Source organism: Adiantum capillus-veneris, chromosome 4, assembly GCF_014529385.1.
Source record: "Adiantum capillus-veneris isolate H3 chromosome 4, ASM1452938v2, whole genome shotgun sequence".
In the NCBI taxonomy this organism is placed as follows: domain Eukaryota; kingdom Viridiplantae; phylum Streptophyta; class Polypodiopsida; order Polypodiales; family Pteridaceae; genus Adiantum; species Adiantum capillus-veneris.
In genome coordinates this window covers 27,329,382-27,593,019 of record NC_140934.1, presented here as the reverse complement: position 1 = coordinate 27,593,019, position 263,638 = coordinate 27,329,382, and the positions used below count along the sequence as shown (strand labels likewise).

The 263,638-nt window shown below is 42.9% G+C and overlaps 2 protein-coding genes and 2 pseudogenes across 9 annotated transcripts; all 4 read left to right on the top strand.

The window, feature by feature from the left end:
* The first annotated feature begins 2,471 nt into the window (after window positions 1-2,471).
* LOC147458907 (putative RNA-dependent RNA polymerase 1) lies at window positions 2,472-19,335 on the top strand. Of its 5 annotated transcripts, XM_086510324.1 has the most exons (7): window positions 2,472-2,729; window positions 2,821-2,888; window positions 2,978-3,163; window positions 14,778-15,315; window positions 16,245-17,896; window positions 18,031-18,181; window positions 18,311-19,335. In XM_086510324.1, the coding sequence occupies exons 4-7, from the start codon at window positions 14,785-14,787 to the stop codon at window positions 19,106-19,108; spliced, it is 3,132 nt and encodes a 1,043-aa protein (XP_086366450.1). In that variant the 5' UTR covers window positions 2,472-2,729; window positions 2,821-2,888; window positions 2,978-3,163; window positions 14,778-14,784; the 3' UTR covers window positions 19,109-19,335. The 5 variants fall into 5 exon arrangements, with proteins under 5 accessions (XP_086366450.1, XP_086366449.1, XP_086366451.1 ...); XM_086510323.1 differs by having other exon boundaries at window positions 2,472-2,888; XM_086510325.1 differs by lacking the exons at window positions 2,472-2,729; window positions 2,821-2,888 and adding an exon at window positions 7,999-8,102 and having other exon boundaries at window positions 3,076-3,163.
* Window positions 19,336-22,333: 2,998 nt separating this feature from the next.
* On the top strand, window positions 22,334-25,065 carry LOC147458906 (putative serine/threonine-protein kinase PBL7; annotated as a pseudogene).
* A 20,815-nt stretch (window positions 25,066-45,880) lies between these two features.
* LOC147458905 (uncharacterized) lies at window positions 45,881-46,690 on the top strand (annotated as a pseudogene).
* Window positions 46,691-99,195: 52,505 nt separating this feature from the next.
* On the top strand, window positions 99,196-224,266 carry LOC147458904 (protein BONZAI 1-like). 4 transcript variants are annotated; one of them, XM_086510321.1, is made up of 18 exons: window positions 99,196-99,374; window positions 99,921-99,987; window positions 100,138-100,278; window positions 128,790-128,837; window positions 128,913-129,061; window positions 129,149-129,197; window positions 129,983-130,039; window positions 130,590-130,781; window positions 130,927-131,067; window positions 131,145-131,206; window positions 131,297-131,390; window positions 174,767-174,878; window positions 183,917-183,993; window positions 184,071-184,205; window positions 184,660-184,824; window positions 184,939-185,052; window positions 223,477-223,573; window positions 223,650-224,266. In XM_086510321.1, exons 3-18 carry the CDS (start codon window positions 100,141-100,143, stop codon window positions 223,736-223,738), a joined length of 1,719 nt encoding a protein of 572 aa, XP_086366447.1. In that variant the 5' UTR covers window positions 99,196-99,374; window positions 99,921-99,987; window positions 100,138-100,140; the 3' UTR covers window positions 223,739-224,266. The 4 variants fall into 4 exon arrangements, with proteins under 4 accessions (XP_086366447.1, XP_086366445.1, XP_086366448.1 ...); XM_086510322.1 differs by lacking the exon at window positions 99,196-99,374 and adding an exon at window positions 99,605-99,735; XM_086510319.1 differs by lacking the exon at window positions 99,196-99,374 and adding an exon at window positions 99,421-99,512 and having other exon boundaries at window positions 99,921-100,278.
* The last annotated feature ends 39,372 nt before the right edge of the window (window positions 224,267-263,638 follow it).

Sequence of the window (263,638 nt, the reverse complement as noted above, 5' to 3'; positions counted from 1 at the left end):
GGATGAAAAAAAAAAAGCTCGCTTCGCTGAGCTCGCTCCTTAACCATCCCGAGCAATTCTAAAGGTAGCAATCCAAATGATCAGGAATGTAGAAGAGCAACTGCACTACCATCCAAGCCAAGCTCTGGGTGACTCCGTATGTAGTCGCGCATTGATGCCTGATCTCTCGCATCTCGCAGGTAAACTCTCTAAGAGAGTCCAAATCATTGAAGGCCCACTCCAGTCTATGATCTAAGCAATGAACCTATCCTAGAAGAGATCCAAGATCCTCTCCCTAAGTCCATGTAGATGCTCCTTTGTAAGAAAGTGATATGATGTGTCGAGGTCGAGTGGTAAGTGTCTGTCCACCCAAGATGGTGGTGTCTTCTATGGAAATGTAGGAATCCCATATGCCATGAGCATGGCCATATCTCGTGTGAGCTCCTCTAATGAGCGCATAGGTGTGTCCATAGAAAACCACAAGTCACCACCCCCTCTGGAGTGCACAATTGCTGAAGGATGGCTGGAATGAATGGATATCCCAAGGATCGTGCGCTCGTAGATGATCAAGCCGAAGTCAAAGATACTGTGTATTGCAGCAGTCACTGAGAGACCGCATAGACCACCACCGGATGGTGTCCTGGCAGGAGGTAACTTCATCCTCCGTGAAAAAAACAAGCCATGTGGCTACTGCCTACCCAAAAACACAACTGCGAGGTGATGAAAACACTATTGTCCAGTGATTTTCAGCGTGCTCGTACACTCCCGGCATGGTCCGGAGCGATGCTGAGGGTCTGGGGAGGGTGGGGAATCAAAGTAGCAACCCAAGGCGGGCTGAAAACAGAGAAAACAACAGTGTAGAATGGATAAAATCTTTAGCAAATGATGAGAAATGAGGACGACAATGCATCGGATGCAAGGTCAGGTGGGGCAGGCAAGATCCATGGAGGGTGTGGCCAAGCGCTCCCCTCCTCTGCTGAAAACACAATAGCCTGCCAAAAACCCAGCTGCTGGCTAAAAACGTAGATGCTCCCAAAAACGCAGGTGGAGGGAGGGGTTTTTCGACAAGGAAAGTGCCCGCCAAGAGGTGATCACCACCAAGGGAGAGCAAAAACGTAAGTAGTCTCCAAGAATGCTAGGGCTTTTTGTTGCCCAAAATGAAGATGGGCTGAAAATGCAGGCTCTTCGCGATGGAACACTACTGTAGGTTGAGCGCTGGACTCTCCTTACAAAAACGATGGCTAATCTTCTTCATGGGAGGAGTATTTAATGCGGAAGGTACGCCCTGACCATGGAGAGCCTGAGCTCTGATACCATGTGAGAGTGCACGTGTGCGAAAGCGAGAGAGAGAGAGAGAGAGAGAGAGAGAGAGAAGAAGAAGAAGAAGAAGAAGAAGAAGAAGAAGAAGAAGAAAACGAAGAGAGTTTTAACGTCGTAGGAAACTATCCCAAGAGACCTTAGAGAGAGAGAGAGAGAGAGAGAGAGAGAGAGAGAGAGAGAGAGAGAGAGAGAGAGAGAGAGAGAGAGAGTAGACACAAACACTAGTGTGTAGGGAAGAGGGGGCGATAAGTCCCCCATGACTACCAAAACAAAAGGCCCATACAATGATCATATGATATAGGTGGGTACCCCCCTGGCCTCACATATATAGGGGTCCAAGGGGAGGTCGAGCATGCAGAGGAATGCCCCCATGACCCAACATGGAAAAAATAAGTGTGAGTAGGGTGCGTGGACAAAACAGAGGCGGCTGGCCTAGAAGTGGGCGATCGAACAATACAGCCTATATGTGTATGCATGGGTGGCCAACCCGGAGGCACACTAGCCGTACATGCATGCCCTAGACCTGCAAAGCAGCAGAGTGGCGTAAGTCTAATAACAACTTGTCCCATTCATTGAGATTTGGGTGGTGGTAGATGTTCTGCTTTTTGGGGGGGGGGGGGGGGGGCTTGGGGAAATTTCCCATTGCTTTGCCTCTTGGCTAGCTAGTATCAAGCAAAAGCTAAGAGTCAAAGAAATATTGAAGGAACAAAATACAAATGTCATAATAATATTGGATGCTTCGAATACGTAGTTTGGGTTTAATTAAGTATGATTCTAGCAAATGGATCATCTCTCAAGCTTCCTCCTGTCTTAACTCATGACATCAAAAAAGCTCATAAAAAGGTGATCTATATGATAGCTATAAGAATTTGATTGTCTAGGAGCTTAGTGATAGATTTGCTATCACATTTTTGGGTATCCAAACTGGCCCTTTTCTTAGAGGGCCACAATGGCCCACAACACGAAGGTTAGCCATGCGCCCTCTTTTGTTTATGCCTAGACTTAGCAGGCCTCTCTAACTTGATGCCATGTGGAAGCTTTTGTTTGGATAGAAAACAATGCAAGTGGAAGTTCCAGAACATGAAAACTCTTATTATTTGGTATGTCCTCAATGTAATCATTCATAGGAGCGCGATATGTAGGCTGGAGAGATGAACATGGGCCAATGCTGTTACTAGTGCATGCAGAATAGCTACCGCATCTTGCGAAAAAAAGGGGGGCGGAGAACTTTGAGAAAGAGGTTGGTTTCCTCCGTCTCCATGTGAACTCAGCCTAAGACGTCTGTCAATGCCCATTAGGCTTATGATGTTGTGGAAAGTGAAAGCTTCGATGACATATATTCTCATGACATGCTCACGTATGACATATATATTCAAATGTACAAAACACATTCTCAGGGCTGTGAGCTTGGATTTGACTGTAGGCCTAAGGTTAGAATCTCTCTCCCCCTGCTCGACTCTCTCCGCGTTTATCGCAAGCTTTTCTGCTGCCATCAACTCTAACCATTCTCGATGATTGAAGATGCCTCCTTCATACGGAATGAGACCTTACAAAGATGATGGTGGAGTGCTCATTTGGCAAACACACAGGTAGTTTTTCAAGAAGTTTTGTGGTTTAGAGCCGGGTCGCTCGAGCATGTGAAGCATGCGCCTGACATAATCTTACACTTGATTGTCAGGGAACAAAGATTGTTGTAAAGCAAGCACTGCAGCATGCATTTGGCATAATTCTGCCGAGCAGGCAAGCGCTGCATTTCACCGTATCCTTGATGGTGTTCTGCAGTTTGCACCAGGGAAAAAAACCTAGAAGGCGAGCGCAGGAAACACAGCATAACACGCAGGCACCGGTTCGCCAAAACGACAAGGTGCTCTCCTTTTTCTTTCTTCACTTGTAAAGACCATGCTTGTACCCAATTCTCATTTTTTCTCCATCGACCTTCGAACAACGAAAGCAGGGTGAATGCAAAGAAGTTACCAGAACCAAAAGACCAGCGTGCCACATAAGCCTCTAGATTGTCTGTCTTGACTCGATTTTGATGTTTCTCTGTCACAGTGTTAGACCTTCATATCATTGTGTGTGTGTGTGTGTGTGTGTGCACGCATTTATCTTGCCTCAATTTTGATGTTTCTCAGTCAGAGTGTTAGACCTTCATATCAATGTGTGTGTTCGTGCGCACACACGCATGCGTGCACACACATGTGAGAAAGCTCGCGTGCATACACGAGCTTTTCGCCTCTTCTTTTTGATATGGTTGGGGATCCGGGTGTCGTTGAGCATGTGGATGCCTCTCTCAACACACCAGGGTGCCACTTGTGTGGCAAGGCATGGGCAATCATAGTTGAGAACCCGCGGGGCATAGACATTCACCAAGCCAATAGTCTTGCCATAAAAGCGTAGCATGAGCGTTTGAGCCCGTCCAAGCACGATGACTCCACTATCCACAATGGCATGCCACCAAGAATCCACAATGGAAATACATATGCCACCCTTGGCTCCTATGGAACCAAACACAACAGACCAAAAAGTCTCTTATCAACTCCAAAGCAAATGTTGGCAACACCGAATGCAACCCTCACAAGAGGATACTCCCTTATCATCAAAGCATCAATGCAACCACCAACCAAGCATCTTTGAAGCTTCTGCCTCAAATGTACCCAATATTGTGTATAATGAGGTTCATCAAATCCCTTCCATGAGATGATTCTCATTGGGAGCTTGGGAAGACTAAGGTTGCTACAACAACAAAGTACGCAATCTTTACGAGTGGCTTGCATCGGGACCAATCTGTGGCTATGAGTGATTGCAAGATTGCGATAGTCCTGTGATACGACAACTATCCCATCATAGCCAACGTCCCCTTGGTGACATGCCATGTCTTTGCCTCGTGTCAAGACTCCTCATATATACATACATAGTAGGAGGCAATCTTCGTGAACTTTCTAATGAACTGCTTGTAATACAAGCACAAACCCAAAAAGCTTTGAACTTCATCACATTCTTCAGTTTTGGCCAATTTTGAACGGTCTCTATCTTGGACGGGTCCATCTGTGAGGGTAAAGGAAAGTTTGATAAACCTAAACTCACATTTAATAAGAAGGTTTCTCAAGGAATTGTAGGGGTCAATTAAGTGAAGAACATGCATTGTATGCAAAGGAACGTAGGTGTTTCCGTTGTCAAAGGATCGCCTTAAGGAAGAATCCAAAAATAAACCCGCTACTGCTTCAACTTCTAGCCCTACCCCTCAAGTGAATGCTATGAGCGTGGTAGAGAAAGAAGCTACGCAGGAGGAGATGAGGAACTTCTAAAATGCTATCGACATGTTCATGGTCAAAGGGTCATTGTGTGGTTTGATTTTGGAAGTTGTGAAGATCTCATTAGTGAGTCTCTTGTGAAACGTCAACATCTTCAGCCTTCCCCTGTTCCCACTGTTTTGGTGCAGGGGTTCTCTAAAGGTGTGGACGCTTTGATATCTCAAGATTGTAATGATGTCAAATTGGTTATTCAACAAAAACAATTCACTCATCGTTTTGTAGTCTCTAATCTTGCAGGATGTGATATTTTGATGCGATGGGCAAATATTCTCTCTTTGTTCCACTTCCAGATTATACATGTGGAAGGCAAGAAGAATGTTGTGGCTGATGCGTTATCGAGAAAGCCACAAATTTTAGCTGTGTCAATTCCTTATCATCATGAGCTTGATGACATGAAGGACCAATATGCCACAGATGAAGATTTCACAAGGATTTTTGAATAGTTGCAAGAAGGGCAACGTCATGAGCACTACCTCCCCAGAGACGATATTATGATGATGCATGGCAGACTTTGTGTCACTAGGCCATTGCGACATAAGGTCATGGTAGAAAGTCATGTCCCACCGTATGCAGGGCATTCTGGTATTGATGCGACAATTATAGCGGTAGAGACATTCTTTTATTGGCCTAACCTTAGGAGAGATATGGAGGCCTTTGTGCGAGCATGTGTGATTTGCCAAAAGGTCAAGTTTGACAGGCAAAAGGTACCAGGGTTGTTACAGCCACTGCTGATTCTGGATAAGCCATGGGAAAGTATTGCTATGGATTTTATCTTTGATCTTCCAAGAACACCAACAGGGAATAATGGTATATGGACCATTATATGCAGGTTCAGCAAGCAAGCCCATTTTATCTTTGTGAGGAAGAAGATAAAATCTGATCAGATGGCACGGTTGTTCATGTACAATGTGTTCAAGTACCATGGTATGCCATAATTGATTGTCAGTGATCGTGATCCTTGCACGACAAGTTTGTTTTGGAGAGGATTGTTTGAGAACATGGGCACTATGCTCAAGTTCTCGTCTTCATTTCATCCACAAATTGATGGACAGTTAGAAGAGGCTAATTCTACTGTCTTGGACTTGCTGAAGTGTTATGTGTTAGATAATAAAGGCAAGTGGGAACAGTATTTGCCTATGCTTGAGTACGCGTACAACAATACGGTGCATTCGTCAACTGGCAAGGCACCTTTTGAGATTGTTGAAGGTAGCAAGAAAGTTCCTCCCATTTTGCATACAAAGGACAAGATCTTTGAGGTAGATCGGTATGTCAAGAACATGGATGAAATGTATAAGAAAATTAAAGTTGCCCTAGAGAAGACTCAAGCAAAACAAAAAAGGATTGCTGATCGTTACCGTCGTGAACTGTTGTTTTCACCTGGTGATTGGGTACTTTTGCGATTTGAAAAGGAAAGATTGAAGAAAATGAAGGGCAAGGAACGGTTGTTTCCAAAGCTCAGCATGCGTTACTATGGGCCTTTTCAAGTGCTTTATAAGATCAACGATGTTGCTTATAGACTGAAATTGCATGACGCTTGGAAGATTTATAATGCGTTTCACACGAGTCTTCTAAGATCCTTCGTGGGTTATGTGCCAGAAGATATGTTAAATGAGGACCAGCCAGAAGTTGAGGAACTTGATGAAATTTTAGTTTTGAGTAGATTTTGTAGACATGTAGTAGTGTTAGTGTGTATACGCGCTTCACCAGGGACACTTTTCTCCCACTGGGTTTTTCTCCCTGGACATCCGGTGTGAAAGGACACCTTATCTCTTAGGGTTTCATATAAGCTTTGTAGCTCTGAGTTTGTATATACTCTATTATTCTAATACAGAGAGAGAGAGACTACAGAGATCTCGTACGCAAGCTTTGTGTCTTCTCCTTCTCCATCTTCTTCCTACTCTGAGTTGCTATCTTCCTTCTGTTTCGTGTTTCATCATCTTCAACAATTGGTATCAGAGCTTGGTGATTTCCAGAGCCTCTACTTGCGTTTTCGTGTCCGCGCGCGCAATCGCGGTTTTTAGGCAGTTTTCGAAAAATTTGCTCGTGGGAGTATCCTCGACGTTCCGAGAGTATTCTGATCAGGCGACTTGGGGTTTTACCCCCCTTTCGAAGCCGTTCGAGCCCTCAGAATTTTGTTCCGAGCAGCGTAGCAGAAGTTACTTTTCGGAGGCGTTTAGATCAAGAGGGTGTGCTTTTTGACAGATTTTCTTCAGGTAAACAGTTCTTTTGGGAAGCAGCTTGTCTTAGCTTTGTGCTGAGATTTTGTGTAGAGTTTTGCTTGCATTGGAGAAGAGATTTGTGAATCTCTTGGAGGTTCTTTTGCTCTCTTGTGTGCATCCACAGTATGGCTCAATCTACGGAGAAAGAGATTTTTGGTGCGTTTACATCCGAAGACAAATTGGATGGTACCAACTATTCTCTTTGGTCTTTTATGGCCAAAAATGTTTTGGTTGGTAAAGGATTGTGGGATTATGTATCTGGAGATGAAGTTCGTCTAGTTAGCATTGCACCTGCCACGCCTGGTCGTGGTGCAGCTGTTGGTGCAGGACCCTCACAAGTCACTCCAGAGCAAAAGAGATGGGATACTAAAGATGCACAAGCTATGGCTGTGATTGCCTTAACCATAAAGAGGACAATCACACCACATATCAGATCTTGGAGAACTTCTGAGGATGCTTGGAACACTCTGCAAGCTATGTTTGGAGGAAGAAACGCTGCCAGAATAGAGTTTTTGAAGAAACAACTTGACAAAATAACAGATGGACGAAGGTGACGATATCGTCGAGCATCTTACAAAAATCAGGGATCTTAAAGAGCAATTGCTTAGCATTGATGAAGTGATTCCAGAGAAGGACTTGGTTTCCAAAACACTCAGTTTACTACCACCATCTTATTTGACTTTTCAGACTTCTTTGACTCTGTCTTTGCGAGCTAATCCTGAGCCTCTTCATTTTGAAGAGTTAGTAGCTTTGCTATTGCAGAAGGATCAATCACGTAAGAACAAGTCTTTACAGGTGGATGGTATGGATCATGCTCTTGTTGTACATAACAAAAACAAGGGTAAAGAGAGTGCTCATCACTCCAAGTCTGGTGCAGGACAGTCTTCAGAGAAGTCTAAAGGTGATTCCGACGAGTCCAAGAAGAAAGGTAAATGTCACTACTGCAAGAAACCTGGTCACTACATTAGTGAGTGTAAAAAGCGAATTGCTAAAGAAAAGAAGAAAGAGTCAAGTTTGGTTGTTTCAGCTTCTGGTGATTCTTCTACAGCTAAAGAAGAGTCTGCAAACTTTGTGCAGGATTCTTATGCTTTTGTAGTATGTTTATATTTTTTTGCTTACAGTGTTGACGAGACACAAATGATTTGATACTTTGATAGTGGTGCATCCAGGTATATTACTTCAAGGAAGGATTTGTTTTGTTCATTGGATGCAGCTCCAGCAGGAAAGAAGGTGACATGTGCAAATAATGCTTCTTATCCAATCAAAGGCGTTGGTAAGATTTTGATTACCATTTCAGATGGTTCAGATTTATGCTTGCCAGATGTCTTATATGTTCCAGGGATCAAGAAGAATTTGTTGTCTATATCCTCTCTTGCAAAAATTGGTCTTCGGGTCATTTTTGAGGATGACAGATGTGTTGTACGAGATCGAGAGAATGGTTATTCTCTTATCACTACAGGTACGTTGGAAAATGGACTATTTGTGCTAAATCGTTATGAAAAGCAGATTCAGGTATGTATTGCAGAAACAAAAACTCAGGCCATGCAGGATGCTGAGTTGTGGCATGCTAGATTTGGGCATGTTAGTTATGGCAGTTTGATGACTTTACAACGTCATAATATGGTGCATGATTTGTCTTTATTGGAGATGCCACCAAGACATGTATGTGAAGGTTGCGTTCTTGGAAAGATGCACAGATTTGCATTTTCGCAGGATGGTTCAGTTAGAGGGACACGAAAGTTGCAGCTTGTACACAGTGATGTATGTGGTCCTATGAGGACGCCATCTATAGGAAACAACCTTTATTTTGTGACCTTCATTGATGACTTTTCTAGGTTTTGTTGGGTGTATCCACTCAAAGCAAAGTCAGATGTGTTTGCAGTTTTTCAACATTATGTTGCCATGGTTGAAAATGAAACAGGTTGCAAAGTACAGACTCTTCGTACCGATCGAGGAGGTGAATACATGTCAGGTGCATTTAAGGATTTTTTGGGAAAGAAAGGCATTAAACAACAATGCACTATGCCATACACACCACAACAGAATGGTGTTGCAGAAAGGAAGAACAGGTCTTTAATGGAGACAGCTAGATGTATGCTCAAGGCTAAGAGTTTGCCTCATAAGCTATGGATGGAGGCAGTTGCTTGTGCAGCACATGTTTTGAACAGGTGTCCTACTCGTGCCTTGAAGACCATTACTCCATATGAAGCTTGGTATGACAGAAAACCTTCAGTCAGTTATCTTCGTGTTTTTGGTTGTTTTGCTTATGCTCACATCCCTCAACAGTTACGTGGGAAACTTGATGATAAGGTAATCAAATGTATATTTGTGGGGTACAGTAGTGGAAGTAAAGGTTATAGACTTTACAATCCTACTACAAACAAGATTTTTGAAAGTCGTGATGTAATTTTTGCAGAAACTACTGTTCAACCTATGGTTGCTTTTGATGTACCTCATATGCAGACACATGATGTATTTGAAGGCTTACTTCCTTCTTTTGTGGAGAATCAAGAATCACAACAGGTTGATAATCTTGATCAATCTTTTGATCAGCATGTGACACCTCATGATGTAGAGGAAATTGTGCGTGAAGAGCAAGAAGTTCTCAAGGAAGAAAGAACCTTGCCTAAATGGGTTCAGAAAACTTTGCAGGATAGCAAGTTGGATGCACCGTTGCCACGAAAAACACGTGTTGGTACTACTTTTTGTAGAGAGCAAGTAGATTTGGCTTGCTTTAGCACTCTTTGTGATGCAGATGAGCACTCTTTGTGATGTAGATGAGCCTGATTCATTTGAACAAGCTTTAGAGTGTGTTCAGTGGAAAGATGCTATGCAACAAGAAATTGATTCTATTCATAAGAATCATACATGGGATCTAGTGGACTTGCCTACAGGTAAAAAGCCTATTGGTACAAAGTGGGTTTTTAAGGTAAAAAGGAAACAAGATGGTACTGTTGACAGGTACAAAGCAAGGCTTGTGGCAAAAGGCTATGTACAACAGAAAGACATAGATTATGATGAAACCTTTGCTCCTACTTCTCGTGCGTCCACAGTTAGATCACTAGTTGCAATTGCTGCTCATCATGGTTGGAAAGTGTATCAGTTGGATATCAAAACTGCTTTTTTGAATTGTGATTTGTAGGAAGAAGTTTATGTAAGTCAACCAAGTGGTTTTGTTGTAAAAGGTCAAGAGCAAAAGGTATATAGATTGCGTAAAGCTTTGTATGGTCTCAAACAGGCTCCAAGAGCATGGTATGAGAAGATACATACTTATTTGATTGGCCAGGGATTTCAGAATAGTCCAACAGAAAGTACTTTGTATGTCAAAAAGAGAGATGGAGTTCTCATTATGCTAACACTTTATGTGGATGATATGCTTCTTACAGGCAATACTGCAGATGAAATTGAAGCGTTTAAAGATGCTTTGAGAAAAACCTTTGAGATGTTTGATCTTGGTTTGCTACATTATTACTCGGGTATTCAGTTTGTGCAATCAGAGGATGGCATATACATGTTGCAGGCAAAATATTTGCATAAAATTTTGGACAAGTTTGGTATGCAAAATTGTAAACCAATCTCTACACCTGTAGAAACTGGATCAAAGTTGAGCATGCACGATGCTGGAGAACCTTTTGATGTACATACTTATGTAGCAGCCGTTGGTTGCTTGATATATTTGGCAGGCAACACTCGTCCAGACATTCAATTTGGGGTTTCACAAGCAAGCAGATTTATGCACAGCCCAGGTATGCATCATTGGCAGGCTGTGAAGCGCATACTTCATTACCTTTCAGGTACCCCTAATCTTTCCATGTTCTTTCCAAGGGGGGATATGTATGGAAAGCACAGTTCTATGCAGCTTCTTGGTTACAGCGATTCAGATTGGGTTGGTGATTTTGACACACGACATTCCACAAGTGGCAATTGTTTTTTCTTGGGAAATGCATGTATATCTTGGCTAAGCAAGAAGCAACCCATAGTGGCTACATCAACTTGTGAAGCTGAGTACAGGGCAGCTTTCACGGCAACAGTTGATTGTGTATGGATACGCAGGTTATTGACAGATCTTTGTGAGTGTCAATAGGCACCCACTACCATTTTCACTGACAGTCAAAGTGCTATGGCAGTTGCAAGGAATCCAGTATTTCATGCAAGAACAAAGCACATAGAGGTTCACTACCACTATGTCAGGGAAAGGCTACATGCAGGGGAGATCACACTAACTTACTGTCCTACACAGGATAACATTGCAGATCTATTTACGAAGGCGTTATTACGAGAAAAGTTTGAAGCTTTCCGAAAAGCTTTGGGCTTACTCTTATACACATGATGATCTGCTACCTTGTACGGATTCACACTATCACTACAGGGGGGATTTGTAGACATGTAGTAGTGTTAGTGTGTGTACGCGCTTCACCAGGGGCACTTTTCTCTCACTGGGTTTTTCCCCCTGGACATCCGGTGTGAAAGGACACCTTATCTCTTAGGGTTTCATATAAGCTTTGTAGCTCTGAGTTTGTATATACTCTATTATTCTAATACAGAGAGAGACTACAGAGATCTCGTACGCAAGCTCTGTGTCTTCTCCTTCTCCATCTTCTTCCTACTCTGAGTTGCTATCTTCCTTTTGTTTCCTGTTTCATCATCTTCAACAGATTTGGCACATAAGGAAAGAAAAGTCAAGGGACAAATTGCAAGGCGCTGCTTGGTGAAGTTCAAGAACTACCTATGGATACAAAGTGGATAGAAGAGCATGAATCGTCAAGAGTCACCAAATGTATTGCAGCTTTACCTTGAAGCCTTTGGGTTACAGCCTACGTATGCCCCAACCCAATGTGCGCGAAGGAGGGATAATGATAGAGCTAGTACATCAAATGTACCTATGGATTGAGTGTAATAGCAGTGTGCATCGATCTTTAAATGTTAAATGTACAATGTTCACTTCTATCATAGATGGAAATAACAAAAGTATGAAGGTCTTATTAAGTCATTTGTATCTATGTCTTATCATCTTTCTTGCGTATACATGCGATGATAAAAGAGTGCTAACAACACAAGATCATCAATGGCATGTATTTATGGTATGCAATCGAGGACGTTTGCGATTTCAAGAGAGGGGTATGTCACGAGGACGTCGCAATTGCTAACCTTAGTTGTTGGTTTCTTTCCGATGATTTTTGTTTAATTTTTGAGACCCTCTTTTTGAAGTTGCAAATGGTCAGACATTGTATGGCCAGTGTGAAACGGTAGTTTCACTCGCAGCCGGAAAATTGGTCGCCACTGGAATTTGAGTAGTAAAAGGGTGTCTAGGTTTAGTTCAAAGTCATCTAGGTTCCCTCGCCACACTTAATAAATTGGTGGATACTAGGAAATTAACTCCATAGAGGCACATTGACAAGGTGGGATCACCCAAAGAAAATCACCCGAGAATTGGGCTACATTGCATTTTTGGATGTGGTCCCAGTGGTGAAAGATGGTCAGATGACCAATGAGAGTCCAATGGAAGCATCTCCTAAAATTTAGGGAACTTCTATTTTGGGCCACGAAATCTGTTCGTGTCATGAGCTTTAGAATGACAAGGGGAACATTTTATTACTCTATTGCAAAGTCAACTGATGCACCAGTTGAGAGATTTTTAAGCGGGAAGCCCAATGCGGGGAAATTGCATGCATGAGTGCCAAGTGGCACTTTTTGGCCAATTTACTAAAAATGTGCAGAGGGGTCGAGTAGAAATTAGCAAGGGGACGCATTTTTCATTTCTTGTCACAAGTTGTGAGCTGTTGTGTGCAAGCTTTCCCTCTCATGTACAATGTAGTGCAAGAAGTGATGTTCTACACACTCTACACTGCTCTCTCTCTCTCTCTCTCTCTCTCTCTCTCTCTCTCCCCTACGTGCAGTAACGTGATGTCCCACAAGAGGGCTCTTCATTTGATCTATGTACAATTGTGTGGTCTTATGCTTCTGTGTCGAGGCAAGAGCCTCTTTGAGCAGGAATAGGAGTAGCTAACTGCTACTCCAAAAGCAGGCACCAGTGAGGGTGATAACCTCACCTTACATGTTCATTTCTAGCGCTGGTTATGTGCTGTTTTTGGATCGTTTTGCAGTCGTATGGATGCCAGAAGCATTGGAAACAGTGCCCCACTGTTAGAGGACAGTTGGGGACTGTTTAGGGTTGAAAACAGGGTAAAAACTAGTAAATATAGCGAGCTGTAATTGCTGTTTTTGGGTTGAAAACAGAGGGTTTATGTCTTTGGAAGGGAGTTCCAGCAAGGGGATTTGTTCAGGGTGAGTTTTGGGGCCGTTATGTTGCCAAAATTTTGCTGGAACAGGTGCGATCTAGTTGGATAGATGAAGATTCCCAAGACTCCAGTTTTGTAACTTTACCCTGTAAAGGAATAAAGAAATACCGAAAGTGGCGCCAATTTTTGGGGCCTACAAGTTGTCGGTGTCTGCTCGGAGCATTCTAGCTTCCGAGCTGTGTGTGCTTTGAAGTGTTAATGCTCGTCACAGGTTCCTTCTGCAAGGTTTCTCTGTGTGTTAAAGCTTAAAGTAAAGTTTTGGGTGAAAGCCAAAGTCTCATGCCGGTTTCATGTGTTGTGAAAAAATATTGTCGCCAATGGCTAACATCAAAAGTTAACCAACCCTCCAGGCGCATTGGAGAGGGGAGAGATCAATACTAGCATCACAAAGGGAACAAAGTTCTTACGTCGGAGTGCTCAGCAAGAGTACCTGGCTTCGCGATCGTTGTGGAGCAGAAGGGCATCCAATCCCGGCTGACTAAGAAGGGGTTGAGGGAAGGTGTGTGAGAAGCAGTTGGGCTTAGTAGGTTGGAGGTTGAGTGTAGATGATAGTTGGATGTGGAGGAGAGGAAGCCGTTGTTGGGGTGGAAGTGAACTGCTCGAACTAGAGGGGGCTTAGAGGGCTTGGGCACATCCTGCATGGTCTGCTCTTGGCGCATCAAGAGGTTAAAAGAGGTTCCTACTGGAAGTTGGAACCATTGCTGATATGAGTGCCTGCCAACTTGTAGCAATGTTGCCCTGTCTGCGTCCATGGGTTGGCAAGGGAGTGCATAGCCGAGGTAAAAGAGCATGGTTCGGCTAAAGAAGTTTCCTGTGGCTGCATCTTACGACTCAGCGCTCGAGCCTGGCACTGTTGAGCTTGATGAGGTTTCCATGGAGGAAAAGCCTTTAATAGATGCTGCAGTTAACGGCAAAGATAAAACATGTTATAGAGAAGTGGGAGCATCCTAGATCCACCACTTGGCTCTTCTAGATTCACCAGCTAGTCATGCTAAACATGTTGGAGAGACATGAGAGCATTCTAGACAACCACTCATACAATTTAAACATGGTATTGAAAAGTAAGAGCATCATAGATCCAACTCTTGTTCAATCTATAACCATGTAATGAGTGAATATGCTGTTGTTTGCGGGGAAGAGTTCGGGAGAGCACTTAAGAAATAAAGAACGAACGTGGAGGAGGAGACAAAAGAAGGGATGAGGAAGCATGTGTTTGAAAGTACATCTGAGTGAATGAAAGGCAGGAGAGCTGCTCGAGAAGAGGGCCCTGAAATGTGCGTGTGCATGTGTAGGCAAGGTAGAAGGCTAAGGGACACAGCTGCACAGCTCTAATTGTGCCATGTTTTACTGGCTGGCAGCCGGGGCAGATGGTCTGGCAGGGCAGCCGATTCAGGAGATGGCCCTCTTGTCTGTAGTTGAATCACACATCCTGTGAAGTCCCCGTTCCGGTCCCCCGTTCCGCAATTCCTGTTTTTGGCGGTTACTCCGTTCCCCGTCCCCTGTTCCCCGTTCCATGTGGCTATGGTACTAACACAGAGGTTCTAGAGTAGAGCCTTGTAGGTAGACTGGCTGGCAACTTTATGAAAATGTCCATAAAGATATTGCTTGCTTGTTGTTCGTGCTAATTTTTTTACTGTTTCTGGATTCAGATAATCAATGACCATCTCTTGTACAGTTCGAGTTTCGAAAATCCCCTTTACAGCAATAGCAGAAGAGCTGGTCGAGTTCTTAGAATCAAGCATTGGTTCAAACACTGTCTTTGCCTGCAAAATACACACAGAGAAGCCTAATTGGAAATCAAAAGGCTTTGGATTTGTTCAGTTTGAGGCAGAAACAGCAGCAATTGAAGCTGTAGAACTTGCCAGGAAGTGCAAGTTGAGGTTCCAGCAGAGGGTACTTCAGATCGATTTTGAGCCAAGGCAACTTTTTGACAGACCTCAGATACGTTTTCATGCCATCTCTTTGCACATGGGATGGCTTGCAACTAAAAGTGAATTTCACAGCTTATGGTCTGCAAATTTATTGGTTACAATAGCGCTAGATTGTACGAAAGGAAAACTAGTCCTTGTCTTTGATAAAACCAGTATTTCCACAAGATACAAGCTGACTTGGAATCTTCGGAGTTTAGAGATTGGTGGCACCCAAAATGAAATAGGGCAATCATCTAGAACCTTTCTTTTGCTACAGGTATGTTCTTTCATCTTATCTATCAATGCCCCACAAGTTTCTTTCTACAGAACATGCTGTAAGCGCTTGTAAGTGAGCTTGAATGAGTTTTGTGGAAAAGAAAAATTGCTAAATACCATGTATTAAACTGCACGGTTAATTTTTGTCAATTTTTTCTTTGCCAGACCCCCCCCCCCCCCCCACCCCCGAGAGTTGTAAACTAAGCTTGAAACATTTGAAGAGGCTTGCAAAAAAGACAAATGCATCATACCTTCCGTTTTACAAGTATAAACATGAGTATTTTTCCTAGCTCTCTATTCTGTGATGCAAGCCATCTCAGTTGTACAAACAGGTGTCCAGTACAAGTCGGCCATAGGGTATGGTCACATGAATACTCCCACAGAGACCCTGCTGAAGTACTGTCTGCTTGTTCACTGTCTGCTTGTTCACTGTAGGACTATCAACAAATGATCTTGTCTCTGTGCTCATGCAATATTTGACAAATAAATGCACGAAAACAAGTGATGATCCATTGTGAAAGCATTTTATGAGCTCCCACATTTGATCGAGACTCACTTGAGCTGGGCACAGCAATTCCACCAATGGATGGAATATCCTATCCCAATGCATATAGCTCATCTACGTTCAGTAGGTTTAATTGCTGAGAAATGCTTGTGGAGAGAGTCCTGGTAAGGTGCATAGCACTTTGCAAGGTTGTGTATAAGTGAGCATAATCGCTCTCATGTGGAAGATACAGATAGCATGAAGCATATGCCATAGCTTTGGCCAAACCAAGGTTTATGCTGAAAGCATTCTCAGAAAGATTTGTCAAGCGTTCACCGTGAAGGGTATAAAGCTCAACTTAATATCTTTGGAGCGCTGGTTCAACTGTTTTGTCTTTGCTTTTTTTTTTCCTTTCCTCCAGTACATCCATCTCAATTCCTTTGCAGGCCAAATTTGCACCAAAAATTCGCCGAAAGCTTAAGTTGAACAGTCTGAAAAGAGGCAAAGAGTCAGTTAGTGATAGGTTTACTTTTGTTCGAGATAATTCTGAGGACCAGGAGCATTTATGGTGCCGATGTGCAGATTTCACAGAAAAAGGGTGTATCGCACAATCGTCCTCATATTATCTGGAAATTTCTGCAGCAGAGAAACATTTGTACCAAGTTTTTACTGATACACTGTTGAATGTCCATGCATTTGAAGAATTTGGAGACATAGCCATAAATCCAGGAGAGTGTAACAGCCAAACACAAGATAAATGCTTGAGAAAGCTTGCTGTATCAAAGTTAGATGAAGGCTTGATACAAATGAATCGTCTCATTGTGACTCCAACAAAAGAATATTTTGTAGGACCTGAAACAGAGGTTTCAAATCGAGTCACTCGTCACTATAAAGACAACATTGGAAATTTCATAAGAGTTCATTTCGCAGATGAGGATATGAGTTCACTTTCTGCCAGAATTCTAGAAATCGCTTCTGACAGGTTTTTGGAGACAAGGGTCAGGCCGGAACGCACTGAAATTTATTATAGAATTCGTAAAATATTAGACCAGGGCATAAGGTTTGGAGGGAAAATGTATGAATTTCTGGCTTTTTCCTCAAGTCAACTTCGAGAGCATTCTGTTTGGATGTTTGCTTCAGATCAAACTACCACTTGTGACGGCATTCGGTCATGGATGGGCGATTTTTCAAAATTTAGGAATGTAGCAAGTTGTGCAGCTCGCATGGGGCAGTGCTTTAGTGCGTCGAAGCAAGGCCCGGATGTTTACGAGGACGAAATTGAGGAGATTCCAGACATTGAAAGATGGAGTGGAGGAGTGAAGTATTGCTTTTCAGATGGTATTGGAAAGATATCTCCTGTTTTTGGTGCAGAAGTGGCCATGAAGTGTGGCTATGAAAGTACAAGGCAAGAGGTGTTGGCACCATCAGCATTTCAAATTCGCTATGGTGGCTACAAAGGTGTAGTTGCCATTGACCCTTCATCATCACACAAGCTTTCTCTTCGGCCAAGCATGAAGAAATTTCATTCGAACCACAGCACACTTGATGTTTTGGAGTGGTCACGGTTTTTACCCTGTTATCTAAACAGACAAGTCATAAGCTTGTTGTCAACATTGGGTGTAGAAGACCAAGTTTTCGAGGTCCTGCAGAGGGAGAGAATTTCTTCTCTTGACGGAGTAATGACAGATAGAGAGGATGCTTTGCAGATGCTACAAACCTCGTGTGCTGGAGATTATTGTAATGTGACGGTGCAGATGCTTTTGTGTGGATACAATCCTTCAGACGAACCCTTCCTTTTTAGCATGATGTGGGCCTTCAGATCTGCTCAGATTCAGCAGATCTGCAAGAAGTCCAAAATCTTTGTACCTAAAGGAAGAATTTTGATGGGATGTTTAGATGAGTATGGGTGCTTGAATTATGGGCAGGTGTTTGTGAAGGTCTCTTCACTTGACGGTACTGCTAGTGTAATTAAGGGAACTGTAGTCATCACAAAGAATCCTTGCCTTCATCCAGGGGATATTCGAGTGCTACAAGCTGTTGATTCTCACAGTCTTCAACACATGGTTGATTGTGTTGTTTTTCCTCAAAAGGGGACCAGGTAAACTTTTCAAGGCATCCTCTTTGTCTTCAGTTTGCTTTGCAGCAAGAATTAAGCATCATTGCCAATTTGCCATTACAGTCTATTTAAAAGGACATGCTGATTGGCCTCTTTGCTTTGTTGTAAGAATGCAGACCACATCCCAATGAATGCTCTGGTAGTGATCTTGATGGAGACCTGTACTTTGTGGCATGGGATGAGAGATTGGTTCCTCCAACAGTCGAGGTGCCGATGGAATACTATGCCCCGAATTCCATAGCTCTTGATCATCCTCCAACTCTTGAGGTATGAAAAATCTCTTGAATCAAACTGTCTGCAAATAGACACTTGGCCTATTTTTATTTCGATGACTTTCAGTCTTTGGAAGATAGAAATTTTCTGCTCTTAAATAACAGCATTTTCTTATTCAAGCAGGAGATTCATACATACTTTGTGGACTACATGAGCAATGACAGTTTAGGGACCATAGCAAATGCCCATGTAGTCTTTGCTGATCAGGAGCCAGAGAAAGCCAGATCTCAGAAGTGCTTAAAACTTGCAGAGCTTGCTTCAATCGCAGTTGATTTTCCTAAAACTGGAGTATCGGCTATGCTTCCAAGGTCTCTGCGTCCCCAAGCGTACCCCGACTTTATGGAAAAAATTGGGAAGAAAAGCTACATCTCCTCGGGAGTCATTGGAAAACTCTACAGGGCAGCAAAAGAGGCAATTTCTGCAAATACTTTGTTAAGATCTGCAAAAGAGAGTACTGGGCATTATGATCCCGATTTAGTTGTTAATGGCTTTGAGGACCATGTGGAAAGGGCTCTCGTCTACAAGAGCCTTTACTATGAAAAACTTACTGCTTTGATGGAGTTTTACGGGGTCCAAAATGAAGCGGAGATGCTGACTGGCTTCTTTAGCGAGTTGAGACAGACATTTAGCAACACATCAAAGGAGGTGGAAGAGAGAATTCAGAATGCAGTTTTGGCTCTCAAAGGGGAGGCTAAGAGCTGGTTCAAAGACATGCAAAATACTGATGATCCAAGCCAAGAATATGCAATAGCATCTGCATGGTATCATGTTACATATCATCCTACGTTCCACCATGAAGAAGGCCCGGCATCTAATGACAAAGCTTGCCTACTGAGCTTCCCATGGGTGAATTATGACAAACTATTAGAAATAAAGAGATATATGAAACTTTTCAGAAACAGAAGTTGCAATGATCCCTAAGTCTTTATATGTGGTATAAGCAATTTAGTTACTAGTGTTTCCATCCAGCATCGAGTCTGGCTTCTCCTCTCAGACATGGTCGTGGTTTTACCTACAATTATGTTGTGCATGTGTGTCTATGTGCTCATGCATTTGTCATGATAACTTCACTTTGGAGTGAGCCCATCTTATGTTATGTTTCATTATTTTGTATCGATGGCAATTGCACAATGATACACTTGTGAACCTATCCGTCATTAAGCTATATTTAGGTAAAACTTAAAAGGGTTACTTGAAGATTTAAGGGTATAATTATTTATGTCCTTCACTAGTGCGTCGAAGTCTTAAAAAAAAAGCAAGCTTGGGCTATGCTAATCTTAGGTGAGAGAAACTAAATCTACTTGTTTTGTGGGCTTCATTTTCTCTTTTGAAAACCTTTTTTACTTGAGGTTAGAAAGCTTTATAGTGGTGCCCTGCGGGAGCTGTCTATCACTTGTGAAGGCACGCTCACTTCCATCCATTCTCTCTCTCTCTCTCTCTCTCTCTCTCTCTCTCTCTCTCATGACAATTTCAAAGTAAATTGACTATATTTGAAGTTTTCTGCACTAAAATTCTCTTAAGCTTTGTAGGTTTTCTCACCGTCAAACCAGAATTGCACTAAATCATGGATCAAGTTGTTTGAATTTTGAGTCAATTTGTGGCACTTTTGACTCTGTGTGTCATATTGATTTATATTCAAATGCTCTCGTTTTTAGCATCGTTATACTCAAACAATTGAAGGTGAGCAAGGGTGCATCTCAGGAATGGTATCAAGCATAACAAGATAGGTTAGTTGAGAGATACGTGCACTATCATTGTATCCCAATTATTGCTTGCCAATTTGAGCCTATTCTGCCACAATAGATGGGTTTGGCACCAATTTGACTCTTTAGTTTGCTCCAACTTGCACGATGGCTCGGGAATCTCAGCTTTGCATTGACTTGAATTTTGGTATTCTTTGGTACAATTTTCCATGATTTTTCTAATTTTAATAATGCAAAGTAGGGAATTTGCATTGGAAGAAGGAAACCCATGCCACACCCAAGACACTTCTATCTAGCCCGCTGTCTTCCTTTTCTCCTTTTGTTGGGATTGCCCTGAGGCAGTGCATTGCTTTGATCGGTTTGAAGTTGACAAAACAAGCCAAAAGCGAGAGATTTATTAGAAAAGCAAAGCAGCTTACAAAGGGAAAAGATGACCGAGATAGAATGTTTTCTATTGGCATTGATCGGCCGAGTGACAAGAAGCTTGAATAAAACACATCTAATTAAAGAGCTTTTGGTTTTTGTTAGCAGTTCGAGACTCGGGTGTGCAACCCCCAACCCCCCAAACCCCCCCAAAAAAAGAAAAAACCCAATTTGTTGGCAGTGTCTTTTGAGACAAAGGAAGTGTTGATGCGGAGGGTTTTTGAGGCCGTGTAAAAAGGACATGCTTTTCTCTAATGGTGCCATGTGGGTGAAAAGAAATAGTAAGAGCGCCCCCCCCCCTCCCTCTGTTCCATCAAAAGGTAGTGCCATAGTCTGTAGAGGCACACGGCTTGTTTTTGATGGGGTATTGAGGAGAACCAATGAAGATGTCCCAGATGAACATTTCTTCCTACTTCCAAATAGAGTTCACATTTTCTTGAAAGCAACACTCTCAAAGCTTTGTATACTCGTTCAGAGGTGCAGTGCGCGAGTATGTGCATGCTTGAGAGAGGAGAGGATGATGAGATAAACCTACAGTTATTCCTAACTGAAGAAGCTTTCACTTTGCATGTGACCCTCTCTCTGGCAATGGCTACTTGATTGCTTTCCTTCCGAATGGGCTCATTCTCAAGGGTGACCATTATCAATCATTTCAAGGGTAAATTTTTAACCTACTTGTCATTAACACTAGTCCTGTTTTTTTTTTTAAAAGCCACTTTTATGGTTATAAGAGGCTTTTGTAAAAAAAAATAATTTAGCAGTTATTTAGATAGACACAAAAAACCCTCTCAAGGAAATACATGGAGTACATAGTATCAATTGATAAAAAATGTCGAGAAAAATAGGTCAAGGATTGAAAGTATGCGTACAATTTTACTAAATTGACTCAGTGGCAGACCTTTTTTTAAAACAGACTTAAAACTTCTTTGAAAAATCCCTCAATATATATGTAATGAGTCTATCACACTTCTGCTTCTTTTTTTTTGTGTGGCAAAACTCACAATTTGTGAGTAAATTGTATTAAGCACCATGGCAGTGGGCTGAGTCTATCACACTTCTATGTTGCTTACATAAAGACTGACAACATTTACTACTCGCCCAATTTAAGTAGTAAATTACAATTTTACGCAAAGAAGGCTCTTTCTATAAAAGTAAAATTTTATTTTTAGCATTTTTAACTCAAATATGACTCTTAAAGACATCCTAACAAGACACTTAAGAAGTTTCACAAAAATTTTATGTCATACGCAAAAGTTATGCTTAATATACTAGAATCGAGGCATGAGCCACTTTAGTGGTTCCAACCACTTCTGTGGCCCATTGTAATTTTGGAAAATTTGAAGGGCATTTTGGGAATTTATGACAAAATATCGGGGGCATTTTGGGAATTTTTGAAATTTGAGGGATATTTTGGGAATTTTCTCAAATTAGAGGAGTATTTTGGTAATTTTCCCATTTTTAAAATATTACTTCCGTCCGCCTTGTACTCGGACATCCTTTTTTTTTATCGAAAATGGGCGCCGGCCTCAAACGTGCCATGTCATGGATGGTGGGCACCGCCCATGTGTGACACAAGCCTAAGTAGCTCCTTATATTGACCATAGGAGAGCGTACAACGGACTAAATCTTGGCACACATTTCACCTTGGGCTTGTCCGGCCAAGTTTGACCCTCACACCACAATATGTAGGTTTTCCAAGTTTTCGAAAAAAAGCTTTTTTCGGGCATTGAAACTTTGGCTTGTTGCTTTGGCTTTTCAAGTCTTTCTTAGTTCTATTCTTTGCCTTATGGAAAGTGGATAAGTACTTTTTTGGCATGCTAAGGAAAGGCCTTAGTGTTGGGCTTGCTTGGGCGTCCTTCAATCGATGACGTCCACCTCGACGACCACCAAATTTGCAGAGCATGCGATTTTCGTGCGGAGTTCAACTTGGACAATCGAGCCTTTGAACTTAGAAGTTTGTGTGCGTGTGGGAGTCTACTGCTGCACTCGGCGACTGCGTCCAACTCAGGCTTGAAAGTCGATGTGCGCCGTGGAGCTAGTGACTGGGGTTGAGGAGGGTGAGGGAGGCCTCTCTCTGGTTGTCGACATCACGGCTGTAGAGCATGAGGTCCTCGAGCTCTCTCTCTAGGAGTACCTCTACACGGTAATAACTGGCTGCAGCTACACAGCGCTCCGCAGTCCGCAAGGGTTCGTACAGGGTTGGTGACGCAATTAGATGAGTCGATTGCCTCAGAGTCTCAGACTGTGTGTGTGTGTGTGTGTGTGTGTGAGAGAGAGAGAGAGAGAGAGAGAGAGAGAGAGAGAGAGAGAGAGAGAGAGATCATGCTAGTAGTGTTCCGAAAAATTGAGCAAGGCTTCTCAATAAAGAGAGAGTGTCCTGTAAAGGGAACCAGTCAATTTGTGGATATAAAGGACAAAGGTAGGCAAAAAAATCATTTGGTTAAGGATGTTTTTGGATATTCTCCAGTAAAATCTCTCAGGATGGCATTGATAGGACCGACCGAAATGACGATGATCCCATATACAGTCCAGTAATGGTTGGAGGAATACAGAGTCATGTGTACAATCAAAGTGATGATGGGAGTTTGGGATAGCTAATTGTCTTCTCATTGATGTGCCTTTTCCATTTTTTGGGTTTGCCCTTTATGAGGTTTGAGCAACAAGAGCTAGCAATTTCTTGAATCAATAATGTATGTACATAACTGCTTTTGTAAATTAGAGTGCGGTGTATTGTTTTGATTACCTTTATAAGACAAAGAGCTACGAAGAGTTTTTTCAATAATTTTATTCACAAGCATACACTAATATGCTTGTGTTTAGTGTAGGCTCTTAACTATGTAATAGGTTAATTGTGTGTGTACGTTACCATATGGTACCAAGCTTTTTGTGTGTGTGTTGCCATTTCATGCATTAACAAAGATAGAGAACGCACTTTGATACTAGTTTCTTTGCTGTTATGCGATGCCTATTTGGTTTATATCAAGATTGCCTTCCTGATTATGTAATTCTCTGCATGAGCAGGGTTCAAGAGCAAGAATGTGCAATTGCCAGATTCTACCACGGTCTCAACTGTAAGCTTGGAGCAGAGAGAGTCTCAGGTGTTTACCTTCAAACAATTATAGGGAGCTACCTGTAATTTCAATCAGGGCAACGTAGTCGGTCATGGTGGATTTGGATCTGTTTTCCAAGGAGTGCTTCCAGATGGGCAACAAGCTGCCATCAAGCAGCTAGATCGGTCAAGCAAGCAAGGCGATCATGAGTTTCGCATAGAGGTGCATAATCTTGTATTCGATGTAAAACATGTCTGTCTACATGTGGAGTACGGTTCATGTGGGTGTGAGTGGGCATATGTTGGATGGTGGCATTCTATGTGAAGCTAGCTATAGGTTTATGGAAGATGGAAGATATTCTGTATGAGCAAAATTGCAGTCTTAGCACTTATCAAAAAGTGATTTTGTGAAATTTACCTAAGTGGTGACCTTTCCTAATTGTGGGACAGGTTGACATGCTCAACCGCCTTCATTCTCCATACCTTGTTGGTTTGCTTGGTTATTGCGCCGATCAAGATCACCGGTTACTGGTCTATGAGTACATGCCGAATGGAAACCTTCAAGAACACTTGTATTCAGATGGTATGGGCCCTCGTGTTTTCCTGAACTTATGTCCTTCACAAGAAACGAAAAGCGCGGAGAGTGTGTTCACTAATGGAGCCAATCTGAGGCTCATGATGTGTTAGCTCCCGACATGTTTTAACAAACATACTTCAATTTTCCATGTTTTGCTCTCAACTTATCGTTAAATGGTGCAGGAACATCTGGCAATCCTCCAATTCTCAACTGGGAAACTCACATGAGAATAGCTCTAGACTCTGCAAAGGGTCTTGAGTACCTCCATGAGTGCGTGAGTCCTCCGGTAATACATCGCGATTTCAAAAGCAGCAACATACTTCTGGATTCCAATTTCAATGCCAAGGTGTCTGACTTCGGTTTAGCTAAGCTTGGATCTGACAAGGTTGGAGGGCTGGTTTCAACTCGTGTTTTGGGAACCCACGGCTATGTTGCCCCAGAGTAAGAATGAAGAGAAATTATGTATAGGCTTTGTAGGTCTTTTGAGCTCTTTCAGAGTTTCTTGATGTGCTCCAATGTCTCTGAAGGTATGCACTAACGGGGCATTTGACAACGAAGTCCGATGTATATAGCTATGGCATGGTTTTACTGGAACTTCTCACAGGACGCGTCCCGGTTGACATGAAAAGGCCACCCGGGTAGGGTGTTCTTGTACCTTGGGTAAGCTTCAAATGGGTGAATGAGCATTCTATGCTTGCAACACGTTTCTAAGGTGACTTTGCTTCCAAGCTCTTCCTCGACTCACAGATAGGGACAAGCTTGTGGAGATGGTGGATCCGGTCATGGAGGGACAATTTGCAGTAAAGGACCTAATTCAGGTTTGCTTGCTATTTGCGCTTGTAGGTTGAAATGGGTGATTCTGGATAGAAAATATTAAAGCAGAAACCGAAGGATTTTGAATGACAAAAAATGCTGTGCAGGTAGCTGCCATAGCCGCAATGTGTGTTCAGCTCAGCCTAAGGCAGATTATCGTCCTCTTATGACAGATGTTGTTCAATCTTTGATTCCCCTCGTAAAGCACAAGAAAGGGTCCAAAATTGTGAGCACTCCGGATTTTCATCACAGAATGGTTACATTAAAGTCGTCATCAATTGACAGTGGCAGTACCGAAGCTGGAGAGAATTGAGTGAGGGCCATTTTTCTCAAGTTGGTCTCTATAGCCCTCTTGAGCGAATTTTTGCCAGTAGAGCTTCGCTTGCTCTAAAATGGTGTCCTTTGCCATCATTCAGCTGCAACCTTTGTATGATATAGCCTGCTTTGAAGACGAAGCTGGCCAGCAGTTTTCACTATTTTTGTAGCTCTGCACTTTACCATATCCATGTTTGTTCTTCAATGCTCCCCTCTTCCTACTTCCTAAAAGCACCTCCACAAATCCTTCCATTGGCAGGCCCTCGTGATCCCTCACCTTGTTTCCAATAGTCCTACTTGTTGGCCATGCCGTCAAGTACGTTTAGTTGAACAGAGATATTAAGGAACATTCCGTCGGTCTAGATTGAATCGCGATTGGAGAGAAATGACAGAATTATATGGTCGTCGGCAATTTGGTTTTTCGAAGTGATGTGGCCTAGTAGGCTTGTGAGTGTTAAGAGCTGAGTTGTGCACGTGCTTGTGGGAGGAGTGAGAGCAATGTTGCATACCAAGTTGCGTCTCTCTCGTGAATTTATGGGAACGATTTTTAAGAAGTGGATGACGGTGACCTGAGAGCTTGTGGGGTGAAGGCTACAACTTACAAAAGAGAAGAGGAAAGGGTTTGTTAAAATATAGCTTAATACCATATGTTTTGCCAACTTGGCATGCCATTCTTTAGATGAGACATAGCGCTACACTCTAGGTGCTTAGACGATGAAGAGTTGAGGACGAAAATTTGTATAGCTAGAGGTGTAATCCTGAAAGCCATATGGGTTTTTAGGAACAAACAATTATTCCAAGAAACGAACGGAATGCTGCATGTAAAACTAGTGCTAGAAACTTGCGGATGGCTTCTGTCAAGTAGGGGGAGGTGGCTTGCCGAGAAGAAGAAAATAAGTCCTTGACGTAAATATAAAAAAAATTGTAACATGGATTAAGGGTACATTTAGGATCAATGGTCTCAAATTCCTCTCGAGGCTTTGTGCTCATTGAATTGACTTTTTTGTATACGCTAGATGCCCCTGTGCAATGGATATGCTCCTTGCCATTTACTGCCATGTGCTCTGATTCCCAATCTAGAACTTCACCTTACTGCCTTAAAACCATGCAAACCCTGCTGGTTTTTCTCTCCACTATGGACTCAAACAAAGTGCCCAAAAATCGAGAAACACTACTTGTCACTTCCCCTCTAGCATTCGCATCAAACTTCGATGAGATGTATCTTGGAAACCGTAACTCCAATTGTCAAGCTGTCAAATCCTACTGACTTCACATGATGCATACCACCTTCTTAAATCTCTTCAAGGTGAAAGAAACTTCAAATGGCACATCTATCAATGCGATCAACTTGGCCCACAACTGGTCCTCGACAAACCTTCAATTGGCCATAACTTGCCCGTCTGAGCTCTGATTGACAATTAGAAAAGACTGGCATGCTCCACAATTGAAGCACTTGAATCTATCCACACACACTAGCTCTAATTTCATATCTCAACTTTCCCTATTGTTGAGATTCTACAAGACCTTCCATCTTTGGACTCACATATCTTTCGCACCGTAGCTCCATTTTAGGAGCCATCTAGATCGGCTTTTGAACACCACATCCCAATGCACAATAGCAACACTTTGGACACATGTACCTACCATCTTTATTGGCCCATGTTGGAGCTTGTTAGGCTTAAAACATCACATTAGACATAAAATCACCTGGCTGTCCAGGGTCTTCACAATTGCTTTAGCACTCCACCATGCCCCTGTATGCACCCTTAGCCTTGCTCTGCACACTTTCAAAATCCGACCAACTTCGGTTGCACTATCATTGCCCAACCCCCTTGTTGAACATTTATGTTCAACCACACACATGCTTATTGAACTCTAGAACTACCACATCAAAGCAAACACTATGTACATCACAAAATACCTGCCATATGTACAAATCTTGACTCCTGCCACACTCGTCACCTTTGCTCAAGTAGCCTGCCGAGCCCCCTGCTTCATAGCATAGATTTCACATGGGTCAAACACTTCACTTTGATCACACCCATATATCAACAACTTCCCATAATGCTACACCAAGGCATATAGCCAACCACACACATAAACTGCCTATGGCATATCTCGATCACTCCAAGCATCCATTGGCACACTGTTCACCTCTAACAAAGCATCACCAAGCACAACACCACTTTCACTATGTAGATATGTACATGACCCTCCCTCCCAACCATATAAAGCGGGGTCCTCTTCAAGAAAACTCTGTATCTGCTTGTTGACAACCCACTACACAGCTGCACTCACCGACCTACCTTTCAACCATGTCACATATACCTCCATTGAAAGCTTGGACCCAACCTGGGATTTCCATTCATCTACCATGGAACATTCCTGCTGCACTAGACACTCTTCCACCTTTGGCCCTATGCTCTCCTGTGCATGTGCAACGAACTCAATCCCAACAACATTGAGACCTTCATCATTAATTGGCCCTTCAAGGTTGATCAACACCTCCTGCTTGTTGGATTTACTTGTCTGCTCTTCAAATAGCTGCTCCTGCACCTCATCCTCAGCCCAAAAAGACAAAGCCTTTCCCAATACCACAATACCCAGCTGTTCCTCCTCAATTGTTGAGGCTGCTCTATCCCTCTTATCAAAATTATGCACCTGTTGCACCGCCATAGCACACTCCACTACAAATTTCACAAGCATGGCCATTAGAATGGCATCACATACCATTTTCACCTGCTTATCTCCACTTGTAGGGTTGGACTTCTCCACTTGGTCTATATCCAGCATATCAGCTTGCTTTTCTCCATGCTCCTCACACATATTCACCACATCTCTACTCATAAGCAAGAGATCAAATTCCTCATACCTTGACTGAGACAATTTAGTTTCCCAACTCTTATCTACATCCATAGAATTGCTATCACTTGTTTCAGCATCCTCCTATGTCTCGAGCTCTAGAATCTCCTCCAGCTTTAGTGCTTCAACTTCATCTGCAAACCATACCTTCTGATATCTAGCACATTTCAATGGGGCTTCAATAACCATACCTAGACTCTTTCATGCATCTTCTAACCAATCCAAAACCATATTTGGAGCTTCTCTAACCGGAATACTCAGCATAGAAATTGCTTTATCTCTTTGCAGCAATAGAACCCTTGGTTCCTCTTGCATTTGGCACATCCCTTTTCACCACCTTTGGATCAACTTCCACCACATCAACTCGCTTTGGCATCACCTGACTCAACCAATCCCGCCTAGCTTCTTGCTTCTTTAGAATCTTCTTTGTTCGTCCTCTCGCTAACGCCACCACTTCTTCATATGACTCATGCCAATCTATCTCCACTTTGTCTCGCACCTCCTCATGCAGGAAATCCATAAACTTGCTCAACTTTAGAAAAACAACATTCTCTACAACAGTTACCTTAATTTTCCATCCTCAAAGGGCTTCAAATTCCCACTTGAATGCTTGAAAATCACCTTCCAAGCTTTGCTTTAACCCATCCATCTTTCGCTTCACCTCATCTAGCTATGCATCCACCATGAATCTACTTCAAAAAGCCACTTCCAAGGCTTCACAATTTGTCTTCTCTTCTTCACATAGACCATCGTTCCATCTCCTCACTTAACCATGAACTAGGAGTGGGAAAACTTGCACTGCACCTTCTTCCATCGATAAACTGCTCTCAAACAAAAACAAACCATAGTCTTGGAGGCAGGTTCCCGCATCTTCAACCCCAATGAATATAAAAAAGAATGACCACATCTTCTCTAGCACCAACTATTCTTCAAAACTCACACACTTGGCATTGCCAAATGGTGGAAGAATCCAACAAAGACTCTCTAGTTCACTTTATCCCCCCAGCAATTGTAAGAGTAATTCTTGATGATGTAGAATTCCCCATAATCTGAATCTAAAACTGATAGTAATTAGAAGCCTAGGATGTATTGTTGATGAGAAGAATGGTAATTCTTGATTTTGTACCATAAAACCCCAAGCCAGGGTATAAAAGGCAATCTTGTAATCTTTTTTGTGTGATGATTATTATGAAGAAGAACGGATAAGGTTTTATCTCTGTACGTTTTGTGTTCTCTCTTGCACCATGTCTTTGAGTTTCTCACACCACACTACATGGTTATCACATTGGATTTCCGAGGGCACCACTGTGTTTGTCATGACAAGCTCTATGTGTGGATAGCTACATTGCAAGCGTCGTGCATAAATCGAGCAACTTCATCTATGACCTTTGAGGTGACATTTCTCTCTATCCAAGTGTCATATCAAGAATTTTTTGGTTGCATGTGAGTCCTAGCACTTAGGAGAACCAGTAGGCATATCCCAAATTTGAAAAGCTAATCTGCATCAGACAGTGAGTACATTTTTGCATGAGGTCTTCTTGCAAATTTGATGACCCAATTATGTTCACATAGCCCCGTGCATATTGCCTATAAAGTTTGGAGTCATTTGGAGATGAATTGTTTAAGGATTTGTATGTAGTTTGGTGAGAGAACCTATAGAAAGGATTAGAGATTTAATGCATCGAGTATAAATCAAGTGTTGTAGTGGAATGTGTTGTGTTCAGACAAGATCCTGACAACCTCTTGGCGTGCCTCCATGCCCTAGTCAAGTCATTCACTTCCGAAGATTGACATTTCATCTTGATTTCGTCTCTTTCAGAGATGTGATATGTGTTGATCTGTTTGGACCCCCAGACATTGGCACCGTTGCTGAAGATCGAGTACCTAGACAAGAGTGAACCCAACCGAGTCCGACAGAGCGGCCTTAGGCAAAACTCTTAGGTCAGATAGACTAGAAAAGGAAGATGAGGGTTTCCTTGGTTTTTGTTTTAGGTGATTGTGGTGAGTTTCTTGCTACAAAAGTATTAGATAAGTTAGAATCAATATTTGAGATATGGTTGGAGCTTAGTGCAAGGCTTTATCAACAAGTAGTGAGATGAAGCTTGCACTAGGCAAGAAAATTGCACAAAAATGAGAAAAAAAAACAAATTTTAATTAGAAAATATAGACTAAGTACTTGAAATCCATTTTTGAGTTGTTTCTTTTGTTTTAGAAGTAGGGTAAGTAAGCAAGATACACAAGCAATCTCTGCATCTCATTGGAATTGCATATCACTGGAGGGATCCGGATACCAAAGGTAAGGAAAGCTTAAAGAATTATGGTGCATCCAAGGAAGTGAAGAGTTTTGGGCTTGATATGTGTGGAAAATAGGGTGTAAATGCATAGCCATCACCAAAATTCTCAAAAAACTTTAAACCAACATTTGTGAGAAAAAAATCATGATTTTTTACTATAGGTGAGGCTAGAGGATATGAATGTGCATGACATTTCATCCTTACCTTTGACTGTTGTGTTTAAACTATTGTATGAAGTTTGGTACAAATTGAACATCAGATAGTGAGTTTGGAGTCACAACTTGATTTTTCTTGCCAAATTTAAAGGCTTGAGATCAATTCAATTGCCAAATTGTGATGAAAATTGGCAAAGATATTCTTGAAGAAGGGTAGAACACTTGGGATTTGAGAAAAACTTGAAAAAATGGCCAAAAGAAAAAGGCACTGTAAAAATCGTGATTTTTGCATCAAGTTCTGCTAGACAAAATATTTTTGAATAATTTTGATACGAAGGGCTTATCTCAAGTTGTACAAGGCATCCGTCAAGTTAGAATTGGAAAAAGTGCAATAATCCATTTTGACATGCAAAAATTGCAATTTTTGCACCTGACCCTAGATACACTAGGATTGAAGAGACCAAACCTGCACCAAAGGAAGTCCCCAAGGTAAATTGCACCCTTTCATAGCTAAATCTAGAATTACTTTTTTGAGCATGAGAATCACCTAAATTCCACTTAAAGAGCAAGTCAAAAATAGATCAAAGGACTCGTGAACCCATCAAAAGAGTCAAAGCCTTGCATTTCTTTCCAAAGCCAATTGTTTTCATTGGGTACAAAGTATTTGAGACAACTAGAAGAGAAAAGCACCTCAGAAAACCATAGGCAAGAAAAATCACGATTTTTATCCACAAAATGAGAGGATAAAAAATCTTAAGACAACTTTGGGTCCACCCTATAGAGTAAGAAATGTAGAGCATTACTAGGTCTCAACATCATTAAAATGGTGCATGAGACCCTGTGAGTGACCAAAATTTGTATGTACATCAGTTGCTTGTTTGGCTTAACTACTTCCATGTTCAAGTTTTTATTGAGCCTTGTATAGGAGGGGAGATTGTTTCAACCTTCTCTTCTTTGTAAAAGAGATCCATTGCACACATAACATAGCACTCTCCAACCCTAGTTGTGTGAGGAGATTGTAAGCTTTGAGAGCTCTCTATCACATTATACTCATATGTGCATAGAGATGCTTTGAGGCTATTGAGAGGAATTGAGTGATGCCCTACTCTCTATCACATCTATAGCTTCCACTTGCTCATAAAAATAATATTGATAGTTTGGGGTGCAATTGTGTACAACGGCTACGCCTCTTCTCTCCAAAATCAACTTGGCAAGTTGGCTCAATGACTTGTATAAGGTGAACTTGTCCTCAAGATTATTTGTGTCCTTTCATGCTTTGTGGTTTTAAGAGGCTTGTTGAATTGTTTGCCTAGGACTAATTGTAAGAGGGTGATATGGTGAGAGGGCTCCATAACCCTAAGACAATGGTATAATGGCAATAAGATCAAGCCTTGTGTTGTCTCTCTAATTTTTCTAAGCTTGAAAGCATCTAATCTTTTAGGCTAGGATAACGGACTTGGCGTAGAGACCGTTGGGGTCCATTTTGCGCTTGTGCTTTTCAACATCATAGTGTTTGATGATATTGAGTCAACGGAGCACCCCTGGAAAGTGTTTGTGGAAGGGACCAGAGGCTTGTGCTGGAATATGGAAATTGAAGTTCCAAGCAGAAGCATCATCGTGGGGTTGTATGCACGAGTCATGTTTTTGCTCTCACACTACATGCAAACCTTCAAAGAGGCAGGATTCTTTGAGGTTGACTCATCAATATTCAACCCCACGACGAAGGAACTGCCTGCTTGGAATATCGCCTACCAGTGCACTCTCAACAATAACCCATTCAGGGAGCTGGCAACAAAGATAGAGATCGAGGCAAGGGCAAAGAAGTTCAAGCAACTCACTCGGACACTAGAAAAAAGAACACTAGACTACTAAAGTCTTCAGTCATTGGCCCGACAAGCCCAAACACACAAAGGCAGACATATGCAGCTTGCATGATGAGGATGTGCAATGAATAGGAAGGGGAGAATGTTTGGAGGATGCAATGTGAACAGATACCCAAAATGCCGGCTATACACCACACTAATTCATTGTATTCTATCTTTTTATCAAAGAAGCCTTGTAATTAGAAAGTAATTATTCTTGAAGTGTATTCATCTGACCCATTATTCTCTATTTCTTGCAGAACCTACAATCCTTGTAAATTGGCCAATGGCCATGGGGAAGGGTCCCAAGTCTTTGGGTCAAAACCCTTAGTTTCAAAAGTGACATTATCATTATCTCAAAATAGCTTTTGGACGTCGACTGTGAGCTGCAAGTCTTCTACATCTTGTAATCAATCCTTTTGTTTGTCTGGTAATCAGAAATCAATTCCAAATAGTGCATTGTGTTCCTTATCTCTTGCTCTTGAATCTAAGTGTAATCATTCTCAGATTTGTTGTGGTTCGCGGCAATCTGTTTGTGAGCTAAATGCATGGATTTGAGTGCTAGAATGGTTATTTTTTGATGTTTTGACCTTGGAAGAGTGTTTCTATGCCATAGAGTTACCTTTCTGAATAGTTATGTTGCAGTTTTTTGTACATTTTTTGGGATGGATCGTGATTTTGGTACCTCCTATGATGACCACAGAACTTGGTAGGTTTGTGTCCTTAGGTGTTGTAATACTGCTCTTAAGTTTCATTACATTCCAACATTGTTTGGATGTTGAAAAGGTGTGATGATCTAGAGCAATGAGACTGGACATAGGTAGAATTTCTGATTAGATAGTGATAGATTTTCTAAAGTAGTCAATTGCGTAGTTTTGTAGGTTCATTTCTTGAGATTGACAATCTCAAAGAGTCTTCATGCCCCATCCCGAGTTGTCCCCGAAGTATTGACATATGTCTCAAAGAGTCTTCGTGCCCCATCGCGAGTCGTTTCCCTGAGTATTGATATATGTTAGTGCTAGATAGCTATGATGCAGACGTCCGTCATGGCCCCCCGCTAGCAATAAGCATTTCTATGATGAAATCATGCACTATTGCACATTCTAATTGTTTTGCTATTGTGAAAGGATTCTGGCGAGCACATGCATGTAGCATCTCACCAATGTCCTGCTCAATTGTTTGGCTCCTCCCTTTTGCACATGGATGTTTATGCTCTCCCAAGTGAATAGCACACCTTGTACTTGTGTGCTTATCTTCAAGTAAACAATAATAGATAGTAGCTTGCACAAGAAGGAACACATTTAGGCATTTATTGTCACAAAGTGATGACGTGGCGGACAGCAGAAACCCTAATTTTTGCCAAAAACCTTAAAATTCTTGCAAACCCTAATTTTTGAAAATCGCGGAGGCTGGAAAAAAAATTATTTTTATTTTTATTTTTTTGGAAAATGATGAGCAACGAGAATTTTGCTTTTTTTATAAAAAAAAGAGAAAAAGACTCTCTAAGAGAGAGAGAGAGAGAACTGATGCTTTTTATTTTAAAAGCTTTTGGGGCTCTGCTTTTGGGCATCCCTTGTAATCTTTAAATTAGTGGTGAGGGCCTCACTTCTCAGAGCATTTGGACGCAGAGTCTGAGAGTGAAACCCTAACCGATCTCTTGTACTTTGATGATTGATTAATATAAAAAGAAGTACCGAAAGGGGCGCCAGTCTTTGGGGCCAATATCTCTAGGCACGGAACTCCACCGGGCCAGTGCAAATCTATTGTGATATGTGAATTGTTTTGAAGTGGTTATTTGGTGCTGTCGTGGTTGATTCTTGACTTGGAGTGCCCAAGTCTGTTATAGTGGTATCAGAGCACGACCGATTTCTCTTCTACGGGAAATCCGATCCCTGAAATTTTTTTTCCCGCGGCACCTATTGCTTCAGGCAATGATCAATTGACTCCCTCTGCATCTGGAGACACGGGCTGGGATCACAACAAAGATTCAGACAGAGAGTATGGCCCGCCTCGGGCTACTCAGGCGGAGCAAAGAGAGATGGAACGTCGTCAATTGATTGGCGATGCAACAAAGATGATGCTCAATTTTGCCAAGGACCCGAAGATGGCAAAATATATGCCTCTTTGAAAGAGGTACAGATGGAGTGGCAAAGAACCACAACACCACTCCCGAAACCCGCTCTCAAGAAATCTTCTGCCTCCAAGAAATATACGGAGAAGGAACTAGAGACCGTGGTTGATGCACGGATTGCTCAGCTTTTCGACGTGCAAAAGAAAGGCAAAAAGCACGCAAAAAGCAGAAGAAAGGCACTAACTTCCCGGGATATTTGGGTCGTCGGTCGACACTTGACAAGGCAAAGAAACAGAAGAAGCGTGTTCGATTTGAAGGAGTACCCAGTTCTTCTTCTTCTTCTTCTTCAGACAGTTCTTCTAGCTCTTCAGATTCGAGCGAAGAAGACAGAAAAGGTAAAAAGCGAAGCAAGAAACAAAGCTTTGGAAAGGGCAAGAAGAAGGCTACATCTCACCCAGAGACTGACAGTTCTACTGAGGACTCGTCTACAAACAGCTCAGATTCCGATGACAGAAAGTTTTATGCGAACAAGAAGAATTTTTACAAAGCCAACCAGTATGACTTTCTCGAAGATAAAAGCAAGAAAGTGCGAGAGTTTAAGGAAGGTGGCCACTCGATCAAGTTTGATACTTTTTCAGGATACTCAGATGCTTTGAAGGCTTTGTCTTTTATATAGCAGTTTGACATCGCTTTCGCGGGAGGACGCTATTCAGAGCACTCCAAGATTCGGAGAGCTACGTCTTACCTTAAGGGGAATGCTCGTACTTGGTGGTCCACGCTTCTTTTAACAAGAGTGCGCCAGTTAAATGGCTGAAATTTAAGAAGCTTTTTATTTCTTCTTGGTTGACGCAAGAATATGAACGAGATGTACGAGCTGCTTGGAACCATCTTTGGATGACCAAGAAAGATACAATCAATGCTTATTGTGAAAGATTCTGGAGCTCTTTTCTACCCGCCTCTTCATTCAAGAAGATCTCATTCAGAGAACAGATTGAGCGGTTTACCTTGGGTCTACCTACAGAGATCCGAGATCACTGCTTGGAATAGAAGTCAACTTCTATTCAGGAGTTGATGAGTCATGCGAAGCGGGGCTTTGCCATTCACTGTGGCAGTTTGACCTACCCCACAGATAAGGCCATGACACAACGAGCCGAACAGACTTCTGGGAATGAAAGTAGAAAGAAAAAGCGCAACCTAGAGAAAAAGGATGCACGACCCAAGCTCGCTTCATCAGAGAGGGGAAGTGCTTTGGATGCGGGGAACAGGGACATATCTCCGTGAAGTTCCCTAATAAGGCACAGAAAGAACAGAATGATAAAGACGACGACAGGTCTGAGAGTTCGAGAGCAGCCGAGGAATGTGGCAGAAAAGGAAGATAGAAAAGCAGAACTGGTACCACATGCCGTGGGACCTGCGCCGAATCTAATGAATGAAAGTACAAACTTTGCCGCTTTTGGGGCAAAGTGAAGGATCAGGAAGCTCTTTTGAAGGAGCCAAGGCCAACTTCTTTTCACTTGGAATTGGCGGCTCGATTTGGAAATTACGCCCGACAGACTGACGCCACAGGCGGAGGTAGTTCGAATGGCACCCGGATGGGATATTGCCATACACCGAGCATTGGCAAAATTTGTTTGCAATGACAGGGGTGTTCAGGGCACGCGAGTGACGTTCTACTCAGGATCCCTTGGTACCACAAGAACTACGCCGTGGTTGACTACCGAGCCGAGAAAGCGACTTTGATAAATGAAGGGCTTAGAGATTGTACTTGATGAACTTCAGTTTCTTACTCATTCTTTTGGATGAGAACTGAATGATGGATAAAGGTTGAATATGTTTTGACCTGATCAAGAGAACGCCAAGATTTTTCTCCACACTCATGCAGATTGCTTTTCAGAGGGCCTGAAGATCAAACCATTGAGCTGATACCTGGAAGCACGCCACCGAATCGGCCACCTTACCGTGTGAGCCGAGTACAGAATGAAAAGATTATGAACCCAGTGAAAGACCTCTTGGAAAAGGGTCTTGTCCAGCCTAGTACTTCACTGTATTGCTCTCCAGTGTTGTTGGTTTTGAAGAAAGACGGATCTTGGAGAATGTGCATCGATTATAGCACTCTCAACAAAATCACCATCAAGAACAGATTTTCGATCCCTAGGATCGATGATATACTCGACAGGTTACAGGGATCCTCGTGCTTTAGCAGGATTGACTTGAAGAGTAGATATCATCAGATCAGGATAGCGCCAGGAGATGTCTACAAGACAGCTTTTCGGACGACTTTTGGGTTATTTGAGTTTTTGGTGATGCCTTTTGGCTTAACCAATGCTCCTGCGACATTTAACCGGATGATGGATAGGATTTTTCGAGAGTACAGGCTATTTGTTGGCACTTTCTTTGACGACATCATTGTTTTCTCCAAGAATGAGGTAGAACACAGAGATCATCTGCTTCAAGTCTTTCAGGCATTACGATATCACATGTTAGTGATTAATGCAAAGAAAAGTGAATTTTTCGTACCAGAGATACACTTTTTGGGACACATTGTGTCAGCACAACAGGAGTGCAAATGGACCCGGCCAAGATAGAGACTATCCGTGATTGGCCCGATTTGAGGAATGTCCATGAAATTAGAAGCTTCTTGGGACTGTGTTCGTACTACAGGCGGTTCATACGAAAGTTTGCAGAGGTTGCTTCCCCTTTGCATACCTTGACACAGAAAAGAGTACCTTTTTCGTGGGGACCCACAGAGGTGAATGCCTTTCAGACACTAAAAGAAAAATTGACTACGGGACCTATTTTGACTTTGCCGGACTTGCAGAAGTCATTTGAAGTATATTGTGATGCTTGTGGTCGTAGTCTGGGTGCGGTCTTGATGCAAGAAGGCCATGTCATAGCTTACGAGATCCGTTTGTTCTCTAGGCCGGAGATGACAGCACAGATCTATGATAAAGAGCTTTTGGCGGTTATCCATGCTCTTACTCAGTGGCGGCATTACCTACTCGGAGCGGATTTTACTGTCTTTACAGACCATCAGAGTTTGCGCTACTTCTTGTCACAGAAGCAGCTTTCGAAAAAGCAGATGCGGTGGGCGAACATCTTGTCACAGTTTCACTTCTAGATTGTCCATGAGCAAGGACAGAAGAATGTGGTGGTAGATGCTTTGTCTCGGAAACCGTTGGTTCTGGCTATTTCCGCGATACATCATAGGAGCTTTGAGGATATGGTCGATCAATATGCCACAGATACAGATTTTGCAGATATTTTCACACGGATACGGGATGGGGAGACAATAGCTGGATACTCCCTTCGGGAAGGCTACTTGATGAAAAAGACTATGTTGTGCGTTACATAGCCATTGAGGGAAAAGGTTATGACTGAATGCCACTGTCCACCTTTTACGGGTCACCGCGGCATTGCTACCACCATGAAAGGGGTAGAGAGATATTTCTTTTGGCGGAGACTCAAGAAGGATGTGGAAGAGTTTGTGCGCAGTTGCTTGGTATGCCAGAAGGTCAAGTTTGACAGGCATAAGGCACAGGGATTGTTACAGCCTTTACCCATACCCACCCGCCCTTGGGAAAATATTGAAATGGATTTCATTTTTTTGGTCTCCCGAGAACAAAGAATGATCACAATGATTTTCCGATTACATGGCACGTGTGAGACGATTGTCTCCGACAGAGATCCCAGATTTATGAGTTTGTTTTGGAAGGCAATTTGGGAGAACATTGGCACGCAGTTGCAGTTCTCGTCATCGTTCCACTTGCAGACTGACGGGCAATTTGAGATTGCCAATTCAGTGATTTTAGATTTATTGAAGTCTTGTATCTTGGATCAGAAGACTCAATGGGAAAAGAACCTATCTTTGGTGGAATTTGCCTACAGTAACACGATACACTCTTCGACGGGGAAGACGCCATGTGAGATTGTTGAAAGTGCTGCGAAGGTTCCATCCTTCCTAAGCACGAAAGATTAGATATTGGAAGCGGATGAATATTTGCGAGATTTGGATACGGCTTTTGACAAGGTTCGCGAGACTTTGCAGAAGTCTCAAGAACGATAGAAAAAGGCAGCGGATCACCATTGTCGCGACTTGAAACTGAAGGAGGATGATTGGGTGCTCTTACTTTTGAGAAGGCACGCCTACGAAAGAAAAAGGGAAAGGAGAGGCTTTTTCCAAAGCTTAGTATGCGATACTATGGACCTTTCCAGATCACTGACAAGATAAATGATGTCTCCTTCCGATTGAAACTGCCGGATACTTGGAGGATTCACAATGCATTGCATGTGAGTCTCTTGAACCTTGTTAAGGGTGATGTGCCTGATGATTGGGAGCCTGATGAGCAACCCGCAGTGGAAGAAAACGAGGAGATCCTTGTTCTTGAACAGATTTTGGCACATAATGATACGAAGAAAGGTAAAGTCCGAAGGTCGTTCTTGGTTTAGTTCAAGAACTTTCCTGCATTTGATGCGAAGTGGATGGAGGAGGAGGACCTAGCAGATATTCCTCGGATTGTGAAACTTTACCTCGATGTTTTGGTTTAGCATAGTCTACTCCAAACTGAACCCAGAAACTCAGCTTGGCCGAAGATCTGTTGCAGTGAGATGCACAAGAGGGGAGTTACTCCGCTCCTTTGTCAACAGATGCCTCGATTTTGATACTAAAGTCATTGATGTCTCTTTGAGCTTCAGGGATACTGAGAGCTGATAGTATTCTGCTGGATGACTTTATGAAATGGAATTCCTGATTATGATACTGATTTGTTCTTGACTTCTTGTGAGTGCAGGAACTGATAGACGAAATGACTGCAGCATTTTGGTCTACTTGATCTCGAATAGACATGGTTCCAATAGGGGTTAGTCAATCGGACATCGATGAGGTCCCGATTGGACCTAGATGTGATTGCTAACTACATTGCCGATAAATCATGGTCTAAGATCCGAATGAATGTTGAATGTCATGTGATGTCCTGTGATGTCTGGTGATGTCCTGTGATGTCGTGTGATGTGACTGTCGATTTTGTACATGTGCTAGATGTGTGTTCCTAGTACGTAGGTACTAATAGTCAGTGTCTGCTAAGACGGTTTATGGCTTTTGTCGGTTTTGCAGGCGTAATCGCGGTCGATTAGAATGATTTCAAGAGGGGGGTATGTCACAAAGTGATGACGTGGCAGACAGCAAAAACCCTAATTTTTGCCAGAAACCCTAAAATTCTTGCAAACCCTAATTTTTGCCAAAAACCCTAATTTTCAAAAATCGCAGAGGCTGATTTTTTTTTTTTGGAAAATGATGAGCGACGCGAATTTTGCTTTTTTTTTTTAAAAAAAAGAGTCTCTAAGAGAGAGAGAGAGAACTGATGCTTTTTATTTTAAAAGCTTTTGGGGCTCTGATTTTGGGCATCCCTTGTAATCTTTAAATTAGTGGTGAGGGCCTCACTTCTCAGAGCATCTAGACGCAGAGTCTGAGAGTGAAACCCTTACCGCTCTCTTGTACTTTGATGATTGATTAATATAAAAAGAAATACCGAAAGGGGCGCCAGTCTTTGGGGCCAATATCTCTAGGCACGGAACTCCGCCGGGCCGGTGCAAATCTATTGTGATCTGTGAATTGTTTTGAAGTGGTTATTTGGTGCTGTCGCGGTTGATTCTTGACTAGGAGTGTCCAAGTCTGTTACATTTACCCACAATGTACACACACCAAGGTTCCATACTCTAGAGTAATCAATCCTTTTGGGCTTGATAAAAAAAGGACAACCGAGTATACAATAATAGATAACTGCATGCACAAAAGCGACACATTCATGCATTTGCCCACAATGTACACACACCAATGTTCCATACTCAAAAGAGACAACCTTGTTGAGGGATGCCATTTACCATGTTATTCAGGAGCACTATACCCTCTACTAAAGCTTCTAAATGAAGCTTATGCATAGTGTACATCGTGTGAGTGTGGTCACCTTTCATGGATGTTAATATTGTACTTGCTTTGGCTAGCCTTAGCCAATTGAACCCACCATGTGAATCCAGGATGCAGGCGATGATGCTTGTACAAAGAGAAGAAGAGGTGCAAGCAAACAAAGCTTCATAAGAATGAGTCCTTGTGGTGTGGGTTTCAATAACTTTTTATGCTTCATAATCTAAAAGAAGGGATTGTAGGCAAGTCAACTACCAGCTTGAACTCGTTGAAAAAAGAGAGGCCAAATATGGCATGGGGCAGCATGGAAGCCTCACACGTGAAGGGGGGCTCCAAATTCTCAAGCAAGGTGAACATGGTGGTCAAGAAGCACTTGGAGATTGAGTCAATGAGGGGGAGTTCTAGTAGATCTAAGGGGAAAAAAGGACAATATCTAGAGGGGCAAGAGACTCTAAGAGTTGGAGTGCAGACTTGGGTAGCATAGATGGCAAGTTGGAAGATGTATCTATAGAGGGAAGTTGAAGGGTAGAAGAGAGAGAGAGAGAGAGAGAGAGAGAGAGAGAGAGAGAGAGGGGGAGAGAGAGAGAGAGAGAGAGAGAGAGAGAGAGAGAGAGAGAGAGAGAGAGAGAGAGAGAGAGAGAGAGAGAGAGAGAGAGGTGAGGCAGAAAAGGGTGTAGGTTGCCATTGAAGCTGTGAACTAGGGGAAACTTGTTTTAGTCTTAACTCTCTCATCTAGACTCAAAATTGTGCAACTCAGGTCTCCTTCATGAGGTTTTTGCATGTTTCAAACGTGTTGGTGTACTCAGATATATCAACTTTTGAAATGATATTAGTGTTGCTACAAGCTTCACCACCACTTTTTGACATAGGTGGTGATTTTGGATGTGCAATTTGAAGGTGTTCTTGTCAACGATAAGGTGAAGATTAAAGGGGCCATGCTAAGGAGAAAGTGGCCTTGAATGGTGTTTCTGTGTGTTAAAACGTCAATGCTTTGGTGGCCACATCAAAGTTGGAGTCTTAGGTACGTTACAAATTCTCCCCAAAAAATTTCATAATACTTGATGAGTGTCATCATCACTCTTTCTCTTATGTAATCTCTCTATGAATTGATCCCCATGCATTTTGTGAAGCCGTTATATACTCTTGTATGAGAAACCCTTTGAAGCTATCATGGAAGAGAGAGAGAGAGAGAGAGAGAGAGAGAGAGAGAGAGAGAGAGAGAGAGAGCTTAGGCCAAGTTTATGAAAAAGTGGATGTATGGATCGTGGATTGAGCGTGTGTCTGGTGTGCTGGTATATGTCACCATTTTCTTGTACCACACTTTGGCGATCTTGTTAGGGAACGAGTATTGTGGATATACACTCAGAAGGTGGCTTTCAACTAGAGTCCTAGCAATCAAAGACCAAGTGTCACCTCAACTATAGGCCATCATGGTGAACATGTATTTTGATGCTTCAAGTCAACAAGACATACAAGCATGGATCGACCAAGTTGAGGGGGAGATGATGCAACTCCAAATGTTCAATGGTGTAAAACAATTAGACTATGAATCAAAGGCTTGAGAGAAGAAGCATGGGAGTTCTATTATGTTGGGGTAAAGGTGGTGTGTCTTTTACCTCGATCAGATGCGCTAGAGGTGTTTGATCGCCCATCACTTGTACACAATTTATTCTTTACTAATTAGAGGGGCTCTCTCACATATTGTGGTGAGTTTCCCCACCCACATCCCGTGTTTCTCTCTCTCTCTCTCTCTCTCTCTCTCTCTCTCTCTCTCTCTCTCTCTCTTCTTCTCCCTCTTTGTGCACACACCGCATTTGTTGCCTAAAAATTGGTATTAGAGCTATGGCTTGGCAATGGCAGAGAGCAGTGGTGTCGAGAGCTTTGAGGCAAGCTTGCTTTCTCTTGGTGGTGGAGAGATCGAGAAAGCTTAGAAGCTTTGTGAGAACAAAATGAGAGCTTGTGAGCTCAGCTAAGAGTGATGTATGCTCTTGTGGAAGCTCAGAAGAGAGTGTGGAAGATAGTGTATAGGTGAAGGTGCTTCCCTAAAAATTATGTGCAAACTAGCACTGTATTCATTTTTTTTTCTCCTTATAGATTGCAAATCAAAAAGTTCTATTGAAGGTGACCCTTCACTTTAACGTGATCTATAACTTTGCAAAAGAATTTTTTTTCAGCTGATGTTTAGCTTAGACTAAGTATACAAAAATTCTCAAGTTTTTTGTTTCGTGTAGTGTGCGAGTATGATGCTCTTTTGAAAGCACAATAGGTGCTCAAAGTTAGGTGCATAAATTTTGAGGTTGAAGTTGCAATTTCAACTTCTGGAGATCTTGAGGTTTGAGGGTTTTGGTAGATTTGGGTAAAGGAGAAACAAGTAGACTTGGCCGACGGATACCCATTTTCAGCCTAGGCAAAGTTGTTGGCATTGACACTACATGTGGAGCTTCTTTCAATGGTTTTCACAAGACACTTTGGCATGGATTTTGTGCTTTGGTTCATGGTCTTTGCATATGGATTTGCATATGGTTATGGCACATGGTTGATGCCATTGTACATGAATTTTGGTGACCACTTTTGAGTGTCGGTGAGCTCTCTTGAGAGCATTGTTTCCACATTGAATAGTTTCTAGATTGCATCTCTTTTGGTACTTGTTTATGCACAAACACTCTATTGATGTATGTTGAGTGTGGATTGCCATTGTATTTGAAGTTATCGAGCCACTTTCCATTTCTACTCATTGGCATTGAGTAGTGTTATGGTTTATGGTTTTGATTCCTCTTTCGAAAACTATAGTGGTCCAGGTTTACTCCCACTTTGCCAAATCTTTTGTTGACAGATTTTGGTCACTTTATAGTGGTTGAGAGATTCTCCCACTTTGGCATCTTGGGTGCACTCAATGGTTTCAAATTTTGCTCATTTTGTAGGGGAGACTCTATCCGATTTTCTCTAGATTTCCCTCCATAGTTTTGGCTTGATTTCCATACATTCATTTTATGTATTTGCAGTCATTGGATTGAGATATTGATTCCATCTTCTTGTGGTAACCTTTGCTCCCACATTGGTAGTCATATGGTTGTTTTTGGACACGGATTAATGTTCTTGTATCCACTCTCTCAAGAGTGAGATTTGTGTATGCTCATAATGGCTACGTGTAGACTTATGGTATACACCATTTTTTATTGAGAAATATTTCGATCATGAGTATACTGCATACATTTTACAGGTAGTCAATGGTAACAAGTTCCATGTACTTTTTGAGACTTGCATCAAAGCGACAATTGTAGAGCACAATGTGGTTACATTACTATGGGAGATTTTATGTGTTGATGCGCTTGAGTACTACAAGTGTTGTGATGAGCTCTTTTGATAGTGTTTTCTCCTTGCATGGAGCTCCTTTTGTTCCAGGTTTGGTGCACTTCTCTTCAGCATTGGTTTGTTTTCATTGCCCTTGTACATGTTGTCGAGCCATAGCTTCATTTATGGTAGATGATATGTGTGACAGTTCCGAGTCCACGATAATGACTTGTGTGAGACAATAGTCTCATTTGTGTCGACGCTTGAGGTGTCTGCATTGTGATCACATAGGGCACATTAGACATTTTTGTTTTAGATGCATGAGGCAATGATGCAAAGACGGTTTTGATGACACTGAGTAGAGAGGTGGATTTGTATGCTAGTGATGGTGATGCCACATTTACCTCTAGTCTCATTTGTGTCGACGCTTGAGGTGTTTGCATTGTGATCACATAGGGCACATTAGACATTTTTGTTTTAGATGCATGAGGCAATGATGCAAAGACGGTTTTGATGACATTGAGTAGAGAGGTGGATTTGTATGCTAGTGATGGTGATGCCACATTTACCTCTAATGTTTCTCTTGTTTTTATTTCTGATAGAGATGCCACTTTCTCTCGATGGCTACTAGATCAGCAGCATTCCATGCCACAACATGTTGTGAGTGGTTTAGCACTTTTGCTCGTGGGAGCCTTGGTAATGTGTATCTAGTTGATGCATTAGCATATGACATAGACAATGTAGGAGATGTATGCTTGTCATTTCCCAGTGGTGCATCTTATACGCTACATCAAGTGTATTATGTTTCTTAGATTGCACAAAGCTTGATCTTAGTGAGATTCTTGAGAGACAGTGGATGTCAGGTACTGCTAAGAGAGCAGCTCTTCTAGATGTGTTGTGGTTAACTAGTCATTGCAAGAGGAGCCACAATTGGCTTGATTTACCCTATGCATATATCTGAGGTGTGAGACATCATAGTCTCCATTACATTACAGTCATGTTAGTGAGAGACCACACACATATCCTTCATGGATAAGCTCCAGAGTGCTATGCACAACATGTCTCTAGATACAAATTTAGAGCAGTCATGCTCTAGTGAGACATAGCAAATTGATCCTCTTAGGACTGAGATGCCTCCTACCATGGAGATGAGTGATATGGAGTTCTTTGACATGCTCATTCTAGAGGTTGATATGGTGATGCTAGGACTTGTGGATATAGTCCCTATGGACTATGAGGAAGTGACAATTAACCTGGAGTCAGGATTGATGCATCCATATGTGACTATTTATGGTGCAGTGAGGGTTGAGACACCTACTATGGATAGATTGGCAGAGGCCACTATACATGGCATTGATGCGATTGGCACTGATATGTTGGCAGAGATTACGTGTTTGTCATCACTCTTCGGGACTCTCATGTATAACCTCTTAGTGTTGCGACATGATATAGCGGTTGTAGTGGGAGTGTTTGCGGTTGGGGTTGTTAGTCGAGCAATGACTGACACTATCATGATGCATCATGGAAAAATGCATGTCATTATAGGATACCTATAGGGTATGCATATTGCTTCTAGTAGGGATTTACAATTTCGCACACTACTAGAGCCTATATGGTAGCATGCATCAACTTTGAGATATTTGGTGGGCACAAATTGAGATGAGATCCCTTTTTATGCCTACTATACATAATACTAGGTCCTATAAGTAGTACCACTTATCAGCACATTCACCTTTAAGTGGGAGATTGTTGGGGTAAAGTCGATGTGCCTCTTACCCCAACCCGATACACCAGAGACGTCCGACCATCCCTCACTTGTACACATCTTATTCTTTACTAAAGAACAACAAAGGGCTCTCTCACACAAATTGTGGTGAGCTACTCCACCCACATCCTGTGGAGATCATGTGTCTCTCTCTCTCTCTCTCTCTCTCTCTCTCTCTCTCTCTCTCTCTCTCTCTCTCTCTCTCTCTCTCTCTCTCTCCCTCCATCTTCGCACACACACCTTTTTTGTGCACTCACATATTGCGGGTTACCTAAAGAAATTCAGGGCACTTGGATTCGACTCAAAATTGGGCCACTATAAGGCTTTTGTGCAAAGGAAGAAGAAGATGACTTTTGTGGAAAAGATGATACATGAGAAGAAGAGGATATATATGATGTTAATGAAGCTGAGGAGTGCCAAAAGAATAAATCAAAACGCTGACATGCTATGTCAAGCTATTCCATAGTGGGAGAGATGTCTACGTAACACACACAGCATGGTTACATGTTTTCTTTGATGCATGTGTTGAAGAGACTAAGATTCATAATGAGGAGGTCTCCTCATCCTGTAAAAATAATCACGGCAATGATGATCCTATGTATGTTGACAATGTGCTTGGGACATATGGTGGTGTAGTCATGGAGGAAGCCTGTAAGGTGGCTATGGATGCAAATACATGTTCTTATGGTAGTCTGTCATCTTGTGCTGAAAAGACCGCTAGTCATTATGGGATACCTTCAGATGATGATCACTTTGAAAAGTATCCGTGCACCTCAATATTAAAATATGCACTAATGTTGACAATTTTGCATGCCTTGCGAGTTTTGTTGATGAGGAGACAAATTTAAGAGAGGTTTGGGCTGCTTTCAAAGATCAAGATGATCGGTTGGAAGGTGCATGCATCCAAAGTGAGCCTTTACAAGTGCCCAATGCAAGTATTGTTTTAGTTTATACGAGCCAAAAGTGGCCAACTCAGATGCATGCAGGCAGTTTTTTTTTGGTGTCAATGATTATGATTCTATCCTTGATACCAATGGGGTTTTGATAATCCCACTATCAAAATGGATGCATGTATGACCCTCAAGGTTCAAAGGGTCGAAGCAAGGATAGAGTCCTTGAAGCTTCAGCAATGACACGATGGCCAACAGTATGAGATGCTGAAAATTTGTGCCTTATTGATGGCTTCTTACATTCTCAATTTAGCTTTAGCCATGTGTGTGTTTTTTAAGGTTGAGATTGAACGTTTTTGATAATTACAAGGTGTAAAATGTGCATCAAATGTGCCAAATGGGTAGTATAAGCTCATGGAAATGTTTCATGCAGAAGCCATTAGCTACAACATCTATGAGTTTGACATGAAGTATTTTTCCTATCTTGGTTTGTTGAAGCATGAATTTCATGAGTAGCAAGTTTTGGAGATGGCTACATAGTATGGCAAGCAATTGTTGTAGCTTATGTTCATCCAAGAAAAGCGTGGAGATGGAGGGAAAAGGGGTAGGTGGTACATTGCCTATAGAGGTTGTTGGTCTTATATGTCCTAGCAATCAAGGGAGAGCAAAAGCAAAAATAAAATTTTCTCTCCAAAAGCAGCATGCCCATATCTCTTTTGTGCAAAAGTAGGAGGAGGCCAAGTTCATGAAGGAATTTCTAAAAAGGAATGGGTAGGAGGAGACAATGAACTTGGCAACATATTGGTCGATATGTAAGCCAGATATGGTGTTGTAATAAAATCTCAACAAGTGCTCAAGGAGTTGGAGGGTTCCTCTTTATTTCATTGATCGTGGGGAATGCCCAGCATGACAAGGTTCAAGATGCTTTGAACTATTATGAGTAGATGCATTGGGATGGGATCTCCCTTAATGTAGTCACCTTTGTGTCGCTTTTAAAATCTTGTAGTAGCATTTGACCACTTGGAAAACGAGAGCAAATATATGATGAGATGTTGAAACAAGATCTGTTGGGGAGGATTGACAATGCTTTAGTGGATATGTACACCAAATGTGGTGCTCTAGTGGAGGTAGCACAAGTCCTTGATAGCTACCTACTCGGGATATTTTGTTTTGTCATCACTTATATCTGGTTATGTTGAGCATAAGCAGATTCCTAATGCTCTAAATTTTTCTGAGATATTGCAACCGGAGGTTCACCCTCTAGATACAATCACATATATTAGCATCTTGAAAGCCTATGGATGAATAAGGAGAGTTAATAAAAATCTATGACAACGTTTCTAAGTAAGTTTGGTTAGGGAAAAGTCCCTTGATTGTTGGGAGATATCTATGCTAAGTGCGGAGTGCTAGCAAAAGCGTGGCAAGTGCATGAGGAGCTTGAGATTTTGAGTGTTGCTTCTTGGAATACATAGATTGCAGATTTTTTCCAGCACAACCTAGGGAGGAGGCATTGATATGCTTCAAAGAGATGTTGCACCATGGCCTCAGGCAACCTTTTCCACCATCTCAAAATCCAGTGGCAATGTAGGAGATGGTGTCGGGGGAGAAAAAATTCACGATCAACATTTTCAGCATGGGATTTTTGTGAATGATGTTGTGCTCATCCCTAATTTGGTGTATATGTATGCCAAGTGTGATCTCATGTCAAGAGTGTGCAAAGTGTTTGATAGGTTTGGATCACACGATGTTGTTCTCTAGAATGCACTCATCATAGGGTATACCAAACCTAGACTTGGGGAGGAAGCACTGAAGTGTTTTTTAGCAAATGAAGCTTGAGGGAGTTCCTCTAGACCATGTGAACTATTCTTGTGATGTTGTGACCTATTCCTGGGGACAAAGCACTAATGTGTTTTGAGAAAATGAAGCTTGAGGGAGTTCCTCTAGACCATGTGACCTATTCATGTGATATTGTTTAGTTGGAGCGAAGCTCATGAAAGAAGAAAAAGGAAAAAGGTGAAGCAAGAAAAATGGTGCCAGGAGCTCTACATAAAGTAGATGAGGGCGACCACTTGCAATATATCCCTTTGTTCCTTTCTACAAAAAGATGAAAAGGCTCTTGTAAAGTTGTGTTCCTAGTGGTGAGTGTAAGATTGGATATCACAAGCTATGGCTAGCTTGAATGCCTTTGAACCTCCTCCTAGCCATCCACGGTGACGTGGATGGCTTCATAAATCTTATGTCCGAAAAAATACACCTTCAGCTTGTCTCAAAACCCTTACATAGGGTGTACTTCTTCCATTTTTTTGTGCTTTTAGCAAGCCTTCCAAACCTTATAAGGGAGTAAAACACCTCCTCAAGCCATCTACAGTAATGCAGATGGCAATAGGGGGCTAAACATATATTGGGTTTATAGGTTTTCTTACTCTCTTCAGATGGCCTCACAGAGCTTATGTCTAAAAAAATACGGCCTTAGATTGCCTCAAAACCCTTACATAGGGTGTACTTATGCCCTTTATTGTGCCTGTAGCAAACCTTTCAACCCTTAATAATGAGTAAAAAATCTCCTCCAAGCCATCCACGGTGGTATGTATGGCTACAAGGGGCTAAGAATAAGGTGAATAGGTTTTCTTGCAAGGGGAAAATAGGGCCGCAATTGATAACAGTTTCGTGCTAAACCTCATAAGGCAAGGAGAATGTAGGCAGAATTATGTTGGGTTCATAGCTAAGTTGCAACATCATGCAAACTGTAGGGTGCTAGCTCTTGTGTTGCGATATGCAATAGTAGGCCGACAGAAGGGCAACAGCTCGTGTGCTAGCTCATGAGCAATAGTAGGGCAGTCACTCTTATATGGCGATAGGGAAGCAACTAATGACCAATAGTAGGACAACTCTTGTGTGGTAGCTCATGAGCAATAGTAGGGCGGTCGCTCTTATGTGGCGATAGGGCTGCAACTAATGACCAATAGTAGGGCAGCTCTTGTGCCATAGTAGGTTGGCTATTCTCCTCCTATAATCCATCCATGGTGGCACAAATGGCCACAACAAGGTTGAAGATAGGGTTTGATTGCAACCTTGCAGCCTTTGATTTATTCAAACTCTTTGAAACCTCCTTTAGTAAGCATGATTATATATCCTTTTGCTTCTGATAAAGAGAATGAGAACAATGATCTCATGCTTAGTATAATTTCTATTGGGTAGGCTCAAGACCTCCTCCTCCTGCAAGTCCTCAAGACATTCACCTCCTCCATGCCATCTGTGGCATGTAGATGGGTACGACAGCCTATCTTGAACCCTTTGATAATCAATCCCTAGTTTTAAGAGTCAAAAATCAAAACCTTTGATAATCATATCCTATGCATTTTACTCAAACCCTTTGCTTCTTATTGTAACCTTGTAGCCTGTGAAACCCTTCGATTTTTAAAAGATCAAACTTTTGATAATCAAACCCTTTCATAGGCATCTTTTAAAAGGAAAAATAAAAAAATTAATTAATATTGAACCCCAATGTCGCCATCCGAGTCGATGAGAATTTCTAAGTCAATGTTTTTGTAAGATCTAAAGACGGTATAATGAATATTTGAAAAATAAATATCGGTAAATTCTTTTGTTTTTTATGATTAAGATAAGCAACCATTATCCTCTATTTAACTATAGGTAGTTCAATTGTGCTTTATGATCATTTTTAAAACTATCTTTACAGTTTAAGCATTCTCGTTTGGTGAATACTTTGAGTTTATTTATTTTTTGGCAAGTCCTTCATCTCGGGAAAGGGGAAGGAAACGGAGAATGTTAGATCTAAAGTCCTCAAGTGTCATCAAGAACAAAGATCAAATTAACTCAGTGTCCGTCAATGGATCTAATTGAAGGTTTGGATACACAAGATGAAGAAATGTTAGATCTAAAGTCCTCAAGTGTCATCAAGAACAAAGATCAAATTAACTCAGTGTCCGTCAATGGATTTAATTGAAGGCTTGGATACACAAGATGAAGAATTGGATACACAAGATGAAGAAATGCAAAGTCCACATCTAGGCATAGGATCCATTCATGAGGTGGATGAATCTCTTGCAAAACAAGAGCCATGCGTTCAAACTATGCCATATGTTGTGCGAGATGAAGTTGCAGCAACCATCAAAACAAACAAATGAAAATATGCTATACATGCATAGGGGAGAGGACATCTTACAAGCTACACACCTATTTAGTTGTTCTGAGTGTGGTCTGATATCTTTATATCAATTAGTACCATATGCTAGAGTACGAGGTCTTAGAGATGATGTTAGTGATTTAAAGTCTGCCTTTGCCAAACAAGGATACATGCAAGAGAAAGTGGTTTTCATCATGTCAATTTGGACTTGCGAAAGGGAAGAGACAATGCTTTCAGTTTGCACTCTTACCATATTATTGTTTCTTTTTTGTCTTATGTATTTTAGAGTGTAGACTCTTGATTTGTGTTTATTGTCTTTTTATGTTTGTTAAGATGTTGTGATGGCAGAATGGGATCCAATTTGGATTACCATCAACGAAGAATTTGACCTTGAGCTTGAACAAATTCCAACTCTACTAGCTCTTAGAAATAGGATGTTTTATGTATGGGAAGGTAATCACCGTACTGTAGCTTGGTGTGACTCCATCAAAGTGAGATTTTCTACTATGAAAGAAAAACATTGTAAAGTGTTGTGTACTATCATTGACGTAACAAAAATTCCTAAGATTGCACTCCTAGCAGTTTGCAACGCATGAGTTTGTAAGTTTTTTACTCCCTCTAAACTTGTTGGATGTTTATTGAGAAGAATTTATAGCTCCATGTTTTATTGACTTTTATGTTAATGTAGCACAAACATGCATGCTCTTGTTGTGATGCATTTGAGGGACTAGCTTGTGAGATGTTTGTGTATTTGTGTTGCAAACCATGAAGATTATGTGAAGGGTCTTCCTAAAAAGGATCAAAAGCTAATAGTAACAGTGCAAAAGAAGTAATCCAAGGGATCTGAACCGTGGTACCCTCTTACTCGTCGCTACTTAGGAAAGCTGCTATGTGATGTAAGTTTGCTCATGTTGTTTCATATTTTAATAGACAAATGACAAAGAATTTTGTTGATTTATTATTAGGTTCAAATTAGCAAGAACTCAATACTAGATTGGAGAAAGCTAAATTGACAATGACTGAAGAGAATCTCAAAAAGGAGGAAGAAAAGTCTCTCGATGATCTTGCATTGAAGTACGCAGATTGAATTGGAAAAGTATGTTCTTTAGTTTTCTTTTTGGCAAGTTTCTACTGCTTGTTATTATTGATATTAAATACTTAAATAGTATAAATTCTTGATATTGTTGATCCAAATATGGGATCAGATTGGATTGCACGAGTGCTAGCATTAAGTGGGGGCGAGATAGTTAGGCAACGCTTGAAAAGGTCAACTTGATCACTCTTCCTGATGCTCTCATAGAGAGAAATTTAGTTTGTTGGAAGATGACGAAATCACACGGTCAGCTTATGGTCTAAGAAAAGGTGACCACTGGTTTTTCATGTAAGTATCTATACACTTTTTTGCCTACTTTATAGATTGTAAAATTTAAGAAATTCTGTTGTAGTGAGTGCATTATTTCTTTTTATTTGTCTTCATAGAGAAGGTTTGTTGCAAAGAATTTTTATTAGAGCCTCTAAACTAGTGTCAGACTTCATTGATGTGCCTAGGGGTCTCGTGCTCCCTCATGATTGTTCACTTGCTACCTACTTTGATGAGATTAACTTTAAAGCAAGTCCATACATTTACCCTATTGCGACCTCCTTGGAAGCTAGAACCAAAGATGTGGATAAGTAGGCATTGAAGAAGATCAAGACAATGTGCATGGTAGTGCAAAGATTGGCATACAAGTTTTTGCTATCTAAGTTCACAAGTATGAGAATATGGATGCATGTTGCTTTAAAATGAAAATGAATGATATGTTACTATTCTTTAAATATTTTAGATTCCTATTGTTCTTGGTTTCCAAGCATCATCTTCAAGGTCTGCCTTTTTTGGCTAGGTAGTGGATGCAGCTATCTATTGTTGATACGTGCATGTACTCCCCCTCCATCCATGCATTGACTCCATGGGAAATGGAAAATTGTCCATGGTGGATTGACATGGCTACAGGTATATGCTTACATGTGAGAGAGAGCTTTATGATGAAATGAAAAAGGGTACCACATCAAACAATCAGCCACCTCCATGTGTACATGAGCAACCAATTTGTAGGTATATTTTCATTGAAATGTGTTTGAAGTGCAAAACATGGCAATGTTACATGGTTCTTGTGTGGTAGGCCCAAGTACAAATAAGGATAAGGATGTGATTGGGGAGACAATCATAAATGAACACATGCCATCTCATCAATGTGATTGTTCTTTCACATTTATCTTATGGTTTTGCTTCATTTTTGCTAATGTTTTTATGGTAGTTAACTATGTTCAACTTGTCTTGGAATTATTGTTTTCAGCGACCCCTTGAACTTTGATTCTCAAGAAAAGCTTTTCATTCATGGCACATAGAAGAGGCTTGAGTTCACATGCTTTTATTGCAAAGAGCGCACTAAATGGTCTTGAAAATTGGAATGGACCAACAATTGGGAACTTGTCACGACATGTATTTAGACATGAACACCAGTCTTATAGTCCTTGAGATCTCATATTCTCCACAGGTGGAATACGTCTCATGAATAGATGTCACAAAATTTGACACCCGTAAGTACAAATAGTACTTATATGTGAAGGATGTATACACTCAGCCACAAGACTCAAAGGGGCCCCCATAAACTTCCTCCACACAATGGTTGAGATCCTTCAATTCCTAAACCAAGTTGAACTCCTTGGAAATCCTTGAGTTTGTAAGCCATACTGTTGTACCGTAGTCACTCACAATATGCGCCAATCAAATCCCATGCCAACTCGGACAAGTCTTTGCCAAACAGTAGGGCCCATACACCTAGTGTACATGCATTGCCTATAGAATTCAGAATATTGAAAGTCTTACTTATCGTGGTATAGTTTCTACAAACAACCCTCAAAGTAAGATCACGGTGAATTAGTGGAACCTTATGTAGTACACAGTTTCAACTAAACTAAAATCCATGATTTGATAGACCAATGTTGTGTATCCTTATGTATGGCATGTTCAACATGTGTCGATATAAAAGATGATTGCTAACCTTCTAGCTATGTAACCGTCGATACAAAATTGACCTAAAGACAATTAATGCATGTAGTACAATTGCAAATGTATAGTATGGAAAATCATGTGGAAAGGAATACTTGATTGAGGAGGTACCAACTAACCTTCATAATCCTTTCCTCAAACATGACTGTGTCATGTACATATTGAGCAAAGTGGATGAATTCACTCAAGAATATGCATCACACATATAAAGCTCACTTAAAGCTTATTCAAAAATGAAACAAAAATAAATTATATGATTATCATGGAGAGGAAAAGTATCGTATACTTACCTCGATGAAAGGGCATCTTTAGGCAAAGGCAGTAAAGGTGCATCATTAAAACCCTTGCTTCTATTGAGCTTCTATTGGTCCAACCATTTCTTGGGCCTATGAACTAAGCACTAAAAGTACAGATTAGTGAATATAGACATTGAAACTAGCATTTAGTTTAGAATCCTTATTCCCTTAGCTAAGAATCCATGTGCACTTTCTTCTGACAATGGAGGACTTCTTTCTGGAGCTGACAATATTGGTGTGAATTGTCAAACAAGTGACTGGACACCATGATATAGCCAACAAAATCTTTTCCATGATCTTGATCTTACACGAGCTATATCTTATCTATAGGCACAATTAGGCATCTAGGACGATCATATGATCCACTTAGGTTAGAATCATATTAAGAACTTGATCTTACACGAGCTATATCTTATCTATAGGCACAATTAGGCATGTATAATGATCATATGATCCACTTAGGTTGAAATCATATTCAGAACTAGATCTTTAGGATAATTGGAGACAAAGGAGTGAGACTTTTCATCCTTAAAAACTCTAAACTCCATAATCTAACGCATGTTTCAGTGTGCTCAAACTTATCTGCATAAGAATTGCATCCATTTTTTCAAAACTATGTGCCATTATGGTTGCACTTTGCCGTTAGTTTGAGTATCCATAGATGATCTTGAATATGAGCAAGATAACTTCAACCAATACACGCATAGTGTCCTATTGTAGGGATGCTAAAGAGAAAACATAGTACTAGTAGCCACAAACTTGTGCTTTCTTGGACTCCTATATTCATCTAAATATTATCAGCACCGCACAGGTATGGACAATAGAAACACCCATATAGTTCTCATTTCTAGTAACTAAGTAGCCATATATGATCAACAAATGATCAGGCTAACCTAAATACTGCACACTCGTAGTGTTCTAGAATGTCTTGGATGTTGTACTGAGAAAGCAACTGGAAAATTTAGAACAACGTCCCTTTAGTGCAACATATTAAATTTCCCATGCCACCAATATGTGTTAGAGAAGAAATTCTATAGCAAACATCTACTATGCTACTATCTAGGTAATTTTGGTTTGTATGATCACCAAATTTTGTAGATTATGTTAGTCAAAAGTAACTAAAAATTGATCTATAGTAGATCTAAAGACTAACATCTTTTACAATGTCTAGAATTCTTGATAGAAAGTATCTGCTGGAACGTAGTTATAGGATGGAAACTTGCACTAAATTCTTTCATCCAAATTCTCTACATAACTGGTATCTTGTGTTACAAGGGTATCTGGAATAAAATTTGAGTTGAAAACCAATTTTTCTAAGATATGAGTCATTTCAAAAACATCATGAATCTTAGGAGACTCTACAACATTGATTTCCTCAAGCTTAGCCTTACCCTTTGCATTAGTATCAGACATCTTAGTCTCTTGAGACTTCTTCTCTCTTTGTGCAACAAGACAATCCTTCTTCACATGTCCTTTATGGCAATAGTAGCACTCAACATTATGCATGGAACCATGAGACTTACTACAAGAGTTCTTGTGATCTTTAGGCCTAGCACGATCATATGTTCTTGTGTCAAAGGGCATCTCAAACATTATGCAGGGCATTGATGTATGTTCGTATTCTGTGGATACAGGTTTTGTACAAGATGTTTCAAGTTCTAGCACATGTTGTTGTCATAGAGTTGTTTTGCCTACAGCTGAGCCATTGAATTGGAATGTTAGAGATGGGGAGGCTCATGCATTGGTTCCAATATCTATGAAGCACACTATTATTCCTCACATTCTCTCAACAAAATCACCAGAATAGGCTTTAGATACTCCGACTGGTCTTTATACAAGTCGCAATGAGGTTAAAAACTGGATTGTTTTGTAAAGAGTTGAAGTCAAAGATTATGCAAGAGGAAAATGACATGGACACTTTTCTTGCTCGTATCAAGGATATCAATGAGCAACTCATTTTGGCAAGTGAATTTATTTTTGACATTTCACTTGTACAAACTGTTCTTGATGCATTGTTAGACTCTTGCCAAACTTTTGCTAGTACTTGGAGACTTATGACCCAAGGAGACCCTCATGCTATCAAGCTTGATGTATTATGCACATTGATGCCACAAGAGTCACTATCAAGAAAGAACACATCTAAATAGCATGTAGTTGAACAGGCTTCTCTCGCTGCTCAAAGCAGAGGTGCTAATAGCAATGCAACTACTTGTCATGGTTTTTATGGTGAAAAAGGCAAGAAGAAGACCCATTACCATTATTGCAAGGCTAATGATCACTTGATAAAGCAATGTCCTAAGTCGAAGGCAAAAGAAGCCAAGAAGTAAGAGGTTGGATCTACTATCGGTGCAGTGATTGGATAATCTTCTATACATGGAGATTGTGATGTTGATGTAGATGCAGAGTGATCATTTAGTGCAGAGTATTCTTATGATCCTTCTATCTCATGATGCATGTGTGTCAGTTGTTGTAGAGTCACATGTTTGGTACTTGATAGTGGTGCTACAAAGCACTGACTTGTTTGCCTCTCTCAAGGCTGTCCCTCATGGGAATATGGTCATTTGTGCCAACAATGCGTCTTATTTGGTCAAGGGAGTTAAAAGATTATACTAACCACTAAAAACGGCAATTTTTTTCACACTTGTTGATGCCCTTTATGTACCAAGGATAAAAAAGTTTTTTTTTTTGTATTTGCACTTGCAAGATTTGGTTTTGTTGTCAAATTTGTGGATGACAGATGTACGTTTCATGATCTAAAGTTTGGTGATGAAATTGTTGCATCTGGCATTTTTGTGCCATCAGCTGTATAAACTCACTTTGTATGACTAGTGTGGGCAAATTCTTACAAATGCAATTGTGGATTCAAATGCTATTTTAAATATCAAACTTTGGCATGCACATTTTGGGCATCTTAATTTTTCCAATTTACTACATTTTTGTAAAGCTAATATGGTTACTTCCTTGCTGCCCCTTGAGGCACCTTTGAAGCATGTTTGTGAAGGTTGTATTTTGGGTAAGATACAACGTTCAAAGTTTCCAAAGGATGGTTTAGTAAGGGCTATATACAAGTTACAACTTGTGCACGATGATGTTTATGGGCCTATGCAAACTCCATCCTTGGTTAATTACTTGTACTTCTTGACCTACATTGATGATTACTCCTAGCAGGCTTACGTGTATCCACTTAAAACTAAGTCCAAAGTGTTTATGTGTTTCAAGAAATTTCTAGCGATGGTTGAAAATGTTTCTAAATGTACTATAGATACCCTCTGTTTAGATCGAGGAAGGGAGTATATGTCTCATATATTTAATGCATTTCTAGCTAGTCGTGGGATAAAGCACCAATGTATAGTACCACATGCACCTCAACAACCTAGTCTTACTGAAAGAAAAAATAGTTCACTTAAAGAAATGGCATGATGTATGGTCAAAACTCAAGTTTTACCATATTCGTTTTGGCTTGAGGCTATCATGTGTGCTACTTATATACTTAACAGGTGTCCCACCAAAGCCTTGTATTCTAAGACTCTTATGAAGCATGACATGATAAGAAGCCATCTATTGATCACAGGCATGTCTTTGGTTGCTTAGCTTATGCTTTGGTGCCACAAAAGCAGCACAAAAAATTGGATGATAAGGCTTTCAAATGTATTTTTATTGGTTACAGTCTTGAAAGCAAAGGCTGTTAGGAAATAAGACGTAGCTAAATAGATAATTGAGTAGATTACTTAATGGAGAGAGACAGATTTACATACACGAGATTATAGAGTAGAGAGAGAGAGAGAGAGTACACACGAAATACGTGGTTCACCCAATGTGGGCTACGTCCACGGGAAAGCAGCCACTCAATGGCTTTAGTACTTCAAAACAAGAAGTAGTTTACAAAGGGATTATACCCTTAATAGAGCTACCGCCTTGCTTCACTCTCACCACCTCACACTCACCTTGTTGCATCAACGTCACACTGTGAAATGTGTGTAGAAATGGCCTCCTTTTATAGGCCAAAAGGGTTGCCCTCTCTTATGAGAGGCAGCCATGTGTAGCCGCCCTTGTGTGAATAAGTCCAAATCGGACCCTCCAATCCGCCCATGTGTGGCCGCCCTTGAGAAGACAAGTCCGCTTTTGAATTCGGCCACCGGCCATCGGCCATTGACTTCCGACCACCGGCCACCAGCCATTGACTACCGGCCACCGGCCAACCGATGGTTGTTTTCCGACCACTTTCCGGCCGCCATCCGCCCATAATATTCCGACGAAAAGGAATATTTCAGCGAGGGGAAAAAAAAGGTCTCAGGGGCTTCCGCCCCCGAGGCCCCTAAAGTTGCCCCTGATTTTTGACCGTGAAAATTTTGGTTTCCAGTGAGTGATTTTCCTTCACGCACGATGGCTTCTCCTCATAATGGGGGCCTTACAAATGTGCGCTTTTACCACAGAAAATTACAAGGGTAAATCAGGCTCCATACTTAACAATCTCCCACTTGGAGACTGATCTCCAAACCAAACCTGTGACTGCTTTCCATTCTGGCTTCTTATCCTTGAATGCCAATTGAAGATGAGCAAAAGCTCAACTTCTCCTTATTGACCGCCTTTGTAAACATGTCTGCAGGATTTTCACTTGTATGCACCTTTCCTAGCTTTAGCTGTCCCTCTTCCAAAAGAGTGCGTATGAAGTGATATCTCACCTCAATGTGCTTTGTCCTTGAATCAAAGGCTGAGTTCTTCACAAGATGGATAGCGCTTTGGATATCACTGTACAAGACACAATTGTCTTGTTTGAATCCAAGCTCTTCTAAGAGTCTGTGAAGCCACAGAATTTCTTTTCTTGCCTCCGTCATTGCTACATACTATGCTTCCGTGGTAGAAAGTGAAACCACTTTCTACAGCTTTGAAGCCCAGCTTACTATTGTGCCTCCAACCGTGAACACATAGCCAATAGTGCTCCTTCGAGTATCTTTGTCACCTGCCATATCTGCATCAGCATACCCTTCTAGAAAAATATCAGTTCCTCCAAAATACAAAGCATTTGTTGTTGTCCATTTCAGATACCTAAGTATCCACTTCACAGCTTTCCAATGCTCTTTACCTGGGTTGTCCATGAACCTACTCACAACTCCCACTGCATGTGCAATGTCTGGCCTTGTCCAGACCATAGCATACATTAGAGAACCTACCGCTGCAGCATATGGAACTTTAGACATAAAGGCTATCTCCTCTTGTGTCTTTGGACACATATCCTTTGTTAGTTTAAAGTGACCAGCCAAAGGTGTAGAAACTGGTTTTGCATTTTGCATTGCAAACCTTTCTAGTACCTTCTTGATGTAATCTTCTTGAGATAGCTTTATTGTCTTCTTCGTCCTGTCCCTTGATATTTTCATACCAAGTATCCTCTTTGCAGCACCTAAATCTTTCATTGAAAAAGATTTAGACAGTTCCTCTTTTAGGTTTTTGATGTCCTTCATGTTAGCACTTGCAATCAACATGTCATCAACATACAACATTAGGATGATAAATTTCCCATCTCCCAAATTCTTCGTGTAGACGCAGTGATCCGAGTTCCATCTTGTGAATCCATGATCCAACATCCATCGATCAAACTTCAAGTACCATTGTCTTGATGCTTGCTTTAAACCATACAAGCTCTTCTTTGATCTGCAAACCATTTTCTCCTTACCTTTTACTTCATACCCCTTTGGTTGAAGCATGTAGATTTCCTCCTCTAAGTCACAATAAGGGAATGCCGTATTTACATCCATTTGCTCGAGATTTAAATCATGAGCAACCACAAGGCTTAAGACAAACCTAATTGAGTTCATTTTTACAACAGGAGAAAATATTTCATTGAAGTCAATACTTTTCTTTTGAGAAAACCCTATTACCACAAGCCTAGACTTGTACCTTTTCTTCCCACCTTCTTCTTCCTTCAGCTTGTACACCCATTTGTTTTGAAGTGCCCGCTTACCTTTAGGCAACTCAACCAACTCCCATGTTTGGTTGCGATGTAGTGAGTCCATCTCCACTTGCATGCTCTTCGTCCATTCTTCTTTGGATTCATGTTGCATAGCTTCTTCGTATGATTCCGGCTCTCCAGAATCTGAGATCAAGAGATGGTTGAAGGAAGGAACAAAACTTTCTGGAGGTCTACTTGCTCTTGTAGATCTTCGGGGAATATGTTGAGGCTCCTCATTCGGTTGACGTTGCTGCACATTGTCACCGTTTGCAGTCCTTGAGTCTTCACCGTCCTCAAGCTCCATGTACTCATCACCTGTTTCTTTTGTTTGTTTTCTTTCCAAGTAATCTTTGTACATATTTTGCTCGTTAAAAATTACATCCCTACTCCTTAAGATTTTACCATCTTCAGGATTCCATAGGTGATACCCAAAGTCACCTTCTCCATAGCCAATGAAGAAACACTTTTTGGATTTTGCATCTAGCTTTGATCTTAGGCTTCTATCTATCTGCATGAAATCCTCACACCCAAACACTTTGAAAAATGCATAATTCACCGGTTTACCTGTCCATGCCTCTTCTGGAACTCCCCCATCCAATGTCGTTGAGGGTGACCGGTTGATTAAGTACACAGACGTACATACAGCTTCCGCCCAAAGCTCAAGTGGTAGGCCTGCATGTAGCCGCATGCTTCGTGCTCGCTCCATGATTGTCCTGTTCATCCTTTCCGAAATACCATTTTGTTGAGGTGTCCTTGGGGTTGTCCTTTGCCTCCGAATGCCATTGCTAGCACAAAAGCTTTCAAAAGCTTGGCTGCAATATTCGCCTCCGTTGTCGGATTTGAGGCATTTAACCTTGGTACCTGTTTCATTCTCCACAAAGGATTTCCACCTTTGAAATATGGAAAATACATCGGATTTATTCTTCATGACATAAACCCATGTTTTTCAAGTCTCATCATCTATGAATGTTACATAGTACAATGAGCCACCAAGTGATGGTGTACTTGTAGGACCCCAAACATCAGAATGAACCAACTCAAGTTTTTTATTTTTTCTTTCATTTCTTGATTTTTGAAATTTCACCCTCTTTTGTTTACCATAAACACAATCTTCACAGAACTCTAAATCCACTTCTTTCAAACCTGGTAGAAGCTTCTTTGTTTGAAGGATTTGCATTCCTTTGGCACTCATATGCCCAAGTCGATAGTGCCACACCGCACTGTCAACTTCTGTAGTTGCTGCACAAGCTGAAGGTTGCGTGCTCACAGTACACAAGTAAAGTGTACTGACTTTTTCTCCCTTGGCAACCACCAAAGATCCCTTTGAGATCTTCCACCGTTTGTTTCCGAATGCAATGTTGTGACCTTCATCGTCCAATTGTTCTGTAGAGATCAAATTTTTGCAAAGAGAAGGAACATGCTTAACATCTTTAAACTTCCATTCATTTCCGTTAGTAGTTTTGACAGAAACTGTACCTTTGCCGACAATCTCACAAGCTTCATCATCTCCCAAGTATACATACCCAAAATTACCTTTGGTGTAGTCTTGGAAATGTTGCTTGTGTGGTGTCGCATGGAATGAAGCCCCGGAATCTACTATCCAGGAATTAGACACATTGTCTTATGAGAGAATTAATGCATCTTGCTCTACTTTACCTGCCACATTGGCCTCCGATGTTGGCTTGTTGTCTTGAGACTCTGCCTCCTTCTTCTTCTTGGACCAACGATCCTTCTTGACGTGGCCCTTCTTGCCGCAGTTCCAACATTCAAGAATCTTCTTGACGCGGCCCTTCTTGCCGCAATTCCAACATTCAAAAATTGACGTTGTGCGACTTGCTCCGTCTCGAGCGATCACGACCCTTTGGTTTTTGAACCTCTCCTTAGGCCTTCCTCTTGTTTCCACTGACAATGCAACACTTGATGATTCTCACGTGCTTCTCCTTCGTATTTCCTCGCTTAGGAAAACACCCACAACATCATCAAACTTAAGAGTATTTGTGCTAGAAATAGAATTAATTATAGCCATCACAAGGCTGTCCCAACTATCCGGTAGAGATGATAGTCACAAGGAGAGCTCGCACTTCGTTATCGAAATCGATTTTCACCGATAGAAGTTGACTTATGTTTGTGTTGAATTCATTTAGGTGTTCTGCAACTGAACCATTCTCTGCCATCTTTAGATTGAACAAGCGCTTCATAAGAAATACCTTATTGGATGCCGATGGTTTCTTGTAGAAGTCATCAAGTGACTTCATTAAGTCCTACGTGGTCTTCATCTCCGAAACATTGAAGGCCACCGTTGACACCAAGCTTAACCGGATTGTTCCCAGTGCCTTTCGATCAAGGACAATCCATGCTTCATCTGCCATTGTTGCGGGCTTCTTCGCAAGACCGCCTAGTGGCAAATAGAGTCCTTCTGGTAGAGATAGTCTTCAATTTGCATCTTCCAATGTTGGTAGTTTTTGCCATTGAACTTCTCAATCTTGAGCTTCCCTTCCTCCGCCATAACTCCCACTCAATTCAAGGAATCCTTTCCTTGAGATAATTTAGCTACGAGCAAACCTTGCTCTGATACCAGTTGTTAGGAAATAAAACGTAGCTAAATAGATAATTGAGTAGATTAGTTAATGGAGAGAGACAGATTTACATACATGAGATTATAGAGTAGAGAGAGAGAGAGAGAGAGAGAGAGAGAGAGAGAGTACACACGATATACGTGGTTCACCCAATTTGGGCTACGTCCACGGGAAAGCAGCCACTCAATGGCTTTAGTACTTCAAAACAAGAAGTAGTTTACAAAGGGATTATATCCTTAATAGAGCTCCCGCCTTGCTTCACTTTCACCACCTCACACTTACCTTGTTGCATCAACTTCACACTGTGAAATGTGTATAGAAATGGCCTCCTTTTATAGGCCAAAAGGGCTGCCCTCTCTTATGAGAGGCAGCCATGTGTAGCCGCCCTTGTGTGAATAAGTCCTAATCGGACCCTCCAATCCGCCCATGTGTGGCCGCCCTTGAGAAGACAAGTCCGCTTTTGAATTCGGCCACCGGCCATCGGCCATTGACTACCGGCCAACCGACGATTGTTTTTTGACCACTTTCCGGCCGCCGGCCGACCATAATATTCCGGCAAAAAGGAATATTCCAGCGAGGGAAACAAAAAGTCTCGAGGGCTTCCGCCCCCGAGGCCCCCAAAGTTGCCCATGATTTTTGACTATGAAAATTTTGGTTTCCGGTGAGTGATTTTCCTTCACGCACGATGGCTTCTCCTCATAATGGGGGCCTTACAAATGTGCGCTTTTACCACAGAAAATTACAAGGGTAAATCAGGCTCCATACTGAACAAAGGCTACAAGTTTTACCATCTGTAAAAGAAAAATGTATCTTGGTTTAAACAGATGTTTCTTTTTCAAAGATCATATTCAGTCTTTATTATCATGTACTAGAGGCAATAATGTAAGCTCGTGGGACATTTATGACACTTTATTGCCTCTTTCAATGGCAAAAACTTGAATGCATGTTCCGATTAGGAAAATGTACAACCTATGGGGTTTTGAAAGATGGTATTGATCAGCCTACTATTGATGCACATGTACATGATGTACTGATGTGGAAAGGGTTGAGAGTGAAGAGGCTAAGGGTATGCCAAAGTAGTTGGTGCATACCTTGTGTGACCATAAATTGGATGCACCTATGTTTAGTCATATTCGTCTAGGTTCTTGTCATACATCTTAAGCATTAAATTGTTATGCTTTGGCTATTTCTAGTTTATGTGATGAAGAGGAGCTTCTTTCTTTTGATGAAGCGCGAAACTGAAAAAATTGGATGGTTGCAATGCAATCAAAATATGATGCACTTATAGACAATGAAACATGGACTTTATGTGATTTGCCTTTTCTGGAAAAAAGGCCACTGGTACAAAGTGGGATTACAAGTTGAAAGTTGGATAGTGAGGTTGATCGCTACAAGGCTAGACTTGTTGCAAAAGGTTGTGCACAACAGAAAGGCATTGACTATGAAGAGACTTTTGCTTCCACTTTTTGTATGACCATTGTTCATTTTCTATGTACATTGGCAAATCACTTTGGATGGAATTTACATCAATCAGACATAATTACTGCTTTCTTGAATGGTGATATATTTGAGGAAGTATATGTAATGTAGCCTCACGATTTTGTTATGAAAGGACAAGAAAAAAAAGAGTGCAAATACAAGAAAGCTTTATATAGGATGAAGCAATCTCCTTGTGCTTGTTATAAAAATGTTGACACTCAATTGGTTAGAATGCACTTTGTATGTCAAACATGAGGGTGATGTATATCTCATCATGAAGGTGATGTATACATCACCCTCATGTTTGTATGTCAAACATGAGGGTGATGTATATCTCATCATCGTTTTGTATGTAGATGATTTGAGACACACATTGTTGAATGCAAGGCTGAAGTGAATGCTACTTTCAAGATGAAAGATTTGAGGCTTTTGCATCATTACTTGGGCATACAATTTAAACAGTGTGATGCAGGTATCATTACTATGTAAGTTTGGACTTGAGGAGTGCAAACCTATTGCTACTCCAATGGAAACAAGTTTGAAATTGAGTCTTCATGTTGTTGGAGATCTTGCGAATGGAACTCTTTAACAAAATGTTGTCACGTGCCTTATTTATGTATGTAATACAAGGCCGGATATTGAGTTTACAACCTCACAAGTCAATAGATTTATGCATAGCCCAAGGCCTAAGCATTCAAAGATTGTCATAAGGATCTTTCATACTGGAGTGGCACTTTACATCTTGGGTTTTTTATCTCAAGGGAGGATCATTGCCTCCAAATTGCATGCTTTTTTGGACTCAAATTGGGCTAATTGTTTATGACAGAACACTAACCACGAGTGCTTTCTATTTCATGCTCGCCAATTTATGTATATCATGGTTGAGCAAGAAGCAACCTATTGTGGCCACTTCCAGTTTGCGAGGCTGAGTATAAGGCAATTTTCATAGCTACAATTCAGTGTGTATGAGATGCCTTATGGCTGATTTGGGCATTGGATAGGACACTGACAATCAAAGCGCCTTAGTAGTTGTGAGAGGAACCCATTTTTTATGCTTGCACAAAGCACACTCAGGCCAACAATCCCAGCCAATACAACGAGCAAGATCTAGCATGGCACATGACATAAATTCCTAGCACTACTAAAAAACAATGAGATAATTAAATTATAGGTAGCATACGCAAATTGGTTAAGTTTACATGCCCGTACAAAATAGTAACAAGAGGCAGCAAGGTTATGCACATCTCTCTCTCTCTCTCTCTCTCTCTCTCTCTCTCTCTCTCTCTCTCTCTCTCTCTCTCTCTCTCTCTCTCTCTCTCTCTCTCTCTCTCTCTGTGTGTGTGTGTGTGTGTGTGTGTGTGTGTGCGCGCGCGCGCGCGCGTGTGCACAAAGAAAGAGGTTGATTTCCATCACTTGAAAAATCCTCAGAACGTCCAAATGGTACCAATTTGAGGGCAAATACATCATTGATTACAAAGTAGCCCAAAGGTGACAATCTAGAGACTGTAAAAACTCGATACAACTAGCCACATGGAAAACAATAAAAATCTGAAAGCCAAGGTAAAAAAAAGAGAGTAAAAAGTGCTCTAGCAAGCTAAGTGGAGAGAGGATGATACCAAACTCCAAAAGATAGGCACTAGCAACAACATATCAAAAACTTGAACCACGTAAAGCCACCATCGATGAAATTACAAGGACCATCTATAATAGTTTTAACATCAAGCATTACCCGCCAAGTGGGAAAATCTAAAATAGAAGGTAATCGATAACAAAAGGGGAAAGCAATTGATGAGACAAAGTAAGAGAGAAGAGTAGCTCACCTCACCAAGAAACTGCAGGAGGATGCCACAAGATGAGCAACAAAGCACTGGGAGCTATCAGCCAAGATAGAAACCAGTCAACTTGTTGAAGGTGGTTTTCGAGGACAAAATGAAGGGAAAAAAAAACCAATGAAATTAAACGTAAAACATGCTCTAAAAATAGACTTCACCCATACCCACTCATATATGCGCGCACACACTTGGTCACTATACTTGTTTGTAAATGCTTCATCATACACACACACACACACACACACACACACACACACACACACACAATTTTATTTTACCTCTGTTTAACTAGAACTTATTTGCTAATTAATGATAATATCTTTACCCGACTACTTCACCTAAGACCCGCTTGGACATGGCTGCCCATAAGGCTTGAGAAGATTGCTTGTATGTGCCTCCCTATGGATTTATGAGAAATTACCATGTACGGTTACCTTGTACAGTCCTCAATAGGAGAATTTGACTTATGCTAGGCTTGATGGTTCTGATGGGTATTATGTCATGAGGATGATAAATAAATAACTTTTCTCAATGGTGATTTTGTACTCTTCTTAGATTCGTCTTAAACAAATTTCACCCCTCCGCTTGGGGCTTGGTGGTTGTACACACACTCACCCATTAGACTTGGCTTTGATTGCTTTTTTTTACTATATTCTTTTGTTGACCTTACTATAATTACCCCTATCTTTCCTCATTAGGAGTAGAAGCCTATGCATGAAGGACTTGGGGGTTACATTGTCGTATGGGTGTTTTCCATGAGTCTCGACCTAATACTTTGTGGGTGAATCTGGCTTATCTTGAGCATAATAAAGGTGATAATTTTATTTTCTTGTGGGCAATTACCATTTTTCTTTTCCATGTTATGTCCTCAATATATGTTGGAGGGCCTTTTCTCTTCTCTATGCCATGATGTAATGCCCTCACCCCCCCCCCCCCCCGCGTGGTTGAGTTGAATGGATGTTTGTACAATTAATAATGTCTTTATTATTCTCCCCCATACCGGGTCCTTCCCTACTTTTACTTGAGATACTCTCTTGCCCCTTCACTTTCTGTCTCTTCTCTCCGCGCTTATTATTGGCTCCACCCTTTTGTTGCAGCATTGATTGCAATACTCCTGAGTTGCATTCGCTCCCTTCTACATACTCTCCTCCCCCCTCTCTCTTTCCCCTGTGCCGACTTGTGTTGTCTTGCTGCCAACCCTATTGCTGGCTTTGTACCCCCCGACTCCTCTCCACCAGGTTTTGGTGGAGATATGGTAGTTGTGCTAGGATTGGACCCAATATTGCTACAATGTGGAGACTCTTTGCTTATCTAAAGGTGAGGGATCCTCACCTCCCTCACTTAGCCTTGCATTTACATGTGTGTCTGTTTTTTTGAAAAAGAGAGTGAGGGCTGTGGAAGTGCCGTCGCTTTATCTGTGTGTTGTGCACTATGGATATGAGTGAGCAATCGGCTCCTTCTCAGATGCTCTTTCATTAAACTATTTAAATTGCTACTTCTTTGCCTATATTGTGCAGTGGTTGTAGATCAATACTTAATGATTTTACTAAAGTATTCACTGTGTGATGGCTTCCATAATGAAGGGTTAATGCTTCTTTATATTCCTCCTCTACCCTTACTTTACAATGTCGTGCTGTGGCACGTATATAGTGGGAACAGGCATTAAACGATTTATCTTGTGAATTTTTGACGCATAAGTATACTTCATATAATACTCATATGCATAAATAAAATCTTTCTACCATACCTTAGTATTTACCTTTGACGTAATATAAATGTACATTACTATTAGAAAGTACTGCAAGCAAGTATCAATGATTGTGCCTCTTTTTGTCTGGGGGAAAAGCATTTGTATATTTCTTTTAATATCTCAGCTATACCCTACCATATATAAATTATTTTCTTCTTTTCACATTTATCTAATAATATAACCCTTCAATAATTCATACCTTCTTGGATACATACAAGAGGGAAGGGCCTACTAAAAGACTTTATGGAAAGGAAGATCCAAAGCTTCTTGGACCATCCCAATTTCAAAATTCCGACCTAAGGGTGTGAAGAAAAGGCCAAAACCAAGTCAAGCTCTTTTAGTAGGCCAATTTTTCCTTTTGAAGCATGTCAATCCGAGTTACAGGTCAAAAGTTACAGGGAAACCAGTGAAAAACCCTCTCACAACTACACTGCAAGAAGAGATGGTAAACAAGTGAATCAAGTGAAAAGAGGTAATCTTAGTCTTTTTCCATAAAATAAGATATTTGGAGGATAAAAGACATAAACATGTGAATGTGACACCTCAAAGATTCCTTGAAGGACAAGACACACAAGTTGGGACCCCCTACTGGAGCCACACAAAAGATGCCTAGGTGGGGCCCATATACATCATGCGCCCACATGGAGCCTCAACGACCAAAAATGCTGAATTTCATGATATTTTGAGTCCTAATATAGCCCATTTTAAGAAATATCCAAAGAACGTTTGATTTGGGCTAACTCTTTAGCCTAATCAAGTGATTATGTAAAACATGGCTCCCTCACCTATAAAAAGGGCAACCTTCTCTTCATTGGGGCCAAGTTATGAGTGAGTGAGAATAGCTCAATTCCATAGTGACACACTCATCTTAGTGCCACACTTTCTCTTGAAGAAATACTGAAGTCTTACCTCATCTTCTCTCTCCATTAAGGTGGTGGCGATTGCTCTCATGTAAGATATATGTTGCTAGTTTTACTTTCATTTGCATATCTAGTCCAATACTTGTCTCTAACTCTATCTCTATCTCTCATTATCTATCTTTAATACCACCACCACACTTAGATCTATCTCTAATTCTATCTTACTCCTCCTTTGATCTCTCTTGTTGTGTCCTAATTGTTTCATTGGAAGGTATTCAAGCAGCAACCTTGTCAATGTAATGAGTACAACCTTCTTGCGGGAAACAATTATGAGCACAAGGTTAGTAACCATATCTTCATCTTCCACAAGCATCTCTCTCTCTTAAGGTTCTCATTCTCTTCCACAAACTCTAGAATCTCCTTGCTACAGGTACTTCTCTCCCCGCAGCATCCTTATTGCCTAAGGGCAACAATAGGGCTTGGGAGATAAACTCTCTTCTTCTTCTCCTTTCACTTCTTTCACTATCTTTGAACATACTATGTATATCATTGATGAATAACCATAATCCACATAGAGGTAATTTCTTTCAATTCCATTCAGTGCAATCTATTAGGGTCAACATTTGGATTAGTCGAAAGATTCACTTTCAGCAACGCATATTGTTTCTATTTGGTCATGAAAGGCTCAACGAAATACTTCTCTCACCAGATCCCATCATACTACCTATTATTGGCTATGACTTCTCTTTTGATGTGAATGTGGTTATTTTATTATGAATCAAGAGGATTTGTACTCACAACTAATCCTAATCGCTAGACAAAACATATACATTATAGTAAGCACAAAGCTACAGTTCCAAAGAGCAATCCGTAGCTTATTTGGACAACAAAGATTAAATATCATTAACTCATCCATTAACCCTTTTATCCTACACATGATACAATATGATTGTAATCTCGCTGTTTTCATTTTTGTTTTGTTCTAACTATCTTTCATGAGTTCTCTCCATCACGTGTGTGTTTGTAAGGAAAAGTGAGCGGCTTATTTGGCTACATTTCTTCTTTAGCTCTAGAAGCTATGTTATCTACATCTTAGCTCTTTCTCATAACTCTTGAGCTTCCTCACAAACTCTCACAGCAAGAGGCTCGGTGTCTTCCTGGCAAGACCGCCTACTTCTTGACATACTTCTGGTGAACCTGACGTGAAACTGCCAGGGTGAGAGTTTGTGCGTAACCATGGGTGATCATGTTGATTAACAGGGTATGCATTTTGACCCATCAACAATGAAAATGTTTCAAGCATTTGCAATGTTCATGCAACAACAACATGCCACTGAAAGAAGGGAGATTTCAGCAATGAAGGCCATACAAGGGATCGTCAACAGAATGGATCAATTCAATGGCAAAGATGTAACCAAGTACTTACGCGAGTATGTGAAGGAGATGAGGATGCATCGCGTGTCAGAAGGTGAGATGATTCAAAGCTTTGAGCTAGTTGTTGCTCCAGAAATTAGGGAGCATGTTAGGGCAATTAAAGATGGGCATGGGAGAAATTGGGAAGAACTCAAAGTAGCTTTAAAGGAGGAATATTTCATGGAGGACTCGGAGAGAGTGACCAAAACGACATTCTTAGAATGGGTAGTCAAGCCAAAGCAAGGACTATCAATAATAGAGCTACTTAGGGAATTTGAGCGGCGCTATGTACAACTCACAAGGACAGAAAGGGCCACACTAGATGCAGAGAAGATAGATCTTTTCTTACAAGCTGCAGGTAAAGAGTTTCAAGAAAATTTGGAGCTTCTTCTTGAAGATAAAGATGCTGAGCAAGGACTAAAGATCGACTGGAATGAGGTTGAAGGTGCTGTCTCACTGCTTGCCAAATGACAAAGAAGAAGGGACAAGATGGTAGTAAACACTACAAGTCCTTCCACCTCAACTTCTGACAAAATGGTAAAGCCTACTTTTATCGCTCCTAAGTTTGATGAGTCCATGCTAGATGAGCTTGTGAAGGGAATGCGTGACTTGAAGGTGAAGCTTGCAAAGCTTGAAAAAAAAGGCCAACCATCAGGGCCACTTCCTAGGCAAAGACAAGCCCAAAGAAGGGTTTGTTAATAGATGTATTTGGTGTGATAGTATAGACCATGTAAGAAGGGATTGTGATGATTTTAGTGATGCTTTGTCAAAAGATGTTGTCTTTTTTAAGGATGGTAAAATCCACTTAAGAGAGACAGGTCTACCCTTGAGAACTAACTTTGGGAAGGGGGGAATGCAAACCTTAGTTGAAGATATGGCAACTAACCGTGCCAGCTCTTCAGTTGAGGCAGCTACTTATGGAGTAAAAATTGAGCACCTTAATGATGAAGAGGTGAGTGACCATCATGGTCAAATTTGGCAAAATGTCATGCAATTAGCTAAAAAGGGAAAGCTTACAAAAGAGATTCTACATGAAGCAGGTGATTGCATAGGTCTAGAAACAGGATGGAATGATCCAGTGGACTCATTGTCAGTGCATGCCTACATTACAAAATGCCAACAAAATGAGGTGATTGTAGAAGAGAAGCGCAAACGTGAGAATGCTGATGAAGGACCATCAAAAAGAGGTTCCAGAAGTGGGGGAAAAAGCGACTCAATGCCGTCCCAAACACCCTCAACACAAGGAGCGTCTCCACCTGAAGTACTCATGGAGGAGTCTACAACAAGAAAGAAGAAAGAGCCAACAAAAGGTAAGACAAAAGGCCCAACTTATAAACTACAATCTGATATTGAGGTTGCTACAGATTGAAAGAAAGTCTTGGAGGAAAGGATCTTGAATAGCAAGATTGAGTTTACTCTGGGAGAAGTTGGCATTGCAAAGCGTGAATTCCATGAGGAGATCATTGACATCATCAAGAGAAAGAGGCAAACCCTTGCTGAAGTTTCTCGTCCACGGGTTGAAGGGGAAACCTCGAAGACACAAGGGATGCAGCTGCAAAATAAGGAGGATGATGGAGTTGTGGTAGGATGCTACCAATCTAGTGGGAGAGTGAAACAAGTGCATTTCTCAAATGATGATGAAGAAGTTGAAGATATTCCTAGGAGTTACTATTCACGAAGTCATTGGGCAAGGGCTACTACAGAAACTTTGGTCAAGGTAGGTGATCTTGAAGAGCCATTTGTTGCCTTGATTGACCATGGTTCAGAAATAAACATAATGTCAAAGAGTCTCTACAACAAGTGCAAATGGCCGATGGACACAGATCATGTCTGGATGGTAAAAGTGGCAAACAATTTATCCGGTGAATTGTATGCAGCATGTCCAGGTGTGAAGGTAACAATAGGTGATGTAAAGATTGACCAAAACTTCTTTGTACAGGATACATCTTCATATCATCTCATCCTTGGACAACCCTACATTGTAGGAGTTCGAATGGAAACAAAGGTAATGGATGATGGTTCAGCATATGCTAGGATACGTAGCAAAGATGGTAAACGTGCTGTCCAATTTCTCACAGTTTGTGTAAACCATGAAAGAAATTGTGACAACCTCAGAGAACATCCTCTACCAAAGGTGAGCAAAGAGTTTTTCATGACCATAGAAAAATGATGGGTTTTGGCCAAGTACCATTGTAAAGCGGGATTGCAGTGGTACAGAAAGAAAAAGGGTCTCGCCTAATCCAAAAATAGGTGAAACTTTTTCAACGAGCTCCTTGGTAACAAGGAATGGATTAGTTTGTTTTACAAAACTTGAAGATTTGAAGAGATGTGAGAGGCAATATGTTCATAATGTACAAATAGGCATGAAAAAGAGTGGGTTGCTAGAGCCTATTGAAAATGTTTTGGGTTTGTGTGAACAAGTTTCTTTTATAGATACTATGGGTGAGCTTGATGCTATAATGGGGTCTAATTTGCATCTTGAAAATGAACTTGTGGAAGTTTGCTCTATGGAAATGTATCAAGTAATAGAAGCCTTTAAAGAAAGCCAAACAGTTGGCCCAGAAGTCCATGTTGAAACTAAATACAAGAGTGTAGCAAAGAAGGTGAAACCAGTAGCTTCACCCTTACCACCCAACAACAGGGAAAAGATTGAGCAGGATTCTTTACAACCAAGTTTGAGGAATCATAAAAAGATTGGGCATACCTTCACAAAGGAGTCTTTTCAAGAGTTGCAGATTGGTTGCGAGGAGTTTCTAACACAGGAGGAGACAAAGTGCTTCAAAGAAATGCTTTCAAAGCATGGTAAGGCTTTTGCATTCGAACCACATGAGATCGGATGTGTTGATCCTTCTATTGTAGCTCCAATGGTAATTTTCACAATACCTCATGTGCCTTGGAATCTGCGGCCTATTCCGATTCCAAAAGCTCATTTGCCAAAGTTAGTAGAGCTATTGAATGAGAAAATCAAACTGGGAATCTTGGAGCCTTCTTGTGCTCCATACTCAAATAGGTGGTTCACAGTTCCAAAGAAGAATGGTTCTCTACGCTTCATCCAAGATATGCAACCAGTGAACAAGGTGACAATTAGAAATGTAGGTACAGGTCCAATTGTGGATGAGTTTGCAGAGGCATTTGTAGGGAGGGAAATCTACTCAATGGGGGATCTCTACTCAGGGTATGATCAATTTCAGCTTGCAATCGAAAGCAGAGACTTGACAACCATGAGGACATCTTTGGGTTTGGTAAGGATGTGTACCTTGCCACAGGAAGCAACCAACTCGGTTGCACATATGATGAATGGGATGAATAAGGTCTTACGTGACTTTATTCCTCAAATCACAATGCCTTTCATTGATGATTTGCCTATCAAAGGATGTGAAGAAAGTGACAAAGATGAAGCTTTGGATCTCAAGGGATGTCGCAGGTTTGTGGTAAATCACATAAATGATTGTGATAAAATTTTATCTAGGCTGGAAGAAGTGAATCTTACATTGTCAGGGAAAAAGTCTATGTTTGGTGTCAATGAAGTGCTCATTGTGGGGCACATGTGCGGGCCATATGGTAGGAAACCTTGTCCAACAAAGGTAGATGCCATCCAAAGAATGAAAGAAACATGCACTAGCATCACTGAGCTTAGAAGGTTTCTGGGAGCATGTGTCTTCTATGTTATTTGGATTCCACATTATGCACATGTAGCTGATCCTCTTTATCAGCTGCTTAGAAAGAATCAAAAGTTTAAATGGACAGAAGCACATGTAAAATCCATGAAAAAGCTAAAGGAGTTGCTCCAGTCAGCAACGACTTTGAGAAAGTTAGACTATGAGTGTCAAAGGCCAGTAATTGTGACAGTAGACACCAGTCCTACAGGGATTGGATGGGCAATAGGGCAAGATGACAAAGAAGGACACATGTATGTGGTAAGATTTGGAGCAAAGGTACTAAGTGCTCGCCAAAGAAACTATCCACAGATAAAGAGAGAGTTATGGGGTATGGTTACAACCTTGAAAAGTGGGAAAGAGTACCTAATTGGTGCATGTGTGGTTGTAGAAACAGATTGTCTACCACTTCTTGGGATGATTACAAGCTGCTCAACGCCAAACATTGTTATGTTGCGGTGGATTGCCTACATTAAGTCCTTAAATCCTGAGTTCAAGCACATTGGTGGTAAAGACAATATAGTGGCAGATATGCTATCAAGGGCAAGGTATGAAGATGAGTCACAGATGATTGATGAGGGAGATGATGTGGGCACAAAGTTCTATTCCATCTCTCATGTCAAAGGTAACTATGTCTGCATGACTAATACACTTGAATTGTTCTTGAAAGATCTTTATGAAGGTGATTGGCTTCTTATTGGAAGCTATTTGAGTACTCTAGCAAAACAGGATGATTGGTCTAAACAAGAATTCAGGAGGATACGCAGGAAAGCATATGGGTACTTTTTGAGGGATGGTTACTTGTGGAAGCATCCTAAACAAAAGGGTGCTACACCACAACGGGTTATATGTAAAAAAGAGACTCAAGTAAAGCTCATGCAAGAGTTTCATGAGAGTCTATGGGCTGGACACAGGGGTGTGTGGCCAACCTTCTCCAAGTTGAAAGAAAAATACTGGTGGAAGGGTATGTATAAAGATGTATCTCAATTTGTAGAGTCATGTGTAACTTGTGAAATGTATTCAAATGTCCGACATCATGATGGATTGCACCCTACATATCCACTAGCCATGCACTATAAGTGGGTTGTGGATCTAGTCACAATGCCTTTAGGACTCTGGCAGATGAGATACTTGGTTCTTGCACAAGAGGACCTAACTAATCAGGTTGAAGGAAGAGCATTAAGAGCTAAAACCACATAAGCTGTGTGCAAATTCCTTCTTGATGAGGTGATTTACCATTATGGTTGTGTGGGGAAGATCACTGCAGATAGAGGTGAGTTGGATGTTGAGGAAGCAAGGGAGTTCTTTACTAGATTAGGAATCAAGCTTTCTCTTACCACAGCTTAGAACCCTGAAGGCAATGGAAAGAGTGAAAGAGGGCATCCTCCTATCATCAAAGCTTTGGCCAAGGCTTGTGAAGGAAGAGTTGGTGAGTGGCCAAAACTGTTACCTTATGCTTTATGGGCTGATCGTACAACACATAGCTCAGTAACTGGCTACATGCTTGCGGAGCTAATGTATGGTCAAAAGCCAGTGATGCCGATTGAAGATACAATTCCCACACGGAATGTACTACCTTGGCAAGAGGGGCTTAGCAGGGAAGATCTCCTTGCACTGCGTATAAGGCAACTAGAGAAAAGACCTAGAGACATTGAAGCTGCAAAAGAACGACTCAAAAATGCAAGGTTGAAAAACAAGGACTACTTTGATAAGCGACATCGACTCAGGAGCAAAGCAATTGACAAAGGTGACTGGGTTTTAGTGTATGGATAGTAGCCTTGATAACCAGCACACAGTCATGCATAAGTTCTCAAAAAGATGGTTTGGACCGTATGTTGTAAAGCATGTGCATGAAAATGCTACTTAAAGCTTGTCTGAACTAAATGGTACAGAAGTAAAGATTCCCATTGCAGGAAAAAGGATCAAAATGTTTAAGAGAAGAGGAGACAATGATCTAGAAGATGTTGATGAGGAAGAAGAGCAAAACACAGGTGAAGATCAAAGTGAACATGAAGCTCTGGAATCATTCAATGAAGAAGAAATCAAGGAAGATGTACAAGAGGGCTGATCTTACAAAGAGACAATATGGCACATACCGGAGGATGTGCAGGCTTAGAGGGGGTGGATGTCGTGCTGTGGCACGTATATAGTGGGAACGGGCATTAAACGATTTATATTGTGACTTTTTGACGTATAAGTATACTTCATATAATACTCATATGCATAAATAAAAGCTTTCTACCATACCTTAGTATTTACCTTTGACGTAATATAAATGTACATTACTATTAGAAAGTACTGCAAGCAAGTATCAATGATTGTGTCTCTTTTTAGCTGGGGGAAAGCATTTATATATTTCTTCTAATATCTCAGATATATCCTACCATATATAAATTATTTTCTTCTTTTCACATTTATCTAATAATATAAGCCTTTAATAATGCATACCTTCTTGGATACATACAAGAGGGAAGGGCCTACTAGAAGACTTTATAAAAAGGAAGATCCAAAGCTTCTTGGACCTTCCCAATTTGAAAATTCCGACCTAAGGGCGTGGAGAAAAGGCCAAAACCAAGTCAAGCTCTTTTAGTAGGCCAATTTTGCCTTTTGAAGCATGTCAATCCGAGTTACAGGTCAAAAGTTACAGGGAAACCAGTGAAAAACCCTCTCACAACTACACTGCAAGAAGAGATGGTAAACAAGTGAATCAAGTGAAAAGAGGTAATCTTAGTCTTTTTCCATAAAATAAGATATTTGGAGGATAAAAGACATAAGCATGTGAATGTGACACCTCAAAGATGCCTTGAAGGACAAGACACACAAGTTGGGACCCCCTACTGGAGCCACACAGAAGATGCCTAGGTGGGGCCCATATACATCATGCGCCCACATGGAGCCTCAACGACCAAAAATGCTGAATTTCATGATATTTTGAGTCCTAATATAGCCCATTTTAAGAAATATCCAAAGAACGTTTGATTTGGGCTAACTCTTTAGCCTAATCAAGTGATTATGTAAAACATGGCTCCCTCACCTATAAAAAGGGCAACCTTCTCTTCATTGGGGCCAAGTTATGAGTGAGTGAGAATAGCTCAATTCCATAGTGACACACTCATCTTAGTGCCACACTTTCTCTTGAAGAAATACTGAAGTCTTACCTCATCTTCTCTCTCCATTAAGGTGGTGGCGATTGCTCTCATGTAAGATATATGTTGCTAGTTTTACTTTCATTTGCATATCTAGTCCAATACTTGTCTCTAACTCTATCTCTATCTCTCATTATCTATCTTTAGTACCACCACCACACTTAGATCTATCTCTAATTCTATCTTACTCCTCCTTTGATCTCTCTTGTTGTGTCCTAATTGTTTCATTGGAAGGTATTCAAGCAGCAACCTTGTCAATGTAATGAATACAACCTTCTTGCAGGAAACAATTATGAGCACAAGGTTAGTAACCATATCTTCATCTTCCACAAGCATCTCTCTCTCTCTTAAGGTTCTCATTCTCTTCCACAAACTCTAGAATCTCCTTGCTACAGGTACTTCTCTCCCCGCAGCATCCTTATTGCCTAAGGGCAACAATAGGGCTTGGGAGAGAAACTCTCTTTTTCTTCTCCTTTCACTTCTTTCACTATCTTTGAACATACTATGTATATCATTGATGAATAACCATAATCCACATAGAGGTAATTTCTTTCAATTCCATTCAGTGCAATCTATTAGGGTCAACATTTGGATTAGTCGAAAGATTCACTTTCAGCAACGCATATTGTTTCTATTTGGTCATGAAAGGCTCAACGAAATACTTCTCTCACCAGATCCCATCATACTACCTATTATTGACTATGACTTCTCTTTTGATGTGAATGTGGTTATTTTATTATGAATCAAGAGGATTTGTACTCACAACTAATCCCAATCGCTAGACAAAACATATACATTATAGTAAGCACAAAGCTACAGTTCCAAAGAGCAATCCGCAGCTTATTTGGACAACAAAGATTAAATATCATAAACTCATCCATTAACCCTTTTATCCTACCCATGATACGATATGATCGTAATCTTGATGTTTTCATTTTTGTTTTGTTCTGACTATCTTTCATGAGTTCTCTCCATCACGTGTGTGTTTGTAAGGAAAAGTGAGCGGCTTCTTTGGCTACATTTCTTCTTTAGCTCTAGAAGCTATGTTATCTACATCTTAGCTCTTTCTCATAACTCTTGAGCTTCCTCACAAACTCTCACAGCAAGAGGCCCGGTGCCTTCCTGGCAAGACCGCCTACTTCTTGACAACGTGTGATTAAGTAGATATAGGAGTGTTAATTATTGTTTGTTGAAGTGCAAGCTTGATTGTGAAGTTCTCTTCTTGTGTAGGGTGTCATTTGAGGGTTATCTTGGGAGCAAGCACATCCAGGCATGGCTAGCACTAGAAGAGGTCCTACCAAGAAGAGAAAGTGCTACACCTTTGCTTCTTGGTAGTTGAGCACAACACTCCGTACATGATTTACGTTTACAAGAAGGGAATGATGCATGGGAGGTACAATCAAGTGACGCCATCGGGTTGAAGAGGATGAAAGTGTGGCCCTATTGTGTAGCATTGCATGCAGGCATACATGGCTTTCCATAGCTAGGAGGTCATTGAAAACTAGCCCCTATGACTGACAAGATATGAAGGTGAAATCCAAGCTTTGGAGGTGAGCTTCAGGAGTAGCTATGCTGCAATTACACACACCTTGAAATGCCTGAATCAAAGCCAAAATTCAAGGTTTCCACAAGCTTGCGCAACAAGAGAATGGTGCAAACTAGGAGTGCAAGAAGAAATTGTAAAGATTTCTAATACTTGGAATAGGTGGAGATTACACAAAGTGGAGGCAATGATTGCCAACATTCACGACTCGCTTGTCAAGGCTAATGATGGGGTGTTGCAAAACAAGATTTTACATTTGCACACAACCTAACGGGGGCCACCATACCACCTGGGCACTATTCGGTCAAGATCAAAATGCCAACACCTAAGTGAAGGAGCGGGAGAGACGACTATTTTTTCATAAATTATATGAGTTTCAAAAAACAAGCCAATTTTACATATCCAAGCATGCCAAGGGATTCTTAAGCTACCAGCAATCACCAAAAGCGGGACCTCTCACCCCTCTCCCAAACTCGGAGAGGTGACGTCACATGGGTCTTCTTGAAATGGCACATTAGAGCTCCACAATCCGGGGGGGCAGAGATAGAAAGCCTTTTGAAGGCAAATCAACACGTAGAGAATCTCTTCTTGCACATTAGAATCAGTAGTCCCAATTTAACTTAGTCTGGCTAGATCATGGCACATGAAAAAGTACAATCAAAATAGGACCAACACTGATAAGAATAGGTTGAGCACATCAAGGAATGCAGTCACTACCCTTAACCAAAGAGCTTGGCAATTACAAGGATTTCAAAACATTACTAATCTTGAGTTATTTTATCATTGAGAAAACAATGATCGATCAAGTCAAGATTATATTTCTATTAGATTCTCCTTAATGATGCAGTAACAGGTTATCATGGCATCTTATCTTGTGAAGAAATAAAGGGGAAGTGAGTTAACTACAAAATTTAGCTTAAGAGTAACATTATTTCATACTATCTATAATCAATACTTCCACAATGCGTTTTGCATTTTGGCCTTCTTCATGACTATTTCTGACCATAGAGAAGATTTGGGAATGGCAGACTTGTGAAGCCCCAGCCAATGGTAGAATCCATTTGTGTTTCTAGTTTTCCAAGAAGTGTCCTTTGGATGTGGCAACCTCGACAATACATTAGACATATAAATGTCAACAAATTCAGCATTGTCAGAAGAGGTCACCCCATTCAAGTCATGGCCACTACAACCACCTCTATGTATACCGACAAAATTCTCAAGTCAACCCGAATATACGACTTTGCCTGTACTTCTAGCAACGTTGAGCATGATGTCTCGACACATACCTTGTTGGTACAAAGAACATCATCAACTACCATAGATTATGTATGGGCAGTGTTGAAAGTTTTGAGTAGCTCTACGTAGGCCGTTGCTTCACTTCTTTGCAATATTTTTGTCTGATATAATATGGAAGCTTGGCTGATCTTGTATATCTAACTCCTTCTTCATCAGCAAACTTCTTAAGAGTATTCACATAAATGTTCTTCAATGCAGAAAGATACTGCTGCCAAATACTTGAGTCGTTTGTGCTTTCCTTCACCAACTCCTTCTTAGCCTTCTTCAAAAACTGGTCAACACACGAAAATGATGCTATTGCTATTGCATCAGATGAGAGGAATGTGGGGAAGCACGGGAGCAGGAATGCTGCAAAATCACCTTGCATAAGAAAGTAACCTACATCTGCACCATCAACGAAAAGCCCATTTTCATCCTTCACTACAAAAAGATCCATGTACATCATCTGCGCTCTGGTACCTTCCAATGCTAAATCTCCCTCAAAAATGACCAAGAACCCAAAAATCTCTCCATGCACCTTCATTTTTTTTAACCTCTCCTTGACTAGAACATGCTTTGCCATCAACATGATGGTTGGGGAGACGTAAAAGCATGTGGCATAAGTGACATGCTCTACACCACCTTCATCTTCATGTTTGATCATGATTCTAACTATTGCACTCAGTGTATCTTCCAATAAGGTCGGTTCTTTCTGATGGTCTCTCTCTCTCTCTCTCTCTCTCTCTCTCTCTCTCTCTCTCTCTCTCTCTCTCTCTCTCTCTCTCTCTCTCTCTCTCTCTCTCTCTCTCTCTCACACACACACACACACACACACACACACACACACGGCGGGCTCGGCAAAGGAGGAGAATTTGAAGATCAATAGCAACACAGGCGTGACCGCTTGTGGAGGGAGAGGGTCCACCAATGACTTGCTCAAAATTGAGCGTTGTTGCTCTCTAATGAATTTCCCTATCGTAGGGAGAAGACTTCACTTCATGGACCACCTCACACGAACACAGTAAAGAAGGGAACATTGGAGTCTCCCTCTCCGCTGTCGCCATTGCCATGCTCGCGATTTAGGGGTTATTTTCTCACTTGAGCGCCCAAGGCAAATTTAATTGGACAATTTACCAATTAAGGGTTATAGCCAACGACAAGGATGAACAGGTTTGAGAGCTTGAGAATTATGTGGCCACAACTCGTGCCCCGCTCTACTTGAAGCAGCAAGAAAATGGCAAGCAAGCATGCATGTGCTGAGGATCAAGGGGAGGTAGCATGCATTAGCCATGCACGGCATGCAAGGAAGAAGCCATGCAAGCAAGCTTAAGACTTCAGCCTTACAAATGTTTGGCTATGGCATCGACCAACTCAAAGGCCATCAACGCTTGAAGTAAGTTAACAGCATGTGATGTCGCAAAGACCTTCCAAGGCTTGCTCAGGGAGAAAGTTTTGAGAAAGAAATCTAAGAAAGGTGGCATAAGCTGGATAATGACGGGCAAACCTTCAAACAAATGATCTTGCTTTCAAAGTGGTCAAGCATCATCTGCAACAATTGGTAAGTTATCCAGTTGTAGTAAGGCAAGTACAAGTGAGGTATGTGTCTTGTATGGCAAAGGCATTCGGCAAGGGCGATCATTAATTACCATTCCAAGAGGCCGACATGCATCTTTCTTTCAAGTTGAAGTTTTGGATTTGCTAGGGCATGGCTCCTAGGCAAGTTTTCCACACTTGATGCAGTCATGATCAAACCATTATTGACAAGCCAAATCCGATAGATTTTTCAAGAGCAACTCGCGACAGGTGCATGCAACCAGTATTGGGCACCTTAGGTACGCTTCAGCTGTGCAATTATTGTAGATATTATTAGGCTTCCAGCATGATATTCTACTTGACAAGGTTGACAATCGGCAGGATTAATTTTCTTCTATCAATACATCAGTCATGTTTTAACCAAGGAGCAAGGCTCCATACAATGATGCTCAAGAACTCGGCTTGTGTATTAAGTCAGCCAATATCTTTTTGATACATCCTCTTTGTGCTATCAAGCGGAGGGGAAAAGCAAGGCTTCCTGGAGCACGGCTCCTTATCTTTATATATGCATAGGGTGCATGGTCACCCCAAAGCATATATAGGTTGCCGGAGTACATGCAAAATCAATACACGACACACTTGGAAGTATATTGACATACACAGCTATGAGTTGAATCCAACGTCAACAATAATACCACAAGGAATACGAACTCCAATGCCAAGGGCGATAGTTACAAAGAATCCGTAAGTATGTTAAATTTAAGTTTCAAATTTGGAGCTTCTTATTTTTGCAAAATTTTCTACTATGCCAGTTTGACGAGCAAATGTTGCTTCGGTCCAGTAGAGTTTGGAAGTTCAAATGAAATTTGATAGGTAATTTTCCTAAGCAATCTATTTCGATATTGGGGGATCTCCTTATTCTCAATAAGCTACATGATTTGGCAAGTCCAATTCTCTATGCAAGCTCAACAAGGTCGATTCTCTTTTGCTTTGATGTTTCTGTATCCACATGAGCACTTGTTAGCTATGAGCACTCAGTTGCATCCTGTCTCACCTTTCAATGAACTTATGCAAAGCAAGGCTTCACTTCAGGCCATATTGCATGTAAGCTTCCAAAGTTTGGAATATATTATTAGCATACAAACTTGGGGAAACTTTGCAACGTCTCTACCATATTTTTTCTTAGAGGGGTCGCTCTAAACAAAGTTGTGAGGGCATGTACGATACATGCGACAACTCTAAATTTCTCAGTATATATGGCTACAAGCCATATTCAAGCGAAGGTAGCTGCTCTCGAAGGGGCGAGAAGATTAGACAATTTCAAGTTCTACTTTTTTTATGTCTTTAACTTTTCATTTGAAAAATATTTCTTTGTTGTACAAATCAAGGTGCTTTGACAGACTTAATGTGAATCAAGCTTTCATTCCATGCCAAAGTACTATCCATTGACTCAGGATCAAGGATAATGGCACACAAGTTTAGCAAATTGGCAATAACAAGATATAAGCTCATAATTATGTTTGGCAGTGACGAATTGTGATGTATCCATGCCAATGCACATTGGCTCACATTGTTGAGACCATCATTGAAGCCAAGGGATTATCACTTTATTTTTCTAAAATGCATGCATGGCGTGCCAGTATGGTGGGATTCATTCCACCAAATCATTGTTTACGCTTTCGCTATAACATCAGCTACTTTGTTTAAGAAGAATTGGGGTTGGTAGATTGGCTGGTGATCCTTGCATATGTATACAAGGATGGGCAATTTACATCATTGGCTTTATGTACAAGTGCATCCAATATCGACGATACTTTTTTGTGGATAGCAAGTAGTCATGGCGTAGCTATCAAGCATCTAATTCATGGACCATATGAATAGACTAAGAGAGCCTCAAAGAAGGGGAACTCTTGTTTGAATACCCAAGAAAATATAGTATGACTATCTTCTTTAGGGTGTTAGACATCTTTCTCATGTTCATGGAGAGATAAGATTCTTTCACAATCCAGTTGTGAATAAGATTCCAACTCAAGAAGATATGTTGCTTAGTTATATCACTTATTGTGTATCTAAGAGTGGTATTTTTAGGGGTATGACCCAGCTAATACACAATCACTCCATAGGTGCTAAGGGTCATAAGTTAATCTCATCATAGTGGTACTTTCAAGGAAATAAGTCTGCAATCTGCCAAAGGGTAGTGGATAAGTTCAACTTCCAAGTTGATTTTAATCACTATTAGACACGGTGGATTGTGTTGGTCACCATTGACTGCTACTTTAAAAAATTTCCATGTAGATTCTAACCAAGGATTTTGGCATTGCAGAGTCTAACCAAGGGGTTTGGATTGCTGTTTGATTTTCACTAATCTTTCATTTAGTGTTCAATAGGTCAATGATGTACTAGCTTATTAAGGCTAGCTTTTTAGTAAGGCATCGTTCAAGTTGTATCTTGCAGGCCTGTAACTTTCACTTGATTACAAGTAAGGGAACGCTATGTTCAACCTCTAGGTACGCCTATGATTTGGTCTTATTCCTTTCCGCATATGCTTTGATTAAGTTTTCCAAGTAGGATTTTTAAGCTAGAATGCTTTCATCCATTTTTCTCTTTAGACACATGAAAATGTCATGTAGGAGCAAGAATTTTGGGGACAATAGTGTACTCGGTACATTTTTGTACCCTGCAAATATAGACCTACATGGTAGGTTTTGTTTGGCACATGCTGTCACAAGGGGAGCAACACGGTCTAGGAACTCATGGAGTAACATGGTCTAGAAACTCATGGAGTTCGGTATAGCCAATGTGAAGGTGGGTTCCTCTCACTCATGTTGGTGAGTGTTTACAATTACCTCCAAATACAAGTACATCTCATACTTGAGGGATGTCATTTTTTGGACCTCCTTATATGAGACATATTCCACATGTGAAAGATATGAGTCTCTAGGATGGACACAGGCGCATATTATTACAATTTTGTGTCATGACAGAGTTCCGAGGTGCTAGTCAAATCCATTTTGTAGACCATTTTGAGTACGTAGTATCAGGAACAATTTCTATGGCCAAAAATTGTCGGGTACTTAGAACGACTTGTTAAGGTTACAAGTGTTGATAAACAACATTAACAAATGGTTGTTTATGCATATATCAAGTCTATGTATTGTTAATGAAAATTTTTCATTGTTTGTACTTAGATGTGATTTATGTTTCACATTCTATTATGGTTCACAAACGTTTTAGCAAGGCTTGCAAGTGATTGCAATAGGAAGTAATTAGTTTCTTCTCATAACTATTTACTCTCCTCTTTGATGTGTGCTATGAGCATCACTTTTGCCATACGTATTGGCAAGTATAGTCATGAAAATGGAGATTCATTTTTTTTTTCTAAAGGCATGCACACTAGGTGTTATGGGCCCTAGTTTTTACCAAAAACTAATTTGGAGCGTATGCAATTCATGAAATTGATACCTTATGAAGCATTTCGCACTTTATATGCAGTATCTCTACGATCTTAATTGTGGGTTTATCAATCACCAATAGAAGTCATGGCTCGGTTTGGATGTTGGTAGATCAGTGACTAAACTTTGCACTATTAACCAAGTTGGTTGTTTATAACATTGTTGATTACTTAGCTATGTTGCAAGGAATTGTGACCCACGTTTACCATTCATTTTGGAGATTGTCTATAAATGGTTGGGAAACACAACTCAATATTGTCAATACATTCAGAGGTGGCTAGGCAGTTTACAAGTGTTGATCTTGTTCTAAAGGGTATGCTATGAGTGTACGATAGCAACAAGCAATCCAATTAGAAAGATTATCTCTCTAGTTGGAGTTTGCTTACCATGAGGCAAAGCATGCTGCAACTAAGTTTAGTCCCTTCATCTTTAAATCAGGTTCTCAATCTTGATCTGTAGTGATGATGGGGTTGTTTACTCATGAAGAATGATAACAAGTCAAGGACTTAATCTTTGTTGATGAGTTATGTCAGTATATTACTTTCATGGAAAGTGAGAAGAGGTTACTTTTTTACACCTCCTAGTTATGGTAATTTGTTTAGCATGTACTAGTGAGTTATAAATGGATTTTACACATTATGTTGAATATAGGCCGGTTACACAACGCGGTTGCAAAGGAACAACAATGTGGAAAATCAAAATGTTATTCTTGATTTCGTTGAACCTCCTACTGAACTGTGTTTCGATCAAAGGGACAATTGGATCCATGAGGATACCACTGTGGAAAACGTTAGTGTTCTTACGAAGATATTATCACTTTTGTTTTTTAGGACAAAAACGCTTCTCCAAGGGGGGAGAAATGTCAGGCCTAAGGTGGGAATGGGGTGAGCATGGCCCAATCTACACATGCATAGTTCAGGGGGGCTCCTAAAAAAGGGATTAGGGGGTCTATTTAGGACAAGATTGGATGGAGACGAGCATGTCATAGCTCCTCTGTCCTCATATACTTCTGGGGGGTCTACGACAACCTAGAACGTGTTTTGGCACCCTTGTAAACCTGTACACATGGCGTGCATGTCCATGCACTTTAGCATAGTTACATACCCTCTGATTGCACATGAGCACAGTCAATGTCTACTAGGTGTAGGCATTGGGAAGTGTTCCCATACCAACCTAGGTAGTCATCTGCATATGAAGCATATCTTATAACAGGTCTATGAACTTATTATTAAGGAAATATTAGCATGATTTAATAAAGTTGTAGAGCTACATATAGGGCTTTACTCAACCCAGATCAATTGCCCTATATAGGGGACACTTGGGGTCACCTTAGATCATCAAAAGCTAAGTACCAAACACCTCTCAAGAGCAACATGACTTGGCATTTTGTCTAGTAGCACATCCAACCATCATTTTTAGCATCAACCCTTTCAACACCTTTGGTACCAACATGACCATTAGCATCAGTAGCATTTTTGCAAGTAGATCCACCATTGTAGATTTCAACCCAACATTTTTAGATTTATCCATTAGATCAGCCATCAATATTTAAATTTCAGCCTATTTCCATCATCATCATCAAGACCCTCGACATCGACTATAACAGATTAGTCCATAGCCTCATTGTCAATTGAAGATCCCATCAATTCCACTGGCTTTTTTTAGCACTTAGCTTTTACACAGGACAACGTTGCAAATCTATTTACAAAGGCATTGCCTTGTGAGAAGTTCAAATCTTTTCACAAAGTTTTGGGCTTGCCTCCCTTTATGAATTGATCATGTCCTTAGGTCATGGAACTTCCCTATACACTATGTATCAGCTCTCCTTCAACACATGACTCCCAAGGGGGATTTATTAACATATATGTGGTAGTGATTTGTGTGAACACACTTAGGACCACCGGGGCACTTTTTCCCTCGCTAGAAGGTTGTTTCCCATGTACATTGTATGTACGTCCATCATTCTAGGGCTACCTTATCTTTCTATTTTCACACTAAGCAATACAATCTCTGATGTCTACCTTAAGCTTCTTCATCTTCTCCAAGAAATGTGTACATCCCTACAACCCTAATTCCAATAGATCCTTGTTTTCCTCAATCTTGTTTATTTCTCCAAGAAGCCGTGTGACGGGCAGCAACGGGCACACACACACACACACACACACACACACACACACACACACACACACACACACACACACAGAGAGAGAGAGAGAGAGAGAGAGAGAGAGAGAGAGAGAGAGAGAGAGAGAGAGAGAGAGAGAGACCCCACATATAGCCCTGTGATGAGATCCAATGTCATTTTATATGCATTGGAATGGTGTACACCCATGACATACTTTCCATAGTTTGGAAGTATGATGTTTTTTTGGCCAATGGAAAGATTATTTTTCATGCTTAAAAGGCATTGCACTACTGCGCATAACACACCTGAAGCCATTCATTTTGGAAATGGATGCCGATAACCTTGCTATTGGAGCAGTCCTTCTACAGGAGGAGAGGCCCATTGCATTTGAAAGCAAGAAGTTTGATTCAACACATCAAAATTATTTTGCTTACAAACGCGAACTCTATGCAATGGTGTCTACCTTGAAGACATGGCGACATTATTTGTATGGAGCTCATTTTGAGATTGTGTTTGACCATGAAAGCATAATATGGTTTAGACAACAAATTGACTTGAAGGGTCGAAAGGCCAGGTGGACTAAGATTCTTCAAGAGTATTATGCAAAGCCCCGGTATCATAAAGGACGATACAATGTGGTGGCTAACACTCTTAGTCGTATGACTGATATCAACTCTCTTCTGTTCACGAAAATTTGAAGCGAGTTTTTGGATTCTCTGAAGGGCAAATATGAGCATGACAACGCATACTCCAAAGTGTGCCGCCATGTGAAAATGAGGGATCCTTCTCACTCCAATGTTGGTAGTGTTTTGTTAACCTCCACACCCAGTTCTCCTTTGTTGAGTGATGAACTGCAAAGATGGAAAAAAAAATCCATCGACAATGGGTAGCTACTCCACAAAGGGGAGAGTTTGTGTACCGACGAATGCGGACATTCGGCACCAAATTCTTTATGAATGTCAGGATAGTCCAAGTGCAGGGCACCCATGCATTAAAAAGACTTATGCTCATGTTTTAATATGTCCTTGTTTTATATACATGCTTATGATAACCTTCGCATGGCTTTGATATGCTTAGAATGACCTTAAAGAACTTATGATTATAATTTATAGTCTATGTCTAACTTTGTTCTTCTAGATTCTCTAGCCTCCTTGCTATGATACTTCTCTAGAGATTTGACATGATTATGAAAAATGGGTTGCTGGCATTCTTTGCTTTCCCACTAACACCATATCTCATTTATCGGGGTGCTAGCTAGCTGTGGACTGAGTACTTTGGCCCCATATTTTGCATGATGATAATTCACTTGGAATAGGTGCTTTCCTACATTATTTAGGCATGTTACAATTGGTTACTTGCCCTTGTATCTAGTATAGTAGAGAGTTTGGGGTTACTTACCAGGTATAGGTTGAGATTGTTTGATAATTTTGTTCAAGTTGCTAAATGTTTACTTATGGAAGGAGCTTCCCTACTTATTTTGGCTTGCTACAATAGTCTTGTTCAGGCTCTATTATTTTATAGATCCCTGTTGTTATAGTTTACAACAATGGTTTTGCTGACCTGGGTATTTTTTATCATACTATCTTAGTTTGGTTCATAAAGTACTTATTGATGCTAATGATTTTAAACGTGACATTCAGAATGCTCAAAATTTTCTAGTTTCTTTGCCCAAGTCTAAAATACCAAGTTTCTTGAGTGGCTTGAATTGGATGTATGTCTAAGGTTTGATTGAGAACTGTGGTTTTCACAACCATGAGAATTGTTTTTCTATAAACAAAACCTGCTATCTGAAAGCTTCGAAACTTTTGGCCTTTGAATGACCAGGCAGGATACTTGTCATAAAATCTCATATCTAACTAATCCAAATGATTTTCTCATATTAAAATGATCATTTAATGTGGGAGAATAAACGGGAACAAGAGTTAGATTATAGACATGTGCTTATGGATCTATCTCAGCACGGGACCAACGTCAATGGGTCCAAATAAGAGATGTTCTATCAAAGATCAATGCTAGCTAATGGAGCTTGAAAGATCTTAGGGTTAGCTTCATTAAAGACCTCCAAAGGTTAGTGTTAAAAGTCCTTAGACCTAGGACCTTAGGCCAGCTAGGGTTGAGCTTGAGGTGGGAACCCGGCCCAAGTTTGAGGTGTTTGCTGAGTAAAGTGCTTGACGTGCTTGTCATGTTTGCTGATTAAGGTGCTTTTCATGCTTGATGATTAAGGTGATTGTCATATTTTATGATTAAGGTCCTTGAGGGGCTTCATGACTAAGGTGCTGAAGGGGTGAGGTGTTCCAAAGTCAACATGATCCCTAGAAGAAGGGGGCAATCCCTAAAGCTAGGGGCATGAGAGAGAACACACACACACACACTCACTCAAGGCAAGCCCAAGAGAGAACACACACACACTCACTCAAGGCAAGCCCAAGATCTAAGAGCATGTCAAGCACCTACACATGCTACCCTCATGTAGTGCCTAAATCCTATTGGTTGAACTCTAAAGGGGTCCAATGAGAATTTAGTTCATTTAATTAATTGTTTAAGCATTTTTCAAGCCCTCTCTCTCAAAGGGGAAATGAGGACACTTGTCCAAATGCTACCTTGGTTGCTTGATATGTCTAATGCATGTGATTGGCTAGTCTAGAGAAGGTCCAATCAACTTCAAGCTTCAGCTAGGAAGAGGGGTCAATCCAAGCAAGGAGGGGGGTAGCTTGACCATATACTCTCTCTCTCTCTCTCTCTCTCTCTCTCTCTCTCTCTCTCTCTCTCTCTCTCTCTCTCTCTCTCTATACACACACACTCTCTCTCTCATTCCCATGGTGTGTTGAGCAAGAACTCCATCTCCTTCTCCAAGCTTGAGAAGTTGAGAGCCTACACTAATAACTCTTGGCTATGGAATGCAAACCCAACCAAGAGCCATGCTCCAAAGTGCAAGCTTTCCATCTTCTTCATCTCCATTACTATGCTATACTAAGCTACAAGAGTAATACAAGAGAGGAGATTATTTATTTCTCGTAAGTTACTTCTTCTTCCTCTTCCCTACCCTTATTCCCTGCTAGCTCTCTCCACCTTTGAAGGTGTTTGAGGTCTTGGGACTGAGGCCGGGGACAAGTTAATGCTTTCAATTAGCTAAGTTATGGGCATAATTGTGGTGCATGAATCTCTCTATCTTTATTGCACCATCAAGGTTTCAAGGAGCACAAAGCTTGTATTGTACCAAGTCTTTCTTTATGGGAGAATCTATAATACAAAAGCCTTTTGGAGGGGGGCCCGACTCCACATAAATCTGGTCCTCGACTATTGTCAAGTTCTCTAATTCTCTCTCTTGCAAAGTATTGTTCATGCCAAGTTAATTAAGCATAATGGTTATGTTGCTACCTCTAATCAAGTTCGCCCTCTATTTTCTCAAAGTATTCTCATAAAAATGCTCACTAAAGTTTTCTTAATTCTGCTATTCTCAATGTTCATAGTCCATTTCCATTACATTGGTATCACAGCTATTGGTTTCTCTTTTCTTGTTTAACAGGAGAGGTCCTTAAGTTGTCCATGAAAGGTTGGACATGTTGATTGCAAGAGGGTAAGTGGGACAGGGATCTATTAACTTGGTTAAAAAGGACTTAGTTCGAGGTACACTGTTGGGAACTATAAACTTAATAATGATGTCTTTGGAGGCTTGCCTTCGGCTTAACCATTATTGAGTTACTAGCAAGCTCAACATGAATCGTAATCAACTGAGCAATGTTAGACCCTCTCCACTACTCTTTGCAATCAATAGTCTCTAAACCACAGGTGTGACTGCTTGAGAGCTAATTTTTAAAGGTAAAGAAGAGTAGCAACTAAGATTTTTGAGGGTACCAAAGCTCAAAGTAGCATACACATAAGTTTAATTAGCATGGATGACAATAATTATGAGAGTAGAATGAATATTGACAACTTTGATTTTGAACATGAAGGTGCTACTGATGATGCCCCAATGTTTGTGAACTATCTTGTTACTAGGTTGCAACGAGGTTGCAACAAGCTATGGGCAACTCTACCTTGCAAGCCGAAGTTACCCAACAATTTTATGCTTATGGGATTTCCCTACCTCTCCAAGAAGAGAGAGAGAGAGAGAGAGAGAGAGAGAGAGAGAGAGATTAGGAAGCCTCTTGTTGAGACTTCCAAAAGAAGAATATCTCCAATAAGAGAAGAGGAGGAATCCAATGAACGAGAAAGAAGTGAATCTCCGAATTCCTCTGAAGATGTGGCTTCACAAAAACGGTGCTCTCGACGATCCCCAACTCCTCCCAAGAGGAAAAGATCATCTTATAGTCCTTCTCCTCGTCATTCCAAAAGGGAAGAGAGGAAAAAAAGTAAGAAAAAGGCAAGAAAGAGGTCACCCTCTTCTCCTTCTTCTTCGCCTTCCTCCTCTTCTAACGAAAGCAATGGTTATTCACCTAGAGAATACAAGAGGAGAGGACATTACAAATCCTACCCTGCCTAGAAAAGGTCCCACAAGCTTAAGAAGTTCAAAGAGGGAGGAAAGAGTATCTCTTTTCTCCCCTATGATGGCACCTTTGGTGCTACTGACAAAGTATTGGCCTTCATTCAGCCATTCAATGTGGCCTTTGGAGATGAGGGCTTCAAAAAGTCCTCCAAGCTACACCATGTAGTTATGCACTTTCTGAAATCTGCTTGTGAATGGTGGGCTAGTCTCCGCGGGAATGGCGAAGCCCCAAGGACATGGAAAACTCTACAAGTTTCCATAATGAAGCAACTCCATGCAAGCGATGCCAAGAACAAAGTGCTTACTAAATGGAGAAGCTTGAAACTACTCTCCCACGAATCTATCCACAAATATGTAGACAAGTTTTGGCATTTACATCTTAAAGCTACGGTCTTTCAAAAGATAAAATTTGTCGAGCAAAAGCAACAATTTTGTGCGGGATTACTTGAAGAAATGGCCGAGTATGTCAACTCCCAATGGCGTGGTTCTATTGCCAAAGTCATCCACCACACTATGGTTGCATCTTGTATCAATTTCCAACAAGGGGCTAAAAAGGAATGCGAAGCCCATGGAAAACAAAGATCGAAATGATGCAATGGGGAAGAACAATGCTCAAAGTTCTTCCCGAGGCAATTCCAACAACAACAACAACAAGACGAAGGAGAAAGGAGTTTACAAAGGTAAAAACAAACTCTCTCCTTAAGAGCTAGAGGCTTTTCGTAAAGATCATAAATGCTTTGGGGAGCAAGGACATGGCTATCGTTCTTGCCCCAAAATAAATGCCTGCAATGAGACTCCTAGAGCTTCCACGGTTCGAAGCTCCAAAAGAGGATGCTCATTGCAAAGGATCATCCCTTTCATATGCTTGGGGGAAGGTGAGGGAGCATGATGCCTTCATCCTATTTGATCCTGGCTCTACTCACAACTTCATATTGATGGAGTTGGCCATAAAGCTGGGCATACAAGCTTTCAAGGTGGGAGATATTATAGCTGTCGATGCGGCTTTCAAGGACAGCAAGCCTCCATTACTCCCTTGATTGGGAAGTTGAGGCTTCATGTCCAAAGCTACGTCGACAAAGAAGAAATTTTCACCTCTCCTCTCCAACATGAGGATGTTATCCCAGGGGCACCATGGTTCAACATCATGGCTGCCAACATGAAGTTCCCTAAAAGGAGAATCTACTCCACCTACAAGGAAAAGAGCATGTATATAGATGCTAATAAGTCCGGTTGTACTATACCACTTGTAAATTGACCTGCTCTTGATAGGTCAATGAAAAGCTCACTTTCCACGTACATGATTTTTGTCAAAGAGTCTCTAAATGATGCTAATGTTTTAACAAAACAATGTGGTAAGAATTAAGAAGAATTAGACTTGTCTAATTTTCTAGATGGATTCCAAGTTGTATTTATCGATGACATCCCTATGGAGTTACCTCCAAAACGAGGGGATGATGACCATATGATAGAGCTTCTACCCGGGAGCTCACTGCCTAATAAAGCTCCTTATAGAGTTTCTCAGGCTCAATAAGAGGAGATTATGAGGCAAGTACATGATTTGGTAGACAAGGGGATGGTGAGGCCTAGCTCCTCTCCCTTTTGTTATCCAGTCCTTTTAGTGCAGACGAAAGATGGCACATGCCGCATGTGTGTGGACTATCGAGCACTAAATTGTATAGCTATTAAAAACAGATTTCCCGTACTGCGGGTAGAAGATCTGTTTGATAAGCTACAAGGTTCGACCTACTTTAGTAGGATTGACCTTAAACGTGGCTATCATCAAATAAGGATAGTGAATGAAGATATCGTAAAGACCGTGTTATGTACAACGTTTGGTCTTTATGAATATCTTGTCATGCCTTTTGGCTTGAAAAATGCTCCAACCACGTTCAACCGCTTAATGGAGAAAATCTTTAGACCCTACACCGTAAGTTTACTGGAGTGTTCTTCGACGATATTATCATCTACTCCAAATCTTTGGAGGAGCATAAGCAACACCTCCAGGTAGTTTTTCAAGCTATGAGGGAGAATCAACTTTTCATTAACCAAAACAAGAGATGAGATGGCCTATCAACTCAAGTTGCCCAACCATTGCCTCATTCACAATGCTTTCCATGTGAACCTACTTAAGCCTTACAAAGGAGAGCCACCACAAGAACCAATCATTGAGGACCCGCCCGAGATCGAAGATCAAGAAGAGGTGCTTTAGCCCGAATCGATTCTTCGACATAAAGACAAGGTACTAAGACATGGTAAGATTAATCGACAGTATCTTATTAAGCTCAAAAATTATCCTTTTGAAGATGCTAGATGGATACAAGGAACACATCTTAAGGATAGTATGAACCTTGTCAATGCTTACAATGCTACATTAGAGTAAGCAAATGTAAATGTTTCTTTTAAATGATCAATGTTTTTGTCTTATAATACTAGTTCTCTTTTTATTGTGCACAAATTTAAGTACTATGCATGCTTAGAATCATGTTTGTGATGACGACGTCTCTCAAACAAAAAGTAGCATTTGTCACTCTACTTTGGGAAAATGAAATGAACTCAAGAGAAAACATGCTTGCGGCAGCTAAGTCTCCCAAGCCCCAAATGGATTAGTCTTCCATCTTGGAATGATGTCGTAGGGTAAAAAGGGATCCTCTACCCGCTAAGAAACATAGACTAATGACTAAGGCTTTATCTCCTCTACCTCATAGTCGAGGAAGACTATGATTTCAAGAGAGAGGTAATGTCATAAAATCCAATATCTAACTAACCCAAATGATTTTCTCATATTAAACTAATCATTTATATGTCTTAAATATGCAAAAGTAATTCCAAGTATAAATGTATGAAGAAATTTTCCCCTTTAAAATTTGCCAAACATTTATTCAAAGATTGTCACTTTTCTTTAAAATTATTGTTTTGTTTTGAATCCTTTTCCATCGGCCTGACTATAATGAAGATGAAGGTCCAATGAGTTCATGCTTGAACCATTCCAAAAACACAAAAACCAAAGGCAGCAAGGGACAGACCATCCAATTAAGCTTCGAATTTATTTTTGCAGCTCACCATAGAGTTTTAAATGTTTTAAATATAAATCCCATATATTCCTAGTGATTTAAATCCAAATCAACAACTAGCTAACCACCTTATGCAAAGCACTAGTCTATCAATAAGTAGTGCAAATGTGATCAAAGAATCCCCATTCAAGGGCCTGAGCCAAAAAGTAGAAATCATAGACTCAAAATTCCTTTTAGTATCAATCTAAGGTATATTAATACAAAGTTTTAGAGGAGTCTTATGCAGGACAACCCACATGTAATCATTAGGATTAGCATCATTTGTTAGCATTAAAAGGCAACTAGGTACTTGGATAAAATGGTTATAAGACTTAAGATAGATCTATGCCCAACACCCCCATCATGTGCAATCCTCACTAATAGGCACATAATTTAAACCAAATACATGATCACAATTAGGTTTTGATAGCTAGGATAAAGCCTCTTAGGACAAACACAAGGAAGAATAAACTATATCCCACATGCAATTTAAAGCGATGCTAATAGTTAGTCAAAGTAGAAAGACACCATATGCCAAGAGCAACAAGCAATCAAAGCATCTTCGATATCCTTTAATGCCAAAATCTCCTCACAGTTAGATACCATTATAGCACATGAGTATCTAGTGGGCCTAAAAAAAATTCAAACCTTCCCATTGTCCTAGGTAGGAATCAATGCAAGAGACCTTTTCCAGTTCATGAGAACAAATCTTTCCAAGCAAAGCATTATTAGTAGAAGAGGAAATATTCTTTCTGTAGACTAGCATCCAACTCATCAATAGAGAAGATTTGTAAATAGTGCTAGTTTTGCAAAAAAAACAAAGAACAACCTCTGAATGGACTCATTAGTGAATGAGAACCTGATTGCAAGAAATATTATTGAGCATTGATAACGATAAATCATAGCAAGAGGCAACATATGCCAGGAGCAAGAAAGAGTGAGGATAATGTCATGTATCCACCCATGGTAAGAAGCCTTCCATTAAGTCTTAGGAACTTTCGATCGGCCTGACTATAATGAAGATGAAGGTCCAACGAGTTCATGCTTGAACCATTCCAAAAACACAAAAACCAAAGACAGCAAGGGACAGACCATCCAATTAAGCTTGGAATTTATTTATGCAGCTCACCATAGAGTTTTAAATGTTTTAAATATAAATCCCATATATTCCTAGAAATCCAAATCAACAACCAGCTAACCACCTTATGCAAAGCACTAGTCTATCAATAAGTAGTGCAAATGTGATCAAAGAATCCCCATTCAAGGGCTTGAGCCAAAAAGTGGAAATCATAGACTCAAAATTCCTTTTAGTATCAATCTAAGGTATATTAATACAAAGTTTTAGAGGAGCCTTATGCAGGACAGCCCACATGTAATCATTAGGATTAGCATCATTTGTTAGCATTAAAAGGCAACTAGGTACTTGGATAAAATGGTTATAAGACTTAAGATAGATCTATGCCCAACACCCCCATCATGTGCAATCCTCACTAATAGGCACATAATTTAAACCAAATACATGATCACAATTAGGTTTTGATAGCTAGGATAAAGCCTCTTAGGACAAGCACAAGGAAGAATAAACTATATCCCACATGAAATTTAAAGCGATGCTAATAGTTAGTCAAAGCAAAAAGACACCATATGCCAAGAGCAACAAGCAATCAAAGCATCTTCGATATCCTTTAATGCCAAAATCTCCTCACAGTTAGATACCATTATAGCACATGAGTATCTAGTGGGCCTAAAAAAAATTCAAACCTTCCCATTGTCCTAGGTAGGAATCAATGCAAGAGACCTTTTCCAGTTCATGAGAACAAATCTTTCCAAGCAAAGCATTATTAGTAGAAGAGGAAATATTCTTTCTGTAGACTAGCATCCAACTCATCAATAGAGAAGATTTGTAAATAGTGCTAGTTTTGCCTCTGAATGGACTCATTAGTGAATGAGAACCTGATTGCAAGCAATATTATCGAGCATTGATAATGATAAATCATAGCGAGAGGCAACATATGCCAGGAGCAAGAAAGAGTGAGGATAATGTCATGTATCCACCCATGGTAAGAAGCCTTCCATTAAGTCTTAGGAACCCAAAAAAGTCCAAGCATCTTTCAACAAATATTATCACTCCCTATAGGTGAGAAACCAAACAAAAGGGTAGGCATCTTTCAACAAATAATATCATTGCCTATATGTGAGAACAAGACAGGGAGAATTTCCAAGCTTTAAAGGATAGAATTTCCCAAAGTGAAGTATTGTTAGTAGAGGGTAAATTATCTCACTTTGCAGACTAGTATTGTAATGGAAATGTACTATGAACATTGAGAATAACGGAATTAAGAAAATTGTAGTGAGCATTTTTACGAGAATAATTTTGAGAAAATAGAGGGTGAACTTGATTAGAGGTAGCAACATAACCATTATACTTAATTAACTTGGCATGAACAATACTTTGCAAGAGAGAGAATTAGAGAACTTGCTTGGAGAAGAAGATGGAGGGCTTGAAAAATGCTTAAACTATTACTTAAATAAACTAAATTCTCATTGGACCCTTTTAGAGGTCAACCAATAGGCTTTAGGCACTACATGAGAGCAGTATGTGCAGGTGCTTGACATGTGTCCTTGTTTCCTCTTAGGTCTTGGACTTGCCTTGAATGAGTGTGTGTGCTCTCTCATGCCCCTAGCTTTAGGTCTCGCTCCCCTTCTTGTAGGGATCATGTTGACTTTGGAACACCTTACCCCTTGAGCACCTTAGTCATGAAGCCCCTCAAGCACCTTAGTCATAAAACATGGCAAGCACATCAAGCACCTTAATCATCAAGCATGACAAGCACCTTAGTCAGCAAGCACGACAAGCACCTCAAGCTTGGGACAGGTTCCCACCTCAAGCTCAACCCTAGCTTGCCTAAGGTCCTAGGTCTAAGGACTTTTAACACTAACCTTTGGAGGTTTTAAATGAAGCTAACACTAAGGTCTTTCAAGCTCCATTAGGGAGCAATTATCTTTGACAGACCATCTGTCATTTGGACCCATTGACTTTGGTCCTGTGCTGAGATAGATCCATAAGCACGTGTCTTTATTCTAACTCTTGTTCTTGTTTATTCTCCCACATTGATACATTCATACTTGAACTACTTCTACTTATTTAGGACAATAGCTAGTTTATTAATTTTTAAGTAAGACATGGATAATAACGGATAGGTTAGCCAAGCTTAACAAAATCTATTGTCTTGTTTATATGAATGCATCTGAGAATTCTATTTTTGCTTTAAAAGGTTTAGCTTTGCTGCGGTTCAACTTCGGAGATGAAGGCGTATTTCATCCTCGTAAAATGGTTTAGTTTTTATGTATAGGATAAATGGAATGTTATTTCATTATGATCAAATTGTACAAAAATGAGGCAAATGCAGAATTATTTTTTGTGCAAACCACCTTTCTAATGTCTAAAGCAAGTTGTCTTTTGGACAAAATTTTCTTTTCTGTATAAGTAGTCTCTTAATACAACAACCACACACACACACACACACACACACACAGACACACACACACACACACACACACACACACACACACAAACCCAACAATAGAAAGAGTCATTGTAGGGAGAGCTTTGTTCTACTACTTTCGTATGGATGTGTGTGTGTGTGTGTGTGTGAGAGAGAGAGAGAGAGAGAGAGAGAGAGAGAGAGAGAGAGAGAGAGAGAGAGAGAGAGAGAGAGAGAGAATGTTGTGGTGTACAAGGAAATAGAGATAAATAAAAGGACATGCATAAATCAATGAATTTATGAGAACAAGAGTTTCCTTAATGTATCTCGATAATATACAATCCTAATGGTGATGGATAGCTAGATGTGTGCATTATAAGAAAGAAAACCACAAAATATTTTTAGAAAGTTTTGTGCTTACCTTTTTCTCCAATTAGAGCATAGTAAAGAAAGGGTCTATCGATAAAGGTGTAGTTGAATAAGATCAATCGCTCCTAATGTAATGCTATCACCACACAACGTTCTTTGTAGTCCTACAAGCGACGCCAAGCAAAATGAGACTTGGTGACCACGAGCTTATATAAAATGGATGTAGCTCATGCTGATTGGTACGCTCGAGCTTATATTAATTGGATGAACCACTTGCAAGTATGGCCATTTGTAGAAAATACATATTCTTTGCATGAATACTCATCATTGGCGGAGTCCATATGGCACAATAACTATTTAAAAAACTACCCATAGGCAATAAATACGTCTTGCTCATGATGGAAACAATCATAGTGTTGACATGGATGACTGCAAGCTATATGATTTATATGCCTTACATCACTATCTTTACTTCATTTAGACTTTCTTTGAGGCAAATTTTACTATGTGCTTTGATATTAAATGCAAAATAACCACACATTTGGCTAGAAAGGAAGAAGAAACTGTCCATTTGTATTAGGATTTGAGAATGTAACTATTTGGAGAGTGTTGAAGGCCAAACCATCTAAAAGGATTTTGCTGTGAACGTTGCATTTTTTTTTTGGCTTTGTATTACATATCTTCCATCGCTTTTGTTTTAGGAGGAGAAAAAAGTGCTTTGATATTAGGAACACTATTTCTTTGTTTCCATTTTGGCATGCATAACCTTTCTTTTTGATTCTCAGTGTTCCATTTTTATGGGTTTTCCATCCCAAAAAAGAAAAAGGCAAACTTGCTCTTTGGATTGCCGATGAAGGCTATTTATCAAAGAATTGCATTAAGCAACATGTGTATGTCGTAAACAATCCCCTTATCATAAATGAAGGTTTTGCTTTGGAAAGATTTTGGGTAAGGGAGGAATGATTAAGCATAACTTTGGCTTGAGGTGTTGGTTGTTGTTCACTATGCCATGTTGGCCTTCTATAGAGTATAGCATAGAGACGAAGGAAAATGGAGCACTATAGTGCCATTGGGGGCTCAAAATGATTTGTGCCTATGGCCGAGGAAAAAGGAAAAGATGCTATGTACAATGAATTATGCTTCAGAGAATTTTGAAATGGTTAAAGTTTTGGCCTACCACTTAGGTGGCGTATCCACTCATTACCAAAATGACAGTAGATTTTCTTGATGCACAAGGTTGCACACCAAAAGATGAAAATGTTCCAACAAATACACCTTACTCCGAACCAATTGTGTTGTCTTTGCCATTTGGCCTTCTTTTTGGCGAGCAAAATGGCTAAATTGTGCGTGCTGTGCGTATGTTGATTGAGCGTGCCGGTGCACAACAAGTTTCTCTCCGATTGACTAGGTCTAGGACTAGGCACTCACGTGAAACATCGCGGGCCCGACGAGACATCCTAGCCACATTTCTAATTGTGAAGTCAAAAACCGTTTTGAGGACTAGTCGTCCAACGTAGACATTTTCTCCCTCAAGAGTCCAGCTAGAAATGTAGTTAGCCAGGCTTTTGCAGGGTAGGGCGCTTTAGCTTTTAGCAGCCTTCTTTCCTTCATTTTTCAGCCACCTCGCTCGATCCTTCTTCATTGTCTCGTTCTTCTTGACAAGACCTTCGGCATCGGCCTGCAGCAGCTCACTCGCACGAGCTTGACCAGAATAAACGTGCTAGAAGTCGTGTATGGTTCCTTCCCGTCCCCTCCCTCTCTCTCTCTCTCTCTCTCTCTCTCTCTCTCTGTCTCTCTGTGCGCGTCATACACTTACACACATCGCACACATTCTTGACCTCACCTTACTTTAAAATCTGGCTGTTGAAGGTTCTCTCTCTCTCTCTCTCTCTCTCTCTCTCTCTCTGCCGCCTAACAAAATCATTTCGGCTCTCGGACGACATTGGATCATACTTTCTTTGCCATCCTTATTTCGGGATTTTTTCTGTGCATTGTTTGAAGGCAGACACAGAAAACTGTTATATAGCAACGTATGTGTACGAGTTGATACCTTGGCAAATACATCGTGAGATAAAGAAACGACTATTTACCCGTATGAACTGGTCTTTGGGCATGGGCTAACACATTAAATGCGGGTGCATGCAGGGCTATACTCAATGTGATCAGTGTTCTCCATATGCATGATCTGGTTTTGGGTTTGATTCATAGATCAACATTGCTGTTCCCAAGTGGTTTCTCTGTGATTCTCATTTGGATGATGTTTTTTTTTTTTTGCAGGACTATATTGTAACGCCTGGTAGTGCTTCTGCATACTTTTGGATATAGAACGCTTAAGCATTGTGAGGTGTCGCATTTCAACGATCTTTTCCATTGATTCACACTAAAGCCTCAAAGACTGCGAACGACCTAAAGAGAGCCGTGTGCTAGTTGAAAAGTTGAGATTTTTTTATCTTATGCACCTGCAAAACAATCTTGAGCATTAGGTGTCTTGTAGAGGATGGGTGCGTGCTTCTCCGATACTGGAGGAGGTAGACAATCTGTTGGAGTAGCCAATGAGCAGAAGCACAGTGAGGGTGATGCTTTTGAGGCTGTGAATGCACTTCATGGAACCCGTGGTCTAGCTTCTCAAATTGAGGTGCCGAATTTTTATTTGAATTTTCCTATCGTCCTCTTATCTTGTGTGTTGAGAGGCTATGAAAATTTTGAACATGAAGGCTTGCTTGAGGTTGTGTGTGTGTGTGTCTGAGAGAGAGAGAGAGAGAGAGAGAGAGAGAGAGAGAGAGAGAGAGAGAGAGAGAGAGAGAGAGAGAGAGAGAGAGAGAGAGAGAGAGAGAGATACTGTGGCTGCTATTGCTTTATGGATGATATGGAAGACCAGATGCATGCATGTTCTCAGTAAAGGGCCTTCCACTTTATCGGACACTCTCAGCAGTAGATGGGCAGAGATAGTACGAACCTTACCCAGCCAGCGGGATACTTTCAGCCGGCTCTTCTAGGGCAGCAGAGGAGAGTTGTTGAGCTTTTCTGAGGCGGTGATCTATGTACTTCACTATGGCACAAGGCAGGATTACGTGGCATTATTCTGTGCCACCATGGTTCATACTATATGACGTATGTTGGCCACCTTGAGCGTGAAGTCTTTGTACATATTCTCTCATAGCCTCTGGCCCAAGTCAGGCCAAGGTTTAATTTCGGTTGGATCAGCTCTTCCTGTAGCAGGGGCCTCCTGTAAAGACAAACCCTAGGCAGAATTTGTTGGGATTGTCCAGCGTGAGGACATGAGGGGGAGCTACCAGGTTTATCATTGTCAACAGAGAGATGTTGACGACCTGGTGTTCTTTCGAGTCATTGGTCAGGCATGGTTGAGTTTGCCTTGCATCTCTAGAAACTAATTACGTAGATCTTTGTATTGATGTATATGCTTGTGTATGTGTATGTGTGGTGTGGTGGTGTGGGAGGATATATTGGTACCTAGTTCTACACCCATTATTGGGCATTGATGACGTTAGTGGGGATGTCGTAGTATTTAGTCAATACTATGCGTGATGGAGTTGAAGCTTATATTGTTTTGTGGATGAGTACCATGAGCCTATCTCTTGCACTTTCCTTTGAAGTGAATCTCAGCCTATCTAGGATTCATCTAGGTATATATATAGATATTTGTGGTTGTGCCGCTTGCTCCAAAGGATTTCGGTTTTGGGATCCTTCATTGGAGGGTACTGTTCATCCGTGATGCACGGTTTGACGAGACTAGAGTTGGTCTTGATTCTATTTGAGCTTGTGTATCTCATGTTGGTGTTGGCCATGTCCAATTATTGACATTGTTCAACATCTTCTAGCACCTCCATCCCCTGTCACATTCATGACCACTCGTACCCCTTTTGGTGGTTCCTCTTCACCCTCTCCATCATCTACATGCTCTCCCTCTACATCGGCTATCCCATACCCTTTGTGTCCAATTGATATTGAAGGTACTTCTACTCTAGTATCCTCTACCACACGTGAAGCTCAAGGTTCCTCCTGAATAGCTCGCACTCTACTTTGAGATTTTGGTCGCTTGGATTCTACCATTCAGGAGCAGGTTTCTAGTTGTTGGTTGACTTGTAGTGCAGAGCATCTGAATTATGCTCTTATGTCACAGGTGGATGAACCAGATTGTGTAGAGGCTATATCTCACTGTCACAAAGAGATGACGTGGCGTGCCCTACTGGAAAGAACCGGCCGTGAGAACAAGAAGAACTGAACCTAGAGAGTGTGGCAAGGGGCTTAATCAGAAGAGAGGGCGGGGGGGAAGGTGGGTTTAGAGTTTTAATAAACTTAACCCTACCAACTTGAAAGAACTTATGAGTAGTGGCCGAGGGACCTAAACCCAAAACATCAAAAGCTTGAACTCTGGCTGCAATTTTCGTAAATTGCGTAACATGATGACATGGCAGGTTATATGGATTTCCGTGTTTTGTGCTGGCAGCTTTTGGCAGACTTGGCGTGGGTTTTTGAGAGTAGATGCTTTTGGCTGCCGTGTGCTTTTAGAACTGAAGCTTTTTGGCCTCCCTTGTAAGTTTATAAGCGCCCAGAGGGCCTCACTTTAGAGAGCATCTGGACATAAGAGTCTCGAAGAAGAGGAGCCTTGGGAGTTGTACCTTTGCGAAGCAATAATAAAGAAATACCGAAAGGGGCGCAAGTGTTTGGGGCGAGTGCATATGGGGATGGAACTCCGCCGTTCCATGACGACTCTTTCTCTCTCTCTCTCTCTTCAAGATTAGTGATTTTGCAGTTTTTGTTCGTGTGTTGCTATTGGTTTCTCGCTTGGAGTGTCCAAGCCTGTCATAGTAGTATTGGAGCTCAAAACGATTCTTCTTCGTAGGATCGGATCCTTTCTGCAACACACATGGGTTCTCGAGGAGAATCTGATAGAGACGACACCCCTCCGACCTTCGGTTTGTGGGGAGATGAAGAAAAGCTGAAACCCAGCGTGGGAACATAAGAAACTAATGGAGATTTTGGTAAAATTCCGGTAGGGAAACTCGACAGAGCGGAGTACAAAGGTTAAATGCAGGTTGACACGTGTATGAAAAGATTGCTTAAGTACTCCAAAAATCCGAAATATGTGAATCATATGAAGAATTATCCACTTGATGAGATACGCTCCAAATGGTGAGAGGTTGTCGATTATGCCAAAGTCGACGATGTGGAAGTGTAGAGCAACGTGGAGAATGAGAGAGAGATGACGTGGCATGACCTGAAGGACAAACTCCGGAGAGAAAGAGGTCAGAGCCCCACTGAAAGATGCAATAGAAGTTGTGACAACTTGTGGAACCAATCCGAGAGGCCAAATATGGAAGGACACCGAATTTTATAAGTTATACCAACTTATGGGGTCCTGTTTGAAGTGGCCCAAAGGGACAAAGGCTATAAAGACAGGCGTAAAAGGCTTATGATGTGGCAGCTGTACGGACCTCCGCGATTTGGGTTGCTGATGTGGCTCCCGTACGGATTTTTGCGATCCATGGCCTGTGCTTTTAGTTTTAAAGAAAGATGGATCTTGGAGAATGTGCATTGACTACAGGGCTCTCAATAAAATCACCATCAAGAATAGATTCCCGATACCCAGGATCAATGCTATATTGGACAGGTTACAGGGTTCTACTTGTTTCAGTAGAATCGACCTGAAAAGTGGCTATCAAAGCGATACTGAATATGTCATTTGAAGCGGAAGGATTTAAGGATTTAGCTCAAAGCTAGTCCTTTGGCAAACACAAGGCTACTTTACTTTACTTGACAGAACTAAACTGAACACAATGAAAAGAGAGGTAGAGAGAGAGAGAGAAAGAGACGACACCGCACATCGGTCCCAACCACCCTCAAGGGCCGTCTTCCTCTGTTGCTAGAGCAAGTACTTGCTTTAATTACTTGCAAAAATGTTGATACAATGACTAAATGTTTAATACTGAGTACCCCATGTTGATGATCCGCAAAAATGCTAGATAATGATGCTGATGCAAATACGCTAGGGCTGATCTTGTGCAAAAACACTGGCTGATCTGATGTAAAACGTTGGCTGATCTGGTGCAAAAACGTTGTCAGATCTGATGCAAAACCGTTGGCTGATCTGATGTAAAAATGTTAGGGCTGATCTGACACTGAGGCTGAAAACGCTAGTGCTAAACTGCTGGTGCTGAGGGTACCGATGATGATGAAGGTGCTGGTGATGGAAACATTGGTGTGTGCTTGTATTGCGGGTACTGGATTCTAATGTCTTTAAATTGAAGGCCAAGTGACTCTTTTATAGGTCTTTTAGCCATTTTCCCTATATACTTTTAACAAATGTCATGTCAAAGTCACTTATTGATATACGACTTAAGGGATTGTTCGTATGCCTATATGCTTAAGTGACCGCACTGTGCAAGTGAGGGTATGCAACTGTGACCTGCCTGATCATGTAGGTCCTTCTAGAGGCTCACAAAGTGCCAGGCTAGATTCTAAGCTAACTAAGACCAACGCTAAACTGTAGCAATAGCTTGTTCACGTGGCTTCAATACAATGCGCATGTGACATCCCCCTTATTAAAGGTGAGAGGCAACTGCTGAACTTCTTCCTATGGGTGCTTTCGGTACTTCTAATGTTGAATGCTTTTGATGCTTGTGGAATAAACAGATGGAAAGTGTGGATGTAGGTACTGCTATGATGTAAACACCGACCAACTAAGCTACTAGGTAGCCTTACTATTGTCGTAGAATATGAGCCTTGATGTTGACTCTGCCTTGCGAGCAAGTACTACCACCCGAATAGTCCTGTCCTGAAAACATTGCGGGTGAAGATGGGAGGTAAGGGTGCTTGGAGGAATATCCAATGGCTCTTTGTTGATGGAAGTGGATGCACGCTACATGCGAATGCGAATACAGAAGAGCTTAGGGATCCTTGCAGGAACTCCTTCCATATCCGCATACAAGGTTGCATCCGTATGTACGTACGGAACCGTTCAGTACGGTACAACCGTATGGTACTAGGCTTTATTGAAGTGTGTGCTAAGGCTTAAAACTTTGGGGCAAACTCCAAGGCACCTGTTACGATTTCCAGAGAGCAAATTTGTGCAGAGACCTTCACAGACAGTCCACAGAGGCTTCTACCTATAAGACTTTCCCGCGTAGAAAGGTAAGCTCCACTCTCCCGTATGCTCCTTCCACTCTTTCTTCCTACGTTGCGCGTACTCTTCACAACCCCCCGTCCTCTTAGAGCATTTTTCCGCCTCGCATTCCTCATGTGCGTGCCAGCTTATGGCTGATGCCATAGACATTATGCTTGTAGTTGTACTTGGTTTTATGATTTATCATTGAGACTTGAGTCATTTGAGTTTTATGTCCAATATGTTCATTTTTAGCATTGTAATGTTAATTTGTTAATGAGTCTAAGGTCTGTGAACTGAATTTCAATATAATATGGTTTTTTTACAAATGGTACGTACCTAAAAGTGGTATAATACAGAAGTATGTTCCATACATACCTAAACCATGCCGTACACTACGTATCTTTCCACCTTGTCGGCATATAAGGCAAGTAGATCTTGGTACTGAAGATCTAGATCTTCGTGTATCTAATACTGATCTTCGTTCAAAGACAGCCTGATGCACATTGGACTAGAGGTGGAGTGGCTAGTGAGTCTGGGGCAGGGACGTGAAGCTTCTTTGAGAAAAAAAAACTGAGAGGTTCTTTGGGTTCTTAGTGCTTCTTGGGTTTTGGGTTCTTTCCTCCTCAAGTTCGTGAAGCCGAAGCACGTCCAGAGCTCTGATACCAATGTCAGGTGCAATGGAAAGTTTTAAGGATTGAGCTCAAATCTAGTACTTTGCACAAACACAAGGTTACTTTCCTTTACTTGAGAGAACTAAACTGAACACAATGAAGAGAGGTAGAGAGAGAGAAAAGACAGACGACACCGCATGTCGGGTGCCAACCACCCTCAAGGGCCCCCTTGCTCTGTTGCCAGAGCAAGTTGCTTTAATTACTTGCACAAATTCTGATACAATGGCTAAATGCTGAATATTGAGTGCTCCATGGTGATGATCTGCAAAAATTCTAGATAATGATGCTGATGCAAAAACATTGGGGCTGATCTGATGCAAAAACTTTGGCTGCTCTGATTCAAAAGCGCTGACTGATCTTGTGCAAAAATGATGGCGGATTGGTGCAAAAACGTTGGTTGATTTGATGAAAAAATGCTAGGACTGATCTAACGCTGAGGCTGAAAACGCTGGTGCTAAACTGCTGGTGTTGAGGGTACTGACGATGATGAAGGTGTTGGCTATGGAAACATTGGTGTGTGCGTGTGCTGCGGGTATTGGTTTCTAATGTCTTTAAATTGAAGGTCAAGTGACTCTTTTATTGGTCCTATAGCCATTTGCCCTACCTACTTATAATAAATGTCATGTCAAAGTCACTTTTCAATAAATGACTTAATTGATTGTTTGTATGCCTATATGCTTAAGTGACTGTATTGTGCAAGTGAGGGTATGCAAAGTTATGACCTGCCTGATCATGCACATCCTTCTAGAGGCTCACAAATTGCCAGGCTAGATCCTAAGCTAACTAAGACCGACGCTAAACTGTAGCAGTAGCTTGTTCACGTGGCTCCATTGCAATGCGCATGGACAGAAATTAGAATCGTTATATGCTTGGTCTGAGCATGAAACACCAGGTTCCTTGCAATAGCTATACAGCTCTGGTTGTCATAATAACTAGTGGCCGTAGCGTAAGTGCGAAACGCGTTTCAGCAGGCTTGAAACGTGAAACGGGTGAAACGGTTGAGCGTCTGAAAAAAAAATTTCTCCGTAGAGAATTTGACCTGACCATTAAAAAATTATTTATTTACTATGTATATGCTATTTCAAGGTTAACATAGCATGTGTCTCTACTTAGCTGCTATTCTTGGTTCTTTTCTTCCTTCTTGGCTCTCTTTCATGCACACATCACATGCATTCATGTATACACTTGTCATATAGAGGGTAATTGGTGAACAAAACGGGCGTATTTCTTATATTTCTCATCTCTCTCTCTCTCTCTCTCTCTCTCTCTCTCGTCACATGTGACGAGACTCAGACAGCTGTATTGAATTGTAATTGACATTCTTGTACGATTATATCATATATCTTTATGAAGATTGATCATTGGGCAAAAATGTGTGCACATATACATTGCATTGTGAACACCTATTTTGTCTATACATAACTCTAATACATACACAAATTTGGCGTTTTGGTTAGATGTTTTGGTGAGGTCTTAGCCTAGGGTGAAACGTTTCAGGGTGAAACGCCCACGTTCCGGGTGAAAGGTTTTGGGTCTGAAACGTTTTGCGGTTACGTTGTGGTCGTCTATTGCGGAAAACCAATCTCCAAAAGCAACCTTCGTAATCAAGCAGGCTCATATGTAGCATTGCAAGCAGCATGATACTCCGGAAGATAAGATAACTGTGGGCCGCTTCTTATTGTTGCATGATATGATCCAAAAGGAAAGGGGTAACTTGTAGTCGGACGTTGTCCATCTAGATTTCCTCCCAATCTAAATCACTCCATCCTCGAAGAGTTTAACTCAAAAGTCTGTACCGCTAGTGGCATATCAAATACCTGACGACTGTGATCACTTCAATTACCACAAGGTCCGAAGAGCTTGCTCCAAATTAGTATTCAGAAACCAAATAAGAGAACCGACCAGTTTTCGATACTTTGCAGCATCAACTTGTAATTACTTTTGGTGAGGGATCCAACGGACATAAAAAAATAAAAATTCAGCCCAATGGCTATAAACTCAGCTTGTAATCACTTCTGGCTAGGGATCCAACAAGCCAATAAAAAAAAAAAAACCTACAACCCAACGGCTATAGATGGCCACATTTTTGGAAGGATTTTAGGGCCCTTTTACACAAGGCCAAGGGGCCCTTTTAGGAGGTGCTTTGGAGGCCTTTAAAAGAAGGCCTCCTCTTCTCTTTATCCTCAAGCTCTCCTATGCAAAGTGCTCAAACCTCATTGCTCAAGCCTCACGGGTCACTTGCTCCCTCCCTCTACTCTCGCAAGCTCTCAATTTTCAAGTACAGTCTACTATGTCAAGGTTCTAGCATCAAGCTCCCAAGGCTGGATCTCTCTAGACTCTATCTACTTTAGTCTTTTCTCTATTTAGTATATACTCTCTATTCTCTCAGCATCGAGGCTTCAAGAATCAAAGTTCAAGCTCTCAAGGGCCAAGCCTGAGAGGCTTGAGCCTTGATCTCTATCTGTTCTCTATCTGCTCTGTCTATCTACTTCTATTCTCTCTATCTCTAGCTACTCTCCATCCCGATTCCGCAGCAATGGCGTCCTCTCAATCCGGCACCTCTCGAAGACGCCCTGCCGTGCAAACATGGAGATGGTGGGACGAGGTGAATTCCAATGGTCGAGGCCAAGGTGGTGGTGCAAGAGGTTGGACTCACAAGCTTTGCAACTACAAGAGGACCGTCGACGCCGACAGTGCGCCCTCATGTTTTGCATGAAGAAGGCCACGAGGTGAGGTTTTGCATGCACATCACCCCCCAAAAAAGAGCGGAGCTTCTTGAGAAGCTCAAGGTGTTTGAGGCCGCCAAGGCGGTGAGGAGAGGCCGAGGTGTTGCCGTTATTCCCTTTACCATGACGAGACCAAGAGAGCAACCGGCGCCGCCGATGGAGATGGAGGGTGGCTCCAATTTTAGGAGTAGCTCTCAAGCACATCATCATGTTCCTTCTGTATTGGATGTATCCGTTGCCAATCGTCCCCATCCCCAATCCACCCTTAAAGAGAATTGGAATCCAACATTGAAGGAAGAGGTGGATAGGTCGGTGGCTCGCTTATTCTACCACGATCATATCGCCCTTCATGCGGCTCAGTGAGAAAAATTAATAGTTATATGATCACATTGCCTTTCATGCGGCTTGCTGAGAAAAATTTATAGTTCTATGCAGCATTGCTATTTGCAAAGCCTCTTTGATTGCATACTAATTGGATTCTCTATCTGCAAATTGTAATAGGTCTCCATATTTCAAGGCTATGGTTAGAAAAATAGGGGAGTATGGGCCCTCTTATGTGTTGACATCATTGACTCCGCACAACTTTGCTTGATAGGGAGAAGCGGAGTGTAGAGCAAGCCGCACAAACGACAAAAGAAAATTGAGCTACCAATGGGGTCTCCCTCATTGTCGATGGATGGGGGCGACACTTGAAACCGGCCCGTAGGGCGGTAGACTTTGGCTTTCATTCGAAACTTTACTTTAGACTTTAGGACACAGAGAAACTTTGCAAATAAAAACCTGTAACGGGAGTTGACACTTCAAACACACACGGCTTGGAAGTTAGAGCTACCAAGCAGACGCTGACACCTGTTGGCCCCAAAGACTGGCGCTGGCGCCCCTTTCGGTATTTCTTTATTCTTAATGCAAAGCAACAATCCGATCACTTTCACCTAACTCCCACCAAGCTGTCCGGACCTGTCCATCGCTGTAATCGCAGGTTTTTGACACAATTTCGCCAGCATAACGGCGCAAAATCCTTGTAGGTCAAAAGTACATGCCTAGGACGCTTTTCCCCGCATTTTGGAAGCTTTACGGTGAGCTGCAGGTCAATTTTAGCGTGTTGTAATTTTCTGTTTTGCCACTATTAGGTGCCTACAGTCTTGTACACGCATCCCAAGGCCTTTCCGAGGCTCCCCTGGCAATTCCTTGGAGTTTAGGTGCGAAACCCTAAACCTGCAAAAAAGCACAACAGGCTGTAATTCTCAGTTTTGGACCTTTTCGAGCGGAGCGAGCACGCCTGCGTGTGTCTCAGGTGCTCCTGCACACAATGGAATAGTTCCCCTTTGAAACGGACAAGTTTTCACACGAGAAAACTCTCCGTTTTACAATCCTTCGCGATGGAACTGTGCATACCTGTGGGGATCAGCAATTAGCTAATTGGTTCATGTTCAGAAGGCTCTTGCCTTGACAAACGCGCATAAACCCTCAGAACTGTACATGGTCAACTGAGTAGCCCATCTAGTGGGGCATTACCATATGTGCCAAAGGGGAGAGAGAGAGATGCGAGAGCAAGTCATCGCGTTGCATGAGACAAGGGAGAAGGCAAGCTTTCCATTAAAGCTGTGATCACCTGCACCCACTACTCACCCACACACTGTAAGTCACAATGAAGTACAAAATGAACCCCTCTCAAAAATGGCCCCCCCCTCCAGCTGATGGGTTTGGCAAATTGTTGCAGAGCTGCCATGTGTCGAGTTTGCCTCTTTAGAGTTAATTCCTAGTACCCACCGACTTATAAGTGTAGCGAGGGGGCCTAAATGACTTTGAACTGAGCCTAGACACCCTTTTACTGCTTGGATTCCAGTGCCAACTGGCCCGACCATCTTGTGGTGACTTGCCCTTCCCAAGTGCGGGTGAAACTCTCGGCCATCAGCCGTTTCACACTGGCCACACAATGTCCGGCCATTTGTGGCTTCAAAAAGAGGGTCCCAAAAATTAAATAAAAATCATTGGAAAGAAATTAACAACTAAGGTTAGCAGTTGCCACGTCCTTGTGACAGTAATTTGCAGTTGCCATGTTCTCGTGACATACCCCCCTCTTGAAATCGCAAACGTCCTCGATTGCATGCCATATATACATGCTATTGATGATCTTGTGTTAGCACGCTTTTATCATTGCATGTACCCACAAGAAAGGTCATAACACATAGATACAAATGACTTAATGAGACCTTCGTACTTTTGTCATTTCCATCTATGATAGAAGTGAGCATAATACCTTAAACACTTGAAGAACGATGCACACTTCTATTGCTCTGAATCCGTATGTACATTTGATGTGCTAGCTCCATCATTACCCCTCCTTTGAACACGTTGGGTTGGGGCATACGAAGGCTGTAACCCAGAGTCCTCAAGGTAAAGTTGCAATACATTTAGTGACTGTGACAGTTCATGCTCTTCCATCCACTTTGCATCCATAGGTGGATAGTTCTTGAACTTCACCAAATAGCCTCTTGCAATCTGTCCCTTAACTTTTCTTTCTTTATGTGCCAAAATCTGCTCAGGTACCAAGACCTCATCAAGTTCATCGACTTCTGGCCGATCGTCCTGTGGCATATCTTCTGGCACATCACCCTTAAAGGGTGATAGAACTCACATGAAACGCATTATGAATCTTCCAAGTGTCAGGCAATTTCAGCCTATAAGCAACATCGTTGATCTTATCAAGCACTTGAAAAGGCCCATAGTAACGCATGTTGAGCTTCGGAAACAACCTTTCCTTGCCCTTCATCTTCTTTAACCTTGCCTTTTCAAACCGTAAAAGTACCCAATCACCAAGTGAAAACAGTAATTCACGACGGTGACAATCAGCAGCCCTTTTTTGCTTTGCCCGAGTCTTCTCCAAGGCAAGCTTAATCTTCTTATACTTTTTATCCATGTTGTCAACATATCGATCTGCCTCAAAGATCTTGTCCTTTGTATGCAAAATGGGAGGATCCGTTTTGCCACCTCCAACAATCTCCAAAGGTGCCTTGCCTGTGGACGAATGCACCGTATTGTTGTACGCATACTCAAGCATAGGCAACTACTGTTCCCACTTGCCCTTATTATCTGACACATAACACTTCAATAGATCCAGGACAGTAGAATTAGCCTCGTCTGACTGTCCATTAGTTTGTGGATGAAACGAAGACGAGAACTTGAGCGTAGTGCCCATGTTCTCAAATAATCCTCTCCAAAACAAACTCGTCATGCGAGGATCATGATCATTGACAATCGACTGTGGCATGCCATGGTACTTAAACACAATGTACATGAACAACTATGCCATCTGGTCATATTTTATCTTCTTCCGGACAGAAATAAAATGAGGCTGCTTGCTGAACCTGCAAATAATGATCCATATACCATCATTTCTTGTTGGCGTTCTTGGAAGATCAAAGATAAAATCCATAGCAATGCTTTCCCATGGCTGACCCTGAATCGGCAGTGGTTGTAAGAACCCTGGTGCCTTTTGCATGTAAAGCTTGACCTTTTGGCAAATCACGCATGCTCGCACAAAGGCATCCACATCTCTCCTCAAAGTAGGCCAATAAAAGAATGTCTACCGTTTTAACTGTCGCATCAATACCACGATGCCCTGTATACGGTGGGACATGACTTTCTACCACGACCTTATGTTGCAATTGCCTAGTGACACAAAGTTTGCCATGCATCATCATAAAACAGTCTTTGAGGAGGTAGTGCTCATGGCGTTGTCCATCTTGCAACACTTCAAAGATCCTTGAAAAATCTTCATTAGTAGCATATTGTTCCTTCATGTCATCAAGCTCATGATGGTATGGAATTGACACAGCTTAAATTTGTGGCTTCCTTGATAACGTGTCAGCTACAACATTTTTCTTGCCTTCCACATGCATAATCTGGAGACTGGAAGTGGAACATAGAAAGAATGTTTGCCCATTGCATATGCTTTTCGGATAACTTTGACTGTGTCAAGAAGTATCGCAAGGTGTGATGGTCTGTCTGGGCAGCAAAATCAACACCTAATAGGTAGTGCTTCCGGCTAGAGAGCGCATGAATCACGGCCAATAACTCTTTCTCATAGATTTGCATAGTCTTTTCTGGCCCTTGCAAGATTCTGCTCTCATAAGCTACTACCCGACCATCTTGCATTAGCACTGCTCCAATGCTATTGCCACACGCGTCACACTGGACCACAAATGACTTCCTGAGATCTGGTAAAACAATCACGGGATCTGAAGTCAACTTTTCCTTTAAGAAACTGAAAGCTGAAATCTCTCTATGGATCCATCTGAAAGTGACCTCTTTCTTTTGCAAAGCATGAAGAGGTGAAGCTATCTCAACAAAATTCTTGATAAACCTTTTGTAGTATGATCACAATGCCAAGAAGCTTTGGACATCGTGCACAGTCTTTCATTACAAAAGTGATAGCCGAAGCAGATACAATAGGGACAGACTCCCCTTTGAGCTTTACATCCAATACATGAGATTTGCCCTTGTGCTGAAGGGTGATCGTGTTGGCGAAGACATCTAGCATGCCATGTATCCTGAACATCCACGGGATTCCCAGTAGCGCATCACACCCTTCCAATGGCATGATATGGAACTCTCCTGTGTCCACATACAACTGAATATGCAAACGCAGCTTTCCAATGATGGAAGTAACACACTCTGAGTAGCCAGGACATGCCAACCCTGCCTCTGCCATGTAGCCCAACTCTTCAGCTTTGATGCCTAGCTTCACAGCTAACTCTGGTGAGATAAAGTTCTCTTTGGCACTTGGATCAAAGAAAATATGTGCCGTTTGATCTCCGACTTTATCCCATGCTCTGTATAACTCGTTGGCATCCGTGTTTGGCTTGCCACCCACCATGTCTGGCACTAAACTTGCCGTGGGCTTGGGCTTCTTCCCTTTCTTGTCCTCTTTATCATCAGAGTCAGCTGGTCTTTTCCTTTGTGGACAATCGGTAGCAAAGTGACCAGGCTGCTCGCATATAAAGCATTTATTCTCAGCCATCAAGACCTTCTTTTCCTTGAGCGACTTACGCACAAAAGGCTTCTTTTTCTGTTTCTTTGCTTGCGCTCCAAAAGTCTCGATTGAGTCCTTGTCGTTGTTGACCTGTTCTGACCCTTGTGACGCTTCAGAAGCCGTTTTCACAAGGGCTTCTTTGCTGAATTTTTCTTTTGCTACCCCACTTTCACGTTGCTCGGAAACCCATTGTCCTCTCCCTTCAACAAGGCAAGACTAGTGTTGGCAACTTCCATAAGCTGAGTGAGGGTAGCCACTCTGTTCTTTGTATGGTAATCTCAAAGCCCTTTAGGCAGCCCACAACAATACTTCTCAATCTGCTTTGTCAGTGGCACAAACCTATAGGAGGTTACTGAGAGCAACACTTTACAAAACCTCCGATTGTACTCCTGTAGGCTCTTGCAACTAGCCGTGGTGAGTTGGTGCCAATCCGTCATGACATCAGCTTCAAATTCATTTGACAGCCATGCAGATGCAAACATTTGCTTGAAGTATACCCATGTGGCGGGCGCCTGTCCTTGCATCAACAATGTCGTCCACCATGTAAGCGCATTGTCTTTCAAGAAAGTAGCAGCTTTCCTGACCTTAGAAGCCTCTGTAAAATTCCCTCTTGCATAAGCTGTATCAAACTGCTGGAGGAAAGTAAGAGCCTTTGCCTTATCCTCGAAGCTGCTGAAAGTGCTGAACTTTACAACTGCACCACCTTCTTTGTCAGCTTTTGGCTTTTCCAGTGCCCCCAAATTGTCATAAGGAATTGCCTGCAACATGGGCACTGTAGTAGGGATCATCGGCATTCCTTGGCCATTGACATTTTGCGTCGTAAGTGCCATATCTGGCTGCTGTCCAGAAAAACCAGCCATACCAAAATTGCCCAGTGGCACCCCAAACTAGCCCTGATTGCTCTGAAAGCCTTGCTGCATGCCGATATTACCATACAGGGGGTTTGGCATCATGCCTTGCATACCCCCAAACATTGTTCTTGGCATATACTGCTGGTTTCCAGGCGCATAAGCAGCCATAGTTTGGAACATAAATCCACCTTCGAATTACCCAGGATGTATCGTGGGGGTGGTGGAAAAACCTGATGCATTGCCTGGAAATTGGTTCCCTGTCCATTTAATGCAACATGTGGACTCTGAAAGCTGGCGGGCTGAGCTGGCAAAACCTGTGGAATTGGCGTCCTACCCACCTGTTCATGGACGGAAGGAACCTGTTTTGGAGCCCCCGACTCCGCAACGTGCGAGTGCTCCCTATCCTGCTGGGACGCATGAAGTACCTGGGCTTGAGCCTCATCGGGCTCTACTGGCTGCGTGAGTTGCCTTGTCTACTATGGCATTGGTGGTGCTTGCAAAAACTCCATAAACCTTGGGTTCTGCACCAATCGAGAAAGCACATTCACAGCGGCAACCATAAACTCCATAAACCTTGGGTTCTGCACCAGTCGAGAAAGCACATTCACAGCGGCAACCAACCGAGTCTTGAACGCATCATCTTCAAGTTGCCTAGTCATAAAGTGTCACAAATTGATGATGTGGCAGAGCCCACACACACACACACACACACACACACACACACACGCTGACGTGGTTGATAGTACGGACCGCCGCAATCCACATTGACTGGCTGACGTGGCAACTGTACGGACGCGGAAAAAGCACTGACTGTACAGATCTCCGCAGTTTACGTTGACTTGCTGACATGGCAGTGCGTACGGATTTTCGCAAATATCACTGGCTGCTTTTGGCTGGCAGATTTTAGAGGGGATGTTTTTGTAGCTATTGCTTTTAAGTTTAATGCTTTTGGGGCTCTGCTTTGAGCAACTCTCGTAAAACGTTTATAAGTAACCGAAGGGGCTCACTTTGCAGAGCATCTGGACGCAGAGTTTGAGAGCGAGCACCCGCGGGCTATTGTACTTTGCTCAAAGATTAATATAAAAGAAATACCGAAAGGGGCGCTAGTACCTCTCGGCACAGAACTACACCGGGGCGTGTCGATTGTATTGATGTGAAGTGTTTTGAAGTGAATCTTTGTGTCGTGGTAGAATCTTGACTTGGGGTGTCCAAGTTTGTTACAATGGTATCAAAGCAAGGCCGATTTCTCTTCTACCGGGAAATCCTATCCCTTTTCTCACGACACTTATGGATTATGAAAAGAATCATTCGATGTCTTCTGCAACTGCTGAGGCTGGAAGAGACAACGCTGAAGATTTAAATGACTTAACAGAAGATGAGTATGGGCCACCTCGGCCTACACAGTATGAACTTTTGGAGAGGCAACGTCGACAATAGGTTGATGAGTGCACAAAGTAGATGCTTCAGTTTGCTAAAGACCCCCAATTTGCAAAATTTTTGTCTCAGTAGTCCATGGCTAAAGTGTATAGTCAGTGAACAGAAAGCCACTGAACCACCAATTAAATCAGCAATCAAGAAACCTCCTACTTCGAGGATGCTTATAGAACAAGAACTTCAAGAGGTGGTTCATAACCAGATCAGTCAGCTTCTGGACACGAAGAATAAATCGAAAAAGCAATTGAAGAAGCGCAAGAAGGGGACTGACTACCCTGGTTACTTGGGCCGTAAATCTTCTTTTGCATTTGCAAGAAAGCAGAAGAAGCGTGTGCGTTTTGAAGGACTACCCAATTCTTCTTCTTCCTCTTGTCTGATAGTTCTTCTAGCTCTGCCAACTCGAGCGAGGAGGATAGAAAGGGCAAAAAGCAAAGCAAAAAGCAAACCTCGGAAAGAGCAAGAAAAAGGCAAAGAAACTATGATTCCGAGCATGTTTTTGATATCTCTATGGAGGAGTTATCCTCTAACAGTTCGGACTTCGATGACCACATTTTTTATGCAAAGAAGAAGCACTTCTACATAGCCAACCAGTATGACTTCCTCGAAGACGAGCAAGAAGACAAAGGAATTTAAAGAAGGTGGATAGTCGATAAAATTTGAATCCTTTTCTGGATTCGAGATGTTGCGAGGCTTTGGCCTTCATCCAACAGTTTGACATAGCCTTTTCTGGACGGCATTACTCAGAGCACTCCAAGATCAGGAGGGCTGCATCTTTTCTAAAAGGAAATGCTCGAACATGGTGGTTGACTCTTCTTCTGAGGAAAGAAGCTCCAGTCAAGTGGTTGAAATTCAAACGACTCTTTATTTCTTCTTGACTGACTCGGGAGTACGAACCGCTTGGAACCATCTTCGGATGACCAACAGAGATTCTTTGGACGCTTATTGCAAGAGATTTTGGGACTCTTTTCTACCAACCTCCTGATTTAAGAAGGTAACCTTTAACGAACAAATTCAGCGGTTTTGCTGCGGACTCCCTACAGAGATCCGAGATTGCTGCCTTGAACAAAAGTCGGATTCTATTCAGGAATTAATGGGTCATGCGAAATGGGGTTTCTCGATACATTTGGGGAATTTGACTTACCCCACTGATGAAATCTTGACTCAAAAAGAAAAAGAGTTCCCAGGAAAAGAAGGATACATGACCCCGATTGACTCTTAGAGAAAGGGCTAACTATCTCAAAGAGGGGAAGTGTTTTGGTTGCGGGGAACAAGGGCACATCTCCGCAAAGTGCCCCAAAAAGGGCACAACAAGGACAGACTAAAGACATGCCAGAGAGTTCTAGAGCAGTAGAGAAACGTGGCAGAAAAGGTAAGATGAAAGCAGGACTGGTACCAGATGGGAACCGACCCAAGCTAGATAGATGAAAGTACAGAACTTTGCCGAGCTTGGGGCCAAGTGAAAGATTAGTAGCCCTTATCTTTTTTGATGGAGGAGCCAAGGCCAACTTCATTTTACTTGAATTGGCGGCGCGGCTCGAGATTACGCCCCACAGGATGGGGCCACCAGCAGAGGCAGTTCTAGCGGCACCCGGACAAGATGTAGCCATTACGCCTGTCATTGGCAAACTTCGTTTGCATTGTCAGGGGTATTTAGGGCACGGGGACTTTTACATCATGCCTTTGGGAGGGTGTGACGTCCTCCTATGAGTCCGTTGGTACCATAAGAACAACGCCGTGGTTGACTATCGGGCCAAGAAAGCAACTCTGACAAATGAAAAGGGCAGAAAAATTGTAGTTGATGTAAAAACAAAGGGCATGTCCGTTCCTATTGTATAGACTTCGGCCATTTCAAAATTAATGAAATCCAGTATGTTTGTTTACTCGATCTATTTGAAAGAGTTGAATGATGAACACAGAACGAACATGTCTGAACTTGACAAAGAACGCCAAGATTTTCTCCACACACATGTTGATTGTTTCCCTGAAGGCCTACCAGGCGAATTACCCCCATCTCGTCCTGAGGATCATACTATTGATCTGATTCCTAGAAGCACACCACCGAACCGGCCACCTTATCGTGTTAGCTGAGCCCAGAATGAAGAGATCATGAACCAAGTGAAAGACCTCCTGGAAAAGGGTCTTATCCAGCCGAGTACTTCACCCTACTGCTCTCCGGTTTTGTTGGTATTAAAGAAAGTCGGATCTTGGAGAATGTGCATTGATTATAGAGCTCTCAATAAAATCACTATCAAGACAGATTTCCGATTCCAAGGATCCATGATATTCTTGACCGACTTTAGGCATCCTCTTGTTTCAGCAAGATTGATTTGAAAAGTGGATATCATCAGATCCAAATCACTCTAGGAGATGTCTACAAGACGGCCTTTCGGACAAAAATTTCGGTTTATATGAATTTTTGGTGATGCCTTTTGGACTTACCAATGCTCCAGCCACTTTCAACTGAATGATGGATAGGACTCTTCGAGAGCATTGATCTTTCGTGCGCACTTTCTTTGATGATATTATAGTTTTCTCCAAGGATAAACGAGAACATCGACACCATTTGCCACAGGTCTTTTAGGCATTGCGTGATCACGTATTAGTTATCAATGCCAAAAAGAGTGAATTTTTCTTGCCGGAAATACACTTTCTGGGACACATCGTCTCAATAGCAAGAGTACAGATGGACCCGACCAAGATTGAAACTATCCGCGATTGGCAAGATTTGAAGAGTGTTCATGAAGTTAGAAGCTTCTTGAGCTTGTGTTCTTACTACCGGCGGTTCATTCGGAAGTTTGCAGAGGTAGCTTCCCCTTTGCACATATTGACTAAGAAAGGAGTCCCTTTCTCGTGGAGACCGACAGAGGTGACTGCCTTTCAGATACTTAAAAGAAAAACTGACTACTGGACCAGTGTTGGCTTTGCCAAACTTGCAAAATCCATTCGAAGTATATTGTGATGCTTGTGGTCGTAGTTTGGGAGCGGTCTTAATGCAAGAAGGCCATGTGATTGCTTATGAAAGCAGATTATTTTCAAGACCTGAATTGACAACATAGATTTATGAGAAAGAGCTACTGGCAGTGTTCCATGCTCTTACTCAGTGGTGACATTACCTACTCGGAGCCGATTTCATGTTCTTTACCGATCATCAGAGTTTACGCTACTTCTTGTCACAGAAGCAGGTTTCGGAAAAGCAGATGCGGTGGGTTAACATCTTGTCACAGTTTCACTTCCAGATTGTCCATGTTCAGGGACAGAAAAACTTGGTGGCATATGCATTGTCTCGGAAGTCCCTAGTCTTGGCTATTTCCACAATTCATCATAGAAGCTTCGAGGATATGGTCGATCAGTACGCCATCGATCCGAATTTTTCCGATGTATTCAATCAAATACAAAATGGGGAGGTAGTAGCGAGATATTCCATACGGGATGGCTACTTGATGAAGAAAATGATGTTGTGCATCACACAGCCGTTGAGGGAAAAGGTTTTGACCGAGTGCCATTGTCCACCTTTTACGGGTCACCGTGGCATCGACACCACCTTGAAAGGTGTGGAGCGTTATTTCTTTTGGCTGAGACTGAAGAAGGATGCCAGAAAGTCAAGTTTGACAGGAATAATGCACAGGGATTACTACAACCTTTATCCATTCCCACCCACCCCTGGGAAAGTATTGCAATGGATTTCATCTTTGATCTCCCGAAGAACGATGGCATTTGGATTGTCATCGACAGATTTAGCAAGCAAGCTCAATTCATTTCAGTGAAGAAACCAGTCAAGCCGGATCATTTAGCGAGACTGTTCATTGCACAGATTTTTCGATTACATGGTATGCGTGAGACAATAGTCTCCGACAGAGATCCCCGATTCACGAGTTTGTTTTGGAGGGCTGTTTGAGAGAACGTTGGCACACGGTTGCAGTTCTCGTCATCATTCCACCCGCAGACAGATGGGCAATTTGAGATTGCAAATTCAGTTGTTCTTGATTTATTGAAGTCTTACATCTCTAATAAGAAGATTCAATGGGATTTTTTTTTGCCTTTGGTGGAATTTGCCTACAACAACCCGGTTCACTCTTCGATGGGGAAGGCGCCATTTGAGATAATTGAAGGTGCTTCGAAGGTTCCACCCTTCCTTAGCACTATAGACAAGATTTTTGAAGCCGACCAGTATTGTCACAAACTGGTGATGTGGCTGCCCTGTACACACATGGCTGCCTTTGTACAGACACACCCCTACCCCTAGGCATGGACAGTCCCGCGGAAAACCTTGCTGAAATGCTGACGTGGCACTGTCATACGGCTCTCCGGGATTCACGGCGGAAAACGCGATGCATTTTGCGGACAGCCAGCCATGTGGCAGCACGTACGGACGGCAGCTTTTGGGCCAGTTTTAGGCTACGCGATTGCTACGCAAAAGAATGAGAAAGAGAGAAGCATGAGAGAGAGAGAGAGAGAGAGAGAGAGAGAGAGAGAGAGAGAGAGAGAGAGAGAGAGAGAGAGAGAGAGAGAGAGAGAGAGAGAGAGAGAGAGAGAGAGAGAGAGCGCTTTTGAAGCACTGCTTTATTTTTAAAACGCTTTTAACTTTGAAGCTTTTGGGGCTCTGCTTTTGGGCATCCCTTGTAATGAATAAATAAGTGGGCAGGCTTTCCACTTCTGAGAGCATCTGGATGCAGAGTCTGAGAGTGAGAGCGTCCCACTCCCTTGTACTTTGAGTTGCAAATTAATACAAAAAGTACCGAAAGGGGCGCCAGTCTTTGGGGCCAATATCTCTAGGCACGGAACTCCGCCGGGCCAGTGTCAAATCAATTGTGAACTGTTTTGAAGTGAATTCTTGTGGTGTCGCAGTAGAATCTCGACTTGGAGTGTCCAAGTCTGTTACAGTGGTATCAGAGCACGGCTGATTTCTCTCCTACCGGGAAATCTGATCCTGTTTACGCGGCACTGATGGCTTTAGACAGAGATTAGTCGACTTCCTTTGCATCTGGAGATGCGGGAAGAGATGACGAAGAGGATTCACGCGAGGAGTATGGCCCACCTCGTCCTACTCAGGCGGAGCTTGAAGAGATGGAGCGTCGATGATTGATCGACGATGCAACAAAGATGATGCTAAATTTTGTGAAGGACCCGAAATTTGCAATATTTATGAGCCAGACCTCCTTTGACGAGGTGCATTCACAGTGGCGTCAAACCACAGAACCACCCCTCAAACCGGCACTGAAGAAACCTCCTACTCCAAGGATGTATACAGAGCAAGAATTAGAAGAGGTGGTTGATGGAATTTCTCAGCTTTTTGACGCGCAGAACAAAGCAGAAAAGCACGACAAAAAGGAGAAGAAAGGAACTGACTTCTAAGGTCGTCAGTCTACATTTCCATCAACAAGGAAGCAGAAGAAGCATGTTTGATTTGAAGGAGTACCTAGTTCTTCTTCTTTTGACAGTCCTTCTAGCTCTTCTGACTCGAGCGAAGAAGACAGAAAAGGGAAAAAGCGAAGCAAAAGGCAAAGCTTCAGAAAGGGCAAGAAAAAGGGAAAAAGCGAAGCAAAAAGCAAAGCTACAGAAAGGGCAAGAAAAAGGCAAAGAAGTCTAAATCTCGCCCATTTGTTGACAGTTCCACAGAGAACTCGTCTTCGAATAGTTCGGACTTTCACGACTGCAACTCTTACGCAAAGAAGAAGAATTTTTATAAAGCCAACCAGTATGATTTTTTGGAAGATAAAAGCAAGAAAGTCCGAGAGTTTAAGGAAGGTAGACAATCAATTAAACTTGACACGTTTTGTGGTTATAGAGATGCTTCGACGGCTTGGATTTCATACAAGAGTTTCCCATAACTTTCTCTGGAGGGCGTTACTCAGAGCACTCCAAGATTCGGAGGGCTACCTCTTACTTCAAGGGAAATGCTCGAACTTGGTGGTTCACGCTTCTTTTAAACAAGACAGCACCAATTAAATGGCTGAAATTTAAAAGGATTTTTATTTCTTCTTGGTTGACTCGATAGTATGAACGCGAAATACGGAGTGCTTGGAACCATCTTCGGATAACCAAGAAGGATACATTGGACGCATATTGCGAGAGATTCTGGAGCTCTTTTCTACCGGCCTCTTCATTTAAGAAGATCTCGTTCAAAGAACAGACTGAGCGGTTTACCTTGGGACTTCTTACGGAGATCCGAGATCACTGCTCCATTCAGGAACTTATGAGTCATGCGAAACGGGGTTTTGCCATTCGTTCAGGCAGCTTGACCTACCCCACAGAGAAATCATGACGCAAAGGACTGAACAGACTTTGAACAATGAAAGTAGAAAGAGGAAGAGCAACCAAGATAAGAAAGAAAAGGATACACGACCAAACTCACTCCTCGAGAGAGAGCTCTCTACATCAAAGAGGGGAAGTGCTTTGGATGCGGAGAAACTGGGCACATCTCCGCGAAGTGCCCTAAGAAGGCACCGAAATAACAGAATGACAAGGATGAAGACGGGCCTGAGAGTTCCAAAGCAACCGAGGAACCTGGACGAAAAGGCAAGATGAAAGCAACACTGGTTCAAGACTGCATGGGTATTGACCCAAGCACGATGGACGGGAGTACAGAACTTTGCCGAGCATGGGGCAAAGTGAAAGACCAAGAAGCCCTGATCTTCTTTGATGGAGGAGCCAAGGCTAACTTCATTTCACTTGAATTGGCAGCGCGGCTCGAGATCACACCCGATCGGATGGGACCACTAGCAAAGGCAGTTCTAGTGGCACTTGGCAGGGACGTAGCCATTACACCTATCATTGGCAAACTTCGGTTGCATTGTCAGGGGTATTTGGGGCATGAGGACTTCTATATAGTGCCTTTGGAAGGTTGTGATGTCCTCTTGGGAATTCCTTGGTAGCACAAGAACAACGCCGAGGTCGACTGTCGGGCGAGAAAAGCGACTTTGACTACAGAGAAGGACAGAACCATTGTACTTGATGTAAAACTGAAGGGTGAGTCTGTCCCTATTGTATCGGCTTCGGTTGTTTCAAAATTAATGAAATCTAGTCTGTTTGTTTACTCGATCTTTTTGAGAGAGATGAATGATGAGGATAGGACAAATATGTCTGAACTTGATAAAGAACGCCAAGATTTTCCCCACACTCATGCTGACTGCTTTTCAGAGGGCTTGCCCAACGAGTTACCACCAGCTCGTCCTGAGGATCATACCATTGATCTGATAACTGGAAGCACACCATTGAACCGGCCACCTTACAGTGTGAGCCGAGCCCAGAACGAAGAAATTATGAACCAAGTGAAAGACCTCTTGGAAAAGGGTCTTGTCTAGCCTAGTACTTCACCGTACTGCTCTCCAGTGTTGTTGGTTTTGAAGAAAGACGGATCTTGGAGAATGTGCATTGATTATGGAGCTCTCATCAAAATCACCAGCAAGAACAGATTTCCGATTGCTAGGATCGATGATATGCTTGACCGACTATAGGGATCCTCGTGTTTTAGCAGGATCGACTTGAAGAGCGGATATCAGCAGCTCCGAATCGCGCTGGGAGATGTCTACAAGACAGCTTTTCGGACGACTTTTGGGTTATTTGAGTTTTTGGTGATGCCTTTTGGCCTAACCAATGCTCCTGTGACATTTAACCGGATGATGGACATGATTTTTCGAGAGTACAGACTATTTGTTGGCACTTTCTTTGATGACATCATTGTTTTCTCCAGGATTAGACAAAACATAGAGAACATCTGCTTCAGTTCTTTCATGCATTACGAGATCACAAGTTGGTGATCAATGCGAAGAAAAGGGAATTTTTCCTACCAGAGATGCACTTTTTGGGACACAGTGTCTCGGCAGCAGGAGTGCAGATGGACCCCGCCAAGATAGAGACTATCCGTGATTGGCCCGATTTGAAGAATGTCCATGAAGTTAGAAGCTTCTTGGGCTTGTTTTCGTATTACATGCGGTTCATTCGAAATTTTGCAGAGGTTGCTTCCCCTTTGCATATCTTGACACAGAAAGGAGTCCCTTTCTCGTGGGGACCCACAGAGGTGACTGCCTTTCATACATTGAAAGAGAAATTGACTACCGGACCTATTTTGACTTTGCCGGACTTGCAGAAGTCATTTGAAGTATATTGTGATGCTTGTGCTTGTGGTCTTAATGCAAGGCGGCCTTGTCATTGCCTACAAGAGCCGATTGTTCTCAAGGCCGGAATTGACAACACAGATTTATGAGAAAGAGCTTTTGGTTGTTATCCATGCTCTTACTCAGTGGCGGCACTACGTACTCGGAGCGGATTTTACTGTCTTCACAGACCACCAGAGTTTACGCTACTTCTTGTCACAGAAGCAGCTATCGGAAAAACAGATGCGATGGGCGAACATCTTGTCACAATTTCACTTTCAGATGTCCATGTACAGGGACATAAGAATTTGGTGGCAGATGCTTTGTCCCGGAAGCCGTTGGTTCTGGCTATTTCCGTGATACATCATAGGAGCTTTGAGGATATGGTTGATCAATATGCCACAGATACAGATTTTGTAAATATTTTCACTCGGATACGAAATGGGGAGATAGTAGCGGGATATTCCATTCGGGATGGCTACTTGATGAGGATAACCATGTTGTGCGTTACACAGCCGTTGAGGGGAAAAGGTTATGACCGAATGCCACTGTCCACCTTTTACGGGTCACCGCGGCATTGCTACCACCTTGAAAGGTGTAGAGAGATACTTCTTTTGGCCGAGACTCAAGAAGGACGTGGACGATTTTGTGCACAGTTTCTTGGTATGCCACAAGGTCAAGTTTGACAAGCATGAAGCACAGGGATTGTTACAACCTTTGCCCATACCCACCCGCCCTTGGGAAAGTATTGCAATGGATTTCATTTTTGATCTCCCAAGAACACAGAGTGGTCATGATGGTATCTGGACTGTTATTAACAGATTTAGCAAGCAAGCTCATTTCATTCCAGTGAAGAAAACAGTCAAGCCGGATCACTTAGGGAAACTGTTTGTGGCCCAGATCTTCAGATTACATGGCATGCCCGAGACGATTGTCTGCGATAGGGACCCCAGATTCACGAGTTTGTTTTGGAAGGCATTTGGGAGAACATTGACACGCGGTTGCAGTTCTCGTCATCTTTCAATCTGCAGACTGACGGGCAATCTGAGATCGCAAATTCAGTGATACTAGATTTATTGAAGTCTTACATCTCGGATCAAAAGACTCAATGGGAAAAGTATTTACCTTTGGTGGAATTTGCCTACAACAACACGATACACTCTTCGACGGGGAAGGCGCCATTTGAGATTATTGAAGGTGCTACGAAGGTTTTACCCTTCCTAAGCACGAAAGATAAGATTTTTGAAGCGGATGAGTACACGCGTGACTTGGACACGGCTTTTGCCAAGGTCCGCGAGGCTTTGCAAAAATCTCAAGAAAGATAGAAAAAGGCAGTAGATCGCCATCGTCGCGATTTGAAATTAAAGGAGAACGATTGGGTGCTCTTATGTTTTGAGAAGGCACGCCTGAGAAAGAAAAAGGGAAAGGAGAGGCTTTTTCCAAACCTTAGTATGTGATACTACGGACCTTTCCAGATCACCGAAAAGATAAATGATGTCTCCTTCCGACTGAAGCTGCTCGACACTTGGAGGATTCACAATGCTTTTCATGTGAGTCTCTTGAAGCCTTTTAAAGGCGATGTGCCCGAAGATGGGGAGCCTGATGAGCAACCTGAAGTGGAAGAAAACGAGGAAATCCTTGTTCCCGAATAGATATTGGCACATAAAGACAAAAAGATTAAGGGTAAAGTGATAAGGTGGTTCTTGGTTAAATTCAAGAACTATCCTGCATTGGATGCGAAGTGGATGGAGGAGGAGGACCTAGCAGATACTCCTCAGATTGTGAATCTTTAGCTTGAAGCTTTTGGTTTAGCATAGTCTATTCCAATTGGAACCCCGAACTCAGCTTGGCCGGAAATCTGGTGCAGCGGGTATGCACAAGAGGGGAGTTACTCCGCTCCTTTGTCAACAGATGCCTCGATTTTTGATACTAGAGTCACTGATGTCTCTTTGAGCTTCATTGATACTGAGAGCTGACAATATTCTGCTGTAGTAACTTTATGAAGGGGAATTCCCGATAATATGATACTGATTTGCTTTTGACTTGTTTAAGTGCAGGAACTGATAGACGAAATGGTTGTAGCATTTTGTTCTGAATGATGTCGATAGACACGGTTGCAATAGGGATTAGTCAATCGGGCATCTATGAGGTCGTAAGTAAATCTAGATGCGATTGCTAATTGCATTGCCGATAAATCATGGTCTGAGATCTAAATGAATGTTGAATGTGATTTGTCATGTGATGTCATCCAATTGATGTGACTATCGATTGGTACATGTGCTAGAGGTGTGTTCCTAGTGCGTTGGTACTAATAGTCAGTGTTTGCTAACAGAGGTTATGGCTTCTCTCTTTTTTGTAGGCGTAATCGAGGGCGATTACAATGCTTTCAAGAGGGGGGTATGTCACAAACTGGTGACATGGCTACCCTGTACACACATGGCTGCCTTTGTACACGCACACCTACCCCTAGGCATGGACAGTCCCACGGAAAACCCTGCTGAAATGCTGATGTGGCACTGCCATACGACTCTCTGAGATTCACGGCGGAAAACGCGGCGCATTTTGCGGACAGCCAGCCACGTGGCAGCACGTACGGACGACAGCTTTTGGGCCAGTTTTAGGCTACGCAATTGCTACGCAAAAACATGAGAAAGAGAGAGAGAGAGCTTTTGAAGCACTGCTTTATTTTTAAAAGGCTTTTAACTTTGAAGCTTTTGGGGCTCTGCTTTTGGGTATCCCTTGTAATGAATAAATAAGTGGGCAGGTTTCCCACTTCTGAGAGCATCTGGACGCAGAGTCTGAAAGTGAGAGCCTCCCACTCCCTTGTACTTTAAGTTGCAGATTAATACAAAAAGAAATACTGAAAGGGGCACCAGTCTTTGGGCCAATATCTCTAGGCACGGAACTCCACTGGGCCAGTGTCGAATCATTTGTGAATTGTGAACTGTTTTGAAGTGAATTCTTGTGGTGTCGCGGTAGAATCCCGACTTGGAGTGTCCAAGTCCGTTACAAGTACACGGGGACTTGGACACTGCTTTTGCCAAGGTCCGGGAGGCTTTAGGGAAATCTCAAGAACGACATAAGAAGGCAGCAGATCGACATCGACGAGATTTGAAATCAAAGGAAGACGATTGGGTGCTCTTACGTTTTGAGAAGGCACGCCTAAGGAAACGAAAGGGAAAGGAGCGGCTTTTTCCAAAGCTTAGGTTGAGGTATTATGGCCCTTTCCAGATAAAAGAAAAGATAAATGATATCTCCTTTCGACTCAAGCTGCCCGATACTTGGAAGATTCACAATGCATTCCATGTGAGTCTATTGAAGCCGTTTAAAGGTGATGTGCCAATTGATGGGGAGCCTGATGAGCAACCCGAAGTGGAGGAAAGCGAGGAGATACTCGTTCCATAACAGTGTGACATAAAAACGCGTTTCGGCCCTCTGAAACGGCGAAACGGCCGAAATGTTCCGGCGAAACGGGTCGAATTTTTTTTTGGCTCCCTTTTGACCAGTTGACCTTAAATCACCCATTTGGGGCTTTTTAGAGCCAGGCCGCTTTACAAAATCAATACGTTGTTTACTCGTGACTCAAGTCTCGCATCCAAATTTTGGTATTTCACATGTTTTGACAGGTAAATTTATATGTATATTCAATGTATAATTATAGGTACATACATGTAAAACGTCGCTTTCTTTGAGCCTCGAAACGAAACGTTTCAGAAACCTCGAAACCCCAAAACGCACGAAACCCCGAAACGTTTCATGTCACACTGTTCCAGAACAGATTTTGGCACACAAGGAAAGAAAGACGAAAGGTAAAGTGATTTGGCAGTTCTTGGTGAAATTCAAGAACTATTCTGCATTGGATGCGAAGTGGATGGAGGAGAGGAGGACCTAGTAGATACTCCTCAAATTTTGGAACTTTACCTTGAAGCATTCGGTGTAGCATAGTCTACTCCGATAGTACCCCGAATTCAGCAAGGGTGAATCTAGTGCAGCGGGTTTGCACAAGAGGGTTTGCACAAGAGGGGAGTTACTCTGCTCCTTTGTCAACAGATTACCCTGATTTTTGAATAAGGTCACTGATGCCCCCTTTGGGTTTTGGGGATACTAATGGGTTGACCAATATTCTGTTGTATGACTTTATGACATGGAATTCTCGAAACTGGATATGTGATTTGTACTCTCTCACTTCACTTGTTTGAGTGCAGGAACTGAAAGACGAAATGATTGCAGCATTTCGGTCTAATAAATCTCTATAGACATGATCGCAATAAGGATTAGTGAATCGGGCATCAGTGAGGTCCGGACTGGATCTAGATGCGATTACTAAATACGTTGCTGGCAGTCATGGTTTGAGATTTGAAATGAATTTTTTTGTGATTTGTCACGTGATGTCCTGTGATGTGACTGTCGATTTGTACAAGTGCTAGATGTGTCGTGTCTAGTGCGTTGGTACTAAGAGTCAGTGTCTACTAAGACAGTTTATGGCCTCTGTCTGTTTTGCAGGCGTAATCGAGGGCGATTACAATTCTTTCACTTTGTACTGTAATAGGTGTAACACTTTTACATCCATGATTGGTTTTTTGAGAGACTTGTTGATTATGTCCATGGTTTTAATTGTCGGATTACCTAGAATGCAATGGGGGACACGACCTCGTCTGGGTGTGTTTAAAATATGAGATTGGGCCTTGGCTAGATTGTTTGTAGAGAACATATACTGTTTATATGGCACATTGCCTCCGATTGAGATAAAAAGTTTATTAATCCCTTATGGAGAGTTGTGTTTAGGAAGCTGGATACCAAACTTTGCATGAGCACAATAGATCCTTCGCAAACAAATGCATGAAGGATTAACCAAATGCATTAAATGAGCATACATAGATTCTCATGGACAAAATACCCTTTTAAGAAGGGGAACAAGTTTATCTTAAGAAATTGGAGACATAGCCAGAGAGATCTACAAAACCACAACTGATGCCAATGAAGAGAGGGGCTGCGGGCCCCTGGGAGAGAGGAGGGGGGGGGGGGGGGGGGGGGGGGGGGGGGGGCGTAATGGTTGGAGGAATGCAGGTCCCTGATGCAGCTCTCGTGTTTGTGAGCTTTGGAATTTATTGCTCATTCAATGTAATGGAATGCTGTCTATAATCTTCCATTTTTTGTGCTTTTTCTACAATGATACATGGACTGTGAAGCATCATCTTTCTTTTCTGCAGCTATCAGTCTCAGCATCAAAGTTGCGGGATCGTGATGTTCTGTCAAAGGTACATATTTTGGTTGACTTTAGTTTATATTTCTGACTCATATCATGCACCAATTTTGTGGTAGCTTTGGTCCAGAGTGATCCCATGTTAGTGCTCTTTCTAAAAAGAAAGGATGGAACATTTGAGGAAATTGGACGAACCGAAGTGTGCCTGAATTCTTTGAGTCCGAAGTGGATAACGAAGTTACTGGTCCTGTACAGTTTTGAGGACGTTCAAGTTTTGTTGTGAGTGAAGATGAGCAGTTGAATTTGATTTTGTGAGGTGTTTTTCTGGGCTTCCAAGATGTATACAATGCTATTTGTGCACTACAGGTTCAAAATTTATGATATCGATACAAATTTCAAGGGCGTCCCTACTAAGGTGAAGTACACTTTGTGCACTTTTGGAGAATATTTCTTGTGAGATTACTGGTATGCCGTATAAGACTTTGGAGACCATCTTTTTGTCCTTATCAGCTAATGTCATGGATCACATAGATATCCACTGATCCTAGTTTCTATATTCGCTTAGGTTTATTTTCACTTTTTTTTTTCCTTCAACATGGTATTTTGTGTGGATGTCAACTCTTAATTCAATAAGTATAAAATTGTAAGACTATGAATACAACAGGACTTTAATTTCATACTTTGGATTGATGTGTTGTGCTAGTAATATATTGTAGCGCCAGATGTTTCTGCTATTTTTTATAGTTCATTTGCCAAATTCTCGTTCGACAAAAGAATTTACATTCTATCAGAAACCCATTCATCTGTATGAGATTAGCTTCAATTTGTTGCGTCTTACCTGACCTCCAAGGCATTCTTGGTCACTAGCTACAAAATACCCAGCATTTTCCTGGAGAGTTGTACTGACAGCTCTTGTTAAGAAGCTATGGAATTATGAGTTGTATCTTTACCACTTTTGTGCTTCTTTGATGTAATCGAAAAGTGAAGCCCTTTCTTTAGATGTCAAGGTTAAGTTTTTATGCGCACGGTTGTTGACACTTGCATATTAATAATTAGAGTAGGGCATTCAGTTAGCTGCTGGGCCCCTTCTTGGCATCATTTCTCTGATAGGTTGAGTTTAATCTTTTAGCAGGTGCAAGCAAAATATTACTTTCCAATTGACATTGAGTTAGCTGTTGACTCTCTGCTTTTTTGTTGCAGAAAATTCCATTACAGCAGCAACAATTTCTTGGGCAAGTGGAGTGTGTTTTGTCCCAGGTAATTCAAACGTATTGGCACAGTGGAAAACTCATAAAAGTGTTGCTTTGAAGTAGGTGAGAACCCATATAAGGCAGAGTGTTGATAAGCAACGCAACTAACAGCATCGATATAAAAATGAGTGTACCGCAGTCCAAAATTAAGTTTTATAGGTTGGAACCTGTATAACGTAATGGGTTCTTTTGTGTAAGGCAGAGTGTCGATAAGCAACGCAACTAACAGCACCGATATAAAAATGAGTGTTGATAAGCAACGCAACTGACAACATCGATATAAAAATGAGTGTACCGCGGTCCACAATTTTTGGGAAGAAAAAGTTTTGCGACTTTTTTGTGTTTTCAGAATTATCCTTAAGGAATTTAGGCCTAGCATGCAGGGAATTTTTTTCTTGTTCTGAATGGGAAGAGTGATTAATTCTTCTTTGCCTTATTTAGCTGAGTGGTTTATGGAAGCACTATTGTTGTGATACCTAGATTGATCTGTATTCCTTTTGAATCATATGTTACATTGAAGGGGATAGGTTCAATCTTCATACCCGTTGATTGTGCAGATTGTAACGACACCCGGACAGAGTGTAACCAGAGCTTTACAACCATCTAAAGAGCAAGAGCTGGATGCGGCTGGAATGCCGGAACTTGGATCACTAACTGTGAGGGCTGAAGAAGTAGTCCATTCGAAGTCAATTGTGGAGATCAGGGTCAATTGTTTGGAGCTTGACAACAAGGATCTATTCTCTAAAAGTGTAAGGTTTTTCTAGTTTAGGACAGGTTTCTAAATACGGATGATGTTGTTCATTCTGAGCTCTTTTTTACCTGTGTCCGGTTTTATATATTTGAAGATTTTGTGTTCTAACTGACTTTTCATTGCTTGCTTGCCCATATGCTTAGGATCCTTATCTGTCAATCAGCAAGAGGAATGAAGATGGATCGTATACACCAGTTTACAAAACTGAAGTGAAGAAAAACAGCTTGAATCCAATTTGGAAGCCCATAAAAATTACACTTCAGCAATTGTGTAATGGTGATATGGTAGTATTTTGTGCATTCTGTTTGTAATCAGTTAAGTGGATGTCCATTTGACTTAACAGGGGAGTGCCATCTCTCAGGATTGTCCGCTCAAGTTTGAATGCTTAAATTTCAATGCCAGTGGAAGGCATGACTTGATTGGGTGAGGCAGCAGGCTTCAATCATCTGAATGTGTTGGTCTATAAGAACATAGAAACCTGTTACCTTGCAATAATACTTTTTCCCCCTCCAGGGCTCTTCAAACCTCGCTGACTGGTATTCAAAAATTGCAGAGGGAAGATGTACTCAACTTAGAGCAACAATCTTCTGGAAGATCAGCAATTAAGGTGCTTTTGGTGTTTTATCTTATAAACAGAAAAACAAGAGGACAATGAATCTTTTAAGTACACTGAAGATACATACACGCATCAAATATTGTCATTTAGTCATTTTCTTCTGTAACTGATTTGCCACCACAAGTATTCGGACAGGTGTAGATCTTTATGCCTTTTTTCCACAAAAGTGATCCTTATATTAGTTAGAAAACCTGCCCAGTGGGCTATATCAACTCCTGCCATGAGAGAATATGACATACGTACAAAGAGAGGAGACTGGCCCAAGATAGGAAAAAACAGAATATACGAAGGCTACATTTTTGAAGGGGAAGAGGGAAGAGTCAAGCAGATGGCCAAATGGGCAATGCAGGTGGCTTATGCCGTCACTTGAAGACTTGGATGTAGCAACCGGCGTACTTGATGTTTGGGGAATGATTTGACACACATATGTGACGTATGTCTATGTTCTCTATGGAAAGATGCTTCTTTGTGCATCTTTTTTGATGCAGACTATGTTGTTGATGCCAGTTTATGCCATATGAGCTATTTTTGGCAGCGTTTTGCTGTTGACAACCCTCTTATGCACTGATTTGTGTAGCTTAAGTTTGGACTATTTATGGCTGCATTTGGAGCCATTTTTGGAGCATTTTGGCTGATTGTATTGTTTGCATCTTATTGGCAGACGTACTTTCATTGCTGTTTTCTCATAACAGGAGCTTGCCTCTAGGGTCGCCCTCTTTCGAGGACATATTGAACCCAGCATAGTTCTGCACAGCAGCAGGACCCTACAAGATAGCAAGATAGAGCTTAGAGGGGTCAGAGTCAGAAATAACGAAGTGCTCAGCAGCAACACAATGTTGATCAGACACAGACATAGAGACAAGCAGGTAGACACGGATAGGGACAGCCTATCCTTGTTTATAGACGGGTAGTCAGACCTCTTGATGCAGCTTGATAGACAGATAGAGCATGAGGACCAGCAATCAGAGGTATTAGCCTGATGTGCCCATGGATAACAGGCCAATTCAGCATGCTTTGGATTCCTTGGAGATCGCATGTGCCTCTTACAGTTGAGCAGGAGAGCGAGTCTCCTCAGTTTGCAGAGGAGTTTGACCATTCATCAGGCTTTGCATCACCAGTAGCCGATGTTCGGGTATGTGAGATCTTGCCTGCCGGTTGGTCCATGGAGATCACTAGATGTCTCTTTGAGGAGTGGACCACTTTGCGTTGACATGTTTTTCCTGCCGTTGACGGGTCACATTTTCCTTGGTTCAAAAGAGAGCTCCCATGATCGGATTCAGAGTGCAGGTTTTACATGAGGGTTCCTTTTGGACGAGGGAGGCTATCAATGATACCATACAAGACAAGACACAATGGTTTAGGCCAACTACTTCATGGGTATCAGAAAATTTAATGAGGCCTTTGGGAAGTTGGTTTGGTCAGAGAGATATGCCCTTGGTACCTTCCCATGGCTTTTGTGGTGGATGATGATTCCTTCTTGCCTCTCTTACGTATGGATGTGCCATAGATTTGCATCCATTTTTGGGGTACCACATTAGGAAATGTTAGAGTGGATGCGGAGTGATTCTGGAGGCACAGCCTAGGGTTTCACAGTCCCTTCGCTTTTGTGAGCGGCCACAGGAGGTTTTTATGGGGGATGCTTGATATCGGTAAGAAACATAACACAGGACATTGTGGTTTTTGGTAGACCTCTTGAGATGGATAGAGCCTTGGGCAGATTTATGTATGTTTATTACAAGCCAGATAGCTACCTTTCACGTCTTGATTAGAGTATCTTAATCCCTAGATGTATCCTATGCCCGTTGTTGATGTTTCACTTCCAAAGGAGAGGAGAGAGGCCATTGTGAGGGGTATCCTTATGTGGACTATGCACGACTATCCTGGCCTTGGAGAGGTTTTTGTTATGTTATGTTCATTCTTCTCTCTCTTTACCATTTGAACTTTGAAGCTTTTCTCTAACGATATGATATGAGTGCAGGGTTGTCCACATCGGGTCACAATGCGTGTCCTACTTGTGGGCGGCCAAATGCCTTGCACAAGGTAATCTATCCAAACAACCATTGTTTCTTGCCCCAAGGTCATAGAAAATACAAGGCTAGGTACAAGAGGCTCTTGCTTTGGCAATCACGCATAAACCCACAGACTGTACATACAGATGAATAGCCCTTGAGCTGGGCATCACGATTCTGTATTCATAAGGAAAGAGAGGTGCACAAGAGCGGAGTCATTGTGCTACACGAGATAGAGGAGAAAGAAAGCTTTTGATTAAAGCTTTGATCACCTCCACCCACTACTCACACACACAGTAGTCACTTAATGACCAAAATCAGTCTCCCCTCTTGCCTAGATCAATTTTGGGCATCCCCTCCTTGCTGAGGTATCTGGCAAACTGCTCTGGAGCCGCCAAGTGTCCTTTATGTCCATTCGAGCTAATTTCCTAGTACCCACCAACTTATAAAGTGTCGCGTGGGGCCTAAATGACTATGGACTTAGCCTAGCCACCCTTTTATTACTCAGATTTCAGTGCCGATTGGCCCGACAAACTTGTGGCGACGTGGCCTTCATTGCTGCGGATGGAACTCTCGGCCATCGTCCGTTCCACATTGGCCATACAATGTCCGGCCATTTGTGACTTCAACAAGAGGGTCCCAAAAGTTAAATTAAAATCAAGGGAAAGAAATTAACAACTAAGGTTAGTGGTTGTCACAACCTCGTGACATACCCCCCTCTCGAAATGGCAAACGTCCTCGATTGCATGCCAGATAAACATGCCATAGATGATTTAGTGTGATTAGCATCCTTTTATCATCACATGTATCCACAAGAAAGGTCATAAAACATAGATACAACTGACCCAATGAAACCTCATACTTATGTCATTTTTGTCTACAATAGAAGTGAACATTATACCTTTAACACTTCTTGGGCAATGTGCACTTCTATTGCACTGAATCCGTATGTACATATGATGTGCTAGCTCTATCATCGCCCCTCTTTTGAGCACGTTGAGTTGGGGCATACGTAGGCTGTAAATCAAAGGCTTCAAGGTAAAGCTGCAATACACTCGGTGACTCTAGCAGTTCATCCTCTTCTATCCATTTTGCATCCATAGGTGGATAGATCTTGAACTTCGCCAAATAATGTCGTGCCAAAATCTGCTCAGGTACCAAGATCTCATCAAGTTCCTGAACTTCTGGTTGATCTTCATCTGGCATATCTTTTGGCACATCACCCGCAAAGGGTCTTAGAAGACTCACGTGAAACACATTATGAATCTTCCAACTATTAGGCAATTGCAGCCTATAAGCAACATCACCGATCTTGTCAAATACCGCAAAAGAACCCATTCACCAGGTGAAAACAACAGTTCACGTCAGTGACGATCAGTAGCCCTTTTCTGATTTGTCCGAGTCTTCTCCAAGGCAAGCTTGATTTTCTTATACATTTCATCCATGCTCTCTGCATATCGATCTGGTTCAAAAATCTTATCCTTTGTGTGCAAAATGGGAGGAACCTTTTTGCTACCCTCAACAATTTTGAAAGGTGCCTTGCATGTTGACGAATGCACCGTATTGTTGTATGCATACTCAAGCATGGGTAAATACTGTTCCCATTTGCCCGTATTATCTGACACATAGCATTTAAGCAGATCTATGACAATAGAAAATGCTCTTCTGATTGTCCATCAATTTGTGGATGAAATGAGGACGAAAACTTGAGCGTAGTGCCTATGTTTTCAAACTAGCCTCTCCAAAACAGGCTCATACGAGGGTCACGATCACTGACAATAGAGTGTGGCATACCATGGTACTTTTACACATTGTACATGAACAACCGTGCTATCTGATCAGATTTTATCCTCTTCCGGACAGGGATAAAATGGGCTTGTTTGCTAAACCTACAAATAATGGTCTATATACTATCATTCCCTGTCGGTGCTCTTGAAAGATCAAAGATAAAATATATAGAAATACTTTCCCATGGCTTTTCTGAAATAGGCAATGGTTGTAACAACCTTGGTGCCTTTTGCTTGTCAAACTTGACCTTTTGGCAAATCACGCATGCTCGCACAAAGGCATTCACATCTCTCCTCAAAGTAAGCCAATAAAAGAATGTCTCAACCGCTTTCACTGTCGCATCTATACCACGATGCCCTGCATACGGTGGGACACGACTTTCTACCATAACCTTATGTTGCAATGGCCTAGCGACACATAGTCTGCATGCATGTCCAGCTTGCAACTGTTGAAAGATTCTTGCAAAATTTTCATCGGTAGCATACTATTACTTCATGTCATCAAGCTCATGATGATAAGGAATTGACACAACTGAAATTTGTGGCTTTCTTGATAATGCATCAGCCACAACGTTCTTCTTGCCTTCCACATGCACAATGTGAAAGTGGAACATAGAGAGAATGTTGCCCATCGCATGTGCTTTTTAGATAACTTTGACTATGTTGAGAAGTATCGCAAGGTCTAATGATCTGTTTGGACAACAAAATCAGCACCTAGCAGGCAGTGCTTCTAACTTGAAAGCGCATGAATCACGGCCAACAACTCTTTCTTGTAGATTTGCATAGTTTTTTGTGGCCCTTGCAAGATTCTGCTTTTGTAAGCTACTATCCGACCATCTTGCACTAACACTGTCCCAATACTATTGCCACACGTCACACTAGACCGCAAATGACTTCCTGAGATTTGGTAAACAAGTACGAGATCCGAAGTCATCTTTTCCTTCAAGAGATTAAAAGCTGAAATCTCTTTTTGTGTCCATTGGAAAGTGACCCCTCTCTTTTGCAAAGCATATAGGTGTGAAGCAATCTCGACGAAGTTCCGGATGAACCTTCTTTAGTAAGAACATAATCCCAAGAAGCTACGGACATCATGCACAGTCTTCAAGTTTGGCCATATCTTGGTTGCTTCAACCTTTGCAAGATCCATTCAGACACCATCCTTTGACACAATGTGGCCCAAAAAGTGGATCTCTTTAAAAAAGAATTCACTTTTTTTAGGGTTGATGGGCAACTTGTGACTGCGCAACTCTTTGAACACAATGGTCAAGTGACACCTATGCTCCTCTTCATTCTTCGAACAAACTATCATGTCATCAAAGAATGTGCCGACAAACTTTTGATGTGGGCGGAAGATCTGATCCATCATCCTATTGAACGTAGCAGGAGCATTTCCAAGATGTGAGTTTTGCCCCTATGCTGTAAAGTGAACCTTTTGTTGAAGACATCCAACACTCCATGTACATGAAACATCCATGGGATTCCCAACAACGCATCACACCCTTCCAGTGGCATGCTATAAGATTCTTCTGTGTCCACATGCGATTGGATATGCAGACGCAACTTTCCAATGATGGAAGTAACACACTTTGAGTGACCTGGACATGCCAAACCTCCCTCTGTTGTGTACCCTATCTCTGTAGCTTTGATGTCCAATCTGATAGCCAACTCTGGTGAGATAAGGTTTGTACTCAGATCAGAGAAAATGAGCGTTGACTGATCCCTAACTTTACCCCACGCTCTGCATAACTCATTGGCATTCTGGCTGGCCTACCACCCACCATAGTTTTTCCATACTTCAACCACACGTCGGACGCACACGGGCACGGAAGTATGGAATAAGTACGGATTAGACTACCAGCTTGTGGGCATGGGGGAAGCCTAAAGGTGAGCAAGAGAGGGTGAGAGTATGGGCTGATCCCTGATTCGCAGCTCGTAGCTCATTGATGTGCATAAATCTCACGCTCCCTTCACTGCCTCCGCAACAGAGTCATTAGTCCAACTCGCGCCGCCAAAAACTGCAGGCGAAAAATTTGTCTCAAATTTTTTGCCAGGTACGGAATCACTTTCCATACGCTTCTGTACTCGGACGAGTACGAAAGTACGGTTGGGCAACCACACGGGTACGAAAAAACTATGCCGCCCACCATATCTGTTACTAAACCTGCCGTGGGGTTAGGGCTTCTTCCCTTTCTTGTCCTCGCGTCAGATGGCCTCTTCCTCCATGGAGAATTTGCAGCAAAATGACCAGGCTGCTCACAAATAAAGCATTTACTCTCAGCCATTAAAGCCTTCTTTTCTTCAATCGACTTGCGCATATTCTCAACCATTAAAGCCTTCTTCTCTTCGAACGACTTGCGCACAAAAGACTTCTTCTGTTTCTTTGCCTGTCCTCCAGACGTCTCGGCTGAGTCCTTAGCTTTCTTTGCTTTTTCTGACCCTTGGGATGCTTCAGGAGTCGCTCTTGCAAAGGGATTCTTTGCTAAATTTTTCTTTGGCTAGCCCCCTTTCACATTACCTTGGAATCCACAGTCTTCTCCCTTCAACAAGGCATGACCAGTGTTGGCAACTTCCATAAGCTGAGTAAGAGTGGCCACTTTGTTCTTCGTAGAGTAGTTTCTGAGCTCTTTAGGCAACCCACAACAATACTTCTCTATCTGCTCCGTCAATGGCACAAACCTGTAGGAAGTTATTGAAAGAAAGGCTTTACAAAACTTCCGATTGTAACCCTGTCACAAAATGGTGACGTGGCAAACCAACACACATAGCCATATGGGCAGCAGGGCAGGCCCTTGGGGAGCAAGGCAGGCCCGTGAAACGCGGAATTCCCGCAGACATGATGATGTGGCACCGTACGGTAGAATCCGGAAAGCCTGGTGCGTTTCACGTTGGAATGTACAACAGAATTTTCGTTTTTTTGCGCTGGGAAAAGCGTTGGAAGTTCTACGCAATTTTTGGGCAGTTTTTGAACTTTGCTTTAATTTTCAAGCAAGGCTTATGAGACAAATTGCGTTATTTTTAAAAAGATGGCAACTTTTGGGGCTCTGCTTTTGGCATCCCTTGTAAACAAATAAATAGGTGGTTTGGGCTCCCACTATGGAGAGCATATGGACGCAGAGTCTGAGAGTGAGACCCAACCACTCTTGTACTTTGAACTCAGATTAACACAAAAAGAAATACCGAAAGGGGCGCTAGTCTTTGGGGCCAATATCTCTAGGCACGGAACTCCGCCGGGCTAGTGTAAATCAATTGTGAACTGGGAACTGTTTTGAAGTGGTTATTTGGTGCTGTTGCGGTCGATTCTTGACTTGGAGTGTCCAAGTCTGTTACAGTGGTATCAGAGCACGGCCGATTTCTCTTCTACAGGAAATTTGATCCCAAATTTTTATTTCTGCGGCACCTATGGCTTCACGCAAGGATCAGTCGACTCCCTCTGCATCCGGAGATGCGGGAAGGGATCACAACAAAGATTCCGGCAAGGAGTATGGCCCGCCTCCGCCTACTCAGGCGGAGCGACGAGAGATGGAGCGTTGTCAATTGATCGGCGATGCAACGAAGATGATGCTCAATTTTGCGAAGGACCCAAAATTTGCAAAATATATGAGCGAGACTTCTTTTCAGGAAGTGCACGAGCAGTGGCAGAAAACCACCACATCACCCCCGAAACCCGCTCTCAAGAAACCTTCCGCTCACAAGAAATACTCAGAGAAGGAATTAGAAGAGGTGGTTGATGCACGGGTTGCTCAGCTTTTTGACGCGCAAAACAAAGCTAAAAAGCATGGCAAAAAGCAGAAGAAATGCACTGACTTCTCGGGTTATTTGGGTCGTCAATTGACATTTGATAAGGCAAAGAAATAGAAGAAGCGTGTTCGATTTGAAGAAGTACCCAGTTCTTCTTCTTCTTCTTCTTCGAGAGCTGTCTCTTACTTTAAGGGGAATGCTCGAACTTGGGGGTCCACGCTTCTTTTAAACAAGGCTGGGCCAGTTAAATGGCTGAAATTTAAGAAGCTTTTTATTTCTTCTTGTTTGACTCAAGAGTATGAATGCGATATAGGAGCTGCTTGGAACCATCTTCGGATGACCAAGAAAGATACAGTGGATGCTTATTGCAAGAGATTCTGGAGCTCCTTTCTACCCGCCTCTTCATTCAAGAAGATCTCGTTCAGAGAACAGATTGAGCGGTTTACCTACAGAGCTTATTGCAAGAGATTTTGGAGCTCTTTTCTACCCGCCTCTTCATTCAAGAAGATCTCGTTCAGAGAACAGATTGAGCGGTTTACCTTGGGTCTACCTAGAGAGATCCGAGATCACTGCTTGGAACAAAAGTTAGCTTCTATTCAGGAGTTGATGAGTCATGCGAAACGGGGTTTTTCCATTCACTCTGGCAGTCTGACCTACCCCAGTGATGAGGTCATGACACAACGAGCCGAACAGACTTCAACAAATGAAAGTAGAAAGAGAAAGAGCAACCCAAAAAAGAAGGTTGCACGACCCAAGCTTACTCCTCAGGAGAGAGCTCGCTCATCAGAAAGGGGAAGTGCTTTGGATGCGGGGAACATGGACATATCTTTGTGAAGTGCCCTAAAAAGGCACAGAAAGAACAAAATGACAAGGACGACGAAAGGCCTGAGAGTTCAAGAGCAGCTGAGGAACGTGGAAGAAAAGGCAAGATGAAAACAGGACTCGTTCCAGATTGTGTGGGTACCGATCCCAACACAATGGATGAGAGTACAGAACTTTGCCAAGCTTGGGGCAAAGTGAAAGACCAGGAGGCCTTGATCTTCTTTGATGGAGGGGCCAAGGCCAACTTTATTTCACCGGATCACTCCCGATCGGATGGGACCCCCTGCGGAGGCAGTTCTAGCGGCACTCGGCAGGGACGTAGCCATTACACCTGTCATTGGCAAACTTCAATTGCATTGTCGGGGGTATTTGGGGCATGAGGACTTTTACATAATGCTTTGGAAGGTTGTGATGTTCTCTTGGGAATTCCCTGGTACCACGAGAACAACGCCGTGGTCGACTATCGGGCGAGGAAAGCGACATTGACTACAGAGAAGGGCAGAACCATTGTACTTGACATTAAACTGAAGGGAGAGTCTGCGCCTATTGTATCGGCTTCGGCCATTTCTAAATTAATGAAATCCAGTCTGTTTGTTTACTCGATCTTTATGAAAGAGTTGAGTGATGAGGATAGGACAAATATGTCTAAACTTGAAAAAGAACGCCAAGATTTTCTCCACTCTCATGCCGATTGCTTCTCAGAGGGCCTACCAGGCGAGTTACCACCTGCTCGTCCTGAAGATCATACCATTGATCTGATACCTGGAAGCACACCACCGAACCGGCCACCTTACCGTGTGAGCCGAGCATAGAATGAAGAGATTATGAACCACGTGAAAGACCTCTTGGAAAAGAGTCTTGTCCAGCCTAGTACTTCACCGTCATGTGGAGCGAGGCTCCAATATCACCACTCTTCCATCTCGGTAAAAAGCGTTCAAGATGGCCAATCCATGTGCAGTCCCCATGTCTATCAAGTGCCGTCCATACTCAGTGTTATCCCCATCATGTGATATTCTGGATAGACCCGTCTCAGCAATATCCAACTCTCTCAGCATCTCCTCTGAAGTATCATAAAATACCGTATGATGATTGGCAGTTCTAGCATTGAAGTCCCCTAGAATGATAATGTCGCCATCTCTAGAGATTCCCATATGTCATCATCCAAAATAGAGAAGGGGGACTGTCCTCTGGGTGGTGCATATACTGACGTACTTGGAGGAAAGTAGCAAATGGAAATGTAAAGATATCTACCAGTCTCTGCTATCAATCTCACCCACATGTACCTAGCTTGCGCATCCCTACGAGCTATATGTATCAATGGCTGCAACTCCTCCCCGAATAACACTGCCACTCCTCTTGATCCCCGTCCTCTGTGCTTTGATCGTGTCTCCTGTCTACAAACTGTCTTCCATCTGTATCCACTAATGTGAGGTATACACTGTTCAGGGGCCTGATGTGTCTCAGAGTAGAAGATGATGTCTCTACCAGTAAAACTCTCCTCAAAAGCACCCACATCAAGACGCATAGATCCATTACAGTTCCAGGTAGCAAGTTTGCAGAGGTTGCTTCCTCTTTGCATATCTTGACATAGAAAGGAGTCCCTTTCTCGTGGGGACCCACAGAGGTGATTGCCTTTCAGACTTTGAAAGAGAGATTGACTACGGGACCAGTTTTGACTCTGTCGGACTTGCAGAAGTCTTTTGAAGTATATTGTGATGCTTGTGGTCGTAGTCAGGGTGCGGTCTTAAGGCAAGAAGGCCATGTCATTGCTTACGAGAGCCGATTGTTCTCAAGGCCAGAAATGACATCACAGATTTATGAGAAAGAGCTTTTGGTTGTTATCCATGCTCTTACTCAGTGGCGGCATTACCTACTCGGAGCGGATTTTACTGTCTTTACAGACCATCAGAGTTTGCGCTACTTCTTGTCACAGAAGCAACTATTGGAAAAGCAGATGCGGTGGGCGAACATCTTGTCACTGTCCTGTCTATGTTGTTCAACCTCAATTGCACATAAAGGCATACTAGACTTCAACACGACCCTGCGCTCGTTGCTGCTGTTCCCCCCTCGTTGCGCCATCGCGTCCCCCTCCCCCCCTGCACTGCCCGCCAGCCCTCGTTGCCCCCCACGTTGCCCTGCTTGCCCTTGTTGCGTTGCCCCGGCTGCCCCCGCCCGCCGTTGCCGCCCCCGCCGTCTCCACTCGCTGCTGCCAGCGCTCCCCCCCCCCCCCCCCCCCCCCCCCCCCCCCCCCGCCTGCTTACTTTCATCCCGATAGCTCCTTGCAAGTCGGCTCCTTCAGCTCTGAGTCTCCTTTGGGACAATGCTCTGTGCGCCTATTTGCAGAATCCTCCCGTCGCCCTTTTCTTACGTCACAACAATAGACACAGATGGAGGCTCCAGCTTCGCCACAGAGGGACTCGCCCGAAGTCCCCTCGCCGGACCCCGCTTAGCCCACCATTCGACTTGCTCTTTCGTCGACAGAGCAAGCGAGCCTTGTCGTAGAGGTAGAGCGATTGCAGGCGACTTCGGTCATCTGCAAGATTCTCGGTACCCGACCTAGCCGAGGAGAGCTGCGTGACCTTCTCTAGGCCTGCCTTCTCTTAGAGGTGGGCAAGATCTTGGATGTACAAATTCTCGGATGGGGTTGCTATCAGATCGAGTTTGAGACCTCAGAGATTGCGTCCAAGGTCATAGCCATGAGTCCACTGACCATCCGAGTAGCACGTGCCCACTTTCGACAGTGGAGGCATGGTTTTGACCCGGCCTCGGATGTTCTAGTAGAGGAGGCAGACATCCCTATCTTGGTCTGCTTTCCGGGTTTACGGAGGGAGTACTTACCACTTCTATCCAAGATCGGCTCAGCCATTGGGACAGTCCTGGAGACACCTCGTACGGCAGCATCAGTAGCTGCCAAGGTGGCTGACATCCCCTCAGTTCGAGTTTTGGTCAGAGACATCCACACGCTCCGAAGGTTATCCTTTAACCTCGGGTGAGTGGGGGTTGGTTTAGACAGAGTGTGGAGTATTCAGGCCTCCCGAACCACTGCTTCATTTGTCGACAGATGGGCCATCTAGCGAAGGCCTGTCCACGGAGGAGGCCTCGACCTGCACCATAGTCTCAGCCCCAGCCTGCCAGGGCTGGCCCGCAGCCACAGACAGCGGCACAACGCACACATGCAGAGCCACCCTCCGAGCCTGGGGCTCCAGCGGAGGAGGGGTGGCAGCAGGCTCGTGGTAGACGACGACAGGGGCCACAGTGTCAGCCTGGCACTCAGAGTGGCCCTCAGGCGCCTACTCAGCAACAGTGGGTTCCCATGGGGAACCGCTTTGGTCCTCTTGAGTAGGAGGAGGTCCCTGCTCCAGCCCGTACCCCAGCTTCACCCTCGACAGCCTCTCCCCCCCCAAAGTTCCCCCCCTCTTCCTCATCCTTCCCCCCGCCTTTTGCTCCCGTCGCCTCTCACCTCGCCCCTCTACCTCTGTCGCCCCCTCCCGCCCCTCTTCTCCACCGCTTCCCCCAGCTCCTTCTCGTGAGGAGCCCTGGAAGGAGTTCTTGCTACAGCGGCTTCGTGCCAGGGTGCCTCAGTCAGGAGGCCCTTGGCAACCTTCGACCAGATGGATCTTTATAGAGATGCGCAGAGTTGGTTTGAGCAGGAGATTGGAGGACCGCTTCGCTGTGAGTTTGCTTCGATCTTGGGAGCTCTTACGGCGTGGCCTGGAGCAGAGACAGCCGATGTGCACGGAGGAGCGCCTACGGCAGCCCCTCGTCTGGAACCCCATGGTTAGCACTCAGAGAGGCCACTTGGTTGGTAGTCGGCCTCATGTTTCGGCCTCATGTTTCCTGGGGTCCCATGGCAGCAGGTCAAGCGCGCTCTCTAGGTGACTGACTAGAGTTCACAGGTTTGTCAGAGGAGGTGCGGGGTTCCGGCTACAGGGCATGAGAGGGGTGCAGAGCATGTGTCAGGACATCTCAGAGTCAGTTCTAGCTGAGTGGCTCACGCCTCTCAAGCCAGTAGCACCCCGATGGATGGGAGCCTTCACACGACTGGATGTTCTCATCTCAGTCATGGCCTGCTCAGAGACTGTCCCAACCCTGTTCTTCGAGCTTCAGGGTGGGGGACGATTACAGCGAGTTGCAGTAGAGGCCCCGCAGGTAGCAGAGTGCTGTTTTTAGAGGATCCGAGTAGTGGGCATGTGTGGGAGGACTTGCGTCATAGACCCTGACCCAGCAGCTCTTGAGACTGGACACTGGAGGCTATGGGCTTGGGAGTGTTGTCCACTGGCACGAGTACAGTGGGATCCCTGGTGAGTGGCTATGGAGAGACCCCTTCTCTTCTACAGACCACCCAGGAGTCCCTTTCTTTCAGTACACTGTTCGGCTGGGACGTCATATACTAGCAGCATAGAGAGAGGCCCGCCCCACTGCAGCACGTCATTGGCAGGAGGAGGGTCTCACAGTCGAGTTCTTGGCAGCCTTTTGGGAGAGGTCGTGGGACTCCAGACAGCCGAGGCGCGTCACCTTGTTTCAGTGGCTGGTCGCACACAGAGCTACAGCAGTAGGGAGCTGGCTAGTGCATAGTGGTCTCTCGGCCGCATATGCAGCTTGTGACCATTTGGTGGAGAGTCAGCGTCACTGTCTTTGGGATTGTCCCTCAGCCCAGCAGGTGTGGCTACGAGTTCTTCGGCTGATGCCTGCTCTCTCCACGGCTCGTCAGTACACTTGGGGGGCAGCGGCTTGGTCCACTCTCATGGGCCCGACACTTCAGTTTGAGCTATCTTCCACCAGCAGGATGATAGTGATGCAGGGGGGTGACCTACACTCTAGTGTGCAACAGAGCTTACTCCACAAGAGTGGTACAGTGAGAGAGAGGAGTGTTGGGAGCTCATCAGTGGCCTGACACTTTGGTTCATCTGGCAGGCCCGCTGTTTCCGCATCTTTGAGGCTCGCCCTGTGCCACCAGTAGAGACTGTTTGTGACTTTTGGCTAGAGCTGATCCATAATCTCAGAAGACAGCTTGAGGGACTACAAGGCAGCTCCGACCGCATGAGGGAGCGCCGCAAGGCTTTCCTTCGACTCTGGCGCCTTGGGCCTTTCTACACCATTGTCCAGGGTGTGCTCAGATGGCACTACCGTCCACCTGTGTGGCTCTTGCCTCCTCCCATCTGTTGATTTAGCCTCATTGTATATATGCTGTTTTTTCATTGGGAGAGTCTCCCCATCATGTTTGTTGTAGCCCTCTCTTGGAGAGGTGGTTGTAGCCCTATGGGCAGTTTTCATTAACTAATAGAAGGATCTTTTTCTCGGAATAAAAAAAAACATCTTGTCATTGTTTCACTTCCAGATTGTCCATGTTCAGGGACAGAAGAATATGGTGGCAGATGCTTCGTCTCGGAAGCAGTTGGTTCTGCCTATTTTTGCGATACATCATAGGAGCTTTGAGGATATGGTCGACCAGTATGCCACAGATACAGATTTTGCAGACATTTTCACCCGGATACGGGATGGGGAGACAGTAGCGGGATATTCCATTCGGGATGGCTACTTGATGAGAAAAACCATGTTGTGCGTTACACAGCCATTGAGGGAAAAGGTTATGACCGAATGCCACTGTCCACCTTTCACGGGTCATCGCGGCATTGCTACCACCATGAAAGGGGTAGAGAGATACTTCTTTTGGCCGAGACTCAAGGAGGATGTGGAAGAGTTTGTGCGCAGTTGCTTGGTATGCCAGAAGGCCAAGTTTGACAGGTATAAAGCACAAGGATTGTTACAGCCTTTGCCCATACCCACCCGCCCCTGGGAAAGTATTGCAATAGATTTCATTTTTGATCTCCCGAGAACAAAGAGTGGTCACGATGGTATCTGGACTGTTATTGACAGATTTAGCAAACAGGCTTATTTCATTCCAATGAAGAAAACAGTCAAGCCGGATCACTTAGTGAGACTGTTTGTGGCCCAGATCTTCAGATTACATGGCATGCCTGAGACGATTGTCTCCGACAGAGACCCCAGATTTACGAGTTTGTTTTGGAAGGCAATTTTGGGAGAACATTGGCACGTGGTTGTAGTTCTCGTCATCGTTCCACCCGCAGACTGACGGGCAATCTGAGATTGCCAATTCAGTGGTTTTAGATTTATTGAAGTCTTATATCTCGGATCAAAAGAGTCAATGGAAAAAGTATCTACCTTTGGTGGAATTTGCCTACAATAACATGATACACTCTTCGACGGGGAAGGCGCCATTCGAGATTGTTGAAGGTGCTGAGAAGGTTTCACCCTTCCTAAGCACAAAAGATAAGATTTTTGAAGCGGATGAGTATACGCGTGACTTAGACACGGCTTTTGCCAAGGTCCGTGAGGCTTTGCAGAAATCTCAAGAACGACAGAGAAAGGCAAGGGATCGCCATCGTCGCGATTTGATATTGAAGGAGGATGATTGGGTGCTCTTACGTTTTGAGAAGGCACGCCTGAGAAAGAAGAAGGGAAAGGAGAGGCTTTTTCCAAAGCTTAGTATGCGATACTACGGACCTTTGCAAATCTCTGAAAAGACTAATGATGTCTCCTTCCGACTGAAACTGCCTAACACTTGGAGGATTCACAATGCATTCCATGTGAGTCTCTTGAGACCTTTTAAAGGTGATGTGCTTGATGAGCAACCCGAGTGGAAGAAAACGAGGAATCCTTGTTCCTGAATAGATTTTGGCACATAGGGATACGAAGAATAAAGGTAAAGTCCGAAGGCGGTTCTTGGTTAAGTTCAAGAACTATCTTGCATTGGATGCGAAGTGGATGGAGGAGGAGGACCAAGCAGATACTCAGATTCTGAAACTTTACCTTGAAGCTTTTGGTTTAGCATAGTCTATTCCAAATGGAACCCAGAATTCAGCTTGGCCGGAGATCTGGTGTAGTGGGACGCACAAGAGGGGAGTTACTCCGCTCCTTTGTCAACAGATGCCTCGATTTTGATACTAGAGTCATCGATGTCTCTTTGAGCTTGAGGGATATTGAGAGTTGACATTATTCTGCTGTATGACTTTATGAAATGGAATTCCTGACTATGAAACTGATTTGTTCTTGACTTCTTTTTAAGTGCAGGAACTGATAGACAAAATGACTGCAGCATTTTGGTCTACTTGATCTCGAATAGACATGGTTGCAATAGGGGTTAGTTAATCGGGCATCGATGAGGTCCCGATTGGATCTAGATGCGATTGCTAGCTACATTGCCGATAAATCATGGTCTACTATCCAAATGAATGTTGAATGTCATGTGATGTCCTGTGATGTCTAGTGATGTCCTGTGATGTCGTGTGATGTGACTGTCAATTGGTACATGTGCTAGATGTGTGTTCCTAGTGCGTAGGTACTAGCAGTCAGTGTCTGCTAGGACGGTTTATGGTCTCTATCTGTTTTGTAGGCGTAGTCGAGGGCGATTACAATGCTTTCAGGAGGGGGGGTATGTGACAAAATGGTGACATGGCAAACCAACACACATAGCCATATGGGCAGGCCCGTGAAACGCGGAATTCCCGCAGACATGATGACGTGGCACTATACGGCAGAATCCAAAAAAAGCGGCACGTTTCATGCTGGACTGTACGGCAGAATTTTCGCTTTTTGCGTTGGGAAAAGCGTTGGAAGTTCTACGCAATTTTCGGGCAGTTTTTGAACTTGCTTTAATTTTCAAGCAAGGCTTATGAGACAAATTGCTTTATTTTTAAAAAGATGGCAGCTTTTGGGGCTCTGCTTTTGGCATCCCTTGTAAACAAATAATTAGGTGGTTTGGGCTCCCACTCTGAAGACATCTGGACACAGAGTCTGAGAGTGAGACCCAACCACTCTTGTACTTTGAACTCCAATTAATACAAAAAGAAATACCGAAAGGGGCGCCAGTCTTTGGGGCCAATATCTCTAGGCACGGAACTCCGCCGGGCTAGTGTATATCAATTGTGAATTGTGAACTGTTTTGAAGTGGTTATTTGGTGCTGTCGCGGTCGATTCTTGACTTGGAGTGTCCAAGTCTGTTACAACCACTCTAAGCTTTTGCAAGTAGCCGCATTGACTCGGTGCCAATTTGTCATGACATCGGTTTCAAATTCATTTGACAACCATGTAGATGCAAACATCTTCTTGAAGTAAATCCATGTGGCGGGTGCCTGTCCTTGCATCAACAAAGTCGTCCACCACGAACGCGCATTTCCTTTCAAGAAATTGGTAGCTTTCTTGACCTTGGAGGCCTTTGTGAAATTCCTTCTTGCATAAGCAATATCAAACTGCTGGAGAAAAGTAAGAGCCTTTGTCTTGTTCTCAAATCTGCTGAAGGTGAAACCGGCCTGTTCAATCCAAAAAGGGCGGTAGACTTTACTTCAAACCTTGATTTAGCTTTCACCCATTATTAGTCGTCTATTTTACCTGTACTTTCAAGACACAACAAAGGGGAAAGGGATACAGGCTGCGAGATTGCACCTGTATGAGTAGACAGACACCAGATTGGCCCCTAATTTAGGGGCCCCTTTCGGTATTTCTTTATTGTTCAAAAGAGGGAATAAACGCTGTGGTTCCCTACAGGCTGCCCCGCACAAACTCGGCTGAATTTCCACTGTTTCGGCCTGATTTCGGCAGCATAACTGTACTAGGACACTTCACAGTCAATATTCCCACGCATTGAATGACTTTCCCGACGCATACGGGCACTTTGCAAAACCTGGCGAGAATCTGCAGCACGCTGAATTCTCTGTTTTCAGCCCTGAAAATGCGCCAGATCACCTGTACAGCGGTCCCCTTGTGTCCCCGAACTTCCTGGGGGTATTAGGGTCCGTTTAGGGCCAAAACCCTAAACCTGCAAAAATACACAGCAGGCTGTAATTTACTGTTTCGGGCTCCGTTTCGCGTGCCGTTCGCATCCGTAGCAAGTCCTCGAGCTCCCGCACCTGCAGGGCTACTTGCCCTTTGAATCGGACGAGATTTCTGGCGTGAAACCTCTCCGAATTCACCTATACCTGCGGGGGGATTAGCCGCTAGCTAATCCAGTACCTGTGCAAGAGGCTCTTGCCTCGGCAATCGCGCATGAACCCACACAACTGTACATTGGTCAAATGAAGAGCCCACTAGAGGGGCATAACATACTGCCAAAGGGGAGAGAGAGGGCAGTGCGTAGCGTGCAGGGCATCACTCCTGGCACCGCACTGTACATAAGAGGGAAAGCAAGCACTCCATAGCTCTTAACCTGTGACAAAAACTGAAAATGAGGCTCTCCCCCTCCTAAATTCAGCGCCACTTCTTGTTGCATGAGGCAAGTGCACCAGAAGGTGCCACTTGGCACATTTGTAAGCATTTTCCCGTTTCGGGGTTGCCGTCTAAAAATATCCCAACCGGTTGCCTAGTTGACTTCACGGTAGAGTAAGAAAATGTTCCCCTTGTCATTCCGGAGGTAATGACGTCAACACATTTTCAGGTCCCAAAATAGCAGTTCCCTAAATTTTAGGAGATGCTGCCATTGTATCTTTCTAGGTCATCCGACCCTCTTTGTACACTGCGGCCACATCCAGAACTGAAATGTAGCCTCTGTAGCAAAGGATTCCACTTTGGCTAGTCAATGACCCCACTTGGCTAACCATAGTCCTTGTCCAACCTTAGTGCGCTCTTGCCCTTAGGCCTGGACTCCCTCTGGACAGTTCCACACTAGCTATGCAATGCAGGGCAGTTAGATTTCCCGAGGGGTGTTTCCAAAAAGTGAAAGTAAATAGATAATAAGAAAGAAATCAACAAAAAGGATAGATAGTAGTCACGCGCTGGTGACAGAAGGTATCAAACTTCACAGCTGCACCACCTTCTTTGTATGGTCTTGGCTTTTCCAGCACTGTCAATTTATCATAGAGACGTGTCTGCAACATGGGTATAGAGGTAGGGATCATCTGTGCGCCTTGGCCATTAGCATTCCGGTTCCCTGGTGCCATATTTGCCTGTTGGTCGGAAAAATTGGCCATACCAAAAGCAGCCTATGGCACCCCAAACTGGCCTTGATTACATTGTAACCTTGATTGTAAGCCTATATTACCACACATGGGGTTTAGCATCATGCCTTGCATACCCCCAAGGAATGTTCCTGGCATCTACTGCTGGTTTCCAGGCGCATAACCAGCCATGCTTTGAAACAGAGATCCACCCTCGAAGTACCAAGGATGTACTGTGGGTGGTGAAAAAACCTGATGCATAGCCTGGAAATTAGCTCCTTGTTCGTTTAATCTAACATTTGGACTCTGATAGGTGGCTGGCTGAATTGGTGTTCTAGCCACCTGTTCTACGATAGAAAGAGTTTGTCTTGGAGCCCCAACTGACTCGCAACATGGGAATGCTCCCTGTCTTGCTGAGACGCATAAGGGAAGTGGGCCTGAGTCTTAACGGGTTCTACTGCATGAGAAAGTTGCCTTGTCTGCTGTGAGTGGTGGAGCTTGCAGAAATTCCATAAACCTGGGATTCTGCACAAACCGAGAAAACACATTCACAGTAGCAACCATTTGTGTCCTGAATGCATCCTCGTCTAGTTTTCAGTCATAAACCCTTGAACTTGTGGAGCATTCACATCAATGAAATGTATAGATAGTGGTGGCCGTGAACTCTCGCCAACCTCGACCACCGGAGGAACAGCCTGTCTGTCTTGTGAAGAGGAACCCTCTTCCTCGGTGTCATTCGTCTTGTCAGCCATAGTGTAATTCCAAGTTCCCGTGCTTTGTGTCTTCGCTGAAAACCAACCAAGGCTCACTTCTTGAGGAAAAAGTGATTCTGTCCCGGGGATGGAAACATGAAACCGGTCCGTAGACTTAGTAAAGGGCGGTAGACTTTGGCAGCACCTGCCTAAACCTGGCGAGAAATTACAGCACGCTGAATTCTCTGTTTTTGGCATCTAAAATGCACTAGAACACCTGTATGACTATTCCCTAGCTTCCCCGAAGCTCCTGGGACTAGTAGGTAACCAAAACGGCCAAAACCCTAAACCTGCAAAAATACACAGCAGGCTGTAATTCTCTGTTTGGGGTTCCGTTACGCGTGCCGGTCACATCTGTAGCAAGCCCTCGAGTTCCCGCACCTGTAAGGCTACTTGCCCTTTGATTTGGATGAAATTTCTCGCAAGAAATCTCTTTGAATCAACCTGTACGTGCGGGAGATTAGCAATTAGCTAATCGGATACCTGTACAAGAGGCTCTTGCCTCGGCAATCGCGCATAAATCCACAAGACTGTACATACAGACGTATAGCCCTTGAGCCGGGCATCATGATTCTGTATTCATAAGGAAAGAGAGGTGCACAAGAGCGGAATCATCGTGCTACATGAGACAAAGGAGAAGGCAAGCTTTCCATTTAAGCTGTGATCACTTGCACCCACTACTCACACACACAATAGTCACTTAATGACCAAAATCAGCCTCCTCTCTTGCCTCGATTGATTTTGGGCGCCCTCTCCTTGCTGAGGTGTCTGGCAAATTGCTTTGGAGCTGCCAAGTGTCCTTTATGGCTAGTTGAGTTAATTTCCTAGTACCCACCAACTTATAAAGTGTTGTGTGGGTTCTAAATGACTATAAACTGAGCCTAGCCACCCTTTTCTACTTGTATTTTAGTGCCGATTGGCCTGATCAACTCGTAGCGACCTGGCCTTCGTTGCTGCGGATGAAACTCTCGGCCATCGGCCGTTTCACACTGGCCATACAATGTCCGACCATTTGTGACTTCAACAAGAGGGTCCCAAAAATTAAATTAAAATCAAGGGAAAGAATCCTACAACTAAGGTTAGTGGTTGTCACAACCTTGTGACATACCTCCCTCTTGAAATCGCAAACGTCCTCGATTGCATGCCAGATATACATGCCATAGATGATTTAGTGTGATTAGTTCCCTTTTGTCATCGCATGTATCTGCAAGAAAGGTCATAAAACTTAGATAGAAATGACTTAATGAAACCTCTTACGTTTGTCATTTCTGTCTACGATAGAAGTGAACTCTATACCTTTTAACACTTGTTGAGCAATGTACACTTCTATTGCATTGAATCTGTATGTACATATGATGTGCTAGCTCAATCTTTCAAGTACATTGAGCTGTAACTCAAAGGCTTTAAGGTAAAGCTGCAATACATTCAGTGACTCTAGCAGTTCACACTCCTCCATCCACTTTGCATCCATAGGTGGATAGTTTGAGTGACTCTAGCTGCCAAGTGTCCTTTATGCCCATTTGAGTTAATTTCCTAGTACCCATCAACTTATAAAGTGTCCCGTGGGGCCTAAATGACTTTGAATTGAGTCTAGCCACCCTTTACTACTTGGATTTCAATGCCGATTGGGCCGACCAACTCATGGCGACCTGGCCTTCACTATTGCTGTTGGGTGCAACGGAATTGAAATGGTGAAGATCTAGTTTTACACTTCCACAAAAATCCTTTCCTTCTTTCCTTGGGTTAGTAATTTCTTTGTGCTTGAATGATGGTTCCTTTTACTTTCCCCTGAAGAGAGGGGCTGAGAGAATGCAACAGAGATGTGTAGAGGGAGAGAGAAAGAGAGAGGAGAATAGCGACATCCGATGGGGTCCCAACCAACCCTCTCAAGGGCCACCCACACCGTTACCGATGTGGTATTTGCTTTGGATTGCGTAAATGGAATGTATACACAATGCAATACCTCAATACAAACTCTAGTGACTCGATGTCGACAAATCACCGTGGTGACTTTCAGAAGTTCTGTCGCGAGAGGATGGGCTGAAAACTGAAAACTGAAAACATTGGCCTGAAGTGTTGCCGTCCTTGCGCTAGGGCTGAGAACAGAAACGTTGCCTGGTTCGCTGTTTCCAGAAAAGCCAAGTTGGGAGCAGGCTGAAAACGCTGGCTGAGCTCGCGGCTGAAAACGCTGGGCAGATCTGAGTGCTTACTTCTTCTTATGATTAAACACTGGCTGCCTTGGCTCCTTTATAGGTGAAGTTTGCTGGTAAAATACTTATTAGGCCTTAGGTAGGGCAAGTGTCCACCAAGTCACCCAACAATAAATCAATAAATTGATTTATTAGAATTGAGTCAGTGGGGTCTAGTTTTGGGTGAAACCGTTGCACATCTGTCCATACGGGAATCCGATCAATGCGGGAAATGGCTCGTTGGATTCCTCTAACCTAAAACTACATGCTATTCATGCCAGATGCCCACCGTAGTGTAATAACATCTGTCAAGACGCGTATACAAACCATTTATGCAAGAGGGTTGCAAAACTGGGAAACCTAATCGAATCGACTTGGGTCCAGACATGTAGGTCCTGCGAACTGGCTTACAAAATTGCCGGTACTAATCCCCCTAGGATTCTAGACATCCCTATCTAAGAAGAAGGGGGAAACTGGCTCTGGAAGTCGATGAAGCATGTCCACGTGGCACATAGAGCCATGTGCACGTGACATCCCTTCCTGCTTAAGGTGGGGTACGGGTACCGATCTGCATGGCCTCCTTGTATGAGGCTAGCAAATCGGGGTAATTGATAAAGAACTCCTCATCCACCAAGCCGCTTCATGTGTACCTCGATCCTTGAACTTCGGGAAGTATTGTCTTGCTTGCTTCTTTGTTCCGTGCTTGACTCGTTGCAAAAGGATCTGCTCCATCAATGATCTACGATTGCTCCTCGTCTGGAACGCTCCTTGGAGGTTCACCTTAAAACAATTTAAGCCAAGAAACATGGAAAACATTATGAATTGTCCAAGAAGGTGGAAAATGTAATTGCATGGAAACATCATTTACCTTTTTGATGATTGGAAACGGACCATACATACGAAAAGAGAGTTTAGGACACCTCTTATCACTTGCTTGAGACGTTGCTTCATGATCTTGAAAAACACCGAGTCACCCTCCTTAAATGAGACATTGTGCCGATGCTTGTTAGCATGCCTAGAGTAGGACTCTTGAGCCTTGCTAAGCCAAAGCTTAACACTCTCGAGGACCTCCACATATGTTTGACTAACACAATTAGGATCATTAACTTTGGAATTGACCTAGTCAATAAAGATTGAAAAGGTTGGCCAAATGTCGCCTCATAAGGAGTAGGACAAATTGCACTTGAAAACGAATCATTGAGGACCTCTGGAACTAATGGCAAATATTGCTCCCACTTAGATTGCTTATCATGCACATAGGATTTGAGGACATCAAATGCCAATTGATTGTAAATTTTAGTTTGTCTATCAGACTGTGGATGAAATGCAAACGAAAAATTCAACTTAGTGGCAAAATTTTCAAATAAAGCACGCCAAAATGGGATGTGAACTTAGTATCACGATCCGACACGATAGACTTGGGTAACCACACAACGGGTACCAATGCTTGATGAACAACCGTGCAACATCTTGTGTAGTAACATTAGCTTTGCAAGGGATTAACATGCAAAATTTGCTAAACCGATCAACGATAGTTAGACATTGCGTTTTCCGTGCAGACGTGGAAGGAGCCAAATTAGTTACGAAATCCATACTTATGTCCTTAAATGGTTAGTCAGGGCATGAGTAGCTCTTGTTGCTTACCATGAGGGACTATAACCTTTTGACAAACAACACACTTAGTAACGTAATTATACACATCTTTACGTATCTTAGGCCAATAGAAAAACCGTTCCATCTTTTCTAATGTAGCATTAATACCCCTATGACCACGCGTCAAAGCATCATGTGCGTCATGCAAAATGGGTGCTTTCTGAGAAGAGAACACACACAAACGGTTTCTAAAGAAAAGCCAACCATTGCGAATGAGATAATTGCACGGACCTTGTGCATTCAATGCTTGTAACCAATGCTTTTCAAACTCAGAACCCATGTAATTGTCTTTTAGATCATCAAAACTAACACCTTGAATAGAGAGAAGAATGAGACTCTAGAGAGAGAACTTGATCTTTCCTACTCAATGCATCTACAATAGGGTTAGCTTTTCTAGGGACAAACTCAATCATACCACCAAATTGTTCAAAAATTGAGACCATCGTGCTTGTCTATCACTCCAATGTGCACTAGGCATAGATTGAAGCCATTTAAGTGCTTGGTGATCTGTGCGAACGACAAACTCACGCCCATAAATGAAATGCTTCCAATGCTTTAATGCATGAATGACAGTGAGAAGTTCCTTATTATAGATGGAATAATTTTTCTCAACACTATTTAGTTTACGAGAGAGAAATGCCACTAGATGGTTGTCTTGCTGTAACACTGCGCTAAGGACAATGTCACTAGCGTCGGTCCACACCTCAAAAGGCTCATCCCAAGAGGCGAGGGCGAGGCATGGTGCCTTGGTGACTGTTACTTTGAGCGCTTCAAAAGCACTCTTAGCGGCATCTGTCATAATGCGCTTATGGCTCAACAAATCAGATAATGGTGCGGCAATATGTGCAAAGTGTTGGATGTGAGAACTATATGCTTGACAAAAACCCAAAAATGAGCGAACATGGTATGTTGTCTCAAGCATATGCCACTCTCTTACCTCACCTACCTTCGCGGGATCAAGTCGAATGCCCTCGGGAGAGATGATGTAGCCCAAATAGCACACAGTAGTCAGAAAAATTTCTGACTTCTTTGCTATAATGTAAAGACGATTAGCATCAAAGCGGGCCAAAACTTTTTCCACATCAATAGCATGTTGCTCCCAAGAAGAAGAGAAAATGAGAATATCATCTAAAAAGATAAACATGCGCTTACCGACCAAATCAATGAAGATACGCATCATCATACGATTAAACGTACCCGGTGCGTCCGTTAGACCAAACGACATAACAATGAACTTGTAGTGCATGCGTTCGGTCCGAAAGGCGGTCTTGTAGATGTCTCACTTTGCGATTCTTACCTGGTGGTAGCCACTCTTCAAATTGATCTTTGAAAACACAATCGCCCCTTTGAGACGCTCCAAAATGTACTCGATGCGAGGCATAGGAAACTTGTTCTTGACCATCATCTTGTTGAGGGCCCTGTAATCCACACATAACCGCGATGAGCCATCTTTCTTACGAACAAAAAGATTTGGAGCAGCAAAAGGATTTACATTGGGACGTATAAAACCCCTATCCAACAACTCACCTAGTTGGCGCTCTAGCTTCTCTTCATTAGCCTTGTTCAAACTTTATGGAAACTTACTTACAAGTTGTGCTCCGTCCACGAGGTCAATGACATGATCCTTGGGTTGCTCGGGAGGAAGTGTAGGGGGAAAATCATCCTGGATAAACAAGTGTTCAAACTTTTCAAACAACTCACCATACCTGTCAGGAATACTCACGTTCTGTGATGTGGGGTTGACATAGATGACCGCCGCTTGGGCTCCTCAACGTAGCTCCCTTTTTGCCTGGACATGAGAAATGAGAGGGAGAGAGGGAATGCCGCTCTCGCTTCGAATGAGAATTGGCTGCAACACATTGTCGTTGATGAGAAGCGTGCACTTCTCCCAATCAACACTGGGTTTAAACATGCGAAACCACTTAATGCCCAAAATAATGTCACATCTTGCAAGTTTAGAGACTACAAAACGACGAGTAAATTGAGTTTGTTGAATGACTAATTTGACATCATTAACTTCTTGAGAGATCGACGCGTCCATGCCTTCAGAAAACCCCTGCACCGGGAGGGTGGGGATAAGAGAAGTCTGAAGACGTGCACGTGTTACAAGAGATTCACTGATGACAGCATGAGAATTTCCAGAATCAAACAACACAATGACCCTTCGACCATTCACATGTCCATAACATTTTATGAGTTCATCCTCTTCGAAAGTCCCCTCCTGTTTAGCTTCTGGCTCTACCCTACTCACAGTATTCACTTGAGGGGTAGAGTCAGAAGTTGACACAGTAGAGGCTTCCTTTTTAGATTCTTTCTTAGGATATTCCTTTTTCATGTGACCTACGACTGAACAATGGAAACACCTACATTCTTTCGCATACAATGCCTGTTCTTCTCTACTTAATTGACCACCTAAAACTCCTTAAGCAATCTTTTCATCAGGTGTGAGTTGAGGTTTATGAGATTTTCCTTTACCCTTATCCTTAGATTTATCGCCCTTAGATTGAGATTGAGATGGAGAATTAGATTGAGAGGAAGAGTTACCATTACCTTGAGCTTACCCTTGTTGTGCTTCATCTCTTGGAGTTGAGGAGCCAAGCGTATAGCATCTTGCAATGTCTTTGTATCACCGGCTTCCACGTCAAACTTGATCGAGTTGTCCAATCCAAAGAGAAAAGCCTCTAACCGTTCCTCATCCAATTTTTGCAATTGTCCACCTAGTTGCGATACACGGTTAGCATACGACATCACAAATTTACCTTGTTGAGGCAAAGCCCAAAAATCCTCTTTCAATCGCTTCACGTATTGTGGAGGTAAGAAGCGAGTCTTTAGATCCTCCTCAAACTCATCCCAACTAAGCTCGAGAGGGGGAACGAGGAGAGACTCGGAATGGGCAGCCATATGGGCTTCTCCATCCACTCATCCTTCCAAGTGATGGCATCACCGTGAGATGCATGGAAGCCAAGAACCTTGTTATTATCAAACTTTTTCACAACCGCAAAATAGGATGTAAATTGATGCAACCAAGAGTAAATGACAATAGCATCCATCTTACCGTCATACTTACTAAACGTAATCTTCTCGGGAATTGGATCATTGGTCGTCCGTGTAGCAATGGTTGCCTCCGCAATGGTCTTGGCAAACTTTTCATAATCGGGCTCCGAAGGAGAAGTATCGGATCGTACCGCCAAGGTGGTGATGAGATCACGCATGGTTGCCCTTTCTTGCCTACGCCCCTCAACCTCAGCTGCCCACAGTGCCAAGCGATGTTCTTCTCGTTCTGTTGCTACCTCGCGCTCTCGTCTATGAGCCTCGGCTTCGGCCGCCAATCGGCGCTCCTCACGCTCCGTCGCTTCCACCCGCTCGAGTCGACGTGTCTCTTCTTGACGCATCATCATCTCCATCATCATTCGCATCATAGCATCCATGGGATTTGGTGGCGAAGGAGGAGGAGTTGGGGGAAGGCTAGGAGGATCCATAGGTGGCACTTGCCCGCCTTCTTAATTGGTGGTGGTCTCCATACCGCTACGAGTCTTGACCATGCAAGGATTTCTCCTTTTGGTTCCAGGAAGGTCGCAGACTAATTTTCGGGAGACTATCTACCCCCTCGTTGGCGCATCCCGCATGCAACACCCGGTATACAATTGGTTGCTATTTTTCAACGCTCAAGGCGCACGGCTCTACGCGAAATGGCATGGTTGCTGTTCCAAGAGTGGGAGGAGTATACACCGAAGGGCTGCCAACACAACCAAAAATACGAGAGAAAAAAATCTTCAAAGCTCTGATACCAATGTCAGGTGCAGCGGAATTGAAATGGTGAAGATCTAGTTTTACACTTCTACAAAAATCCTTTTCTTCTTTCCTTATGTTAGTAATTGCTTTGTGCTTGAATGATGGTTCCTTTTACTTTCCCCTGAAGAGAGGGGCTGAGAGAACGCAATAGAGATGTGTAGAGGGAGAGAGAAAGAGAGAGAAGAGAATAGCGACACCTGATGGGGTTCCAACCAGCCCTCTTAAGGCCCCCCCCCACACCGTTACCGATGTGGTATTTGCTTTAGATTGCGTAAATGGAAAAGTATACACAATGCAATACCTCAATGCAGACTCTTAAGGACTCGATGTCCACAAATCACCGCGGTAACTCCTCAGGAAGAGGCACCTCCGGGCCTGATTTGATGCACCTTGGATCCTTCTCGATGTGGGACTGCGGATGGCCACCAAGGGGCTGATTTGCACTCCCGATGTGAGAGGAATGAAGGGCTGAAAACGCAGATCTTGACGATGCCGATGATGGACAACAATGGAGCACTCGATGCCGGCAGAGAATGGCCGATGTGAGGGCTCAATGGGCTGCCGAAGTACCGGACCGCAACGGGGAATGCGTGTAGGCCGCTTTCGAGAAGTTCCCTCGTGAGAAGACGGGCTGAAAACTGAAATTGCTGGCCTGAACTGCTGCTGTCCTTGCGCTAGGGCTGAGAACAGAAACGCTGCCTGGTCTGCTGTTTCCAAAAAACGCCAAGGCTGAGAGCAGGCTGAAAACGCTGGGCAGATCTGAGTGCTTACTTCTTCTTATGATTAAACGCTGGCTGCCTTGGCCCCTTTATATGTGAAGTTTCCAGGTTAAATACTTATTAGGCCTTAGGTAGGGCAAGTATCCACCAACTTACCCAACAATAAACCAATAAATTGATTTACTAGAAATGAGTCAGTGGGGTCTAGTTTCGGGTGAAACCGTCGCACATCTGCCCACCCGGGAATCCGATCAGGCACATCCAATCCTTGTTTACAGACGGGTAGTGAGACAGAGTTTGGGAGAGGCGGAGCAGTCCCCAAATAGACCTCCGAAGGAGATGTTACTAGATTAGGACCAAGAGGAGGTCCCAGAGCAGCTGGACAGAGGGATATAGCAAGAGGATTAATAGTCAGTGACAGTTCAGGACCAACCCGAGTTGTTTGCGAATAGGCTAGTTCAGTAGACTTTGGATCTCTTGGAGATTCAGTCGTCGCAGGTGCCTCTTACAGTAGGCATAATTGAGGGGGAGTGTGGGAGTGAGTCTTCTCAGTTTGTAGAGGAGTTCGACTTATCAGTAGGTTTTGTATCACCAAGTAATAGACCGCCAATTAGAAAAGGAGGCAACAGTTTCACTAGACCTTCTTTCCACGATTGTGGCAAGATTGTGTAGTCCATGCAAGGTTTATCATGAAAAGTAGTTTGTTTTAGGGATTCCTCAAAGCGGAGGAAAAAATCAACCGTCAGACCATCCGAGATTTCCAATGACCAAGATGCAACAGACTACTATATAGTTCAACTTCAGTAAAAGCACCCTCAAGTGTATTTGCATCGTCCACAATCATAATAGGATGTACATACGATAAGAGTAATTATCTAGCTTGCAAGACCTCTTCTGAAGGAGTTTCAAGAGTTGCAAACACTCGCTGAAAATGATTCACCATGCAAATGTGCCAATTGTAGTTTATTAATAGTCCATTGCCCATCATTATCCTTCACTCTTCTAATGGCCATAGATTGCCACGAACGATGCAAATGCTTGAAAAATTGTTTTGACGAGCAACCTTTATCCATAAGAGCATATTGCCTTGATTTGACTTTCCATTTGTCCAGCTTTCGCTTGTTATTATGCATCAAAGAGACTTTAAGAGCACACAAGGTCTCTTTCTTAGAAACAGCGAGTTGTCTAGAGTCCGCACGAGTTTCCAATTCTTGGCAAATTGCCTTATCTGCTTCCACCTTACCTCTTTGCGGTTGCATATACCAAGTACCATAGTCTTGAATGACCGCCTAAATACACATAACAAAACTATACCAGGCTACATCCACATCCAAAAACATATGAGCCTCAAGAGGAGGAATTACTTCCTCAACCATATTTTGGAAAGCTTTGTGTGCATTATTGATATGCAATAACCGTTGGGCTCTTGGTCAACTGCAATCAAAATTGCAAAATGATGCCACCCCAAAAACACACCTCCCAAAAAAAAAAAAAAAAAACCCCGGATGAGTCATGTACGGAACGTACGAGTCGTACGGTACCAGTACGGAACATACGAATTGTTCCGTACGCAATACAAGAACAACCCTACACATACCTTATTGTCCATGTCGCCACCAAAAAACATTATTAACACACACACATTTTTTTTTGTGAATCTTGGATTAATTTACAAATGGGAAACCTCAACGTGAGGAAAACCCATGAGAAAGATCAAATACAAAGAACATAGAGGTGTCCTGAAAGGGGAAGGCATTAAAAGCACACATAGTAGAGCTGTAGGATATTGAAGGATATGTCCCCAATATCAAGGGCAAAATGTAAGGATTGTCCAAGTGAAATCCGGAAGAGAGGAAAGGGATACACATCTTACTGATGGAATAGGCGGAAGTTGCATTGGCGCCATTAGGACCATATCGACCAAAACCTGACCTAGGTGAACAAGGCAACAAAATGCTGAAGGGGATTCGAGGGAGTGCGGAAGAGCCAAAAACATTTGTGGAAAACTGCCGATGGAAAATGGAGATGCATATAGGTGGATATGCGGTGCAGGAAGGCCCTTGTAAAGCAACAATCCCACAGCAGGTGTGATTGTCTCATCAGAGGCTGAACATATGGCACAGTGAGAAGAGCCCAATGGTGGAATGTGCAGGAAGCTAGCCAACATGCGCTCAAGCTTACCCCAGGACTGACGATAATGCATGCCAAACCAAAGTGTATAGCTGCCTGAGGATAATGAATCAAATTGCCATACATGTCGACCACATCATCCACTGTGCGCACGCCACGACAAGAAAGGAAGTAAGCATGTCATGGTGACCGATCTACAAGAGTAAGAGCAAAAGCTCGGCTCCAGTGAATACTTTCTAGGCGCAACGAACTCCCATTTTGTGGTTGCTTGCCATTCCATGAAAGATGAGTCGTAACGGCTTTTCAAGCATCAAGTAAAGTAGAGGTAAGCGAACAACAAGGAATATGACCGATCATCTTGCCAAACACAGTCTCCGAGAGTGACGTCTGCTAGTGACCAAAGGCAGAAGTGGTAACATGCGGACATAGTGTGTCACAAATTGCTGACGTGTCAAGTCACTGAAGAACAGAGCCAACTTGCAGATCCCGATCGAGGGGCAGATCCCGGTCGAGGGGCCTAAACCCTAAGAAGAAGAAGAAAAAGAAGTTTTACCGACTTGCAAAGTCTTGCCGAGTGGTCTATTTTTAAAGAGGAGTTCCCGCTAACTTATGGGGCCCCGTCCCATGAGGCCCAAGTGACCTAAAGGCATTAAAATAAAGCAAGATCACAAGCACACACAATCTCTTGCGTAGAATGTGATGAGGTGGAAACTGTACAGAACCCCCGTAATTTGCGTTGACATGTTGACGCGGCAGACAATACGGCGTTCCGCGTTTTACGTTGCAAGCGTTGACGTGGCAGTTGTACCGATTTCCGCAATTAGCATTGGTTGCTTTTGGACACCTGCTTTTGGACCATACGCTTTTGAGTTTGAATGCTTTTCATGTAAACTGCTTTTAGAGGCCAAGGGCCTTCAAATATGATCCATGGGCTCTCACTCTGGCAATCTACCCGCGGGGGATGCAGAGCAGAGCCATGGGAGTTGTACTGACTTCAAGCAATATAAAGAAATACGGGGCCAGTGCTCTCTTGGGGTGGAACTCCGCCACTCCCCGTTCGTGTCGTCATCTATTTCAATTCAATTGTTATTTGAAGTGCTTAGAGTTGTTCAATCTGTTCTTTTCCGTTGGTACGTGGTGCCCGTCCCATGACAGTGGTATCAAAGCTTCAGGCATGTGCTTTTCTGAAAGCATATCGGTCATACCTAAGAGCAGATGGAGCAAGATGGCGCTTCCGAGTTTCATAGAAATTTTTTTCAAAGAATCTTCGTGTCTTGACTCCTGATCCCGAACTTATTAGCCACTCCCACCCTTACTTCATCGCGCATTGGGCGCGCTCCCATCTTCATCGCTCTGTCTTACAAGGCATAAGTCATAAAGATCACTTGCACAAGAAGGATCAAAATTTTTTCTTTTGAGGGACTGCTTTATTTAGAGGCAGTGTCGTGCATTGGTGGCAGTCTATAGCTACCAAGCCGCACACTCCAAGGACTTGGCAAGCTTTCAAGAAAATTTTTGCCCGAACTTACATGCCTTTGAACATCTTCCTTCGGATTGCAGCTTCTGGCAGAGTGGGGTATCTTGAAAGGCTTGCCACAGAAACCCTAGCAGATTACAACTTGAAATTTCTCTACATCTCTCAACACGTGTCTCTTCTAGAACCGATAACCTTGGAGGTCTAGTGTGATTGGTATATCTTGGGGCTACCATCACTGCCACAGGAAGATTATTTGTCAAGGCTTGTTTCGATTATTTAAGAGTTTATGGACCATGTTGCGGTCGGTTACGACCTTATGGAAGAAATCTAACCTTAATCTTGGTGCGGGTTTTAGGATGGAAAGCCAATCGTCTTTTCGAGCTCGACTGATGTCTAGATTGCTTTTTAAGTTTGAATTTTGTTTGAGAACTTGTTTGGTGATCCTATTTGAAATTTGTTTGAAATGGATGGTATTTGTTTTAAACCTGTCTTGGTGCCGATTCGAATTGTTTGACTATGGTTAGGATATTGGTTTCAATGCTTGGTGATTTTACTCTGGGGTGGAGTAGTGAGAGTGGTATTGTCTGAACCTCAGAACGATGCAGACGGGATGTCCGGGGAGCGTTTCGTTGTATGCTTGAAAACCTCGGAACGACGTTGACGGGATGTCTAGGGAGCGTTTCATTGTATGCCGAAAAACCTTCGAACGACCCAGACGACATGTTTAGGGAGCGTTTGGTTGTATTCTTGAACCTCCAAACAACGCAAGCTGCGGTCTGGGGGCGTTTGGTTGTAAAAGGCCTGTATATCTCCCGGCGTGGATCTTTTTAGGTTATGTGGGAGGAGTGATGATGGAGTCGTTGAACAACTCATGGCCCGAACCAAGATGGCTATTTGCGGGGGGAGTGTTCATCGGCGACTTTATGTTTCTATGTCTTGTAACATGCATGTGTGAGCATTTGTGTTGCATTGTGATGTGCCAACCACTGAATATTCCTTATTGGATGAGATACTCTTGGGAAACGAACGACTCAGGATATCAAGATCTCCGATGTGGAATGAGACTCTTTATTGGATGAGATACTTCTGGGAAACCAACAACTCAAGATATCAAGAGCTCTGATCTGGATTGAGAAAACTGATTGTCCCTTGGAATGACCCTTTGAAATTTTTGAGCTAACTTGAGTTGTTTTGCAGATATATGGTAATCGCGCACGATTACTTTCTTTCACAAATTGCTGACGTGTCAAGCCACTGAAGAACGGAGCCAACTTGCAGATCCCGGCTGAGGGGCCTAAACCCGAAGAAGAAGAAGCAGAAGAAGAAGTTTTATCGACTTGCAAAGTCTTGACGAGTGGCCTATTTTTAAAGAGGAGTTCCCGCTAACTTATGGGACTCCGTTCGATGGGGCCCAAGTGACCTAAAGGCATCAAAATAAAGCAGGATCACACGCACACACAATCTCTTGCGTAGAAGCTGATGATGTGGCAGCTGTACGAAACCCCCGCAATTTGTACGGGCCTGTTGACGTGGCAGATAGTACAGAATTCTGCGTTTTACGTTGCAGGTGTTGACGTGGCAGTTGTGTGGATTTCCGCAATTGGCGCTGGCCGCTTTTGGACACCTACTTTTGGACCATACGCTTTACAGTTTGAATGCTTTTCATGTAAACTGCTTTTAGAGGCCAAGGGCCTTTAAATATGACTCATGGTCTCTCACTCTGGTAGTCTACCTGCGAGGGATGGAGAGCAGAGTCATGGGAGTTGTACTGAGTGCAAGGAGTATGAAGAAATACCGAAAGGGGCACCGCGGTTTGGGGCCAGTGCTCTCTTGGGGTGGAACTTCGCCACTCCGTCTCGTGTGTCGTGCATCTCTTTCAATTGAGTTGTTATTTGAAGTGCTTGAAGTTGTTCAGTTTGTTCTTTTCCGTTGGCACGTTGGGCCCGTCCCGTGACATAGTGAGGCTATAATGAGAGTCCAAGGTTGGGATTGTTGCGCAAGGGCAGGCAATAACATGGCTTTCCTCGTAAGATGATGGCGGCGAAGGTCCAAAGTATTTAATCCTCCAAAACGCTTCGGAGTGCAAAGCTTCTCCATTGAAAGTAAACGGAGCTCCATTGAAAGTAAACTGAGCTCTTTTTTGTGGGAATTAGTGCGCCACAAATGAGAGAAAATATTAGACATCAGCAATGAGAGGCGATGACAAGGCCAATCCAACAACGACAAGTAAAACCTAACACATAGGCCGATAGGCCATCATGATGCTCTGAACTATTTGGAGACGAACATGCGACGTGTCACAAACTGCTGAAGAATGGAGCCAACTTGCAGATCCCGGTCGAGGGGCCTAAATCCTAAGAAGAACAAGTAACCGAAGAAGAAGTCCTACCAACTTATGGGGACCCCGTCCGATGGGGCCCCAATGACATAAAGGAATTAAAATAAAGCAGGACCCACACACACACCACCAAGACTTGCGCAAAAACTGATGACGTGGCAATTGTACGGACACTCTGGATTTTCCGTTGGCTGATGACATGGCAGACTGTACGGATTTCCGCGTTTTGCGTTGATTGTTGACGCGGCAGTTGTACGGAATTCCGTGATTTACGCTGGCAGCTTTTGGGCATTGCTTTTGGACCGGATGCTTTTGAGTTTGAAGGCTTTTCATGTAAATTGCTTTTGGGGCCTAGGGCCTTTAAATATGAGGCCATGGGCTCATTCTTTGGCATGCTTCCTAGAGAAGGTGCAGAGACTGCAGTACCGGTTTGTACTGTGTTGATGCAATATAAAGAAATACCGAAAGGGGCGCCAAGGTTTGGGGCCAATACTCTCTGGGGTGGAATTCCGCCACTCCGTGTCGCATATCGTCTCTCTCTTTCAGTTTAGTTGTTATTGAAGTGCTAAAAGTCTATTCAGTCTGTTCTTTTCTATTGGCACGTGGTGCTCGTCTTGTGACAGTGGTATCAAAGCATTAGGAGTGTGCTTTTCTGAAAGCATACCGGTCCTACAAAAGAGCAGACAAAGCAAACCAGAGAGTATTGGAATTTTATTTGAAGTATCTTCGGGTCCCGACCCCGGACTTATTAGCCACTCCCACCCTTACTTCATCGCGCATCAAGCACGCTCCCGTCTTCAACACAATATTTGCAGTTTCTTATCAACAAGTGATATTCTTTCGCGGCATCCTCAGCAGAATCTTCTGATGCTGCAAAGTTTTCAACAATTTTTGAATTACATGTTACCCCCTCTGATGCCACAGGTGGTGCCTCCTCCTCCAACACCAAAAAGTACGAGAGCTTCCAACCAGCAACCTTCCCATCCGTCTGTTCTGATTGGGAGAGTCTTTAGGAATATGGTGCAACCATCTTACCCTGATCCAGTGCAACCGCCTTTGCCATCGTGCATGATGAGTTTTAGCATAAACTAGAGGTGGAGCAGCAAATACTTTTCGAAAGTGCGAACCATGGCATCAGCAAGGTCAAGTTTAGAGGCTGTCCAAGAGCCTGAGCTACGCATAACCCTCTTAATGGTTTGAGAAGCTTTGGAATGATGCAAGTGCTTAAAAAAATGTTTCGAGGCGCAACCCTTATCGACAAAGGCTCTATGTCGAGCTCGAGTTTTCCATTTATCAAGTTTGTGTTTATCATTATGTTGCAGGCGTACTCAGGCTTGACATAACGTTGTCAACTCACCTTCAATCAATGAGCACGCATCAGCCAAAGGTGGAGCTTTTGTTACACTGATTTGGCATCCTGAGCATCTCCCCATAACTGACGCATATGGTGCTTGCCATAATCTTGAATTACACATTGCACTCGCACAACGAAATGATAGCAAGCAATATCAGAGCCAAGATACATCTGGGCGACCAAAGGGGGAATAACATGATGAATCATCTCTCGAAATGCCTCATGAGAGGTAGGCATTATTGATGTGTAGTAAACGTTTCCAAGAGAGAGGTTGGTCACAGTGTAGACCCCCAAAGCGCACGGTCATCAGAACAGGAGCACGATCAGACAACAGCAATGTGTGACCAATGCTCATCTCGCATACAAATTCATCATATTGTTGCATATGCTGGAGATACCACCGATCTAATCGTGCACGATACGAGGATTGAGCATTATGTCGAAAAGTGTATCCAGAAACATTCGGATGCAATAGACTCCACAAATCCAACATTTGTGTGTGTGAAATAAAATGTGTCCAAGCTTGCAATTCCACACCCAACATGTGCGAATGACCTGTAGTGTTATCGGAAGATGTGGGGGCATTATTAAAATCACCACAAAGCAAAGCATTGGAGAGCTATGGATATGAAGACATATCATGTCATAAAGCAGCCCGTTGACCCGATGCTGTATGCGCATAGACCCCCCAAAATTCATACACATGGCCATTAATCATACACTGAACCACCATTTAGCAACCCGCTGAATCATTGTACGCAAGAATTGGCTGCAGCTCATGCCTAACCATCATCAAAACACCTGAAAAGTTCGTCAAACCAGCATACGCAATCCAGTAACTCGCAGAGTACAAGCATTGCCCAATGAACTTGCAAAACAACAATATCTACTTTACATATATGTACGTAGTGCCAGGCTAATTCTTCGTAGGGTAGCATAACCTGCACACATTATAATAAATGCATTTAACACAACTATGCATTCTAAGAATATGTACAAGGCAAGAGAAGAAGGTGACTATGTTGACGTGCCCATAGGCACATCAACATCAACCAACCGTGTTTCGACTACAGTATCGTGCATGCTTGTATTAGGGGAAGCAGCGCTAGGAAGGGACGGAGAAGCCCCATGAAGCATTGCATCTCTATACGAGTGCACCACCTTGTTCCATGCGTTGGCAAGTGTGCGATGATCATTACAAGGAAGGGGGTTTTGCACCGCAAATTTCACAGCAAGGGGTACATAATTGCGAGAGGAAAGTGGTAATCATACTTTAACGGTCTTCTTGGGAGTCTCCCAAGGAGATCCTTCATGCGAATCCACGAGCTTTCCCTTAGTCTTGGTCTCTTGTATATCTGTAGCCTTCCCTTGTTCGGAGTGCTTGGGGAGCTGGCAGATTTGACTTTACCTTTATCCAGAGGCGCAATAGTAGTTGTCAAGTTTGAGGTTCCAATAGAAGATGATCTAGGATTAGAGACCTCTTTCTGGGGGGGAACCGCAAGCTCTGGAACTGCTGTAGGAGGAGGCTACAAATTTGGCTCAGGACATTCAGATTGCATGTGACCAAATTTCCCAAAGTGAAAACTAGAATTGGCAAATTTCTCCCATTTGAGCTTGAAAGGGCGTTTTCCAATGAGAGGGTCACCCGAGTTGACAGTAATGCCTGCGGGGGTGGGAACATTTGTATCCCAAAGCACACAAAACCGATTCGTGTTTGCATCAAGTTTGGGAGGACATATCACTTTACCCAAGCGAGAAGCAAGCATAGGGAGAAAGTGTCGCCATGTACGCGGGAAGTCAACTATCTCCACCCAAACTGGACACTTGTGATGGATGAGGCTTTGATAGTCTTTAGTGAGGGCCCATGGCAATACATCTGTCATCCGTGTTCCAAAATACAAGGGAGATGATTCCAGTAACATGTTGCGGGCGTCGGTGTTTGCCAACAAAACCTCATAGAAGCCTCTGACACCAGAATACACTCCTCGGACTGCGTGGCGTTTAAGAAGGAAATCGACCCATTGGCCCACATCCTATGCAGTGGGCATCTTGCCCAGAAAAAACAAAATGACCGCATTGAGAGCATGCTGGGCCACTGGGTCCATGAGGGCTTGAATTGAATAAGCACATCTATGTGGGGTTCCTGACCCTCCCAAGCATTCCTGGCATCCTCAAAACCCTCGAGCAAGCAAGCTTGGATTTCGCCCATTTCCGAGGACACTGCGACCATTTTCTCGCGCTTGTAAGAGCAAAGAGCAGGCGATATAGAATCTGTTATACAACTTATCGAGAATGCCAAAATTCCAAACTAAGATTGCTATGACCGAAGCACTTCAAAAAGCCAAAACTGTATGTGAAAAGAGCCGGAAGGAAAACGCAGCCGAAGAGCAGTCGACACTTGCTGAATGAAGGCTCTGGAGTGACGACAACACCACAGTAAGTGTGGCACGGTCTCGCCAGGTTCAAGGTATCTGCGGCAGCGGGAAGGCGCAGTATGCCGAGCATGCAACACATTGCCAACAGGTAGCGCTCCCACCAAGCACCGCCACAAAAAAACACGTTCCTTCAAAGGCAGATGACTCTGTCAAATACGAGACAATGTGTGTTGCCACCACAAGGATGACTCTGAAAGCGACCATAGCTGATTACTCCGATGCACAATCCATACATCAGACTGAAGAATGGCATAGACACTGGCAGCTGAGATGCAGTCCAATCTAGTAGTAGCCAGATTCCAATCACAGAAACGAGTCTTCATCCAGAGGAGGAATGGGCAAATGAGCAGCAAGCATGTTTTGAATCTCCTACCAGAGAGGAGAATAGTGAAGACCCAACCGAAAGCGGGAGACGGCATCAGCGGAAGAAAGAATATAACCCGAGTCATCAACCACCTGATGCACTTGACAAATTCCTTTTTGGGAAAGAAAATACGCTTGGCGAGGAGACCATTGAACCAAAGTCGAAGCAAAAACCCTACTCCAATGCAGACTCTCCAAGCGAAGAGAGTTACCCCTAGAGGGTTGTCGACCATCCCAAGCCAAATGCGAAGTGACAACCTTCCAATCAACAATTAGAGAAGAAGTAAAGGGACATCCAGGAATGTGTCCTTCAAGCTTCCCAAAAACAACATCTGAATAGGTCGGTTTCCAATGACCAAAAGAAGGGGTGACAATTTGCGCACATAAATGTGTGACCATGAGAGCCCAGGGTTGCTGCTGCTCCACCAAAACTGGCAACAACATAGCTTTCCCAGCCAGAAGATGACGTCTCAAGTCCAAAATATTCAACCCCCCAAGCCGCTTGGGAGAACGTTGCTTGTCCATAGATAGAAGCCAAATGCCTCTCTTGGTAGACGAGGTCCGCCAAAAATGTTCTAAAATATTGGACAAGAGAGACTGCAAGCGCAACCGAGGCCAGGATAACAAAGGCAAGTAAAACTGCACATAAGCCACAAGGATGCATTGGACAATCCTGAGACGCACATGAAGTGGCCACGTGGACAATTTCCAATAATTGAACTTGGAATGTAGACGTTGGAGCACCCAATCCATTTTCTTCATAGCCGATACATTCCAACCCAGCGGATAACCCAAATGGCGAACCAAAACATGGGGAGGAACAATCTCCCCAGGCCACAATATCTTATGCCAGTCACACTCTTTCAGAGGCAATAGCTTGGATTTGCAAAAGTTGACCTGCTGCCAATCCAAACAAGTGAAGAGTATGCATAATCTGCTGTACATCATCATAGTTATTACGAGGTATGAACAAAGAGTCATCCGCATAAGCCTGACCAGCAAACTGTCGACCAGAAGGTAAAGTAAGGCCATGTAGCCTACCAGTGGAGGTCAAGGAATCCAAATACATAAACAAGGGATGAGTAGCGATCGCATAAAGCAAAGCACTCAGAGGGCAGCCCTGCCGTACTGACCGTCCCAAAGGCCAAGATTTTGTGAGACAACCATCCAGCAAGCCTGTAGAAGTATTGTTTGCATACAAGAAAAGCACGACATGGGATAGCCTAGGCCCAAAGCCCAAATGCCGCATGGTATCCACAATGTAATCCCAAAGAATAGTATCAAATGCCTTTTCAATGTCAATGTGCACGACTAATACATCCTGTCGAGTATATTTTGCATATTCCATACCAATAATGACATTTGCGAGGTTATCAGTAATTTGACGTCGCGGAATGAAGCCGTATTGAGATTCCATACCAATAATGACATTTGCGAGGTTATCAGTAATTTGACGTCGCGGAATGAAGCCTTCATGCAGAAAGCATTTGAGTCGGTTAGCAAGCATTTTTGCCATTAATTTATATACCACAGGCATAAGTGTAATAGGCCGCCAATGTGAAAAATCTTCACACAATGCATGCTTAGGGATCAGCTTGAGCAAACCCTCTTTCCAAGAGGAGGGTAATTCTTGTTGCTCGCAAGCTGTATTCATCATGGACAATAGAGGCAACTTCAAATAATCCCAGAAAGACGAGAAGAATTCCACAGAGAGACCATCCCAACCAGGAGCTCTCCATGGACCTAAATCAAGCAAGTTGGCATACAATTCTGACTCAGTGAAAACAGATTCCAAGTCTTGAGCCTGCCGCAACGAGAGAATGGAAGTAACATGCGATAGAAACATGTGACGCGCTTGGCGAGCTTCTCTCGTGGGAGAAGAAATGGCCTCAAAGATCTTGCCATAATGAGAGTGTAGGGCTAGTGCTAGCTCTCGAAAAGTGGAGGTCCACTCCCCTGACGGTAATTTAACTCTCTGTATAGCTTGAGACTGCCTCGAGTGATGCAAATGCTGAAAGAATTGTTTCGAAGCACATCCTTTATCTGCAAAAGCCTGTTGACGAGCTCGAGTCTGCCATTTGGCCAATTTTCTCTCATCATTGTGCCTTAATATTGCGCAAGCAGAAAACAACTCAGTCATTTGAGTGTCAGTAAGAGAAGAATGATTAGCCAAGTGCATTAATCAGCTACAAGCATCCTTTGCGTGATTAACTTGTTCCCTTAATTGTGACAAATAATCCCGGCCATAATCCTGTATAACTGATTGAACACACATAACAAAACGAAACCATGCTATGTCCATGTCAACATATATCTGGGAGAGCAAAGGCGGGATTATATTCACAATCATAGTGCGAAAAGGCTCATGCTTGAGATAAGCATTATTGACATGTAGAAGTCTTTTCTTGGGTAGGCGATCATTGACATCAAAAGAGCCAAAACGAAGTTTCAAGCATACGAGAAAATGATCCGAGAGACACATAGCATAATCAATCCTCATCTCGCATACAAAGTCATCATATTGCTGCATGTGAAAAAGATACCAGCGATCCAGCTGAGCGCGATACATGGATTGAGCATTGTGCTGAAAAGTAAAGCCTAGATAAGTCGCATGCAAAAAGGGCCACAAATCAAGCCCATTACAGGTCGACATAAATTGGTCCCATGATTGCCGTTCCATATGAAGCATGTGAGAATGGCCAGTAGTAATATCCGCAAGGTTTGGTGCATTATTAAAATCCCCGCAGAGAAAGGCATTGGAACGCCAACAATAAGAAGAGATAGCAATCCACAACCGTGCTCTATCTGCAGAAGTTGTGTATGCATATAATCCTCCAAATTCGAAAACTTCTCCATTAACAATACATTGGATGACCATCCATCTCCTAGCCGGGTCATTAAAGACCAAGGTCGGGAAGAGTTCATGTTGAACAAGCATAAGCACTCCAGAATGGCCAGCTGATCCTGCATAAGCTATCCACTAGCCCGCAAAGTAAGAAGTCTGTCCTGCAAATTGGTGCTGGTTATGCTCTTGAAGAACCACAATGTCTGCTTTACATGTTTATACATAGTGCCAGGTATGCCGCCACTTGTCGTGATTGCATAATCCACGCACATTATAGGAGATGCAATTCAAAGAACTATGCATTCTATATGGTATATACAGTGGACGAGGAAACAGGAAAAGAAAGGGGGGAATAAAAATCAAGTACCAGTGCCCATCGACACATCCTTCCCAGCTGAAGGTGCCTGAGAAGGTGGGTCAATACCTGGACCTGGATAATTGAAAGGAAATGCATCTTGCGATGAAGAAGCTTCTCCAGTAACAACCTCCTTGTAGGAACGAACAACCTTGTCCCAAGCTTCAGCCAAAGAAGTGTTGTCATTACAAGGGAGTTTTTTCTGAGCAACATTCTTCAATGGAGGCACATAATTAGGAGAAGATGCCGGAACACGAGCTGCAGCAGCTTTGATGGGTTTCTTGGGCACTATCCAAGTTTGAGAGGTCGAAACCTGTTCCTTTCCCTTGTCTTTAATATTTGGAGAAGCAGAAAGTGCAGACAATTGTACTTGTTTCCCCTTGCCTTTAATCGCCCCAGCTGAGGGGGAGGAGGTTGAAACTCCTTTAGTTTGAACCTCAGTAGAAGGTTTCGGAGGCGAGCGAGGTTGAGGAGCAGGGACATCTGAAGGAGGTGGTTGCAGATTTGGTTCCGGACATTGGGACGTCATATGACCAAATTTGCCACAACGGGAGCAAGAATTTGCAAACTTGCCCCATTTAAGCTTAAATGGGCGCTTTCCAACCACTGTATCCCCAGAATCGATCGAAATACCCACTGGTGTGGGGATGTACGTGTCCCACAAAATACAAAAATGGTTTGTGTTTGCCTCCAGCTTAGGAGGGCAAATGACTTTGCCTAACTGAGCAGCCAACAAAGGAAGAAAATGACGCCAAGTGCGAGAAAGTCGACCACCTCAACCCAGACGGGACACTTGTGACGAATAAGACTCTGATAGTCCTTGGTAAGAGCCCAGGGCAGCACATGAGTCAGCTGCGTAGTGAAGAAAAGAGGAGACATTTCAAGCAGAGAATCCCGAGCATCCATGTCAGCCAGCAAGACTTCGTGAAACCCTCGCGTGCCAAAGTAAACCCCTTGGACCGTTTGCCGTTTGAGTAGGAAATCAACCCATTGGCCTACATCCTGAGCCGTAGGCATTCTACCCGGGAAAAAAAGAATCACAGCGTTAAGTGCATATTGAGCAACAGGATCCATGAGCTCCTGTATAGGGATGCGCACTTCCATAACACGAGCGGATCCTTCCCAGGCTTGACGTGCATCCTCAAGTCCTCATGCAAACATTCTTTGATAAGACTCAAAGCATCCATCTCCGAAGTTTCCATGTCTTTCCGACGCTTATATATACACTGATCAGTCGAATCCATGTGAAGCTCTCACACACACTCTCTTCTTTTTTTGGGAGTTTTTGATATGACTGCTATATACACAGGCAGACACACACACCGGCTAGCTGTACAAAAACACAGACCCCTCTCTTGCACACAAGACGATGGAAGGACCGCGTGCAGACGAATCAAACTTCCACCCCCGGCGCGCTGTGAAGGGCCTGCACAGTGTAGATGTTGTGCAGAACAGAGTTGCGCGACAGACGAGGCCGAAGGATTCACCACACACCCAAATCCCCCACAAGCATACACACACATGCACTCGACATAGACACACACACACACACGCAAGGCGGCTGAGATGCTGAAGGTCTCTCTCACACTCACCTCCCTTTCTCACACACACACACCAAACTTAAACTACAGAGTTGACGAGCTGTACAAGATTCGCGTTGGAAGCTGACTGTCGAGGCAGGGGAGGGCAGTCCGACGCTGGCAGAGAGAGGAGCAGGAAATCACAACCACACACACACACACACACACACTGTCCAGCACGCTGACGAGGGTGACTAGGGCTGCGGCAGGTACTGCGAGCAGAACTCGGCACACCACACACACACAACATACACACACGCTCGCACACACACAGGCCCCCACAGGCTGGGCAGAGAGGCGCACCACACACTGTCCAGCGCGCTGACGAGGGTGACTAGGGCTGCAGCAGGTACCGCGAGCAGAACTCAGCACACCACACACACACACACACACACACACACACACACACACACACACACACTTGCGTGTGCGCGCACACACTTTTTTTTTGTAAATCAGTTTGATTAACTTACTAGTGGGAAACCTCGAGGCGAGGAAAACCCACCAAAAGGATCATATACAAGGGGGAAAACACAGAACTATTTGGCTGTACAATATGGTTAGAAGCATTCATAGGAAAGCTGATGTATGTGTGCGGTGATATCACCAACTTCCAACGCGAACCGTAGCGATTGCCTAAGAGAGAGCTTGAAGAACAAGAAGGGATTTGCATGAGGGCAATGGAACATATAAGCATTAGGCTGATGCCATAGGGTCCAGTAAGCCCAGTATCTGACCCACATAAAGAAGACTGCAAATCGTTGTACTGTCGGCGAGAAAATGCCAAAGCCCAAAACCTTTTGTGGAAGGCACGTGTGCGCGCGCGCACACACACACACACACACACACACACATTGTGACACACTCGTGCGCAGACTGCAGATAGAGGTTCACGCAGGCTGCAAAACAGGGTTCGCGCAGGCAGCAGATCAGGGTGAACGCAGATTAGGGTTCGCGTGCAGAGTGCAGATTAGGGTTCGCGTTCAGACTGCACACGCGCGCACACACGAGAGAGAGAGAGAGAGAGAGAGAGAGAGAGAGAGAGAGAGAGAGAGAGAGAGAGCTTTTCTTGTTTTTAGGTCGGTGGTAAAATCCAATTTCAACTGTGCAATATCTCAGTTCGACCGAGCTTTCTGGATTACATATTTTCTGGGTTTGAATTGAGCTTTTTTGTTGCTGTTGACTTTACTGGTAAGTTGATGTTGACGAGATGTAAATCTTAAACATTGGTGTACATTAGGAAACAAGTAGTTTGTAAGGTTCAGGATTAGAAGTAATTAAGTGGATGTGTTGATTGGTATCTAGTTTAAGCTAAGATCAAGGCTGTGTTGAAATAAGGATCACAAGTGTAAGGGGCAGGATTCATTAAATGAGGAGATAACATGGCACATGCTCTTGCAAAAAGTAGCAGGTGCTTACAAGACCTGTATCATTCTACACCACAGCTGTATGATTTTTTGCGAAAAAGATCAGCTCTTGTGTATGTGTGTGTGTTGTGTGTTGTGTGTTGTGTTTGCTCTCTCTCTCTCTCTCTCTCTCCCCCCCCCCCCCCCCCCCCCCCCCCCCCCCGCCCCCTCCCAGCCCCCTCCCAGCCCCCTTTTTGTCAGAATAGGCAGCAGAAGATGCAATGAAAACAAGAACTGGCCTCCGATTTGTGGACACCTCGACTCCGATTTGGCTCTACTCTGACAAGATCCTCTATCACTAGAGAACACCTGCCATGCCATATACAAGAACAAGGCAATTGTGGAGTAGAGAGATCATTGATGTAGAAAGAGATAGGACATCTGCAGATGAGAGAGATCTGGGAAAGACTCTCCACGATGATAACAAATTTCTCAAACAAGTAACCAAGGGTGGTCCAGCATCCTATGTACTCACCACTTTTTGATCATTGTAAATTGTGGTGTTGATATGAACTGACATGCCTAAGTGGAGAGACCCAATGTACACAACTGCTACGGCTACTGCCATCTGCTCCTGCACACGAGACCACTGTCTTAGTCTCAACATGGTCACCGACTCTTAGATGCTTCGAGAGCATAGATGTGGTGCATCTCCTAGCAAGAGATGTGGTCTGGATCTCGGATGAGAAACTTTGCCAATGCATGATCACTAACCCGATGTAAAGCTGCCTTGAGGGAGCTGTACCATAGAGAGGGTGGCCCTACTGCCCCTGCTGCCAATAAAAATGCAAGGTGGGATGATCTGAAACGCCACGTGCTTAGCAAAAACGCTAGGAGAGATCACCTAGATGCTTGCTAGCCCTGGCCGATAACACCCCCCTCCCCCCCAAAAAAAAGGGGCTGCGCCCCGTGTTCTTGAATGTCTAAAGAGGTCCCCTTTCCCTTGCTCATATACTCCCTCTAGAAAGCTGCCTGACCCACATTGCCCCACGACTTGGAAAATAGGGGGAATGGAGGAGAAGTGGAAAAATAGGGTAGCATACTCGCAGAGGTCACCAGGGCCTAGGGAAAAATTGGCGAGGCTGGTGTAAATTATTCCAAGCCTAGAGGAGCCTACATGGCCATGGAAAGAGCCAAAAACCCAAAGCTGCACATGGCTGGAAAATCCAGACATGAGAAAAGCACCTCACTTTGGCAGGGCATAGCCACAACACCGCTGTCACTCCCTACTACATGTCCCTGGGAGATATCGGGATTGACTAAACGAATCCAAAGAGATGCCATAACTCTTAACACCCCCTCTCAGCTCTTGGAAGTAGAGCGCACACTTTACATGATATCTCTTGGACGAGGAAGGCTGTCTATGATAGCTACAGAAGCAGACGATGGTGGAGGCCAATTGTTACATGGATATTTGACAGTTTGAAGATTTCTATGAGAGACAGATCAATGATGCCTTGGGGAAGTTGGTTTGGTCAGAGAAAGGTGAAGGAGGACAATTGGGTCCTTCCTTCCTCTCTTACAATTTCCTTGTGTCGGAGATCTGCATTTTATTTTGGGTTACCACATCCAAAGTCGATGAACTGGATGCGGATGATTTTGGAGGCACAAAGCAAGGGCTTTTCAGTCTTTTGGCTTCTATGAGCTGCTACAAGAGTTTTCTTCTATGAGCCAAGTTTGTTGCACCACCCATGATGGTGGATCTTTGGTGTCCAGTTCACACAGTGGTTCTCACAACAGGGATTCGAGATAGATTGCCTCCCACTATTCGAGTATGATAGGGATGCACCACACATCCACCTCCCCATGTAGAGGACCTTTGGAAGGCTGTAACTATACATACAAGAGACATGGATATCACCCATGCAGCCCCTTCCTCCGAAGTTGCTATACTGCAAAAAGTGCTTTATGAGTATTTCAGAGGATGGATTCATAGAGAGACCCAAATACATGGAGGGCTTCTTACCACATGGGTGGAGGGTGGCGATTGGCCAGCTCAAGGTCTTGTCACATCGCCTTCAGATTGAGACTGGTAGAGCATTTCGGAATTCGGATCATTAGAGACAAGAGGATATGCAGATTATGTAGAGAGGAGGTGGACGGTGAGCAGCAGTGGGAGATGGAGGATAAGGAGCACTATGTATGCAGCTATAGGGCCTACTATGTCACCAATAGTAGGCACCAAAGAGAGATACCCACCCTCTTCAGAGAACAACACTCCCTCTGCCATCTCTTAGAGTCGGCATACCAGCATGTGCTAGGGAGATTTATACTAGTAATTCAATGACACAGATAGATCTCTTTACATGCTTGGGTGGTACTAAGCAGGGGATGTTAGACACAGAATATTGCACTCGTTTAGAGATCCACCTCACCTCTACACCCACAAACCTTGGAGTTCCCCTCCAGAGAGCAGAGTGTCAAAGTTGATGATGCGGAAGCGTAGAGAAATGAAATGTTATATTAACGTCTTCAAAAGGCCATAATGACCTATGAGACCCGAAAGTTACAAAGTGGTGGATCTGATACAAAGTCAGAGTAACAAAATAACCTAACAACAATACAAAACAAAGATATATACTATGGGGTCCTAAGTTGGTCGATGTGAGCCAAGCAAAAAACTAAGCAAAAAATGGGCGGCTTGTTGGGATAGCTGAATCACAAGAGATCTAGCATCGGTCGTTGGCGAATCTCATCAATTTCCTCCATGGTTAGTAGTCTGCCTGGCCAGCGTGCTCCGAATTTTTTGTCGTAGCCTCCGTCGATGCTGTGTAGTTCTTCGCAGTCGCGGGCGCTTGGATTTCCCCAGTTCAATCGCTCGGTCAATCAGTGTGCCTCTGGTGTGAGACGAGGGGGAGCTCTGCTGTGGGAGTGGCTCTTGCGGCTGTCCCGTGTCTGCTCTGAAGAAGTCTGTGATCCGTCTTTGAGACTGGCTAGCCTCGCCATTCATCAGGCTATCTCTGTGTCTGCGCAGCTCAAGCAAGAACAAACCCAGACATCTCTGATCTTCGTATCCCATGACTCTTGAGAGTGGTCCAAAACCCTCTCTGAACAAGCAATGGAAGCGGCCTCGTATCTCGTAGTAGACGGGGCAACGGCATGTATAGTGTAGCTCTGTCTCAGGTTCCATGTTACACAAGGGGCATGTCTTGTCCTCTGCTGGTACTCCGTTGTATCTCCCAGTCTTAATCCGCAACTGGTGAGAAGATGTGCATAACTGGCCAATAGCACATCGTATCCCATGAGACAAGTGGGTATCCATGTATCTGGGTCTCGCCACAAAACCATCTTCCGTAAGCTGGAGAAGGTGGTCTCTGTAGAAAGCCATCTTCGTGCCCAATTCCTGTGCTGGTTGTATCCATGTCCTCCTGGTGTCTAGCTGGGTTAGGTCTTGGCGGATGAGCTTGGTGATCTCTAGCTGTGTAAGAGTGAGAGATGGTGCATCCAATGAGTAATGGAATGGTGGCAGCTTGTCTATGCTGAACCCATGTGCCTGAAACCATGATGTCGTCTCCCCATACTAGCATGTTGTATCTCCTTGTATGGCTAACTGTCGAGAGGATTCAAGTGCTATGCGAGCATGTGTGTCTCTAGGAAGTTCCCATGTGCGGTTTATGAAGGAGACTGATCTGGTGAGCGCCTCCACCACAAGTGGGGGGGCCGCTAGCTCTGCTCGGATAATGGCCTGTGGTATTGATGCCTTGGCTCTAATGAGCCGCGAGATCATAGAGACGAGAGGTTTCTCCATGTTCCCCCATCCGTCTAAGTGACCCAGCCTCCCGTGGTGATCTAGTGAAGGTCCCCATATCTCGGTTCCATAGAGCAATGCTGAAGCCACCAAGGTGTCAGAGAGCCAGAGCTTCCTCCGGGGCTCCTGAAACTGAACCTGCGAACACATCCTCTCTAATCTACCCAATGCTGCGTGGGCTCTAGTAAGTCTGGTCTCTGCTGCTCTTCTGAGTGGAATGCAGGTCCGCTAAAAACCACTCCAAGGTAAGTGTAAGCGTCTGTGTACTCCACAGTCTCCTGGCTGTATGTGAATGTAGGTGCTGACCTCTTGATCCACTGTGGGGTGGTATTAAACACCATAACCTTGGTTTTACCCAGGTTGACAGACAAACCACTTTCGTGGGCAAACGTATGCAAAGCATCCAATTGACGTTGCATTCCCTTTGGGGATTCGGAGATCAACACTATGTCATCAGCATATAACAAAAGTGGAATCCATGTCCCTGCCAACCGAGCACATTTATCCCCATCGTTGTCAATGTAGTCAGAAACCTCATCCACATACATACCGAAAAGAGTAGGAGAGAGCGAGAGCGAGAGAGAAATGAAATGTTATATTAACGTCTTCAAAAGGCCAAAGTGACCTATGAGACCAGAAAGTTACAATGTAGTGGATCTGATACAGAGTCAGAGAGAGAGAGAGAGAGAGAGAGAGAGAGAGAGAGAGAGAGAGAGAGAGAGAGAGAGAGAGAGAGAGAGAGAGAGAGAGAGAGAGAGAGAGAGAGAGAGAGAGAGAGAGAGAAATGAAATGTTATATTAACGTCTTCAAAAGGCCAAAGTGACCTATGAGACCAAAAAGTTACAACGTTGTGAATCTGATACAATGTTTGAGTACCAAAAATGAAAAGGTATTGAAAAAAGGGGTACTACAGAATCCTAAATTGCTAGATGTGAACTAAGCGGCTGGCTGAAACTGTGTAGGATATGAGTAGAGGGGGGAAAGTAGTGAATGAGGACTAATACAACACAATGTGAAATCTGATACAAAGGTTGGTACAAGATGATCCATCATGGGTCGCTGGCGGATCTCATCAATCTCCTCCATGGTCAGTAGTCTGACCGGGTGTCATGCATGTCGGGCCAAAGTGATCCGAATCCTCTAATGCAGCCTCCGTCAATGTTGTGTAGTCCCTCCCAGTCGTGGGCATCTGGATCTCCCTAGCTCGGACACTCAATCTATCAGCGTGCCTTTGGTGTGAGGAGAATGTGAGCTTTGCTGTGGTAGCTGCTCCTTTGGCTGCCCAGTGTTCGCTCTCAAGAAGTCTGTGATCCGTCTTAGAGACTGGCTAGTCTCTCCTCTCATCAGGCTCTCTCTGTGTCTTCGTAGCTCAAGCAAAAACAGTCCTAGACATCTCTGGTCCTCATATCCCATGATTCTAGAGAGTGGTCCAATGGCCTCTGAACAGGCAGTGAAAGCGGCCTCGTATCTCTTAGTAAACTGGGCAGTGACATGTGTAGTGCAACTCTGTCTCAGGCTCCATGTGACATAGGGGACATGTCCTGGTCTCTGTCAGTACTCCGATGTATCTACCAGTCTCGACCTGAAAGTGGTGTGAAGATGTGCGTATCTGGCCAATAGCACATCGTATCCCATGAAATAAGTGGGTGTCCATGTATGTGGGCCTCGCCACAAAACCATCCTCAGTAAGCTCGAGAAGATGCTCTCTATAGAAAGCCGTCTTCGTGCCCAGCTCTCTTGCCGGTTGTATCCAAGTCCTCCTGGTATCTGGTTGAGTCAGGTCCTGGCAGATGAGCCTGGTGATCTCAGACTGTGTAGGAGTCAGAGAAGGTGCATCCAATGAATCCTGGAAGGGGGCCAATCTGTCCATGTTGAACCCATATACCTGAAACCATGATATCTCCCCATACCAGCATGTTGTATCTCCCTGCATAGCTATCTGTTGAGAGGACTCAAGTGCTAGGTGGGCATATCTATCTGTCGAGAGGTCCCATAAGCGGTGTATCCTACTGATTTGGTGAGCGCCTCAACCACTAGTTGGGGGGGGGGGGGAGGGGGGGGGGGCTAGCTGTGCTCGAATAATGGTACTGAAGTCTTGGCTCTAATAAGCCGCGAGATCATAGAGACCAGAGGCTTCTCCATGTCTCCCCATCCATCAGTGCGACTCGACCTCCCATGATGGTCCAATGCAAGCCCCCATATCTGAACTCCATAGAGGAATGCCGAAGCCACCAGAGTGTGAAAAAGTCAGAGCTTTGTCTGAGGCTCCTGAAATTGAATCTATGAACATATCCTCTTCAATCCACCCAATGCAACATAGGCTCTGGTCAGTCTAATCTCTGCTGCTTTCCTCAATGAAAAAGCTGGTCCACTCAAGACCATCCCAAGGTAGGTGTAAGCATTTGTATACTCCACTGTCTCATGGCCATATGTGAATGCGGGTCCTGATCTCCTGATCCACTGTGGGGTGGTGTTAAACACCATAACCTTGGTTTTACCAAAGTTGACAGACAAACCATTGTCGTGGGCAAACCTATGCAAAGCATCCAAGTGACGTTGCATCTGTCACAAACTGATGACTTGGCATGACCAATTAATGGACAATTGCCGAGGGGCCCAAGGGGACACTAGGCATTAAAAAAAAAGAAGCATATGGATTGCTAACGTGGCTGGTTGTACGTACGTCCGCGATATGCGTTGTTGACGTGGCAGGTTTACGGAATTCCACAAATTGCGCTGGGTTTTGACACCAGATACTTTTGGAACCCAAGCTTTTCATGTAAACTACTTTTCCAAGGCCAAGGGTCTGTAAATAAGATCCTAGGCTCTCTCTCTGGCTCATTCAGAGATGATGAGCTGGTGAGCAGAGGAGAGCCTGAGCAATTGTACTTGCTCAGTTGTTAATACTAAAAGAACTACCAAAAGGGGCGCCAGTCTTTGGGGCCAATCTCTCTTGGCACGGAACTACAACGGGCCATGTCGACTCAATTCAACTATGATTGAATTTATGGCCTTCTTCACCATCTCAACGGTGAAAAAAACACGTGTGTGGGCATGGCTCGAGGGGGTCGCGAAGAGGCAGCTGTCCAAGAACTGTGTATAGAGATGTATATTGGCTCCAAGCCTCTGTAGAAGTAATGGAAGGAGGGGGGGAGTGCTCATGAAAGAGTCGCCGTGCCTCACCTCAGTCCTGATTCAAGAATAGCTGATATAGATCCTGCTCTAGTCGAGCCAAAAATGCCCGCTTCTTCCACCGCATGATCATATGCTCTCCTAGTCCTCATCTTATCAATGGCCTTCTTTATCACCTCAACGGTGAATAAAGCACATGTGTGTGGGCTTGGCTCGAGAGGATCGCGAAGAGGCGGCTGTCCAGGAACTGTGTACAAAGATGATGTATACTGGCCCAGGCCTCTGTAGAAGTAATGGAAGGAGGTGGGAGTGCTCATGAAAGAGTCGCCATGCCTCACCTTAGTCCTGACTTAAGAATAGCTGATATAGATCCTGCTCTAGTCGAGCCAAACATGCCCTCTTCTTCCGTGGCACTAGGCGTCCGGAGGCAATCGGTACTGTCTGTGAGTGATGTCCCCCAAAAGCACCTCCTTCTGATGTCTGGCTCTCATCTCACGGCACTTCTCATCATACCAGCTGTTCTGGGGCATGCTCCCAAAACGTCGTCTCTGCTCAGGCTGGGTGTGTGGGTATGCCTCTGCTGTTGCATCATGCAATGTCTGTGTCAGTATAGTAGAAAGCTCCTCCAGAGGTCGCCCTGGCTCCTCAATGCACAAGCGACTGTAGATCCCATCTATGTAGACAGAGTCCGTCTTCCGTGTAAAGGTGTAACGAGTAGGGGCTGCTACCCGTGGAATGTGTGCGACACTAAACTGGAAAAAGATGGTCATCGACACAAGGGCATGATCTACTGCCACCCGAATAGGTCTGGTCCAACCGTGAGGTCCTGGATACTAGAGATAAAGCTCGGCTGTGCCATGACATAATCCACTGTGTTGGCTCCATGTCTGTGTGGAAAGCATGTAAACCTCCCTCAACGGGAAATTTCTGCAGGCCATTCAAAATGGCCAATCCATGTGCATTTCCCATGTCTATCAAGTGCCGTCCATACTCTGTGTGTGTGTGAGAGAGAGAGAGAGAGAGAGAGAGAGAGAGAGAGAGAGAGAGAGAGAGAGAGAGAGAGAGAGAGAGAGAGAGAGAGAGAGAGAGATGAAATGAAATGAAATGTTATATTAACGTCTCTAGAAGGCCAAAATGACCTATGAGACCAAAAAGTTACAATGCGATAAATCTGATACAATGTCCGAGTACCAAAAATAAATAGAAAAGGTACTAAAAAAGTAACTGCGTATGATACGGGCAGGGGAGGGGTGAGAGTAGTGAATGAGGTCTAATAGGACACAATGTGGGTATGTGTGTGGTACAAGATGAGTAGGGTGAACAGTCCTCAAACGAGCGAAATCTCAGGAGATCCATCATCGGTCGATGGCGGATCTCGTCAATCTCCTCCATGGTACAATCGGGCTGGTTGCTACTTATATACTACTCTGGGATCCTCCATAAGTACCGCCCTCAGAGAATTGCCCCACCGAGAATCTTGCCAATAAGTAAAATAAATACCTAAAGACAAAATAAATATTGGGATCGCATTGGACTATTCACTTGAGATGCTATAACTTAAATACAGAGACACTCATAGCTAGATGTGAATTTTCTAAACCAGTTGAACTATCTGAACATCTCTCAGATAGCCTTGTTGATTCTCAACAGGGAAGGCACCCTTTAGTAGGGGTTATTTAAAGGTGAGGTTGCAAGACTCTATGTGGGCCTTTTGTTTTGACATGTAGATTTAAGTGTCTTCGTTTTGGTTTTTTAATATGCTTTTGCCAGCGAAGTGTTTATGCTGATTTTCATCGTTTCACGTGCTGTAACAACATAGTTTTCTACTGGCATTCGTTAATCAGTATCTTTCTCTGCTTGTTGAGAAAAAAGTGTATTGGTCATTTTCCGTTGTCCATACCTGAGAGTGCTCCTGCTTACATTCTTTTCTTCTGGTACTGCAGCCTCTAATGGAGTTCCATCGCAGAGAGATTCTTTACATTATGTTGACCCTGTGGGAAGACTGAATGCTTATCAGTCGGTAAGAAGTTCATCAAGGGCACTTAACTGCTGCAGGGGTCCATGTTATGCATAACTTGATGCATTTTTTGGGCTTAGGCTATTTGTGCTGTAGGCGAAGTGTTGGAGTATTATGATACAGATAAACGGTTCTCTGTTTGGGGGTTTGGAGGCAGATCAAGTCCACAGGAGCCTGTCTCTCACTGTTTCAATCTCAGTGAACATGCAGAAGAGGTTGGTTTGATTTTTTGAGTACTTTGATTGCTAGTGCTTAGTTATTCAGAATCTGGCTTAGATTTTTAGTGGAGAGTTTACCTTTTTGATCACTCGTATCGGAGGCCTTTTAAGCAATTTTGGGAAAATAATAGTGGTTTAATGAATTTAACCCTGGCTTAATTAATGCTTGTTGTGGTTTAGTGCATCTAATAATATCCTGATCCTGATCAATTTATGTTCTGGAACCAAATGCTCTGTTTTTTCTCTGCAAATTCTATCTAAATCAAGTTTGTTTCATTTTTTCCCTTTCACTGTTTCTAGAAAGCTGGAGTAGCAAGTTTCATGATTATGTCTATTTATAGTCTCACAATTATAGGCTAAAATTATGAAACTCTAGAGATGCCATGCAGAACTTTTTTTTTGCAGTAAGTTCAACATGCTGTACTCAGCGAAGGCGGTTTGTATCTGACAGGTGCTTGGAGTTGCAGGTATTCTTGAGGCATACTCACAAGGGATTCACCGCGTTCGCTTGGCAGGCCCTACAATATTTGGTCCTGTAATAGAGAAAGCCAGTTCAATAGCTAAGCAAGCAAAAGAACTGGAGCAACAAAAATACTTTGTGCTGCTCATTATCACAGTAATGTCTCGGCTATCAATTATGGTTAACACTTCAGCATAGGAAGGATGGTATTGGGTGTCATTCATTCACATAATGATCTACTTCTGGCTTAATATTGACTTGGATTTTCAGGATGGTGTTATTACAGATCTTCAAGAGAGCATCAATGCACTTGTGATTGCATCTGGATTCCCTTTGTCAGTGCTGATAGTTGGGGTTGGTGGTGCTGATTTTACTGAGATGGAGGTATGTGTTACTGATTGTTGCGAGGGAATAAAAATTTAGATAAGCAACTTTTAAATATGCTTTTAGTGTCTATTGGAAGAAACATTGTTGTAAAACCCTCTACAGAAAATGTGGTACCGTGTTATGTAGAGTAGGCCATTCCAGAGTTTTGTCTGCCTAAAACACACGTTGAATGATACTATTAACATGCAGTCGATGCTGGCCTTATGCATAAGTCTTGTTGATGGACAAAGCTGTCCATAGTGCGTCTTGGACAACCGGGTCTAGCTATGTTGATGACACTATTTTTGTGTGACATAGAAGAGACTGGACAAGAACTCCCCCGATGATTTCTTTCAAAAATTAGCAAAGATGAGAATATTTTGAGGCTACTCTTCTGTTCTTATTAAAAAAGAACAGAAAATTGTCTTAATAGATACAGCTCAAAGGGTAGACTTTGAGGCAAAGTATGAAAGAGAAGGTCATTATAACAAAAGGATTAAGTAACAAGATAGATATTATTGGGCTTCAAATGTACCTTCATGCTACATCCACTCTTTCCCTTTCTTGAAGTTCAGAAAGGACAGCTTGCATTACATGTAGAAGTGACCTGTGTTTTCGTGTGACGATGTGATTGTTTGAAGGCTGTGCTCTTCTCAATCAGTTTGATTCTTGTATCTGTTCTTCCAATGCCTTGATTTTCTCATTCTTTGATACCATGTCCGCCTTGAGAATCGCCAAGTCTGCTTGAACCTCCTTGAGCTCTTGCAAGAGGTAAATCATGTTGATTGTTTCATAAGAGGTGGCGGTATAGGCAGTTCCCTTGAGGTCAAGGCTGAAACAAAAAAACTTCCTGTTCAGAGGCCCTGTTCAGAGGGGGGTGTGTTAGGGTTCACCTCCTCCCACTAGGGTCACCCCATCCCCTCTATGGGGGGTTGTAGGAAGAATATTCTTGCTGCTGCTCTGCTAAAATTTGGTCTTCAGGTCTTCAAGTCTTCGAGAAGTTTGATGTATTTCCCTAGTTTTATTCCCTGTTTTTTTGGTTGTTTTCCCTGTATGGATATTTGAGGGATTTTTTCACTACCAGCTTGTTATCTGTAATGCCTATGGATGTTTAGTTATGCCTTCCTCCTTGGCTTTGCACGCGGGTCTGTCCTCCTGTCGTTGTCACCATCCTCTCCTGCTGTCGCTCCATTCGCTCCGGAAGCCTCGTCGAACAGCAGCTCCCCCTGGCCCCCCTTTCCTCCAGCTTGTGTCTGTGCGGCCTACAATATCTTTCTTTGATTTCGGTGTGTCTTTTCCACGTAGGCTTTTTCACTTTGATTCCTTTGTTTGTTGCTTGATTGCTTGCTAGTTGTTTTTTTTTGTCTTTCATTGCATGTACTTTTGGGTTTGCATGTGCTTGGGGTGGGTGTTTGTGTGTGCATGCTTGTGTGAGGGGCAGTGTTTCGGGAAAAATCATTTTTGCAACCAGACGCAATTCTTTTTTATGCATTTTCCAAGAAGAAATTTTGGGCTAATTTTACACTATCTTCCTCAAAATTTAGGCGGGATTTTTCCGTTTCCTCCTCTCAATCGGCATTTTTGAATTTCAAAGCAGCATGATTGGAAGATGAGACACGCTTTTCCCGAACACTGTTGAGGGGGGCGTGTGTGTTGTGTGCTTGCCTACTCTGCATGTTTTGGCGTGTGTTGTTTTTTGTTTCTCCACTATTTGGTATTTTGCTGGTTGGTTATGTGGGTGTGGGGAGGTGGTTGGCGTCCCTGGCCTTGCTCCTTTCATGCTGATTTTCTGAAGGTTCAAGAGAGTGAGAGCCCTGTTGATAGCTGCCAGGGATGGCTTTGAGGTTCTCTAGCCCTGTTAATAGCTGCCAGGGATGGCTTTGAGGTTCTCTAGCCCTGTTAATAGCTGCCAGGGATGGCTTTGAGGCTCTCTCTCTCTCTCTCTCTCTCTCTCTCTCTCTCTCTCTCTCTCTCTCTCTCTACGCGGGCATCTCCTACGCGGCAGCAGGGGGCTCGGCGATGGCACTGATGGGGAACCAGCAGCAGAGGGGGCAAGGGAGTTCTGATGCAGGGCATAGGTGCAAGTAGGGGGCGCGGCAGACCAGCGAGTAGACCAGAGGTGGCGCGCAGAACAACAGAGGCAGCAGAGCACGCGCAGGGCTGCAGGGTGCTCGGCAGTACTACGCGTAGCAGGTCCCGACATCCTACGCGTAGCAAGTCCCTTCATCTACGCGTAGGAAGTCAATAGCTCAAGTTTTAAAGAAACTCTTAAGCCTAAGGTAAATTTGGCTCATTGCCCGGGAAGTGGGTTCACATGTCTCTCTCTCTCTCTCTCTCTCTCTCTCTCTCTCTCCCATACGCGAGCTGGTCCTCCTATGTGTCGAGCGAGTAGGCCCTATTCTCAGTCCCCCACCCTAGTACCTTACCCCACATTTGGGGCCCGGGTTCGATGGATCCGCCTATCGAAGAGGAAGGGCCGGGTGTAGATAGCTACACCACCCCAAAAAAAAGCAACGCCTACTTTCAAGCGGAGAAACAGAGATACTGTACTATCACCAGGATCCTTACAAGTGGGGAAAACGTCCAAGATACATGATGAACTGATGATGGAGAAGGTCCAGGTGATGCTCAAATCAGAGCTAAACTACATGAGAGATGACATCAGGAAATGCACGGGAGCGCTGAGAGCTACAGGAACTCCATGTATGGAGACATGATGAGAGAACTAAGGAGAGAGATCTGGGGGATACAGAATGAGGAGAGTCAGATCTTGAAAACGGAATTACGAAACCTAATCAAGGCCGAAGTAAATGTAACAGAATGCGTTATGCAAAAGAAAATGGATGAGGCATCAGCAAGTTTTGAAGCATGGAGAACAAATATGGAAAAGCAAATGGGGGAAAAAGATGCAATAATCGAGGAGCTAAAAGGAGAACTGGTGGCTTGCAAATCTGCAACTAAGGAGAAGGGAGACGACCAACCTTCGGTGCTGAAGGAGCTCGAGGACATGAAGGATCATATGAAAGCTCTACGGGAAGGAGATGAACAGAAATCGAAAACGGCATCCTCATGGGCGGAACGTCTTTTTAAGACACAAGAAAAGGTTGATGAAGTAGAGAAATGGATTAAGGATGCGAAGAAAGGGAAGGCCCAGATGCCCGAGACCACACCTACCTCCACCATCATTAATATGACCATTGAGGAAGAGCAGAAAAGGAAGACTCGGGCTCTGCATGTGCGGGTCACAGGAGTCAAAGACAAAGAGAATGTAGATGAAGAAGTGAAGGAACTGATACAACGCATGGGCATCACAGAACCCACTCACACAAGTGCATGGAGAGTGGGCAAGAAAGGAACCGATGAGAAGGGAAACGTAAAGGATAGGGCACTTATTCTCCGCTTCCCGAATATAGAAATAAGGAAAGAATTTCTAAAGAAGCCAACTCTTAAGAAAACTGGTATTTTCCTGGGAGATGACCTTACATTGGCACAAGTGGCACACATGCAAGAGTTGATGCCAGAGATCAGGGCAGCAAGAGAAAAGGGGAAAATCGCCTTTTATAGAGGAGGGAAGGTAGTGGTTCTGGAAAAGCGCTCATCATGACGGTGCGAGATGTATGGGGCGACGCTCCGGATAGCGGCGTGGAATTGTAATGGATCATATAGGCTAGATGTAGGTGCCTTTGAAGACAGCTTTAGGGACAGAGACATAGTTTTCTACTCAGAGACACACCAGAGACCGGGACAGCGTATGCCACATGTGAAGGGTTATTTATGGGAAACAGCTGGTCGACCAGACAAGAGATCTCTACAGGGTAGCCGGGGTTCAGGAGGAGTAGCAGTCTTATTTAAAGAGGAGTTGAAACCACTACTACAGATTATGAGGAAAGATGAGCAAGCAAGGTATATGTGGGTGAGAATGAGAGTCGAGACAGATAGATTTCTATATATCGCTATATGCTACTTCCCTCCGAGTACCTCAGTCTACTCCTCACCTAAAGGACAATGCCCTTTCTCCATATTGAATAATGACATATGGGAGTTCTCTAGAGATGGAGACATCGTTCTCTTAGGAGACTTTAATGCTAGAACAGCCAACTCTCAAGCAGTATTCTATGATACTTTTGAGGAAATGCTCAGAGAAGTGGATTTATCACAGAGAGGGCTTACGAGAAACTCACAAGATAAAGAACACACTGAATATGGGAGACATCTCATGGAGATGGCAACTATACATGGTTTGGCCATACTTAATGGTCTAGAGAATTTCCCATTATCTGGAGGATTCACATGCTTCCCGCACAGGCATGGGGCCAGTACAGTGGATTATGTCATGACTTCACCAAGCTTTATTTCTAGTATCAAGGACTTTATGGTGGGACCCAGGCTGGTTGCGATTGCAGTGGATCATGCTCTATTGACCTTATCAATCTCCTTCCAATACAATGCCTCTCAAGTACTAAGGAAGAAGACACACACAAGATATACTTTCACGCTTGAAACTGATTCAGTCTATGTGGAAAATATCTATAATAGGATGTGGGCAGCCGAGCCAGTATATACTATAGAGGAGATTACTTTTCAATTAACAGAGATACTACATGGAGCAGCACAAGAGGCATACCCACATACTCAACCTGATCAGAAGAGAGGATTTGGGAACACGCCTCAAAACAGTTGGTATGATGAGGAATGCAGAGAGACGAGAACCCAAGTCCAGAAAGAGCTTACACTTGGGATCATCACATATAAGCAGTCTCGGATTGCTCTTCGACGTATAGTACGTCGCAAGAAAAGGGCATTTTTAGCCAAACTGGAGAAGGATTTATATCAGCTCTTCTTGAGTCAGGACTCACATGAGGCCTGACGCTTATTTCGCGAGCACTCACCGCATCCGACGATCACTTCTCCTGAGATCTGGGGTCAATATGTAACATCATTATATATGGTATCTGGACAACCTCCATTACCAGATCCGCTAGAGCCATGCCCTGCTACTAGTACTTTCTTTACTACGGAAATGGTGGAAAAAGCCATTGATAAGATGAAGACAAGAAGAGCATATGATCATGAAGGTTTAGTAGCAGAACATCTGATCTACTTTCAGAAGTCCTTGCTTGTCTGTTTAATCGGGTCATGTGTGAAGGATTCCCTGAATCTTGGAAATTATCTACTATCATACCTATTTTCAAGTCAGGGGATCCTATGATACCCGAGAACTACCGTACCATTATGGTAGGTCACACTTTGACCCGACTGTACGCATCCATTCTTGAACAAAAATTGAGTAGATGGGCAGAGAATGAGGGCATAAGGGCAACAGGACAAGTTGGATTCAGAAGGGGTTATTCCACTTTAGATCATATTCTTACGCTCAGAGCCATTATTGAGGAAGGAAGAGCAAACGGGAGAAGGATGTATTGTTGCTTTGTGGATTTTCGGAAAGCTTTTGATACAATACCAAGGGCCAGACTGATGCGTAGGATGCAAGAGTTAGGGGTCCCCAAAGAGATTATTTGGGGGATCATGGCCTTATACGGATCAGTAACTGGTTATGTACGTACTCCAGAAGGGGATTCCGACGTTGTTCATTCCACCATTGGAGTAAAGCAGGGATGCCCACTGTCCCCTACTTTATTTGGTATGTACATCGATGAGGTATCAGATTACATTGAGAGAGAAGGTGACAGAGGTGCTCAACTTGTAGGGTCATGGATCCCATTGCTGTTGTATGCAGATGATATTGTATTGATAGCAGAATCACCAGATGGAATGCAGAGGCGGCTAGATGCTTTACATAAATTCGCGGAGGACAGTGGACTGTCCGTAAACTTGGGTAAAACCAAAGTTATGGTGTTTAACACCACACCGCAGTGGGTTAGGAGATCGGCACCTACATTTGCATATGGCTAGGATACGGTAGAGTACACAGATGCATACACATACCTTGGGGTGGTATTTGAAGGACTGAAGTTTACTCTTAAGAAAGCAGCGGATGCTAGATTATCTAGAGCCTCTGCGGCCTTGGGAGGGTTGGAGAGGATGTGTTCACAAGTGCAGTTTCAGGAACCACGAACAAAACTGTGGCTGTTTGATACTATGGTGGCTTCGGCTATGCTTTATGGGGTCCAGATTTGGGGACCATTTGTGGATCAGGATAATTGGAAGTCAATGGAGAGACCTTTGGTATCTATGATTTCCTGATTGATTAGAGCCAAGGCCACCGTACCACACGCGATTACCCGAGCGGAACTAGCGGCCCCTCCGATAGAAATTGAAGCTCTTACCAGATCAGTGTCCTTTATGCATGGTTTGTGGGATACAAATAACTGCCGATATACTAGATTGGCCCTCGAATCCTCTCGACAATTGGCAATGAAAGGGGATACATCAGGCTGGTATGCGCAACTGTCATCGTGGTTTCAGAGACACGGGTTCAGTATGGAAAGATTACCCCCCTTCCAATACTCACTTGAGGCTCCATCACTGGCAATTACACGAACGGAGATTAATAAAATCATCCGACAGGATCTTATACAGTTGGATACTAAGAGGACATGGGTAGACCCTACACAAGAACTGGGCACGAAGATGGCCGACTACAAAGAAAACTTCCTACAACTATCTGAAGATGGATTTGTGATTCGCCCGAGTTACATGGATACCCACCTGTCTCATGGTTTGAGATGTGCTATTGGTCAGATTCGTACATCCTCACACCAGTTGGAAATTGAATTTGGCAGATTTAGGGGAATCCCACCTGAAAGCAGAATTTGCAAGTTATGCGGAATGGAGCCGGAGACAGAATTACACTATATATGCCACTGCACAGTATACTACGAGATACGTGGGCGTTTTCCCGTCCTCTTTAAAGAAGGCTTTGGACCTCTAGATAGAATCATGCAATACCAAGATCAAAGATGCTTAGGCTTGTACCTACTGGAACTACATCGGCACAGGGATAATCTAATGAGAAGACAAAGAGCACTACAACCTCAGAGGCAGATTAGAGATTTCTTCGGATCGAGTGAAGCAGGAGTGGAAGGGGAAGCAGGAGGTCAGCAGCCAACACAAAGGAGTACCCACATTCATACCAAAGGCACCCTAATTGACAGAGCGATTGAGCTTAGGAAGTCGAGACGACCAAGACCAAGAGGCAGAAGCACACTTCACTGGAGGAGACTACAACAAAGGATTAAAAGCATTCTAGCCAGACACCCAGAATGCTCCTAAGAAGTTTATTTAATACTTTGTATTTAGTTTTTCACATTCACTTTCACACTTTTCACACCTAGTACTTTAGTACTAAGGTACCCAGACATTGTAACAGATTCACCACTTTGTATCAGTTTGGTCTCATAGGTCATTCTGGCCTTTTGAAGACGTTAATATAACATTTCATTTCTCTCTCCTGGAATCTGATGTAGAGTGGATGGGTAGTGATGATGCTTATTCTGCTGGGGTCTGTTGTGCGGCTTTGGAGATCCGAAGGCTAATATTGGAGATTCTCTGGTGGAGTTTGCGGCCTCCTCGTCAAAGTTTGTGTGGCGTGTTTCTGTTGCTCTGGTGGTTTTTCACCCAAGGATTATTGTTCTTGTTATATCTCAATGGTTTTTTCACCATGAGTTCTGTTTATTTTGTGTTGCCTATGGTCAAGCCCTCCTTTTGTGTGTGTGTGTGTGTGTGTGTGAGAGAGAGAGAGAGAGAGAGAGAGAGAGAGAGAGAGAGAGAGAGAGAGAGAGAGAGAGAGAGAGAGAGAGAGAGAGAGAGAGAGAGAAATGAAATGAAATGTTATATAAACGTCTTCAAAAGGCCATAGTGACCTATGAGACCAAAAAGTTACAAGGTGGTGGATCTGATACAAAGTCAGAGTAACAAAATAACAAAGCCACAGTACAAAACAAAGATATATACTATGGGATCCTAGATTGGTCGATGTGAACTAAGCAAAAAACTAAGCAAAAAATGGGCGGCTTGTTGGGATGGCTGAATCACAAGAGATCTAGCATCGGTCGTTGGCGAATCTCATCAATTTCCTCCATGGTTAGTAGTCTGACCGGGCGTCATGCATGCCTGGCCAGCGTGCTCCGAATCTTCTGACGTAGCCTCCGTCGATGCTGTGTAGTCCTCCGCAGTCGTGGGCGCCTGGATTTCCCCGGTTCAATCGCTCGGTGGATCAGTGTGCCTCTGGTGTGGGACGAGGGGGAGCTCTGTTGTGTGAGTGGTTCTTGCGGTTGTCCTGTGTCTGCTCTGAAGAAGTCTGTGATCCGTCTTTGAGACTGGCTAGCCTCGCCATTCATCAGGCTATCTCTGTGTCTGCGCAGCTCGAGCAAGAACAAACCCAGGCATCTCTGATCTTCGTATCCCATGACTCTTGAGAGTGGTCCAAAACCCTCTCTGAACAAGCAATGAAAGCGGCCTTGTATCTCGTAGTAGACGGGGCACTGGCATGTATAATGCAGCTCTGTCTCAGGTTCCATGTCACACAAGGAGAGAGAGAGAGAGAGAGAGAGAGAGAGAGAGAGAGAGAGAGAGAGAGAGAGAGAGAGAGAGAGAGAGAGAGAGAGAGAGAGAGAGAGAGAGAGAGAGAGAGAGAGAGAGAGAGAGAGAAATGAAATGCAATGTTATATTAACGTCTTCAAAAGGCCAAAGTGACCTATGAGACCAGAAAGTTACAATGCGGTGTATCTGATACAAAGTCAGATTAACAAAATAAATTAATCTAGGATACCAAAATATAAATACTGCGGAAGCCTAAACTAAGCTGACAAGTGTGAAAGGTGAAAGGCGTGAAATGTGTGAACTAAGCAGTACAATGTGTATACAATATGGAAGGGAAGTGGAGATCCATCTTCATCTGCACTCTAGACGACGAAAAAGTATGGCTCGAATCCTTTGCTGAAGCCTCCTTCGGAACTGTGTAGCTCCTCTTCTCCATCAGGGTCGTCTAGATCTTCGTAGTTCCAATGCTTGGTCTATGAGAATGCCAGTAGTGCGGGCAGACCTCTCCACTGTTGGCTGCTCCTCTGTCTGTTCTTCTGGGTGTACAATATCTAGTGTAAAGAAATCTGTGATCTGTCTCTGGGGTTGTCTCTCTCTAGCTCTCCTCAGTAAAGTTTCTCTATGCCTGTGTAACTCAGTAGATATAGCCCAAGACATCTCTGGTCCTCATAACTCATGACCCTAGATAGAGGCCCAAAACCTTCTCTGAATAGACAATGAAAACGGCCTCGTATCTCATAGTACACTGTGCAATGACATATGTAATGTACCTCTGTCTCTGGCTCTAGATGGCATAAGCGGCATATCCTGCTATCTGTTGGTGTCCCTCTGAATCTGCCAGTCTCAATCTCAAGCTGATGTGAGGACATGCGTATCTGGCCAATGGCACAACGCAAACCATGAGAAAGATGCATGTCCATATAGCTAGGTCGAATCACAAACCCATCCCCCGTGAGGTGGAGAAGATGTTCTCTGTAGAAAGCCATCTTTGTGCCCAACTCTTGTATCGGCTCTATCCATGTCCTCCTCTTGTCCAGCTGGATTAGATCCTGACGAATGAGTCTATTAATCTCTACCCGCGTCAGAGACCTCAAGGGTGCTTGTAGAGAGTATTGAAAAGGAGGCAACCTGTCCATGGTGAAACCATGTGTCTGAAACCATGATGCCATCTGTGCATAACAGCATGATGTATCCCCATTAAGAGCTAATTGTCTGGAGGACTCTAGAGCCACCCTGGCATATTTGTCTCTGGTAGTATCCCATAGACTGCGTACAAAGGAGACTGATCTAGTAAGCGCCTCAATCTCCATATGGGGGGCAGCTAATTCCGCTCGAATGATATCATGCGATACGGAAGCCTTGGCTCTAATTAGCCGAGAGATCATAGATACCAGGGGCTTCTCCATACGCCTCCAACCATCCTGGCCTACAGAAGGCCCCCAAACCTGCACCCCATATAACATAGTAGAGGCGACCAAAGTATCAAAGAGCCATAACTTTGTCCTAGGTTCCTGGAATTGAACCTGCGAACACATCCTCTCCATTCCTCCCAGAGCAGCACCAGCTCTAGTTAGTCTAGTCTCTGCTGCTCTTCTCAAAGAAAATCTCGGCCCAGTAAAGACTACCCCCAAGTAAGTGTATGCATCTGTATACTCCACAATCTCCTGACCATATTTGAAAGTAGGTATTGATCTCCTGACCCATTGCGGCGTGGTGTTAAACACCATAACCTTGGTTTTACCTAGGTTTACACACAATCCACTATCCTCTGCAAAACTGCGTAGTGCATCCAAATGTCGTTGCATACCTTTTGGTGAGTTAGATATCAACACAATATCATCAGCATATAGCAACAATGGGATCCACGTCCCTGCCAGTTGGGCGCCCCTGTCACCCTCTCTGTCAATGTAATCAGATACCTCATCAACATACATACCAAATAGAGTAGGAGACAATGGGCAGCCCTGTTTTACTCCAATAGTAGAGTGAACTAAATCAGATGCCCCTTCCGGAGTGTGTACCTGTCCCATCACTGATCTGTACAGAGCCATAATCCCCCAAATCACCTCTATGGGCACCCCCATCTCCTGTAGTCTACATATCAATCGAGCTCTTGGTACCATGTCAAATGCTTTGCGAAAATCCACAAAGCTGCAATAGATCCGTCTCCCATGTGCTCTGCCCTCCTCAATGATGGCCCTGAGTGTCAGAATATGATCAAGAGTGGAGAAACCCCTCCCTAAGCCGGCGTGACCCTTTGCTCGTACCCTCTCGCCCTCTGCCCAATTACTCAAGTGTTGCTCTAGAATAGATGCATACAACCGTGCCAATGTGTGTCCAACCATAATAGTGCGGTAGTTCCCAGGCTCTGTAGGGTCACCCGCCTTGAAGATGGGCACAATGTTAGACAACCTCCAAGTCTCAGGTAATCCCTCACACATGGCACGATTGAACAACACTGCGAGAACCTCCATCAGCATATCCCTGGCATGTATAAAGTGCTCTGCTACTGGACCGTCATGATCATATGCCTTCCCGGTCCTCATCCTGTCGATGGCCCTTTGTACCATCTCAGGTGTAAAGAAAGTGCTCGTAGCTGGGCAAGGCTTGGTAGGGTCTGGAAGGGGTTCCTGTCCAGGAACCGTATATAATGATGTCGCATATTGGCCCCACACATCAGGTGAAGTAATCACTGGGGGAGGGGAGTGCTCATGGAAGAGTCGCCATGCCTCTCCTGAGTCCCTACTCAAGAACATCTGATATAAGTCGCGCTCCATCTGAGCTAGGTAAGCTCGCTTCTTCCGTCGCACAAGGCATCGGAAAGCAATCCGAGACTGTCTGTAAGTGATGACTCCTAAAAGAAGATTCCTCTGAAGCTGGGCTCTCATCTCTCTGCATTCCTCATCATACCAACTATTCTGGGGCATGCTCCCAAAATGTCGTCTCTTGCCCGGCTGAGTGTGTGGGTATGCCACTGATGCAGCCCCATGCAGTGTCTCAGTCAGTAGAGTGGTGCACTCCTCCACTGAGAGGCCTGTACCATTTGTGCCAGCTGTGCCTTCCAACAGACGGTCCCAGATCTCCTTTGTATAAACAAAATCAGTCTCTGGTGTAAATGTATAGCGGGTGTGCGACGTGCCTCCTGATGTCTAGATTATACTATACTGAAATTTAACAAACAGTGTCAAGAGAGCATGATCTACTGCTATGCCCACTGGCCTGGCTCCCATTGTGAAATCCTGAATGCAGGGGACAAAGCTTGGTTGTGTCATAACATAATCCACTGTACTGGCCCCATGTCTGTGTGGAAAGCATGTGAAACCGGCTGCTCTAGGACATCGTTGTAAGCCTTTAAGTATGGCTAATCCATGTGTAGTCGTCATTTCCATGAGGTATCTCCCATACTCCGTCTCCTCTCTATTATCTGAGCATCTGTCAAGTCCCAACTCACCCACATCCAGCTCTCTAAGCATCTCATCTGAAGTGTCGTAGAAGACTGTCTGTGAGTTGCCCGTTCGGGCATTGAAGTCCCCTAGGAGAATGATATCACCATCCCTAGAAAACTCCCATATGTCATCATCTAGTATAGAGAAAGGCGACTGCCCTCTGGATGCAGCATACACTGATGTACCGGAAGGAAAGTAACATATGGCAATATATAGGAATCGACCTGTGTCAGCTCTCAGTCTCACCCACAATATGTAGTAATGGTTGTAGTTCCTCTCTGAATAGCACTGCTACTCCTCCTGAACCTCTACTCCCATGTTCAGATCTCGCATTTGTCCTGTGAGCTGTCTCCCATCTGTATCCCAACACATGTGGCATCACCTGTCCAAGGGCCTGATGAGTCTCTGAGAAGAATACAATATCCTTGTCTTTGAAACTGTCCTCAAATGCACCCACGTCCAACCTCATAGACCCATTACAATTCCAGGTAGCCATCTTCAATGCGGTCCCATAGGTCTCGCACCGTCATGCAGTGCGCCGCTCTAAAATCACCACCCGTCCATCTCTGTAGAAGGCTATCTTTCCCTTCTCCCTTGCCGCTGTAATCTCTGGCATTACCTCTCTCATATGTGCGAGCTGTGAGAGAGTCAGATCATCACCGAGGAAAATACCCGTATTTTTGAGAGTAGGCCTCTTCCTCAAGAATTCCTTCTTATCTTCCAACGAGGGGAAGCGTAGTATGAGAGCTCTCCCCTTTGAAGACTCTCCTGTGCCATCACTTTTCTTACCTACCCTCCATGCCTTTGTGTGCAAAGGCTTCTCCATCCCCATTATTGATGGAAGGCTGGTGACCTCTTTCTCCACATTGTTTATGTCCTTGAGACCGCTCACTCTCACATGCAGTGCTCGCATCCGCCTTCTTTGTTCCTCTTCGAGCGTCATATTGATAAGCGTCGGTGTACAAGGAGTTTCTTGACCTTTCCCTTTCTTGGCGACCTCAATCCATTTTTCAGCCTCGTCCGCCTTTTTCTGTGTCCTTGTTATCATCTCCGCCCATGAAGATGTCTTTGCCACACTCGGTTTCTCTTCCTCTGTGATCATCCTTTCCTTTTCCTTGATTTCTTTGATTTCATCTATTACCAAGGGCTGAAATTCGACCTCCTCTAGCCCACTGCTTACTCTATCAGCAAGCTCCTGTTTAAGGGCTCAGACTTCATTTTTAAGTGTCCGTATCTCGCCGTTTGGGTTCTTTTGTTTGAGGGCTGAGACTTCTTCTTTGAGTGTCTATATTTCTGCGTTAAGGCTCTCTTTCTCCTTCCATTGTGCGCCTTCATTGAAGACCATCTAAAGGAGGTTGGCCTTCTCCTTCCACCATCCTTCCATCTCTGTTTTCCACTCCTTCATTTCCCTCTCCATCTGCGCCATCCGCTTGTTCGTGAGCATGAAGGTTGCCTTTTCTCGTGACTTGCAAGCAGGTGAGACATTGATGGCTTCCGTGTCCTGTGCAGGGTCCTTTGCATCTCCTGTACTTGCTGCATGGTGAAGAGCCAATCCTTCCTCGACCTCCTCTCCAGTATCTTCACCTGGAAACCTCACACTTGGTGTTGCTTGACTAATTTCATGATCAATGGTCGATCCTTCTGGAAATGGAAACCCAAGAGAATTTCCTAGCCTACTCAAGACCTACGGATCATCCATATACCTCAATCTTGTAGCAGGTCCCTCTCTTTCCATCTCCTCTACAATGACCCTCAGACTTGGACTGCTTTGTGCTTGTTCCCACTGTGCTTCTACCAACTCTGTCTGGCCTGAAGTTCTCAGATTCTGTATGATAGCGTCACCTGAAACGAAACCGGAAGCTGCTCCCTGTAGCAATGTATCTATGATCATCAAATTTGTTTCAAATCAAAAACAAAATCAAAGTGTCGTAGTTGTGGCTCATCCACCTCATGTTGCAAGTGTTTGGCTCAAAGGTCTCCTTTGCGCAGGATTTTGATTTTGAAAATTCAAAAATTCAGAAATCTGGAAAATGCCAAGGTTTTGAAATTTGCCGGGTGTATGTACCTGCGGGCTGAAGGGGGTGGGGGTGGGGGTGCTGTATGTACCTGCGGGCGTGCGAGTCACATCAACACCTCACGTTGTGAGAGAGAGAGAGAGAGAGAGAGAGAGAGAGAGAGAGAGAGAGAGAGAGAGAGAGAGAGAGAGAGAGAGAGAGAGAGATGAGATGTAATATTAACGTCTTCAAAAGGCCAACATGACCTATGAGACCAAAAGGTTACATGTGGTGAAATGTAATACCAGGTCTTGGGTACAAAAAGTACAAAGAACTGAAAAGAAAGTAGTGGGTAGGGGTGGGGTGAAAGCTGATACAAAGGAAATACAAAGGGTGAGCTAATACAATGGAGCTCTCTGACAATCGAGGCATCATATACATATACATCAGTATCCAAAAGGCTATAGAGATTCAATGTCCTCCAAGGTAGGCACTCGGTCAGGACGGCTCCTATGTCGCGCCAGTTGGGATGGTATGGATCCTTTGTCGCAATCTGCGTCGATGTGGAGAGGCCCCCCGCATCCGTGGGCGACGGGACCGCCCCAACTCTATCGCCCAATCAAGCAATAGGGGCTGCTTGGACTCCTCTGTCTGTGACTGAAAGAAATCTGTAATCTTCCGCTGTTGCTGGATCTCTCTCATTGTGCCCCTCTTCAAGAGGTCCTCTCTGTGTTTGCGAATCTCCAGTAAGTATAATCCGAGGCATCTCTGATCCTGGTATCTCATGACTCTAGAAAGTGGCCCAAAACCCTCTCTGAATAGACAGTGAAAGCGGCCTCGTATCTCATAGTATATTGGGAAGTGACATATGTAATGTAGCTTTGTCTCTGGCTCTATCTGGCACACCTGACAAATCCTGGACTCAGCGGGTACTCCTCTAAATCTGCCTGTCTCGATCTCTAGCTGATGTGAGGATGTGCGTATCTGACCAATAGCACATCGTATCTCGTGGGATAGATGAGTGTCCATGTATCCTGGTCTGATCACAAAACCATCCTCCGTGAGTTGGAGAAGATGCTCTCTATAGAAAGTCATCTTTGTACCTAGCTCATGTGTAGGTTGTATCCATGTCCTCTTCGTATCGAGCTGAATCAAGTCTTGTCTGACGAGCCTGGTAATCTCTGCCCTCTTGAGGGAGATGGAGAGTGCATCTAGAGAGTACTAAAATGGGGGTAGCCGATCCATACTAAAGCCATGTAACTGAACCCAAGATGCCATCTCTGCATACCAACATGATGTATCTCCCTGCAATGCAAGCTGTCACGAAGACTCTAGTGCTAATCGAGCATACGTGTCTGTAGGGAGAGCCCAAGTGCTATGCATAAATGAAAGTGATCGAGTGAGTGCCTCCACTACGAATGGAGAAGCGAGCTCCGCCCTAATAATGTCATGTGGTACTGAGGCCTTGGCCCTAATCATCTGAGAAATCATAGACACCAAGGGCTTCTCCATACAACTCCATCCATCAGTAACCAGCTTTGCTATGATGATCAATTGAGGGGCCCCATATCTCCACTTCGTACAGCAAAGTGTCAAAGAGCCAAAGCTTTGTTCGAGGTTCTTGGAACTGAACTTGTGAACATATCCTCTCAAGTTTCCCCAATGCTGCATAGGCTCTGGTCAATCGCGTATGTGTTGCACGCCTCAGGGAAAATACCGGGCCACTGAAAACCGCCCCAAGATAAGTGTATGTATTTGCATACTCCTCAGTCTCTCGACCATTTGTAAAAGTGGGGGCGGACCTCCTTGCCCATTGCGCCGTGGTGTTAAACACCATTACCTTGGTCTTACCAAGGTTCACAAACAATCCACTGTCCAGTGCAAATGCATGCAATGCATCCAAATGACGCTGCATGCCCTCTGGAGAATCCGAGGTCAGCACAATATCGTCAACATATAATAGCAACGGAATCCATGTCCCGCAAGCTGAGCACCTCTATCACCCTCTGCCTGTACATAATCTGAAAACTCATCTACACATACCCCAAAGAGAGTTGGAGATAGGGGACAACCCTGCTTCACCCCAATGGTGGAGTGAATCATGTCGAACATGCCTTGAGAAGTGCGTACCTGTCCTACCACTGTCCTGTATAAAGCTAAGATCCCCCAGATCAGGTCTGTGGGCACCCCCATGTCTTGCAATCTGCGTATGAGTCTGGCTCGTGGCACTGTATCAAAGGCTTTGCGGAAATCCACAAAGCTACAATATATCCTTCTGCCATGGTTTCTACCCTCCTCAATAATGGCTCTGAGTGTCAAAATCTGGTCAAGAGTGGAGAAACCTCTCCTGAACCCTGTCTGTCCTGCTGCCTTGCCCTCAGTCTCTGCCCATCCACTCAACTCATGCTCAAGAATTGATGCATATAGCCTAGACAGAGTGTGACCAACCATGATGGTTCGGTAATTCCCCGGAAGCATAGGATCTCCCGACTTGAAGATAGGCACAATAGTGACATACTCCAAGTCTCAGGGAAACCCTCGTACATGGCTTTATTAAACATCATAGCAAGAGGCTCTGCAAGCATATCTCGGGCATGGATAAAGTGCTCTGCTACCAGACCATCATGTTCCTGTACTCTTCCTGTGTTCATCTTGTCAATGGCTTTCCTTACCCTCGTAGCAGTAAAGAAAGTACATTTTCTTGGGCATGCCTCTGGAGGGTCAGGCAAAGGTGGCTGCCCCGATGCTGTATAGAGAGATGTAGCATACTCCCCCCATGTCTCTGTGGAAGTGATGGTTGGCGGTGGAGAGTGCTCATTGAAAAGCCTCCATGCCTCACTAGAGTCGTGACTCATAAACAACTGGTACAGATCACGCTCTAATTGAGATAGGTAAGCCCTCTTCTTTCGTCGCACTAGGCAGCAAAAGATAATCCGTGACTGTCTATGTGTAGTAGTACCCATGAGCACCTCTCTCTGTAATATGATCCTCCTCTCTCTACACTCCTCATCATACCAACTGTTTTGAGGCATGCTCCCAGATCGTCTGCGTGTAGGCTGGCTGCGGGGATATGCCTTTGATTCTGCATCATGGAGCGTCTCTGTCAGAATTTGGGTGAACTCATCTAGTGGTCGTCCTGGCTCCTGAGTGCATAGCTGCCTATATATCTCATCAGTGTACACGGGATCCGTCTCCCTTTGAAGGTATACCGATTACGTATGGAGGCCTCTCCCAATGGAGTTGTGTTGAACTGGAATGATAGAGTGAAAGACAAGGTAGCATGATCCACTGCTACCCCAACTAGCCTAGTTCCCACCATGAAATCCTGAAAGGAAGGAATGAGTCCTGGCGGAGCCATAACATAATCCACTGTACTAGCGCCATGCCGATGTGGAAAGCATGTAAAACCACCTGATGCAGGGAATCTCTATAGGCCTTTCAAAATGGCCAATCCATGTGCAATCCCCGTATCGATCAAGTATTTGCCATACTCAGTGTGCTCCTCATCCTGTGATAATCTAGATAGTCCATTTGTGTGTGTGTGTGTGTGAGAGAGAGAGAGAGAGAGAGAGAGAGAGAGAGAGAGAGAGAGAGAGAGAGAGAGAGAGAGAGAGAGAGAGAGAGAGAGAGAGAGAGAGAGAGAGAGAGAGAGAGAGAGAGAGAGAGATGAAATGAAATGTTACATTAACGTCTTCAAAAGGCCAAAGTGACCTATGAGACCAGAAAGTTACAATGTGGTGGATCTGATACAAAGTCAGAGTAACAAAATAACAACAATACAAAACAAAGATATATACTCTGGGGTCCTAGACTGGTCGATGTGAACTAAGCAAAAGCAAAATGGGCGGCTTGTTGGGACAACTGAATCAGAGGAGATCTAGCATCGGTCGTTGGCGGATCTCATCAATCTCCTCCATGGTTAGTAGTCTGACCGGGCGTCGTGCATGCCTGGCCTGAGTGCTCCGAATCTTCTGACGTAGCCTCCGTCGATGCTGTGTGGTCCTCCGCAGTCGTGGGCGCCTGGATTTCCCCAGCTCAGTCGCTCGGTCGATCAGTGTGCCTCTGAAGTGAGACGAGAGGGAGCTCTGCTGTGGGAGTGGCTCTTGTGGCTGTCCTGTGTCTGCTCTGAAGAAGTCTGTGATCCGTCTTTGAGATTGGCTAGCCTCGTCACTCATGAGGCTATCTCTGTGTCTGCGTAGCTCGAGCAAGAACAAACCCAGGCATCTCTGATCCTCGTAACCCATGACTCTTGAGAGAGAGAGAGAGAGAGAGAGAGAGAGAGAGAGGAGAGAGAGAGAGAGAGAGAGAGAGAGAGAGAGAGAGAGAGAGAGAGAGAGAGAGAGAGAGAGAGAGAGAGAGAGAGAGAGAGAGAGAGAGAGAGAGAGATGAATGAAATGTATATTAACGTCTTCAAAAGGCCAAAGTGACCTACAAGACCAGAAAGTTACAATGTGGTGGAGGCATGTCTTGGCCGCTGTCGGTACTCCACTGTATCTCCCACTCTCGATCCTCAACTGGTGTGAAGATGTGCGTATCTGGCCAATAGCACATCGTATCCCATGAGACAAGTGGGTGTCCATGTATCCGGGCCTCATCACAGAACCATCCTCCGTAAGCTGGAGAAGATGCTCTCTGTGGAAAGCCATCTTCGTGTGCTTGCTGTATCCATGTGCTCCTGGTGTCTAGACGAGTTAGGTCCTAGCGGATGAGCCCGGTGATCTCAAACTGTGTAAGAGTCAGAGAGGGTGCATCTAGGGAGTACTAGAAGGGGGGCAATCTGTCTATGCTAAACCCATGTGCCTGAAGCCATGATGTCATCTCCCCATACCAGCATGTTGTATCTCCCTGCATGGGTAACTGTCGAGAGGACTCAATTGCAAGGCGAGCATATTTGTCTCTGGGAAGTTCCCACATGCGGTATATGAAGGAGACATATTTGGTGAGTGCCTCCACGGATAATGACATGTGGTACTGAAGCCTTAGCTAGCTCTACCCGGATAATGACATGTGGTATTGAAGCCTTAGCTAGCTCTACCCGGATAATGACATGTGGTACTGAAGCCTTGGCTCTAATGAGCCGCGGGATCATAGAGACTAGCACCAATACCAATCCAGTATAAAACCTCACCATGTCCCCCCATCCATTAGTGCGATCTGTCCTCCCGTGATGGTCCAATGAAGGTCCCCAAATCTCAGCTCCATAGAGCAATGCAGAAGCCACCAAAGTGTCAAAGAGCCTGAGCTTCATCCGAGGCTCCTAAGACTGAACATATGAACACATCCTCTCCAATCTACCCAATGTTGCATGGGCTCTGATCAGTCTAGTCTCTGCTGCTCTCCTCAATGAAAATATTGGTCCACTGAAAACCACTCCAAGGTAAGTGTAAGCATCTGTATACTCCACCATCTCTTGGCCGTATGTGAATGCGGGCACTGACCTCCTGATCCACTATGGGGTGGTATTAAATACCATGACCTTGGTTTTACCAAGGTTGACAGACAAACCACTTTCATGGGCGAACCTATGCAAAGCATCCTAGTGACATGGCATCCTCTCCGGAGAGTCGGAAATCAACACAATATCATCAGCATATAACAATAGTGAAATCCATGTCCGTGCCAGCTCAGAGTTGTGCACCTCTTTCACCATCTCTCTCAATGTAGTTAGAAACCTCATCCACATACATACCAAATAGAGTAGGAGAGAGCGGGCAACCTTGCTTCACCCCAATAGTGGAGTGAACCGCTGTAGATAGGCCCTCTGAGGTGCGTACATTCCCCACTACTAACTTGTATAATGCCATGACCCCCCAAATGAGCTCTGTGGGTACTCCCATCTCCTGTTATCTGCCCATCAATCTAGCTCTGGGTACTGTGTCAAAAGCTACAATAGATCCGTCTCCCATGTGATATGCCCTCCTCAATGATGGCTCTGAGTGTCAAGATATGGTCAAGAGTAGAAAAACCTCTCCTGAACCCTGCCTGCGCGGCTGCGCGTATCCTCTCTCTCTCTGCCCATTTGCTCAGCTGCTGCTCAAGAATGGATGCATACAACCGTGCCAATGTGTGTCCGATCATGATAGTGCGATAATTCCCAGGCTCCATAGGGTCTCCTGACTTGAAGATAGGTACAATAGTAGATAGGCTCCAAGTATCAGGTAAGCCCTCACACATGGCATGGTTAAACATAACTGCTAGAAGCTCGCTAGTAGATCTTTGGCATGCATGAAGTGCTCAGCCACTAAGCCATTATGATCATATGCTCTCCCAGTCCTCATCCTGTCAATGGCCTTCCTCACCATCTCAGTGGTGAAAAAAGCACATGTGTGGGGGCATGGAGCGAGGGGGTCGGGAAGGTGCGGTTGTCCAAGAACTGTGTACAGAGATGACGCGTACTGGCCCCAGGCCTCTGGAGAGGTAATGGCAGGGGAGGGGGGGTCTGCTCATGAAAGAGCTGCCATGCCTCATGTGAGTCCTGACTCAAGAATAGCTGGTATAGGTCCTCCTCTAGGCAAGCCAAAAATGCCCTCTTCTTCCGCCGCACTAGGCGCCGGAAGTTGATCTGTGACTGTCTGTGAATGATGTCCCCCAAAAGCACCTCCCTCTGAAGTCTAGCTTTAGTCTCGTGGCATTCCTCATCATACCAGCTGTTCTGGGGCATGCTCCCAGAACGGCGTCTCTGCTCAGGCTAGGTGTGTGGGTATGCCTCTGTTGCTGCCATAGTTACCCGGAACGTGGAACGGGAACGGCGACGAGATCCCCGCGGAACGGGGGAACGGCTAGGGGTCCGGAATGGGAACGGCGCGGAACGGGAGGTATAAAAAACACCCAAATAGTGCATTTTTTAGCTCCTTGTGTTCAAATACAAGGAGTATTAGAGTGCTTTGACTCTAATACTCACAAAAAACTCGTTTTGAAGACCATTCAACCTTGCTATGACTAGATGATGAGAGAGAGAGAGAGAGAGAGAGAGAGAGAGAGAGAGAGAGAGAGAGAGAGAGAGAGAGACTCGAGAGAGTGAGAGGGAGAGACTCGAGAGAGTGAGTGAGAGGGAGAGACTCGAGAGAGTGAGAGGGAGAGGTAGAGATTTGAGAGAGTGGGAGGGAGAGGAAGAGAGCTTGAAGGCTTAAAGCCTTGAGCCTTGAGAGAGAGAGAGATCTTGAGAGTGTGAGAGGGAGAGAGCTTGAGCCTTGAGGATTAGCTTGTGGAGAGAAAGGGGGAGGGGGGTGCATTTTATGAGTCCTTGAGGCCTTGCACACTTCAAAAAGAAGCCCAAACATTTACTTCAATTTTTTCAATTTTTGCCAAATTTGTTTGTAGCCGTTGGCCGTTCCAGGGGCATTCCGGAACGTTTCTGAGGCGTTCCGGAACGGCCGTTCCGGTTTGCACTGGCCACTCGGAACGTCAGACGTTCCGGGACGTTTCGGAACGTTCGGGAAGGGAACTGCCCCCCGGAACGCCGAAACGGGGGCTAGGGGGCGTTCCCCGGTAACCCTGGTTGCTGCATCATGTAATGTATGTATCAATATGGTAGTAAGCTCCTCCAGAGGTCGCGCCCTGGCTCTTCTGAACAAAGGCGTCTGTAGATCCCTTCTATGTATACACAATCTGTCTCCCGCGTGAAGGTGTAGCAAGTAGGGGATGCTGCTTGTGGCCTGTGTGCTACGCTAAACTAGAAAGAGATGGTCAACGACACAAGAGCATGATCCAGTGCCACACCAACAGGTCTGGGTCCAATCGTGAGATCCTGGATACTAGAGATGAAACTCGGCTGTGCCATGACATAATCCTTTGTGCTGGCTCCATGTCTGTGTGGAAAGCATGTAAAACCCACCGCATCGGGAAATCTCTATAGGCCATTCAAGATGACCAATATATGTGGAGTCCCCATGTCTATCAATTGTCGTCCATACTTAGTATGTTCCCCATCCTGTGATAGTTTGGATAGGCCCGTCTCTGCAACATCCAGCTCTCTCAGCATCTCCTCTGAAGTATCATAAAAAACTGTTTGATGATGGGCAATCCTAGCATTGAAGTCCCCTAGAATGATGATGTCACTATCTCTAGAGAACTCCCAGATGTCATCATCCGAAATAGAAAAAGGGGGATTGTCCTCTGGGTGGTGCATACACTGACACACTCGGGGGAAAGTAGCAAATAGCAATGTAAAGATATCTGTTTGTCTCTGCTCTCAATCTCACCCACATGTACCTAGCTTGCTCATCCGTGCGAGCTATATGTATCAATGGCTGCAACTCCTCCCTGAATAACACTGCCACTCATCCTGAGCCCCGCCATCTGTGCTCTAATTGTGTCATTTGTCTACAGGCGGTCTCCCATCTGTATCCACTAATGTGAGGCATAGATTGCCCAGGGGCCTGATGTGTCTTAGAGTAGAAGATGTCTCTCCCACTAAAACTTTCCTTAAAAGCACCCACATCAAGACACATAGATCCATTACAATTCCAGGTAGCAATTTTGACTGTGGTCCCATAGGTCTCACACCATCATGTGGAGTGTGGCTCCAATATCACCACTCTTCCATCTCGGTAAAAAGCAATCTTACCTTTTTTCCTTGCCGCTCTAATCTCTGGCATTACCTCCAACATATGAGCGATCTGTGAGAGGGTAAGATCATCCCCGAGAAAGATGCCTGTTTTCTTAAGAGTTGGTCTCTTCTTCACAAAGTCCTTTCGAAAAACGAAGGATGAGTGCCCTTTCTTTCGAGGTTTCCCCCTTGCTCCCATTTTTCTTGTTGCCCAGTCTCCAAGTTCTTGAGTGCATCGGCTCATGAACCCCCATCAAAGCCATGAGTTCTTTTACGTCTTCATCCACATTATCTTTGTCTTTAAGGCTGTAAATTCTCACATGTAGAGAGCGCACACGCCTTCTTTGCTCCTCTTCTAGTGTCAGGTTAATTATGGTGGGTGTGGACGTTGTTGTTTCGTTGCTTTTCCCTTTCTTGGCAACCTCAATCCATTTTTCGGCCTCATCTGCCTTCTGTTGAGTCTTTGTAATAACGTCCACCCAAGAGGTCTTCATTTCTTTGTGCTGTTCTTCCCCCTCTTTGATGGCTCGCACTTGCTCTTTGATCATGTTGAGCTCTTCTATTACTGAAGGTTACAATTCTCCTTCTTCAAGTGTATTTCGTGATCGTGCCTCAGCGAGCTCCCCCTTAAGTGATTCAATCTCTTCGTCTTGGACCGTCACACGATCTCCCAGTGTAGTTATCTTGCTTTCTTGGGCCAACATGCGTTCGTCGAGCATTTTTATTGTGCCCAATAAGTTGTGGTTGATCTTGTTAATGGTTTCGATCATTTCTTCTTTGCTCTTTTGAACTTGTTAATTGGGGCGGGGGGGGGGGGTTGAAGCAAGAAGCAACGCTTCGAAAAGGGCAAGAGAAAGGCAAAGAAGGCTAAATCTCGTCTAGAGACTGACAGTTCTACTGAGGACTCGTCTACAGACATCTAAGATTCCGATGACGGAAACTTTTATGCGTACAAGAAGAATTTTTACAAAGCCAACCAGTATGACTTTCTCGAAGATAAAAGCAAGAAAGTCCAAGAGTTTAAGGAAGGTGGCCACTTGATCAAGTTTGATACTTTTTCAAGATACTCAGATGCTTCGAAGGCTTTGTCTTTTATACAACAGTTTGACATCGCTTTCGTGGAAGGACGCTATTCAGAGCACTCCAAGATTCGGAGAGCTACCTCTTACTTTAAGGGGAATGCTCGTACTTGGTGGTCCACTCTTCTTTTAAACAAGACTGCGCCAATTAAATGGTTGAAATTTAAGAAGCTTTTTATTTCTTGTTGGTTGACGCAAGAATATGAATGAGATGTACGAGCTGCTTGGAACCATCTTCGGATGACCAAGAAAGATACAATCAATGCTTATTGTGAAAGATTCTGGAGCTCTTTTCTACCCGCCTCTTCATTCAAGAAGATCTCGTTCAGAGAACAAATTGAGCGATTTACCTTGGGTCTACCTACAGAGATCCGAGATCACTGCTTGGAACAGAAGTCAGCTTCTATTCAGGAGTTGATGAGTCATGCGAAGCGGGGCTTTGCCATTCAGTCTGGCAGTCTGACCTACCCCACAGATGAGGCCATGACACAACGAGCCGAACAGACTTCTGGGAATGAAAGTAGAAAGAAAAAGAGCAACCCAGAGAAAAAGGATGCACGACCCAAGCTTACTCCTGAGGAGAGAGCTTGCTTCATCAGAGAGGGGAAGTGCTTTGGATGCGGGGAACATGGACATATCTCCGCGAAGTGCCCTGAAAAGGCATAGAAAGAACAGAATGATAAAGACGAGGACAGACCTAAGAGTTCGAGAGCAGCCGAGGAACGTGGCAGAAAAGGCAGATAGAAAAGCGGAACTGGTACCACATGGCGTGGGACCTGCACCGAATCTAATGAATGAAAGTACAAACTTTGCCGCTTTTGGGACAAAGTGAAGGATCAGGAAGCTCTTTTGAAGGAACCAAGGCCAACTTCTTTTCACTTGGAACTGGCGGCTCGATTTGGAATTACGCCCGACAGACTGACGCCACAGGCGGAGGTAGTTCGACTGGCATCCGGATGGGACGTTGCCATTACACGGAGCATTGGCAAACTTCGTTTGCAATGACAGGGGTGTTCAGGGCACGCGAGTGATGTTCTACTCAGGATCCCTGGGTACCACCAGAACTACGCCGTTGTTGACTACCGGGCCGAGAAAGCGACTTTGACAAATGAAGGGCTCAGAGATTGTACTTGATGAACTTCAGTTTCTTTACTCATTCTTTTGGGAGAGAACTGAACGATGGATAAAGGTTGAATATGTTTTGACCTGATCAAAAGAACGCCAAGATTTTTCTCCACACTCATGCCGATTGCTTTTCAGAGAGCCTGAAGATCAGACCATTGACCTGATACCTTGAAGCACGTCACCGAACCGGCCACCTTACCGTGTGAGCCGAGTACAGATTGAAAAGATTATGAACCAAGTGAAAGACCCCTTGGAAAAGGGTCTTGTCCAGCCTGGTACTTTATCATACTGCTCTCCACTGTTGTTGGATTTGAAGAAAGACGGATCTTAGAGAATGTGTATCGATTATAGCGCTCTCAACGAAATCACCATCAAGAACAGATTTTCGATTCCTAGGATCGATAATATACTCGACTTGAAGAGTGGATATCATCAGATCCGAATCGCGCCGGGAGACGTCTACAAGATAGCCGTTCGGACGACTTTTGGGTTATTTGAGTTTTTGGTGATGCCTTTTGGCTTAACCAATGCTCCTGCGACATTTAACCGGATGATGGATAGGATTTTTCAAGAGTACGGGCTATTTGTTGGCACTTTCTTTGATGATATCATTGTTTTCTCCAAGAATGAAGCAGAACACAGAGATCATATGCTTTAAAGATACATTTTTTTTGGGACACTTTGTCTCAGCAACAGGAGTGCAAATGGATCCGGCCAAGATAGACACTATCCGTGATTGGCCCGATTTGAAGAATGTCCATGGAGTTGAAAGCTTCTTGGGACTGTGTTCGTACTACAGACGGTTCATTCGAAAGTTTGCAGAGTTTGCTTCCCCTTTGCATATCTTGATACAGAAAGAAGTCCCTTTCTCGCGGGGATCCACAGAGGTGACTGCCTTTCAGACATTGAAAGAGAAATTGACTACAGGACCAGATTTGACTTTGTTGGACTTGCAGAAGTCATTTGAAGTATTTTGTGATGCTTACGGTCGGAGTCTGGGTGCGGTCTTGATGCAAGAAGGCCATGTCATTGCTTATGAGAGCCGATTGTTCTCTAGGTCTGAGATGACAGCATAGATTTATGAGAAAGAGCTTTTGGTGGTTATCCATGCTCTTACTCAGTGGCGGCATTACCTACTCGGAGCGGATTTTACTGTCTTTACAGACCATCAGAGTTTGCGCTACTTCTTGCCACAGAAGCAGCTTTTGGAAAAGCAGATGCGGTGGATGAACATCTTGTCACAATTTCACTACCAGATTGTCCATGTGCAGGTACAGAAGAATGTGAAGCCGTTGGTTCTGGCTATTTTCGCGATACATCATAGGAGCTTCGAGGATATGGTCAATCAGTATGCCACAGATACAAATTTTGCAGATATTTTCACACGGATACGGGATGGGGAGAGAGTAGCTGGATACTCCCTTCAGAAAGGCTACTCGATGAGAAAGACTATGCTGTGCATTACACAGCCGTTGCGGGAAAAGGTTATGACTGAATGCCATTGTCCACCTTTTATGGGTCACCGCGGCATTGCTAGCACCATGAACGGGTAGAGAGATACTTTTTTTTGGCAGAGACTCAAAAAGGATGTGGAAGAGTTTGTGTGCAGTTGCTTAGTATGCCAGAAGGTCAATTTTGACAGGCATAAGGCACAAGGATTGTTAAAGCCTTTACCCATACCCACCCGCCCCTGGAAAAGTATTGAAATGGATTTCATTTTTGATCTCCCGAGAACACAGAATGATCACGATGATTTTCCGATTACATGGCATGTCTGAGACGATTGTGTCCGACAAAGACCCTAGATTTATGAGTTTGTTTTGGAAGGCGATCTGGGAGAACATTGGCACGCAGTTGCAGTTCTCGTCATCATTCCACTTGCAGACTGATGGGCAATTTGAGATTGCAAATTCAGTGATTTTAGATTTATTGAAGTCTTGTATCTCGGATCAGAAGACTCAATGGGAAAAGAACTTACCTTTGGTGGAATTTGCCTACAATAACACGATACACTCTTTGACGGGGAAGACGCCATGTGAGATTGTTGAAAGTGTTGAGAAGGTTCCATCCTTCCTAAGCACGGAAGATTAGATATTTGAAGCGGATGAATATTCGCGAGATTTGGATACGGCTTTTGCCAAGGTTCGCGAAACTTTGCAGGAGTCTGAAGAACGACAGAAAAAGGCAGCGGATCGCCATCGTCACGACTTGAAATTGAAGGAGGATGATTTGGTGCTCTTACGTTTTGAGAAGGTACGCCTATGAAAGAAAAAGGGAAAGGAGAGGCTTTTTCCAAAGCTTAGTATGCGATACTACGGACCTTTCCAGATCACTGACAAGATAAATGATGTCTCCTTCAGATTGAAACTGACAGATACTTGGAGGATTCACAATGCATTGCATGCGAGTCTCTTGAAACCTGTTAAGGGTGATGTGCCTGATGATGGGGGGCCTAATGAGCAACCCGAAGTGGAAGAAAACGAGGAGATCCTTGTTCCTGAACAGATTTTGGCACATAACGATACGAAGAAAGGTAAAGTCCAAAGGCGGTTCTTGGTTAAGTTCAAGAACTTTCCTGCATTTGATGCGAAGTGGATGGAGGAGGAGGACCTAGCAGATACTCCTCGGATTGTGAAACTTTACCTCGATGTTTTGGTTTAGCATAGTCTACTCTAAACAGAACCCAGAATTCAGCTTGGCCGGAGATCTGGTGCAGTGGGATGCACAAGAGGGGAGTCACTCCGCTCCCTTGTCAATAGATGCCTCGATTTTGATACTAAAGTCACTGATGTCTCTTTGAGTTTCAGGGATACTGATAGCTGACAGTATTCTGCTGGATGACTTTATGAAATGGAATTCCTGATAATGATACTGATTAGTTTCTTCACTTCTTTTGAGTGCAGGAACTGATAGACGAAATGACTGTAGCATTTTGGTCTACTTGATCTTGAATAGACATGGTTGCAATAGGGGTTAGTCAATCGGACATCGATGAGGTCCCGATTGGACCTAGATGTGATTGCTAGCTACATTGTTGATAAATCATGCTCTAAGATCCGAATGAATGTTGAATGTCATGTGATGTCCTGTGATGTTTGGTGATGTCCTTAGATGTCGTGTGATGTGACTGTCGATTTTGTACATGTGGTAGATGTGTGTTCCTAGTACGTAGGTACTAACAGTCAGTATCTGCTAAGACGGTTTATGGCTTTTGTCAATTTGTAGGCGTAATCACGGTCGATTACAATGCTTTCAAGAGGGGGGTATGTCACAAAGTGATGACGTGGCTACGGACAACAGAAACCCTAATTTTTGCCAGAAATCCTAAATTCTTGCAAACCCTAATTTTCGAAAATCACGGAGGTAATAAAAAAATAAAATAATTATTTATTTTTTCTGAAAATTTTTAGCGACGCAAATCTCAGCTTTTTGCTATGATTTGGGAGAAAGAGAGAGAAAAAGAGAACTTGCTTTTTACTGACTCTCATTGAGAGAGAGAGAGAGAATCTGCTTTTTCTTTCAAGCTTTTGGAGCTCCGCTTTTGGGCATCCCTTGTAATGTTTAAATTAGTGGTGAGGGCCTCACTTCTCAGAGCATTTGGACGCAGAGTCTGAGAGTGAAACCCTAACCGCTCTCTTGTACTTTGAATTGATTAATACAAAAAGAAATACTGAAACGGGCGCCAGTCTTTGGGGCCAATATCTCTAGGCACGGAACTCCGCCGGGCCAGTGCAAATCTATTGTGATCTGTGAATTGTTTTGAAGTGGTTATTTTGTGCATTCGCGATTGATTCTTGACTTGGAGTGTCCAAGTCTGTTACATCTGTACCTGTGCTTTGATCTCGTCTCTGCTCGACAAGCTGTCTCCCACCTATATCCAGTCACATGTGACAGGCTGTCTGCTTGGTGTGTCTTTGAGTAAAAGACGATGTCTATCCTCGTAAAGCTGTCCTCAAATGTCCCTACATCAAGGCGAAGTGACCCATTACAATTCCATGCTTCCATCTTTAGTGTGGTCCCATAGGTCTCACACCGTCATGCGAGCGTCGCTCCAATATTGCCACCCTTCCATCTCAGTAAAAAGCAATCTTACCTTTTTCCCTTGCTGCTCTAATATCCGGCATTACCTCCTGCATATGAGCAATCTGTTAGATCTTGACGTCATCTCCAAGAAAGATGCCCGTCTTCTTAAGAGTTGGTCTCTTCTTCAAAAAGTCTTTTTTCGCTTCCATGGAGGGGAAACGAAGGATACGTGCCCTTTCCTTTGAGGTTTCCCCCTTGCTTCCACTTTTCTTATTGCCTACTCTCCAGGCCCTCGTATGCATCGGCTCATTAATCCCCATCATAGTCATGAGTTCTTTTACCTCTTCATCAACATTATCTCGGTCTTTGAGGCCACAAATCCCCATGTGTAAGGCACACACACGCCTCCTTTGCTCCTCCTCTAGTGTCAGGTTAATGATGGTGAGTGTGGGGGTCGTTTCCTTGCCTTTTCCTTTCTTGGCGATCTCGATCCATTTCTCAGCCTCGTCCGCTTTTTGTTCAGTTTTTGTAATAACATCCACCCACAAAGTCGTCATTTCCTTGTGTTGCTCCTCACCTCCTTTGATGGCCCGCAGTTGTTCTTTAATCGTGTTGAGTTCTTCAACTACTGAGGGTTGAAACTCTCTCTCTTTAAGTGTGTTACGTGATTGCAACTCTGCAGGCTCCTTCTTGAGTAATACAATCTCCTGATCTTGGGCCGTCACACGATCCTCAAGTGTGTTCATCTTGCTTTCCTGGGCCGACGCACGTTCTTTGAGTATATTTATTGTGCCCAAGAGGTTGCGGTTGATCTTTCTAATGGTCTCGCACATTTCTTCTTTTCATTTTTGAATGGCATCCTCCAAAGGATCGTCCTTGCCATGTTGCTTCCTCATGTTGGAGAACCGCAAAAGGAGAGGGAGAGGGAGAAAGTTCTTGAGAGAGAGAGAGAACACTATGGATATGGGTGTTTCCACGTTATGCATACATGTTTCTTGCACATAGGTGTTCCCACATCAAGCATACATGTCTATTCCACACCTAGACATAGTCTCTGCAATTCTAAGTGCTTTTGAAATGCTTCCTGCAATGCTTTTGCACTCTGAAGTGTTCTTGCAATTCTGGATTTCCCACAGATTTTTCACTGTAGTCACTCTTGCAATTCTGAATTTCCCTCAAAAAATCTCAAAAAACTCACTGCAAATTCTCATGTAATTCTAAATTTCTCCCCAAATATGTAATCTGCAGATAGGGGATGGGGTGCCAGCGTGAGGGTTGGGAGCTAAGGTTTGTTGTACATGACAATGGGGGGGCTGAGGGGAGAGAGAGAGAGAGAGAGAGAGAGAGAGAGAGAGAGAGAGAGAGAATATTGAAAGGGGGGAGCCTATCCATAGAGGCCTATCCATAGAGAAACCATGTACCTCAAACCAGCATGATGTATCTCTCTGTGCTCTCGAGTGCCGTGAGGACTCTAGAGCCAACCAAGCATAACGATCTCATGGGAGCTCCCTAATGCTATGTATGAATGCCACTCATCTCGTAAGAGCCTCCACCACTAGAGGAGGGGCAGCGAGCTTTGCTTGGACGATTGCATGGCGAACCGAGGCCTTAGCCTTGATCATCGTGGAGATCCTGGAGATAAGTGGTCTCTCCATGTCTTGCCAGAGAGAGAGAGAGAGAGAGAGAGAGAGAGAGAGAGAGAGAGAGAGAGAGAGAGAGAGAGTTGATTGGAGTTTTCTTGAGGGATCCCTTCTTCGCATAGGTTTTCGAGATGCTTGGATTAGAGGAGTCTCAGCTCTATATAGATTAGGTTCTAGTGCAGTGACCATTGGAGGATTTGTTAGACGCTCGTTTGAGCTTTCTCGTTCAGTCAGGCAAGGTTGGCGGTTGGCAGCTTACTTGTATTCATTTGTGGCGGAGACTATGTCAGATTTCATCAGAGCACAACAACCAGGTATCAGAGGTCTACTCATGCCCATTGAGCATGAGCCAGATTTGGTCGATCAGGACGATACTGATGACACTATTGTTTTTACGCTATGCCCCGGATGTTTTGGATGCGACTCATCACTCTATGGATGTATATTGTTTGGCCAATGGTGCACACATCAACTGGCACAAGTCTTTTGGCATTCTTGTGGGGGTTGATGACATGCGGACCTAGGGTACGATGGATGGTTTTACTTGGTTGAGACCTGGTCAGTCTTGTAGATACTTGGGGTTTTAGGTAGGTCCGGATGTGACTTTGGACCAGTAGTTTGCACCTACTATGTAGTCGATACGTAGGAAGCTTTGTTACTGGTCCTTGCAGCATCTTTCTTTAGCTTGTCGAGTATTGGTGGCCAATCAAGTGTTATTGGCCTCTGCTTGGTATATTGCACCATGATGGATGTTGCATGAGGGAGTTATGGCGCAATTGAGGCGCTTGATTCAAAACTTCCTTATTGGGGGATCATACAGCACTCGTGACACTCCTGCTAGCGTGCTCTTCTTACCAAGCTCATTGTTAGGGGGTTTTTCCCAGGCAATGAACCTTTTAAGATGTTACTTCATTCCACCTACTCCTACCCATGGTGTTAGAGATGTGCACAAATGGACTGCATGGATACAATTTTTGTTTAGAGATGCTTCTTTGCATCAAGATTATCTCTCTTTCGTGCGCTCATTGTTACAGATTTGGAGCTCCTTTACAGAGTGCTTTGTCAGATGTACGCCTTGATCTAGAGGAGATTGTGAGACAGTCTCTTGTATGGAATTCTTTGGTGACCATCCCTCCCCACTCAGAGTCAGGAGAGAGACCTCAACAACTAGGGCAACGATTGCACGTTGATTGGGTTATTTGGGATGCTGGTCCAGCGAGCTCGATGAACACTTTGTGTTGTGATCGATTGTTGCCGGTAGATATCTTGGCAGAGAGGTATGATATCAGGAAAAGGATTTGTCCTAGGATTATTGAGATGGAGTCTGCCATTTGAGACTTGTGGAACCAGGTCATGAGAAGAGATACTTCGCTTCCACAGCAAGAGGGTTGGTGGGGTTACTTTGGTGAGTTTGGCACATCCCTTCTTATCACGTATTAGTTCCTTTCGTTCATTATTGCTAGAGAGCAGGATACACAAACGGATCCATTTTGACTTTGATGAGGAAGGACGATCAAAATCCTGGGTTCTTGTGGCAGAAAGTGATGCATGAATCCTTATCTCTCCGTAGAGGACGTTGCCTCTTGGAGGCTTTGGATTTGGGAGGGTCGTCCTTTATCTCAACTCTATTGGGATCCTAGTGAGTGGCAGTGGCCGTCGGCTTTAGAGGGACATGCTCCAGTCACCTTTTTTGAGTATTCTCTTGGGATAGGTCGCACGTTGCTTGTGTGCACTGTGTAGGCAGTCTTGGATGCCCAAATGACAGAGAGAGTGGTTACATGCAGCAGGTTTATCACACGCTTTTATGTATCAATTTTGGTCTACATTGTGGGCTTTGCGAGTGGCACGGAGGATGCCTTATTTCCATTGGTTGCTTACTCATTGTGGTCTTCGAGTTGGCTCATGGAGTGCTCAGCCAGGCTTCGATCCTGTATGTATATGTTGGACAAGTAGGATTGGAGGGACTCCGAGCCAGTGCCTTTGGGGATGCTTCACATCATCTCTTGTTTGTAGAGTTCTTGCATTACTTCTTTCCTGAGCCGGGGCGTAATTTGGTCTTCTTATGTGGAGAGCAATCTGATGGTTGATGCATTGTCTTGGTAGTCATTCTTTTTTTGAGGGTGCTTCCACTTATCTAGGTTTTATGTTGACAGCCTCAGATACCTCATCGATACCTTCTTGAACATGACACCGAGAGGGGATGCCTAGCATAATGCTCCTCGGTCCCGAGATGAGGTGTTCTACATACTAGTTGTCATTACATTGTGGAACATTTGGTGATGGCGTTGTTGTCACGTTCTCAATGCTGCACCGTCCTCTATTGTGGACATCCTCACAGACATTTCGGTGGATATTATCCACACTCTACATAGCTAGTGGGATTCAGCAGCGGGTGCTTCTAAATTGACTATTTTCTTACTTTTTGAGTAATTTCTATTTAATGAATCAGGATATTTAAATGTGTGCACTTGAACTGTTAGGTTAGGAACTATAGATCTACAAGAACTGATAAAAGTCGTCGTGAACTGATATCCTTGATATGTCATATGATGGGTGACATTAAGCTTCGTGAAGGAGTTGTTCCGTAAGTTCGGTGGGAGAGATTGAGTAACGGATTTTCCTGATGTGGCGCATGATGGGTGACAGGAGCATCGGATAGGGAATATTTTGTTGTTCTGAGGAGGAAATCTGAATTGGGTATGAATTATGCGTAAGTAAGCAAGCACATGAATGAAGATGGGTCCTGAGAAGCTTTGGATAAAAGGAGGATGTTTCTTAGTGTTTGGACATGCTTGGACACTCCAAGCGAGAAGTCAATAGCAACACACGAACAAAATTGCAAAATCATTGAACTTGAAGAGAGAGAGCGAGAGAGAGAAGAGGAGAGTTGATACAAAAGAGCGGAGCTCCTTCCCTAGATGCACTGGTCCCAAAGGCTGGCACCCTTTCGGTATTTCTTTATTATTGCCTCGCAAATGTACAACTCCCGAGGGTCCAACTCTCTTGGAGACTCTGCGTCCATATGATCTCTAAGAAGTGGCTCTCTGGGGCCTGGGCACTTATAAACATACGAAGCATGCCCAAAGCAAAGCCCCAAAAGCATCTGATCCAAAAGCATTCACTCCCAAAAGCCTTGTGCAAAATTAGCAGCGCAAATTGCGGAAATTCATACAGCAATGCTACGTGGCAGCCATTGCGATTTACAGAATTCAGCCCAGAGTCCAAGCTTTTGACTTTTTAGATTTTCGGCCCCTCAATCAGTGCCATAAGCTGTGTAGGGTTAGGTTTTTACTAAAACCCTAACCCGTTTTGTTTAAGCCCCTCGGCCACACTCTCTGAGTTCAATTCTTCTTATCCTCCGGCCAGTTCTTTCCAATTGGGCACGCCACGTCATCACTTTATGACACACTCTCAGCAGTTGGTGCCAGCGCTAGTGTGAGGAGACTCTGCCGCGATGGAACCGCAAGTGCTCGTGACAAGTTTGCGTACGGAGGTTGTTTTCCACGCTTGGAGCAACAAGTAATGGTTGTGCATAAAATCTTCCATTCTTTGCTACTGTGTTTGTGATTTTGCAGGTACTCCATCATGGAGGAGCAAGGAGGCTTCAACCTATGCTCGGTTTGCAGAGCTTTTGCTCTTTGAGTACAAACGTGAAGGTATTTGAGTTGAGAGCTAGCCTCTCAGGTTTTTGAAAGGGAAGGAAACAACCATCAGGTCTAAGATCTAGAACGGAGGGGTTGTCTGAGTTCTTGTGCTTGTAAAAAGATACTCCTACTCCCCATAATAATGATTCTCTGAAGGGGGGGGTTGGGGGGGGGGGGGGGCACCAATCCATCTTCTTTTTGCCAACATTGTGTCAATCTTCTCCCTTCTCTCTCTCTGTCAAGTTCTGTTTATTTTCAAGCCATTAATTGCTCGTATATGATCCTGCGTCCCATCTGGTGACATGCATCACTGCGTCTTTGGAGGCTTGCAGACAGACAACTACAAAGCGACGATGAGGTGTGTTTTGTAGGGAATGTGATCGTTTGAGTTGCATACGCCGACAACTGGAGGAGTTTCCAAGAGACGAGTTCCTAGGTGAGCGTGAGGTTGACACCAGAGAGACACTTAGTCACATTTAGACTGAGAAATCCGAATTCGCCTATCATGCTTCGGTCTTAACATGGATATTTAAAGTGGATAGGATGAATACGGATTTTTTGATACTTCCGGGAACGTTCCCAACGGACTTCTATTGGAGCCTTATGTGATTTTGCAGACAGGTTATATACCGATCCTGATGAGGTCCTTGACATAGCTTCGTATTATTTTGAGCATTTGTTTATTGTTGATCAGCTTACTAATGATATTTTTGGCCAGAGAAGAGGTTTTGTCTCGTGTACGGGCTGTGGTTACAGAGGCTATGCGCCATCCGTTACTAGATCCCTTCTATATGCAGGAGATGCATGACGTAGTGGTTGGCCTAGATGGTGCCTCTTGTCCTTGAGAGGATGGGTTGACTATACATTTCTTTATCTTGGATGCACTCAGACCCGTTATGCTTTTAGGGTAACAACACATATTTGACATAGGAGTGATGCCTGCCTCTTGTGGTGAGCACATGTAGCATTTCCGACGAAGAAGCGGTTGCACAGCCGCTACATTCACTTCATCTCGAGCACATCCACGCCGTTTTAGAGAGAGAGAGAGAGAGAGAGAGAGAGAGAGAGAGAGAGAGAGAGAGAGAGAGAGAGAGAGAGAGAGATACCCGGGTAGAGAGACAAATACGAGAGAAGAAAGCCGCTTTTTAGAAAATGCAGGCTCAGTCAGTGAGCTTCCCGCCATGCGAACGTTGCACAACGGCTATGAACATGAAGGAGCAGGGTATGGCGTTTTGATGGAAACGGTGTGAGAGCCGATGTTAATTTGTAGGGGTGTGGTGGGCTAGCAGTGGGTCTTCTGCACTTTTTCATCGACTTTAGCCACTGGGCCCTTGCATGTGCACATCGTATCTATGTGTTAAGGACTTATTTCTCTTATGCCGAAAGGCAGAGATACATCGTCTCTCCGACAGTGAAGACCGATCACTCTCATGTCTACCGTGTATAAGATCTTTGCTCGCATGATTAGTATGCGTTTGAAACCTTGTATGCCATATCTCATCCATGCTTCATAGACAGGTTTCACAAGGCAATCGAATGGGCCCATCAGACAGATCAGCCTATAGTGTTCATGTTTCTTTATTTCGAGAAGGCTTATGATAGAGTAGATTGGGGTTTCTTGCAGGGCACTATTGAGAGGATGGGTTTGCCATTGCAGTGGATCAGAGGTGTATCTGCATTATACCGTACTGCTTCCAGCGTTGCCACGATTAGAGGCCACATTGGACGGTGTTTTCCTTTGTCTCTTTTGGTCTGACAGGGCTGTCCCTTGGCAACCTACTTATTTCGGTTTTTTGCTGAGGCCATGTCTCTCTTCTTGCGCCACAGAACCCTGCAGTTGAGAGGTCTTACTATGCCTTTTCCCGACTTGCGAGATTTGTTGGATCAACAGTATGCAGATGACACGATGCTCTTTGTATGATATGACACACCCACCTTGGACAGTCTACGTGATGCTCTTGCTACCTTTTGCTTGGCGTGTGGTAATCTTTTGGTTCTCTTGTAGGAGTGGATGAGGATTGTGAGTGGGGTGCGTAGGATCATTTCACTTGGCCACCTAAAGGGCAGACTTGCAGATATTTGGGTTTCCATGTTGGCATTGATGTGTCAGTCGAGCAGTAGTTTGCGCGCGTACTACAAGCTATCGGGAAGAAACTTTGCCATTGGTTATCCTTGCATTTATCTTTGGCTGGCTGAGCCCTTGTGGTGAATCAGGTTCTTCTTGCGATGGTTTGGTTTACCACATCTTGCATGACTCTTCACTCTGTCATCATGGCACGTTTGAGGCGCCTTGTACACAACTTTCTGTGGGGTGGCCTAGATGGCTCTATTGACACGCGACCACGAGCCCATTGGGACACATTCATTTTGCCAAGAGAGGAGGGAGGATTGGGGAGTATTGATTCAGAGATGTAGAGCAAGGCACTACTTGCCCAGCTCATAATACGTGGATTGTTTCCAAGGGTGGAGCCTTGGAAACAGTTTTTGCACCATGCTTTGTCACATACCTCTCCTCGTCTTGGATCTCTAAATACTTCCGGTGTTTGCCGCCCGAGTCAGGTTCATCTTCACAGATGCACCCTTGGATACATCCCATTTGTCACCATGTATACGCTGCTTGATGTGGATTTGGAAGGAATTACTTCTTGCTTTGATTTGACACCCGCCGCCTTGTGTCGAGGAGGTAGCGAGGCAACCACTTGTCTGGATTGCATATGTGACAGATTCAGAAGGCCACCAGCTAGGCGAAAGGACTCACTTTGAAATGGCTAGATGGGATGACGGGCCTGCATGCACTTTACACCGTTGGTCAGATGCTTGCTTGGTTGGGGCATAAATTATTGGAGCTACCTACGGGATCCCCGGAGGGGTTGTTGCCCATGTCAGAGAGATTGATGAGGCTATTCCACCTGACTAGCATGCCTTTTTTGGGGGACAAACTCTTTTACCTTCTTATCAAGGATGGCGGGTGTACTTCCATCCTCAGTTGGGACACCCAATTGTTACTCAGCAGGGGACATCAAGCTTTCATGGACGTCACATTAGAGTGGAGTTTCAGGGTGAGGTTCAATCTGATCAACAGTCGACTGCCCATTGGCATCCTGTTAGAGTGGTAGGCTCTTCCCAGAGGAGGTGATGTGTTGACACTATTTTCATTGCTAAGGAGGCACCACTTTGGAGACTGTGGATTTGGCAGGGAAAGCCCCTTGTTCAGTTCTGGGATCCTGGTGAGTGATACTGTCCTTGGTTGAGTGATGATGGAGCCCCTCTATCCTTTTTTGAGTACATTGTCTCCCCCTGGGAGGAGGCTTCTTTTGCAGACCGGCATCGACCTCACCGTCCACGCCAGTCAGAGGTATGGCAAGATCAATGTATCCTCCCAGCTTTCCAACGACAGTTTTGGTCATTCATCTGGACCCCGGATCGGCCGCAGGGTATGTTTTTCATGTGGATGATAGCACAGGCAGGGTTGCCTATTGGCACTTGGTCGGCAATAACTGGTCATGATCCGACTTGTGAGAAATGTACTTCAGAGCGTGTGTCTTTGAGGCACTGCTTCTGGTCTGTCCACATGCGCAACCAGTGTGCATGGCAGTTTGTTGTTTGTTGATCAGTGTGCGCATCCATAATGGGTTTGTGACGTGGGGGGCAGTTGCCTGGCTTTTGCAATTTCCGGGGTCACACCTTTTTTCGAGGACTTGTCGACATGTTTAGTCTTCATGCTTAATCCCTTAGGTATAGACCAGGCACTCTGCAGATGATCCTAGATGCAAGTCATCAGTTGGATTTCTGCCAGGGAGAGACAATTTTCACAACGATATGCAGCATGACGCTTTTCACCATGTGGAAGGCTCGATGTGCTCACATTCTGGGCTCACAGTCCTCCCCTACGTCCACCATTTTGACAGCCATTTGGATTTAGCTGTTGCATACTCTTCGCAGTCAGTGGGATTCTTCAGCCGGCTCCTCCAGGCAGCAGAGCAGCGTCGATGCGTCTTTCTTCATACATGGGCAAGGTCATCCGTTCTTTTCTGTCAGGATCATGCCCACACCACGTGGCATTATGCACCCCCACAGTGGCTCATTTTACGCTCATCGTATAGTGTCTTTTAGGTCACCTTGATGTTTACATAGCCTACAAATTGTTACCCCGCTTTTGTACTTTCTCTGGGTGATAGGCCATTGAGAATCTCCAAAGGTCTCTTATGCACACAGCTAATAGACCCCCTTTTTTTGGTTGAGAGAGAGAGAGAAATGAAATGAAATGTTATATTAACGTCTTCAAAAGGCCAAAATGACCTATGAGACCAATCTGTTACAAAATAGTGAATCTGATACCATGTCTGGGTACAAAAACACTAGAACAAAAATACTACTACTACTACTACTAGAATCTATCCTCATCTGCACTCTAGAGAGAGAGAGAGAGCTTGTTTTGCAGCATCTTGATGCAGACCGAGGCAGACTGCAGACATCCAATAGAAGCAGGGCAGCCGTTAGAGATATTGTGCAATTTGTGCCACTGCGAAATGCTACAGGTAAATTTCACGGAGATGTCAATTTGTCGAACACATGTTTTTTCTAGTGGTGGACATGATTGTTATGGATGTGCAGGGGCTGTTTCTATCTCTCACATGTTACTCGCCGAACTTCCCTCCCAATTTCTGGAGTACATGGCTTTGTCAAATCTTCTTCCTACATGAATGCATGAGGGGATGTTTGAATTGTGGTGGTCAATATACTATCTGGCTTGTTCATCAAATTTACTACTTGCTGAGGGTTTCAGGGAGAACCTAGTGGCGCTTTTGGCTCTTGTTATCCTGCGTGTACGTTGAAAAGCCTACTGCCTTCTTGCATTACGATCCTCTGTGACAAAGGCGCGCCAGCCAAGTGAGCCACTCAGATCACGGTGAAAGTGTATTATATAGTCCTTTTGATCAAAAGTTTTGTCAAGGCTTTCGGAGTTTTCCCTCTTTTTTGACATCTCTTACCGATGAAATTAAAAAGATACCACATTCAATTGCAATAAGACAAAATTCGTTTGAACTATGTAGTAAGTATACTAGTTGTTTGGTACAAGCATTTGTGGCATTCTTCCCAAAACTTTGCTTCATACACAATTCCTCAAAAGTGTGTGCTGGCTCTAAAATGTAAATGATTGCACCGCTTGTGGTTTTTTGGATACATCCATAACAGTAGAAATGTCCATCATGGGGCTCTTTCAACCTGTTTATATGGCTAAACTTGGGTGTTGGTGCCTAACACTAAGTGTGTTGTGAGCTTGCCGGGGTAGTGTTAGATATCTTTTATTGTTGATAATTGCACACATTATTGGGGGATACTAGCTAAATGTACATTGTAGAATCTATCATATCCAAGTGTATTGTGAGCTTGAGGGGACTATTAGATATTTTATGTTGTGGTTGATAATTGTACATTGTAAACTACCTGCACACGAGAGGAATGAAGATGGAGTGAGAGCAACACATTGGACGTTGTAGTGTGCGCGTGCAGCTTTGTGTTACATGTTCATCATTTCTATACTCTATGCTACTCAACAACAATAATGCATCTAGATAAACCTAAACAAAGAACTAGTAATTGAGAAAGATCCTTATTTCTTGCAAGATAAATACGTCAAAACAAAAGATTAATTTGTGGGGAAGAACTCACGGATCCCCCTTGCATGGACAGAGCAAATGGAGATTACACTTAGTACCGTATCACCAATTTGGCTTTGTCGTTGCCTCCTAGTAATGGAACACTGGTACCCTCCCCAGGCTCATCACACTAGTAAACTCCCTTTATAATACTTAAGCTAAAGGTCAATAGGGACTAAGCCCACTAGAAAGCCCTAGTACATTGCACACAATGTTGACTAAATCGGATTAGAACCTAAGTAACCATTGATTTCTAGGAAGGCATTCCCCATGGTATTAAGAGAATATCTCTATCAGTATATAATTAAACCCTACAAAAAATAAGCTACAATTTGGATTCCATAAAATGATTGTAAAGTTAATGAGAACTTACAAAATCCTCCTTGCAGGTCGCCTAGCCACCAAGGTGATATGCCTTCACTTTGTAATTCTCTTTGTGGCCTTCATCTTGAAGGGTTGTTGTGCCAGCATTGTCTTTGACTTCTTCCAACCCTCTCTTTCAAGCCACCCTAGTGGAAATCCTAATGAGCCATTCATAATGGAAATAAAATTGAAACATAACTTGCATTATTCAATGAGTGTACTAGAAGGCTTCTTTTATAAACGGTGAATTGGGATATGTAAGGGGTCTCACATGATAAGTGCACATAGAATTCATGAAAGACAGAGGATCTATTGTGCATGGTTATATTCGTGATGTGTAAATGGAGACTATGCTTTGTATCGAAGAACTCTTACATCACATAGACCAAATTGAAATTTAGATTCCATTAAACTTTACTAAACTTAATGAGGACTTAAAAATTCCTCGCCAACATCTGGTGGGTCTGTCTTGGCCCTTGTCTTTGATGTTTCTCTAATCCTCTCTTTCAAACCAACCTAGTGCTATGATTAGGGTATAAATGCTAATGAGGCATTTGTAGTGGAAACATAACTTGCAGTATTTAATGAGTGTGTACAATATGCCTCTTTTATAGATGGCCAAGTGGGATGTAGTTGGGGTACCACATAGGTTTCAAGGAGATATATATGTGTGTGTGTGTGTGTGTGTGTGTGTGTGTGTGTGTGTGTGTGTGTGTGGATACTCAATCAGGCGTATAGGTCATAGCCCACACCTTGCAATCCTCTCCTTAGGCTTTGGACTATGCAAAATGGAGAAGACACTCAATGCCACATAGGTTACTGAGCGAGAGGCTATTAATGCCGTTGAGGTTGCAATGCCCAACATAGTGCAGTTAGTAAACCATGGTAGGATCAAGCCTTTTTAGCTATCAAAAATGACTCCAAAGCATAAGAAAGAGGATCCTCTATCGTCCAGAAGATGTCACTATCATTGTAGCGCTAATTGTGAAGTAAACATGATTGATTCTTCCATGCTCCTTATCTTTTTTTTCTTTGAACTGCGCATCATGTGTTGCTCTCTTTAAATTGTATCTAGTGCTCTTGCTAGATTGGTTCTTTGATTAGTATTTAGGAGGGTGCCACAATGCATACAAAACATTTTTTTGTAATGATCCTTTAAGGAGTGTCCTAGGTTCCCATGCTTGTAGCTCTTCTTGACATTATTGGAGAATGATGCATGACAAGGAGATAGAACTAGAGATCGCTTTGAGTATGTGTCCCTCTTGTGCTTCCTCTCTTCCTCCTACAGTGAATCGATGCCTAGTGCCGGTCCTTCTCTGTAAGTATGGTAACTAGCTAATCAAATGATGGGGATAAGGCGCACAAAAGCACATCAACCTTGTCATCTTGAAGAACCTCATGTCTGTATGTTAATTGGGTGACAATGCTCTTTAGCCTATTCATTGGGCTAGCTATATCTTCATCTTTGTCCATCATGAGCTTATAGAGTTACTTTTTGAGACTTACGTTGATTTTTTTTTTGCTTGGGTACCGCAACTTTTCTTCAAGACCCCCAAAGCTTTATGTGCATTATCACAAGCATAATTAGCGCTGCTGTTTTGAGTTGAGAACTGCCTTGCGTTGCAGCCTGTATTGCGTTAATTTTCTTAGAGTATTTACGCTAATGCAAAGCCACGGGTGCAGTCGCTCTGGAGTCGCCGCAAAGGGGGCCAAAGGAGAATCCAAGCTTCATCTGAAGCGGAGCCGTGTGTGCGGGGAAGGGGGGGGGAGAGAGAGAGAGAGAGAGAGAGAGAAGAAGAAGAAGAAAAAGAGAGTTTTAACGTCGTAGGAAACTAGAAAGCGACTTACTCTTTATTTCTATTATTATGATTAATTCGTGAAATTCCCAAAATAACCTTTATCTATTTTGGCTGGTTGTATTTATATTATAAAGAAGGAGAAATTACCGAATACCCCTCTATTTCGTGGAAATTCTCCTTGTATCTATTTTGGCTCGATTGTTCAATCTTTATTCTTTCCGTTTTCGAGTGCTTAGCATGTAATTCGTCACAAACTATCTCGCAAAAAAGGCAATTATGTCTAAAAATAATGAAGCAATTCATCTCCAAAGCCTACATAAGCAACTCAAATTCTAGCTTTAGCATCTTGTATTGATAGAATCAGTCTTCAAGCTATAAAACTTTTTATCTTTAAAGATATTTAATCTCATAACTAGGGGTATTTTGGGAATTTTGGAAAATTTGAAGGGCATTTTGGGAATTTATGACAATACTGTGGATATTTTGTGAATTTTTGAAATTTGCGGGGTATTTTGGAAATTTTCACAAATTGGAGGGGTATTTTGGTAAGTTTCTCTATAAAGAATAAGTAATAAGTAACGGGTGTACAATGGGCGAACTGATGCCTATGGTACATCCAATCAGGCACACACCACCTTTACCTTAACAATGGAAGGAACCATAAACTATGTGCACAGAAAAAGTAAAGATTAATGAGCAAAGTTAAAATGCACACAAAGATGATAAATGACACTGCTATGAGCCTCCCCTTGCAAGTTGTGAATCATTAGCAATATAATGAGCATAGCTATGAATAGTTAAGGTCTAGGGAATGGTCCCTTGCTGACAATTCCATGGAATCCAGGCGACTGCATGGCGACCGGCGAGGGCCAGGAGCCGTGCGAGAGCATGGATTCTGAGCGAATGGTCTGCAAGGGACCATTCCCATCCGTCAAGAGTCGGGGGGAAGGGGGCCAAGTACTTAGAGAGAAGAGGACAATCGGAGGTTGCGACACCGCTACAGGAGTTCAGTGAACGAATGATCGTGCATTCCTTGTGACGTGTCAACAGCATGCACGCTGCAGTAAACAACGTAGAACAGTCGTGCATTCCAATCGCTGATTTGTCGACAGCTTCGACTGCATTCCAACTGCTGATATGTTGACAACTGGCTGCATTCTAACTGCTGAAATGTCAGTTGCAGTCGAGTTGCAGTGTCCTCTGACAGTCTGACCCTGCAGGTGGAGATTCCATGTGTTGATATGGAAAGAGTTGATTGGTCAATCGGCTGTTCTCATTCTGCGTGTTGATTTGTCCTGCATCTAACGGTGCAAGAATTGGATTACGCCGTAGAAAATGCAACACATGGACGGTTGGGAGGGTCTGCCCCTTGACCCCCGACCTTGATGAATAGGAATGAAGCTCACTCTTCTTACCTAACAAAGCACCCAAAGAAGTTTAATGGTCTTACCAAACAATTCTTCGGTGCATGAGAAATGGTTTGATCTTTGAATAGAAGTTGGGGTAAGGGGATACCATTTGAGAGCGAAATGGCAAAGAAGGAGCAAGGAAACTATTGAGGAAAGTAAATCCTCTATAAAGAGAAGCTCTAGAAGTAGGATATGGTTCAAATCTACAGCTTTAGGGAGAGGTGTGAAGTGAGGTTCACAGAGCAATGGAGAGCTTTAGTAGGTGATGGCTACCATTGAAGAGAAACACAACAACTTTGGGGAGGAAAAGGAGGTTTCAAACCTTTGCTACAAGAGGCATTTAAAAGGGAAAAGGGACTTTGAAGAAGGAGGTGCAGTTTTCAAACTAGAGTGGAGAGATGATAGAGATGGTACCCTAGAGATAGGAGGGAGACCACTACGTTTTTGGAAAGACCCCTTTTAAGAGAAAAAGGGGAGAAATTGGCAACCGATAGAGAGAGAAAAAATTGGTTTTTACTGTAGCTTTTAAGAAAAGTTTCAAATTTTTGATTTATAAGAGATTTTCTCATTATATTACTAAGATTTATTCCCCTCCACCTATGGGCTTACAAGTTTGACCACTCATTTTTAGGCAGTGCTATCTATATCCACCATTTCAATCCATATGGCATCCATCCATTTTTCCATTCCATAATCACTTTTTGTAATCCCATGGAAAATAAAAAGGCCCTCTTAGACCCCATTCCCTTCCTAATGATGCTCATGTTGTGATTGCGGTGAAGGCACGATCAAAGTGGCTGGTGTGGGACGAGTAGGTGAACGGAGGGAGCTTTTGAGGAAGCTTTTTATGGAAAATTAACGGGTTGGAAAATCTATTGAAAAAGATTTTCTAAGAACTTTGTGCTAGATTTCCTAATCTTATGCAAAAAGCTCCCTCAAAAAATATGATGGTTAATGTCGCAGCCCGTCACCTGTCATTGTGCCGCAACATTAACAGACACCATTGGCGAGTGACGGTTGGGTGGTTGGAGGTCTTATGTGCACTTCTAACAATGTGTCTGCAAACAAGATACAATACATATAAAGACAAGTGTTGCAGTAGGTATGAGTGTTAGTAAGACCCTTCATGCTCCATTTTCAAATTTTGTTTATAGTAATGTCTCCAATATCAATTCTCCACACTAGGTCATGTAACCCTGCTTTACTGCTATTCAACTAGAGCAGTCGGTTAACTAACCCGCAATAGGCTGGTTGGAACATAGAACAAATCTGGCACTCGCTAAGAGCATCTTAAACATCTAACACTAGTGTTCAAAGCAAACCACAAAATCAAAATTCTTTTCATAAAAAAGAAGAGTAAGTGTTATGTCTTCAGTGCACACACACACACACACACACACACAGAGAGAGAGAGAGAGAGAGAGAGAGATCAGACGAGATAGGACGAGCCATGGAGTGAGTGCTCATCTACCAAGAAAGGATAGCCACACTGACTGCAAGTTTATGAAAAGAATTATTGGAATATGTAAAATCCACTTAATCATAAGAATAGACAAGTCCATATATCTCTCTCACAATTCATGGATAGACATACAGGACTTAATAAAATCCACTTATATACAAGATCAAACTACTTAAGAATAAGCACATCTCTTTGTTCAAAAGAACGTTAAAAACGTATTCTACCTCGCATAGGTGTCCCATCCTCGCAAATAAAAAACGAACCTGCTAACTCCTATTTAAAGGCTCCCTCTCCAAAAGCTCTCTTTGACTCCCTTTGGCAATCATCTATTTTAGTTCCCTCTCTCTCAAAGCGGACGCTAGCGCCAACTTCAATTGATCTAAAGAGTAGATACTACCAACATTTTTAAGGAGCGCCAAATCTATTTTCGTTCTCTCTCTCTCTCTCTCTCTCTCTCTCTCTCTCTCTCAAATTGGGCGCTAGCGCCAAGCTACATATGGCGCGAGAGCACAGGAAAAATCATTACAAAAAAACTTAGAAAAGAGTCTTTACATATAATCTCACTCTCCCTTTTATGCGCAAGACCAAGGCGATTTGGGCGCTAGCGCCAAGCTAAATATGAAGCTAGAGATGAGGCACACTCATTACCAAAAAAAGGCATAACTATCTTTCATTATCTCTCTCTCAGATTGGGCGCTAGCGCTCCTCTTCACCTTGTGCAAGGAAGAGAGAGAGAGAGATACCAAGGACTCACTCAAAATTAAAACGGTCAATAATCATTTTCAAGTTAAAATTAGGCCTATTAACCACTACATATATATATATGCTCTTCTATCGAACTTTCTCATGGTGAGCGCTAACGCCAACGGTTACACATGTGCACCTCCGCCACATCGCCGCCGCACCTACCGGAAGACGGCCAACTGCAAGATTTTGTGGTGGTCTACGGGGACAACTATCTCTCCAATCGTACAATCGGTGGTGAATACTATGTCGTCTACACCTACTACTCCGCCTCCCAAGAGGAGCAGAGGCAGCTGACATAAATGAGGCATGTTAGCTTAGTGTGAATTTTAAATCGTTGTAAGCCATTAAGGAAATAGATGAACACAAGTGACATAATATTCCTGCAAAAAGCAATTCCCACACCCTGCTAGCTGCGACACCACCATGTTCGGCGTATATGTATCTTCCCTCGTTCGCAACTGCGATGCTCCCTGCATAGGATGCCACCACCACCACGAACGTCCCTAGGAGCTCTGTTGTGGCCTACTGTCCAAACAAATTAGGGCGCATCATGCACAGCATAGCGATGATCGAGACTCGGGACAGAGGCAAATATTTTAATGGTATAGTTTGTACGTGTTTTAGAGAGAGAGCTTAGAGCCTAGAAGTGTGTGTGTGAAATAGAGAAATGGGGGCTGGTAATGTCATGTGCAGGGCCTCCGTGCTTGCAGCAGCTGCCGCTTTCGCTTTCTTCCTGCACTGCCAAGCTGTCCATGCTACGCCTACACGACAATAGATTGCAGCTGCGATGGTATATATTAGCTGATATTGATGAATATATGCACTTGCAGCCGCGCACCACCACCAAGCTTAAGCAAATCTTGAGGGAATCCCAAAAATAGGATGCACCTTCAGCACCGTCGCCAGCAATCGTGAGCTTATCTGCATCCCTCCCTCTCTCTCAAGCTAAAAACGAGCGCTAGCGCTCAGCATGCAGTGTTGACAGCTTTTACGCTTTTTTCTTAGCATGGGCACAGATCTTGCCAAGCTTTCACGCTTTTTTCTCAGCATGCACAGATCTTGCTCTCACCACAATTGGTCGGCACTCTTCTTGAGCAGAGATCACCCACAGATCACAGGTCTCGAAGGGTTGGGAAATGTCCTCCTTTCCCTCACTTCTGCTTTTACTTTTGCCATGGAAACAGTTGCTACTCGACAGCAGAGCGAACATCGCCAAGCAACTTCCATGCGAGCCTTTTCCAGAATCTAGCTGGGTATTGCCGCCCAATTTTCCGTATGGAGAGCTTCTTGATTGCCCATCGCTTGGTCCTTTCAGGCATAACAACACGAATGCAAGCTTTGTCAGCTTGCAACACAACATTCATCACAAAGACCAGCAGTTGTTTTGCGAGGATGTGTATACATCTCTACAGGATATGTTGTGGGTAGCTTGGACAAGCAATCAACAAATCTGTTGTTGATACAGAGAATGCATCCCGTTTTATGAGGAAATGTAGGTCAGATATTCACCTTCCTTGCTAATCTACTTTTACTACCAGCCAACTTCACATGGACGATTATTTTAAGGGAGTTCTGGAGCTACGGAGCTACCTCTCTGGTGAAAATACCCAGCTTGGGGTGCAAGTAAGGCTCTATGGCAGGCACAATCGAGTAGTTTGTGGGTTCGTCAAGGATCCTCACTTCACGCTTGGTTTGTAGTGGAGTCTGTCATTGTTTGCGGATATAAGAACTAGTAGAGATTGGCTATATACGGTGTTCTTAGGCTATGGTCACGCGAGGCTGATACTTACAGAGAGAGAAAGAGATATGGAGGGATATAGAAAGGGAAGAGAGACAATTAGGCAAATGTAGATTATCTAGATAGCCTGTAAGCATTAATAGATTCTCCCAATGATGGCTTCAGTTTTGTCATGCAAGGTGAGTTTGTTTTTGAATATCAATTGCTGTGAACTTTTGTTGGTCAACAGGGATTCCATTAACGTAATCACCATCATGTGATTACGTCAATAATTTTAGTATTTACACAAAAAAATCACGTGATCACGTTAATTGTTAACGTGACTTTGATTTTGATCTGCAAAAATCTATAGAACCGGTTAGCCCTCCGGGGTTTTCATTTTTTCCTGCAAGATCCGTTGGGGTTTTTCATTTTTCCGACGAGCCCGTCGGGTATATGCAATAGCCTGGTGGGTCCGTCGGGAAAATGAAAAAGCCCGACGGAAATAATTATATATAGTAAATAGTGTGTTAACTCCGGTCTTTTAACTAAGCAAATCTTTGGGAAGTGTATCCGAGTGTTGGATATAGTCATTTCCTTGTGAATTGACCTAATGTTACAGAGTCACAGGTTTTTTTTTTGGAACCGAACGTGATTCTTAATTCGGTAACTACTTTTAAAAAATTTTAATTCGTTTACCGACATAAAGGTACGAAATCAAAACAACTGAAAACCTGGAGAATCATGCTCATTACGAAGAAGCCATCGGTCCAAATGAGGGTTGTAATTGGTTTTAGAAGATGAGCATATGTAAATGACGAGTCGATAGTTAAGGGTCGAATGTCCTGTACTAGTGTACTAGGTATGTAAAGATCCTTGAAGTTTTGCATTTGAGTTTATTTACACTTGTCACTCCACAATATAAGAGCTATAATCTTTGATTGGGTTAAAATAGCTTTTATATAATGAATTGGTTGTATGGTTGGGCTACAATCCTTCACTGGGTACAAGTAGTTTCCAATTGAGTGATTATATTGAAGATTTATTTGCGTTAGTTCATGCATTGGTTTATATAGAGAGTACATTATGTATTACGATAGATTATTAGTGCATGAAATGACCAATCATATATTTTATTGCTTTCGTTTGTTTTTTTTGTAGCAAATGAAATTAGATGTGTTTTATTGTTTACAAATCAAAGTGAACATATAAATAATTATTATAATAATAATTACAAAGAGAGATTCATAGCATTGTTATAGTTATTATGACATGCATAGACTACATTGCAATGTGTATGGTTGCTCACAATATAAGTGATCGATATGTGGATTGATTAGCATGCATTGAAAATCTCATATTGTGCATCATGGTTACTTTCATATTGAATGGTTTTTAAATTATAATATATATTGAAAATAAGAAAAATGTTTCAAAAACTGAACATCTTGTTCTTTTGTCTTTAGTTTTAATTTAAAAGCAATGGAGCAAAATGTGGGCACATTAAGTGGTACGAAGAAGCCAAAGAATAAAAAAGCTCCTGACAAAGAGTGGGATTATGCTCACAACATATGCGGCCGATATATGGAGTGGCAATGTAAATTTTGTCACATAACAAAATCAGACGGTGCATCACATATTAGGAATCATTTTCTGGGTAGCGCTAAAAACAGTTGTAAGAAATGTGAACATTCTCAAGTACCTGCAGTTGCAAAGCGTTTGAAAGAAGAGCTCGCCAAAAAGGATGGCAAGAGACAACAGATATTAGCTCTGTGGCTTCGAGTCAAGAGTTCCCAGAGCCAAATATTAACTCCGCGGATCTTGTAGTGACGCTAGCTAACCTTGGAGAACAACCTGCACAAAAAGAGAAAATTCCAAGATGTGTTCCTTTTAAACGTCACAATGAATGTGGACTTTGTCAAATGCGTCAAAAATCATTACATCAAAGCTTTCCAGTGCAGTTTCTAGAAGAAGCACAAACTGTACTCGTCAAAGCAATATTCTTTACTAGAAGTGCTTTGGTCATAGTAGACAGCAATCATTGGAAGGCTGCTTGGAAGAAAATCGGTGAGTTTGGTCCAGGATTTTCAGCTCCTTTTTATCACACGATAAGAAATGTTTTCTTAGACAAATGTTACATCGAAGTCAAAGAGCATGTTAGCAAAATAATACTTGAAAATATTTCGCTTTCAAGATGTACGATTGTGAGTGATGTCAAATGTTCAGAGAAGACCGCTGATCAATGGAATGCTGGTTTGTCCAAGGGAAGAAACGTTTATAAAGGCAATTGATAATTCTGGTGCAATTAAAAGTGGCAAATACATTTCTGAGGTCTTGATTAATGTAATTAAAGAAATTGGTACTGAACATGTCGTTCAAGTGGTCATGGACAACACAAAGAATTATAAAAACGCCAGTAAATTAATAAAGAAATGCTTTCCACATATTTTTGCCAATGGTTGTAATACGCACAGCTTGAACTTGGTGCTGAAAGATTGGTACACTAGCGAAGAAACCACATGGTTCGCCAAAATAATTGATACAGCACGTTAGATTGTGAAATTTATCTTGAAACGACAAAGAGTGCTCGATTTGTATAGGATAGATGCGCATGTCAGTGATATTGAAACTTCCTGCTGAAACTCGGTTCTGTACACAGTTTTATACCTTGGAATCACTTCTTTGTAATAAATGCACTGTGATTGACACATTCAATTGCGCGGCCTTTGATGAATGGTAGCTTGAGCAAAAAGAAAAAGTGAAAGATAAAATTACATGTCTACGTGGCCATGTAAACAAGGTTGCTTGGTGGAGGACTATAATGGATGTATACCGTGTAATGATGCCCGTTATATTCGCGATCCGCAATCTTGATCAAAGGACGCCAAACTTGGACAAAGTGTGGATGACATGGTCGTCGGTCCAACAAAGTCTTGAAAATCCTGAAGAGCTGAAAGAATCTATAGTAGAGAAGGAGTGACAATTACCATTCTCTGACAAACAGCGAAATTTTTTGGCTAAGTATTTTCATGCAAGGTGGAAGAGCGCTCATAGTCCACTCCATAGCAATGCTTACATGCTCGATCCAGAGTATTGGAATTTAGATCTGATGTCCATTACAGATGTGATAAGCGATTTCTATCACGTGGTCAACACGTTCTCCTCCAACGTTTAGGACCGAATTGATTGCATCAAAGAAATAAGTGCATTTAGATTAAAAGAAGGTCCTTTTGCGAATGATTCAATATAGCTTGAGAGTAGAACGAGTAAATGTCAAAAACCATTGTAAAAGACCTTGTATTCAAATGTGTTTTGAGTAATTACAATGCTCCATATTTGTGATAGACATAGTTTGTCGATCTCAATTGTGTTGCCCTGAAGCAGCATCTTGCTCATCAAATAGATTTCTAGTTGTGCTAAGGGTATCTAGGCGTGCTTGCTTGAATTTATATTCGTTTGCCATGCCAAACATAATATATACTCCTTGTGGAATATCTTGAGAACAGATTGCACATCGACTACTATTTTGCATTAAACGAATAAGACAAACTAAATGATAATAATGACCACATGTCAATGTATAATATCCACTCCATCCATCAAAATTCTTGTAGCAAACTGGACATTGGGAAGATGAGGATGCATCTGAAGTAGACGAAGGGACCAACTCCAATGCATGACAAGGTGGCTGATGTGTGTCCCTTGTACAGGTGTTGGATTCATTCGCTGTGTCAGATTTTGAATGTCCTTACTTAAACGATAAATGCTTTTCTCCATCCGGACTTGTGAGGGTTGGGGTGTCTGGGTGGCTATAGAAAGCCGTGTTAATTCTGCATCTTTCTCTGCCAACTGTGTGGTGTAAATATCCTTCTCTCTTTTTAACTGTAGGTAGGCGTCTTCCACTATCAATGCCAGCTCATCTCGGGTGAAAGTGGCACAACTCTCCCTTAAATCATGAGTGGCAACAGTTGTCTCCTTTGACGAGAAGTCTACTGGTCGTTGTTGCACAAAGTGAACATATAACATTTTTGTAAAATATAGCGCATAATCTGCATTGTGCAGGGGATGGCCATATATCTTCAAATAAATCCTCTCAGCGTTATCTTTGATCGCATCATGGTTGCACTTCGAAACCTTCCACCTTCCTTTCTTGATCTGTGCGTCCTCACATGGCCATATTGTCTTGATCATGTCCTTTGTCACTTCTTTATTGATCTCTTTCCATTGCATATGGTTTGGATTTGCCCACTTTGAGAGTCAGCGAGCAGTATGCGTCACTTGTTGTGCCGACATGCCATGTGCCAGAGACTTCATGCGCTGAAATGCATTAACAGCCGCTTGTTGTTGATCATCAGGCAGTGATTGGGTGTCAATATCTTATTCTTCATCGGCCATTTTCTCTTAGAGTTGCAGTCAACAAATAGACCAATATTCAATATCATTGGCAAATATATATTCTCACTCATTGGGACACTGCGTGGAATCCACTAAATCAAACCACAATAAATGCGACTAATTGAACCACAAGTCAAATTTGAAATACTGACAGCTAAATGATAAATTTGAAATGACTAAAGGTAATTGACTCAATTAGGTGAACAAATGGCTAGCATCTGCTCGATCACTCCTTTGATCTGCACCGTGTCTATCTCGCTTACAGGAAGATTTGCTACAGGGAGAGGCATGTGAGAAAGCAGATTTCTCCAGCTTTATGTCCAATGAAGTGCATACTAATTGGAATATAGTCCACACTATGTTCAATGGTGGGAAAGATAGTGTTCTTCACGGATGAGACAATCATGTCTTTTCTATTGGAAACAAGGCATGATACCTCATACAACCAAGTACATTGTCTCATCATCTAAGGAAATTCACAAGGAATTGTGTGAGAAATGGCATCTAGCCACCTCCAAAGAATCAGCAACATCAGCAGCAGACGCTCATCTTCTTTTACATTGGTGGTAAAGTGGGCATTGCATGGATAAGAATATTCCAACAATTGACTCCTAGTGAGTAGGTGGAAAGTGCGTATAGTGGAAAAAAGTGACAATGGAACAATATTGGATTTGGATTCCAACCAAGGGATTAAAGAGAAAAATCTCCTTACATGATGCATGTACCTTAGATATGGAAACTTCAATATCACAAAGCACAAAGGTAGTTTCCTATGCTCAATGTAAGCATATTGGGAAGGGTCCTTCCTTAGAGTGGCTCAAGAATTGAACTTGTTTTACGGCAACGCAATTGGTAAAAATAATAATTGAAACCACATCAGGCATGTCCATGTACAAAGCTCAAACATCATTTCAAAGAGAGAAAGAAACAATTTGGCACAAGTGAGGATTATCGATTATTATTGGTGTTGAGGATGAATCCACTCATAGACCCAAGTACAGTGCAAAATGTAAGGCCACAAAAGATTAATTTCAAGGAGGTTTTGGTATTAGACATGGGAGTGAGAATCCCAAGGTAAAGAGAAAAGTTTGTGTTTGTTTTGGGCAATGTGAAGGCACCCCATCGTAGCCTTGTGACATGTAGTGGCACACAATGGTGGAAGAAGATATGGACAAAAAATTGCGGGCTTTAGATAAGACACTCTTGCACCATCCTTTGAGGGGTATAGAAATTATGTAAGTGGGCTATTTAGTCAATGCTTTTGCTTTTTCCTAAACCATGTAATGCATTAGTGTGCGGTTGATCATAACATAGAGCTTAGATCAACTCCTCCAATTACAATTTGGCCAATCAAAATCGGGAAAAAAATCACAGACGAGGACGTTAATGCATTTCTTGAAGGAGGATGCTAAGTGGAGACATTTGGGATATACCAAATGAAAACAATTACAATCCTTACTCCTCTAAGAGGTGAAGGTGATTCCTCTTCCACTCACAACAAAGGCACATAGTAGTCGTTCAATAATGAGGATGGCACGGTGGAGTCAATCTTCCCCTGGGCGGTCATGTTTCAAAATGTATGTTATATCACATGATTTAATTGGAGAGGATTATTATCCAAAATGTATACTTTTATGCATACATTAGAGGGGGTGGCGATTTTCTAAATAGGCTCATAGTGTAAATACAATATGTATATTGAGGTATTATTAATGAGCTCTTTACTGCACACAATTTAGAGAGCTTTTGATAAGTGACAGGCCCGAGAAATCTTCACACTTCCATTTCATAGGAGGCAGCAAAGATAATTAGATTGACTCTAATTTTGAAGGCCAAAGTGATTGAAGAGGTTTACATCTTAGAATACATACATGAATTCTTCAAAATTGAGTCACACGCCATTGTTGCCTTAAAAGAACCATATCCAAGGTACTCATGTTTTCTTTGCATTGGTGAAGTTCTCTATACATGTGAGAATCATTTTCAAAGCTTTCTTTAGTATTTTTCATGCTAGATCTCGTACATCCTTGACTACATCAATCACGCTCTATTGTGTTAGCCATCTATTCTTTGATTGTCTTACTTGCACATTAATTGATGCTAGTTCTTGTGTTTTAAGTCCTTGATATTCTTCTTCGTCCCTAGTTTCTTTTTGTGGATTTCTACTGCAACATTAGTGGCAAGATTCCACCACAATGGATAATGAAGTATAGTTATCTGCACATTACCCAAACACAAGGAGTCTACATAGCTAGGTGGCATAGGCATGCATAGACATGTGAGATCAATGGATCATCTTGAGAGGGTAGAATCAAGAAGCTAGAGTAGTTGAATTTACCATGGAAACCTCCCAAATGTGGAAAATGACATGACAACAACTGTTTGGACATGCCTGATGTGGAAACCTCCCAAAACAAATGAAAAGAAAATTGATTTTTTGCTTTGTTGTCTGCCTTAACCAAACATTATGGACATACCCATGGGAAAAAATATATATTGTGCTTTGAATCTTGTGCCTGTTGACTCCAAAATTAAGAAGCTTTGGACAACTCACTAAACAACTATGAAGCCAATTTAATTTGGGTAAATGTTGTTAGCATGTAAGATGACCCAAATTGGATAGACCAAAGCTTCCTGTTACCTTAAGGTTTTGGGGTGTAGATGGCTAGCTCAATTTGGGATATATCTTTTAATTGTGTGCATGTGCAACAACAATACTGCAATGGGTGACCTCCTAGGAAGTTTGTTCTCTTGGATTTCCTACATGGTTTTCAACATGTTATCAAAGCTAAGAATCGTGCCTTGCACTTTAGAGGCAAAGTGGAGGCAAAGTGGTTGACATATGTAAGTGGTGAGACTCATTGGCTAGCAAAGTGGCCTTGTACATTGTCTCCTTTCCAATAACCTTGGATAAGTTGGCACCAAGGGGGGATGTTGTGTAAATGTTGCCACCATATAAGAACTCAAATTGGATGGTCCCAAAGTTTCTTTCACCTTAAGGTTTGGGTCTACATGGTTATCCTAGTTTGAGAAAAATTTTAATTAAGCGCACATATATAGTGACAATACTAGGATGGGGACCTCCCAAAAAGTTTGTCCCCGTGAATTCTCTACATGGTTTTTTACATTTAAGTGAGTACTCAATAGAAGATAAAAGCTCTTCAAGAAAGGTTGATGCTTGTTCTTTGCAATGTGCAATGCAATGCTCAAAAAAAGACACACCTTTAGTATATGGTGCACCAACTTTCTAAACTTTTAGCTAGATTTCAAGCTTGTGTGACAGAGACCCCCAAAATTTTACATGTTTACGGTGTAAAAACCAAAAAACCCTTTGAAGACAAGACAAGGAGGACTTTTTTTTTTAAGTGAATAAGAAATTGTATTGAAAAGGGAAAAAGATACAGTTGTGCCTCACATGTAGGGAGAAAACAAAATACAACATTTCAAGTTCTGACATGAGTAGTCTATAGAGAGATGCTCCTAGGAATAAAATTTCAACATAGAATCTCTCAAAGCTTTACCATCTATGACACTTGGATATTAGAAAGAGGTAAACGAGACACTTCTCTCATGTAACTAAGGGTTGAGATCTTTTTGAAGTCAAGAATAAAAGAGATTGTGTTGTCTACAATATTGAGGGTAAGAATGGCTTCATTCCTTTGACTCCAACATGACCATAAGAAGGAGAATCTCCACAAGTTCCACAAAGGGGTATCCATCCTTAAGCACTTTCCCAATAGAATTTATTTGACAGTAAAGTAAACTGTTGAGAATGAAGTTCTTTACAACAAGGCTACAAGATCATAAGCCTACAAGCATTGTGATTATCTTCATTGCCATTTGTTAACTTTGAGCGTCATTCTTATTATTATTATTTGTAATGAGTTATGGGTCGGGGGCTTATCGGTTCCACATGTGTAGTCATTGGGTGATCATTGAGGATGATAGGCGCACACCAGATTTAGGTAGGGGAGAGAGAGAGAGAGAGAGAGAGAGAGAGAGAGAGAGAGAACGTGTTGGATTCTCGACCAAGTGGGGACGCCCATATGTGGATGGGACAACCCACATATAAGTGGTCTGTAACCTATTTTTTTCTCATTCGCAAATGTATGGTTTTTCTCTTGCCCTCATTCTCTCCCGTGTTATCTCTTGATGTGTGTGAGCGTGAGAGAGGGTGTGTGTGCGAGCGAGCACGAGTTGCGATACAGCAATGATGAAGTGGTTGAGCAACGGAGACGAGCTCCCTTTTCCCAACGGCCTGAATGTCCTGCATTGATGGCTACATAGAGGTGAGTGACACATTCGTCTGCGTCCGTGAGCTTACATACATCTACTAGGTTGTGTGTTTGCAACTTAAGTGGCTCACACATGACGCATAACAAGTCCCCTGTGCTCTGACATTTTTGGTGCCATTGCCAGGGAGGCACTGTGCGTCAAGCTCCATAAGCATTTGTGCTGCTATTTTTTTACTGTTTTCTATATGTTTTTTTTCACAGATATGTGTGTGGTAGGCCAGATCTCTCAGTTCGGCTGCTATTTTGCAAAGATCTGTGGTTACAACAGTACATTTCTGTTGTTTGGGCTAAGAAAAGTTGTTTTGATAGTGCATTTTATGCATTTTCAACAATTTTTACAATATTTTTTGCATTAATTTTAATAATTTTTGCATTTTCAATAAATTTTATATTTTTCTATAAATTTTTTCTTTCAAAAACTTTTGCATTGTGAAAAAAAGAAAAAATCTAACATTAAAAAGGAAAAAAAAATTTACAAAAACGCCACACAACCAGCTCAAAAAATTAACTCAGGAAGTTTTTTGCTGGAAAAAAAATGAAAAGGAAAACCCCCAATTGTCCCCGTGTCCCCATCCCTGGCCGTGAACCTGAGCACGGTCTTGGTCTTGGTCTAATGATAGTAGTAATACATGGTTAAGACTTTTTCTCTTTTGCCTACACACCCAAGTAGAAATCAACTATTTTGGGGGTTACAAGAGCTTTCGATAGTCAAATTGTGTGTTGTAAAGCACACCACATTTCTCTAAACAATACGCTTGTTTAGAGCTATCACATGACCTATTGCACATCACATAAATTAAAAAAGGTAGAAAAATAAGAAAAAATCAGGCCAAAATAGCTAGTGGCCAGGCCTTTTGGATACTTGTCAACGCTTTTAAGATACACGCGTCACATGTATCTACACTCTGGTCGAGTCGTAGAGTCTGAAAAGCTTGAGAGTGTTTCAAATTACACGGGCACTCACTATCCATCTACATTAGGTTTCGGACCTTCGACCGGGACTCAAGCTAGTGCAACCCAAGACCCACATATCATGTCTAGTGACTGTTCCTTTGACTATGACATCGTGGAGGGATATCCTACATAAAATCCTAAGAGTTAGAGTCAAGACATGCATGCCTTGGTCCCACGGCCCGGGTCTAGCGTGTTTAGCCACTTAAAAGAGACCTTTGGTAGAGCCACTTGCTTCGAACATGCAGCTAGCGAAGTAAATAAAGGGGGAGGAGAAGTAAATTAAATGTCTAATGTAGACCCACTCTCCTTGAGAGTGCCCATGTGAATATCACATCCATTGCGTTGTCTGGCCCTTTAGAGCTATTCCCCTCTCAAGTTATATTACTTGATGGTAGGAGTCTTGCCGAAGTGGAAGAGGTTGAGTGTTATATCCTTGCAGCTAAGGAAAAGGAAATTGAAAGCTTACGCAAGGTAGAATAATGCAGAGAACTAAAGGCAAAGGCCTCGACAACACTCATGCCAATCGAGCAATCAACTACTCTTGAATTAGCAGGCACTAAGGGTCATACCATAGGGAGCCACATTGCATCTATTCTCAATTTTAGATGGGGCATTTCTAAATAAAAATGGAGAGTATGAACTACAAACGGAGACTTTAACCGACCTACACACGGGCACACCTACCATGTGGGTTGGTTAGATGTCCTACATTCCACATCGGGTGCTACCAGCATGAAGGAGCAACAATAGAGAGTTTGTGATGTCATCCATAGGGTGATCGGGTTGGAGAGGTAGAACGAAGGGATTAACATGCCTTCAACAGGTCTCATGAGATTCTTGGATATGGGGAAGGCCAAATAATCAACCTTATCACAAATGACCCCCCCTCGATGAGTCCAATGGATCCTTCATATGTTGTTTCACCGGAGTCTCATTACAATCTGAGGCCACAAGCATTAAATTTACCTTTCCAAATTTAGCTGATCTTTCTCTCGACAACACTACGGCTACCATGCCTACCCCAGTGATGAGCATGGCAAAAAATACACCCTGGACCTCATTCATTAGTAAAGCACCACTACCTAGTAGCACAATGCCTACAACATTACCTATAAGTGTGTATCAATCATATGTACTTGTTGCCCCTCATGCTCATGTAGCTCCTACACCCCCAATTGTTTCCATATCGTATGCTCCACGACAACCCTATCCAAGCCCTTATTCCAGTGGGGCCTTACCAGCTAGCATTAGCATGTCACATACCACGTCTGCTATGCCTAGGGCCACACATATGAGCTTTGGGCCATCGCACGGTGCAACGGCATACCAAGATTGGGACCCAAGGACCGCCCGTTTGCTTTGAAAATCCAATGCCAACCCCTAATCCACATGCGGTCACAGGAGTGCCTTTGCCCACTATCTATGCTCACTTGGGTGACTTGGCAACATTTGCTCAAGCTATCGGTCGATCTATTGCTGAAAATATATATAGCACACATGATAGAGAGCCTCGAAGCAAAGCAATACAAATAGCCAAGCTCACACAAAAATTCAGTGGAGACAAAGATTTTAGAAATCATATCGAGGTATTTGAACACGTATGTGATTCCCTCGAAGAGAACAACAAAGTACATAAGTGCAAGGCTCTAAGCTTGACTCTAAGTGGGAAGGTAGGGGATCGGTATAGGACCCCAAGGAATGAAGAGCGCACACACTCTCCTACTCTTAGGAGATTGTTCTTGAAAAAGTACATACAAAAGGGAGTACTTTGGGGTGTAGCCTCTCAGCTCCAGAAAGCCCAACGGGAGGAAGGTGAGTCGGTGAGAGAGTTTATTAGCGGCTTAAAAATTTTGAATTCTCACTATAACCCAAATGAGCGTTTCAACAATAACCAATTGCTCAATAGATTCATTAGGGAATTGTGAAATGAGGATATCTATAATGGCTTAGTCATTAGAGGTATTACTATTTGGGAAGTAGTCACCACCAATGCAATCCAATTGGAAAACAATTTAATGATTGTAGGAGAAAGAGTGTCAGTTGAACCAAAGTCTACTAGCTCACAAGCAATTGGGAATGAGCCGATGACTATAAAACCTATTTTTAAAGAGAAAAAGTTATTTGAGATGACTTTGGATGACCTCACAAGGCTATTCAAGAAACTCTTAAAGATAATCGTGCTCCACAAAACAATCATATGTATCCAAGAAGGGAGCAACAATTGTGCTTAGTTTTCTTTGGCCCATATAGCACCAGTGAATGCCCTACATTTAGAGTAAAATTCAATGGGAATTGTAATGCATGTGTAAGGTACGGTCATCAAGCGAAGGATTACATAGTGTTTAAACGTGCGATGGCATATAGACCATCTTTGGCATGGATGGACACACCTCTAGTGCCTGCATTGATGCCTACCCCACCTCTTGAACAACCATCACAACACTTGGTCCCTAGGGCCCAAAAAAAATTCAAATGCCACCATTACCACCTCCAATGTTAGGACCACAAACCCCGCATCCAAGAGTCACTCATGTGAACCAGTGCTTGTGTGGATTGTGAGGATGATATAGACCCTAGTATTGCCTATGGAATTGATGCACTTGAAGAGTGTCCACAACACTACATGGAGGGCTACTAGGGACAAGTCAAGCATGTTTATCAAGTAGCTACTCTTGTAGCAAGAGGCCAAAATATCAATCTCACTGCCAAGAGACCGCCTCTTCAATGCTACGAGTGTGGGGGTCCACATCGTGTAGTTGAGCATCCTATTAGACTACAAAAGAATTCCACTCTAGGGTAGACCAATCAAGGGAGCACATCTACAATGTTGATACTCATGTGTAATGGATGTGGCATAGATCATTTGATTGCCCAATGTCCTAATAATCCAAATGTGTCAAAGATCATGCGGTTGAACTTAATTAAGATTATTGAGGTGTCATCACAAAGTACACCTATGGTGCCAGTAAATGTACTCACACAATCGATGCTCCAAAATGAAAATTATTTTCTTGAAGAAAGACACGCGGCATCAATCGTGCAATCCAAGAAGAGAAGAAAACACGAAGAAAGAGATCGCAAAAAGCGGCAAAGTCAAACCCTAGTTCAAAGGCCAACATAGGGACCAGTGATGACCCCGAGTATATGAACAACCTTGAAGATGATTCTAATTCATTTGAGACCATGGAGACTGAAACGGCCACTAGGAAAGAAACAAACAAGGAGGAACATCATGAGCCACAATGGCCAGAGCCCAAGGAACGCAAGAAGAAGATTGGAACTTACCCAAACCCTATAGAGTAGATCGAGTGAGTCAAGCAATCAAGGAGTTTAGTAGAAGAGACCCAAAGGGAGCTAGAGCCTACACCTAGGGACAGATCTAGATTACAGACACAGTGTTTCCTACACAAAATCACTCTCACAAAGACCACATACCGCTAGCCATACCTAGTGTCATTTGGGAAGAAAGCGACTTTAAGACATCAGAAAGTGGGCATACTCCTTTCTTGGATATACTCCTTTCTTGTTGGAGAGAATGTTCAAATTCAAGGAGGGATTACCTGATCCTATTGAAGAAATTGAGATTCCATCTTCCCCACATCAAGGAATTGAAGCCCAGAAAGTGCCGTTAAATATTGCCAAATTGATGGATTTCATGGCTTCAAATTCTAGAACCACCACCATGTCTAAACTGTATGGAGACCCCGAGCTATTGCTAGCTCTTCAAGCTTTCCTCAATGGAGAACTAAATGGCGGATTACCACAATTTTCATTAATGGATAGGGCTAATGAAGTGCCAACAGAGACTAGTTAGATCAACAACCCAACCCAGATGAGAACTCTGTTGTTGAAATACCAATTAACAAGTTGGGACAATACGTTGAAGGCGATGAATCCAATGTGACACTACCAATCACTATTAATAAAGGATTAACTACGAAGGAAATCCTTGATGGTGGGGTTGGGGTTAGCATTGTAGCTAAAAATTGTTGGGAATCTGTATGAAGACCTCACCTCGAGACCACAAACATAGTGGTAAAGATGGCCAATTGGGACTAGTATCGTTAAACCTATTGGGATGCTTGAAGATCTCAAGATTAACTTCCTTGGACACAAGGTAAGGCATACCTTCATTGTTATGCATCTCCTTACAATATTATCAACATCTCATCCAATGAGAAGTCACATGTCACAGATGAGGAACTAGAGCAGATTCCAACCAATATCTTTACAATTTTTCCCGAATAGCTTTGACACTCCACCAAAATCCAAAGTGATAGACACTCCCCGATGTTTGCAATTAGTTTCTTTCGACTACCACCATAGGGAATAGACTTCTAGAGAGCCCATGAGATAGTGAGAAGTATTTAGTACAACGATAAAGTAACACTAATAGAAAAATATGGATCCACCTTCCAAGTGAAGATACCAAGAAACATAATCTATCAAGCACTCCATCTACCTACTGGTGGTAGCCACAACCTACTAATGAACACCAAGGCCATAGACAATGACAAAGCTTTCATGAAGAAACAAGGACACAAACTAGCATATAAAGACTTGTCTTAGGATGTCCTTTCATGAGGGAAGCAAAAATGATGCATGATTGGCCTAAAAACCATATTTACTTACAATTCCAAGACTCTGTCATTCGAGTTGATCTTGTAATCGATCGAACACATCCTCTAGGAAACAAATTTATAATTGACCATTGATCTAACACCACAATTCACTCAGCCCCATTGCAATATTTTTACACATGTAAAAAGGACACTGATAATGGGGAAGATTCCTCTTATATGATTGTTCTACCTGAAATGGGTGAGTCTGACCATGTGGACTGGGTCCACCTAGCCGTAACCATAGACACTTGGGGAAATAGAGAGGTAACACCTAAAGGGAATGAAGTGTCACAACTCGTACCTTTAAATATGATAGGAGCAATGCCTATAGCTCCTGGATGACACACAAGATGGAGGCTTGGCGGACATTGAAACTAGTAGCATCTCAGAAGACTTTAGCCCACATGATTCAAATTTTGAATCATCAATTGAAATTGACTTTGCGCTTGATGAAGAATTTGAATTGAATATTGGCATAGATGTGGACACAAGCCATTCAAAGCCCAGTAGTACCCTAATTGACAATCTATCCTGGAGAGGAGAAGACATGAGTAACAATTCATCTAGTGACTCTACATCAGAGACAACTCGTAATAAAAAAATAGACAAGAGGAGTAAAATATTTAAGAGGCAACTAAATCAAGCATTGAATGTGCGTGCTTGGATCAATGAAAAGAAGTCCACTATGGATTGGCTCAGTTATGTGGGGGTATGTGAGGCCCATCGAAAGTCGGTGGATAATTGGGGCGAATACCTTCAGAGTGTCATGTGGTGCAACCCACAACCCTTTGACATTGCACAACTAGAGATCACACAGAAGCTGAAGTTGAGTCGTATTGTAAGGAGACACCAAAACCAAGAGTTAGCTCAACAACAAAGGGAAGCAGAAGTGCAATCACAATCCACATCACAACAAGATCCCATGGACTTATACCCTGCACTTGAGCATTTCAAATCCTACACCACGAAGGAGTAGAAGGTTGTGTACACAAAGGCACAGAGAACACCCTCCAATGGAAGTAATGGAGTCTATGATGGTCCCGACGATAAATAAGGAAATAGAGTTAGCAGACCCAAGTGAGGAGTCCAAACCTATTTTCATTGCCCAAGACCTAACAAAGATCGAGGAATCAATTGTTAAGGAGCTCCTGAATAAATTCAAGGACATATTTTCTTGGACATATCATGACATGAAGGGCGTTCCACCTTCCGTGCAACATACAATTCCAATGATTAACACTGCTAAACCAGTCCAACAAAGACCCTGCCCAATGAATCCTAAGTATGGGTAGATTGTTCAAGAAGAACTCAAAAATCTTATCAAATGTGGAATCATATATACTATTGAGCACTCAAAATGGGTGTCTCCAATAGTTATTGTGCCAAAAAAGAATGGGAAACTCAGAGTGTGTGTGGATCTCAAGAAGGTTAATGCAGCCACTAGGAGAGACCGTTATCCCTTGTCCTATTTGGAACATGCCTTCAAAGAGTTGCAAGCAAGGAATATTATAGCTTTTTAGATGGATAATCTGGTTACAATCAAGTTATAATTGCTCTATAGGACCAATCTAAAACAGTTTTTATAACAAAATTCGGAGTGTTTGCATTTCGTGTTATGGCTTTTAGCTTAACCAATGCCCTTGCTACATTCCAAAGATTAATAAACACTGCGTTTAGAGAATATTTAAGGGAGTTTTGTGAAGCTTTTTTAAATGACTTTTGTGTTTATTCTTCTTGGAAAGAACATATATCATATTTACAAAAAGTGTTTGAAAGGTACAGATTGCATCTCATTTCATTAAGCCCTTTCAAATGCCAATTTTGGGTCAAGCATGGAGTCATTTTAGGGCATATAGTGTCCAAGAATGGTATCTCCACTGATGAAGGCAAAATTAAGGTAATTCTACAATTGCCACCACCCATCAACTATAAGAGAGTTCAAAGATTCATGGGTCATGTTGGTTATTATTGATGGTTTGTTCTATTTTTTGTGGAGCTAGCTCGTCCCTTATACAAGCTTCTCATTGAATTTGAATGGACCAATGTGTGACAAGGCGTATTAACTATTGAAGAAATCCCTAGCAGGTGCCCCAATTTTAAGAGAAACTAGCTGGAATATTGATGCATCAAACTTTGCTATTGGGTGTGTTCTAGCTCAAACAAGAGAACATAAATTGGACTACCCTATTAGCTTTGCCAGTCGCCAATTGAATGATGCCAAAAGGAACTACACCACTATAGAGCGAGAAGGTTTAGCTATGATTTATGCGGTAAAGAAATTTTGATATTATCTTCTTGTTGCTAACAAGTTTGTTTTTACGTGGATCACAAGTGTTGTTGTATCTGGTAAACAAACCATGCTCCAAAAAAAGAATTACACGATGGTTATTGATTCTTCTTGAGTTTGATTTCATCGTTGTGGTGAGACCCGATAAAAGACATGTCATGGATGATCATTTGTCTAACATACCCAATGGTGAAGCCCTTACTGGAATTGATGATGGTTTGCAGGATACTTTTTTATTCCTAGTTGAGACCATGCCCGAGTGGAGGGAGAAGATTGTAAACTTGTTAGTTAATGGTTTTCCACCCAAGGAGCTTCATAAAGATATAGCTCAAAATCTACTCAAGGAATGTGAACCTTATTGTCTAATTGCTTGAACTCTCTACAAGCTAGGGAAAGACAATATTCTTAGACACACTGTGCTTATGAGGATGAGTATTTGTACATACTGCAAGAAGCACATATGGGCATAGCTAGAGGACACTTTTCAGTGGAACTAACTGCTAGAAAGGTGTTGCAATCAGGCTGTTGGTGGCCACCTTATTCAAGGATGCATCACTTTTTGCAAAGGGGTTTGATGAATGCCTACAAAACCGTACATCAAGATACCCTTACATCCTATTAAAGTGATTCAGCCATTTATAAAATGAGGCTTAGACTTTGTAGGTCCAATTAGTCTAGCATCTTGTAACACTGAATCTCGTTACATTATTGTTTCCACTGATTATGTGACAGATTGGGTGGATGCTAAGGCAACACACAAGGCTGATGCAAGGACAAAAACTAAGTTTCTCTTTGAGAACGTTATTACACGATTTGGTTGTCCCTTTGAAATTGTGAGTGACAATGGTACCCATTTTATAAATGAAGTAATAAGGGAACTCACGACAAGCTTCATGATATCCCACCATAAATCTTCACCCTATTATCCACAAGAAGATGTCCAAGCACAGAGCACCAACAAGTCTCTAATCTCTATTTTAACCAAAACGGTGGAGGCTCATTGCACAGATTGGGATTTGAAGCTGACATAAGCTCTATGGGCTTATCGTACTGCTTATAAAGTTTCTGTTAATTGTACACCATTCAAGATGGTATATGGCCAAGAAGTAGTTATGCCATGGGAGTTTGTCATTCCTAGTCTTTGAGTATCTTCACAATAAGGTTGGGATGGTAACCCTTTAGCTCAGCATTTATATATCTTAGAGAGGTTAGATGAAGAGAGGCAATTGGCTGCGCAAAATACACTTGTGGAAAAGAAATAGTTTGACCGTCATTTAAAGAACAAGGATATCAAGGCTGGGGATAAAGTTCTTATGTATGGATAACAAGAAGAAAAATTTGAAATATACGAGAAAAGGACCATATATATTTTTGCAAAATTGCCCCACAAGGTACCATTCATGTGGAAACTCTAGATGGATTTGAAACCATTGGATTCCTCAATGGGAGTAAAATTAAAAGATACTATGATCTTTTAAGCCAAGAGAAGCTACGTGCCATCCATCAAAAGAACGCAGCCAAGGCACAAGCAGAATTAAAAAAGATTCAAGCTCAAGTCGAGGCTCAAGAGTGGCAACAACGTATTAGGCACCAACGAGAGGCTAAACTTGGAGCAACACATGCATTCCAAGTTGAATCAGAGGATGATTCAATAGACTCTGACCCACCTCTATGATACCCCATCGAGTTAAACAGCTCCTATGGAAAAGTTCTATATAACACATTATTGGACACAAGAGCTCAACATAATATGATATCCTATGGAGTGTGGTGTCAGTTAGGAAAGCTATCTTTGTTTGAGAGTACCATCCAAGTCAAGGGTATCAATAAGAAGAAAAATAATTTCTTCAAAATCCTACACATTGCTGTCAATTATGACAATGGGGTCGTGACTCAAAGATTTTTGGTTATGCATGCAGGTGCAATCGTCTAGAGGGTAACATAAACCTGGGATGTAAGTGGATGTCGACAACTAAGTGTACTATTGACTGGGGGATCAGAAGTATCACAACACAAAAACCAACTCTTAACCCTACCAATCAAGCAACAGTCTCTGAGTTATCGACTCGTGAGAGACACAAGAGAAAACATTGCAGATTCGAGAGGTTAAAACATCCATACATGTAGCACAACCCTCTAGAGTTTCAACTTCCATGGCTAAAATAGAGAATGTGGGACCCATGACTCAGCATGATTTGACAAGGGGAACATACAAATGGGTCCCTAAAGCATTGTTAATGACCACTAGTTTTGATCCTCAATCTTGTTCAAAACAAAAGCTTTGCAAGAGACACTTCACTCGCCCCAAGAAATACAAGGATACGCTGCATTGGGTTCCTAAACAATTATTAGAAGCCCAAGGCTACTATGATGGAAATGATCAAATCTGGGTACCCAAACGTAAATTGCATTCTTCCCTATCACCTACAGATCCATGTGAGTCATATCCTTTAGCTCCAAAGCTGATTGAAGACCGCGGGAAGGGAAAGATCACGGAATACTACACTCTTATTTTGGAACTAGTTTGGGTACCGAAGCGAGAACGATTTGTTCCACCTAGCTTAGTAAGAGGGGAGTCAAATAAAGCTTCTAGCTCTTCATGTAGTTCATCCATAGAGTTACAAGCTTCTATACAATCTCCACCTACTACTGTAAATATCCACAGAAACAAAAAAGAATCAACGCCTCCCATTGTAAATTCATGTTTTAAGTAAGATCATGGGAGAGTACCTTACCACCCTTGCAACTTGATTAAGCACCTAGGGTGGCAAAAATCTATTGGTCAAAGTCCTCACCCATTACAACTTGGAACGAGTGGTTTCAAAAGAGATGACGACATCTTTCCAAAAGGTATGATCTACCCAAAGAAGGGGGGATTATTTACTACCATCTATCACTTTCTTTGCTTCTCTCTTAACCTTCCTCCATGACCTCTTAACTTCCCAATCTTTAGGAATGTATATATAGCCTTATACTAAAACAAACCCAAAAAAGAGAGAGAGAAAAACAATAAAAGAGCAAGAGCCACCAAACAACACAATTGAAATCTACAAGATCTGGTCCATAAACCAAAACTCACAATGACACATCATGCATAGTGACACAACCCTTACGTTATTTGCAAACTAACCAAAATCTATTTGTATAGATATGGCTAGTTCACCGGAGTCATCCACTCCTACTTTGGGTGAGAGGTGTCTTCTTTACCTTTTTCAAGTGTTTCACATAGTGTGCCATGTACTTACCTCAGAATGGGACTTGGTAGCTAGTCTGACATGTGAGGAAATTTTTGAGGAGTTAGAATGGATGATACGTCTATTGACCACGAGCGATCCCTACGTGATAGTGGATACTGTCCCATTGGCACATGCTTACTCCTTTTCACAAAATGACTACCCACGAATGGTAACATTCTTCATTAGCTTACATGCACAAGAATATAAAGAAGAGCCAATAAATGACACTAAGGAAGCATATGGTCTCACTGAGGATGACTATAATTATCTTGAAGATGAGGATAGAGGCCTAACCTTAGGACTGACAACCAATCTAGACAATATTTTGTTTCCTTGACCCTATAGGGTGGTGCAAATAGATAGGTTAGGGTTCTTTATTTTGTTTTGATTCTGTTCAACAAGGGTTGGTGCCTCTTCCCACTAATGTGCCTCCTAGAGATATTTCCTATTGTTTGCTAGTGTGTACAAGAATGTATTGTAGTAGCTCGGCTTTCAAACATCAAGCAATCTTTGTCAGGTCCACTCATAAAATTGAGCATGATGGCCAACACAAATAGGTGTTTCTTAACCATTATCATTGCTTGTTGTCTTTTCTACATCCACGCTTGTTTGCCTCCCGGGGAGGTCACCTAATAAAAATGTAACCTATCACGTGAGTTCAACAGAAGGGTATTTAAAGTTTTTGAAACTTACAGAAATATATATACATAAGGGCATTATTTTTTCAAATTTGAAAAAAATTTACACATTTTAAAAGAAAAGGGTACATTATATTCTTAACCAAATTCACAGATAAGGGGTTTTACAAACATGTCTTGAACGTACGTGATATAGTAGTTTTACACATAGTGAACCCCCCGGGGTTTGCCTTAATAGTGATTGGTAGCAAAGTATTTAACACATTTTCTTAGTATTAGACATTAGAATTATTATTCATAGTCCCTTGTTTAGATTTGTTAATCAAGAATTTTGAATAAACTAGTTTCACCAAGGTAGCACGTTAAAGATCTTCTTTTAATATCGTAGAGCATTCTTATTAATTATATATAGTTACTTAGGGTTCTTAATCCCATATTCTAAAGCATTGTGTGCGTTGTGTCAATGCTTTTTAGGGGCCTATCTCTACATTTTTCCTTAGCTTAGCTATTATAAAGGAAGTTTTCCATTGTGATGAGCCTGAGGAGGGTAACAGTGTCAAAATGATCCCCCAAAGGGTACAATCAGCATGGCCACCCAAAAAAAAAAGGAAGGAAAGAAAAAAAAGAAAAAGAAAAAGAGACCTAAAAAACAATTAAGGCTCTACGTGGCAAACAATCTAAACAAAGATGCTTTGGGGGGTCAACAAAAGGGAATATATTTAGGCAATGATTTCATTTGTAACTTCCTTTATCGTATCTAATCTTGAAGGTCTTTTAAACATAACCTCTAGTTAGCCTTGGGACATGAACATACTGCTCTCGTGATAAAGCGACTCTAACTTGACTATAAGAATTAAGAAGGTTAGCCATGGGATTAACCATTTACCTTAGTGCCTATCAACAGTAAAATATTAGTGTTGCTAAACTTTTTGATTTGTTGACCTCCACAAGTGCTCACGAGTTCAATTATATTGTATTTCAATATTTAATACAAAGAAAATGTATTTAATATTTTGTTACCAATCGTTCCTTGTGCTTATTCATTGTATATGTTTTTTGTTCTTACAGGAATGCAGTTATTGTGCTATTTTTTGTTGATTTTCAGTGTTCGAGTGAAGATAAAGAATCAAGCTCTTGCAGAGGACTAGTGCAGCCTCTTGTAGTATTAAACTTCTTGATTAATAGCACATCCATGGGCCACTACTCTGATCAAGATGTTAAACTACTACAAGACACATACGAGTGCACCCACCAAGTTCTTGCCTTTCGAACACACCTCCCTAAATTTCAAGGACGGAATTTACATCAAGAAGAGGGGCATGTTAATTTTGAGAGTCATTCTTATTATTATTATTTGTATCGAGTTATGGGTCATGCTTGTTGGTTCTTCATGTGTAGTCATTGGGTGATCACCGATGATAAGTGAACACCAAATTTAGTAGAGAGAGAGAGAGAGAGAGAGATAACATGTTGGATTCTCGACCGAGTGTGGGTGCCCATATGTGAACAAGATGACCTGCACATAAGTGGTCTCTAATCTAATTTTTTCTCATTCTCAATTGTATGGTTTTGCTCATGCTCTCCTCCTCTCCCGTGTTATCTATTGCTATGTGTGAGCATGAGAGAGGGGGTGTGTGCAAGCGAGCGCGAGCGGCGATACGGCAGTGGCGAGGCAATTGAGCAGCGGAGGCAAGCTCCCACTTATTGACGGTCCAAGTCTCCTGCATCGATAGCTACACAGAGGTGAGTGACACATCCGTCTGTGCCCGTGAGCTTACCTACATCTAGTTTGTGTGTTTGTAGCCTCATTGGCTCACACACGATGCATAGCAAGTCCACTGTGATCTGACACCATTGAATCTTTTTCATTTTCCATCTTCCACCTTAGCTTGGAGAGCTCTTTTACCTATCTAAATTCCTTGGTGGAGTATGAGCCAAACTAGAAAATTGTGTTTGATGCTCCTGACACATTTGAATCACTAAATCCATTGCTTTGAGCTCCATTAACCTCCCATTTCTTATTAAGTATTTCCCTTAGATCTTCATCAAAATTGGGGATTTTGCTCAAGCTATTGTAAGATTTTCAGGCCTAGTCCTGTAGAGACAATTGTTTGCTATGAGCAATACCACCCTCTAGCATCAGAAACTTCACTTCTCCCAACCTACACATCAGCTCAGAAATACAAACATGAGAAAGGTTATGAGAGTTAGTAAGTGGAATGGGGGTCATCCATTCTCCATGTGATTGTAAGTCCTTCCATGTTCTCAAGTCTACTTTAAAGCATCTGTGTGATTTAATAGACAGACCAGTCATCTTTGGATGCATCATATCCATATGGAATAAGGAAGAGAATGGGTTCTAGGAGGGCCTCTTTATTTGGTATTTTGAGAGAGTCAAACCTTTAGTATTAAGAAAGAAATCATATTTTGAATTCAAACAGGCAAAACGGCTCGTTCATTTGAATTCAAATTTTCCCCCAAAATGAAACATAAAATCTAGCGCGTAAAACCATATCATATAGTATATCTATGGAAAGAGCTTGGTGCATAGATCACATATCTATAATCTCCATTCAAATTGAAGATCATATGTAGGAGTTATAGAAGGAAAAAAATAATCAAATTATCCACCTCCTTTTTTGGAGGAAAAGTGCATCATTTGACCAGTGTTACACCTCTCTTATATAGCCACCATTCTTGCACACATGGTATGTACCTATTTGTGAAAATGTTAATCACCTCCATAATCTAATGGAAAATAAAGAGGCCCTCCTAAACCCTATTCTCTTCCTAATGGAGTTCTACATCAGAAATCAAGTGGAGACCATAGAGTTTTGAGGAACGTGTAGCCCCTTTTGAATTTCAAACTAGGCATTCCACATGGAAATTGTCAGCTAGCTGCCAATTGGTTTGATTTTGCAACCATATGTAATGGTTTCCTAAAGAGTTGACAAGGCCTTGTAGTCCTACAAGAACTTATTTATATCTCTTTTCAATAGACATGCCCAATAGTCAACATTGGAGACTGCTCTGCTCTGGCTATCCATTTACTTGCTAAATTGATTGACATACATTCCAAGTTTAAAATACATAACCCACCTCTGGCTTTGTGCATACTGCATAATCTCTAAGAAACCTTTAGAATTTTTTGAGTTCTTCGAAACCACCCCATAAAAATCTTCTTGCAAGAGAGATAGCCCGATTGAGCTAGACCTTTGTTGGTTTCCAACAGGCCAGGAAGTATATTAATGAAGTCAATAGATATTGATGAATCACAAAGGTTCTTGTAGACATATTAGGTTGAAAGGAATGCCACATGAAGACTTTTTTCTTGATTTTTTTTAGGACTCATTCCCACATCTGGTCCACTGAGACCTTGAAACCCATTGGAATTCCCAACAATCTCAACACTTGACCATTTGGGATTTCTTGGCAACTTGTTGGAGAGATTGTAAGGGAATATCTCCATTGGAAGCTTTAAAACCAATCTTATGGTGATTAATTTGGGAGCCACTTGCCAGACAAAAGATGTTTAGACATTCCAAAAAAGCATTTGCAAATTCTTGATCAGCATTATTGTCATCAGCAAACATTTGCAAAATCAACATTAGAACTAGCTATTTTCATCCCTTTACGTTTTCTTGCTTGCATCTTCTTTCTGACTAGCCATCCCAATGCATCTGAAACAATAGCAAACAGTAGGGGAGCAAGGGGTAGACTTGTCTCATAGACCTCATAAGAGTGAGTATCATTGGATCCCCATTTATGCCAATTTTGGAATAGGTATTCCGAAATAGAACATGCACAAACCTTATAATTTTTTTGCCAAAGCCTATGTCAAACAAGGAGTACAATACAAAATCCTATTCAATCCTATCATAAGATTTGTCAAAGTCAACCTTGAAAAATAAGAAATCTTGTCCATTCTCTATTGCATGCTCCATGGCTTCCCATAGAGATATGATAGCATCAAGAGTGGATCTGCCTTTAACAAAACCTTTTTGTTCTTGCAAAATAATTATATCCATGAGAGGACTAGATCTCCTAGCTAAAGAAAGAGCAAAAATTTTGTAAATAGAAGTCAGACATGTTATGGGTCTCCAATTGTTGAGATCCTCCTTGCAACCTTTTGTGTGAAGGATTTTAACCACAAAACATGAAGAACTCCTTTCCTAACATCTTCTTGCCACATGAGCATGAGGTATGGGGTCAAAAAGTATTTGTATTGAATATAAATATCATTAGGAATTCCATCAATTCCAAGAGATTTACTAGCCTTGAGTTTACCAATAGATTCTTTGAGTTCACCCTCAAAAATAGGTTGATCAAGGGAGTGTGCTACTTTTGGAGACATAGTTTTCCCTCTGATCTAGGGAATAAGAGCCCTTGCTTCTTGAATATTCCTATCTCTTTTGGGTACACTAGAGAATATATTGGTAAAGAACTCTTTGGCTATGGTAAGATTATCCTTTAAATTTGATGTTTAGCCACATTACCAGCCTTATCCTTAAGGGGGGGAATAAATTCCTTGGCCTTTTTTTTCTTCAACAGCTGAAACATATTTTTGGTAGGTCTATCAAATTTTCCAGCCCAAAATTCTCTAGTGAAAGCAAGGCCACTACTAGCTTCCAGGAGCTCTTCCAGTCTAAGAGAGTTTCTAAGCTCAATGAGCCTAGTAGGGGGATAGTCAGCAATGGACATAGATTTTTCAATTTGAATAATCTCCCTAGATATCGTCATCCTTTAGCAACAAGTAAGGGAAATAAAGTAAAGGAATCATGTAGAATGCACTTTACTTTTTCTCTTATAGCTTTAATGTCAAATAATGTCTAGTCAAGCTGAGGCTAACCAGCTTTAAATGCAGACGCAACCCTCAACAAACCAAAGAGCACATGTTTATGATCAAAAAGCAACAAAGAGGCATCGAACTTAAATTTAACCAATCAATGATCTTGTATAAATGTTTATTGGCATGTAAACTCTGTCCAATTTGGAAAATCTAAAGCATTCACCTAGCTGATTATTACTCCAAGTAAACCCACAATCTTTAGACACATCCAAAGATTTGTAGAGTCTATAAGGTTGGCACAGTGAGACTTCTCAACTCCATAGATTACTTGTCCAGGATATCTTGGTCTATCTGAAATTTTTTTTGCCATATTGAAATCACATGCAATCACAATGTTTTTAGGTAGTTTTTCGATCTTTTGACAGCGCTGCGATCTATCAGCAAGGGAGTTAGTAGCATAAGTGATAACTAAGGTGTAGTCCGGTGTAGTTGATAGGGTCAAACAAGGTGACGAAAACCCACAAACCTTTTTCTAAAGATTGTATGTATGTGATAAGGTTGGCCCATTTGCAAGAAAATCCCAAAGCTGCTAGCACCACCTCTGCCAGCAACATGGTTAGTGTAGTGCCATTTGAAGCCAAAGCATAATCTATTCGAGTTGTTCTCCAGATATTTGCTTGTCGGATTTAATTCCTGCAAGAATATCAAATCAGGATGCAAAGATAGATCTAACATCCATTTTTTGTTGTCATAGGCCTAGAAGGATTTGTAAGACCTTTACAATCTAGAGTGAAAACACTTAAATTTGGGTACTTCATTTTTTACTCTCTTTTTTTTTGGTTTGGCTAAAGCAATTGAGGCTCTATTTGGATCAGTGGATTTTTCCACTTTTCTTTTTGCCTTGGGAAGCTGCATATTGGGCAAACTTTCCTCTTCATCTTGAGTCACGAGAATGTCCACAGAGGGCGCTGGTGAGCTAGCAAGCTCAAGTTTCTTTTTTTTAAATCATTATCTTCTAGCTTCTTGGAAAACTCAAGAACATCCTTTGATGTTTCTTGATGATCTATTTGGAAACTTTCAACAAACTCTCCTTCACTTTCAAAATCTGATAAGACCTCTGGCTTTTTCTGTGGGACTCTCAGGAACTTGGTTCACATGCACATTCTTACTGGAGCTAGGTACATATTGAGTTTTCTTTGAAAATTGCCATTGACTATTAGGGTGGGATTGTTAGAAATAGAGAATAGTTCAAAAACATCTTCTAGAAAAACATCAAAATAACTAGAATTTTGGTTAAAAGCCCTGGTCTTCTCCTATGATTTTTGTTTGCATTTCTCTTGTTAACTTGCTAGATCTACCTTTGAGAGTTTTGCTCAGGCTCTTTGTCTGTAGGGTTTTGTTGTTTTCCTTGATGAATAATAGGACATTCCTTGATAAGATGCCCTTGTTGACAACAATGAAAGCAAGAATTAGGAAGGTTCTATACAAAATTCTTTATTCATGGAGTAAATTACCTACACAGTCCTTAATGGGCACTTTGAGTTTGGGGATTTTATTCAGATCCACTTCTATCAATAGATGGGGATCCCATTTATGGTTTATACCCCCTCTAGATTTTTACCCCAACACTTTCCCTATGACCCCTCCTATGTTTCTGAGCCAAGGATAATACTCCATTGGTAAGTCTGGGAAATCAACCCATATAGATGCCTTAGAAGATTTTTCCCCTTTTGGTTTATTAAGCCCTTTCTACCATTTAAAGAAGGAGATGAGGGTATTTTTTATTAGACACTAACCCTCTGTGATTACTTGTAGTGCACTATTGGCATCTTCAAAGAAAAATAGCTAATATTTATTGGATGTTTGAGGGAAGAGATTCTTGTCTTCCCAATTAGTGGCAACCGAGTATTTTAGTGCTTGCAAAGATGAGGCTAGGACCATGACAAATCCCTTTAACAAATCTATCCATGAGTTAATTAAACTAGAAGATCTTGTTTTCTTATGGTCACAAATTCACCATTCTCAGGGTCATTTTGGGTATCCTCACAGTGTTGTGACGATACATCTTCTTGAGATTATTTGTGCAAGTTAGCTTTAGTGTGGAACTCTTTAGAATGAGTAAGGGGAGAAGGTTGGTTGTTAATGTTGAAATGCCTTAATAATGTTGTGACTCCTTCTATGGAGCTCTCTCATGCATGCCCCAAAGATTATGTTGAAACAGCAAAGTCATAAAGCTCATATCCGGAGCTCCATATTGGGAGGGATGGAGCAGAGGGTTGATGAATTAATCTTGCATTTGTTGAAGGGAACGACTCATAGTTGAAGGGTTATATTGCATGTGCTACATTTGATGCATGGTAGAGACAATATAAGGGCTGAATTCATGTGTTGCAATGACATTGTGTTGGGGATCTTCTCCTAGAGGTAGCAACTAGGTCTATGGCAGCCTGGCAGGGTAGCACTCGAGTGGGGAAAGATGATTGTCAATGGAGCAGAGCATTGAGGCGAGGCTAGACCCGAGGTCTGCATATATGAGAGACAAGGACTAGCACATGCAACTCTCCACCCAACCATGTCTAATATAGGCCTTCAGCTACTAAATATAGGTGCCCCTATACCGCATGTGTATCTTGGCCCTTGGCCCTGGTTCATCTTACCCATTACTCCCCCTTGGAGAAGCGCTTTTGTCCTTGAAAACAAAAGTGGTGATATCTTCATAAGAACACTAATGTTTTCCACAATAGCATCCCTCATGAATCCAGCTTTCCATTTGGCTGATACATGGTTCAATAGGAGGTTTAATGAAATGAAGAAAAAAATATCTTGATTTTCCACATTGGTGTCACTTTGCAACCGTTTGTGTAACCGGCCCATAATCAACATAGTGTGTAGACTCTATTTATAACTCTTTAGAGTATTCTAAATGAGTTACCACAACTAAGAGGTGTCTAAAATAATACCTCTTCTCACTTTCCATGAAAGTAACATGCTGACATGACTCATCATCAAAGATTAAGTCCTTGACTTGTTATCATCTCTCATCAATAAACAACCCCACCATAACTAGTGATCGAGGTTGAGAATGTGACCTATACATAAAGGGACTAAATTGAGTCGCAAAAGGCTTTGCCTCATGGTAAGAAAACTCCAACTAGAGATACAACCTTTCCAATTGGATTGCTTTGTGCAAACATACACACTTAGCATATCTTTTAGCATAAGATTAACACTTGGAATCTGCCTATCCATCTCTGGATGACTTGCAGTTCTGAGTTCTGTTGTCCATGCATTTACAGACAGTCCTCCAAAATGACTGGTAAATTGAGATCACAATTCCTTACAATATTACTGAGTAATCAACAATGTTATGAACAACCAACTTGATTACTTGAGAGATTGGAAAAGTTGATTGAATAAATTATACAAAAGTTTAGCCTGACTTATCTACAAAGACCCACACCAAGCCATGACCTTTGATGGTGATTGGTAGATCCACAATTAATCTCATAGAAATATTGCACATATAGTGTGAAATGCTTAAGAAGATATCAATTTCATAAAGTTCCACGCCGTTCCAAATCATCCTTTGCTAAACACTAGGGCCCATAACACCTAATGTGCATGCATGTAGCAAAAATGGATACAATCATGCATTTCCATGACCATACTTGCGAATGCATAGGGATAACTTTATGCTCACAGTCCACAGGGAAATAGTTAAATATTTTCCCTTGCAATTACGTGAAAGTCGTGCTAACAATGTGAAAATTAATCGCATCTAGGTGCCAACAATAAAACACGTTCATGAATAGAACATAGCTTTGATACATGTGTAAACAACCATCCATTAAAGTTGTTTAATAATACTTGTAACCTTAACAAGTCCTACTAAGTATTCGCTAATTTTTTTCCACTAAAATTATTCTTGATACGACGTGGTCAAAATGGTCTAATTAACAGATCTGACCAACACCTAGGGACTTTGTCACGACACATAATTGAAATAGCAAGTGCTAGTGTTAGTCTTAGTGACTCATATTCTCTACGTGTGGAATATGTTTCATAGAAGGATGCTTGTAAAAATGGCATCAAGTACGAGATGTACTTGTGTGTGGAGGTAATTGTAAAACACTCAGCAACATGAGTGAGAGGGACCCTCATAAACCTTGCTCCAACAAAACTCCATGGGTTCCTAGACCATGTTGTATCCCTGGTGACAGCATGTGCCAAACGAAACCCTGTCATGTAGGTCCATAACATAGGGTGAAGAAATATATCTGGTACACTATTGTCTCAAAATCCTTTGCTCCTACATGACATTGTCCTCACCTTGTCATGTATCTAAAGAGCGAAATGGATGAAAGCATTCTAGATTATATATCCTATGTGGAAAACTCAATCAAAGCATAGGCTAAAATGAAATCAAATCAAATCATAGGCTTACCTCGAGATGGAAAATAGCATCCACTTACCCAGAGTCAAGTGCACTATCCAAACTTGAAAGGTACAACCTGAAAGGTACATTACCAAAAAAGCCAATTGCAAAGGGCTCGGTTCATCTTTGACCTATTAAACACAAAATTAGAGATTAGTGAAAATCAAGCAATATTGAACTGGTAAACCTAGGTGTTGCCTTGGCAATCCAAACCCCTTGGTTAAATTCTGCAATTTTAAACCCCTCGATTAAATTCTACAATTCTAAATCCCTTGGTTAAATTTTGCAATTCTAAATCCCTTGGTTAGATTTTGCATGGAAATTGCTTATTAGTTAATGATGACCAAGATAGTCTACCATGTCCAATAATGATTGTAATCAACTTGTAAGTTGAATTATCCACTACCCCTTGGCAGATTTTTCCTTGTCTCAACAATTTGAGCTAATACCATACCTGCCTTGCACAATCTGTACAGGCATGGATGCGTCACAATGCGACGTTTACAAACGTAAAATGTGAGCTTATATCCATAAATTGCCAATTCTCCAAACTGTTTTCCCTTACCTTTGATCCAAAATCAATGGGTACTACTCTGGCACGAAGTCAAAGCCGCATCTTGTTAAGTTTGTCAAAGTACTTTGCTTTGTACAACAACGAAATCTTTTCCAAATGAAAGGTTAAATCATAGAAAAATAAGTGTAACTTGAAATTGTATAACCTTGTCACCCCTCTAAGGCTAGTTGTCCTGAATTTAGAAGTAAAGTCTCACTTGAGAATCAAGTGCAGTCTGATTTTTTCATCTGGGCTCGAATCTGGCTCATAGCCATGCATACTGAGAAGTAGAGTATTGTCATACGAACCATGCATGCCCGCTTGGCTTAGTTCATAACGACCTCTAGTAAAAAAACATTCAGACATGTTGAAAAGTCCCCTCCAAGTTTATATGTCGATAGCATATTCCAAACTTTGGAAGCCTCTATGCAATATGCCAAAAAGGGAAGCCTTACTTTGCATATATACATCAAAACGATCAGACAAGATGGAGCCGTTGTGCTCATAGCCAATGGGAGCTCTTGCCGATATGCAGATTATGGCAAAAGAAAATCAACCTTGTCGAGCTTTCACAGAGAATCGGCCTTTCCTAATTGTACATCGGATTGGGAATCCGTAGATTGCCCAATATTCAAAGAGGATAGCTTAGGAAGCTTAGCTGGGTTAAATTTTCGTTCATTGCCACTCATCTTGATCGAGCAACTTTTGCTTGTCAAGCTAGAGTTGGAGGAAATTTTGCAAAATTCGATCACTGAAACTTGCTTATCGACTTGCTTGAATAATTGCCCATGGCATCGGAATGCATATCATGACAATTGATCAACTCAAGCACAAATTTTTTTTATCGAGAAACCATGTCTAGCAAAGAGTCGACACGCATGATAAAAACTAGCAACAAGCCTTGCCTTTTCATCAAAAGTTAAGTTTCAAAAATCCGTTCGTAGAATCCTATAAAATAAATTCATTGATGACCATGTTGTTATAGGAGCACTCAGCAAAACGCCTTGCATATCGGTGTAGTCTTGATTCCTTTACCAAAACCATGAGGAAACCACTCCAATTTGCTTCCCTCATCAGAGCAACCTTGCTATATTTCACTTATTCTTGCCAAAACTGTCAAACCTATTGGCTTGTCTGCACTTGTTGATGACAATACTTACACCTTGACACTTTGTCCTGGGCCTTTGGCACCTTGCTGATGATATATTTTGATTTGCACGTCCTTTGAATGTGGCCTTGAGG

What these genes read in the sequence shown, in the direction of transcription:
- LOC147458904 (XM_086510321.1), top strand. Translation starts at nt 100,141, where the DNA reads ATGGGTGCGTGCTTCTCCGATACTGGAGGAGGTAGACAATCTGTTGGA. An exon ending in ATCGTGATGTTCTGTCAAAG is followed by an intron (nt 128,838 to 128,912) that starts GTACATATTTTG and finishes GCTTTGGTCCAG; the next exon opens with AGTGATCCCATGTTAGTGCT. An exon ending in CTGATTTTACTGAGATGGAG is followed by an intron (nt 185,053 to 223,476) that starts GTATGTGTTACT and finishes CTTGTTTTGCAG; the next exon opens with CATCTTGATGCAGACCGAGG.
- LOC147458907 (XM_086510324.1), top strand. Translation starts at nt 14,785, where the DNA reads ATGACCATCTCTTGTACAGTTCGAGTTTCGAAAATCCCCTTTACAGCA. An exon ending in GAACCTTTCTTTTGCTACAG is followed by an intron (nt 15,316 to 16,244) that starts GTATGTTCTTTC and finishes ATTCCTTTGCAG; the next exon opens with GCCAAATTTGCACCAAAAAT. An exon ending in TTTCCTCAAAAGGGGACCAG is followed by an intron (nt 17,897 to 18,030) that starts GTAAACTTTTCA and finishes GTAAGAATGCAG; the next exon opens with ACCACATCCCAATGAATGCT.